Here is a 265047-nt window from a genome sequence, read left to right on the forward strand (position 1 = left end):
GTCATTTCAGTCACGTCCCTTTGTGACAGACCAAATCAAATATATTATACAACAAGAAAAAAATGAAGTTAAGATTAGGAAGGTTTTGTGAACATACACATTATTTCCCTGCTGTCTCCTTCCTCTTGAGCTTAGGTATTTCTCAGGGAGGCAAGTGAAGGATTATTCCTCTTATTAGGTGTCTTTGAGGGACAGTTTAGAGGATTTATGGGATTTATGAAGAGTGATAGCCCTAGCTGAACCCAACAAATAAGGTTATATTGTTTAAGTCTGGGACATCTTGACAGTATTGGTTTCCAACCCATCTGCAGCCAGTATCAGTGAGACTGACATGAAGTGTGATAACATCGAGGAGAGAATGACATAATGAAGCCTGTAGTTGATGGAGCCCGATTTCTTTCTGTTCTTTGAATTATTAAATGTAGTTTGCAGGGGTCAGAAAGGCAGCCTAGGGATGCTTACAGAAAAGTTAGTGTTAATGAGTCTTAATGAACGGTTGGTTAGGTTAAACTTTAATATTAGGCAAGGTGTAATTTCCAGAATACATAGTTTAAGCCTCTCTCACATCGTTTTTGCAAAACACAGATTCTGTGGACTATTGAATAGTTTTCATTTCAAGAAAACATACTTACCCGGAGTACAATATCTTTACCTATAACCTTGATCTGACATATAATAATGTGTTTTACTTGACTCTACATAGTTATAACTGCACATTGAAAGCAAATCTTTATCTAAGATCTGAAACCAGGATCATATGACCACAAACATAGCACACACTGTTTTCCACCAGCACGAAAATGTCATGTATGAAGGTAACTGCTTGCTGAGAATGTTGTTCCCTCTCAGTATGGAAACAGATTCTTAAAGCACCTTTACTGGACCCTAATGATTGACATTAAATCCCTTAGAATGACATAGTTGAGCTGTGACTCACACCCACATTCTTAGTGAGCACTGTACAGTAACAACCACACAACAGAGAGTCCTCTCTGGACAAATTGATCTCTTTACAAAACCACTGCAATCTCTTCATGTTGGCAGTGGAAGCAATTCACTGAACTCATGAAGGGAAATGGATAAGGAGAAAGATGTAATCAAGGCAGTTACAGTGAATGGATAGATTTTCAGACCAAGATGAGGAAGGCTTTGACTTTTAAAAGGATGTAATTAGATTTTTGGATCTATATATCTGTGCTCTCACACAGAATATGGGTTAATAATATAGGTGCATCTATCCCTCCTATATGATTCTCTTTAAATATACCCAAACCATCAAAACAACCGATCTGACCATGTATACTTTTCGTTAAATTGGTAATGGAAAAAAAAAGAACTACAACTTCCTGCTCAAGCTCTAATTAGCACACTAACTTTGTTCGATTCTCTTTACTTAAATCCTTCAGAAACCCCCAAAGTGAAGCCAATCCTTTTCATTTAACGAGAGTTTTGCCAGTTTAGGGAGAGATAAAATATAAAACCATCACATTTTCTTTCTTTCTTCAGAGGTCAGAGATATGAGATTTAGGCTCAAGATGAAATTAAATTGGTTAAATTGTGTTGAATCCCACAGAGCCTAGCTCATCACATCTCTTAAAACATCTGATCCAGAGAAATGTGTTTTGGACCTGCCACATCCTTTGGGTACACACAAATCACATTTATGGGTGGCTTATTCTGTGGTTCACTGCCTGAACTGACTGATGCACGAGTGTCCACAGGAAGCAGCAAATCAGTTTGTACATTTGATATGATTTAAAGCTAAGAACATTCATCATTTCAGACATGATTAGATCTGCATTCACCTTAGACTCTACAAACCTACCAGGACACATCTACGTCTCTATAAATAAGTCATTTAATCTGCAGAGTTGGCGTCACATTAAAGAGCTTCTAATCCCATGCTTCCCCAGTTCCTTCAATTGGCCACCCATGTTCCCTCTATTAGCCTTTTTATGTTTTATTCACACTTATTTTTTATTCATTTCATTCAGACGGAAAGAGCAGCGGTAAGCCTATTGTGAGATTTTACCACCAGCGAGGTTCACGACCATCAATGACAATAACTCCAGAATAATGGACCACACTTTTACAGACATTTCTTTGGCAGTATTTATAAAGGAAGGATTTTTAATTGGTCTGAAAATGTGGCTAAGGGAATACATTGGAATATTTAACTGCGAAGCCAAGGACATCGTCTTGACAGGTAACATGTTTTCCCACCATGAGAATCTTTAACATTCTCCCCGAGCATTACCAAAGTGACATCCATCATGAAAACACATTGTCATCAGATATATAATTAGGATTTCAAAGTGTTACAGCTGCAGTTATTTGATGCAAATCTCCGCGCCCCTTGCTTATTTCACGGGTAGATTCTGTCGCAGCTGTTTATTCCATGTTGACATAGAGGGAATATCCACTTGAAAACACTTGTGCACCTCAGGAACAGCTGCTAGGGAAGCGGTGACGTTCATTTTTCAGTTGCTATTTCGTGTTCCACTTGTGGACAACAATTATTTTCTAATTTCTCTGCAGTTTCCAGGGAGGCTACGACAAAGACGACGCTTACAAAGATTACAATCTATGAAGGACTTATTTTTGAGTTTTTATGTTTTACCGTGACTACAATTTCTGCAAATTTAAGTCTGAAGACCAGAAGACTTTTAATTTAAGTCCTTATCAATTGTGTCTAAAGCCATGCCTGTCTTTATAGGAAACATGTATACATTCAGACTTGTGTTTTCAATTCAACAAGTACTTAAGGGATCTTAGACCCCCTTTTGAGGCTGCATTAGACATTATGCCCAATTATTCTACACATACTGTAGTGCATAAAAATCCTTCCCGTGATCACCAGAAACCCAATTAAAGCAAATTTGGACCAAAGAATGTTCCTTGAAAACTGATCTGCATTATGCAGTAATTTAATGAATTCTATTCCAAAGCAGTGGAACAGGAATTTTAATTACTAAACTTTAATTACTTACTTAATTACTACTTATTACACCAGAAAAGACCACTAATTAAACTTGAACAGGCAGATACATGGGTTATAAAGGGACTGCACTTGTGTACCTCCTCTATAGTCCTTCAACCTATCAAAAGGCTTTACTGCCACACCCATTCATACAATGATGGCAGATAATGCTAACTCATTTTAACTTGCACTCAGACATCGATGGCTATGTCTTTGGGGTTCAGTATCTCATGCAAGGATAAGCTGTAGTAGGGAGGATCAAACCGTCAGTGCTCAGTTTTTTAGAACTCTTTTAGAACTCTCTTAATCTGCAGCCAGCGTAGTTCAAAGTTTAATTTAGCACTTCAGAAGATTTCATAATTGTATTGTTAGATTATTGTTGACCTTGTCCATGGTACAACTGAAGCTGAAGGAAAAAATATTGATTTATCATTTTTTAGAAACTAATCTGTTAATCTTTAAATAAAAAAGCAAAATTGAGATTACAAATAAATTAGAATTTAAAAAAAGATTAGATTCATTGATTTAAATTAGTTTTTTAAAGTCAATTTTCACTATTTTAGAATGCAAAATGAACAGGGTTTCTATATCAACAGAAGAAAGGCCAAGAAGCAACACACAGCCCTCCTCTTGTTTTAGGATCAAGAGAACACCCTCCAAACCATATGCTCTTCTCATTCATCTCTCAACACCTACACGCATCCGAGGGCTTTTCAAAGCATCCTTAAAGGAAATTCATAAAATCACTAGCTGGAGAAGATGAAGGGCGGCAGAGGGAGAGCATGCATTTCATCATCATGAAATAAAGTAATGCACCGAACATCACAGATTGATGCTGAAGCACAAAGAGCAAAGCTTCATCTCCATCATCAGTCATTTCTGATTTTCATCTCAACAGTACAAAGGATGAACACATTGTAATGCATCTCTTTGCTGAAGTTAGGTTACCGCAGAGTTAAATTCCATCAAACTTTTATCTTCTGGCTTCACATCTGTTACTTTCCCCATTTAATCCATGGTAGCAACTTTTGTCTGACAAGCTGATGTTTGGCTTTAAACTCTTTTTTTTCTCACGCTAATTAAGGAAGTGTCATATTGTCAGGGATCGTAATGAGCATTTGGCTCAATCGCTCAACTTACTGCATTAACTTGTCAATGTTCTGGAAACATACAGTACATTTGAAGAGCTGAGACTGTGTCTGATTTCTCAGTCACTCTGGTGGACTCTAATGACACTAATGGCATTACAATCAATTATGCACACCCTACATATTAATAGAAGTGTGAGACTGTGTCATACATGTATTCCTGATTACAGTTCTAGCTTGAAGCTGTACTACTTGTTATATTTGCCAATGGTGGAGTGAAAAGTCTCCCATGAGATGACGAATGCACAGAGTTATAACTGCAGTTCTACTCAGCTTGTGAGGCGCCTTCAACAGTTCAATTCAATGAACATTATTTATCCGTTAGGGGCTTTCTATGTGCAAATGCAGCAGTGCAAACACAACATGAAGCTAGGCAGACAGAAAAAGAAGAAAATATACCAGTGCAGTTTAAAATATTGCCAATAAGAGTAAGTTGGACTATAAATGTCTATGAATGAGTAAATAACTGCTTGTAACTGTTGTATTTTATACATTAGACTTTTTCATTTCTCAGAATGTAAAGATCACATTACTAAAAAAGGTTTTTGGCATGGATACAGCTATATTTTTCTTGTTCTATATTGCAAAGTCTTTTTCAAGGTTTTCAGGGAAATCATTTTCTTCTTTCTTCAACTCTTAAGTAGCAAACGTTTGACCTCTGAACAACAGCACTAGTTTGGTTACAATTATTGAAATCTTAATGGAAAGCAATTTGATTCACATGAAGTAATCTGCCTGTCTTTCTTCTTTTGTTTTTAGGTTTAAAATGAACGAAGGACTTGTGAACAACTTGACTCAACTGTATGACAACTGGACTCTTTATAACTCCTCTGAGGAGTCCGTCATACCCAGGAACAACATCACATATGTCGGATTTTACCTGCATCAGCCGTCCACAGCAGCCATCTTCATTGTGTCCTACCTGCTCATCTTCCTTGTGTGCATGGTGGGGAACGGAGTGGTGTGTTTCATCGTTCTGAGGAGCAAAAACATGCGGACTGTCACCAACTTGTTCATCCTAAACCTCGCTGTGAGTGACCTGTTGGTTGGGATTTTCTGCATGCCCACAACACTACTAGACAACATAATAACAGGTGAGCAGGACAGTATAAGACGGTTTCATTAAAACTCTTATGCTGTGTGAAAAAAGTGGGAATTTTTAACAGAGTTGACTGCATGGTTATACATAATTCTACTAGTTAATTGGTTGTTCTAACACTTCGGTCCAGGCTAATATCTGGGCAATTATTGGCCTGGTTGCTGTAATGCTTGTTACAGTTATTCATGCTTCCATGAGGACAGATCTGCTATGTGACCCCCCAAATTCTTTTTTCGTCTTGTGCCACTAGTAGATCAAATTTTCCACATGATGAACACATACTCTCATGACAAGATACCTCAAAAGATGTAACCCAATAGCCATAACTATTCAGTAAATGTCTATGTAATTTAATTAAGAAATTCATGTTACACAAATGCATCACTCCCCATGGCATTGGTTATTTCCAGGCTTGTATTCGAGGACAACTAGGCTGAAATGTATTTGAAAAAGAGGAAAATCTCAACATCTGTTAAATAGGGAACTATTTTGCTAAATTACATTTCACTGAATAATTATTTTTGAAATATACCAAGTCCCCCCCCAACATTTAACTATTGTTTGATTTGCTGCATTGAGCATTAAAAATTGGAATTTCATCTTTCAAACAAATATCCCCTGATGACAGGCTGTTACTTTATGTCCTGGTTTGAATCTGTTCTTTTGTGTTATTCAAATATTTTCAATCATCTCTCTATCATCTACATTGTTCTTAGATTTGTGTTGCCAGGCAACGTTTTATGTATACGTTTTATGTGGAATCGCTATTTTTTTTTTCTTTTTAATTACATCATGGTGACATTCATTATGATGTTTTAAACACATGCCTCCTTGTGTTCCTGTAAAGAAAACAGTTTAAGTTGTAGGGAAGTCCTAGTCCTATAATGAATTCATCATTCATGGGATTAACACTTGAGCTCTATAGATTGAAACTCCTTTGTTAACCATTTGAATTATCCGGCATCTAAGATAGATTGTAAGCATTTAAGTTTCTTTGGTATTTTATGGCTCTTTGAACAGAGTTTGACAATAGTAACTTGTTTATACTACTGGCGATATAGTAAACTGTAATCGTTTTTCCCAGTTGCGACCCTCAGGCCTAAATTCACACAAGGCAGGAGAAAAAAAAACAGATTTCTGCGGCAAGGCCATATCTTTATTTCTCCTCCAAACAACAATTTTGTTTTCTCTTGTGTAATGAAGCATCACAGCTTGTCAGAGCTGCTAGCCTTTTAAATCCTATGATTAACATTCATCCCTGACCCCCTCATCAGTGATAATACTATATTCAGTGCAGGGCTGCCTTTCCTTGTGAATTTAGACACCATAAGTATGGCCCAATGAACTATACATTGAAGCCATCCCACGCAACACGAACCTCGTGATGCTTATTGAATGATGTATTGTTTTAGCAGCCTGTGGTGATCTAAAGTAAGATATAAGGCTCAGGGGGATGACATTGTGGTTTGTCTTTGAGGGAGCAGTTATTCCTGATATACATGAACTAGAGGCAGAACTTTTACAAATTGTGTTCATTGGGCTTGACAGTTGGCTCTCCATGACACAAATTTATCACAAGCAAAATGTAGCCTTATATGGTTAACTATAATAATGCCATGTGAATAACAAAAGAATTTGTTGTGAATGTAGTGACTGTGAATCATCAACTAAATTGCTTTATTCACCTCCAGAGAACATTTAGTAGGCACTAATGTGAATAAATAGATACTTACACACAATGCCTTTCTCTTCACAAAAGCAGCATTATTGTCTTAATCAAGAGCATGTCAGACCCTGACATTGAGTTTAGGGAAATCCAGCAGGCAGAGAGCTTTGTATGATTAAATCCCTGGGACAATGACGTAACCTAGAATTAAATCCTGAAACATTATGGACAGCTTGCGAATCTCAGAAATAAACAAGAATGAAAGCTTATTAGTTTTGCTTATAGTTTATCACATTCCAAAATTATCAAAAGTTTTAGATTAAGCTCTTTGGCAGAGAATGTCTATCCTCAGCTAAATTAAGCAGAGAGCTGTGATCAACATCTGATGCTCAGTGAATTATGTTACCAGGCTTCCTATCCTAAAGTATTATTATTTCCTCTTTTTAAAGCAAAAACAGAATACGTTTGAGTGCGGGTTGAATGGAGTGCATAAGGTGTGCACAAGTTTAAAATGTAAATGTGCTTTCTAATTGACACTTAAAGTAGAGGTCCTATGGCAGCAGATGAGTCGAACCTTTCAACATAAATAGACTGTTTGATGCCATAATTTAAAACTTTGGCTCAGTACTACTATAAAAAAACAATGCTCAGTACCTCTTTTTACCAGGGGAAAACATTTGTCAATTAATTACCAACCAACAATGCTTGGGAGGAAAACTGTCACTGAACCAAATTTACCTTGAAATCTAATTAAGTCTTTAATAAAATACCTCTACATCATCAAGCCTTGAATGACTATAAGTGTATCTCTGTTTCTGAAGGGAACCCTTCATTGTGCCTGAAATTAGATTGCTTTTTTTTTATCTGTATGGAGGCACTCTTGAGCATCAACCCTTCGGCTGTGCTATGTAGCCCCCATCCATCAGTCTGCAATCTCTGAGGTTGGATTCTCCTCTGTTCTTTCTTTGTCTTGGGAAAATACAAAGACCCGAAAATGTGTCTCTGTCTGACCGAGGATTGGGTCAAGCCTAACAAAGACGCAGAGAAAAAGAAACACTTGCAAAGGATGTTGCTCACTCTGAAGCTCGACTCAAAAAAAATCTTGAGGCAATTCAATGTTCAAAAAGGAGCGAAAAGACTTGCAAAACTAAAATATGAGGATTTCATCCATAGCAAGATCAGCCAAAAGAAACTCTTTCAAACAATCCAGTGAAATCTGTTTATACACATTCTTTTTAGAACGTTAATTTAGTTCTAAAGATCACCTGGGGATCTAGCGTTGCACCCTGTGACACCCCTGCTGCTAAACTGAGAATATCCAGCCCTGGAAGAGCAGAAACTGTGATATCTGCTTCATCACTCCCCTGCTGGGTGCACAGACTGAGTGACATCCTGTGACATACAAGCTTTAAAAGTACAAGATTGCTGCAGAACAAATGTTCCTGGCTTGAACCCATTTAAATTAGTTCTAGATGAAGCCATGCCTCTGCAAACATGCACCCAGCCGGGCATCTGTTCATTCTTATAAGAACAAGCAAAGTAAGAAAAAAAAAAAACATTTATACAATCCAATGAGAAAGGTGTTATTTGTAAAATGCTCTACCGTTAACATGTTTGGCATAAAGGAGCATATTGACACCAATAGACTGAAGGTTTCAAACAGCCTAGGAGAAGTGTCAACCAGAGCGAGGTCTTAAAGAGCCCATATTATGCCCTTTTTGGGGTTCATATATTTAATCTATGTACCTACTAAAGTATGTTCAAAATAGCTAAACTTTGAAAAAAGTGTCTGTTTTCATGTACTGCCGCTCCATGCACCGACTCGCTTCTGACTCTCTCTCTAAGGCTCTGAAGTGACCACGTTCAGAATCCCCACGTGTGTCAAGTCTGATCTGATTGGTCGGCCTGTCGGCTCTGCCGTAATTGGTCAGTTGCTCAGCACGGTTCTCGGAAATGTCCCGCCTCTTTTACCATATTGGGAATGCAGCCACTGGCTCCGTCCGAGGGGAGCATAAACATTAGCACCTTAGCACTACTGTGCTACCGCAGGCTGCGTCATATCGTGGGCGTGCTACAGAAGTTAACGGGCGTGCAACATGAGCTGCAGGGCTTGCCACAACGAGCCAATGGGCTTAGATCAGTGATCTCACACTGACAATGACGTCGGACTGACAAACTTTTATCGAGGGGGGCTAGAACCGAGTGTTACATGCGGCTAATGCTACAGCTAACAGGAGGACGTAGGAGAAGCCGTGTTTCCGCGGACTTTGAATTTTTGCACATAAATGTGCCTAAACATGCACAGGACACATGGAAAACACACTAAAGAGCATATAAAACCAGAAAAAGCATAATATGGGACCTTTGATGATAGTCTTAAACCACAATTTCTAACACCAGAAATCCCACATGGCAAATGGATGTGACTTGTGGAAAAGCAGATTTTCTCTCAGTAATACCAGGTAAAATGTTAAAATTCAGCGAACACATCTCTGGATAGAAAACAGACATTGTTGTCATACCAGGCCTTACACATTGGACATTAGTTGTGCATAGTCTTTCTGTCTGTATTGACAGGCAAAATTCAAATCACCAATTTCTCCATTTGAGGTGGGTTTAGGATACCCAGGAGCTGTAGTCAAATATACCCATGTACCCCCTCTGTTAAAGAAATATTGTTATCAGAGTGTCACCAAGAACATCCATTCAACAGACCTACAATCTCTGAGCAGCTGAGAAAAGAATTGCTTGAAAACTGTATGACTTTGATAACTTAGCGTTAGTCAAAACCTGCTGTTGTGGACCAATATATTGACCAGACTAAGACACACTCTGATGACATAGCAGCTCTTAGTGGCTACACCACGAGTGAACAAAGCATAATGAAAACATTGAAATACTTTAGTCTGGAGTAAACAAAATAATATTGTAGATGCGCCGTCAAGTGAGAGGATAGAACATAGACTTGATTGTTTGCAGATTGAAGCAAATAGGCAAACAAAGGAACATCTTTGTATTCATAACATGAACTTTTACTAAAGCCTTTTTATCAGAGAGGGTTACATGCATTTGACATTTACTGTTTATTGTCTTCAGCATTTAATGGGGCCACTTTTTTGTTGATGCTTCAGTCTGAAAACAAAGTGGATCAAAATACAACTACCGGAATGTCACAATACAAACTTGATTATAATGTCAAAGAGTTTTATGTAATTAATTGATGTTGTTTTTAAAAAAAATAATCTATTCAGCTCTCTGCCCAGACAGCTAATTAAAAAGCATCCCAATTATTTTGAATAGTATTGGGATGTGTTTCCATTGGGGCTCAGCTGTTGCCAATTCATCAACTCAAATAAAAACCCAGCATGTGTCAGTCTGAGGTCCCAAAGGTGCCAGAGCTTGTCGGTGTATAAACTGTCAAACAGAAATCAGAGAGTCATGGATCTGAAGAGGACTGTGCAACATTTTCTGCTGCACTGGGATTCCATAAAGCCCAGCTGGCTTTGTATGGGGAAAGTAAATAAATATTTGATCATGTTTGAACTGATGAGATTCTAAATATTGATTTGATTATGCTAAACAGGAGGCTTGTGCAGGCTTTTGTTGTATTAGATTCATGAAGTCCTTTGACTCTTTTTCAAAGATCAACAAAGCAGAAATGGAATATACAGTAAACATGGCCAGGGCTTGATCATAAACACAAATGGATATTGATTAATTAGGAAGTGTTGCAGAATATTAAGTTTGCAGATAACAGGGATAGGGATCCTCTCCATTATGTGTCTGTGTTTCCATTTAAAACAAAAGATGTGAAATAGTTTTGAATGAAAGAAACATTTAAGAATTTTAACTGGGATGGAAAAAGCGATGCCTGGAAGAAGGGTCAAGTTGATTCATACTGCAGATTGCAAAAAGGCAAGTGAAAGACTGAGAGAGCAGAATGTGAAAGCCTTACTGGGTGTCACAGATGACATTGGACTCACTCAGCTGTAGCACAAAGTACCACGTCAATCAGAAGCAAGCCAGAGCTCATCACCTGTCCACCAGTATCTCAGTCAGGACTACTTGAGATGACAGCATCATGATATGGGTTGGACACTCGGTCAGCCAATGACATTGGACAGGTTGATAATTGAAAGTGATGCAGACTGTAAAGCTGAATACAGGAAATCCGTTAGAGGGGACAAGTGTTGGTTCAGATGAAGTTTACTAGACTTCAGTGCCTTTGAAGCTGTGACTTCATATAGGATACAAATATCCCCTGGACATGTTCAACCGTTTTTGTGACATTTGTATCCCTCTGCCTCTGAGTGTTTGTATTGTTGATGAGTGATCAGTTAGACAGAGCATTTTGCTCCCATTTCCTTCGCATTCTGCTTCATCCGTTAAGCCTCTTGTTTTGGCCACAGAGTGCCCTGTTCAGACTCTATAACAAGCATTCTGCCACTGTCTCTCAAATAAATGTTTCTTCTAATGCTCCATTGGGATGTTTGCAGTGTAAGATGATCTAATTGAAAATCATGGAGATATTGCCTGCTGCAGGCAGAAACACAGATTTTTTTTTTAGTGTATCAAACTTTTCTCTTTTAGCTGTTCGAGATAGGCAGACCTGCGCATATACGTTGGCTGTGTTTATCGATGAATAGATTTTGAGACGATGCAAATTTGACATCATGAAATGTTACTGTTTTAGCATTGCTCGTTGTGCAATGACACACTAACTGTATACTAAACAAGAGTAAAGTTACTCTACTGAAAAAATGCACGTCAAGGACTTTTTGACTCATGATTTAATGAACATTTACTATTTTAAACTACAGTATGTAATTTAATTTATTAATTGATTCAGCTGCCAGGGGGCTCTCAATCAAAACAATAACAAAAAGACATAGAGACTGCAGGAATCATGGGAATTCTCTACTCTGACGTTAAACAGCAGGCCCATCTGTTTCAGAACAGACTTAAAACATGAGTCAAGCGTCTGCAGTAGTTAATAATGAAACAAATGAGGGATCATTAAGTGGGCTGTGATACCAGACATTCAGTTAGTAGGCAGCTCATGATCCGTCAGGGCTGCAGGTCACAGTACTTACCATTTTCTGCCTACAGTGAGGGTGACATTTTTGTAAAGGAATCAGGCTTTGCTATAAGTGTGGGTCACAGTTTTGTCTAAATGCTGTTTGCTTACAGTTTGTAAGTGCTTCAAACTAAAATAAATTAAAGAGAAAATTTTGTTCAACAGTCTGTTACCTTGAATATTAATCAATTAAGCCAAATAGAACAATGAAGTGTTTGGACAATCCAATTATATGAAGAAGAGTGAACGGAACATATTGGTTTAAGGGCTTTCATTTTCAGCCACAACAACTTTTTTTTTTTTTTTACCATTTGTCGGTTTTGGGTGGCTTCATATTGCTAAGCTTCTATACTGGTTGATTTGTTATTGGGAAAATCACAACCTAGCTACCCTTACACTTGTTCTGCTTCCTTGTCTATTTTAAAAGGTCGCATATTGTGCAAAATACACTTTGCCATATTTTTCTAACACCAATATGTGTCCATAGTCTGTTTACAAACCAGTTATGAGAAAAGTCCACCCTCTCCGTCTTTTGCCTGCTCCACTTTGCAGAAAATGTGTGCTCAAACGGGACGTTTGGAGATGTTCCCTTCATTACATCACAAAGGGCAGTAACCCCTCCCCCAGTTTGTTGACACTCCCACAGCTAGGTGTTTGTTCTGCCCTCTGAGTCTGCCTTCTCACCATAAACTATAGGGCATGGAATGAGAGAGCCAGAGTCACACAAGCCCTTCCAGACACAGCTCATTTGCATTTAAAGCTACAAGACACAGAATCAGCCTGTTCTGAGCAGGGCTGAAATAGAGTATATAGACAAAGTAAAATACAGCATCAGAGTGGATTTTTAACAAGAAACTTTACAGACATGTTTTTGGGAGCTCTGAGACTTATTTTAACTTGTTGAAAAGGAGTTTAATATGTGACTTTTAATGTAATTTAAAAATCATTTAATATTGTGCTTTACTTACCAGACTTCTATTGTTAATCTATTAGAAATAATTATTTGAATTTAACATTTGTGATTTTTATATTTCATGTTTATTTGGCAATCTGTTCCGCCCTTCCCAGTGACACTGAACCAAATCACTCTCTTCAGTATATAGACCTTTGCTGCACTGAGCACTTTAAACACACTGCACCTTTAACAATAATGACTGGATGTAGTATTTGTAGTAATGTATTGAGACAGGTTGTTTCTAAAGGAGGTTGTTTTTAATTTATTGTTAAATTGGTTGTTTTCTGTTAAAATCGTATGTGCCAAGCAAAATCCCTAGCTGAATTATTTGGGCTGTGTTTGAACAAGGCTGCCAGTGGCTTTCTTTGCATTTCCATGTGGCACATTTAGAGTGTCTTAAAAATTGAAAAATGTAATAAAAGGTATTTTAAATTTGAATTATAGTAATTATTCAACCCCTGCTGTCATTAATCATGATTAGGTTTTTTTTGTATCGATTGACAGCACCAACTTTAACCTCTAAAAGGCTTCTATTTTTCGAGCTGACTGGGCTGAACTTTGCTGTGTTGGTCATGTCACAAGAGTTGAGCTTACTGCCAAGACTTCAACGTCTGAAATTGCTAAAGAAATGCCTACTCATACTTTCAAATTAGCCTAATTGCCTGTAAACTTTATTTTATTTCTCTACATCAAAGCCCTTGGCCATCTGTAATGTGATTGGCCATGCTTTGAAAATACAGAAGTGACCTGGGTCAAAGTCGAAATAAGTTTAATTTAAATTTAGAACAGGAAGTCGTTTGGGATCAACTAAAGGGACGCTGCCATCAGCTTCGGAGTAATCACTCCCTGTCTCTAGTGGGGACCTTTGTCAGTGATGTCACTGTTTGTTGATTGCTGTCAAACAAGAAGAATTTCCCATTTGGGACAATCAAGTCTAATTTTAAGTCGAAGTCTTTATAACAAAGACACTGTAAACATCTTTTTACACGTTTACAAAGAAAATGCCCTCGATTGTATAGGTTTTACCATAGTATCAGTTGTATCCATCAACTAGAAAAACAAATATTTCAGGCAAGTATCTGTATTTCTCCTGAGTGTAAGGCAGTCTTCAATGCTGATGTTGATCACATTTTACATTTCAGTAGTGTCCTAGTGATGCAGGCCTTCTTTCTCAAATGTAAAAGTCATTTTGTACATTCATAGTAGGGGTGTTGAAATGAATCGTTTCTGCGATGCATTTCTTATCTGTCCTATCCATATTCTGTATTAATGCCATAATAGGACATAATCCATTATTGTGTTACTGATGTTGCTTGTAGATTTTCCAGTCTTTGCTGAACCTACATAATTTATTTATGTTGGTTTACAATGTAAGACATTTTTGTTGACATTGATTTCTAAAGCGGTTTCTAAACACCTACCACACATGACAGTATGACTACTGTCAGCTTTCTGTTGCAAATCAAATGAAGAATCTTGCTTGTATAGATTTAGGTTTAGATTGCCTTAAACATGATTATGATTTAAAGGTTATCCAGAAGCTCTCTGCATGGAGAGGTGGGGTTCATTGGGTTAAAGAATCTCAATGGGTATAGAGAAGGATGTAGCTTGTTTTTTTCATTGTGAAGACCAAGAAGAGATATTTGCTGAAATTACAAGTATCATTTTCTAACCTTAATCATCTCCCTTAGAGACATAGAAAATATTAAGGAAAATCACAGAGTGAGTATCCTGTGAAATTCTTCCTTAACAAAATGTATCTTCCTTGCTGGAACAACATCTTCATTCTCAGATTTACTTCTTAGCTTGCACATATCTCAGCTTACACATCATACACACCTCCAACAGAGCTTTAAATCATCAGTCAACCTTAATTCAAGAAGTGTTGGAGAATTTTACAAAAGCCAGGGGTTATACTGATAACAGTCTGAAGCCAGGGATCAATTTGAGCCAGCCACAACAAGACACCTACACTGTCATCACCTCTGCTATTAGGGCACCAGCAGCTCTGATTAAACACATCTAAGAATGCGATTTTAGCCCCTCAAGACATTTACATGTCACATTACTGCATGCAAAGCCCTTCAACTGTGTACTCTGATGTGTCTGTGGGTGTGAATCAGTTTGATGCAGTCAGTCTCACTTCACACATGAGCTGCTGTTCTGTCTGTACTTGTTTTCCTGGTTGTAAATCCGCTGAATGCATCTCTCCTGTCAACAGGATGGCCTTTTGGAAGCCTTGTCTGCAAAATGAGTGGCATGGTTCAGGGGATTTCTGTGTCAGCATCCGTCTTTACTCTGGTGGCTATTGCTGTTGACAGGTAAGATGGTTTATTTTAACGCTACATTACCTCTAAGCACCTTTTTTTCATAGGAATTGTGTCTTGAAAAAGTGGAAAAGAAAACAGAAACAACCAAAAGCCACCATGGCTATGTTTACATGGCAAGCCTTTAAATTCAGTAAGTAATTTTTTCTCAGATTGGATTTTTTTTTGGCTACATATTACTTTTTAAATGTGACGTGTATCAGACCCCCTGGTGAAATGGTCACACTCCTGAACTGACCCCCATGCGCAAAAGAACAACAAAGACATCAAACGCAGCAAAACACGCAGAATTTATAATGGCCATCCATCCATCAATCCATCAATTTTTTTCCTCTTATCTGAGGTCAGGTCACAGTGGGAGCAGACATCCCTCTCCCCAGCATTGTTTTCCACTCCTTGGTGGTTTTGAGGTGTTCCAATGCCAGATGGGATATTCAGTATAAACCCTCCAGTGAGCTCTGGGTCTACGCCGGGGTCTACACCCAGATGAGCGTGCCTGGAATACATCTAGGAAGTCCTGGAGGAATTCTAATAAAATGCCTGAACCACCGCAACTGGCTGTTTTTAAATGCAAAGGAGTACAGGCTCTAACCTGAGCTCCCCACTCATCTCCAACCACCCTTCAGAGGAAACTCATTTTTGCAGCTTGCATCCATCGTCTCATCCTTTCGGTCATTAGCCAAAGCTCATGACCATAGGTTGGGGATGGAACGAGAAGAGGGAAGGTCTTAAGGCTCTGCTCCCTGTTCAAGACGATCTGGTACAAAGCCCACATCAATCCTGATGCTGCACCCATTGGCTTATCAAGCTCATGATCCATCCTACCCACACTTGTCAACAAAAACCCAAGATACTTGGACTCCTTCACTTCTAACTGAAAATTGAAAGTGCAAGACATTGTGATTGGTGGATTCATAGTAGCAGCTTTATTTATGACTCTAACAGCTCTTTTCTGGACTTAAATTATGGGATCAATATTTGCTTTATATGTTTCCACAGACCTAAACACAGTATGTCAGCATGATAGTTGAACAATATAATATATTCAGGCAAACTCAGAAAGACACTAACTGTTTTCTTTCTAGAGATGTCCTCTGTTTCTAAGGTCTTATTCTGCAAATGAAAGACAACAAAAATAAATGTATTAAGGAAAACATTCAGTCTCTACTAATTTATTAACCAGCACCTCGAATTGTTGTACCTCAGATATACACATATTTTGTTCTTATTTAAAAAACTAACAATCATTTTAGACAGTGAAACTTGGAGTTTATAACATTTTTACCCAGTGAACTCAATACAATTATCTTTATCAGACTCCAGGCAAAATATAAGCTATTTACTTTTATTTATTTACAATGTATGTGCAATATCTTTAAAATACGTTTTAAAAAAAAGATCATACAACATTTATAAGTAGAAAATTCACACAAATGCATACTCCTGCTTCAGATCACCTCCTGAGCACTGCCCTTGAGCAAGGCCGCTCCGTCACTCTGACATCTCTCCATTAATGCATGTCCATAGGATCCTGTTTCTGCATGTGTGTGTTCATGACTTACAGAGTGTAAAAACTCAATAAAAGTAAATCGTAATCTTAATCAATAAAAGTAAATCTTAATCTTTTGTACCAACGTTTTTCAGACATGTGTATGCATGTAGTTGAGTGGATAACGGCATGAAGGAAATAATATTTTTAATTAATAGAAGTACTTTGCAACTTTTAATTTAAGAGACAAATTGAAACTTTTCAAATTTTGATGATATTCTCCTCTTTTATTTCCCTCCAATGATAGAGATTGGCGTGATTGTACGGCTTTCTCATCTCTTTTCTTATATTTGTCCTCTCCTCCTTTGAACAAGTGTCTTCTTGATCGAGCCGAATTGCTTAATTGCTATTCATGAAGATGACAACAATTGGATGTAAATCCTGCATAATCTCTTCGAAAAAACATTGAAGGGGGCTGCAGAGGCTCACAGTGGGGAAAGAACAGTTTGTGGCAGAGGGTAGAGCTCAGTGAACAGACTCCTGCAGTGGAGTTACAGCAGCTGCATTTTCTACAGCAGACTGTGAAAATAACGGATCTGGTATTTAACCGTTGCCCTGTCGTCAGACGCCAGAGGTGCAGTGATGTCACTCTGTGGCAATCTCAAGTCACTGGATGCTGTCTGAGCCTTTGGAAAGGACAGGAGGAGGTTGAAACGCTTCAACATTTAATGGTCAAAGTCACCTTACATACTGTATCTATCAGACTTGGCAGTCTTTGCTAGTCTTTCCTGATGTCACCGTGCCTCCTGACATACCTGTTAGGTGACATTATCAATTACATTTAAGGTTCTTAAACAAGGGCCCATAAGGCAACTGAAGAGAAACATGGATTTTCAATGGGAAACATGATGAGCAAAATAGAAGTTGCAAAAGTGTAATGTGGGATCAAAAGAAAGTGCTCTAATGCTAGAAAGGCCTTCCTGCTAACCTGAATCTTTTGTTTGCCAATAAATATTCTGCTAAGCTAGTTACAATATGTTGTTTCTACAATTTTTTTAAAGACTGAATCTAAAAACTACTTCCTTAATTTGTGTGTGTACAGAGATTGAAAAACAGAAAAGTTTGAGAACAGGTTTATTTTAGGGCCGTCAAACAGAACATTTATAATAGTAATTAACTGCAGAATTTCAACAACTATTCATGATTAATCACATTTTTAATTGCATGTTTAAAATTCCAGTCTTTTATTGATAAACCAGTGTGGTCTGACACCATGATTAAGAGGTATAAAGAAAACAGCTTCAAATCACACACTCATCATTTTTTTAATGACAACACGGTTTCACACTAAGAAATATGCAGGAGTGCGTAAAAAATGACTCACTGACATCCAATTATTCCCGGTTAATGTGACAGCATTTGCACATGTCAGAAGTTCCTTAGTTTCACTTTATGAATACAAGCTTGAATTACAGTAAAAACTATTGACTATTGCTTTTATTGCATACTGAACTCTACATTTAATGATTAATTCATTAAATTCATTAATTATTGACTCACTCTATGATGTAATAAAATTATAACACTATTAGGAGAAAAATATTTGGCCTGCCCCATAATGTAATAACTGACCCAAAAGTACTACGTTTTGGGCTCAGCATCTTGTTACATTATCGACCAGTTATTACATTTGGGGTTTTATTACATTTTTTTTAATTAAATTTCGGGCTCAGCACTTTTGTTACATTATTGACCAGATATTACATTTCGGGTTTTGTTACATTTTTTTTTATAACATTTCGGGTCGTTGTTACATTTCGGGCTCTAACAAGCCTGTCAATACAGAAAGAGCTTAGATTTGTCCATGTACACCTACATAGAATATTGCTGTCCATAAAACCAATCTGATGACAAATTAATTCCTTTGAAGGGGCAGAAAATACCCTGAACTTAAATTATACCCTAATCACGTATCAGGTGTGAACTCCGAATTCTAATGTTTCACCATAAAAGAAGATGTTGTTGCAACTGTCTTACAAATGTTCAGTGTCCCAAATGTTTGGTGACAGTCCTGACCTGAAATCTATAATATACACAAGTTATTTAAGTGCTTGGTTGTTTGTGTTCTCTGGCACCACATAATTGACACAGTTGACAATCAAGGTAAAAAAATATCCGAGAGTCCTTTTCCTGCTTTTTACAGCTCATATTATATTGTTTTTTGCCATTTAAAGTAAAATGTGTTTGCTATTATTGATTGGCTTGTGTAAACATATACTGTATTTTCAAACATGTTAAGTGTACATGTTCCTTATCCGGTCTTTTTTCAATCCCTTTGCAGATTCAGATGCATTGTCTACCCATTCAAGCAAAAACTGACCATATCCACAGCGACCCTGATAATAGTTATTATCTGGGTTCTTGCTGTTTCCATCATGTGTCCCTCTGGGGTAATGCTACAAGTAACCAAGGAGCAAACCATCCGGGTGTTACTGGGCTATGACAACAAAACCACCCCTTTTTACTGGTGCAGAGAGAACTGGCCAAACCAGGAGATGAGGAAGATTTACACCACCGTTCTGTTTGCAAACATCTACCTTGCTCCTCTTTCCCTCATTGTTATCATGTATGCCAGGATCGGCATTACTCTTTTCAAAACAGCAGTTCCAACTGGAGGGAAGCCAGGCCATGACCACCGACACTCTGTGTCCAAAAAGAAGCAGAGGGTGATTAAAATGCTTCTGATAGTTGCACTGTTGTTCATCATTTCCTGGTTGCCTCTGTGGACCCTTATGATGCTGAGCGACTATGCCAGCCTGACAGAGCAGCAGTACAGAATCATCAACATTTACATTTACCCGTTTGCCCACTGGCTAGCCTTCTTCAACAGCAGTGTCAACCCCATCATCTACGGTTTCTACAATGAAAATTTCCGCAGAGGATTCCAAACTGTATTTAAGTTTAGCCTGTGTGCGGCAGATGGACAACGGAGGAAAACCTACTCGCACAGGCTTCAGGGGAACTCTGTGCTTCCGGCTAATAATGCACAGACCTCCCTGGAACCCATTTCTCTCAACAGCCTGGATAAGAACACTTCCAGGCGACTCAATCATGTCACTGAACAGGACTTGGTAATGGAGGACTTGGAGAAGGGCTCTTGCAGCAGTGGGGGTGTGACTGCAGTGTCTATTTGAGTGACACAGAGACATTCTTCTAGGTGATAAGCTAAGTTGTTCACATTTCAAGAAAACGCTTGCCTGAAAAGGATTTTTCAACACTGTGAAAATAATTGTAATGAAAAAAATACAATACGGGAAGGAATTGACTGGTAAAGCAGTAATATATGCTTTTCACTTTCCTGCAACACTTACAATAGACAGAGCAGGATACCTCAGTGTTTGCTCAGAAAAACAAGTACACATCAAAAGCTAATATTCAAATTACCAATTTTTTTTAAACCTTTGCTTATCACCTTTAAGACACACAATGTATGTTGCACATATTGTGCCGTTTAAAAATGAAAGCAGATTATTCTGCTAGAATTGAAAAAAAAGGATCAGTTGATATTACACTGATAACAGGTTACTTTCCTGCTTACTAATTCTGTATGTAAAAATGTATAAAGGTGCATCAGCCACAATGTACTTTGATGTTTGCAGAGCAGATTTCAAAAGAAAAGTAATCAAATGTTCTTGTAGATTGGCACATGCAACAGAACAGAGCATTTGCCCACATTAGTCACTTATTGGTAATTGCTATTGGGAATAAAAGGTACTTCAACTACTCTTGAGTAGGAATGTCATGTTGTCTATTTCATGAGGCAGATTTTTTTATAAACCAAAGTGCAGTACAAAATAAAATAATAAAAAAGCCCCATGCTAGAAACATGAATCACACATCAGTTGAAAAAGGCTAACCTAAAGGACAACTACTTCACCTTTAAGACATGAAAGCCAACATTAATGATGAATACAGATTTTTAATATCAGACTAAAAAAACATTTAGATGCAGAGAACAAAAGAATGCTTTTGCTGTTCGTCTACAAACTTTCACTTTTAAATGAATGTTATATCCATGCATTAACACTGGAATCTGCTCTGACAGCATGTACATTAAAGGTGTAATGATGCTGAAGTAAATATGGATTTATCCGTGAATATCTCATGAGGCTGTTAAGAATGTGCCATGTCGACTCATCTCAGAAAACTTTTACTGTTTATTTTTCTTTCTATGAAGAGTTTTGTGCATTCACCCATTCAGAATATGGGGGAAAAAAACAGAAGGCTGTGGCCGCTTAACATGTATTGTCTTCTGTAAGTTGTTGTTATCGACTACCAGTGACAACGTGAATCTGTCTTTGTAAAGTGACTACTAACAACGTGCTTGCAAACATCCTTTGGTTCCAGTTATTTTACATACTTTAAATTTCTAATGTCAGTGATGACTGCTAATGTTTTAAAGGGGACATTTTTTCAATTTGAAAAGAAAATGTGAAAAAAACTGTATAAAAATGTCAACTTATTTCTGAAACCACACGTTTATAAAAGTATAAAAGAGTGATTTTCACAACATTTTATGAAACATGATGCAAGATGCAGCAATATCGAAGGTCAATCTATCGGTACAACAGTGCTTGAGTGATCCAATGGTGCATATTTGTTCACTCAAGAGCCTTTACAGCCGGGTTCAGACGAATATGTGCTGTATGGAGAATCTGTGCTGCATTGGAGGAAACATGTTTTATGTTTGCAAGACAGCTACTGTGCTGTTCCTCTTTCTTCAGCATAGACACACAGAGTGAACAGGAAAAATAAAGAGAGGCACTTAACAGACACTTAAGCTAATTTAAGGAAACAAAGCATGAAATGTTCAAGGTACAGCTAGGTTTTTAAAGCTTTGAAGTGACAGGAAGCTACAGGATGATGATGTTAAAACAAATCATGTCACACAAAAAGAAAATTGTCTCAGGGGTGCAAGGTGTTCACAAGCAGTATAAGTTCATGTATGCATCCTCACTTCAGATGTTATCAGACCATTAACTGGCCTGTTGTCAGTTGTTGTCATTACTATTAGAGTGCTTCAGATGGGGTTCATTCTATCAACAAAGCGATGTTACAATACCAGAGTTTTCATATGTTTTTGTTTTAACATGAGTCGTTGCCACCTCACCAGTGAATGACAACATCCTGTTTAGCCAAATGGGAGTTGGAGCATGACCACATTCAAATGTTTCTGAAGACAACTGAAGGCAACCATTGAATGGGCTTGTAAACTATAAGAGTAAATACTCCGTACACTCATTTGTGTGGGGCACTTTCAGCTCGGTTTAACATAATTGAAAACCAGTTTGTATTTTCCAGCTGAGTCATTAGTATTGTCATGAATCAGTGCCAAATCTCATAAGACTCCCCAATGTGTGTTTATAGTAGCATGAAGGCTACCTCTATGCTGCCTTTAATGACATGTACAGAAAAAGCAGCTCTTTTCACACTGGGAGGGGTGGATCAACAGTTTTTGCTCTGTCTGCTACCGTTGCCGAGAAATTAGATCTTTCCGTATATGAAAATATGTTTTTTACAGTCTATAGTGGAATTTTCAATTTCTTGTTATAAAGATCTTTAATAGATTAAAAACATTTTCCTGTACTCCGAGCTTTCAACCAGTATACTGTAGCAGCACCATGTTCCCTCTGTGCTTTTTAAATGTTCACCAACAATGTTTCAGTAGTGGAGCATCTAGCTTTATTAGTTAGTTTTGCTGACATTTAGTCTACTTACAATCATAGAAACAACGATTCATTTGAAAGGCATGTTGTATAGTAGCTGTACCTAATAATGACAAACATGGTGCATCTTACCTTATCGTTAATCATCTCATTTCCAAGCGGATCTCTGATGAGGTTAATCTGTAATGATATCATTTTTTCCTGATTGTAGAATAATGATGTTATTTTAAGCTTAACAGCTTGGAAATGACTGATGGTGAAAATAATGTGGGACGCATTCAAATTACAAACTGGTTCCATTATCTGACTTAATCTGAATGTTTAAACTGTATTATGGATGCGACTGCATCAAAACTCAGTATTATTGTTGATTAAGAGCAGTAGGACACTTTGGGCAGATGTTTGGGCCATCTCACTCACTCACTCACTATTCTCTTTCTATCAAACTAATACATGCAAATGAGTATTGGCAGAGTTTAAGTCTGCTCTGGCAACGATAGACCCAAGAAAACAGAGCCATAAGTCTGAAGCTCTGGACATAGACCGAGTGGACCCAGCCAGATGCTGTGTGAATTGGCAGTTAATCTGTCTGTGTGTGGCTTGAAAGGTCAAATGTAAAGGAGTGCCAGTTCAACTGAACAGCTCAAGGGGGCTTCAATGTTGATTTTATTAATAGCTCTGCACAGAGATCTCAGCCAGTGTAGCCGTCAGAGGAAAACAACATTGGATTCAGCATCAATCAAAGAAAACTGACACTTATAATTATTAGTAGATGCTAATTTGACAAGTTGTCTACTGACATTTTCAAAGAGCCAGCTCACATCTCCCCATTCAATTTCACTTAGAGTTCATACTCAGTCAGAGTGATAGCTATTTCTTGTCTTTCTATACGTCCTGGCAGCTATATGTGATTTTCTGGCTGAGTGACCATCTGGGAGGCTTGTTCATTTATCCTGCTTATAATTAGTTGCAATTCGTATGGGCCTCTGAACATACTGAGTGCATCTGTGAGCGGCATGAATGCAACAACGCATTACAGGTCATTCATAATGGTTAGAGTTTGATAGCATTTAATTGAATCAGAAATCTGAGTTCCTTTATTCCTTTAATGTAATTTGGTTATTGTATACTTTTAAATGAAGAAACAGAACTAAATATTATGCAACCCAAGAACCAGTTCAAAAGCAGGACAAGCACACAGTAATCCAGTCTTAGAACAAATATATTTTAAGAATTTAAGACCAGGCCACAGCACAAAAAACAGCCTTTGAACCTTTGCCTTTAAGGTTCTTAGCTATATATGGGGATTGTTTAGAAATGGGGTGTAGTAATATATGAGTTTTGGCACTGATTTCCAAATGAATATGTTTAACAATAACCTTTAACCAATGCCAACTTTTATACTCAACAGCTTTTCATTTTTAACTTCAAAATGTATAGATAAAAACAAGGTTTTAAACTGTAATTTAAAAAAATATATGTTGTTTTTGCTTCCAAACGGTTTCTTTAAGTTTTCTGCCACCACTTGCAATAGTTTTATTCCGCCGGCAAAGTCAGGAGTATCAACAGCCACCTAAAACAGTAGAAGACTCCTACATGGCATTTGTATTGCTTTTGACTGATTTAACAGAGAAACAATTAAGTGTGAAACTCCAGTATTGAATGTAATGAATTTGTACTTGTTGGTGCCTGTGGTGAAAAAAGAACAACATTTTATTTCCTGTGAAATATGGATTAATAACTGTGAACTTATTTTGTTCAGGGATCTAAAGACTCTGTCCCTTTGTTAAGTCTGCATGCCAATATTTTGTGTACTAGCATGTTTGTTTGTTGTGTCTGCACCTACATGTTCTTAGATATTGTTAAGTAAAAGATTTTAAAGATTTATTTGTAGGGACACAAAAAGCTGATCGCAGTTTTACACAGGAACTAAGATAGCAGGGTTTTTTTTCTTTTCACTGAGCATGGAAGTTAATGGTGTCCTATGTATTTGTGAAGGGCTATTCATCACATTACCTATTACCTCTGTGATTGTCTGCACAAAATATTGCTGCGAGGTTTGAAGTCAAGGTTCTAGGAGTATTAAGAAAAGCTTGTGAATGCCACTACTTTGTGGTGCTCTTGTGACTATTTTCTATTCATATAATGGGATGTAATTTACTTTAATACAAAGGGAACGAAAAAGAAAAGATTTAATATGATGAAAACTGCTGTGCCTGTGGGAAAAAGTAAACTCCCATAATGAAATATTATTTTATCTTTTACCTGATGGAAAAGGACAAAGAATCTAGCCTGGTGACAATATTGAACATGGTTTTGTTTTACGCCTGAACGAGGCAACAAATTGAAAAACACATCTTGTCCCGTTTACGTTACACAGAGAAATGGATCATCTTGAAAACATGCATATATTCTGCCTTTGTGGGGTTTCATGTAGAAAAACAGCCCTGTTTTCAACACAGCAGTGGGTGCATTGGTCAGAGTGTGTTTTTCAGGTGCTAGTGAGACAAAGACAAATTATTCATCCGCTACAGTTGGACAAAAAGAGTGCTTAGTTTAAAGGCTTCACACACGTCATAACACTGCAAACAGTTTTTTCGAATTTAAGAGACAAGACCTTAAATCCATGTAAAGTAATCCTGGCAGAAACAGTTTAATCTCCTGTCACACTGATTGTGAGGTAAACAATGCAATTATGGTCAACACAGCCACTCACCAGATGATGTTATGTGGAAGCCACAGTTGTATCTGGCTCAACTATTTTTTTTTTTTTTACTTTGTTTTTTGTAAGGCTGTAACTCGGCTCATTTATGACGGGGCCCAATCTTATCACTCAGTTTTCCAAACCAACCCAGACTCCAAAATAAGTAAGGAACCTGTATAAACAGATCTTAAAATACTAGGTATTCAAATATATAATAAAAAAGAAAAGTAGTTTGCATTTTCAATAGGCCTATCTGTTCAACCACTTGTCAGTAGAATTTATGCCAATAAGGATCTGCAAAAAGTCAAATCTGTTAGATTAAATGTAACACATTTCTAAACTTTTATTTTTAGTCAGGGTTATAACTTTTGATAACAGGAAAACGGACTAAGCTTTACTCAGAAGTGGTATAAAATGATTCAAATAAGATAAATGACCAGAGATGATCTCCAATGAAGTGTAGAGCAGCTGTTATGTAAGTAGTGAAAGGTCGAGACTAGAAAGTTTAATATAAAATACTTTCAACAAGATCAGTCAATGATTCACACACAGGTTATTTGGAACAAGAATAACATACAAACGAACCATGCCCCACATAGTGACTCATTCGAGCCAAATCCTGTTTGAAAAATGGAAAGGAAGACTACAAATTTAGCTATTATTCATAGCTTTGAGCCATTTTAACAAGGACTATTACAATCTACCCCTTTTATTTTTTGAATCGTGTTCTAGTAAGTACTTAATTTGTGTAAAAAAATAAAATAAAAAAAACTTAAATTAAATTCTGAAGTCCTGGCAGTTAATTATGTACCTCATTTTTTTTAAATAACAGTTATTTTGCTATTAAATGTGGGTTGGATAAAAAACAGGGTTTGTCTTCAGCTGTTAAACGATGATAGAGTAGAGTTATTAATCCTGAAAGGATCATTATCTGTGAAAACGTGCACACTTCTTTGTCATAAATCATACTGTTGTTAAATTGTTGATCTTCAAAAAATACATGGTTATATTGTGAACCATTTTTTTAATTGTTTTTTTATAGATGAGAAATTATGAAAATGTGTCACTTATCTCCAAGGGGGAGAACAGGGTTGTGTCTGAAATCATTCACTATTTACTAATACATTTGTTCTAGCCGTAATTGTGGTGTCGAGTTCTGCAGAATTTGTTTAACTTGAGTTCTCAGAGTTTGTACGGTACAGATTTTCTTTTTACACAGAGCTCTGACCGGAATATAGTGGTATGTATCAAGTGAGCGATTTCTGACACCATCCTTAAAGTCTTATTGTTTGTTCTGATTTCTTCTCAGTCTACTTTGCTGAAAAGCTTGATTATTTTACCTCTTTGTATTATATAAACACTCAGTGACCAGATACAGAGACAAATATTGACTACCCTCTTGGACTACTTTTGCTCTTTTAAGATATCTCAAATGTTGCAGTATAAGAAGAAAGATACTGATGTGGTGTTACAAATGTATAGGAATGATTCATAACCATACATGACCAAGACTGGTGGAACTCTTACAGTATTATGTTGGTCAACCCATGATAATTGTTTCCATAAATGTTTCTTCATTGTCCTTGTTTCATGACAAGATCTACTGTGATTTGAAAGAGGTATACTGTCTTTTATGCACCATTCAGCTGCTAAACATTTTGAATTAATTGCAGGGGTTAAAATATGCATTCTGTATAAGCAATTTTGTCCTATCACTGCTTTTTTTCCATAAAATTCTATCTGCATTTTCTCAAGGGCCATTTTGCAGGACCCCAAAAGAGACATGTACGCTTTATTCATGTCTTTGGAGACATATCATTTCCATGAGTCACCCAGTCTGCTGTCTAGACCATGATCACATCCAGACATTGAGTTTCATTTTTCACACATAATATAACAAAAAAGGAGCGAATGGTTCTTCACAGGGCTGGAGATTCTATTAGTCCCCGGTCACTGAGTGTACGCTTTCTTCTTGATAGTATGTCTAGGGGTCTGAGTAGAAAGGGCAAATTGCAGTTGTGTTTATGCTTTTAACAATTGTAAAAAAAAAGCTAATTTCTCTCTGGCCTTTGTATCAAGAGAAAATTCAATGTGCCCAAACTGTGAGAGAGGATGCATCTGTGTTCTTGTGAAGCAAAATGTCAAAACATTCATCAATTAAGTTATTGTTCTTAACTCATTGGAAATAAAGTTCAAAAATTCCTCTTTTGAGCAGTGATTGATTAAGTTTGCATCTAGGTTCCCAAACGATTTTTCTTGGAGCCATGGGAAGCTGAGCACCACCCAGAATCCACCAAAAAGGGACACATTTTAATTTGCCTCATTGATACATGTCTCTTTCTGGTATAATCTTAACATTTGACTTTTAAATCCCAACAGAATAAGCCCACACACATGTTCCTACCAAAATACATCTTTATTAATTATCCAGTATGTGTATTCATGATTTCAGTTAATTGTGTCAATCCAATTTTCACAACCTCAGAGCAGACAGTCTCTCGCACCCCCATAAGATCTTTGGTGCCCCCCTCACTTTGGGTCCAAGACCGCAGGTTGGGATTAAATAAAGTAGTGCAATGCAAAGAATGGATGAAACACATTGCTGTCAACAGTATTCAGTCTAATTCATTTGCATTTAACCTTCAGGGACTGTTGTAACTGAGAGAAAATGTAATTAAGACATCAATATTTTAAGCCCATAGTACAAAAAATGTGATTTAATGCCAGCAGCTCTCAATAATCAAAAGAGGTGTCAGTAAATGTTTCAAGTAACATGTATCAATTGCCTAAAGGTTGGGTATTCTTTATCTTTTATCTGTTTTATTACTAATATTGAGTAGAAGGTTTGGGTTTTTGAAAAAAAAAAATCACCAGACATTTATCTAGAGTAATGACATTTTTAAACCTGCTACACAGTCTAATGCATTAGGGAAGAATTTGTTTTTCTTTCAAAGGTTTGATAGCCTGTAAATGCAGTGAAAGCTGCTTTATCCAATGATGAATGCTGATAGAAAGCTAAAACATTTATTTTTGAGTGATGAGGTTTGTGGTTGAATGATTTAATTCAATTCAGAAGCTTAGAGAAAAGGAGATTGTAACTGACACACTGAAATAAGATTTATTTTTATTTTTCACAGTTGCAGACGTTTTAAGGTTTTGCAACTTTTAAATCCAGAATAAGTATTGTTTTTACTATAATATAAAAATGTTGTTTCTCAAAAAATCAATTTATTACTTTGACTAATACACAGTCATTTTATTATCACTTTCTACAGTCTGTTATTTCTTTATAGCACACTGCTGCTATAAGACTTCAGAATCAGTTCTAGAGATATCAGGACATTTCCTATCAAATTAAACTGCCAGCAGAAAGTCTGGCTTTTCCCAGGAGGCTGAGTAGTGTGATACCCTAAAAGGTTGAGCACACCCACCGGTCCCCCTTTATAAAAAGGAGGACCACTACCAAAGTCTGCCACTCCACAGGCACTATTGCCATACCGCATTATAACATTAGAGAGGCGTGACCGCCAAGAAAGCCCAACAACCTCCAGAGCCTTTAGCATCTCAAGGTGAATCTCATCCACACGTGGAACCTTGCCACTTTTAAAATACCTGAGTGACCTCTGCAAGTGTTAATGCTAAGGCTTCCCCTGGACCTTCAGACTCTTCAGATGTGTTGGTTTGGTTCAGGAGTTCCTCAAAGTGTTCCTTCCACCATGCAACCATGTCCCCAGTCCGGTTAGCTGTTATCCACCCCTGCCGATAACAGCTGGGGTGTGGGTTTTCTCTTCCTGAGCTGCGCATGCTTTGCCAGACCTCCCTTGAGGCCAACCAAAAGCCCTTCACAGAAGCTGCAGCCCTTCACCAGCCTTTCCAGCTGCTTCCAGAAGCCCCTGAGCTAACCAAGCCTGAAAGGCCGCCTTCTGCCTGTCAGCTTCCTTTACTAAGGTTGCCACCACGACAGGCACAGACGTTTTTCTGGCAGCAACTCCTAGAAGCCGCTTCCACAATGGAGGCTTTAAACATGGACCACTCAGACGCCAATCTATGACCAGCACAAAAGTCCAATAACATAGCACCACTTGGGCTCAGATCGGTTCAGACCTTTATTGTTCCTGGAAGGGAAATTTGATTTATAGCAGTGGACACAAAAAATACAAAAGATCAACAGACATAGGACAATGCAGTCAAGGATTAAAGACGATTTAGTGCATTAATTGCATGAGGAACAAAAAAACTTTGTATCTGTTGCTCTTAGCCCTCGGCAGCCTGTACCTACGACCAGAGGACTGCGGACAAGGTAACATTAACGCGTCATATAATTGCCTCTTAATATAATTTTAATTCAGATAACAACCTAGACCTGAACGCGACCGTGACTCCGTGATTCAAACGGTCGAGCCAGTAATTCAGCATGATGTTGAGCTTAATTGTGAGTGAAGTTCATGGTAGGCTAACAAGAGGGGAGACAGGTGTGGCTGAACAGCAGCTATGCTATAACTATTTTTTGTGCCTGTTAGAGCGCATAATATGTCACAATACCTATGCTAGACTATATATTTTCATCATAAAGCAATGCTTCCAACAAGTTGTTCAAAGCTGTGCTGTTTTAACCACACTTGGTCTCCTTTCCTCTATGAATGATTAAGATAATGCTATACATATAACACAGACAGTTTACAGTGACAATACAGTCTATGCTAATACTAATACGATTTTACATTTTTCCTTTAGAGGTCAGGATGTTGGTAAAGGTGAACCACGTAGGGACAAAGAAATATGTTAAACTGGAAGAAGTCAGCTTTTCATATTTTATCAGTTTGGGTAAGTCAAGTTTTTTTTTTTTATTAAGTAATTTAAAGGAAAGTAATGATCAGTTGTTCTTGGAGTATTGCTTGTTATGCTTCAGTGCAACAGAAGTTTCTCATACCAGAAGACACAAAACTGATGAGCAGGGAATAGAGGTTGATGAGGAGGTCTTTCCAGAGCCTGCAACTGTGAAAGATGTCTGTTTTGTCATCTACATTGATGATGGTAAAGTGATGTCAATTTCTGTTACATTTCTATTTAGTTGTTTGTCTTGTATTTAGGGTGAGTAAATAACAAATCATGCTTTCTCTTGTTTGTATTTCAGAACTCCAGCTTGCAGAATTAAGTGCAATCAAGTGCAGAGCTGACAGGGCAGACCTTGCAGAATATGTGACACTCACAACTTGTGGTAGGCAGTGTTATAGTTTGCTTAATGAAATACAAAGTAGCCATCCCCTAATGATAGTAAGTTGTGATATTGATCATTGATTGTATCATAGGGTGTATGTTGACATTTTGATACTTACTTTTCTGTTGTTTATGCTCTGTACCCAAATGTTTTTTTATTTTTGATCCTCAGATTTTACACTCCTGCAGCAAGGTGGAGGGCCTTCCTCCCCAAGTCAAACAGATACATTGTCCATCTCAACCGTAAGCAGCCCTAGTAGCGACATCAGTAATGCTGGACATCAAATAGTTCAGCCTGACATGGACAGCACCCGAGCGAGAAATGTAACTGTACTTTTTTGCTAGTTGGTTAGCCTAAATTAAGATTAAGCATAGGGGTAACATAAATAGAAGAAGTATTCCTATTCATCATTTTCATGATAAATTGATTGAGATCGTTGTTTAAAAAAAAAAAAAAAAGGTCTAATTTTGGTTGTTTATTCTTTTGTTTTCTATTTATGTGATTAGATGGTGGAGCAGATTCTAACGTCAAAGCCAGCAGGATTGAATGTTATCAGGGAATATGAAGACAATGGGTGTTTGAAAGATTCAACCCGTAATGCTTAATGGTTAACATCATTGTGGCCCACATGCGTGAAAAGGAAGGGTAAGAAGCTTGAAGTCAATATGTAAAATGTTCGTTTTCAAACAAAACTTCTTTTATAGGAGAGCGGTAAATAAATCAAGTTTCATGCTCTTGGGATTGTGTCACTCTTCCCATCTTTGAAGGATCCATACTCAACAAAGGGATATGTGAGTTTGCGTAGTACATTTAGCATGAAATATTGATGATTGACACAATTTTACTTGTTGAATGCGATCCTTTAAAACTTGAAAGTGTCAGAACTCTAACCACAGGTGATAATTTCTTTCAGGAACATTTCTATGATATTCAAAGCAACACAGGCTTTCTTGAGTGGAGGGTAAAGACAGTTCAACGTCAGTCCAAAACTGCATCAACATCTCACAACAGAGTGGTCCTTAAAGAAGGTCCCACATCATCAAGAACACTTGGCTCCACAGATGTTTCCTCGTTTCTTGGACACTAAGGGACTGGTAATAAACAAATCAGAGTTTCAATTATGTTTGGGAAATTAACTTGGATTTACTTAAGTTGATTGTAATGGTTGTTCTGTCCTTTGTATAATAGATCTTGCAGGACTTCTCGTTGATGTTTGGAGCAGAGACTTCATTCAGGTTCCTTGAAAAATGGACCACCTGAAATCTGCCATGAATGAAGAATCTGACATTGCTGATGAGCCAGGTAGCATTACATTAAGGATTTATTAATGTTATACTAAGTTATAAAAACATTGAAGTGGCTTGAAGTATTTCACCCCCCCCCCCCCCCCTTTGTTCTTCCCTTTAAAGGATAAGGAACTATTAAAAATGCATTTGAATAACAAATCAACACTATTTTTGATTACACAAAACTATTCTCCACAAAACTATTCTACCAAGTAGAAATATTCCACATTACCTATTCCATACTTGATTAAACCTGAGACTGTCCTTACGGTTAAAATCTGTGGGTTTAAGCAGTGCACAGCCCAATTGTTTTAATTGCTGGTCCAGTCTCAGCAGTGGGGTGTTATACAGGGTTTACACAAGCACACCTTGGTGGTAAGAAAACAGAGATAACCTAGTTGTACACAAGGTACAAATGTAGAGACAGACATTCTTAAGTTAATTATGTTTTGTACACTGTCTGCAGAGTGGGACAGCGACATGGCCTCTCTTCTGGTCCTGCTGCTTCTTCTCACACCACAACCATCTGGAATAAAGCGACTAAAGAAGATCAGTGTCAGGGAGGCAGCAGATCATCTGGTGAAATTTCAGAAGGTTTGTAAAGGCAACTCAATCTTTTCCAACATTTTGCAAAACTAAATTCTATCTAATGGCTTATACGGAGATGCTCTCATTGTGTTTCAGGCTTGCCAGAGCCTGGAGGATTACCTCGCCACCATAGAGGGAAACCCACAACCATATCTTCTGGCCTCAGGAACTTCAAAAGCACAGGTTTCCAGCTTCTTCATAGTCTTGGATAGGAATCTTCTTCCATGTCAGTGAAGTACATCTTTGGGCGCATTTGATGAGCTGTTCAAGTCCCACTTTGTTTTCAGTCTGAAATATGATGCTGCTCTGTCCAGTCTGTACACATTTTTGCAGACTACTCTGTACAACATCGATATAGGCACAACAGAAGAAACTCCAAAAGTCAAAGAGTTGAGAGCTAGGCTTTTGAACAAGCAGTATTCAACCAACTAGCAAAATGTTGAGTTGTTTCCTCTGCGAGTCATCCTTTGGTACAGCCTTACTTTTGTTCAGGCACCTCAAACTAATTCACGGAATGTATCCAGGGAAAAATTTAAGACTAAAATGTGGTCAAACCGGATGCTGCTTACAATTCTCAAGTTATTTATGTTGTGTTAGAGAGTTGTATAATTTAAAGTGTCAAAAATGTAAGATCAGTTTAAACTGAATGGAATTGATAATTTCTTTCATCGACATGTGTTTGTGCTTTAAGGACAGTTTTGAAAATATTATGGATTATGTATTTTGTGTATGTTCACAAAATTCCTTTACAAAGAAAGTCACTTTTGTAACCTAATCTGACTTAGAAGTTGAAGGTTTTTCAAACAGCATTTGCACTGGATGCATTTATTCTAAATAATTTGTACAATGATTATGGATAGACCTAGTTTGTTTTATGGTCTTTTGAAATATTAATTTTATTGATATTTTATCAGCTATTTTTTTATTCATGATTTTCATTTGACCACAGTGCTTAAATATAACTTGGTACACTTGTATTTATGCAGCAAAGTGAATGCAATGTCTGTGTTTAATAAAAGGCATTGAAGTAATTTATATTGTGGGTGTTTTGTATTAATTTTCACACAAAAAACTTTTTTGCTATAAAAAATTAACTCCATAAGTGTCAAATTTAACACAATATTTAGTGTTGACTGTTAACACCAAAAAGAGTTTATGCAAGTTTAACTAAATATAAAAGTTATTTTTTCACTAAATGGGAGTAGCATTTTAACTCCCACATGAGTTTATATTTAACTCCTAAAAAGAGTTGAAATATCAACTCCGAGAAAAGAGTTACTTTAACTAAGCCCTAGAGTTTATTCGATGGTCTCACATGTACACTCAAATTGAGTTGATTTGAACTCTTAGAGAGTTTATTCCTAAGGCCCAAATTTGCTGTGCAGTACCTGCAGAGGAGCTTTATTAACTGTCAATAACTGCATAATAAAGTATTTATTAATCTTTATAAGGCATTAATATGAACCTAATTAAGTCTTATCAATCTTAATAAACATCTAATGAACATTGATAAGTGGTCTATAAATAAGTTTCTGTGTTAATTAATACCTTACAAGCCAATTATAAATTAATATATAGTTTAATTAACACTTGTGAAGTCGTATTAATATTAATAAACATCTTATTAATGTTTATGATGGTATATAAAGTGTTAATAAGTTTCTAATAAGAGCCTATAAGTATATTATGTCTTATGTATAAGACATAATAAATGTGTTAATTATGCCTATATTAACACTTATATAGTCTTATTTGTGTTAATAAAAATCGAATAAGGTCTTAAGTAAAATAAGTGACTTATTACCTGTTATTAATGCTTATTACAAGCACCGTAATATAAAGTGTTACCAGTCTGGTTGTTGATTCCCCTGATCGCTCTCCCAGAAGTGTGAAGATGATTTTAACACAGCCAATTAGTTCACGGTAAAAAAAAAAGGAGCTGAAGTGAATATATCTGCATGAAGCGTGAATGAATTTCATTAGAGTTGGACATTTCCTAATTCTGGTGGCACAATACCACTTCTGCTAGAAGTCAGCCAGCTTCCCACAGAGAGGAGTGCTGGAGGAGCTGGAGATGCACCTAACAGCAGCTAAACTTGCTTAATGTGTAGATATCACATGTCTGCAGGTACTTCTCTCCACAACACAATGTCATGCAATTCATTACAAGATCATTGATTTACTCAATTCCAGCTATGGGACCATTCTTTAGCAGAACAGGAAGAAGAAGTCCTGATCTGGATTGCGAGGGGAATGAGTTACAGGTTTCAAAAGTGCAAAGTTGTCACTCTGCTTACTTTAAGAGTATCTCTGGAGCTCAAGAAATCTGAGTATTTCTAGGATATTTCACACATTACTTCTAAGGCAAAATCTATAATAGGTTAAATCTCTAAGAAAATCTAAGTAGAGACCAAAAGCTGCTCAAGATAGAACTCTGCCAATTTTTAAAAGCTTAGAATTAAAAAAAAACATTTTAGTTGAAGAGTACGGTGGCCCTGAAGTGCAAAACACAACAACAAATAAGAAAACACAACAACAAATCAAAAAACACAACCACAATTCACAAAACACAACAACAAATAAGAAAACACAACAACAAATCGAAAAACACAACCACAAATATGAAAACGCAATGACATTAACTTTAACCGGAAAGGGTAGGTACCTGCAGTCGACAAGGATCGTCACTGATTGGACGAACGCAATGTCCGTCTTTTTAACCGGAAGCATGCTGCTTCCGCGAGTTGATTTCAAAACATGAGCGAAACCGGAGAATCAGACTTTACTCTCAGAGAATATTTTGATGCAGCCGGAAGCAAGCCGGAGGTTTACAAAACGCCCGTATCATTCCATGGGTCTGAACTACATATGGCATGCAGATGGCTATGACAAACGGAAACCCTTTCGATCGGCCCTCTCAGGATGTATAGATGGCTTTTCGAGAAGAATAATGTGGCTTGTTTGTGGAACTACTAACAACAACCCATCTGTCATTGTGCACAATTATATAAGTGTTGGTGTGATCCCAATGAGATTCAGAACTGACCTCGGAGCAGAAAATGGGACAATGGCAGCAATACAATGTGCCCTCCGCCATGCACATATGGACTACTATGGAGGCTTGTCAAGCCACAGTTACGGCTCATCTACAGGGAATCAGCGTATCGATTCATGGTGGTCCTTTTTCAGAAGAGGAAGGTATGTAACTATGTATTGCCTAGTGATCAGATCAAACTGAGAAGTGGTGACTATTATGAATTATTTTTTTCAGACCACTCTTTAAAATGCTGATAACATTCCTCATCTCAGCCCTCTAGATTATTCAATCAATTAAACATTTCTCCTCGTGTGTAAAAAAAAACAAGAACAACTTTGCATTTAATGTATTCCTAAGTCTCAGTTTTGGATGGACCTGTTTGGAGACCTAAGAGACTATGGACACTTCAACGGTTGCCATGAACACCAGTGCTTACTGAGATTCTGCTTCAGTAATGTTCTGCAGAAAGACCTGGATGAATGTACGGACCTCTGGCACAAGCACAGGATTCGACCATCCAGACTTGCCTCATGTCCTGGAGGGATTCCAAACGAACTCTATTGTATTAAATGTGTTTCCGGAAGCCAGGCAAACAATTGATTCATGCGGTGACCCAGACATTCAGGTTTATCTACAACAGGCTGTGAAACAAAATGGATTACAGCAGCCACAAAATAGCTGGGCTATAGATATGGACTATACTGAAGCCCTTACCACATATTCCATGTTACAGTAAACCTATAGCTGAGAAAATTTTTTTCTGTTTTAGCAGGAGATGTCTTTAGGACCATACATTTCTGATTGGACTGTAAGTGCTTATATTTTGGGAAATGCTACTGAGTCTTAATTGTGAACTGACATATAAGTGGCATAAAGGGTTTTAATTGTTAATAAAAGGACGATCTACCAAAATTCTCAAATGTGGTACTTTCAATTTTCAGGTTTGGTAACTGGAATTCTTGCAAGCACAAAATATTTTAGTCTGTGTGAACTGATATCACTATTTACACTAGGCCTACATGTAGAACATGTAGTATGCCATGTTAACAGCAGATACTGTGCATTAATGCTACAGAAGTCACAAGCTAAATAATTCACAACAAATTACATAATTGACATCTGTACACAACAGTATTTTACCGTCACAAAGTGTTGTTTTATTTATTGAAAACCAACATATGTTGCTTGAAAAAAATGAAGAATACATCATATTTGTTAGTAAATAAAATGTCATAGCATTTTTTCTAATGAGAGTAAGCCATGAAAACAAAGAAACAGCAAATTAAAAAACAAGGAGCTAAAATCAGGACAAGAACCGTGAAGTGTGAACCGTCTCCAAGGTTTGAAAACATCTAAATACATTAACAGATCTGGGGCCCGTTTCTGAAAGAAGGTTTTGTGTAAACTCTGAGTCAGTTAACCCTGAAAGGAGGGAAACTCTGGGTATTCCGTTTCAGAAGAGGAGGTCACTCAAATCCGAAACTCCAGCCCGTTTCAGAGGGAGAGGTTACTTTACCTCTGAGTCAGTTACTATGGTAACTGAGTCTGTGAACCTAACCTGGTCGGGAGCAGGTTTTCTTCAATGAACCCCGAGGTCTCGTCTCTAGGTCTCGTCCCTCTTTCACAGCCAGAAACGCCGTTTTCATTTCCTCATTCGGTCCGTATCACGCCGTGTTAGTGAAGATTCACCGGTTGTCTGAATAAAAATCCAGGCTGTTTTAATATGATATGTTAGGATGACAATAGCCTACTACAGCGCATAAAACAAACTATTTTATCGAACATGGCATGTCTTGAAGTCGGTATGAAGGGGCTGCATTACTCCATAGGGAATTAGAGCCTATGCTACATTAACGTCGGGAGATGTTAATTTAATAGGGTTAATTTATAAACTAAACAGGATAAAGGTGAGAGGACATTTAGCCTATGTGTGTGAATACAGCTTTATGTTGAGGATAAAGTTAATGCACATTCAAATAAACTCTGAATGAAGTTAACTATAAATCTATATGAGCCTATTATGTTATTATACTTAATTTTGAGCTGTTTAAAAGTTGATTTTCTTCTGCTGGATTGCATCTTAATGAAAATAAATTGTATAGGTTTAATAGCCTACCATTCCATCAGTTTTGACCTGCAATATTATAATTCTGATTAAATATTAAATTAGTAGACTTTATGTGCTGACGCAAGCAGCTGTTTTCTCTTACACCACTTTTCTCTCCTGTGCCGCTGCGCTGCAGCAGTTTTACTTTTTTTTCCTATTTAAAACCTGTTCATATTCGCCATAGCCTGTGGTCACATGAAGATATTGATGTATTTCGAGAGGGTTAAAGTAGGAGGATCTCTTTTTTGTCACCTGTTGCCATGGTGAATCGTAGAATCGGGGCTCCATTCATATTGGCTTTTTATCGTTGTGGTGCACGCGTTGAACACCGAGTGGACCTACTCAGAGTTAATTTAACTAATTCAAATCTGCTGATCTGGAACCGAAAACTCAGAGTTTCCCATCTGAGAGTAAATCAACTCAGAGCTCAGGGTCAGACTGAGGGTTTGTTCAACCTTCTTTCAGAAACGGGCCCCAGTTCTGTAAGTGACTGCCTCAGAGTCAAACAATGTTTATCAGCAGTCACAGGGGATAATACAATCACTCTTAATGGATGTAAAATCTCGTAACCTCTTGCCACAACCACTGCAAAAGTTCACCGTACATTTTCTGGGAGCTCTTTGCCACAATTTGGGCAATACATCATGAATTTTAAATTTCCGCTTACTTCGTTGACATTTCTCTGCCTGGCTCCAAAGGCGTATGAAGCATTTACTTCCGGCTAAAAAGACGAACATTGCGTTCATCTGCGACGATCCTTGTCGACTGCAGGTACCTACCTTTTCCGTTAAAGTTAATGTCATTGTGTTTTTTGATTTGTTGTTGTGTTTTTTGATTTGTTGTTGTGTTTCCGTCTTTGTTGATGTGTTTTGTGATTTGTTGTTGTGTTTTCTTCTTTGTTGATGTGTTTTGTGATTTGTTGTTGTGTTTTGTAATTTGTGGTTGTGTTTTCTTATTTGTGGTTGTGTTTTTTTATTTGTTGTTGTGTTTTCTTCTTTGTTGGTGTGTTTTGTGATTTGTAGTTGTGTTTTCTTATTTGTTGTTGTGTTTTGCACTTCAGAGCCACCATAGAAGAGGTTGGGTCACACATTTCATCAAGCCATCAAAAGATTTAAATTGTCCATAATCCATGAAAATCTTAGCCATTTTAGAAGCTCCATTATGTTTAATGCAACTCTCAGTCGTTACAGGGGTAATTAGCAGACCCCCTATGGTCCTCAATGGAGGTCATTATTATTTGTATGTAAGTTAATTGTTATGCAAAAAAAGTAATGTATCATTATTCTTTTTACTCGTTTTTTTTATTTTTGTATTACAGTTTATTCAAGGTTTCTTAAAAGGACTAAACCTGCTGCTAACACTCCACTGATCTACACAGTTTCTTTGGAAATTGGTGAAGAATTGGTGAACTGCTATGATGACTGAACGCTTTCTTTCAACCATAATCGTAAAAACTATTTGTACAAAGAATGTGAAAAGAGAGGATGGGCGCTTTACCTTGTCAATCACTGCTGTAGGGGTCACCTTGGCCTGTTCTGAACAATCCTGTGGGTACAAATCATTGAAATGTTAAATGGCAGTTTTTTATCCTCGTCACATTGTTCCATGACTGAGCGCCAAGTGCAACAAAACACAGCTGAAAAGTTTTAGACGTGTAGAAACGTGTGGAATTGTATGGTTTTGGCCGGTTATGATGTCTATATTAAATAGAACAATTAATTATGGAGGAAATAAAAGGTTTGAAGTGTAGAAACATAACATTAATAGTGTTTCATATAATTGGCTGTAAAATGCCCAGATGTTCAATTCAAATACCAGCAGCAGAGCAGATGTATATGTGTTCTCTGTTCATCTTCACCATCCTACATTTCACTGCTCTTTCTTCCTCGCATATAGAATGTCAGCATTTTCTCAACAGTCTGCTTCATCGTATTCTTAACAATGACCTTGGCGACATGCTGAAATAGAGTGCTCTCTGAATATAAATTATTCTTATTCACTGATATTCACTGATTTTCAGCCAATTAGTGATGGCCCTTTGAGTAAGCACTGAATCGCTCAAGGATCCATTTAAAGCTTCAATACTGCAGATTTTTAAATCAAACGGAAAGAGTGTGGGTGGAAGGAAACTGTTACGCGTTCATTAAATATTAAAGCATGCCCTATGTCACCTAATAAAAGACACTAAATTCTCATTGTGATATCTCAGAATTTCATAAGAGCGAAGGAGGAAGTGTTTTTTTTCTCACAGTCTAATGAGAAATCCATTCTTTTTTTTTAAAGCCAGCTTTGTCTACACAGTACAAAAAGTGAAACTCACAAAGCAGGAAAGAGCACAATTTGAAATCAATTATGCATACTTCACTTGGGTGTTTTGTGTTTTTAGCCATTGCCAGTTCAGACCAAAGATTTGCCATCAGAAACTTATAACTTTTCATTTACCAGCCTGCAAAGACCCGAAAAAACTTTTATTTCACAATACAAGACACGATATGGTGTATGGCACATACCCTCTGTGCTTCATTTTCAAATGCCTGCTTTTGTTAGGTGCGTTTTGCTGCTTGTTAGTTGAGGTTTTTTGGCGTAAAGTTGTATAATGTACTCTATAAAAAATGTACTGCATACAGTAGATAAGGTTAGCGTGATCACTGTTTTGAGTAGCCGACTGGAGTTCCATCTGAGCCTAGATCATTTGAAAAATAATAAAACAAAATCAGTTTGGTCCAAAAATGACAGCAGTCCTGGCTTAAAAAGGGAAACTATTAACTAAATCGAAAAAAGACTTTTAAAAATGTCTATGGGCTTCTGGGTTCGAATCTGACCTCGGCCCTTTGCTGTATGTCATCCCCCACTCTCTCCTCCCAACATTTCCTGTCTCTCTACATCTGTCCTATCTAATAAAGGCAAAAAGGCAGAAAAAATAACTTTAAAAATAAATAAATAAATAAATCCTAGAGGAAACTGTACACATCCGAGGAAGAGGTAATTTATTTTTAAAGGATTTACATCTGCCTATACTCAATGCAGCTCCAATGCACTCACGATTCTCGAATAAGGTCACAGCTATTCAATGTAACAACCTTTCTATATTTCAAATTTTAAAACATGAAAAAGGCAAGGTCTCGTAAATCATTAAACAATTAAAAAAAACAAGTAGCACTATTCTGAACGATATGATCCATTAGACAGGAGTGAATAGGTTTTTCGTCTTGTTTATCTGTTAATCTAGATCTTAATCTCATTTTCCGGTACATTTTACATCTTGTTCAATACATGCTGGCTGTTCCTTAAACAATTTAAATAGAATGCATTTTCTTTTATACATCTAAGATTGAACCACCTAACTTAGCAATGAGCTGACTGGCTTTACATGTGACTCGGCTTTTGTTCTAAAAGAAGCCACTGCAAGAAGACAAACTACGCTGCAGGCTATTTCGCCTGGAGTATTAGTCAAGATGAAACAGCAGTTAATAAGCCATCAACTCCTTCCTTCAATGTTTTTAAAATCATCTACTCATGCTTTTTAGTCTGAAACTGGCTGTCATTGGGCAATCCTGTGCTTTATAAGTAATGTACACACTAGCATGCACAAAAAATGTAATAAAAATAAAGTCAAGCCGGCTGAGAGGCCTGTGTTAATGTTAGCTTAGCAGGACTAGCAACTACTACTTTGTGTCAATGACCTTTGACAAAACGTAAGAATATTTGATGAAAAATTACTTCAAACATTGTATTTTGAAACACAAGAAAACTCATTTGGACTTTTTTTACATTGAGGTCAAAAACTCTAAACCATCTTCTGTGTTGATGTTTCCTACTTATTGACCAGTCACCAGTTTGAAGAGGCAACACTTAACGACAATCAAATGAAAATCCCAATCAATGAAAAATCAAAGAACTACTTACATTAAAGTATGGAAAAGTTTATAATCTAAGTTAGTCATTGTCATTCATTGTTGGACACTCCTCACCTCCCTTACAGTGCCCATTGGTATAACCAACCAATGTAACCTTTGCAGGTGCAAATTGGCTGATATAGATGTGGACGTATAATGGTTATATTTATGTAATTTTTCACCTTTTTCATTTTTTTTCCATTTCAACTTCCCTATTTATATGATGCTTGCAATGTGTGTTCTTAATGCCCCTGATAAGGGCCAAAGCTGAAACGCGTTAGTCTAATAAAGTTAACAAAGTTGATCTTCTTACTATAAGTGCTGCTGGAGCTTTTGACCTCTCAAGCCGTGCACTCTCCATGCACTTTTGTAGTTGTTGAACCAGGAAACCCTACTCTGCCTCCATATTTACACTAACACAATTTAACTCATTGTTAAACATGTCAAATATATATCTTTGTTAGTCACCTGTTGCTCCACAGCCTTGCTCACGCTCCTCTTTCCAAACCAGGAACTGTCAAACAGAACTGAAACCTGCCTTTGACTTGTATGGAGGTGCACCAAGTGGAAGGCACCAAGTTTGGTAGAGGTGGAGGGGTGTTTAGGTTGTTGAGATTAAATATGTTCTTTAAATGGCAATTTAAGTATTTACTTAAATGAAATGCATTATAATATGTTTTAGCCTTATTGCAGATGTTTTGTGTTGTTTGCAGAACAGGTAATACTTTCCTAAGAGTAAATTGGTCGGTGCCAACTCCTCAAAAAATGGCGGCTTGAGAGGCCTTGCTTTCTATTTTGTCATGAATTCTATTATGAATTCTATTATTCCTCAAAAACCTTCTCAGAGAAATGTCCTATAATTTGCAGATAATTTGTCCTTTAGTATGCTTTGACAAACAGCCCAAACCACATGTTTTAAGGACCTTCTGACGAAACTTTATGAAAGGACTCATTTATAACAGGACAATTTCTTCATTATTTAAACTTCAGCCAACAACAGGAAGAGGCAAATTGCAGTAAATGAGAAATAAGAAACCGCTGCTTCAAGGTTTTTAAGAACATGATGCTAAATGAGAATAGACTACACCAGCTTTGTTCTGGTCATCCGAACACTGATCCTTAATTTGGGGTTGATTATCATGATCTATGATATATCACCTTTTTCTAGGATGAGCTGAGGATCAAAAAGCAGAAATTCCTTCCAATTGGAGATCAATCTGCTCTATCACAGCTTCAATATATGCATTTAATCCAATTTGCGTACAGATCCTATACTAATGACACAAGTAAAAAAGTGCTAAGAATTTGATATGGAAAATAAAATCGATGGCAAATAAAAGCTTGCAACATGTGGAGTTTGAACAATACAGCACAACTGTGGATATTAAGTTGAATACATGTTAAATGGGATCTCTCCTGAGGTTGGTAATACAGAGTTGTTTGTTTGTGCTAGTTCCGGATGAAAAGTTAAACTTCTGTCTGTTTGAACAAATCTCTTAAGTTTACTCCACTACCAGTACATCAGATTTAGGCAGGATAAAGGCTCTCACAATTACATGCTACTGATAGCAAAACAGCTAAAGCTAGAAGAATTCTAAACAAATTGAGAATTTGACACACTAAATCAATTAAAATGTAGTTCTTACCTCATCTGACACACCCTAGATGTTCATACTCAGTCTTCTGTTACTGCGGGAGGTTCAGATCAGACCCTAAGAACTTATAAGTAAGTCAGAACTCCCAGAGAGCATTAGCCTGAAATATAATAACATAGATATCATTTGATCAGGAACATTGCATCCTTTGCACTGACAACTGTCTAAAGGCCAACAAGTGACAGATTACGTTTAACCAGCAGAGCTCTGAAAGAACTAACAAGCAGCCAGACTGACAAGCTGCACTAAGGCTGACGTCAGTAAGGTAACATTCACATATACTCTTTGGGTTTTCACAATTTATCCCTTTGTTATCTCAGCATTCCCGGACATTCATTACTCTACTTGCTGTCAATGATACACAGCCAATGAGTCACACAGTAGATCTTACAGTGACACTATAAATAGTGTAATCAATATGCAGCCCAACGTCTAAAGCAATCGCTTATGTGCTGGTGAAAACAGTTAATGCTGTGTTGATGTGAACTGATTAGCCATACGAAGTATTTCCTCAAGGCAGAGGTTACTATGATGTGTTCAAGTGGGATCTCACTCATTGTGCTTTTGATTATTCTGACTGTCTTTCTACAGTGGCTATAGGCCAACCTAATCAAAGAACTTCAACTTCTATCAAGCTCCACAGCTAGATTAAAGATTGTCAAGGCGTGAATTAAATTACAGCTAGCTAATGTAAGCTAGCTTTGAGGTCTGTCAGCTGATTCACATTAACGTCTGCCACCTGTAATAAATGAGTACAAACAAGGAAATCTTTTTATATGTTTTCTTTATTTGCCAATAAATAAAGCATACCAAAGTTACACATCAAAATAATACATGTTTCTGCACTTTGAGATTATCTGATTTAGTCATTACTAAAAAATCAAACACTCACAAATGTCAAAAGATAACCCCACAATTTTAAATTTTGTCAGGACTTTTTGTCCTGAAACATGCGCAGTTCGACAGCAGAGATGATGGAATAAATGTTTTTTTTTTATGTTGATGTGATTCCATTACCAGTACAGCTGACTGTGGCACAAAAAGGCGGAGCAAGCACCTCCTAATCCAATATACTGTAGCAATGATGTGCAATTTGAGCCACTATAATCATGGACATTCCTCAATCATGACAGAGGAGTTTGTGCAAAGAGTACATGCATGACAAGCTCTCCTAATACATCAATGGCTCATACCCTGCAGCCCTCCCCATTCTGCCCAGATGATCAATACATTTACGAGTCAATCAATTTGGCAAAGCACCATTCAAACAAATCTTTGCATTTCCCTAACTGCAATACAAGTTATTGTCAAGATTCAGTATTTTAATGCAAACCAAAAAAATACAGAAAGGAAAAAAGAACTCTTGAATAAGATAAATCCAGTCATATCAAACAAACACAACCCAAGATAAATAGAATAAAAATAAATAAATTAAAAATATAGCTATGATGAATACAAATAAATGATAAATGAAAATAACAAAACAAATTATTAATCAAACATCAAATCTTGAGTAAACTGGTTTGCGTTTCTCTCTCATTATGTTTATGCTTATTGTAAATCTCCAACACGGACAAAGCTTTAAACATTAAGAAACCTTTTCGTCATATTTTGTTTCATTCTCTTGAACTGTGACAATTCTACATAATCAATTTTTGCCATATTATTGTTTTGCAGCTTGTGATCTGTCAAGCTTTGGTTCTCTATCACTCAACTCCACCGTGGAGGCTTACATCCAAACCTTGCACCCTGGTAAGCATTACAAATTCAGCCCTAATCCCATCAATCCCATTGTCATAAAGACCAACCATACAATTAATCATATTTGGGAAAAACAAGTTGAATAAAAATTCCAAATTGTTTTTACATTGTATGTATTTTGTCCAACATTTACGGTAATATTTCAAACATAGCATGTGGCTTTAATCCATTTTATTATAAACAGTCTCCTTCAATGACAAGAAAAAAAGGTTTATGTAAGAGGATCGGATTTTGACTGTTGTTGAACGTAATGGGTCAAACATGCAGTGCGTTACTGGATTTCTATTACATTGACAGAACTCCTCCTCCATAACACAGTTGGACACAGAACAGAAGCATGGCTCTCCACAGCTGGCTTAATAATGCAGATGAAAGAGAAGCTATATGCTGCAGGGGACAGTATGTGTGTGTGTGTAGGAGGGCAGTGATGCAGAATTAATAAACTGGGTGGAAAAGCACCAGCTCTGGTGTTGTGCAGTCAGAGCAGCGATGCAGGCGGATTTCAAACACAGCTGATGGTTAATTATAGAGTCATTCATGCACAGTGGAGTTTTACACACACTCCCTGTTCTCCCCTTAAGAGCCATGGTGCACATTGCAACCAGGACAATGCAAGAAGAACAACAGATAAAATAATTTTATAATGGAAAAGCAAATTGGAGATAACCTATTATCTTTTATCTGAACCAACAAGCAGCAAATCAAATAATTTAGTTCATTCAGTCCTCAGATTACACCTTATAAAAATAACTTCAGTCTGTCAAGTGGAGCTTATTGTTTTGATGTTTCATTAAGGTTGGGTGATGTTCTGGGAAAAGTGCAAAGACCTGAATTTAGGGGTGGTAGTATGAGTCAAAGACATTTTTATCCACGAGACTGGGGTTTGATTCCCAAATAAACAGAGAAAAATGTGTTGACTTTTTTCATACAAAATGAATTCACTTAAGTTTGTCACATGACCTATGTACTTTAGTTACAACAACCTTAGGTTTTAATTTTGGAAGATTTGAAAGTGCTTATTTACGCCCAAACCTTAATCTTTTCTTTTAACTAATCGAGCCTTAACGTACAAAAAGGGTGTCACTTTTGCAACGTTCTGCACGTGTTAATCATTACTGCAACTTTATTTTTGAAAGTTTAACCAGACTCAGGTTATTACGGTGGCCGGTAGGGGTCAAACGCTCAGCAACTGATGAAACGACATACATTTAAAAAAACGCGCAGCATATATAGAAACGCTGCACATCCAAAAGCAAATGCGAACTACCACAACAAATGCAAAGGCTGAAACGCGCTGCAAAGACACAAACGCGCTGCAAATAGGCAAAACAACTGCATAAGAAAGAAAGGAAACTTAAGTAAAAACACACACAACCAGAAAACAACAGCAAACACAGAAACGCTGCAAGTTCAGCCTTAAATGGAAGTGCTCCAGGCCTGTAGGGGTGCTGTGGAACTGTTTATTTAGCCTACTGGAGAGAGTAAGAGACACAGCTAGGATCAGAAAGTTATGTTTAGATAGGGAAGTTGTATCGTTGAAAGACACAGGATAACTTCAATGTTACTGAAACGCGGAGATAAAGCGAGTCCGACCGGGATTTTGACATCGGGGACGAGAGCCGAGTGTGGGTCCGTGGCGGCAGCCCCGGGATGCCTGGAGCGAGTGCTAGCTCAGGGGCTATGAGCTCCAGCTGCAACTTATCCCTCTGCACCCGCTTTACCAGCCTGACACTTCGTGATTTCGCCATCCCCGGAGTCCGTGTTGAACTCGCTACTCATCTCTTTGCAACAGTTTATCATTCTCCCTGTCATCAAACACTGACACTTCACCCACGGAGAGCCCTCTGCCCCGGGCCTGACAACTTCAAAATCCTGGCAGACGGAAGTCCCGTAGCCTTCTCAAGCCGGGCAACGCTGCCGGTAGCCGGGCAGCCAACTTAGCAAAGCTACCGCTCAACAAGACCTCATTTCTCAAAGTTGTGTTTTTCCCCCCTACATGTTATAAAGTCGTGTTTGCGCACAATAGAAAGGGGGGCATAGCCCCGGTGAAACTGCCAGAGTGATATCCACGTCGTATTTTAATGGGAATGGCCGAAGCTGCGGCTGAAGCACATAGATCATCTTACATATTACTATACTTTTCCTGTATTATTTAGAATCCAGACATCTCCCCTCATTTCAGTTCCTTCCTTCATGGTCCCGATCTCAATCGCCACCGTAAAGCTCAAGCACTCACAGAGTGTGATATTTTCTTTTTCATGGTTGTGACTCGCCTGATTTTGGGATTTTTGCCATTGCCCTACTACTGTAGATGTGTTTGCTATCTCTGACTGCGCTCAATTACCTCCTTTTTAAGTGAATACTAAGCCTTTTTCCAAAACTTTTTTTGTGTCCATGTATCTCTGCATCTGAGAGTCTGTGTGAGAATGTGTTGCAATTAGGACTGTCAAAATAAATATATTTTTTTGCAATTTATTACATAAAAAAAAACTGTTAGGCTTTTATTTTGAATGTTTGTAATGTCTGAAGCTAAGAGTACTTTACTTTTTGTGTTAATTCAACCCTGCATTTATTTTGAAATAAAGTAAAGACCTTCCATCACTGTGACTACAGGGAGACACTACAGAGGAAAATCCACGGTGCCTATTAATGGACGAAGAAAAGATGTGATTAAAAAAATTAATCCATTAATTTTAGACCGTAAAAAAATGTGATTAACTAGTCAATGCTGACAACCCTAGTTGCAATGGATCTAAATATACAATTTTAAGTTGTACTTGTTCATAAAAGACTGCTTTAGACTAATCACTTTTTATATTTATTATTGTCTCATTGTTCAAACCATGTTTGGATTAAGACTATTTTGTTTGGAGGCTTTAACATGTTTAATGTTCATGAGGTTGATCGTTTCTAAAGATGTTGGACGATAAACTCTGAGCAGATTTCCATTTGGTGGTAGATCTGACCAAGCAGTAGACAAACACCTGTACCGTGTGGTGCTGCAGCACAGTAGAAAACTTGTCAACAAGGGTTGTTAAAGGCTTTATATGCAATTTTTTGATCCAGCAGATGTCGCCCTTGAGCACCAGCATGAAACCAAAACAACTCACGCTGCATTGTTGTGTTAGCATGCTAATGCTAACGATCTTTATTATGCTCGTATCTTCACACTGCATGTAAATTTCCTGAAATGACCGTGATCTAGAAACACTTACGTGACATTCAATTAAGCGGTGAGTACAGTATGTTATTCTTCTTTTCTCTAGTCCCTCAATTAAACAACTTTTATACGCAAGGGGATGACCCGGCCGGCCGTCCTGGCAACGTAAACAAATTGAAGATAGGACTCGGAAAACTCGGAAAGCATCACAGACAGTGGGACTCGGGTGTTACATCCCATTGTAGACAGTCATGACTCACATAATTATTTTTAGAGGATATACTTGATTTCTATTATATTTAAGTGTGAAAAATTGCATATTAAGCCTTTAAATAATCTGTTGATTCAAACCAATAGATCAATAGAGGAAGAATAAAGTTGTTTTGTGAACTGGCAGACAAAATCAGTGTGGTGGGTACTATATTTGAATTAATGGCTACATTCATGTATTTGTATATAAATTCCTTGGGTTTTCTCCTAAGAATAAAACGATTCTAATATTGGTGTACTGAGTATAGTATTAATGGTCAGTGAAATTAAGTCAAACACGCTTGCTTCTTTGTGTTGGTGATGACCATCTGTATCCAGGTGTCTTCAATTTCGATAGACCTAACCACTCCCCTTGATTCTTCCTCAAACACTCCAGTTATCTATTTCCCACATTGATCTATATGAAGCCTGACAACTCCCACAACAAAAACATGAACCTGTCTGTTACAGTAACTTTCTTGCCTGATGATTTTAATTATTCATGAGCACAGGTATGATCGCAGGGAAACCCTGTGTGGTGGCTGCTCAATGACAGAAAATGCAAAATAGATGCACCAAAGGCATGCAGATGTTTTTGGTTGGGGGCCTGTGGCCTTCATTATAATAGGAGTGGTGGATAGAGAATGGGGAGAGATTGTCGGAGGACATGCAGGAGAGGAGTTAAAAATTGCACTTGAACATAGCCCCCCCTTTTGGGGGACTTTAGCATACATACATGTTTGCGACCTAACTGCTAGTCCATCTGCACCCCCGGATTTTATCTGAAACCATATTATCAACTCAAAATTTGTACTGAAGTTTTGAAGATGTTATCTTAAATATCAACCAACACTAATGCAGCAGACACATGTGGTGTGCACGGTGGATTTTAATGGTCTGATGGGGTAAGCTGAATAAATTGTAATATTAGATTGCAAAGGTTTACATTCATCACGTAATTAGGTTCAGATATTGAACACATGCCAGTTTAAATAGTATTGTCATGATGACAAAGGGGCGGAAGAAACCAGATGGCTAATTACTTCAACTGTCCTGTAATTGGTTCATACTCTACACTTTTAAATCTCTAAATTAAAATAAGCATGTTAAAAAATGTAAGTTTGCACCAATATTACTGATTGGTTGACTCAAATGAAAAAAAATCTGTTCGATGAATTCTTGCCTCAGGAAAAAATGGGCCTCTCTCCCACACCAATTTAAACCGGTGCTTTCAGGGCCAAAAGGACCTGTCAGTCTGTTCTTTCAGCTAACAAAAGGACAAGCAGTCATCAATAGACGAACAAATACTTCACTCTACAAAACCACCGTTGTTCCTCCTAGAGTTGGTCCAAAAAAAAAAAAAAAAAATGTCATGTCTTCAAAGCGGAGCCATTTCGTGGCAACATTTTAGCTCACTCAGCCTCATTTTTCTGAGCCCACACAATGTGTGACACTGCAATGCAAATGAACAAGTTCAAGCTGACCCCTGCTGGCAGCCTGCCAAGGGGAAGGACTGCTGCTGTGGCTAACCATGCTACAAAAAGCTGTTGTTTCACAAAGATTCATCCTTTTTCCTGAATGGTTGAAATGCAGTTTCCACAGCAACCATGAAATGTTGGGAACAAACTATTAACATATAGCCTACTCTGGTATTGTTTTGTTTTTAGATATGATTTATGATGGATTTGTGATTGTTCACTTGTTGTAAATACCAAGACTTAAAAAACTAGTTAAAGATCCGACGGCCACCTGCGTCGCTAGAAAGATACGCTTCATGTGATTCTGACCGTGTAAACCATTTCAAGATCCAACCACCACAGCGGCAACAATCTACTCATCTCTCAGACCAATGACAAACAAACTATAATAAAATGACCATTCTAAGGTTTCCTGCAGCATCACAAAAGGTCTGAATGATCTATATCCAATGAAAAATTTAATCCAAAACACATTAGATCCATTTAGTACTTGCATCACTTCATATTTGCCACCGCTCTCATGAGTTTCACTGTTTTTCCTGTAATAATTCAAGTTATTGAAATATTATTATTTTTTCCCCACACTTGAATTACATCAAAAAGGTGACCACACTTAACTTTTTGATTGACATGTCATTTGACCAATAACCAACTCCATTTACTGTTCCCAGCCTACAATAGCCAATTAAAACCTGACCTGAAAGGAATTGTATGCCCGGATGACTGACTTTTTTTGTAGCCAATGAAATTCTGAACACGTGGATATGATGCTCCAATTAATAACTCTCATTCTGAAAGAAGGAAGGGCATTTCTAAAGCCAAACAGACTATGGTCTGTGATGAAGCCCTGACTCATTTCAACAGTAGCAGCACAATTTAATGATATTTGGAGGAATTTCAACACATTTTCAAGTGTTAGCTTTCAAGAGAGACCTTATTCTTGCTTGTATTCCAAACTGTTCAAAGCATTTCCTCGGATTATGTCCAGATATGAATTTTAGGGTGAATGTACAGGATCTTTAGATTATGTATCCAATAACACTTTTCAGGCTAAAGAGATATGCTATTGTGTATGTGTGTGTGTGGTCGGGTGGTGATGGTGATGGTGGTGGTGGTGGAGGGGGGGGTATGAAGACAGGGAAAGCAATTATGAATCTTGACTAACTAAACTTGAGAGCATCCGAACGCCGGCCAATAAGAAGATGATGAAACAAAAAACACTTTGGTGCCAACATTTTGTTATGTAAAAATGTCAGAATATATTGAGTCCAATGTCAATGCAGGATTATGGCTCTACTACTGTACGCTTACATCACGTTTCAGCATCTCTGCCAGAGCAACCACCCAACTGCAGAGTATTTTATAATGTGTCAGCTTAGAGGATCAGCCCTCATCAGTCATGCACTGTGGCTGCTGGCTCAGTGGCAGAAGCCTCAGCCTTGAGCACAGCAGGGAAACGAAAATCACAATGAGAGAAAGTCATAGGTTGCTGGTTTCCAACTTAAATAGTGCTCTACAGGAAACATAATTACTCTTTTCAGAAGAAAAAAAAGAAACGGGGAAAAAAGCAGCAAATGTCCATTTTTTTCAGTAGACCAGTCAGCCTCCTGTCTCACTTAATGCTGTGTATGCAGCATCAAAGTGGGCACTGTGCCCTCAGACTTTTGCTTGTTGTACGCTGTCCTTTCTTGAGTTTGGTGTTTCTGGCAGTAACAGTGAATGCACCAGATTAATGTCATCCTCTGTCTCATCCCATTTCTCAGGAGAGCTCAAAGTCTTACATATACTAATTTCTTCAGTCTTGGTACTTTGCTTTTTCTGGGAAATGTATTCTTATCTGTGGAGAAGTCTTGGAACGATTCTCATGTCTCCTTGGAGACTGAAATAAAAGGATGCACTGCAGGGTTTAGCAGAATGAAAATGATGACTGAAATTCTTTTTTTTTTTCATATACACAAAAGTTGTTTCCCTTAGAAATTTTAGAGCTATTTTTCTTATAATGATGTCTTATGTTAATCAATATATCAGATAATTACTTTGAGTAGTAAAACAGAATACATATAAGTTGTGTTTTGATTGAAAGAAAAGCATTGCATTTTAAATTCATGTAGATCCCTATAAAAAGGTTGAACTAGCTACCCAGACCAATCTATTGGATAATATTGTCATTGTTAATGGTATCCCACTAAAAGCAAAAAATAAGAACAATCAAGTGAAGAGTCAAAGGATATCAATGAAATATCATACAGACTCACTGAGCTATTTGTTGGTGCTGTCAGAAGATCAGGATCCTGCTGAGAAGACAACATATAACAGCAAGATAAACTGAAAGATGTCAACAGTTATGTTTCTTCTTTTGGCTTTCATCCCCAAAAAGCTCCCCACAGCGCCCCAAATAAAGTTGACAGAGACTACGGACCCCCACTGTCCATGGAGATGGTTAAAGCAAATAACTAAGAACACAGCCACACGCACATGCACACACACGCACACACACACACATGCACACACATGTGCACACACACACGCACACACACACGCACACACACACACACACACACACACACACACACACACACACCCACAAACCCACGCAAACACACACCCACGCAAACACACACACACACACACACACACACACACACACACACACACACACACAAACCCACGCAAACACACACACACACACAGTGTTAACTGATATAGTATTGTTAGGCCAGAATCAGAATACAAAAAATATCTATGTAAAGACATTAGCTCTGAGTGGATATACCAAATGTAATGAAAAGATACAAATATGTTTCCGTCTTTGTGTAAAGAGCAGCAGATACCTACAGTACATTGTTGCTGTATGCAAAGTTCCAGTTGAAGATTTTTTACACATACACACACTAAGGAGATTGAGTAAAAGTATAAATTATTTTCAGAATTGTATTAAAAGTGTTAATAAGTTGATATTAATACCAAGATAGGCCATGAGTCATGATTTTTGTGGAGAAAAAAAATGCAAATCTATGCCAAAGTAGACATTGAACATCCCCACAGCTGGAATGGAACGATCCTTGTGTTCGTCTGTGAGACTGGCAGTCAACTGAGGCTCTTTCAAACCAATCTTCAAAGATTAGATGTGACGCCCCTCTTTTTTGGTCCGCGATCCTACAGGGGGTCCCGACCCCTTTTTTGGGAACCACTTCTTTAGGTCGTACCATGTGTTACGTGCCGTAGTTTTGTGTGTGTTTGTGTTTTCTCTCTCCTGTGTGTGCTCCCCAGGTGTTGCTCCTCAGCCTCAGAGTGCCCAGCCACACCTGTGGCTAATTACTAATCAGGGATGAACTATAAAGAGCAGCAGAGGAGGCTGCCAGTTGCCAGTGGGTAGTTGGACTGTGTGTGTCTTTGACTTCAAGACATTTAGTGTGATCCTTCTGTGGAAGGGTTGTGTTCCGATTAAGGCCTTATTGTTATATCTTGATTGTTAGTTTTGAATTGTGTTTTATAGAAGAAGCTTGTTTTGTGTTGCACCTTAATGTTTAGTTTGTTAATAAATCCTTTTAAACTTTGCTTATATTTAGTTCCTACTTCTTTTCCCTGGGTTTTAATGTATTGTTACTCCCCTCATCCCCTAGTCATCTTGGGGAAAGTAACACCATGATATAGCTGTGTTCACTTCATAAACGTTGATTGTTCAGTTGCTTTAACTGCTGTCTTGCTGTTCAATTTAGACAGTTGACGTCACGTTTCATCTACATTTATCGTCAAATGAAATGGTGTTTCTGTGAAGCCGTCTTTAGAAGCAGAGATGCAGAATGCTTTTAGAGGGAAGATAATATGTTGCATCGTACATAAATAAGTAGCCGCAGGGTTAGATACAGTTGACAGGAAATATGAAAGGATTGCGTGCTTATTAATTTTCCTTGCCATCAATCACCCATACTGAAGTGTTACGGTTTAATTGAGATGTCCTCCCCAGCTGGTAATCTGCTGCTGGTGGTGCTCAAAACATGGATGTAATGAATGTCTTCGTCATCCTGTGTTGTCAAATTAGAATTAGGAATCTGTTCAGACAAAAGTATGCACCAGCGTATAGTCTGTAACTATCCATAGGTTTTTCTGAAACCTCATTCCAAGTTCAAACAAAGATATAACAGGTCTTGAATAATTCAAGAAGTAGATGAATGTATAATTACTGACCTCCACAAAGAACAATGATTAAAGTCACAGTGTGCTCTTCGCTAGATGAAATCCTTGACATGGTGGCTCAATTTCCAAACAATATTAGTAAAGACAAAACGTTATTCAGTCCTATCTACACTTGGCTCTCATAGACAAAGCTTTTATAAGACCCCGCAATGGTTTTGTTTTCAGGAAGAAAAGTGGATCCAAGCAACAGCGATTGTAATTCCATCAAATAGTTGTAAATATCAACATGTCTAAGTTTCAGGACACTGAGACAGATCAACAATGTTGTGTATTTTCAATTTACATTTCTTCAATCTGAAGGATATAGGGTTCTAAAGATAATCCTTTGACATGCTGATATGTAATGTTTCAAGTGGCTACAGGGATATTAATAGATTTTCAGTCCTGGTCAAACTATGGGCCAATAGTTTCCCAATAGCGTGGTTTTTACTGTTTGATGCTTTGCGCTTCTCTATAGTCAAAGTAAAAAGACATCACAGCAACCCCCACACACTTGTGGTAGGAAAAAACAAACCAGTGAAAGTGTTAAAGGGGTATAAAACTGGGCATCCATCAACAACTGAGGACTCATTTAAAAGGAATAACTATTTCCATTGATTAAATTCAACACACACAGGTCTAAACCAAAGTTACCATTAACAAGTGTGAGCTACCATGGAAAAGAGTCTAATCCTCAGGATCTTGGTGTAGAAGTTATTGGGATTATGGAGCAAATGGAGGTCCCATTTAATTACAGAAAAGAACGACTCAGAAATGTGGGTTGTTGCGTTTTTACTTAAACAAATCAGGTTTATTTTTTATGATCAATTTTAGATGAAGAAATACAGAAAATAAGTGATGCAAAGACAGCGTCAGATGAGGAAATTATGGTGTAAATAAACGCCTGAGGCAAGAAATGAAAGAAGTTAATATCTTTTATTGCTATGTGCTCCCCATTACAACAAACAGCATCAGTAGTGTACACTTCAATCTACACAAATACATAGAAAAGCAAATAGAGCAGAGAGTGACTGACAGTAATGACAATCAATATACTTCAATGCACAAATAGCACAGGGGTATTGATACAGTACATGGAAGATCCTATGCAAAAAAAACATCTGTCTGAGGCTCAGGGATTGTCAACATAACTTCTACAACTATCCTATTTATCATTACAAGCTCTACGTAACATTAGCAGCAATGTTGTATAGGCAGCAAGGTAAGAGTGTAGAAAAACTGGGGAGGAAAATGTAAAATGGTTAGACAATACTGAAAACTACAAACAGCATAAAAAACTTTACTTGTTTGCTGGTTCTACACTATTTATGTTTTATTGGTTAAAATAAAGCATTTGTCTGGTCAGTACATCTCGCTGTGATGTAACAGCTCTGTTTATAACTTCTACAAAACAGCTGTGAAAAGACAGCTTTGTGACAACAAGTAAAAAAAAAAAACTCTGAATCGTGCACATATATTTACATCTAATTGTTTGCAAAAAACAATGTCATTTCTAGCCTATCAAGTTTCAAAAAAAGAAGAAATCCATTCAAAGGTTGTATAAAATGGGATCAGTTTTCAATGGTTTCTCTGCTGCAGCCTATTGACCATATGACACTGCGCATACTGTAAAAACAAAGGAGAACCCTTTAACTTTTAATAAATATTAATGCACTCAATGCTATATACATGAACTATACATTGGCACACAGGAGTGAGTGTGAATAGTTGCGAGTAATTTATAACTGAAAACACAGAAACTGTCTTTGCTATTGCAGTCAGATGCATGGTGGTTGTGAAGAAAACCTTTTTTTTTAAGAAAAATAAATAGCTTTAACTCTCTTGAACCTTCTTCCGTCATATTAAAGCCATTAAGGAAATACTTTGGAAAGAACGGTTCCACATACGGTAATACTTTTGAAAGTCCAGCTTCTTGTGCTTACAATGAGGTCCAAACACTAAGTGTTCAATAAAATCTTGTTTAGACTCAATGTCAAAGAGTGTAATTAGGTTAAAGCTCCATTAAGCAAGACGTTTTCTCTTAAAAATTGGAATGAAAAGGCTCTGGGTGTGGAATGGTTGCTCATGGTGCTAAGCTTACTGAGAATCAACACCTCTGCAGCTCTACATAGCTTATAGCACTTTGGCTTGGCTCTGTTCAACCCCCACAGAAAAATAAAATATAAGCTAAATTGTTAGCTAGCACCAAACAGCAGGGGTCAGGAATAAATAATAAGCTGGTAAAATGGAATATCTAGCACCTGAAAAGACAAATATTTTCCCAGGGATTCTGGAAAGACCCAAAACAATGTTCAAAGGTTTGTTAAAAATGGGACTGATACTCATCATATTTACACAAATGCAATGAAAGATGTTGCTCTGTTTCTGCTGGATTTTTAATAATGCCACTGTTTCTTTTCAGGTTTTCCAGTAGTACTTAAAGGGATACTTCACCCGTTGAAACATGAATCTGTGACTTGACATTGGGTCATATATGTAGTAGAATTGTGAAATACATTTTGAAGTTGGTGCCTTCTTGACCGAGAAAAGGCAGAAAGTGTCTTTTTGGCTCATGTGGATGAAAGACAACAACTCCCAGAATGCACAGCACCACAGGCCACTCCCACTGAAGGGTGCTCTATTTACAGACATTAACTACAACAAAATGACTATTTTTGTGTCATCGGACGCTCCTTTTCAGACTTCCCATCTCAGGGGAAAATGAGGGCGGGATGGACGACCGTTCAAAAATACTAGCAGGTTTCTAATGACACAAAGCTTAATGCAAATGGATGAAGTATCCCTTTAATAAATGAACGACTCCCACAGGACTGTAGAATTGTGAGTTCTTTGGAAGTCTTTCTGCCCTCTAGTGGTCAAAAAACACTTAATGCAGCTTTAAATGTTTGAAATGTTAGAGCTTTTGCCACAATAACAAATAATCCCACACTGAACTGAAAGTCAATGGGAGTGATGGGAGTCTTTTTATGGTTACATCAACGTGAAAATTGAACTAACACAGGTTAGTGGGGTGTGAAAATTGAATACACTTTTTGTTAGCTCAAGCTGAACAGGAGCCTGCAAGGAGCCTGTATGGTCTGCAATTAAAAAAAAAAAACCCTTGTTAAACATATTCCCTTTTTAGTTCCCTTCTTTGACGAAACAAAGTCAACCTTTCTGAGCAGAGTTTTCTCGGGGAAAAACTCAATACCAGAACCTTAGCATACAAAAATTAGCTAATGTTGAGACTGAGCTTAGGACAGGGGCAACATCAACACATCAGTCACATTAAGCAAGTCATACACACTCTGCCTTTGAAAGAAACTTTTTTTTTGGGGGGGGTTTCAGAAATGTGCTTCATTGCTTTCCTTACAAATGTTAGAATATAAAATCAAATGTCTGCATGTAAAATAAGGACCACAGCCAGGAGATAGTTTGCCTATTCTTATGACAAGAAAAGGGGGGGAACAGCAAGCTGTTAAGTAGAATTTTTTATTTGATTTATCTTTCGAGTCGAAATAATAAAAAGATGAGTTATGGCATATATAATGCCAAGCTTTAAAGGTGTTTGTATTTTGATCTGAGACAGTCTGCCTCCAGTTCTTATACTAAGCTAAGCTAAACTAAACTAAGCTTAACAAAACCATTTCCTGTCTGAGGTTTCTTATTTTGTTAACTGTACTTTTGAAAGTGGTATCAATCTTCTTATCTATCTCTGGACCTGAAAGCAAAAAGGCCTAATCTTTGTAATCGCTGGATTTTCACCATGTTTGTCCATTGAATGCATGTTACTGAAAACATAGAGGTTAGGAATCTTTTTTTTTTCTTATTTGATCAATTAAAGGATGTTTGAAAGTATCCCAAGCTTTAAATATTACTGATATGTTCATGTACAGTATTTACAGGAACCGTTATAAATACCATTTCCACATAAATGGTAGAGCACCTTAAAGACACATTGCTGGACATAAAGCAATCTATACAACTTAAACCATTAAACTCATGGTTTTTCTTTAGCCACTTTCCATATAAGGCCTGTAAAATTCCCACGCTTCATTTTGCATAATACAAAGCTCAGGAAGAACTTGAAATGTTGAAATCTGTAAGACTCAAGCTTCATTGTGACTTTTTTTGGCAAGAAAATGGCAGTTTTTAATGTTCAAGTAAAAAAATATTTATCAGCTGGATCAGGCGATCTGTTTTCAGGGATTCAGTCTGTTCGATTTTTAACAAATTGAATCATCCCTACTGACTGCACTGTTGACATTTTCTCTCTCGCTGTCTGACTAGTGTTTACAGAAGACCCGCTGCAATGCTCTGCAGACACCAGGGGCCAGATTCATCAAATGACAAAACCAGAGGAAAGACCAAATAGAGGGAAATAACAAACGAAAAGCTGCACCTGTCACCTCCGCCGACACTGAAAATGGCATCAGAGAAAGCTTTAACACTGGGTGGGTCCTTCTTTGTCTCATCTGCTTTAAGTTTGGGGTCAATAATCCAATTTAGACCACCTTGTTAATTCCTCATTAACCTGTCTCCCTATTCAGTATTAACTAGTGTAACTGTGTTTAATTTAGCTTTTTTTTTTACACGGACCATGTGCTCCCTGTACCATGCAAGAACTGAATATTTGATTCTCTCCATACAAAGTATGGCAGAAAAGCAACATGGCTGTTTATGTCCAAATAATCTGGTAGCTTTCTGTAAGACATCTAAAACATATTTAAAGTCAGTATCAGGGTCAAAATGATCATTCTTAAAACAAAGTGAACCAGCACTTTACTTTCTCTCTTTGTTTTTTTTTTTGTTATTAGTTTTTGGCACGAGGAGACTCAGGAAGAAGCTGGACTATCTACTGTACAGTAAGAGTCCTGAAGGGGAAAACCGTCACTTTCATCTCTCCACTTCAGAATAGGCTGTCGGCTGCCGACTATCTGTCAAGTTGCTCGACCTTTGACTCACAGTAGGAACCGCCAGGGGGGATGGTGCCATAGCAGGCAGCTTCCTGCCAAAGAGGCCTGTGTGTCGTGGAACCCGCCTCGGTGCCACGGTGATCCTTGATGAGGTTTTCTTAAGCTGGGCAGGGGTGGTGGCGTGTTTGGCAGCGTTGCCTGCTGATCCTTTGCTGGAGCTTTGTTTGCCACTGTGAGTTGAGTTGGCTGCTACTGAGGCTGTTAATGTCTCCAGCAGCTGAGAGGCTGAACCGAAACGGAGGTGCTCCTCCTGCTCAGCCGCGTCTGAGAATAAAGACAGCGCTCCGCTGCGTCTGCTGCAGGAATCGCAGCACAGTTTGCTGTAGCCTGGAATAGAGCAGTAACGAGCTAGGACCTCCATCTGGCAGAAGATGGACTTGTCTCCATTGCATGGCTCATCTGAAAGTCAAAGAGAAAAACAGTATTAACTCATCGTGCTGAAAGCGGTGAGAGGTGGCCTTGGATGAACATGAGAGAGGCTGGATGGAGCTGGAGGAATTACAGATCAGTGAGGATTTTAATAAAAAAACTGACCGCTTTGCACTTGTGCCACAAAATACTGTAGTGTGTGTCAGCCACAGCACACTCAACAGGATAATGCTCATTCTCAATACATCCAGAACTCCGCTGCTCGTCTCCTCACACACTCCCGCACCAGAAACCACATCACCCCCGTCCTTAATGACCCCCACTGGCTCCCCATCCCCAAGCGTATCAACTTCCAACTCCTCATCCTCACCTACAAAGCCCTTCACAACCTGTATGTATGTATAATAAGGTACTAATAAGCACTTATAATAAGCCACTATTTAATGGTGAATATTTTGACTAAATAATTGTTTAAAGGTGCTGAATAGAATAAGTAACTAACTCCAAAGAAGATGTGTGTCAATATGGCAACATCCTTCCTGTGCATAATTGATTTCAAAGCAATTCACAATCTTTTGAGTACTATACCACATAAATTGTAGATCAATATGACATAGAAAGTATGTCCTTTTAAGTGCCCTCCTGCAGATGGGAGAAAGGTGTGTTATTTGAGTGTTCATCCTAGTTAATCCTCCTTTCTCGCCTGCAAATATCATCGCTGCATTTATGATCTAACAAAAGACCTCTGAAAATCAACTGGCATACATTGACATTTAGGATCCACATCAGTGAACTGAAGATTTGATTTCTTTGTGATAGTGAAGTATTGTTTGAGTTGAATGTATGCCAGGATTTTTAAGCAAACCCGTGCATTAAAAAAGATGCCACAAAATAATGATTTAACACCAAATGTATGCAGACTTGCATTTTATTTCTGCTATTTAATATTGTTGCCATACGGACATTTAATGGAACTCAATGGACTCAAAAGGTCCTCAATATAAACATTTGTAGTTTCAGAGGTGAAACCTACAAGAACTGATTGTGAAAGGATATGACAAGAAAGGCATTTCATGGTCTACTTTAGAGGAGCTGTTGAAACGACTGATGTTCTTTATGATAACATGGCGTTTATCTTAAAGAATGCAAAAGGAGCTGAAATGAGGAGGCATGGAATAAAAATGATCTACTATGATCCTTAAAAATCAGTATTCCGTCAGTTTGACAAAGACATGCTCACCGTGGCAGGGTCCTGGTCTGCAAGTTCTCACAGTTTCAGGTTTGTCTCCATTACATTGATCTCCAATGCGGCAGGTGACCAGTCGCCTCTCCATCCCTTCGCCACAGGTCACAGAGCACTGTAGAGAAGCACAAACAGCCACTCGTTCACATACCGAATTTTAAAAAAATACCCGTTTTTATAGGACAGGGATGAGAAGAGTGGGGGCAGTTCACAAAAGCGGCAGGCAGTGTAGAAGAACAACCTGACTTGAAATTCAATCTCCGTTTAAAGCCACAGAACACAGACACTTTGCTCTATGCCCTTTTTAAAACTGGATTTCACTTTAGAGCGCACAGGGAATAAAGTCCATCAAAGTCTATCTAAATGCATGCAACGGGGAGCTTACATTGCTGTTGGCTGTGTCAGATTTGCTATACACAGCAGGTTACCAGTGTCAGCATGGTTCATTTTTTTAAGTCGTTTATCTAGTCTTAAGAAAAGAACAAAATACATAAGAGGTGTCAATTTAAGAGGTGTCAATGCTTCTTAACCTCAGATGTGCTTTTGACCTTAAAGATCTGCATGTCCTTATTTAAATGTCACATGAATGACTGGGCGTATTATGTATAGCATGGTTACATTATTAAACCTTAGAGCTGTGCCCGACACAGACGGAACAAACTGTAGGCCAAAATACTTGAGAAGACATTCTAGGGTGGATTGTTAACAGAACCTATTTTGATTAGGCAAGACTAGCAGGTGAATATGTGTCTGTTTTTTGTTCCTTTTATTTTTTGTATCTCACTGACAAGACCTTGTTGCCTTGATTATTCATGACTGTCTTGTGGTGGCAGGGCTCTGTTCTGGGGCCTTTGCTATTCACTTGATATTTCCAGCTCTTGTAACAAATCATAGCATCTGATTTAATACAACAGTTGCATGCTGCTTTAGGGGCCTCTGTCCCCTTAAGTTCATTCTTGTCTCCATAACAAGATATTTGAGGCAAAAGTGCATGAAGCTGCCTGCGACTGCCCCAGCTGTGGAAATACAAGCGCTACTAATTAACCAAGAAAAAGTGCTTACCAATCTAGTGAGGATTTCAAGTGACTTTATCTGGGCTTACTAACTGTCTTAAAGCCATAAGAGACTGAATGACAGAAACGTTTTTCAGCTCACTGTGATGAAACAGGGATTCTGGTTCAAAGTATTGGGCCTCTTTTTTTTTTTTTTTTTAATCCCCCTCACTCAAATCCATGTAATAAAGAGGCGATATTTGAGCAAACTTTGCTTAACAGCTAACACCATCCTTTTTTCCCTCAAATTTAACACCTTTCAAAACTCTGCTGCTGCTCCTGCTGCTAAAGATGTTGTATCCCATCTTGTACTGCTGAATATACTTTCCCCTCACTTAATTTAATTCTTTTAATTTTAATTTTATTTATTGCACAAAAAACTATACTATACTATTAATGTAGTCCAAACAAAAACAATAAAGCTAACAAGAACACATACTCAATAAGGTGTAAAAGATTATGCATATATTCGCTCTTGATCCTCCAAAATCATTCAAAATTACTGCAGCAAGACTTCAACGTCAAAGGCAGCCTCCCCTCACTTCTGTCCTTGGATCCCTTCACTGTCTCCCCTTTGCAAACAGGAACTGCTTTAAAATCCTCATTCCACAGTCAGGCTCTTGCATACATGTATGTGACTGAATGAATTCAACCCTACACATCAACTCTCTCCTTTAGGTCAAGTACTGATATGCTCAATTTGCTGTCTGTGCCATGCACTCTGCCTTAAGATCGGAGATGATCAAGCTTTTTAAGACATAGAACCATATCTCATTGTGTACTTTGCACTCAGATTTGAACTATGGAATTTTCCAAATAACCCTTTAAAACACATTTGTTTAGGCAGGTGTATGCGTTTGAGTAAGTACTGTTTTCACAAGGTCCGCATTATATATGTATGTTTTATCTACTACTTTTTTTTACTAAACTGCTGAAATCAGGCCTGAGGACCATTCAGGATATGTTATCATAAAATAAATTACTGCAATCTTTTTCCTTTTTTTCCCACACAAGTCTGCTAATTGGTAGCATCGATTTTTGGATAGAAACCAAATCCCTACTGACATTTTTTAGCTTTTACAAAATGATGTGATGAGCCAAGTTTCCAGTGAGTCAGCCACATGCCTTCTGAGACATGCCTTCTTAAAATGTTAGTTTAACCCTCTTAAAACCTACTGGCCACAAGCAAATGATTAAAACTAACTTCAATAAGTCCTGTCTTCATGAGCTCAGTTTGTAGTTGTTGTAGTGTAGTCCAACCAAGAGTTGAAACAAAAAAAAATCTGTCATCTAACTATTCGAACACATTTTAGCATGGGAGAAATAAGCTCATTTACTTTGGCTTTTTTTGGGTGTTAACATTCATTATTTCCAGTATGCTGAGGACATTGATTGAGAAAGATAATGAAAAGGGCAAAGACTAAAACTGAATGACCTAAGCTTAATTCCTTGGCAAGCCAATGCTGCATCCACCTTTTTTTTAACTTTCCACCTTGCCTTTTGGTAGATGAAGTATCAGGAAAAAACTGCTGTTCAGGCCTGAAAATAATTTCATTTAGTCAAACTTTTCATCGAACGTCAATCATTTTTTGTCAACAGTTATTGAAATATCCTGCAAACGTATCACAACAAATGATGAAAAAAGGAAACATCAAGGACCACAACAGCAGTACCTCAGTGATGGACGCAAAGAGGTCAGACTCTCTTTAAGTGCATTTTTGCAGAGTTTTATGTTGTATCCAACCAGTGTTGACATATTGTCAGTTTAAGCAGCAACGTCCTCCCTCATTCCCAGTCTCTACCTCAGTGCAACCCTTTGGCAGTAAACTCTGACTCAAACAAATAGAGCTGAATATCAGTGTCAGCAAAACACTGTAAAATGTGCTCGTCCATTACATCCTCTGCACTCATATTCAGGGATGCTGTTTTGCTGCTCGTATCATAGTTTCATACATAGATTTTAATTCAGGGTAAGGCAGTGACAAGAAAAGATAGCTCTTTTGTTGCACCAACTTAAATGATGGTGTTGGTGCCAAAAGAACTACAGATTTTGAAGCTTTTTCAAGCTGCACCACAGTCCAAGGAGAACATCAGCAACATTTACAGACTTTTTTTTTTTTTTACACTTTATTTCTAAACAGGAAAGAAAGAGATAGCGAGAACGATTGAAATATTAAAACAATTCAATATTCAAGGATTTTTGTTAAATCGGAAAATGTCTTCCCACCAACAACTCTGACATCAAAAGTTTGGGAGCTGCTGATGTGCTTTCTAACTTTTGAAATGGACACTTCTACAGACATCTTTACATGTGGTGGATGACTTTAACCCTCAGCCTCTTTGAAAACAATTATATTCTGTTCTGAAGTGTTCTTCTTTAAACTGTGTTAACAACATCACATTAGGGGTGGTGAGTGAATGCGTGATGTCAAAGCAGCAAACAAATCATTCATCTTTGGTGTTTATTCCACTTGTTATGACCCCGGCTGGCTATTTTTAGACTGTTTCTCGCATCTCCTGCCAACGTCACTGAGACTGAATGAAAATGTCAACGAGACAGTGAGTCTGAAATGTGTTTACCCCCAGATGAGACAATATCAAAAACAGCTGCATTCATTAAAGCTATATTGATGCTATATTGATTGGTTTATGTGACTTATTCAAGATAATTTAAATGTATGACTAAATGTTATATATTCAGCAAAAACCCTGAAGTACTACTATGTTTACATTATTTAGATTATTTGGCATTAAATATTAACTGACAAACAGAAAGACACTTTATAGTGCCGTTATTTTTCTATAACTGCTATCGCCGATTGTTTGTGCATTTGGATGTGTGAACATATGACGAGCTACAGTACATTCACACATGGAAATGCTGTCAAAAAACAATTTTGTTTGTAGAAATGACTCTGCTGTGAATCCAATATCAATTGCCTCATGTTTTATGTATGATTCATAAACTACGTGACATGAAAAATAAAATCAATCAGACTCCCTGACGCACTCAAGCGAAAGGAAATCCATCCTTCAATACATCATATGGATACTTCACCTCAGACCAGGCTCCGGTCCTCCACTGTGCGGGACATGACACTCTGTTACAGGGCCTCCGGCTCTCTGGCTTCTCTCCGCTGCAGTACTTGCTGTGGATGGAGCGATTGGTGTAGTCGTGGAGGAACTGCACACAGCGGACAGTCCGGATCTGGAAGCCCAGGCTGCCGCAGGTTTTGGTACAATGCTCCCATTCCTCTGAGATCCATCTGCACAAATCAGAAAGAGGAGATTACTGGGGATCTACAGGAGATTCAGTTTTCTATGTGATGAGGGAAATATATTTGGGAATAACTTTGGTGGGAAAAGTCAAATTACCAATGCAAGATTGACAAAAACCCTGCATCACAAGCAAATGTCTTACATTCATTGTTCTCTTAAATGGTGTTGAGTTTAAAGTATAAGAGAGGGCGCCATAAGAAACTGCTTCAAAGAGACAATCTTAATGGTAAAGTTAGGAAGTCAGCTAAAAGACAATTATCCAACTCAAGGGAACAGGGAGTGCAGTGTTCAATGCCCCTTGAGGCCACTTTTACATTTATGTTCTATAACGATAAAAATGGAATTGACCATAGTAAAATGTCTCCTGTGGCTGATGTATATTATCATTTAGTACTTGAGTAGAATTTTAAGCTGATACATCAATGTGTAAGTGGCATTTTAATGTTTATGGCTGGATAAGAAGGAGCTACTTATTATACAAATTGGGGGTTTAGTTCAGTGGTATCCCACTAGGTTTCAGGCCTCTACAAAGGGTCACAATATAAATACAGGGTGTACTATGATGATAAAATGGTTTGGAAAGAAGATAAAAAAAGAAACAAACAAACACAAAAAAACAATGTATTACATATATTACTTGATATGTCAAAATGTGTTAGTAATCTACTATTTAAAATACTTTCTTTTTGGGACTTAAATTGAAAAATGTCCCCTCATGGGCTTCAGACATTAAAGAGTTCTTACATTCTACACCTTCAGTTTGATTTAGGTCCCAACACTGCTCAGGGAACACATCAGAACAAGTTGCTCAACATAAGTTCAAAACACAGAGTATAAAGTATAAAGTATAAATAGCATATCTGACATAATTATATAACTATTACAACCTGTTACAACAACTCTGTCCTCATTTCTATAAAATAAAATGTCCTTTTAAGGTCTATTTATCATAACCCTTAACTATTTATTCAATATTAACAAAAACTTAACAAAAAGATTAAGCAAAATCTTTGTTATTGCAAACTAATATTCTCATTCTAAATGCTCTTAAATTTTGCTTATGCATTCAACATTCCCAACAAGTTGTCCTTTTTTTGGAGCAGAGAGGTTGCATTTCTTTCTCTTTTAAATGTATTGTTATGTTGGCTTTTTGTGGATCTTACTGTTGATGAGGACTAGGTTCAATTCACTCATACCAGTGCAACCGACGTTGAAGTGCAGATAAAGATTGTGTTGATTATTCATAAAAGGAGCTACAAGGGCACTTCAAAACTTCTCCTTAAGGAACATCTTAAGGAAATGCACTGTAGGTCGATATCTCAGTGATATTATTGAGTATGGCATTAGGCCAGCTGGATTTTTTCTCTTTGCACTGTTTTACTTTATCAAGGTTGTCCTCTCCTTCTTCGTTGGCATATTGTACAAAGATGATGGATGTTTTTTTGTCCTTCTAAGCACTGGCCACTTGGACCAAATGTAACGTTTTCTGAAGGTTGACATTATTGTTATTTTTCAGGAGAAGAAAAAAGCCTGGTTCTACCACAGAGTAATAATTGTGATTCTCTTGATGAAACCAATACCTTGAAACTTATGTCTCGGCTGCTGAGCTGGCAGCGGCCGGCGGTGGCCAGCAATATAGCCACGAGACGGTTGCTGCCGACAGGCCGGTTTTAATTTTTTTTGGCTGGTGCGGCCTGCGGCGGCCCCGGCAGCCAGCGGTCGCAACAGCTGACGCAAAATGACGATTTTTGCGTCATCGGAAGCTCCTTTTCGGACTTAGAAATTTCCCATCTCAGGGGAAAATGAGGGTGGGATGCACGAGAATTCAAAAATACTACCAGGTTTCTAATGATACAAATCTTAATGCAAATGGGTGAAGTATCTCTTATACTTCACCCATTTGCGTTTGCATTTATAATATATAAATATTCCAAACATAACAGGAACATTCATTAAAGGCTGTGCATAACTGTGTCATATTTTCCAAGCCCGCAAGTCTCTGGTGGAAAGGTCAAGGCAAAGAAAATATGCAAAATCATTTCATAACAACCAACAGCATTTGCATATTGAAGCATTCACTGTTATCAAATGACCAAGATTTGTATGATAAGTAGTGGTTCCAGCCAATCAAAAACATCTTGGGCTACATTATGAGGGTATTAGGAATTGCTAAAAATTGGAGTTCCTCGAGTAGCTACTTGAGGGCGGCTCCGAGAGAGAGTCGATCCCCATAAGACACCATATAAAAAGGCCAAAATTTACAGCAAGTAATTACAGTCCAGTAATAACAAAAATACACTTGGTCGCTGGTAGCCTCGTGGTTAGCACTATGTACAGAGGCTGTAGTCCTCAAAGTGGGCAGCCCGGGTTCAAATCTGACCTTGGTGTCCTTTCCCGCATATCATTACCCACTCTCACCCCCCCTGATTTCTGACTCTATTCTCATTCTTGTCTCTAAATAAATGCATGAAGAAGCCCCCCCTCAAAAAAACTAACAAACAATAAAGCTACTTTCTCTACAACTGCATATTCCTGAATTTTTCAATACATCATCTGTATCTATTTAGACTATAAGACTTAAAGTTATGCACAATCAGAGGCGTTTCCCCCTTGACCCTCGTGCCAGTTGTCTACTGGCTGTACTACAGCCTTTTAAGATAATAATCTCATCATCTCTACTTTATTTGAGGTAACTTTCCATGTTAACAAAGCAGTCTGTGCCCAAAAAAAAGCATGGTATATAGCGACCAAAATGCTAAACTCAAGGCTTCTAAAAGAAGGTGGATAAACCAATGGATGACCTTACAGCTTTTGGTTCCAACCAGAACAGAACAGGGCAAAATACAATGGAAAAGAACAGAACATTGCAAGAAGTAATCTACACATCAGCCAGCATAAGAAGCTCCATAGGCATGTAGCCCAGTAACATCCAAAGTCTTTCGTTCTTCACCATTCCATTACCCACCATGTTTGTCATTGCAGTGACAATTTATTCCAATCACTGGCGGGGGAAGCACTTGAAAGTCGACTAAATGTCAGATGCATGGGAAATAACCAGCCCTTTGGGCCCTAAAGTCATTCAAATGACATTTTCCACTTCCATACTGCCTGCAACATGATATACAAGTGAGGATGAACCAATTGCTTCATCCTTGAACATAAATGTCTCCCTTGCTGCCTTTTTCTCTCACTTTATTTTAACTGAGGGGACTGAAACACAGTTTTCCTCCACGGTATCCTCTTGGTCTTTGTTGTCTCCTACAAATCACTTTCTGCTTGCTCATCTTGGTAAATAAATCAGTGACCTATTGGACAGTAGTCTTACCGCCAAAACTTCAGTATCTGAAATGGCAGGCCAGCTACCATTAGAGTGATTGGAAACCAATATCCACCTCTGTTGACTTAGGTTGGGTATCTCCGAATAATGATTTAATTTGTAAGGTCACTGGTGTGATTCTAGTAAAATTTATAAAATAGTTTTATGCAAAGAAACAAGGCAAATTTATTTAAATAGCATATTTCAGCAACAAAGTAATTTGAAGTTATCAAAAGCATCACACAAAAGGAAGAAAGAAATACATTAAAATTACTTAAAGATACCATTAAAAATTAAAGACAAGACTCAGCAGCAAAGAAAAAAGCTAAAATATAATAAGTTTAATAAGGCAGTTTAAAAAAGCAAGCAACGTTGTTAACCATTATCTTTAACAAAGGTTTTAATTTTGTTAGCAGTTAATCCGTTAATTCAGTTCAAAATTAACTGAAGTTATGCTGTCGTTAACCGGTGTTATAAAAAACAAAAAGTACATCAGCTGTTTGCAATATCGATAGATTTGAGTTTTCAAGAGTCTATGAAGACTTAGAAAACCAAAAATTGCACAAAAGTCTGTATTGAAATTATACATATAATAAAACGTTTTCGATATATCACCACCATCTTTACCATGGCCCCGATCCAGAAGTACATTCATGAAGGTCAAGCACCATTTCACAATAAAAGCACCCAGAAACCAACATTTATCGTAAGTCAAATGTCTGTTTAGTTAACTTAAAAAATGAACACAGATAAATAATGTTTAACAGATTAAGGAACGTGTGGCCAGCTCTGAGTTTTACATAGTTAAATAAATAGTACAATAATTTATAAAAAAATATTAAATAAAAGGCAGCTGTAAAAAAAAAGTGACACAAGTTGGTTTCATGTGTTGGTTTCGTTATAGGAAAGAACTCTCAGTGGAGTGTCCACTTTCTGACCTGTTTCTGGATGTAGGTCAAATTGACCAGTAACAGCCTGAAGTACACATGAAAAGAACGCTTTAAGAAAGGTCATCAAAATGGCTTGAATGACATTTTATGTGTTCTTTAAGCTGCCATTTGTCAAAACATGTCTACTTTAAACACAACAGTACATTATGCTGGCACTATGAGACAACTTGGGATGTGGAATCAGCTTTGGTTGAACTTTAAAGCTAGAAAGTGAAAAGGGGCCCAGTGGTTAAAAAGGCTGTGTACCACTAGTTTAAATGTAATTATGTTTTTTTTATAGTTCATATTTGATACTTGTCGTATCACAATCATCAAGGTAAACTGTAATTGCAGCTGTTTGAAGTGAAGTGTAGTAAAAGTACAATCTTTAGGTACAATATAAAGTCATAAAAAACATCTGGATTCCACAGCACTTGAGTAAAGGTACTTAATTATATTCCAGCAGTGAAGAAGAATGTGTGGTGGAAGAAAATGAAAGATAAAAAGCATCACTCAGTTAGTTGTTTGGAAAGAACAACGTGTTTACGAACTTTAAATAATTCCATGGATTTCCCAAACAGCATCAACTTTCAGCTTAATGGGATTGTTTCCCCAAATTTAAACATTAAGCTCTTAGTAATCACCAGACAGAGACAAGATACATTTACTTTATTAACACTGCCAGGGATAGAAGAACAAATTGACTAACGGAAAAGAAAGGAACTATGACATACTTGATCCCTTTTGCTCGCATATTTGTGTATGGGTTTCTCACGCACAACTGCAGCCAAAAACAGGCCTTAATACTCTGAGTGATGACTTAAATCATCTTTCTGCTAAATATTTTGTATAGCATTTATAATATAGGACATTTTAAATCCTTGGAGACATCAATATTTGTAGTGGAGACGAAAGAAAACAGCAAGCTTGTGATGATAAAAAAATCTAAATTTTTGGGTTTAAATTTAATATAAAAAAAATGAATGGATGTGCTAAGAATCAATCATAATAACTCTGATCTACTGATCATCAGGTGATGTTTTTGTTTGTTCTGATATATATTTTTTTTTTTTACCAAATACCTGCAAACAAACAACACTCCCAGCATGTTCTTTCTCCTAATGCTCAATTATGTTAGCATAAATACATGCTTTTCGGATGGAAAAGTATCACTAATTTAGTATTTGTTAGCATGTAGATGCTAGCATTTATTTCAAAGCACAACCGTGCCTGAGTTAATCCTAACACTGATATTAGAATAACTGTAGACTTAGCATACATAGCAATTAATAAATGTACCTTTTCCATTAAGATTTTTTACATTTAGGATAAATTGTAGGCTAAATTTACTGCACTCAATGGACTGCTTTTGTAGTCTTTTGACCCTCAAAGAAGCTTTTACACTTGATGTCGCATTCACCCATTCAGACACACATTCACAAACAGATGGCTGAGGCTGCTACTGAAAGAGTCAAACTGCACAACAGTGATAATCACGTTCAAAAATAAGACACAATCAGCTAGGCCTGCAGGAGACACTTGGGGTTATGTGTCTTGCCCAAGGACACTTCAACATGATTCTGAGAGTTTTCGTTTGTTCTTAAAATAAGTGTTACTGTTTTTTTTAAAGATGAATGTTTGGGGTTTGAGTGCCTTTAGAGACAGGACAGTGGATAGAGTTGTAAATCAAGGACAGAGAGAGGGGCGGGGAATGACATAGGGGACTATAGCCTCCAAACATGGGGTGCATGCACTAACCACTATGTTACCGGCGCCCCAGTATGTCACTTCTTTTACCTATTTAAATCTGTAATAGACTTTATGACTATAACCAACAGTACTTTCACAATTCCACAAATCCTACAATGATGTAACATAAAGTTGTACTTTCCTCACCTAAGCCCCAAACCTTCAGACACTAAGAATAAAATAAATAAAAAACATGCAGAGAGAATTATTGGACAGTATTGCACTACTTCCAGGACATTATTGGTGCAGGGTCAGAAAACAGGCTAAATCACTGCAGACCCCTCATATCCAGGCACAAACTGACCAAACTGTTCCCCTCTGGTGATAGAGCATCAAAACAACCAGACACTAGAACAGTTAATTTTTTTCAGGCAGTCTTTGATGAACATTTAACTAAATCACAGAGTCTGAGGAACAGTTCATTTACAGTAAGCCAAGAGCAAAATCATCCACTGTGACTGATAATTTACCAAAATCCATGCTCAGTTTACATACTGCAAATGTTCTATCTCTTATATAGATAACGATCCATTATATAATCAAATTTATTTCAGCACCTTTGCACTCACCACTGCACTTTCATTAAGATGTGTAACATCTAGGCCTGTACATAGCAGTTTTATATTTAAATGCTTGTGTTAACTTTGTTTATTTTCTTTCAGTCCATTGAGAGCGAGGTGAAACCAGAGTCCATTCTTTGGATGCACAGGCATACCTGACCAATAAAGCTGATTCTGGTCTGGAGACAGAAAAAAGGCCTCACATTTATCTTAAGAATTTTGCTTGACTCTTTTGCTTGATGGATAAATCAATTTCTCATTGAAGCTTAAGTGAACAATGTGCCTGGCTGCATCTGATAGCCAACATAAACTGACCAGAAAAAATCTATTTACATCAGTCTACTTCTTTTAGACAGCTTCAGTTTAACATGAGACAGAAACCTCCGCTTTGAAATCTTCTCACAATCTCTGTAATCTCCCTGTTGGATGAGCTTCCCTCCATTATGTCTGCAAGCTGAGTGATTGAGGACTGAATCTGTAAAGCTGTCACACAACAACACAGCGTCTGATCAAAACTTCAATGTTAAAAACTTTTCTGGTTACCGAACAAACTGGGGCAGACTTGATTCTAGCAGCGAGCTGAGACTATCTAATTCTATCTGGTTCCTCTTTTTTTATTACTTGTTGACTCACCCAAAGGAGAAAAAACTCAAAAAAATTTATGACTTTATGTACTGAAAATTGAACTCAATTGAAAATAATTCTGTCATGCTAATTGAAGGGGCACTACTTGTGCCTGCACAGAAGCGCTCTTGGACTCTATGTGCTCCTATGTTTTATTTCCTTCCCTTTGTTGTAAGTAAGTGGACATTTTTCTGTCAGTTTCTCGACAAAAGACGAACTCTCAAGTCAGAGATAAAAACACCACACATCATACACACAATACACCATCCATCACATCCAGCCTGCTGAGATGACAAATGACAGTGGATGTACTAATATAGGAAAAGAGGCAGGCACAATAGAAAGTGATGAATTTCAGGCTTCTTTAAAGGCCAACAAAGATTCACATTTGGAATTCAGAAGCAGATGTGAAAAGCTTTGAACAGACCATTCATTGATTTTTGGTAGATAGTTCTTGCAGAGAATTTGCATGCTGCGCTGAAATGTACACAAAGCCTGAGCACTGTGAATGCTGACACACTCTTTTCAATAGTTTTGACTTTTTGTTGTCAGATAAAGTTGAGAGTCAACAAAAGCAAAGATGGAGGCCAAACTTCTCATGATGCCTCCTCCACATACAGCAACAAATCAATTAAAAAAGTCAAAAGGTTCCTCAAAACAAAGAACAATAATGGACAAAGACTTTGAGGTTTTTTCTTTTTTCAAAGTTTTTCTTTGCACTGACACCATGTGATTAGTCTGACAGATACATACTTAATCGTAAACAACAAAATGTACTTTGATTTTGTGATGAAGTTTTAATGTTTAACAGAGATTATAAAATGTTATGAATTTTATTTGAAATTCTTTCATGGTGTGAATTTGAGAAAGTTGAGAATGACCTGTAAGACTTTTTTTAAAGTCACAAGATCTATTTATTAATAGGGTTAATTCTACAATTCTACAATAACATATTTTTTTAAAACACTGTTTATTTTACACAGATGTTGATTTGTTTAGGACTTTAAATTAGAACTAAAATGTTTTTCTCTCTCCTCTATTTTAAAAATATACTGTAAGTGGCCTTCTAAGCTGTTGTTGCCATTAGGCAAGAATTAGAATTTCTGTATTTTTGTGAAATTGTGAATTTAAAATTGTATTTGAGGGATCAAATGTAAATAAATATCCTCCATTAAATATCTCAAAAATACACAACAGTGATTGTGTTTAGATGGGGGAGCATATACCACATTGTGTTGTTTGAGTTAAAAGACCTTTATAATGAAAACGTCAATTGGTGAAAGTGTGAAAGGCTTCAGGCATTTAAATTGATTTTTAACAAGCGAAAATATATTTTATATATATATATATATATATATATATATATATATATATATATATAGATATAGATATGGTCAAATAATATTCAAATATCTACGCAGCTGTATTAGTCATGAACATATGTATACTGTTGATACATTCTATATACTGCCTGATGGTCACACTAGACTGGTGCTAGCTTATTCAATGTAGCTTGGACTTAAAATACATGACTGATGATTGTGTTGCTAATAGAACACTTACCATCAGGTTAGCATGCACTGCAGTATGCAGTTTATACTGTTTCAGTACGTTAAAATTATGTTTCCGGCACAGCCACTCATTTTACTACTCTTCTCCTTTGCTCTCCACTCTGTAAAAAAATGAATTAACCTGAGGGTCCGTTTATTTCATCATTTTCATCAATCAGTGTCATGTCATCTTTATTGTTTTATAGTGATGTACCCAAATAGAAAGGAATTTGTGGGCTGTACCTTCTAGCCGAATATAAGCAACACTGTGTGATGAAGACTTGGCCATTTTGCCATTTTGCCATTTTGCCATTTTGCCCATGATGGCCACTAGCAGATTTAGGGATTGATTAAGCGTTAACATACAATTGTGCACTGAAAATTGTATGTTATTCTTAAACATCAGTGCTGGACTCTTATCTTTTGCAGGCACACCATCCTAAATTTCCTTCCTGACATTTCTTATCTCCTCTGTCTCCTCTGTCTTCTTATGTTTGCCCGAAATCCCAGTCCTCTCGGAAACTAAAATAAGGAGAGACACTTCAAGTCATGAAGCAAGGTAGGGAGCCTGGAAATGAAAAGAATAAAAAGAAAATCCAGGCCAGCTTTTGAGGGAATTCGCCTTTCTGTTCAAAGATCTGTCTCCCTCACTCTGACCAAGTTAGGCAGCAAAATTAGAAAGTCAGTCAAAGTCGGTCAAATGAGAAGAAGAAGAAAAGGAGAAAGTTCTCAGAGAGTTGGTAGCCCCACCAGGCTATATAGTCCAAATTACATTTTATTTTAGTAATAAAGAAGGTAAAAGTTCATCAAGTGCACAAAGAACAAGACGACTTGCTACATAAACAAGTCTTTACTTGGCCAATGGACAACTGCTATGCGAAAATAGATGGAAACCAAAAATAATAGCACACAACTAACAAAACAGGAAGTGCAACATACTGTGAAAAAAACTCAGCAACATACAAATACAGGATGATAGATTACAATCTTTTCAACTCTCTAATGAATAACTGTCAAATCTCTGCTGTAAGATGAATTACCTCTGAAGTTGTTTGCAAATGGGCATCCAACCCAAAACTTTATGACCCAATCTAAATGTGAATCAGGGAGCCTGAAGTAACAAGGATAAGTTATTTGTGGAATTATTTTGATACAAATTGTATAATTATGAAGCAAATATGTGAAGGGGTGAAATGTTAAGATTGGAAAATTGGTGACATGCTGATGAACTCACATCATGTCCATCCATGATGATGCAGGTGTATAACACCGATAACACCCTGTTATTGAATACTTTAACTTTTAGAGTGTTACAAGCTAATATTTGGTATCATGTTAGAGTAAAAAGGTGTGGGGACCACCCAATCTGTTACAGTTTCCCTTCTGGTCATTATGAATGTCCACAACAATTTTCATGGCAATCTATCCCAACGTTGGTCATTTCAACCACAACCATAAAGAATCCAAAAACTAAGATGACAACACACACAAGTCATCCAGTCATTATCTGAAAAACCATGCATGACTGCCACGTTCTGAGCAAATCCACACAGTAGATGTTGAGATAATCCACTTCTAAGTGAATAGTTTGACTGGCCAGTGACACTTCAAAGAAAGTCAGCTATTGCCAAAGTTCTCCAGGGTTCCCTCACTGGGCAGCGTGAATAACTTTGAATTACAAGTGAATCCTTCTAGTGGTGTTTTAGTATTGATCAAAGGTGTGGTGAGCTCATCTCTAGAGCCATGGAGCGAGCATTAATAACAGCCAGAAAAGTCTCACAAGAACCACTTTAAACTAAATAAAGTTTATTTGTATTAAGATGCAGAAGGCCTAGTTATTTTAAAACAAAACTTTTATTCCAGTATGTCTTCAATTTAAACCCCTGAGATATCTGATTGATTTAACATCTATCAGTAGTTGAGAAAGAAATACAAACTGTTTCCTAAACAGCAGAATGAGTGTTTTATCCAGCCTCAGATCACTGCAGCTTTTATCTCTCACCTCACTCGCCTCTCTCTCTCTCCCTGTGGTTCAAAGCTGAACAGAACAGGCGGTGAGTAAACTTGAGCTCACTGTGACGTCTTTAGCTTAATGCGTCCCATCATCGTTGTGTTGTTGTTGGCTTAAAGGAACAGCGTCATACAGCTGTGAGATTTGGATGGATGCTTTTTGGCTGCAGTTTTTCAAGGGCTGCTTCTGTTAAACTTCCCGGTCATGTTGGTGGTTTTCTAGCCTCCACCACGAACAGCTTATGCATCTTTCTCTTTCAAACCACCATGTCTTTCACCTGCAGGCTTTTTTCTGTCATGCCCCTGTATTTTGACACAGCTTGCTATTTGCTCTCTCTCTCTCTCTTGCTCTCACACCCCTGCAAATGTTAAAATAGTGTGTTTACACCCTCAGGGGAACTTTTTATTTCCTCTCATCCAGCTTTCAACACTAGTCAATGATTTGTTCAAATTCACAGCAGGCTGAAATGATGGATCTCTTGCGACACAACTCATTACTCGTCTAACAAGTGACACTGAAAGGAATTATTGATGAAAAGTACACCTGAACAGGCACACATGGTACAGAAGCATTAAGGCGACACAGAGTAAAATCATTCCTGCATTAGCCTTGTAGAGGTTTATTGACCCTTGCCAGGACGCTGGCGGTGTAAGTCCACATTGGAACCTAATGATGCGTGAAGACAAATGTTACTCGCGTAGTAGTACTAGTACTGTTTTGTGTTTGTTTCTACCTCTCCATCTCTTGTGCTCTGCAGGTTGATGAACAGTACAGCATGTTACAACAAAAAAGAGAAGTATAACGTTAGACTGAAGCTCTCGCCTCAATGCAGAAAAACCTGCTGTGATCAGTGGGAAGATGTGAAGCTTTATTTGTTCTTGGAAAAATTAAACGCTGATGCACCGACAGTTGTTTCAAATCGTTTTTAATCTGTGCTAATTTTGTGAATGTGTAATCAAAGAAGAATACATAAAATCAAGTTTTTAATCCTAAATGTGTAATGAGTAGATTTTTTACACAAGAATATTCAAATTAATCATAAATTAACTAAACATACATTATACATGTATATTTATTAGTCCACATTACCTCTAATTTTTTCAAGTTATGTGTGCCCTGTGTCCAATACGACATGTTATCGTTGCCATGGAAACACCAGATGTTACATGAAAGACAGCTGCATAAGGAAGCAGGAACTGCAACTGAAAGCTGCCGGACTGTAAGCTGTATTCAAGATTTCAAGATTTCAAGATTTTCATTTGTCACATGCCCATACAGATGTGCAGTGAAATGTAAGGACAGTTCCGCAAGGCCATGCAATAAACACTCAAATTACTAATACACATATATACAGCAAAATAGAATGTAATGTAAAATTTAAAAAAGAAATATTTGCATATACAAATATAGAATATAGAATAATGTAAACAGAGTAAAGTGTCAGTGTGTAAAGTGTCCAGGGTGTCAAAGTGCAATGTGCAGATTGGAATATGTGGTGTGTGTGCATCATGTAGTCACAGTTCTGTTTTGTTTTTAACTGAGGAGAGTGGAGTTAACAGTCCGGACAGCCTGAGGAATCTGTGAGTTTTTCTGTGTTCGCCTTGATGTGTCGAAGGCGCCTGCCAGAGGTATGTGCTGCTGTGATAAAAACATCATGTAAAATATACTTGGATCGTCAGCAAACATATTTTCTTCCTCAGGTCTGTTTCGCCCGTTCGTCTTGAATGTTGTTATCGGAGGTGGGAGGGGAGTATCAGAGAGAATCACTCACATGATTACCCGCCAGCCTGGCAACATCTTTTGTTATTGTTTGGTCGAGATCCCCTTGACGGTGGAATTTACATACTGTGCCTTTAAATTAGAGTAAAAATAGACGTATTATTTGGATCGCTGACAAAAAACCTCTAGTACAAATGAAAATGCTATTTTAAAAGATAAGAGTATTTAGAAAGCAAGGAGAGTTTTTGAAAGATGAGAAAGGTTCAATAAGATGGACCTTTATGCAAATCAAACTCAACAATAAACTGGACTGGTCACACAACACCGACGTCCTGTACAAGAAGGGCCAATGTCGACTACACCTGCTGAGACGACTGAGGTCCTTTGGAGTGTGCAGGACTCTGCTACGGACTTTTTATGACACTGTGGTGGCGTCTGCACTTTTCTATGCAGTGGTCTGCTGGGGAGGAGAGAGCACAGAGAGAGACAGGAAGAGACTGAACAGACTGGTCAGGAGGGCCAGTTCTGTCTTGGACTGTCCTCTGGACTCTGTAGAGGAGGTGGGTGAGAGGAGGATGTTAGTGAAGCTGACATCCATCATGGACAACCCCTCTCACCCCCTGCATGACACTGTGGGGGGCCCTGAGCAGCTCCTTCAGCAGCAGACTGAGACACCCACCCTGCAAGACAGAGCGCTACCGCAGGTCGTTCATCCCATCTGCCGTCAGACTGTTTAATCAGACTCTTTAACAGCATCACCACCTCATGCTACACACTGTGTGTGTTTTTTTTTTTTAAGAACAAAACCCTTTCCTGTGTAGTTACTGTGTAATTTTACATTATTGTATTTTTTTATTTAACTGATGTAAATATGTTTGATTTGATTTTAACTTCTATTTTTATTTTTAATAATTATATTCCCGTCCCCTGTTTTCTGGAGCTGCTGTAATGCACAAATTTCCCCCACGGGGGATCAATAAAGTTTATCTTTATCTTTATCTTTATCTTTAAATCTCCTTTGGCACATGCCACTGCTAACTCTGAGATAATCGATCACTCTTACTTTGATGCCCAAAATACTGTGGGACCTGAAATCATTAGTGGAAAAACAACTCTCTGGAAATGAACAACATTGCTTGTGCTCCAGACGTTTTGTGAATGGGAAAGAATAACTGTCCAATTAGAGCTGAGTGTGTAACTGACCTGCTCAACACCAGAGAGCCTCAAGCTGCGAGAGATAATGTGTGAACGGGGTGTGAAAGGCAAGACCTCTGCTGAGTACTATATTTTTTATATTTTATCACATTCACATCCCCCCCCCCCCTTTTTGCAGAAGTGCAGGGTTATCTTGAAAACCCAATTGTTAGGTTCAGTGCCGAGAGGATGGACAGGAGGGTTGGGTTTTTTATAAGTGTGTACACTCTATATGGAGAATATTAGTCATAATGCTTGTCTTATAGGATCAATTCTGGGATTTTCAAGGGACAAATTGTGTCTTTGGGCGGCAGTAACTCAGTCTAAGTTGTTCTGGTAACTGGAGAGGTGCCAGGGCACTTCCCGAGTACTCCCGTGATGCCCTTGAGCAAGGCACTGAACCCCAACCACTCTGGTGCGCTCCCTGCGTAGCAGTGTGCAGAAGCCCCACTCTGAGATCTCTCCACTTATTCATGGCCACAGGTCCTGTTTGTGCATGCGTGTGATTCGGGTCTATGTGTGTGAGAAGCATGTATCTCAACAACAGAGTGTAAAACCTCAATTTCCCTCATTAATAAAGAATACAAACTTTAAAAAAAATATTTTTTTTCTCACATACCATAATGTTTTACAACCTGGTCTTCCAAAAGCAGTCAAAGTTTTGGACAGGAAACCTTATCATTTCCACTATTGCAACCTTGACAGTTACCACACATACGTTGATATTTTAAAGTTTTAAATGCCTCCTCCTGAGAGGGAGGTGAAGGAGACTGTACTCACTGAGGCTGTGTGCAGTCCTGGAGATTGCACATTCTGCGGATGGGTTTTGGTTTCTTGTTGGCATCGCAGTAGCCTCGATGGATCATTTTCGTGTCTCCTTTCTTTCGACAACCGTACTTCGTGTACTGGAACCCTGAGAAAGAAGTCAACATTGTTTTAAATTGCTGTATAATCCGTACAAAGAGACCCTGAAACCTGTAGGAATAAATGGAGATTACATTTTAATCATTTTAAAAAGCAGGCACCTGCTCACAGTTTCTCTTTTTTCTGTATTCTGTTCCTTTTCCTGAAGGTTTCGGATTTAAATGCTAATATGACATTTTCAGACGCATGTGACTTCAGTTTAGCTTGTATTGTTGAAAAGAAAACTTAATGAAAAACACCAGGCATGCTGTCATATAAACACAGGTACCATTTATTTTTTAGCTGTCTGGCCTTTTTTCCCTAGTCATAAAAGATGGGTTCCTTATAAAAGAAAAGATGGTCAATTTCTGGGTTTTATTTTTGGCATGGGGGAAGAGGCAGCTGTACTATGCTTTAACAACATCAAACCTCACTTTAATCTGCTGTCTCCGACTGAGTGGGAAACAGTTTCTGTACGTTAGCTGCCAAAATCAATGAGAAACACTCTGCTTGAATGATAAATTCAGCCTATCCAAACTAACTGTCTAAAACGCACAAGGGCCAGTAAATAGTCTGTTAACATAAAATCATTTTTTAAACTTTTGTTTCTTTCTTTTGATTTTTTCCTCAGACTTAAACCATAACTGGACAGTATTAATTTCACTTTCACTTTTTATATTAGAAGGCTGCCTAATTACAACAGAAATGTATATATATAGATATATATATATATATAGATATAGATATATCTATATATATATTTTTTTTTTTTATTATTATTATTATTACGAAACCCAGTATCCCTCTGTGTTCTCTTCTTATTAGACTTTCAAATGTATTATTACCTCCAGCACATGGCTTGGAACAAGGAGACCAGCTCTTAAGAGCCCACTCATATGTCTCCTCCTGGATGACATTGTTGTTGTTCACAGGCACTGAATCTTCATGGATGATGTACTTGTACATTAAAGTGGACCGTGTTTCATTGTCCTTGGGTACAATCTGCATATGAACAGGGAAATACAAGAGAACATATTATCATTATTGTCTGAAGGTGTATTTGAATTTAAATACTACAGTACAAGTGCAAATTTCGGGCTCAAGAGAAACATCAACAATCTTTCATAAACACAGCTCAGGAAATTATCAGATAATAGGAGTTCATGCACAAGATAATACAGAACCCATTATGGTCAGGTCAACACAAATGTGTTCCTCCCTGATTTTGTCTGCTGTTTCTGTGTTTTCCTTTGGATCAGGTAAGTTTGTCAAGGTGGATTAGAGAGTTTGATTCCAAATGAAAACGGCTGGCAAAGAAAAAGAAAAACTACAGGAAAGGGTAAACATAGTAAACTTGGGAACAGGTGTTTGTGTGGGTGTATGTTTGAATGATTAACACACTTATTATTTGAATTAAGGACCTGCCAATATAGGCTGGCAGTTCTAAATATACATTTATCTTCGAAAGTCATGTGTGAAACCTTTTACATTTTTATGAAACAAGTCTCTTCCTGAATAAAATCAAACTATTGAGGGGGTAAACTCGCCCACTCGCTCCTTCGTGCCGTTATCAGCCACAACATGATACAATATTTGCCCCACACACACAAATAAAAACAGTACCGGTAGGTAGAGTCGGGTGACGAGGCTTTTATAGGTTTGGTGACGTAGGCATTCACTCCACACAGCCGTTAGACTTTTTCAAACGGAAGGGCAGACACTATGCACATTTCTAACACAATATTTCGAATTTCAATACTTTGTACTCAGATGTCGAGATTTGGACTTGAATTGATCCATAACACTACTTAATACTCAAATACAGAGGTTTATATTTGAAAAAAGGTTGGTTTGGTTTTAGGGTTTAGTTACTCTTTAAACTCAGTATTTTCGTGAGTTGTTAAGATTGACCAAGAAACATTTTAAAGGTTTCTTCATTTCTTTTCACTGAAAGAGTTGATAAAAGAAAAAATTATAACTTCTCCTTCTACACCATGTTAGAAGTTGTTGCAAAACAAGATCCAATGGGTTATTGCTTTCAGCGTCTGTTTGATGTGGGTTGTGTTTAGAATTCATTTAGTGTGGACCTGGGGAAACTTTTAAAGAAAATAGTTGTTATCCTTTAGGAGAAGACAGACGGTGCTTTTTAAAGCTAGATTAATGTTGTTATTTTATCGAGGGGGGCTAGAACCGAGCGTTACGTGCAGCTAATGCTACAGCTAACATGAGGACGTAGGAGAAGCCGTGTTTCCGCAGACTTTGAATTTTTGCACATAGATGTGCCTAAACATGCACAGGACACATGGAAAACACACTAAAGGGCATATAAAACCAGAAAAAGCTTAATATGGGACCTTTAATATCCAACAACTGTTGGCACAAAGGATGTGGCACCTCATTTCAAAATGGATATGTGACAGGATCAAAATATTAGTCTATAGCCGATTACCATTGGATGACTAAATATGCCTCAAATATTTAATGTTTGCTCAGATGGTGAAGAAATACATGTTGGCTGGTTATTAATGATACAATAAAAAAGGACAAACAAGATGATGTTATATCATTAGGCCAGATAAAAATAATTTGGAAGGTTATGACAAAACCAAACTAGTTGATCTCAGTCATAATGCTATGCACAACTTAATGAAACAAAACAAATTGAAACTATCCATCCATTTTCTTCCGCTAAGTAAATCTACCCACACTTCCCTCTACCCAGAAATGTTTTCCAGGTCCTCCTGGAGGATTCAGAGGGGTTCCAAGGCCAGACGGGATATATAATCCCTCAAGCAAACTCTATAACTTCGTGGTCTCCCCCCAGAGCACGGAAAACCTCCAAAGGAAGTGTCCAGTAGTAATCCTGATCAGATGCCTGAACCAACTCAACTGGCTCCTTTCGATGTAATGGAGTAGCGGCTCTAAACTAATTTTGTCCGTTTGTATTGGCGATCTTGTTCTATTGGGCACCCACAGCTCATGAACATAGGTGAGGGAAGGAAAGAAGATCAACCGGTATATCAAGATGGATATAAACTATACTAAACTAAACCAAACTATAAATAAAATGTATTCAGAAAAGCTAAGGTTTATTCCATTTACTCATATTGGGTCCATTTTCATTGTCAGCATGTAAGACCCATTGAGGGAAACCGCACTTTTATATTATATTATACTGATGGCACGTAGCTTTATGTCCTAAGAAGGCTTGGTGTTACAGAAGTGTCCTCCATATACGTCTTCGACATTCTTTAGGTCGTAATGAATGTCCTCCAATTGAATTATTTCCATTCAGCTACCTGTTTAAGTTCTCCTTCCAGTCCTAGCACTGGAATCATTAATCTTTTGTGTTACCCGGCAGTAAATTGATAAATGTGAGGTAAAAGGCATGCAAGCTTGGTGAAGCTTTGTTTTAGACCATCCATTAGATGCTCAAGCAACTTGTGTGGAGCAACCATTTTTTATTTATGACTGAGATTAAGTCCTTTCTTTCAATGTCAGACCAAGTTCACCCATGCTTAGAAGACTACCAGGATTGATTAATGGATCCTTCAAGAACTATTTCAGGCCTCCGCAGGAAAAAGACCCCCAACGTTCAGAGGGGCTGCTCTTTGACTACTAATACCCTCCAAGAGCTTTGACCTTATTGCTTTAAACTTTTGTCCCATGTCTTTGATTTCCTACCAAAAATGCATTTCTTTAAAAGATATATATTTTTTAATACTCTAAATTTCAAGAACACTATGTATACTGGGACTTTTCCATACTTTGAAGTCATATTTATGTCATATATAGATGATGCTAAGTGGTGCCTTCTTAGTTTTACATCTCAGTAATTTAAATATCTGACGTCTCTAATACAAGTTCAGGGTCTGCTCATTCTCCTTTTGTAGAATTCTCTTTTGTTTGTTTTCAATTTGCGTTTGAAAATTATGTTCTTTCCACCAAAAGTCAATCAAATCTGGCTTCATTGTAGAGTCAATGTTGATTACTATATCACTAGTCAATTCATGAGTTTTGTTCATTCAAATCTAACAGATAGTGATGCTAAAATGAGACTGGGGAGATTGAGCTAAATTACTGACCTACTTCTTTTACACAGTGCTCATTATTAAGCAAATAGCCTATTGGATCTATTTATATCTAAACTTTGATAAAAAAAGGGACACATCATTACCAGAACCACCACTGGGTCATGCAATGGTCCGTCAGTGTGCAGCGTCTCCACGTCTTCCTCGATGATGTAGTGCCACTCCACGCCCAAGTCGATGAAGCTTCTGGACTTGACGTCCTCTCCTTTTCCGTTGAGGATGTAATGCCCTGTTGCCTGGTTCTTGATTGCTGTAATCAGTCATATTTTATGAGCAGCTGACAAAGTCAAAATGGCTTTACTCAATCAATTATACAGTTTGAATTACCCCGAGGGAAAAAGCTCAAATTGTGCTCTCAAAAGGATGATTCATGGAAATTCTGTAACCCCTGGCACTTGTTTGGGATGATGGTGCTTGGAAATTAATTACGATGTCTAATTCACATAAAACAAGCTGCAAAACGACTTATATTATGCTTGTGAAAGAGAGAGGCTACATTTAGTTTTAAAATGGGAACTAAGGATGCAAATTAGCTGCCAAAAGACACATGTCACTGCTACACATCCTGTCGTCTGGTGCTTTCCTCTAATATAAATGCCTGGGTCATTATTTCTGAGTGATGGAAAGGAATTTCAGTTTTATGTCCTGTAAAGTAATCCGGGAGCAACTTGGCACAAACTTGACTTATTCAAGTTTATAAGCTGTCAGGGATGTGCTCAGGTTTTCAAACAACAGAAATAGAGTATGTTTAATATTCTTATCATTCAGAAGTGTTTATATTTCACAGCATACAAATTCAAAACCATGCCACACAATTCCTTTTGGTAAGATTATTTTTATTTTGGGGAATTGTATATTTTGTCAAAGTTGTTAAGTTCTTGTATTTCATTCTTGTTTGCTTGTTTTTACCAATACAAAAAAAAAACGTAGTAGTTCCGGATTATATATTGAATAAATTGAATATCTAGATTTAATTGAGCTCTCTTCATTTGGTATTTCATATTGAACTAAATATGTATTTCAGGTTTATTTAGTTGAAGTGCTTCACACAGTAAATGATCCACTGTCTCCTGTAAGTCCTGTTCTTCTTTGACTTATCTTTCCACCCTGACCAGTACTTTGATGGGTCTTTTGCTCCCTTCAAAATACTTCATTTGACTTCATTTTGACTACCTCATTGACACTAAATAGTAAGTATAAGTAATAGTTTCTGAATTCACACTTTTTATTCCGTCTTCTGAAACTGTGGAACAGCCTCCCTCTTCCCATCAGGTCTGCATCCTCTACTGGCCCTTCTAAAGACATATTTTTATATTTTAGCATTTGAGTCCTCTGGACGGTTCTTTCAGATTCCAGTTATTGCTTTCTTTATCTCTTCTCTCATATTTTATTTTTCGTGTTTTTTGTACATGTTGTAATCCCCTGTAAACTGTTTCTTTGATGCATTGTACAGCACTTTGGTCAGCTGCTGCTATTTTTAAATGTGCTTTTATAAATAAATGTGACTTGACTTGACTTCCATTGCTGCCCAGTTACTTGTATCAAAGGTGAAAAAAGGTCAAGGTTCAAGTTTTAGCCCTCAGCACCAGAAGAAGAATTTTAGCAGGCAAGTTTAACAAATGCAAATTCAAGTACTATATGTACAGTTTTTAAAGTGGAAAAAAAATGTGACACTTTTGACACGTTGACAGAAATTACAGAGTGAATTCTTGAAATGTAAGAAAGTTGGAAACATCTTCAGTCATCCATCAGCACATGTCATCTGAAAGATAATGACAGTGACATAAAGGATGGATGCTGTTACTAGAACTACAGCAGAGGAATATGTCTCATGATGCAAACTGACAGAAACATTTCAAGCATAAGAAGGTACCTGCGTCATCAAGAACCAGATGCTCTCTCGGAAAGAAAGTATTCTGTATTTTTTTTATCACTGTTGTTTTTTATTCTTAAACAGTTTCTGTAATAGAGAGTTTTAGAGCTGCAGGCTAGGTAATAAAAACTAAACAACCTAAACATCCTGCTCTCATCCACTGATATGATCTTTGGTTTGCTGTCTGCATGAATCCATGTGGATCCCTCTACATCAACTATGAAAACATTGTTGTTGTCATGAGTTTATTAACACATGCATACATTTCCTTAGCCTCACATCCCTCATATAAATTATAGACATGTTGCCTTTTTTGTTTGGAATGTAATTTTCTTTTTTTTTTGATTTAGTCAATTCTATTTTCTTATTTAGTTTGACCACAGTCACTGTTTATTGCACACTACATGAGTAAATGGTACTTTCATAACTTCTAGAAGTTAGGCAGTTAACATTCAAGTGTTCAGCACAGAGAAGATGTGTGTTTCTTTTAAGGGTTGGATTCTTTCAGAATCTGGATTACTCTTACTGGTTTCAAAAATATTTTTTCTTCCCCAGCTTTAAGTTAATTTGGAGACCGAGGGGCTCAAAGCAACAGACGGTAGAGAAACAGCTGAAAGTAATGTTGCCCTTAAGTATTGTTGCTTTTTGTTTTAAAGAAAATCAATAAAGTCATTAGTCTGCTCCTTAAAGCTTTTATATATCGACAACCTCCCAGATCAGTATTCTATCACTATGCTGTATCTGCAGCACATGGAGCTCTACTGAGATGACTATAGTTAGATGATTATTGGAGTTCACTCTAAGAACTCAAGTTAAGATGCAACAACCTCACCTGTATAAAGATGTTGGGGCTTTAAAAGTTCATGCTTTATAAAAAAAAAAAAATGAATTCTAGAAATTGTATTAAGGGGTAAAAGTATTTATTTTACCTCAATGTTTTTGCATGAAACTGCAACTCCAGCAAAACTATTTTGGCATGACAACAAAGCGTATTGAAGGATCGAACAGCGAACAGCTGCCTTTCAAGTGTAATAATGAGAATTAGACCATAGATGTGATGATTATTAACTCTAAATTGCTTGTCTGTACCTTCTTTTACACACCTTTTCTTTCTAGTTTAAGTTATACATTTGCATAATAAGGATTTGTATTTGTAATCTTCTTCCCTAATAATGCAAACATTTAAAATCAGCGTCTTTCCAGTCTCATGCTTGTCCCTCTTAGAATAACCTCCTTAAATGTCTATGATTGAGTCTCATTAGTTAGAAAACCTTACATCTCTGTAATCTTTTATCAAGAAAGCAGACAGAGACAGATTAGGGGTAATGGCCACTCGTACAGAGCCTGTAGCAAGAACTTTCACCCTAATCAGCCGGGGTCAGCGCCCTGTGATAAGCTGTTGACCCTACAATTAGACTGAAACGTAGATTTAAATTATACACTGTTCTATATATGGAAGATGAGAAATGTAAGTTGTTTGTTATTATATAGCGAGGCAGTGCACAGAGGAGACACTGTGGTTCATCTGCCAGTTTTTATATTATATTATATAATAATCCCAGAGCAGGAAAATAAAAAGACAATCTCTGTGGCTCAGGGCAGACTCCCTCCATATATCACTCTCATGCTAAATAGAAAGTTATTGTTTCTATTTTTACAGACTCAGGCTAAGAGACGCTTTCAGTTTCTAATTTTGCAGTAACAGTTAAGCTCCCCTGAGGCAAACTAAAGATATGAGATGACTGGTTCTATAAATAAATTAACTTGATTTCATTACAGTAATAATCAAGGCAAAGACAAACTGACATGTTCCCCTTTGCTTATAATTATGCTGTTTCATTTTAGCTTTAGACTAGTGACAGTAAATGTGGGGGGAGAGGGAGTGGGGGATGACACCCATAAAACAGCTTGAGGTTTGGGAGTCTGACCTGCTACCAGTGTGAAGTGGATAATAGCCTCTGTACACAGGCTGAGCTAAACCAGCCCCCAAAAGATTTGGAAGATTTTAAACTTGTTTATAGGTTCATTCACTGCAACAAGAGCCAAATACAGTGAATCGTTTTTTAATCTCACTTCTATAGATTAGACCTCTTGTTTAAGTAGGTTTATCATTAAAGAAGACTCAAAGGTGGATGTTAATGGAAGGTTTTTGTCAGAGACCGTTCAATACCTTTAGAAGTATCAATCTCTGAAGCATCGTTAATGCTCTGTGGTAAGGTTATACTGCGTCTTAGACTTTTTTTTATCTTTAATCATTCTGTTACTTCAAACCATTTCTATTTAGGTTATGTATCTCTTCTTTATGTCTGTCCTCTTTATCCGTGGATAAAAATTGTTGAAAAAAAAAAAGTAAAGCCCTTGATCGTAAACTTCGAGAGCTCATTGAAAATCTTGTTGCTTCTTGCTGAGGAGATTGATGCTGCCCTGGTTCACCTCCTGTATAATAAGTAAATCATGTCTGAAAAAGTCTTGATAGAGATCCATCAGTTCTGTTGCGGCTTTACTTTTATGCCTGTACTTTGCTTTAAATTGTTTAACTTTGAAGTTTGGTAAGTAGTGTCTGTTCATCTTAAGCTGCATTATTTTAGCTTAATATTTCAAATATAAACATGAGTAAGAATGAAAGACACTCAAAGAATAAAAGCACACAACTATGGACAGAGACAATGTTGGTACACATGAATAGTATCTCTAAAGTAGATCTTGAAGTTCTTGGTGGTTTGGAATTAAATGTGACGATATTTGGACAACAAGATCCATTGCTTTGTCCCTATCCAGGTTGACATTTTTTTTATTTATCCAGAAAAGAAACTTGTTGAGATCATGAATCTCTTTTTCAAAAGTGTCCTGGCCAAGACAGGCAGCAAAGACAGGTTACTGTGGTAGCACCTTTTAGTCATATGTAGCTTATAGCCCTTTAGCATACCCTATTGTATGGCTATCATATTACCAATGAGACCATATTAGAAAACAATAATATATTTTTTTTCATTAAAGAACACTTAAAACTACAGAAATGCACCTTTCAATTTAAGGAAAATGTTGACTATGGTATTATCAAGTGATAAGTTGATTAAACGCCTCATCTGTTTTCGATACAATCTGACAACTTTTTCGCAACCAGTAGAGTCGCCCCCTGCTGGGCACGAGTAAGAAGGCAGGTTTAGGGCACTTCTGCATGGGCATCCATTTTAGCCTATTTCCCAGCCTGAAGTTTAAACCTTTTTTTTAAAGCTCCTGTGAGGAGTTTTCAGTTTGGTGGATTTAGGTGCCCCTTGTGGACAAAGCGGTACATTTGATCTCTTCTCTGATCTCCTCCCTCTCATGCAAAGCAATGTTTGCCCAAGATAATTCTTGCCCTGCTAATCTTATATATGATATTTACAGACAGCTGATGCTTCTCTCTACTGAAGACATTGATCATCGTTTTGGGATAATCATGTCATGTGACTTTCTGCTTCACTGTCTGCTTCAGAATATTTTCAAATGCAATAAAAATATATTTCATATTATTCCATATTTCTAATATGGTGCTTATGAATAATGCAAACACTTTCTAAATATATTTCTAATGACTATTTTATCCCACTACATAGTCAGGGAAATGCAGAGCTCATAAAGTCTCAATTAAAGGGAATCCACTTATCTATAGAAACATCTCTTCAGTGGATTAATGAATAACTAATGAACAATATGAAGACTCATTACCTCATCCTGGGAGGTGATACAGAATAAATTATGCAAAATATGTAATCCATGACGTTACACTATACTATATGTTCCCGGTTAGTCTTCTGGGGAAACATGAGGGGGATGGTAATGAGCTGTGTTTTAGTCATCCTCCCATTTCATTCATGTGTTTAATTTTGGAAGTCACACTTACCAAGAATTTGAGGGGAGGCCTCGTGTTCTTGGATGATCACATGTCTTGCTCCGGGAGGAATGTGAAACATCTTAAGGTAACCTTTGCCGTGTTTGTTGCAGGAGGAGCAGCAGCAGCAGCAGAAGCAGAAGAGGAGGGGTTAGGAAAGATAGGAAAAAGGAGACAGATGAGTCAGGGCGGATAAAGAATCAGTCTACTTGTTTGCAGTGGTGGACATCACACATGTTACAGAAGTTTTAGTTTCCTTTGCTCTACAGTACAAAGATGATTGAAGACACTTTAGGAAAAAAAAACAGAAAACTACGTTGAATATCCTCCTTGCTGTTAGAGCCTGCAGGGAAAGCGTTTGTGGAAACGCGCAGTTCATTCACATCCATCTGTTGCGTCATCAAAGGACACTTTTCCAAGGCGTTTCCCCTTTTTTGACAGGACAGCCGGATATAGGAAATGTGGGTAGAGGATGCAGGATGACGTGCACAAAATTGCATCAGAGGTTGAACCTGTGACAAGTTGAGGACTAAAGCCTCTGAACACGGGGCGTCTGCTCTAAATAAGCTCCCCATTCAAAGGACTCTTGGATTTAGATATATTATAGTTCTGCTTTAGAACTATTTATGATCATCCGAGGAAGTGAAGGTCTCTTTCATGTGTCCTCATGTTTGTTACAGACAGAATGTGAATGAAAAGAGCTTTCAGCTAGGTTTCAATAGGGCATAAAGAGCAGGTTTTTACAGACTATAGGGCAGCAAAGTCCTCTGTCCATGATGTCCACCACTTACAAACCTACCATAACTCACCAAGTACATTTTTAGAGTCTTCCGTTTCATTTAAAAACACATTTCTTGCTCCTTTGGGCAAAGAGAAGGCTCCTCTGGTTTTCCCTTAGAAATCAATGGAAGAAGGAATCAGTTAGTTAGTCTCAAGGTCCAATTTTTCCTGTATCACAGTTTCTCTGCAACAACATCACCTACAGATGAAGCACATTTAATTAGCATAGCAACGACCAGAGGATGAGGCGGCAGACTTCACTTTTCTTTTTTTTTTTTGGCATGGTGGCTCTTGCCAATCAGCTGAACAGCAGCCGTGTAATTACTTGTCTTTACATTTGACAGGCAGGCCTTCACCGGGGGCCTCCTGATTGTGATGCAGCGGTGTCACAGAGGTGATGAAGACTGGCACGCTGACACAGGGTTCACACCACGCTACAACAGGTGGTTCAAGTTGTGTAAATGAAATCTGATGAATTATTCTGACTTGATCATATGGTGATGGATCACAAAGATAAAAGTCAACATACAGATTCAGTCTATTCAAATTTGAGAGTAAAACACAGTGATTGAAAATGAATTTTCTCTCCTGTGACAAAAGCTAGCGTCAGCATTCAAATTCGGTCCAATCCGTAAACCCATCAGATAACATTCAACAAAGAGATCGCCTCTGGGAGTGATGGCAAGATTAATTAAAGCTTGATTGCAGTCAGATGATGGCCAAAAAGCCTGCAGAATTCTAGCAAAAAATACTGGTCCGACACTTCAGACACCAAAGATTTTTAACATTGACCTACAGATTCCACAATAATACACGTACAATATATCTGTTACTGTAAGATAGCTTACACCTGACAAGAAAACCTAAATGAGCCAGGGTGCAGCTAAATATTAGAATTATGCTAAGATAATATCTTGTCACCTCTTCAAAATACGGCCAGGTGAGACCCTAGTTTCCCTTATCGTTATTTCAGTTGCTAATCAATTTAGGCGGAACACAGCTGTATGACTTTTTATAACGGCACCTGAGCTTCCCACCCCGAGCATGACATTGAATTGGTGATTTGTTGTAGACCAATAGAAATCCTTTCATAAGGGCTTGCTGTCTAAAAAGAAGATGCATTAGGTGTTGAAGCTTGGGTTGAACCGAGCATCATCATGCCAGTCAAGATTCAATCAGTCATAAACAGCTGTTAATGTTCAAGATTGCAATCAATGCTTGCGAATTGAACAGATATTTAAACTTGGTTTGCTAGGGCTGTTGAAGCTCAAGATACATTACGATTGAATTACCACACATATCATCATAATGATCTTCTTCTCACTTAGAGCTTTAGACACTCGACTTGATAATGAACCTGCAAAAATGGCGACCGTTGATTCAGGCCTACATAGACAATTAGTAACAAGACACTGAAGACGCAGCAGCCTATATCTCATGTTCTACATCTCTACAGCGTTAGGCATCCATCTGCACTACAAGCTGGACAGACAATGCTATATGAGAGAGGATGTGATGGTAACACTGGATACTTGCATATTGTGTTTTCCAACATAGGGGTTTCTTTTTGGGCTCTCTTGCTTAACTGTTTCCCTGTTAAGAAATGCGGGTGGTTACATGAGTGTTAGATGTGAAGAAAATGAAAAAAAGAAATAATGATAGTTTCAACAAAGAACATCCTCAAATGGTTCCATTTAATTCTTCCTCTGAAGACCTTCAATGACTTTTTGACATCACCGTGTTTGAAGAAGTTTAAAGACAAATTATTCATGACAGAAGAGGCTGTCATCAGGAATGTGTGTGCATAATGTGCCTGTGCCTAAGTGTGTGTGTGTGTGTGTGTGTGTGTGTGTGTGTGTGTGTGTGTGTGTGTGTGTGTGTGTGCGCCAAAATGTGTGTGTGTGTGTGCCCTTGTGTGACTGCAGTACAGAGATTACCTGGGGGAAGCAGTTGGAATTGAAAAAGTTGATAGAAAAAGAATAGTCCACATTCTTAAACAAACTTTTAAATATGAAAACCCCTTACTTTATTAATGAATAAATCAAAGAGAGGGACTCAATTATTTCTCAGCTAATTAATAAAGGTTGAAATCCAAATGAACCCTGCTGTTGGGGGTTGATGTCTGTGACAGCTGACAGGATCTCAGCACACCTCACTGTCACTCTGCATCCTCCAAATAGACTAATTTATTAGCTGTAAATGCAAATTCTGCACTTCATCAACTTGGAGGTCTACAGGAGGTTGACACACTTTCAGAAACACCTCTATGGTCTCATGCAAATCAGTACAAGAGGGCAGACTCTTTCTCTTACTTGTGGTTTTTCATCACTAATTGTCAATCACATTTATTTAACAAAAAGGGTTGTTGTTTTTTTTGTTTTTTTCCTAGAAAACATAAACACATTGACAAAGCATCCTGTACCCAGGGTTGATACTAACTTTGCATCCAATTATCTCTTTTCTTATGCATTCATGTCATATTACAGCATGTAACTTTAAAAATGCATGACCCATTAAGCCAGTGGTATTCAGCCTTGTTAGACTTAAGAGCAACATTGACCAAAAAACCTCTTTCTTTCCTAAAATATGTGTGGGAAACACAGTGACATGACTTGCAAATTTTGTATGACCTAAAAGAACCACAACTAGTCCCAAATTAGCCACATGTGGCTCGAGAGCCTCGGGTTGAGTATCAATGCATTAAGGTACTGTAACTAACAATATACTTGACCGGAAGTATTTGGGCTCCCCTGTCTGATACATTTCTGTGGATTGTTGACGTGGATGGCCTGCTGCCGTGGACCTACCTGCTCGTACTCTAATTATTATTTGACAATCATTAATGATACTTTTACGCTTGACTCTGCCAAGCATCTCTGCCATGATTGACATTATTAGTCTTCACCATATTATTACAATTACAGTTGTCAATGTTAATAGTTCAGGATAAGTCTATGATTACTGCAGCATTGTCAATATAACACTTATTACCATGTACTGCAGTTATTTTATTTCTATTTTAAGAAGCTAGATGTTTTCAGTTTTATTGGCTTTTGGATTTAAATAACAAAACCAAAAAGCAGTAAAAAGCTAAAAAATCAAAAACTATAATGTTTACTGGTGGTAATTGGGTGAATCTGGTTGGCTAATCAAGATGAGTTTTTGAGCCCTAGCGACGTGTTTTTTTATTCTTTGCCAAAGGATTTCATGCTCATCAGAGTATTGTAGACAAAAACAATCCTCTCCACATGCAAATGCAGAGGAAATAATGTGTTCCCTTGAAATTAAAGGAAGGAATGGAAAAAAAACAAGTTACATCAAAGGAGGCACATGGGATGTACATGAAATTTTAATTTCCACAAAATGAAGAGTCTGAGACGTCTCATTGGGTTATTTGTGTGATTATTGGGATTAAGACACCGGAGACCATTTGCTCAAAGGAAACAATCTAGACAGACTCCATGAGACCATATGAGCTGCAGAGCCAGGGTAAGAAGTGTGCAAAATGGTTTAGGAATGAGCCAATAGTGGATGACTGTGTAGACTCTTTTTTCTTAGTTGTACATGATGTGCTCAAATACACTGAAGCCCTACCTACTACCAGTGCATTTTCTGATACATTACAATTACAATTACATACATACAATTGAGTTCTTAATGGAATTGAGAGAGAGGGCTGAGAAACAGAGAGCTTTTGTTTGTGTTTCCTTCTGATCCAAGCTCTCGTCAATAGGCGCTCGCTCCGATGCCTGTTCTCTCTAATACGCGGAGACACACATGCAGAAGCGCACACACTCACAGGCTCATTCATCATAATATTTTCTTCTTATACATAAGAGTGAGGGCCACTGACAGCATAGCTCACAGATATCAATAACGACTGTCCTGTGTCTATTTCACAGGCATTACAGAATAAAGGCAAGGAGGGAATTGGATCGGTTTGATTTGTATTACTGCCAAAACACACCCATGATTAATCAAGCGTCTTTATCCAAACTCTTTGTGCCTCCCCGCCTCATTTAACAGATTGTGCACCGTGTAGTCGGACACGCCCCAAACGCACTTCACGTTGTCTAAATAGTGCACGAGTCTAAAACATGCTCACCAGAAGGTTTATCAGAATTCCGCTTTTATTAGCTTGGCAGTCGAGTTTCTATTGCACTTTTGAAAGGAAACTATGGAGTCTTATAAGAACACCCTATTTTTGTAACACTAAATCGTTCTTCTGTTAGACTCTCTCATAATTGAGCAAACCTTTAATGTAAATGTATCTAAAGACTGATACATCTTAATGCTCTGTGCCGAAGACATATATTATTTTCTACCACAGAAGTTGTGAGATGTTCTCCTGATTTATGTTGGACTGAGAGTGAAAGAAGAGACAGAAAGTTCTGACGGTTATTTATGTTGTTGTGTTGGGTTTGAAAATAAAGTGTTATAGGCAGAGCTGGGCCCAGTTAATGAAACATTTTACTTTGTTAGCCGTTAACTGAAGTTAATTATTAAGACTGAAGTTACCCAGTATTGTCAATGATTTCCTAAGAGGCCATGATGACTTAAAAAAATCTAAATTACAAATGTGTCTGTCTCACAGAAACTCACTGTGATCCATCTCAGCATGTAAGAGCGGGGTTTGGATATAATTGAAATAAGTTTAAAGTGTTGATTATCGTTTATTAACGTCTAAGTTAAAAATGAATAAAAATGAACATTGATAATGAGAAGATTAATGGATGTGTGCCCAGCTGTGGTTATAGGATAACACCAGTAATTTTCTTAAAGTGTACATCAATGAGTTATAAGTCATGGAGATGTAAATGTTGAAGAAAGTGAACTAGTCAACAAGCTGCATTGCCTCAGAGAGTTGCCTTCGCCTACTACTTCTTACACAGGCCTTGATGAACAGGAAAAGAAGCAATGATTTAAATCCTTCTCAAAAAAGTTAAAAGATTGCAAAATTAGTAGAAGACGTATTAATTAAACATCCACTTGTAGTTTATCATGAATTATGGAAAAAGATTGGAAAAAAACCTTCAGTTCTTATGAAAGGTCTCTGTCTACAGACATTGTGTTTTGTGCTTACCAGGTTTCTTTGGTGTTCGGGTAAAGGTTCCTTTAACGGTGCGGCAGTGGGAGTTGTCTCCACCACAGACTCCACATTTGTCCTCAACTTTGGTAGAGCCGATCACTCTGTCACAGCCAACTTTCTGAAGACCAACACAGAGATAATATGTATCACTTGAGACTATTTTGGACACATTTTAAGTGTTTCCTATATTTTATACCTTTTCACTAGCCTTGCAAAAACCATCTCACTTTTCCAACATAGTACTGTAGGTATTCTTTAAAAGTTGGAAATACCTGCCAAAACTATTTCCTTCTGAATGTGCAGTACTGTTTTAATGCTCTAAGCTCAAATTTATTTATTTAATAAATTTAAAAGAAAAGAGGCTTCAAAAGAGTCGACATTTACCTAATCACGCACTTAAATATTCAATTATTCTGCGCTGTAATTAACTTATACTAACAGAAATCTCTGAACACACATATTTGAATCAAAACATTATCAGAAACGTTTAACTGTACATGAATGCTGCCTTTAAGAGAGCACTGCGCGAGTGCTCTGGATCTAATCACACCGTGTACTAAAATGTCCTTCAAACAGACCAAGGCTGGTAATGGCCTTAATAACCTCATTCGTTTTTTAATACGTCAAACACGTGTTCTTTAAACAAGTCCTCACCACACACTCCCCTCGCACGCAGATACTGTAAGCATCTTTGTAGGAGCATTGCGTCCCATCATGCACCAGCTGCTTCATGTAAGCCACGTCTCCGGTCTCCCTCGATTGGCAGTACAAGTGGCATCTCCTGTTGGCTGCAAAACAATAGATCATTAGATTGTTGTAGGATGGTTATAAGGTCCTGGAAATAAAGGATATCATGGAGGGTTATTAAAATACCAGAGAGATTTATTGCCAACAACAATGCCTTTTGTTCAGATTCAAGCAGGCAATTTGTTTTAATTGCCATCTGGTAGATTAACCTGATTTAATATTTTTAAAACCCCCATCACCAAAAAGCTGACACTTTTTACCCCTTGTTATTGCTGCAGGGACTTAAATAATGAGGTTAAAAGTAAACACAGAACAACCAACCCTAATACAGATCATTAGCTAAAAGGTTCTGAATCCATTTGAGAAAGCCTGTGCATTTTAAACAAATGAATAGTATTTCATTATGGGAAAAGGTTGTCTCTTTTTTTGTATTTAACCTTTATTTAAGCATCTAATTAAACCATTGAGATCAAGATCTCTTTCACGAGTGTGACCTAGCCAAGAAGGCAGCAGCACATGCCATAATAATCATTACACGATTACGAAACAGTTCACAAACAATAGGTTAAATCAGCGCCTCCATTTTCTCAGGAGACTAAGAGTGTTTGGTGGATGTAAAAACACTATGTTCATCTTTTACAGCGCAACAATAGAGTCCATTTTACGGTATGGCATCACCAGCTGGTTTGGTGTTTTAACAGTAAAATCTAAAGCTCAGATCCTCAGCCTGGTTAAGACAGCAGGCAAGATCATGGGAATGTGTGCCCCTCTTACCCCCCAGGATCTTTTTGAGCAGGCCACAATCACACAGGCCAAGGGCATTTTATCGGACACTTCCCATGTATTGCACTCTGAATATGTTTTGTTGAACTCAGGGAGAAGGTACAGGGTTCCTCTGTGCAAACACAACCGCTTCAAAAACTCACTAGTCCCTTTTTCAGTTAAGCTCATTAATGAGCAAAAAATAGAGGAGGAACGGAAAACCAGGAGGCCCCCAATGTACCGATAACTGTAGACATGTATGTATGTATGAAACTGTCTGGAGTGGCATGTGCACAGTGTGCATGTACATGTGCCTGTGACTGTAGGAGTGAGTGTGTGTGTGTGTGTATGTGTATGGATAAGTAAGCAGACGCTTGGGTGAACTGTAGCACGGATAAGTTAAATGTTTTTTGCACATTTGTAATTACTGTTTTTATGTTGTTTTCGATGTATTGTCCATGCAGCAATTTCCCAGCATCCTAGACAAATTTCTCCCTAGGGAGACGAATAAAGAAACCTTGAACCTTAAATGCAACAACAATTAAAATGTGCAAATGGGTTCACACATAAAGTGCAGAAGTTGTGATATCAGATTACAGTACATAAACACAGGCACTGTACAAGGGTCCGGCATTTTCTTTATTTTTAAGATAGAGCCAAAAGCTTCAAATGAAATAAGATCTGCCAGTTTCAAGTCATTCTGAGGAAAGTTCCACTCCAGTCTTTAAATACTCTTGCAATATCAATGGATGTAATACCATGAAAGCAAGCTCTTCACTGAGTGTTCACTTGCTGTTTTGCTCCTACTCCAGGAGAGTAAGAAGAAACAACAACAAGCAACATTCACATTGTTCAAATACAGTTTCACATCTTTTCTTGTCTTATCACACAGCTGATGTTTATGTGATGTGTAAATGTGTGTATTTCTGTAAATGATAGTCTTTGGTCATTGACTTGATCTTTTCTCTCATCTAGGTTAAAGATGAATAAAGCGTGACACAATCTATGCATTGAGAGTTGGGATTTTTTTTTCCCATTGTATTTTACGAACTTACTATGAATCACGATTTGATAAAAGGAGTTTTTATGTATATTTGAATATAACACATAAGTTGTTGCATAAACATAAATCTATAACATACTGAGTATATCATGACATTCATTCTAAAATAACACTCAGAAATATGTTCCTTTTAACTTATTTGATGACCTTATTATTAAAATGCATGCTGTCCACAGAAAAGCTCTTTACAGTACATAATGATGGATTCCCACTGTCAGTCTCGCCTCCCTATAGTTTCTCAGCAGGCTGTCTGACTTCCTTTTCCACCTCACTGACCTTCAAAGCTCAGATCAATTTGGGTGCAATAAGTGACAAACGGCTCCATGAAGCGAAGCTGGATAAAAAGTTATGTCTGATAAAGAACAGAGACTGAAATGGGATACAGGGTTTGCAAAATCATCACCTTTGCAAAAAGGACACATTTTGTGCTTGAATGGTTTTAAATTCTGCATAGAGTGGAGGGAGACCGAAAGGAGAAGAGAGTGCAAAATACTACAAAAACTAAAAGCTAAAAACTAAAAAAAATGTAAAAACACAAAACCACTTTAAAATGTTATTTCTGTATTGGAGGTAAGTGTGGTCGCTATGTGTCTAAAACTAACTTGTTTTTTTTTGGCCTTTAATAACACTCCAGTCTCACGCTGAAACAAAACAATCTGGTGACATTTTTTGGCTTACCGTCGGGATGCTCGTAGGGCAGCCAGTGGTGTTTGGCATTTTGGAACTCAAAGTGGGAGTTGCGGAGCTGACACTGCTGGGCTCGAAAGTCTTCGAAGTGCTTGGGGCAGTCATCAGTGTTGCACAGCTGATACTCGTAGTTCACTCCCGGGCAGTCCTGGCCACCGTTTGAGGGCCTGAGGGAAGGAAACAGAGGAACAACAGAGGTGCTGATCTGACTGGGAGTCATTTTTCTGGATAGATAGAGAGGAAGATAGACAGACAGAGATACAGAGATACAGAGATAGAGAGATAGAGATAGACAGACAGACAGAGATACAGAGATACAGAGATACAGAGATACAGAGATACAGAGATACAGAGATACAGAGATACAGAGATACAGAGATAGAGATAGACAGACAGAGATACAGAGATACAGAGATACAGCGATAGAGAGATAGAGATAGACAGAGAGACAGACAGATTGCGTCACTAGCTCTAAACACCAGCTCACTTGCCCCTTATTCCATGGATTGGATATAAAGTAGAAATAGATGTAATTAAAGACACTACACTTTGTGAAGGTTCTGTTTTCTCTGTGATTTCATATCGTGCCTCCCTTGTTTCACCACAATGAAGGATAGGAGAATGTCATTCCTCTACATGCAGAGGTGATAGAATAAAATAAAAATAGATTCATATTTGATGCACAAAGTGACGATTAGGCAATCTTTCCCTGTCACCTTCTTGCTTCAGCACCACGGACAGTGACGTGGACCGCCACAGCCCTTTTCATAATGTGGTTTGTTGTCTTCAATGTTTTTAAAGTAATTGTTTTGTAATGTGATCCATACAATGTGATGTAATAAGTATTGATTTTTTTCTTACAGGTTAAATTAGTTTTATTCTGGGGAGCATTATCACTTAGATGTTGTCTGTATTACTTTGAATTCTCACAAAAATGGCATTTACTTTAATGTAGCCCATAGTCTGAGTACTTATGCCACTTATTGGGCTATTAGGTTTATAAGCATTACAGCATTTTGGCGAAGCAGCACTTTGTCAGTATTCACTTAGTACACAGTATGCTTCCACCAACCGGTCAATCTGCAGTTGTTAAAAAGATAGAAATAAGTGATTTGATTTGAAAAACCCACATGAAGATAGACCAACAACTTACCAATATAATGTATCTGCCCACAGTGAACATGTGCATGCAGTTGGATTTCATAAAACTCTTTGACTTTGACTTTGGATGTGGAAATTTCAATGAATCAGCATTTTTACTGGACATAACAGTTGTATTAATCTTCTCATATAACTCTTGGCAAGAGGGCAACTAACTGAGTCAATCTTCCAAAACATATAATCATACCATGGTTTTGGTGCAATTTCTACTTACGCTGGGTTGTTGCACTGACGTGTCCGAAAGCGAGCTCCAGTTCCACAGGAGCGCGAGCAGATACCATATTTACTCCAGGAGCCCCAGGCACCATCCTGCTTGACCTGATTAGGGTTTTTCCACATGCAGTGACCTTTGTAGCACCACTGCTCAGGAGGACAGGGTTGAGGAGAGAGCAAAAGTCAGCCAAAAAGAAAACAACATTTTTATACACTTTTTAAATGTTAACACAGGGAAATTTGTGAATACACTAAATGCCAAATATATGTGGTCAGGAGCAGATGTGTTCTTTGGGTCTGAGGATGTTCTGAAAGCTCATGTTCAGCTCCATAGTTCGAGTAAAGGGAAATTTAGATGTTACATAACATACATGACAGTTTGGACAATAGTGTGCTTCCAAATGTGTGTCAATTTTCCCAAGTCAATAAAATAAAGGTTATTTTCCAGGCTGGCGTGGAAGAATTTAAATGGCCTGCATCCTAAACCCATCCAACACATTTAGATACTGGAACATCAACTGTTAGCCAGACCTCATCGCCAAACACCGGTATTGGACCCTTGCTTATGCTCTTGTGGCTGAAGAGAAAAAATCTCTGAAGCCAAAAAATCAAGATCTGGTGGGATAAAAACTCCATGGAAAGAGTTGAGGTTTTTTGGGGTTTGGAATGAGATGTTCAAGAAAAGTTGTTGAAGCAGTACTTGTGGTAATCACAGACTTTACATTTGATATATGCTGTATTTTTAGTTGGGACATGATAAGAATAATAGAGTTATACATACAGTATATGTATACATGTATATTGATGATGTATCTCCTTTATTGGCTTCTTTTGGGTGTCTGCATATTTTGGCCAATTATTTCAAAGACAGTCTTACTTTTCCAGGAGCGCACTCTGTTCCATCCAGAGGTGGACCCTTCTTGGTTTTGCAGAAGTAAGGGTTGTCCGGGTGACTGCACCACAGCTGTTTACAAGGGTCGAATGTACGAAACTGAAACACAGAAAAGAAGTTTGAGAAGTGAGCTGGCACATACTGTATTTGAAAAATCACGTAGAAATAACTTCACTGTTACAAAAAGCCTGAAAGACTCAATGTTTCATTTCATCTTGTCTTGATCATGGTGTTACATCACTGATTTAAAAATAAAATCCCTGTCGTTGGCATCCACAAATCCCCAAGAGCTGCTCATTATTTGCCATTGCACACTGCATGCAGTGAAGCCTCTCTAGCTCCTGCTTGCCATCACCAAACTTGTTGGTTTGTTTTCCTTGTTACAACACCACAAACATTCATCATGGCAGTCAACACTGATCCTCAGACTGGGTATCTGTTCATTAGGTGGAGTTGTATGTTTTCAAAGATTATTTGTTAAATAATTCACAACTATGTGGTCTCCCTCTTAGTTCACCTTAGTGGGGGCTTATCACAAAATGATCTTTACTCCAAAATGTTGCCTCAAAAATGGTATAGATTATCATTGAGTCATTGAGTGGGCCTTTATTCTCTTCTGGCTTAAATGAGATAACAATAACAACCTTTAACAAGAAGCCTTACCTTGACCTTTGAGCTCAACATTCCTATCTGTTCGTCATTGAAAACAATTGAACATTTTAGCAAAATTTCAGAGATCTTTGCCCATTGTATTCCTGAGATATTCACAAGAATGTGTATGGTTGAGCTGACTGAGTGAAAAATAGTGCAAAACTTGAAGAATTTACTTTGAAGAGTTGACTCAGAATTTCATAGTCTCAATCCTTTATATCTCACCGACAGCCGAGCCAGTTGTTGTTTACAAGTGTTGTGGGCTCCACTATCAGAGGCACTAAAGCTGAGTGGATTATGGGGAGGGGGGGGGGGGGGGGGGGGGGGCAGTTTATTGTGAACCTCCTCTCCAGGGAAGGCAGTCGAATGTCTCTTTCAAGGAGTAGAACACATGATCAGATTGATTTGAGCAAACTCATAAATGTGGCTTACAGCCGCCTGGAGTGTCTCTATACGCAGAGGCTTTGTGAACAACATGAGCCCCTAAAATTGCGTCTAAGGACCGTTCCTTTATCATTTCAACAGTCGGCCATGAGATTCTGAATGTGGTCAATGATCTCTTCCTTATGGAGAGATATTGCTCTGACAGTCATGAAGCAGATAATGGTCTTGTAAATGGTCTTGAGCTTAAATAGCACTAATCCCATTCATACACCGCCACCAAAGCAGCGGGAGCAATTCAGGGTTAAGTGTCGGACATTTTGCCCAGCTGGGAATCGAACCCTCGACCTTCCGGTTGAAAGGCGACGACGCTACCAACTGAGCCACAGCTGTCCAAGCTCAAGTTTAATGTTAATGTAAACCGCATTGATTTCATTCACTACACACATTTGTTTAAACAATAGTTTTTCAGTAGTTTTGATCATGAAAGAAGTTTATTTTGCTCAGATGAAAATCTGCATCTGCTCCCTCTTCGCTTATTGGATTCAAACTGTTCTAAACTGTGTTATGATGGAAATGTTCACTTGTTAAATATTTTTACTTTCCGTGAGTATATTTTGCTGTACTTGTAAGGTAAGGTATTTTTTGCCTTCTGCCTTTTTTAAGCACTGTCTTGTTGAACTAGATGTGCTGCTATACCTGATAAATAAGAAGAAGAAGAATTTATACTTTATTGATCCCGCGAGGGGAAATTCGTTTTTACACTCTGTCTAGTAAACATGAACTGAAATACACACACATGCACAAACAGGATCCTGTGGACATGCACTAATGGAGAGGTCTCAGGGTGAGGGGGCTGCCCTACGGCGGGCGCTCCTGAGCTTGTGGGGGGTTAGGTGCCTTGCTCAAGGGCACCTTGGCAGTGCTCAGGAGGTGGCCTGGCACCTCTCCAGCTACCAGACCAATTTCCAGACTTGGTCTGTGCCGGGACTTGAACTGGTGACCTTCCGATTCCCAACCCAAGTCCCTACAGACTGAGCTACTGCCGCCCAAGTATACTATATATTAAATAAACACTTACTGACTCACGCTGAATAATTTAATTGGGGCTTTTCACTTAAAATAGTTGAACCAAGGAGAAAAAAAAGACTGCAATTGGAGCTTGTTTTCTACTAAAAGGGGTCAATGTTTAAAAACCACTTCCTCTGCCCATCTCATTCATTAGGACTTCATAGATCGACCGAAATACTTGAACTCTGCAGAATTGAATTCTCCAATTTGGCTCAATGTGCTTGGGCGAGTGGCTCTGTGTTTGCAGAGGCACACAAGACAATCAGCTGGATTGAGCGGCTTTAATTGCAAACAAACAAACAAAAACCCCTTTTGAGCCTGTGACATCAGCCTGCACTTCACACTTGCTGCTCCCATAAATCAGACTGGAGCTCTGGCTTTGTGTTTTATTTATATGGGGTTCAAACAGAGGAGTCTGGGAAGCCCAACAAATATACAAACAAATATTTCTGGTAATAATTTTGCAGTGTACAGTATATGACAGTGAAAGTGTAATTGAATAGCTATTTCTCTTGACATCCTGTTGGTCTCGATTTGTCTGTGTGCACAATTACTTCCATACATGTAATCATCAACATTTTATGACTACCTCATTTTACAAACTATGTGAGACTGGGTTGTACTTGTTGTTAGTTTGAATTGTTCCAGAAAAGTTTGAAATTATGGAGATTTTTGAGCATGTATGGTAGCAAAGGGAATGCAAAGTTTAAAAATGCAAGCATGGGGAAGCTCGTAGCCTAATGGTAAGTGTGCGCCACATGTAAGGAGGATATATTCCTCCAAGCGGGTGGCCCGGTTTTGGAATTCAAACTGTGGCTCCTTTCCTGCATCCCATTCCCCACTCTCTCTCCCCGATTTCTCAATCTCTGCACTGTCCTATCTCTAAAATAAATGGCATGAAGCACAAAAATGAACCTTAAAAAAACGCAAACATGGACAAATTGAAAATAAACTGTGTGACTGTCTGCAGTTTGACAGGAAATTCAATAATGAAGAGATCATTGCTGTGATAAAGGGTTTTCCACAGCTTCTTGTTGTATTTCTCTAGTCAATGGAAGGAGCACACAATTAATGATTGGACATATTTATGATTTTGGCTGAACTATGAATAAATTATATCAAATTATTTATAGTATATGGATCTCATACTTATTTAACATGCAGTGCACATTTCTTGCCAACATCCCCATTTCTTTATCTGGTCACAATGTATAATCTGACAGAGCAGTCTTTTTATAGTCCTATATTCCATAAAAAAAATACAAATTTGTCAGAGGGAGGCGAGTGGAGGAAGTTAAATTGCTGACAGCAGTCTATCGGCATCTATGAATAGCTCGAGATTTGAGAATGGAGCTGCAATAAGACAAACTGGTGGCAAAGGGAACACATGAACGAATATGATTTGATGTATGATTGTATCATGAACTATTGTTATCTTTCTCATGCCCATCTTGGAGAAGGGTTTAAAAGCTACAGCCTGAGATTGTTGGAGACCATCACACGCATGCAGAGCAATGACAAAAATCTTAAATGTGTCATGTTGTTAAAATAAATGGAAAATACTTCCAGCATCCTGTCTGTGAACTGTAAGCATGCACAAAACAATTACAAGTATTGGCCAAAATGTGGAGCCGCAAGAGCACTTGAGGCTGCAGAATGTCCCCTCTGGCATTAATAAAGTATATATTTTTCTTTTAAAGATTTTTTGGGCTTTTGTGCCTTTAATGGAGAGATAGGACAGTGGATAGAGTCGGAAATCAAGGAGAGAGAGTAAGGAATGACATGTGGGAAAGAAGGCACAGGTGGGACACGAACCCTGGCCGCCTGCTCGGAGGACTACAGCCTCCATACATGGGGTGCGCACACTAACCCCGGTGCCACAAGCGCCCCATTAATAAAGTATACTAAGATAATTTAAAGAAATTAACAAAGGAAAACAAATACAATCAGTCAAGTTAGATATCAGTTATTTAAGTTATCTTACCTGAAATTTATATGAACATCAGATTTGTCTTTATACAGATTATATATGATACCGTTTACGTATATGATGCACTTAGTTATATTTTTAGCAGGTTAAGATATGGCTATATTTTATTTGTATTAAAGTTGAATATCATCAGCCAGTCCCATCTGCAGAAATGTTCATCTGTTGCTGACACTAATATTACATTTTAAAGCCTTCATTGTCTGATACAAAGGGGGAGCAGATTTTAATGTGCATTCTTATTTATTACTGATTCCGTTTGAGGAAACTGCCAGCCAGCTTGAGTTTTACAGCTCATACCTACATACATTGAGTTGATAGAAAACATGGAGCTGAGACATCCTGTCTAATATGCATCTCACTGTGAAAAGTGGAAAGAGTTCAACAGAGGTTTTTCTGGGGTGTAAAAGTTGTGCAATGCAGACAGTAAAAACAACTTTATAGAAATATTTTCTCTTTTGGCTGATGTTCTGGTTTGCTCTCGTCTGGCGCGAAGAGGCATCAGTATGAATATGAGTGCAGGTATGTTTCATACACAGTTAAAATCTCCTCACTGAAAATTTCAAATGAACAAATCTAATCAATATGACAATAAGAGTCTTGAGACTTCCTCTCAATCATTATTAGAATCCATAATGTTTATATGTTAATGAAAATGCAATTTTGGGTTGTTTTCAGAGGTGAATCCATTAAAAAGATGTCGTGAATCATTACACTGCGCTTAGTTTATCCTATCCTCATTAGATGGTGTTTACTCGCTGAATATCCTATAATTGAACATTATGTTCGTTTGTCAGGAAGGACACCTCAGCATTGATCAGAGCACTCAGATCGAACATCAGTGTGGAGGGTCACAGAGGTACACATGGTAATATCCACCAATGTAAGAACACCATGCTACAATACTTAATACAATATTTACTTTATGCTTCACCAGCGCCCCACAAAATCGAGGTTTGTTCTCAGCTTCCTTGAGTGCTAGTTGAGCCCCTTTTCCCCACAGCTAAAGTTTCCCACTTTACCTATCTTCCATTTTTTCTCTTACAGATTTTTCACTGTCAACACACCGATGACATTCACGAGATTAAAAAAAAAAAAAAGTGGGCAGAGAGACCAAAATAATGAGCTGAAAGATGCACAAATGCTTTATAGAAGGACCCAAGTACTGAGTTGTTAGTTCATAAATAAAATTCCAAATTTTCCCACCACTTGTTTTTGGTTCTAATTGATGATGGACTTTTGCAAAAAAATCTACACTTCTGAAGACAATCGGAAATTTAATTTCCGTGGTAGTTGCTGGATTTTAGTGGTTGTGTCTGGGCAGCAACAAATACTCATCTGACATATTGACAAATTCCACATGGAGCCTCTTGACCTTTATTATTTAATATGTTGACATAATAAAAAATGGAGAGATTATCTCAAGAGGGGTTGAATAACAAGCCACCATGTTCAAATAAAAAAAAAAATGCTTTAGAATATATTTGACCCTCATTTCACAAACACTCACGTATAGTTTTTAGTAAAAGCTACACTAGGCCTACGGGCTGTCCTTAAAGTATCAACCCATTTCCTCCAAAGATGTCATCACAAGATGACTCATCCACAGATAACTATGTCTGATGTTGAACGAGCATGATGTGTCTGTGTCTGACCTATAATTGATCAACATCCAAGTCAAATCCCTCCTCTGGTACTTTGATTTTTTTTTCTTCTTTTTTGTTCTAACTCAGCCTGTTTACGTTCCACTATTTACTTCCATTTTAGGCTATTCAAACCGACTGTAACAGCCCTCTAATTAGCATCTTTACTCATCCTTTGGATAAAAATGTGATAGATTAAAGAAGATCAGTTGTATAAATCACAAAATATTTATCGCCTTGACACCTGCAGAGAACAAGCCAGAGGGTCCTGTGAAGTAATCAGATAATCACACATTGTACAGGTAACACCTAGCCAGTAAAACAAAGTGTGCTGCTTGAACTCACTGATGTGCAGATTTTATATCCCACTCCAAAGTCAAAGCGACACTGCTCATCCATGGAATAGTTGATGCCGGGAAGTTCAGGAAGCTGTGGCCAGTCGTGTTTGAAGGGGTCGTCCAAAAGACAATCATACGTGCTGCAAGGAGAGGAACAAGGAAATATTGTTTGCAGCTATTAAATCACACATAACAGATCCTTTCTGTTCATCTTTTCCCGTAACAACCATAGACTGTTTTGAAGAAACCAAAATGGTTATCATGATCAGCAAGTTTGAGTTTGGCATTTATTGTGCCCACTGCAATCTTGTTTTGTTCTTGTTTTTTTATTTGTTTTTTTATCAGAAGTTAACATATTGCTTAACCGCTGTCCTGATTCATTGGTTGCAGTCGTTGGTAATTTTCAATCACAGTTAGCCATGCCCTAAGACATCCTGCTTTATCTGCAATTTAGCTCTACATTTTTGCTACCATGGCTTTGCAACATGTTTCCTCCCACCGTAGAAACTTTTGAAGTGTTTGTGACTGACCATGTTTTACGGTACTTTTAGAACTCGTAGATTTTGAGGTATATTTATGTGTCTATATGTTACATATTTTTTATGCTGTCACACTGCTTGGGGTTGGGAGAAAAGCATTTTGTCTTTTTTTATGTATAGATACATGAAAGAAATGACAAATAAACAGAATCTTGAATCTTTATCTTGAAATGGGACCATCATTTTAAAAATGTAAATATACTGGTTCAATGAAGACTTAAAAGTACACATTGATACCATGAACTTATTTGGACAATGTTTCTTGAGGTAATTAATCAACCAAAAAATTGGATTGGTTTGTCACAATAAATCAAGGAAAATTATCAGTCTATATTTAACAATCCCAAATGAGTCGCCCACTGCTGGAAATTTGAAAAATTGCATTATTATGGCAATAATGCACATATAGATAAAATTATTCAAATCTATCAGTACTTACTCCTCTTACTTATTCATCATTGAACAGCTTTGTGTATGATTTCCATTAAACCATCCAAAAACAAGCCCGTCCTGTCCTATACTTACAACTGCCCTGCCCTGAGAGTCTTTTTTTAGAGTTGTTCTAATTGCTGCCACTGTTTTTATTTGAACAAACATTAACAGATGTCAAGCATCTACAAGGGCTTGAAAATTTTATGTTAAAACAGATGCAGGAACACAAACACACATTTAAAAGTTTGAATTCATAAAACAAACACAACAACACTTGTAGAAAGGAGACATTAGGGCAATGGAGGTTTCAAAGGTACTGAGATAAATACAGTTATGGAGCAGGTTGCTGTGTATAAAAGAGTTAGGTTGTTGTAGTATTTGCAGTATTTAGAGAGGGTGTAGATTTCCCTACGATGCACTGATTAACATGAAAAACAGTTTGAATTTAAACAATGGCAATAAAAAATACATGTGTTCTTACCAAATCAAAGCATACATCAGATTGAGAGCAGCTGCTATTGAACATTTGGTTGTAGTTCTTAGTGAGCAGCTAAACACTGCATAATAGAGTGTTTCGTTGTTATGAAGCGCCAAAGTGCTCACTTGTTTATACATGAACCACTTTGATACCTGAGAATGTTCAGACAAAGTGGTGCTAAAAGCTTTCAGATATTGTGTAATAACAGTAGTTATGCATTAATATTTTATTATTATTTTTTTTACAGATTTGGCTTCATTCAGCCAGGTGGTGAGAAGCAGACTAGCTTAGTAAAGTCAAACAAGCTTTTTGAAAAGTGTAAAACGATTTATTTTAAAAACTATAAAGACTCACTGCCACAGCTGTCCTTGTAACAAACCGTTCACATTACCATCCTTCATTATCACTCTGCAATTATACTTTCCACACTATATAATGATTTGTCCCTGCAATGGATTCACCTATATTGCCTGGAGCTGCTTTCATAAAAAGGGACTCTGTACGGCGATTGATTGCACATTGCAGTCGTCATCTCCTCTAATACGCCATCAGTAGTTTGGTGGCCATGCTCTACTGAACTCTTCCGGTCACGAATTGATTCTTGTGCAGTTGAGGGGGAAACATAATGTGTGTGAACTGAACACAGACCATGGAGGCATGCGCCGAGCCTCTCAGTGTGCTGTCTATAGGGATGGGAAGATACCGTTTTATGTAAAGGAAGACATTTCAAATGCTAGCCATGAACACCCAACAGTGTTAGCGCTTAAAGAATCATTCTCAAAAGGAGGTACAGTAATGGTGGTTTTCAAGAGTATAAACAAATCCAAATGAATGCTGTAAAAAAAAACACTAGTGACAGTTTCAACTTTCAGATCACAAAATGGTTTGAAATGTTTTATCTACGGGTGAAACACGCCACCAGGGACACATTTTTAAAAAGATCTATGAGAATAAAAATAAAATGTTGTTTGTTGATACACCATCCATGCATCTACCCATTAGCTTCCCCTACTTATCCTCAACCTTATATGCTTTTCAGTTGATTAATGAAGTGTTACAGTTGTGGCTTATAAGAACTATACTTCACTATTTAACACATTGTCCAGTTTGGCATTGTGATAACATCACCTGTACAATTTTATTAACAATTAAAGCAACACAGATAAAGCAGCAAGATATGCCTTTTAAAAAAGTTGTATTTTCTTTCGATAAACCCTTCAGAATGATTAAAGTACCTACACATCTTCTCTATGAATAAGCTTATTTGTATTGGCTTAAATGCAAAGCAAATCCCTGGTAATTTTCCTTGAATTCATCTAAACTGCACCTCTGCCACCTTTCACCACTGCTTGATTAGTTAAGACAGCCGTTGAGTCAAATGTAACCAATAACAGAACATCATTCATACTCATTTAAGAAAATTCCCTGGAAACCGTCCGCCCCCCTTTCTGTGAAAGTCAACATGAACTTACTGGATGTATCTCTTGAGCTCTTGTCCGCTACACATGGACCAGTGGTATCGATGGAAGGCCGCCTGAACCAGAGGAGCCATCACGCTTCCCATTGCCGTCTCGTCTCCGCAGCGGTTCCCCTGGCCGTCATGCTCCATCCCTAAGCTGCTCGCACAGGGACGGACAGGAACATTTTCAAAAACATGTGCAGGACATCAAATTGATGTGTTTTACTTTTTGATAGCAGCTTCTATCTTTCAAATTCACACAGATCTAAGAGACTGATCAGTAACTGATTTCTTAACAACTCAGATGAACAGCAAATAGAATCAATAGCTTAGTTTTGAATTCTTGACTTACCCTTTGTTTTCTGCTTTACCCTTTTCTAAACAAACAGACTGCACTTGAGTGAAAATAAAACATGAGAGTCGGCGATTAACACAACAAGCTGACTAAAACCATACTGAACCCATTCTGTGATGAAAAAGTAAGGTAAGTCAGATCTTTGAATGTCTCCATCTATGAAGTAACATATAGGCTACGTTTGTAATTAACTTAAATTTGAAATGATTTCCGGTGCTTGGGGACATGAGAGAAACTTTTCAATTACAATAATCATAATAGAATTGTAAAGAGGCAGTTTTCTTATCTTCTATGTGAATTCTGTGATTTCTCTTCACAAATCAGAATAAAAAAACTCCTATAATTGTTTTATATGTTTATATATTTTGCCTTTTTTTTAAGAGTAAATAGGAAATGAGTGGATGGATGGGTGGGGAATGACATGCAATAAAGGTCTCCAGCTGGAGATAAAATAGTCTCATAGCTTGTAATTTGTGACTGGTTGCCAGACCCAACATGAGCTCACCTGAAATGAGCATGTTAGAGCGGCGTTGATCGGCATTTAATTAGGTTCATAATTCATGCAAATTTGTCGCAAACACTTGCCAACTGCACAACACTCTTCAAGCTGCTCGCCAAGTTGACTTTTAAGACTTTGCACATGGAGATGGAATGAACAGTGTGTGATTTCACCGGCACATCCCTGTTTTTTATTTACACACGTTTTGGGTCTAAAAAAATGACAATATGAAATTAATTACAATTAATAATGAGTTCTTATAGTTTTCTTTTATGTAAAGATGTTTATCATAGATTCTTTGATGACATCCATTGTTCAGTATTTCAAAGTGAGTGGAGAGCATGCTTCATGTTTGATGTTTACACACAGATGTGAACGAATAAATATTTCCCCACTGGGACAATTAAAGAAGAGAGTAACAGAGTTTGTATAGAAAAGTAATTAAAGACAGCCTACAGTACTTTGTTAATCAGAAGAACTTAAAAGCTCAATCTAATCAGAATGAAAGAAAGTCAAATACACTGCCCCGAACAGCAACAAATGATTGGTTCACAAAGAGGACATTTGGTGACTTCATCTGTCTTGTTCCAATGATGTGTTTTTTTAGTTGCCTTTCCTGACACTCAAGTCTCTATATCTTCATTTACAAATCAATGAAATTCAGTGTAACTGTTGTTATGTTGGGTTAAAAAACATTACTAGTACTAATACATAACTAATCACAGTGTGTGTGTGTTTGTGTGTAAAATAGTGAGAGGAAGCCAAGACAAAGATGTGTGTTTTCTTTTAATAAAGGCCTTATTGTTGTGTGTGCAGTACATCCTGTGCTGTCCTTGTTCTGAATGACAGGTCATGTTGGACTTAATAAAATACAGTAAGCATCAATATGTGCTTGTCAGCACATCAGGCGTCAATAAAGCAAATCCCAATGTCAACCACACAATTACTTGTTCAGTTATTTTTAGAACTGCATGAAATATTGAAGCAGTTCTGCAGCTGCAGTATCAGCTTCGGCATGTCTCTACCACTTTCTGACATGATGAATCTAAAGTTTTATTGGAATCTACTTACAGATGTAAAATCAACTACCACAGGATGAATAAGGAATGAACAGTTTTTTCTTCTTATCTAAATAATAATTGGCTCATTAACCAATTTAAATGTTCTATGTCTTTATTAACTGTTGTGTGTGCATATACCTGTGTGTCTGTCTCAATTTGTATCCATTCATGTCTCTCTTTTTGTATTTCCTTCTATCGCACTCCGCACATCCAGTCAAAGCAGATGGCTGTTCACCATGTGTGTGGTTTTGTTGAGGTTTCAAATACAAGAAAAAAAATAAGGACAGCACTCCAACAATTTATCTTATTTATCTTTCTGTCTTTTGTAAATTGCCATCAGAAAAACAAAATAAGACCACCTAGAGTTGTGATACACAAAATAAAGGTTGTTTCACATACATCAGGGGCTTTGTTATGTGGTATTACTTCCTTATGGTGGTGACGGATTGTCTATTTCACGCATTCAGAAAAGGCACATAGACTCACCCCCGCTGACCTGACACATCTTGTACCTGTCTGTCTTCTGTTCTCTTACTGCTGATTAAATCAACATCCCATCAGACTATTCTGCCACAGAGATCCTCTGAGGAGGCTATTGAGCCACTGTTTGAATAATAATTTGCCACCAATATCATTGAGCCATAAAGCAAATATGCTCAAAATGTAATTTTTTTTCCAGAAACCACTTAAAGCACTTAAAGTATATGTAAATGAATTCATTTAAATATAGACAAACTAAAAGTAATCAAGCCTTTTCTGTGAAAAACTAAAATGGCCTTTTAAGCATGTAGTCTTCCTGGTTCTGTGGTCACATAATTAAATAAACATATGGTTGCCTGGAAACAAGGGGTGGCCTATCTTGAATAAAGACAACCCGATTTCCCCATTGGATTAACTCTGACTGCTTGAAGAAACAGTGGTGTGACTGCTTCATTACATGGATCGACATGTCAAGCCTGATAGACGGTCCTTTCGGGGTTAATTACAACTAAGAGCGCCTGCACTGAGATATTTTCTTCTTTGTTAGTTGTCACTGGAGGTAACACATGGGGACAAAAGTGAAGAGATGCTCAAACTCCACCACAGCTCCCCCTTACCAAAAGACTATATTAAACTCCAGTTTTAAAGCTGATGATTTAGATTGGAAATATTTCGCTTTAAATCGTGAAATTGTGATCAAAAGTAACATGTCTAATGACTTTCTGCTCTGTGACTCAGGACATGTTAAACTGTGTTTGTAATTACTCTGTGTTTTATGTCTGTAACTTTTTGTCGTGCTGCTGCCCCTCTTGGCCAGGACACTCTTGCAAATCTCAATGAGGTTCTCCTGGTTAAATACATTTAAAATAAAAAAATTAAATAAAAACAATATTCAACTGCAAATTTCTAGAAATGATTTTAAGGACGGCACTTGGGAGAACAACTCTTCAGTTACTAGAGAACGATCAGCTGCCGTCTAATGGTGTTATAGCTCTCTGGGTGCGATGGGAAACTTTTAAGGGCTTCAGGTGTAGCCAGCAGTAAGCAATGAAGGTCTTTGAGCCAAGACTTTATTGTCCATGAATTGCCATTGTTTACAGTCCGACTATGGCAACTTAAGTTGACAAATTAAGTCTTTCAGCAGGTTGTTAGCTGCACTTGCATGCAGGTGTCTGTCTTCAGAGATGAATTGAAGCTAAATTGTCTTTAGATGGCCACCAATCGATTGAAGGAGTACATTATGATGGATTAAGTGCCCTCCCTTTTGCTCTCCATACTAGCGATTTTTCTGTGTACAGCAAATGCCCTCTGAAACCCCAGTGGACCACTCAGACTACAAACTGAAGCCAGAGTGCCTCAAATAGCAAAATCCAATCCATCTTTGCATCAGGGGCGTGTTCATACTTTTTTGACAGGGGTGGCCCAACTGGTGCACTGAATTATGCAGGGGTGGCCTGAAGAGTTATGTGCGCACAAACACACACAAATAATTATCAATCATTCACCCTTTCTAACCTCACCTATAATATCAACTTTATAACACAAGCTAATGGCAACATTAGCTTACATTTTTAAGGAGACAAAAAAGAAGATGTATGTTCAAAGTCACAAATTAAAATACTTAAAAATGTATATGCAAACTCCTGCACAGTCTTACTTGCAATGTTTTGGTCCCAACATAATGCCAGTTAGTTCATTGCAAGTAAGACAGAAAGCATAACTTTTCTATGTACCTGTCTAAGGAAATCGATGTGCAAAGGTTTTAATTACAATTTAAAGTACAAACAAAAGAAAATATGCTTGTAAGAGCCTCTTGGCTACATTGATATGTAAAGGAAACTACTAGCAGCCTTCTGACAAAAATACAGTACCTAATAGTTCTTTTTAAGTCCTGCCTCTGATAGGGCAAAAAGCCAATCACAGTTTAAGATTTTTGGGGTGGCCATTTTGATTTCTAAGGGGGCCCATGCCATCCCTGGCCACACCTATGGACACATCTCTGCTGTGCATAGAGATTTCTTTGGAAAAAACGTACAATTCTCTTTAAAAGAACAGAGAGGTTCCGATATGACTATGGAAGGGTGTACAAATATTCCCCACATGTGCACCTGTAACTGTAACTTCAATTATGGGTTCTAAATACACAGAGGAGAACCGTTTTAACTAGCTTGTTTTACAAAGTGATAATGTAATAATATCCACATCTGTGATTGAAATGTTGAGCTCTGACTTGTATCAACACCGGAGAAAAACATTATTTCTGCTCCCTGCGAGCAGTTTATTGAGTGTTGTGATTTGAGCCAACAGCTCGTCAGTACTGATCACCACACTTCTGTTCATTTGTCTGCCTTCAATACCAAAGCACTTGATGGCCTACTGTCTGCAATGCAAAGTGAAATTCACAGAGCAGAGAAATTAAATGTTTAACTGATGCAGTGTGGACAGCCAGCGTACGATCATGCGCAACACGATATCTTACATTCAGGTCATTTTACCCCCAAAAGAGCTCTTGTTGTAATATCTTATTCAAAATGTCTCTTAATCATTAGTATTGGGGTATCCCCTGTGGCTAAAGCTTGAGACAATCCACTAGCTGGAACCCACTAAGACAAACCTATACTGGTACATTTCTTATTAAGTCTGTTATGCATTAAGGAGTATTAGGATAACACTGAGGGGGAAAAATCTGAGATTCATGATTAAAGTCATAAATTTACGAGAATAAAGTTGTTAATTTAATAGAATAAAGTCGTAAGATAAAAAAGTCAATAATTTCCAAGAATTAAGTCATACAAGTTGTACATTCATAAGATTAAAGTTGTCAATTTATGAGATTAAAATTGTTAATTTAATCTAAAGTTTTATCAGAAGAGCAGCAGCTGCCTGTATGAAAAAGGAGCGTGGAGCATCTTGTGTTATACTTGAGTATAGGTTTCACAGATAAGGAAATACTTTCTTGTTTAGTCTGTAACACAGATTGACTGAGTATGAACTCTCTGTGGAATTATCTGCTTTAAAACAACAGTTTGACTAGGTCTCAAAATATTCGTGCTGTTGGGGCATTACTTATGCAGATATGAAACTACACATTCTTTTGCGAACGTCACTATCACAAGTATCAGGATCCTGAAAAGATACTGCAAGAAACTGGGGCTTTTCCTGAGAAAGAACCACACTGACTCCAGGAAATCATCTCTTTTGTGACAGCGGCTTTGAGGGTTCCCCGTTCATCATTTTCGCTTCTGATACAACCTTTCAGAATAATCATTTTAACCATAGCCTAATTTAAATTGATTTACAAATTTACATTTCATCTTTAGTCCCTTAAATTTTAAATGACTTTAATCTCGAGGATGTATGACTTTTTTCTCATATAAAAATTTAGACTTTAATCGAAAAAATGTATGAATGATTTTCTTTAACCTGGCGATGATACTCCGTTGTAGTTCTGGGCTGGGTATCATATCTTCCCACATATCCAATGAAAATTACTCAAATCAGATTGGATCAAAACAACATAAACACATTTTTTGCTAAATCAGTAGAACTTCACTTACAGTATTTCAATTAAGTTGTTTTTTTTTGCATTCTCTTCATGCCGCCATTTATCTCAACAGCTTAGGAAGAACTAAAGAATCTCTTAGCTGTGCTTTAGTTCAAAAGCTTTGATGCTGTCTCAGAAATTGTGAATAGGCTTTTTTTTTTACTTTAATAAGACTAATCTGGAAATTAAATTCAAAGAATTGTCTCAAAAGACCCCCTCTAGGATCTCCTTTCAGCACTCAAAATCTGTGTGTGTGTGTGTGTGTGTGTGTGTGTGTGTGTGTGTGTGTGTGCATGTTCAGTACAGCGAAAAAACTATGTTTCCCTTTCCGTGAAGGTAAAACTCTCTGTTCTTCTGCCCCCAGGGTCAGCTGCAGAGCAAACTAGCGTGAAGTTGGAGGATTCAGTGTCGCGCTCTAGGACAATTCAGCAGGATGGATGCTCGCTGTATCAGCTGATCGACTCAGTCAAACAGAGGTTGACTCTGTCAAACAGATGCACCAGCTTGAAGACAGTTTCTCTTTCTCTCTCTCTCTACACCATCACCCTCCTTTTTAAAAAGGAATTTAACTTTCAACAAACCCAGAAAAAAATGTGTTGTTCTGATTTCTTAGGTTAATTGCCACACATGATGTAAAGACCTAATGAATCTGAACATTTAAAACCAATTTGTGTCTCTTTCTGGAGTCAAATTCTGTTTGAATTTGCACAATGACTCTAAACATATCGTACCTTTTTTTTTTTTTTGCGTCCTTTGCATTTACAAAGTCATTTGATAAGTGCTTTCTGACATTTCTCTTGCCTTTACAATATTCAACATTTCATCCTGCTGTGATCTAAGCTGTGAGTGTTGTTATCTATACGTACTGAATGCGGGTGTTTGTGTGTGTGTGTGAGGAAAGAGTGGGGTCGATGGTCCACATATTTTTAAAGTGTAAGGGCTGTATTTGTGACTTACGGCCTTTTTTAAATTGATCTCACCTTCATAGGGAGCTTTTATTTGAGTCAGGCTTGTAAAAAAAGGGTTCCTCTTGATCAGTTTAATTGGTCAAAATGTAGTGTTGGGCCTCTTGTTTTCTGCTCTTCTTTTGCCTGTTGAATTTGACTTTGTTGCACTGCTGATACAAACGTAATGATTCCTCCTTAAGACCAAATATTTTTAGATTCAAGTCCTCGAGCGATTCAGTAAACAAAACGTCTTCCTGTCTTATCAAGGATTCACATTTTAAGAGATTTGCACAATTAGTGTGAACATTATTCTACACTTTTACAAACCTGTAGTATTTGCTTAGTGTTTAACATAGCAGTTTATAGGCCTGTGTTTTTGGACATTTGTTCAATAAACATTCTAAGAAATTCAATAAAGGCTAACATGTTCAGACAGGGAGAGCTAAAGGCTGAGCTGCTTAAAGGTTCCCTGTGCCACCAACCCCAGTGATCACAGGAGAAAGAGCCTCAGGTAAATATTCACACAACATGTGCAGCTGCGGTGTAATGCAGAGGACAATCATTTCCTTGACAATCCAGCACAGTGTCAACTTGGGAAGATGGATGTGTGTGTTTAGAAGTTTCAAAAAAACCGACACGGACAGAGAAGGAAGATCACAACAACAAGAACCTACACATGTCCGGTCTCGTGAGCCACAACAAAGGCTGATGAGAAGCCGTCTTCATGGTTCAGTGTGCAGCTCCGAACTGGGTGACACATTCCTGTGACTGGAGCATAACCTGAAGGACAAGACGAGAAAGTATGAAGGTTATTGTAAGAAAAGAAGAAAAGATAGATGGCATTAAAGGAAGAATGTGCAACATTTTACACATGAATAATAGCAGAGATCCAGTATATCCTGTGTAAACATCTCTGAGTCATGACTGTCGACAATGAGCGTGCATCCCGCTGGCTCTGTTGTTATCTAAGCTGTGTTTACATCAGGTTTACAAAGACGGGCGGTCGACTCATCTCCTTGCATATTAAAGCTGTTTTAGTCAAGGACTGTAAGAATAACGAAGCCTACTCATTGCTTATGTTGATGTCACGTAAGAGTTTTAAGATCATAGCCATTCATTGTCAATTTATATGCAATGTGAAGTTATGTGCTAACATTAGCTTGCTAACAAAACAATGCAGGCCACAGGCGATTGCAGCTAAAAACAAGGAAAAACTTGGCTGTCGCTTGCTCTTAACTTCTCCATGCAAACCTGAGTGTAGAGGCATTGGTGTGTTTTAGGAGGAGAGTGGAGGCTTTTAGTATGGCGGAGGTCTAACCAAACAGCAGTTTGTTTTGGTTTCATGCTGGTGCTCAAGGGCGACATCTCCATTTATTCTTCCATTCTTCCTTTAATGTCGACAGTAAATCCTTTACTGTTGTTTCAGCTTGTCATTATTACTAATTGATCAAACTGATTCTGATTTTAAATTGGAAGTGCAATTAATCTGAGAAAATCTTCTCAATTGTTAATTTGTGAATGTGCATCATATGTGGTGACACATCATTTCATTATATGCTGAGCGACAAGACAGGAAGCTGATAATAGTAGCAGGCTGGAGAGTCAAAAGGTTTTTTTTTGCAAAGTAGGAAGGAAGCGTCTCCATGTTTGTCAGCTTCATGATTATTAAACACGCCTGCAATTCATACTGTTGCTTGGATTTCCTGTTACACTTGCATGAGATTTGATTGCTTACATGAGATTTGACTGCAAAAAAATATTGTTGATATTAATAGCTGTCTGTATTGAAGCTACAGATGGCAGCTCTGAATAACCTTAACAGTAGCACAGTTGGAATAAACATGTGCTCCTCATTTAAACCCTTTGCTCAGGAGTGGGTTTTTTTGTATAAAGGCAGAAACAGACCTCCTGCAGCAGTGTGAGCAAAAAATAACCTTGTTTGGCACCTAACCCACAAATATTGTTCTACAAGAAGTGAGCCACACATTGCCAGGCATAGAAAGACATTAGTGAATATTGATTTTGGCAGAGTACTGCTAATATACATAACATCCAAGGCACAGTGCCACTAATAGTGATCTGTCCTGACCTACAAATTAAATTAGTTAGATCAGTTAGACATCCAAACCACAATAAACACAGTCATCCCATGAATGGAAATCTCATATCTCCAGGTTTTTTAAATATAAAAATCGAATCTATTCTCATGAGAGAAAATAACCATATTGTAGGAAATGTCAAAACCTGTAATCTTCAAAGAAGATAACTGTCTTGTTGTTTGTAGATAATAAATGGATATAAACTTGGATTTCTTAATTCTATAAAAAACTATTTTATTTCAAAACCAATTAATAATTTAGTTATGCCAGCCAAAATATTAGCAGCCTACCCTTTTAGCAAAAATATGACTTTGTCATAAACCATCTATGAAACAAATACCACAGAAAAAGAGCTAAATTGAAATAACAAAGCCGACCCACAAAAAGGTTTACCCACACAAAAAACAACCCACATTGATATCTAGATCACTTTAAAACTCACTTAGTGAAATGCTCTCTGTGCTCCTTCAGACAAAACACATTGACTCCTCATGCGTTATGCCTCCAAATGGTGTAATTTACTCTGGGAATTGGGGATTTAAGTGATGTCCCCTTTGCTTTTACAGTTCAGCTCCAGCTGCCCTAATTTCATCTGATGGCCCACTTCATTGTTACAATGCACGAACAACACAGAGCAACCTGGGATCATTTGAAGGCCTGCAGGCTGCTTTTCATTAGAATTAAGCCAAAGAACCGCTAGTATAAACATAAGTGATCGCTTAATCTCGGCCATGCTATGTTTCATCAGGGCTGCCAAAAAAATGTGTTCATTTCTATTAACGAATTACAGATCGAATAACGTCTCAAAAACGTAACACTGATTAATTGCACTCTAATGTTAGAGTTTAGCAATCATACGACCGACATGCTAGAAATATCAGAGGCTTTTGATTTTTATTATTTTATCAATCAGAGGGATCAACACCATCCGGACACACAGTCTGTCTGCTTACCGAAAAACACACACACACCACAAACACACACACACACACACACACACACACACACACACACACACACACACACACACACACACACACACACACACACACACACACACACACACACACACACACACACACACACACACACACACACACACACACAGAAAGACATGCATCATTAAAACTTTTAATACATCTGTTGATGTGCAAACTTTCCTGCTTAATCTAAATCTACACCTATACACTAAAAGTGTGTAAGAGCTGCATGCCGTACAGAAAGATCTTTTCGATCATTGGGATCTGTTACTAAAAAGACACGAACTGAAAAGGATCGAGGTAAGCCACCCAGAGCGAACAGAGGTACAGGGATATTTCAGTCAGGAATACAACAGTAATTCTATTCATTTAAAATCCTTAGATGTTAATTACATTCACTTTTCTGTCGGCGGAAGTTTTTTTTATATCCTCAATCTTCCTCAATGGAAGAGCAAAACAAGTCACCTTTGTAATTCAACTATGCTTAAAGATTATAGTATCACACCCAGTAATAATCTTTTGAATTAGTTCATAATTATTCTGTCAGTGAAAAAAAGTAAAAAAGAGAAGTCTGAATCATAAATCAGGCCTGAAACTTAATTTCTTAAAAAGTGAAGCCAATGCAAATGCTCCTTGGCAGCCACAGTCTAGTGACACATTTCTGTTCTCATTCTTCTTGGGTCACTTTTGACTTCAAATCAAAAAGCTAAATATTTTCTAACACAGTTGCTCATCTTTATCCAGATGATTCAGCCAGAGTCGTTTTATGTCTATCCAAGCCTCGCAAGTGCTCCAAGTGCCTTTCGTCTACAGTCATCTGAGCAGAGAATAAATGTGACCTGACTTCTGGAACCCTTTTACATCCAAAATGTCTGCATGCACTTAAAAACGCCATTGGAAGAAGGCAAAAAACACATGAAAATGCATTTAAAACAGAAACCCAATTGATCAAGAATCTTTAATGCTTTCCTCCATTTGACAGAATGACCTGCTATGAACAACTAAAATAGTCCTTGTATGTATATTTCCTATTTTACAGAATGATACCCTACTCAACTTTGAAGCATAATAATTCCCTGCATAGAGGGAGAAGCTGAAAACCGATCAATAACCTTTTATTTCTAAAGCGCCCAAATATGAACAAAAAATATCTCCTGACTCTTATATAAAGAACAGGTTTAGACCATACAATTTTTTAATTGATCAATTTACAACAAGCTAGGCAACAGCAGCAAGGAAAATGTCCTGTATGTATAGAGACAGACAAATAGACAGACTTCTCAAAGCAACAACACCAACAACAGATAATACAAATTAATAGTAGCAAAATTCATATTGTCAGAGCATCTGCTTTTATTCTCCCACCAGGAACATGTTTTGTTTGTTCCTATAGTGTTTGATGGATTGGATAGCTTTTCATGGAAAACTGAACTGGCGTTTTCTCCCATCCTTTTCATCAACAGTTTCTATCTACCTATCATTTTCTGCTCACAGTCCATTTGGGGAAATCTGGTCAATTGGTTTGTTTACTTCATACAGTGGAAATTATACGATTCTGAAATATGTCACACTCAAACAGAGAAGATTAAAGCCATCTTGATTTACAGCGTGGCTCTGGTCCATCGAGGACTATCAATGGCTGAGGGAAGGAATGCAGAGAAGTGATTGTTTGATGTTTTCCCCAGACAGCATTGGCATTACTCTGCCTTTGACTAGCACAGTCCTACAGGAAGCCATGAAGTCTATCATGTCTTAATATATTGATAGCACAAAAGAAAACTGGGTCTGCTCGACAGGGGAATTGTCCATAATGATTGATAAATAACAAAAAAAAAAAAAGACATCAACTACTGGTTTATTTATCCCAAGAGATTTCAGCTGTGATGAAACACAGTTTGCAAAAGTATATATCATTAAAACAACTGAAATACAAATGGCCTGACAGTCAGGGTACCACTACAAACAACAATTCATTTTTCTCTCCACCACTGAAGCACTTATCTTCTCTTCTGTGTCTGGAAAACATGACAAGAAGCTTCAAAAGGTTTTACTACTGAACACAACAAAAGTAAAGTGAGAGTAAGGTGAGAAAAATTGGGGGAAGAAAACAGAAAAAGTTTTGTGTGTTTCATACGTGCCAAAGAAAAGTATATTATCAACTCAGTGTCTTGAACAAAAACAGCTGGAATAAACTGTTAGTGGATTATTTTTTACATTAAACACATCAGAAATATTTTTTATTATAGTTCCAGACATCTTCATTTCTGGCCAAAGCTTAAATCTTTTTAGCTAATTAAATGCAAAAAAAAAACTAAAGACAATTGTGATAGATGCTGTAGTTAAGCCCCTTCTGCATTGGAATCACAGAGTTTAGAGAACCAAATGTTTATCATTAAATATGGTTATGTTAACACGAAGAGCAATGACTTGTGTTTGAGCCTTCTTAGTGTATAGCAAACTGTTTTGATACAGCTTTGAACTCAGTTCTACTATATCTTCCCGGTGAAGGTCAGTCAATAAAAAAAAACCCAGTGTCTTCTGGTGTTTTTGAAGGGTGGGGTCATCAGCTGTTCTTCTGTCAGTGATTCATTAACTACACAGTGCACAGTGTAAAATAGATGCACTCATTACTGAACATTAAAATAAACACGCCAACCTTTTTCAATATCTGTGCCAGGCTAGGAAGGGAGCGAACATAACTGGAGGATCCTTTTTTTTTTTTTTTCATTATACTCATTATACTGCCACTTACGGCTTGTACCTAATTACCTCGCCACAATATACCTTCCATTAAAAAAGGAATACAAAATTTAAATCATTAAAAAAAATGTCTATTTAACCTGAAAATCAAAAAGAAATGAATGGTTCAAAATTCTTAAAATGTAAGTTTGCACATGACAGAAACAATGGAGGTGTCTGCAGCTCTCTGCACATGAAGATGAACACACCTGTTGTCTGTTTATTTATACATATGATATATATGATGATTATATCATGTAAATGACTTGTATTCTGCTTCAAGCTTTAGGCTGTCTTCTGTATTGTTCTTTTGTGTTACCGGTGGATCGGCCTATAAGTGTGTTATATGCCTTAACCAACCCCAGGGACAGTGGGAGTCCCCAGTCTCTAATGGTATGGAACAAACAGAAGACAATACTATCATATCCTATAATTAAATTCATCGGCTTTACAGCTGTGAAACGATTCCAATCGATGAAACGTACAAGGTAGCTTATCACAACAAACCCATTACCACTTTGTGTGGTACTGTCTATACCTTCTCCGGGTCTTGTTTGGATACAACAATCAACTCTGGTGATGCACATATTGCATATTGTAAAGACTATTTGCAATGCTACGTCAGAGCAGCAATCCTCCAAGTTTTCTATGTATACCTGACGCTAATGCACTTTGATATCTCACAGAATCAGTGAAGTTTGCAAATGCTTTAGCCATGCCAATATGCCTGTATTCTGCAGGCCTATGAATATATTTCATTTTGTCTCCACAAAAAGAAAGGATTGAGCAAATTAGCCAACGCTTGAAAACGCAATGTTTGCTTCCAGTTAAAAACAAATGCACTGCTGTTCAAAGGGGCAATTAAAAAGGCATGAAGCCAGTTAAATGGGCTTTAAATGGTGCTGACTGGGTTTTTCGTTCCTTACCCTCATTGTTTCAGCTGGGCTGCTGTGGAGAAGAAAAGAAGCAAGCAAGCAGTCGTTTTCTGGCAGATGGTGTAAAATGCCTTGAGCCTGGAATTTTAAAGGGTCTGTATTCAGATAAACAGAAAGTAAAGGAGGGTGCCAAATAAGAGGCACAAAAGGCCCTTAGGTGTTACCTTCAGTGGATGATTTTTGACTATCGGTGATTGATCTTGATGAGCCAGGAGTTTTGATTGTTCATTGTTCTTTTTCAAGGCATATTAAACGTTCCACATACAATTTGCATAATTACTCAACTTCAAGATAGACTTCAATCTCAAGACAAGATTTTAATTCCATTGAAATTAATATATGGCAGACAGAGCCACTCAGAAATGTCAAATGTAAACTAAAGGATCAGTCAAGATTACGAAGATGCCAATTTGTGAAGAAGGATGTGATTGACAGCCTCCTGTTATAGTCTTGAGATTAAGCACAGAAGGAAGGTGAAAATGCTGCAGGCAACCGCATTTTGAAATGTGTCTGTGTGTCCCCCGGGTCTTACCCTGCATCCCCGTGGGACCGAAGCCTTGGCGAGTGAGGAAGATTGCGTGGTCGTGGTGTTCTGCGTGCTCAGGGTCGCCTTTCTGTTGCACAAATGCCCATCGGCACACATTCTCCAGGCTCCGTGATGGGTTGCCTCTTTCGATGAGGCTGATGGACTGACAGAGGACAGACAGATAGAGAGACATGCATTATGCTCAACCTTGTAATGAACATGCTTGTATTGCGTCAGCAGCAGTATGAAATGTGGAAGTTGTAGACAGATAAAAAAACACAGTTCGCCTGGTGTGATAATGAAACAGATAGATAAGACTGAATTTCAAGTCAGTCATCTAAAAATAAAAGCAGGCACAAATGCATTTCAAATAGGCTGTCACTGACTTTTCTGCACACTGTGTGAGCATCCATGCGTGGCTTTTTAGGGTATATGAGTGGCTGACACCTGCAATCTGCATACATTTTTCTTCCCCATTTAGCTTTTCATATGTATTATTAATCACTGTGGATGTGTCACAAGCATACTCCATGAGGTTGAAATTATCATCTGAAGTACTTCATATATGTATTTTTAATGGAAATAAAAGCATAATAAAAACAATAATGGTATTTAAACTGCATCCTGTTTGGCCCCCAAATGTTGGCTTGATTTTGTTTTACTGTGCGTAAGAATGAAAATAGATTAGAAAAGCATGCATGAGATGTCTACTAGATCTACTTAAAATAGATACAGAGAAGTGTTTGGTTTGCTTAGTTTTCTGTTTATGTACTCTTCTAATGACATTTTTGACTTGAATCCAACTACTGAATAAATATTTGTAATTTTCTTTTCCCCTGTGTTTGCTGTTAAGCCAATGATGAGGCTCGAAATCGTTCTTTAGCCACAGCCAAAGAAACTGTTCGGTGTGCTGCTTTCGGTGTGGGAAGGATAGATGGAAGTACTAGTGCTGACCCACTGCAGAAAAACATCCAACATGTTATCACTAAAGGCTCTGTTTAATTTATGATTTCACTCGACCACAGCTCCTGCAACATTCTGGCCAATGCTGATTACGCTAAAAGAGTCAGACCATTGCAACTGAAGAGAATACAGCAAATGTGCCGAGCGATATACAATTGCAAATTATATATTTGTTCAAGTCCTGATCAAAAGTTCAAATGTAGGTTCTTCTTGTACTTTCTCCATATTCTCACATCACTTAATCACACAGGGAAATATTGCATTTTTAAAATGTCACATTCATTTGGATTTTATGTAAATAGTACTTCGATGTCATTGTTATGCGGTAGCCGAACCTGTTCTTTTTTATTGTACATGCATAACTTTACTTTTTTTTTAATAGTTGTACTTTCTTTTGATTGTTCTTATTTGAAATCTCTATTTGTAAGTTTCTTTGCATAGTTAGATTCATTATACAAAAACCAGCAACCAAATTTTACCAAGTAAGTCTGAAAGTATTAGCGTGGACAAATTAAGACTATACTACTCCTGATGTAGAAGTATACTCCTACTCCAAAGTAAAAATGTGTTTCTTAAAATATGTGTTTCTTGATATAAGTCAAAGTGTGTCTGTTGCGTTAGCTGGTAAAGTATGGAAAAAAAATCAATCAATTCGAGGGGTTTTGCACAAAAAAACATTTTGCTGAATGTAGGCTTTTATTCCTTCCTTTATTTTGTCAAAATATTATCTCCCTTTTTAAATAGGGGCCATTGTTTTTATTTTATTTTAACGTCTAGAACTTTCACACTAATAAAATATTTTAGTTTAAAGTTCATTTATTGTTGGGCTGACTGCATATATTTGTTCTTGCCCTTATAGGCTTTGCATATATCTGTAAAACAATTGTTGAGGCACACTTCCGAAGAGAACTTTAAAATTACATTATAGCTCTAAACATGCCATGACAATTAGCCAGTCAAAAAAATATATATACAGGCTTCTACTGCATGTAAGTTATTATCACTTTTTCTAGCCAGCTAGCTCGCTAATACTAACAGGACAATAATCAGAAAATGTTGTATTGAGGAGATGTGTTGATATATTTGACTCCTGTCTCACTTCTGTCTGAAATCCTTATCACTTTGTGGAGACCTTTATCTGGTAACAGAGGAGGGTAGGTTAGAGTGGAGGGGGAAAAGTGACAGATTTCCAGTCTTTGACTTATCTGCTCTTATTCCTTTAAATGTCAGAACTGTCAGGGCCATTTGCTTTACAATTTGCTGCTATGTGTGCATGTTTATTGACTGAGGCCATTTCACGGAAGCTGATTGATTAAATCTAAAAATGCGTCTGTTGCTGTGATATGGTCTTACAGGTAATCTTTAAAAACAGTGGATTACATATTGATTGTATGTGCTTTCAATTTGTTCTAGAAGTCTTGTGAAGCCTTTTCATGTTCTGTGCGGTACTTGATGCTTTGGGGACTCTACCAAACATTCACTTCAGATAGTCTTGTTTCTTTTCAATTGGATTTTCTTGTTTCTTTACAAGTTCTTTTATTTCACTTTTTTGTTATTGTGTTGTATTTTTTTTATTCTCTGAATTGCAGTTGTGCACCTAAAAGCACAATGAGAGCAGAAGACCTTTGGCTCTGATGAACTGTAATCAATTTCAATTTACTTGCACTGACACTTGAGTATCTTTGTGATGTGTTTAAATCAGTTCAGTTTCCTTCCACACTACCACTTTCTTGCACTCTCTGTGGCAATTAGGCGCTAACTGAGTTTCTACAATTATCTGTTATATTTTGGCATTTACAAAAACAAATGAGCTGAATTTTTTTGTGCAACTCACCTTGGCATATCCAAGCATGATCATCCTCACCAGGACCACGTTGATATGGACTCCCAGAGACTCGTCATGGTAAATCTCATTGACCTGAAAAGGAAGGAAAACAAGCAATAAAGCAGATGGCGGTTAGTAGCTCCCAAAAATATAATTTCTTTAAAAGCATCTGCATCACAGACGTGTTCCCTTCTTCTAAGTGTTTCTACAAAATGTAATATGCCTCTTTTACCCTTTCTATCATTATTATTGTCTGCTGTGTCTTGTTATGTTGTTGAGTTACCTTCTGAGTATAATGTTTTAGCTTAGGTAAAAGCACTTCTAAACACATTTTAATAGGCAATATATAAAGTTATTACTATTCTGTATCTTTTGCATGTCTTTCTATCTTTTTTTTTAAAATAATTCATCCGTTTGTTTTCCCTGAGACTTCTTTAGTTTGTTTTTCCTGCCAAAGCAATGTTTGAGGGAGTTGTCATGCACGTTTAATTTACGTGATTCAATTTCTGTTATTTTTTGACATGTACTCTTCCTTTTTTTCTATTTAACTTCCTGCCTCTGTGTATGTGTGTGTGTGTGTGTGTGTGTGTGTGTGTGTGTGTGTGTGTGTGTGTGTGTGTGTGTGTGCTTACCACTTTTTTTAATTGTGTGCCTTTCCTTTTTTATTTTTAACTGTCTGGTTCCCTCAGCTCTGTCTGATGACGCTCATCTTCCAGTTTCTCTGTCAGTCCTTTTTCAAACCTTTCTTCTCATGTGGCTTGTGTGTCTCTTGGGTTTTCATAATTTTCTGTATATTGTTTTCCCTGTGGATGTTTTTTTGGTTTGACTAGCCTTGAATCTCAAAGTCTGCTTTTGGGTCCTTGACTTCTGAATCTTATACCAAACTTGACAGTTTGTCTGAATGGAGGGTGATGTATGCTGTGCAGATTGTAAAGTAGATCAGGGAATTCTTCTCATCTGTGATACCTGGCTACATCATAATATTGATTTGTCGTAAATCGTGGGTACATGAAGTGGGATTTTTCACTCAGATGGTAAAAATTGTACGTGAACAACACAGATAAAATGATAAGAGACTGCAGGGTGAAAAAAACAGATGCCGAGCAAACAGAATAACAGAGAAGCATGTTTAGTATGCAAACCATAGCAGCTCCCTGCAGGCTGTGAAGTAATGTAAAGAGATCAGAGTGAGTCAGGGAGCTGGCCAGAGAAGGACTCTCCTCAGATAGCCTGACCAACATTTTCCACCCACTTCAAAGTGTGACATTTTTTTTTTCAAGCACATGAGCTCCAGCTGTGGCCCAGTTTTCTCAGTTCTCGGCTGTTTTACACCTCATTTTCTCAACATGGTTATCTTTCACAAAAGCTGTGTGTTTGTGTGTGTTTTTAATCAGCATATGGATCAAATTTCCCCTTCAGGGATCAGCGGCGCACTGTATCTGCAGGTTTCTGGGACATATTAAATACACTGATGGATTCAGCTATTAAATCACGCCATTCAAACGTTCACATATGAGCCTGAGGAGGCATAGAGTGAAGCTTTGAGCCTTGGTAACATCTGACAGACGATATCCAAATATATTATCATATTATTTATATTTAAAGGATTTTAGTATGAAATATGAATAATGAGGATTCTGATGGGGAAAATTGTAATGCATTAATATTGAACACACATTTCCATATAATAATGAGCACTATGAGCATGTCAAGGTGCATGTCAAAGCCTTAATTTGATTGGATGTTACAGGTCAGTTTACAGCAAAGCACTTGATCCATGACGTAGCCGACTCCTGAATGAAACCAAAGCGTAGGCTCATTCATATAAAGTGAAAATAATTTGTAAATGTATCTCTACTTCTAAAACAAAGAAGTTTAAATAGATGTGGAAATATTTCAGATCATGAAAACTATATATCATGTAACTTTGCCTAAATCAGCAAAATTACACTTCATGTTTCTGTTTAACTGTCAGATCTAACAATCACAATAAAACACACTTGTGTTAGACACTTTAGGAACATACAGGGTTGGTAATATTTTGGTATTTCTCTTGGCTTCCCTTGATTAAAGGTTTGAATTTGTGGAATATTACTGGATACATATAGAGGAGGCTAAACTGTTAACCTGCTGCCTGGAATGAAATGTTTGCTCTTTTGCCCCTACAGTTATGCACCTTACAGGAGAATGTTGTCTAAATTACAGTGCTTTAAAGTTGTAACACAAGTTGCAACTATTTCACCAACGACTTAAGCCAGGGGTTATTAAATCAAATTCTGAATCAGCAACGACATCGGCATTACAATATTTTCACAACTTCCATCACTTAAATTGTGCAGGTGCAAAAGTATAATTGACAACAAGGTAGTACAGGTATGCCAACTGGGGATTTGTAAAATTTTTTTACGATATATACAGTCAGTTTTTATATATTAAGTACCAAATATAAAGAAAAAAAAACGATTTAATGACACTGAAAATATAGAGCAGGTCCAAAGAGTAATCTTGAGTAAATATTTACTCAAATCTAACTGAATCTTTGGAATGAGGACAGGAAAAAACATTGCTTGACTCACTTATAGTTAAGAAAATGTGCATAGAAAACAACAAGTTTTTTAAGCGGTGCAACAACTGCGTCTCAAGCTGTAAAAATAGAGGCTAATCTGTCCTTTGATCGTAACACTGGGCAGCGTCCACTTTCAGTTGAACTCCAAGTGATCTGTTTTTATTTCATGTGAACACACATGCACGTTGTTTTACTGAAAATATTTTATATTTGCGTTAAAAACCATTCTCTGAGTTAAAGAGTAATAAGGTGTTGATATACATTTTGCAGATAAGTAATGCCTGTGACACATGAGAAGTTGAATCAATGATGGACCTCGTTCATGGATGTCTGACCTTTTGAAGGCTCAGTGTGATGCATGTGGAGGCCTGCTTTTAGCCATGTTGATTTCCTGCTAACTGATTGACGTAAAATAGCAACAAAACAGATGAGTGAAAAGATCAACATATCAACGTGCATTCTGACACTGCATATGAGAGGAACTCATTATAAGCCTGGAGTGTGTGGACTGGAGTGACACAGTGGGTCTCATTTCCTTTGGGCCAGTGATTCATCACTAAGTTTATCTGGCTCATTGCACAATATGTCACTTTTCTCCTCACAGGGGAGAGGAGGCGGACAAATATATGTAGCAGGGCAAGACCACTTTGCAGCATTAAAGTCAGATTCCTGTTCCCAATCCTCAAGAAGCAATCTCATTGAATGCAACAACGCTGGAAGATGGGTGTTTTATTATGGGGGGAAAAGTACAGATAAGCACTTCTGATTCTGGACAATTATCTTCTGAAAAAGTTACTCTCCTCTGGAATTTACTTGACAGTTTACATCTCTGTAAAGACGAGCTAAAATTACACCTCATGTTCTTTTACTCCCACACGCTGATCTCTTTTTTTTTTCAGGCCACAACCTGCTTAACACTTACAGTGAGACCTGATTCCCCTTACAGCTATGTGTTCAGCCGCACATTTTATTCAGCCAGCTCACGTTCTGCAGTCCACAGCTCGAAACAGAAATGATAAATCTTTTCGAAGGGAAGCGGGGGTTTGATGGGGTTCAGATCAATACCACTAACTTGATTGCTGACCCAGCTAAAAAGTCTGTTTCGGGAACATACTTCTTTAATATGTGCAATCTGCTAAAAACAAACAAAAGGATGTTGTCCTCTGAGGGATTCTTATGTTATTGGAACTTAAAAGGAAATCTGGGAGCGTATGCTGTCTAAATATAATGATTAAAGCCATGCAACTTCAAAACTGTATCTGTTGTTTGTAAATGTTTGTAATTTTTACAATGGAAACACTTGGTTTGTTTCAAAGATGCTTTGTAAATGAAGATACGCTGAGTTGAGATAGAATATAAAGTGAATGTAGACACAGATCTGGATTACCCTTCAGCACAGCATTTGGTGTATAATGTAGGAACGAAGGCTTTAAAGATCAATGATGTTTTTCTTCACTTCAGTGTTTTATCACAGCAGCACTGGGGTTTGTCTCCAGCTGTCTTTTGACCAGGAGATGCACAGACATAATGTTGAAATAGACTGCGCAGAGGGAGAAACATAAACTCACTTTACACAATACAACAGAACGTCAGTAGATCAGTATGAACAGCATGGAAGTACTGATGGTGTCAAAAACGTGCACCATAAATACACCTTAAAACCCAACTCAACTCAGCTTTATTTTCACTCAACCCAGAGTAGCAGGGAACAAACATGTAGCTAAAATATACATAAAAACGTCTTCCTTGTTAAAACTGCCCATAAAAAAATCCACTATGGTCAAAATTGTCATGTTTAGTTCATTGTATTTCATCTCATAGATCATTTGTACATTCAACTGTGTGTCAATATTCTAGCCTCTGTGACGTTTGTTGTTTTAAAGCGACGTCCATAAAAAGCCAACATTAGACCGTTCTCTAAAACAAAGATGTTCTGTAGGGTTGAATTGAGATGCACAGTTATGCCTCATAAACTTGCATAGCATTCACTAGCATTCATCAAAATGTAAATATTGTTGCAGTACCATAATGTCACCAACAGAGGTCCATAAAACTTTATGTCCCATAAAAAGAACTAATCAGTGCAACTTTGACCAGTGCTTCCAGTTTCTCAGTTTCTATGTATGGTTGGTGGTTACATGTTGTTTTTCTTCAAACTGGCTGTGGACAAGACAGAACTTTTCATCGGACGCCCTTTATGGCGAATGAGTCGATGTGTAATAGCTTCTGTGTGACACTTTGATGAGAAATGTAATTTATTGATCTTTGACAACAGGAGAGGGAGAAGCTGATGCTACCACGGAAGGCAATTTCATCCCCATGTTTTTATGTGTGCATCAAAGACTGAAACACATCAATCAGGAGTGAGAGCAATCGTGATTGTAGACTGCAGTGACAAAAATATAGAACAATAGAACTACAGTAGTGTCAGTCCTCTGAGACACATATGCCCTTCACTGTAACACACAGAAAGGACAAAATAGAACGCACAAACACACAAACAAGCCAGGCATAAAACCTAGCAAAACATACACTTTAAAAACATGCACTTTGAAAATCAAATTTAAACCAATGTGTTTGATAGTCTGAGTTTTAGATTTATTGTCACACATTATGCACAAGTTGTTAAAGTTGGATGCATATTTGGATAAGACAGAAAAGCTGCATATACTGAGCAGCCATGCATGTTATTTAAGATACAAGAACAGAAGGAAGAAAACAGCCACAGAAAAAACTTGAAAGAAAAGTTGGGTTGCTTGGTTCTCGTCAAATTGTTGTGATTAGTGAAGCTTGTGCTTGCCTCACAAATGGAGTGTGATTAATGGAGAAGGATGTGATGTGGATGTTTTTTTTAAGCAGGAGAGAGATGAATACTGTGTACTGAATACACAGAGCTACAATTGTAGAGAATCAGTGAGGAGAGAAAAGGGAAGAGATGTCAAAGACCATAAAGGTTAAGGAAAAAAGGGGAAAAGCAAGACCAAAAAATTAAAATAGAGAGAATGGAGAGAAGGGGATCTGGAATGAGAGGAGAGAAGAGTAGGAAAGAGTTGTGTGGGTGGGCAGAAAAAGGGAGTATAGATAAAGGAGAGAAGTGAAAGGAAAAGGGAGAACCAAAAAGTAAAGATGGGAGAAAAGGACACAAAGAGAAAGTGAGCGATAGTAGGAGAGGATTTTTTTAAAAAGAGGAGAAAAGAGGGGAGGGAGAAGAGAAGGACAGAAATGAAGAAGTGAGTATTGTATGAAAAGGACCGAAAGGAAAGGAAAGGAGAATGGAACACAAAAGGGCAAAAGAGAATGAGGAAGATTAAAAAAAAAAGGGGGGGGGGAAATAAGAACAGAAAGAAAAGGAGAAAAGATGAAGCAGGAGGAGATCAGAGAAAAAGAAAGATCAGGAAAAAGAGGAGAGCAGAGGAAATGAGATGTGGAGAGAAGACAGACTATAGAGCGAAAGAAGTCAAATGGACAGGCAAGAAAAAGAGAGGAAAGGAGACAAGTAAGACAAGTAAATGACAAAGAAGGGGGACTAGAGAAAAGAGGGGAGGTGAAGAGAAGAAGGGATGGGAGGAAATATATAACAGATTAGATGCTGAGAGGAGAAGCGAGAAGATACGAGAGAAGAGTGGGGTGGAAGATGGAAAATAAAATAAAAGAGAGAAGAGGACAAGGCATGAAAAGGGGTGAATATCAGAAAAGAAGAGAGGAAAAGGTAACATTTTTAAGGGAGATGGAGGCAAAGAGGTAAGAAGCAGAAGGAGAGGGTGAAAGGAGAGGAGAGAAGTTAGGAAATCAGATTGGAGAAGGGAGGGAAAAGGATGTGAAAGAGGGGAGAGAGAGAAGGGAGGATGGGAAAAGGAGAATGAGAATGAAGGGATGAAAAGAGAGAGTGGAGAAGGATGGATACGTGATAAAAGGAGAGGAGGGGAGGAATGGATGGATGCGAAGAGGAGAAGAGATAGGAAAAAGGATGGAAGGAGGGGAGATAAGGGGGGAAAAAGGAGGAAATTATGCATGAGAGAAGAAAGGGAAAGTGTGAATGAGAGAGGAGAGAAGGGAGGAAAACAAACGAGGAAGGTCAGAAGGAGAGACGGGGAGAGGAAAGTGGGGAGAATAAAAGGTTGGATGTGAAAAGAAGTGGAGGGAGGACAAATGATAGAGGGAGAGAAGATAGCAAATAAGAAAGGGGAAACTGTGTGACAAAATCAGAGGAGAGGAGAGGAGAGGAGAGGAGAGGAGAGGAGTGGAGAGGAGAGGAGAGGAAGAGGAGAGGAGAGGAGAGGAGAGGAGAGGAGAGGAGAGGAAGAGGAGAGGAGAGGAGAGGAGAGGAGAGGAGAGGAAGAGGAAAGGAAGAGGAGAGGAAGAGGAAAGGAAGAGGGAAGAGAATAAATTGTGGACAGAAGGAAAATAAGAGAAGAGTCAAAAGGTGTGGGAAAGGCAGGAAAAAGGGGTGTCTATGAGAGCAGATGCCAGCACATCTATCTGAGAGACAAATGGACCTGGCAGGCAGGAAATGGACACTGATGTCAATAGTGATCAGAGTTAAGAGATGTCTGATTCAGCTGGCAGCTACAACTGTAAATCACAAAAAAATAACCCATACCATCTCCATGGCAACAAAGAGAGAAAGAAAAAAAGGGAGAGACAGACATGCAACGAGTCTACACATGACATCCTATTTTCTCTGAAAAGCGGATCACACTGCACTATCACTGATGTGAATCAAACTGTAAAGAGTGAAATGTTTTGTCAGTTGATCAGAACAAATAAAAAAATTACAGGAAATAAGGGAGGATAATCATTGAGATTTACTACCTCTGTTTTTCTGCACAGCATGATTTTGTTAGCGGATATTCTCTTCTTCTTCTTCTCTACAGCTGAATGAACAGGTAAGTACGGATAGGTTTAGCTGCTAATCATTGTTTAGGTGAAAATGATAAGTAATGGTAGAAACTATGTTTGTTATGTTGAGTAGGTTTTTCTAAATCTAAACTTGCATTATCTGGAAAAAGAAACGTTTTATTCCAAAAACCTCTGTTGTTGATTTCAAAGACATCACCTTTCTCCTGCACTCAGTATTCATGTGGAGAGCTTCTTGGTAGCAGCGTCAAAGCCACTTATACAACTGGCTTAGTACAGCCTTGAGACAGAGGCCTTGGGTCCTGGGGATTTTTCTAGAAGTACTCAAAATTGGAAGATGATTGAAAATGATGACAATTGCTTTGACTTCAGTATTCTTCACTTAACTCATTGATTTGACAATATCAACAGAAAATGTAATTGTCTGCAAGCATAAAGACATTCTTTAAATGAATCATCCAATTAGTACATTTAGCTGTTAAATCATTTAAATATGTGACCTGACAGGGGGAAACACCTTCATTTAGATAAAAAATGATCAAATGTGTCTCAAGCTTCAGCCAGACATACTGACAAAACATGTATCCATAGATGTATAGAATACATCACAATGTAGGAAATGGCATATACTCTGTCTCTGGGGTGGCACCAGACCTCCCATTATCCTAATGCACTTTTGTATGCTTCTGAAGCTCATGCTGTACAGTGGTAAATGGAGTACAGTGGATTCCATATGTTCTATAAGTAAAGTAAACAGGACTCCTACAGGATAACCACTGCAATCACAAAGGAGGAGTGCCTCAGTAAGGAAAGTGAACATAATAGACAAAGAAAAATCAACAAGGCCCATCTCCTTTGAAATCCCACTCTTATCTTGTTTTTGCTTCACCGTGGCTGTATATGCATTAAAGTCTGCAAAAATAAAAACCTCAAAAGACTCTCAGATGCTTAGAAACAAGAATCTGTGGTCTGGTGAAACCAAGATTGAACTGTATGACCTAATGTATGGATGAAACCGCAGTAACCACTCACCACCTGCAGAAAACCATCCCAAAGGTGAAGCCCGGTTTGAGGCAGGATCATGCTGTGGGGGTGTTTTTAGCGTTTATGAAGGTAAAAAGGAAAGCTGAACTGGTTAAAACACAGGGATATCCTTAATAATAAAAAAGCTGATTGAGATTACTCAGGACCTTTACAAAAAGGTTAAAGGTTTACCTTCCATTAGGACAATGACCCCAATTACATAGACATTAGATCATGTTTTCCTGCAGGAGAGGGCACCCTAAAGGCCACTTCATCACGGTTTTTTCTTGCACTTTGGGCCACCATAATGGGCAGTTTAAAATGTTTTATCCATCATGGGAATCCAGGACAGCTCTCCTGCTGCATTTCCCCCTCTCAGTCTACCAGTAAACCTGCCAGAGGTCGAGAAGAGCTGCAGAGATGAATGGCAGAAAATCCTCCAACCCAGCGTAATCTTACCGAGAAGACTGAAGGCTGTAATCGCTGTCAAAGGTGCTTCAACCTCGTATGTGCCAACTTACATCAGTGTGATATTTCTGGTATTTCTTTTTAAATGAATGGGCCAAAATTTTTAGACTTCCATGAGAATATGTGGTACTGATTGTAGATTGATATGGGGCAAAACATGATTTAGGATTGTTAAAGCATGAGGCTGGAACCTACCAGATATTCAATTATAAAAAGATGTGTGTGAATACTTTGTGAATGGCACTGCAATGTCATACACCGAGAGCCAATCAACACCCAGAATGGAGTATGGAAAGGAAATACACATTTCTGTATGGTTTAATCATGGAATAGTTATTAAATCATAAAAATACAATGCTTATAGAATATTAAAAGCAGTAAAGGTGAGAGACATGTCAACAGCAATACTGTGCTCTTATAATATTTCTAACTTTTGTGTGTACCTCGGTGGTGCCTCTGTGTTTGTTTTTCTGTTTTTTACAGGTAACAGAACAACAACTAGCCCGATAAAAATTGGGGAGGGGATAACAAAGGGCTGAGGAAGAACTATTTAACTTTTGAACTGGTTCCAATTTGCAAACAAGTAATTTAATGATCAATTTGTAAAACCAGTGTCAATATTAGCACAATCTTCACAGCTGAGACAAACTAAGGAAGAACACGTGGCAGAAAAAAAAGAATCACAAATGAAGGCTTTAAATATCTCTAACCGTCATCAGTGCATCATAGCTCTAATTATCATTACTCCCCGCTCTTCCCTTGAATTCATGTATCACTCAGATGTTCTTTCAGCGTGTTGTGATCGTTTTAGACACAATATTTCAAATCATACTTCATAGCACATAGCACAAATTCATTCCAACAAACAGTTTTGCATAACTGTTCTTAAAACAAGGTCCCATGTTAAAGACATATTACAGTCCATGTATTTGCATTTATTACATGATGCAATTGTTTACTGCTTCTTAGAAATGTATGATAACGTGTTAAATGTAGAAGCACAAAATGAATGCAAAGCCGAGAAGACCACACTTAACATTGGTTCTATACATTTGAATCCCTCCAACAGTGTTGAATGTTCATTTTGCTTGCGGATTTGTATCTCTGCCAAGTGGACTATTGGTAGAGGTCTCACTTCAGTATTCTGTAATTAGCAAATTTGTGAAGCTTGCAATTGTTCATCAATCGATAATGAAGCATAATAGTGGAATATAAATAACTCATACCTGAAACTGTTGTTTCCCACTTTCATTGAGAAAAACAACGCAAAACAAACAAAAGATAGGCTGACTGAGGGGTAAAAGTGGTGTCAGCTCAACGATGCAATCAGAGCTTCTAAACATATAGATTCAAAAGGATTTTCTCATAGCAGAGCTGGTTGAAGTGACTTGAATAACATTTCTGGGACAATTCCTACACAGGGGATGCATAACATGTGATCAGGAACACAGCCAGTGCTTTCTGCACTCAACAGATAGCAGGTTTAACACTTGACAAACTCAATATCCCTCTGATAAAATCAATGGCAGCACAGCCATTTTCATTTGTGAATCACATGTCTCCAATTGATTCACAGAAGCTTCATCCCATCCAAAATCACAACCTGCTTGTCAACGATTACTTTTGTTTCTCTGATTCTGCTTTGAATCAGTTTCATGTTTAGACAAGTCATCAACACCAGTAGACAGCGCTAATTTGTCGCCTATCAGGATTTCAGCGTTGGCAAGCAATCTTCCCATGTCCCTCGGGGGGAAGGCTTTGATCATCAGCTGACTTGTTGTTGAGGAACAGCAGCAGCAGCAGCCTCCAGAGTGAAGCCAGTCTCTCCACAGAAAGCATGCAAACCATGTGGTGAGAGCAACTGTCCCTTCTTCTCCATCTGCATTCAAATGTCTCATCAAAGGAATGCCTCATTATGCAGCAGCCAAATCCTGGCACATATGGCCAATATTTCCACCACTACTGTATGAAGCAAACACTTCAATTTGTATGCATGTCAAGGGGAAAAAGACCTCAGACCTAATGCTTGTGAAGAGCATTTTTGGTTAAATTACCCAGCTGAGGTGACCCCCCCTTTCCCCCTCCCACTTCAATCAACTGGGATCTTTCGTAGGGACTCTCTCTGTGTTTTTGCTGACAAAGTAAAGACCAGTGTTATGTTAAAACATGGGAAATCTTCTCAACAACAAACTTGTTTTTTCACAATAATTGATTCAAAAGAAAATACCTTCACTGAAGATAGTAGAACAGATGCCAAACAAGCACCATGAGAATCCAGATACAGAGAGCCAAATTCCTCAGACCACTTCTTATGTTACATTATCAAATCTATCAGCTGTGCTTAATCCAACCCTCATTGCGTTTACATTTAATCCTGCACAAAAAAAGCAATGCAGGACTCAATGCGGATTACAGTACAAAGCAACCAGAGTATTCAATCAAGCAAAAAGACGTCGCTGGCAGTCACTTACGATATTCATGAGGGTGAGGAGGTAATTCTGCACGTGCTCCTTTCCGTGAAATCTAACAACGGAGTCGTCAACTCCCAGCAGGATCTCAATGTTGTAGTCGTCCTCTCCGGCGTCTCTGCGGTGACGGCGGCGGTGGACAGTCTCGTTGACCTGTCGGGTTACCGACTCCAGAGTCCCAGGTACATCCAGCTCTGGTTCTGTGCAGGGATCAAGACAGAGGAGGTATAGAAGTGTTAAGATCACGGACGTGCAAAAACAAATAGCAGCCAAATTCATTCAATCATAAAGTGGATGAATCTTTTGAAATCAACGGAGAGAAAATTCACAGTTTGATCACCTAGTCCATAAACTTACACATCTACAAGCAGATAGTACGGCAGCTGATACGACAATATTTTTGAATGTTTCAAGCGGCTGCAGGACTGCAAATTTAAAAACACAAATGTTTTTAGATATTAGATGTCACAGTGTGTGTGACAGAGAGTATCGCGCCTCCTGGTTGTTTACTAGTCTTTAGTTTCTCTCTTTCATATTATGATTATTATCTTCAAAAGACCCAGATATCTTTTTGAGCTTATCTGTTTAACGGCTGGCTAAACTTCAAACCCCTAGTTCATGTACTTTGTGTTGTCAGGTGAGGTTTTTTTTAACTATCATTTGTTCAGTGGGGTTTAATTTTTGATTTGTGCCATTTTTACGTGGGACTACAATTGGAAATTAGAGACTCACTAATTCCGCTGCATTTTCTTTTTCTTTCGGTATAAATGATCAATGTCAGTGCACACTGTTCCCTGATAAATATAATAAATAAACCCCAGAGGCTACATATGTACCAGATGATAACTGATAGATTCTGAGATTGACAGACATCTTCTTTACTTCTTCTGTTATTCTGACAGATCGTTTAGTTTATTAGATCTTTGTATGTATGGAGAATGCTCCTCAAACATAATGCCTGTTTGATTTTGTAATTTTATTCTATCAAAACTGTTATCATTGACTCAACTGGAATCACTGCTCATTATACATGATTAGCTATGATCCTTATCAGAAATGTCAATCTCACATCTGCAGCTATGAATTTTATTTGATGTTTTTTTTTGTTTTTTTCCCAGGCAGCCTGAATAGGAAGAAACCAATTATACAGCCAATTACATCCATTCCCTGAAACAAATGACCATGGTTGTCTCTCAATTAACGTTCCCGCGCCTTCCCTGTCTCTGATATTACTCTTATTGTGCATTCACAGTGGCGGTTAATGAAGCCCCCTGCGCTATGCTCACTCAGGTGAACCCTCTAAAGACCTTGAAGACTCATGGGCTAATGATGCTGCTCGATGAGACATTGAAGCTTGAAATTTTTTGATTGTGAAAGGATAATAAGTCTGTGATGATGCAGTCAAAAAAAAACTCACACAATGTAGAATTGTAATCAGGTCATTTAAACCGTGACTCATTACTTTATGAAGTAACAGCACCATGAGACAAAACAATACAGTTCCTTCAGGGCACTTTAACTATTCAGACTCTCTGTATACTGTGGTTACATAACAGGCAAATCAGATTGGAGTTCAAAGACAGTTTCTGTCCCCTCTCAATATGAGGGGTGGAGTGAATTATCTGACTTGACAGTATTTGCTCCCCTCTGAACTTAGCTGAATCATACCATGAAATTGCTAATGCTTCCCCTTTTTTTTCTCGATGGAGTGAACCCACCAGGGTAAACCATCCCCCTAATACTGCTTAGCTGTACACTGAGGGCTGGGGCCATCTCTGTCAAGCCTCCCAGGGAGCGCTGCTGATACAAAATCCTTCATCTAGTCTCCTCAGTAATCCTGACAGGAGTAAACAGTGCCCGCTGATCGAGTGGCAGTAGACATCACTTGCTTGACACGTAACCCTTTACAGAGGGAAGTGCAGCACATTCAGTTTTTTAAAAAATCAGCAGCTTGATTGGCCCTAAAGCAGCCAGCAGGAGTGTTGCAGGTTAGAACCCAGAGGGGGATAATTTTGGCAGGGAAGGGAATGAATGTGTCTTTGAGCTGCTCTGTTTTGTTTCCATGTGAACAGAAAAGCTGTGATTATGCTGACAGATTGTTTTGTTTGGTTTGAACCACGGTGGAAAATTGCACTTTTGTTGTAAGTTTTGAATTTGCTTCATTTTCTGTTTTGTTTGACATATTCCAAAATTGAAATGAAGTGAACTTCGGGCGCACTGTAGAGTGTTTAAAACAGATTGCGCCGTTTGTTCAGGAGGAGATTGTTTTTTAAAGAACAATTCTATCATCAAAACACCACTCAGACAGCAAGTGTCTTTTTATCATCATTTAGAGTTTTAAAATACTAGTAGGCAGCATTTGAGTCCAAGAACAGAAATTCTCCACAGGGAAAACATAAATGTGTCCGAACGAAGAGTAATGCCATATGCCATTGTACCTTATTAAATTACATTGTCTAGTCTCGTCTCGTCTCGTCTCATATAGTCTCGTTTAGTCTCATCTAGTCTCGTCTAGTCTCATGTCATTTCGTATCACATAGCATTGGTAATTGGCAACTTTTTATTATTAGAAACTGCAATTTAATTATTGAATAAAATATATATGGGGTCAATTTTTTTGTTAGTTTTCACTGAACATCATTAAAATCGTTGCAATCATTTTACAAATGTGTAAAAAAACAAACGAATAAGCACCATGATCTGATGAACAAGCATGTATAAAACCTCACAGAGAGCCATCCGGTAAAACTGCAAACATTCTTAAATAACGGGATTCATGGTAAATGGTAGAGAAAAGGCAAAACATCTGTTACTTTCGTCAAAGGCTTGTAGCCCTCAAGTGCACTTAGTAAACACATCATCAGTTCTGTATTTATTGAATACTGTAGTTATTAAGCTGTTAAGCAGACATTGTGTGTCATACCTGAAAACTTAAGTGTTTGACTAAATGGTTCATGTGCCTATTTCACAGCAGGATCAATGGTTAACACTAGTAGAACTATGTTTGATTTTTCAATTATGTATAATGTAGACCCCTTGACTCCCTGTCTCTGATCGGGCCCATGTGGTCCGTAGCATAGACTTTTATATGGATCAGATCAAGCCTCTTGTTTCGAAAACGAGGTCTATATGTGAAAGTGAATTCAACCTGATTTTTTCCAGTGTTCAGCATGGTTGACTACTAGAAAGAGTGATTGAATGAAAGAAGAAGATTTAAGATTTTGGTTTTGTTCAATTCTTAAACAGGGTTTGCTCCTGTGGGTTGCTACCTGTGATTGAAGTCACTACCCTGGCAGCCTAAAGATAGATCGGGGCAAACTATGGTCCTCTTATCCCAAAATAGCAATGCAACAAGCAAAATGCTGAGGCTTCAAACTGGGGTTCACAAAGTAATGGGTGACGTCACTGGTGCCACATCCACTTCCTTTATGCAGTCTATGGTTTCACTTTATCATATTTCCATTCATGATCCTAAAACAGAATGTAATCTGAAATTGAGAGACGTAATCTTCCATGCGGTAATGCCCATGAACTTCTGCCTGTATTCTGCTGGAGACACACTGCTTGCCTTGAAGTAAAAATTGGGTTCGTATAGGTTCAAGCAGCCTATTTGCAAACCAGGAGTTGGTAAACAAAACTCACATGGACTCACAGGGAGCCTGTGTATTAAATACGTTTTTGGTAAGTTTTCGTGCTGCTGTTTCAGAAAGTCTGGCATGGGGAGGAACTGAAACTTTTTTGGTAGTGTCTGTGAGTTGAGCTAAATCTAATGGATTTTTCCAGAATAACCATCTCTGGTAAAGAGAGATAATCATACAGCATTTATACTAATCAGAATATATTCACTATATAAAACCATTGTTCTTGGAAATGGCCTGTTGGCCTGAAAGATGATAAACATGAAGATAGAAATGTTCAGGCATGTCAGTGTAGTTTTTTGGCATTCTCACCATTTAAAAATAAATTAATATGAAGTCTAAACTTACTTGCAAACCACAGAGAACGCATTTAGAGGGCAAGACTGAGTATGATTTTTCTGCTTGTCTGCAAAAAGGTAAGGCAGAGGCAGCATTGAAAATGATGATCTGTAAGCTTCCCTGAATAAATAAATTATTAAAGTAGAAAAAAAATCACAGTTTTTTAAATTTCATCCACATAGGGTGGAGATACTGTGCTTGGGCCGATATTTGGAAATCATGAGCCATAAATAAAAGCGCAGGCCATTTTTTTTTTCAGTTTTCCAGGGATGCTTAGAGCCACAGACAGGGCCAGTGATTGAGTGGAGCGGGAGCTAAAATAAATAGGAAGAAATGGCTGCCACCTCTGCCCTGGCCCAGCTCCGACAGTGTTGGGATTGTGGAGCGCATTCCTCCTCTCTGCCTCTCCTGTCATGACACAGGCATTCTTGTGCGGCGGGCCAGCTCCCTCCCTCCCTCTCCTGAGTAAACAGGCTCTCTGAGGTCCCTACTTCAAACGCACAGGACTTCCCCTCAGCAGCTCTCCTTAAGACCGCTAGTGTGCTTCAGTCGGCAGCCTCCCCCTCCCCCTATGCCTCGCCCAACCCCACCCCATCCCGTCCCACAAACCAGTCCCATGGGAACCCCACCATGGTGCAGCAGCAGCAGTGGCAAGAGATGGGAGAGGGCCCCCAGCCAGCTCCTGCCCACACGTGGCACTGAGCGGCAAGGTGGCAACGGGGCCAGCCAGAGCAGCCCGCAGCTAAAAATGGCACAGAGGTAGGTGACAGGCAGCTTGCCATCAGCCTGGAGTGGAAATCTACTTGGTCTTCTGTGACGCCATTAAGACCCATGCTACACTGTAAACACACTCTCTCTTCAGCAAATTCATGAAGAGAAGAGAAAGGACCCAGATGTAAAGCCGAGATTTGGTTAAATAATGTTTTAATGAGTTTGCACATAAAATGTCATACAAAAAGAAATAATCATAATATTTGCAGCATCCATGAAAAACTCAGTTTCTAATGTGGCAAAATTTGCAGGTCTGTATCTTTTTTTTTTTTTATCACGTTTTTAAAAATTAAGATTTTGATCCTTTTTGTCATGCCATGATATTAAATGTACTAATACAATCTTTAAATCCTTAATGAGAATGTCCACAGTAGAGGGCTATGTTGGCTTCGCCAATGTTTAAGCAAAGACATTTTTTATCAAGCCAATCTATAATCTGTCTCAGCTGGTTTTACCTCTATTTATATAACACTGAACTATCCAAGAGACTCTTTCAGCGTAGATTTGCAGATATAGTCAAGATAACAATTGTGACAGATAATTAATATATACAGTGAATGACAGAAGGCCCAGTATGGAACTTTGAGGTACACCCATTGTACACTGCCACTAAGTACACCAGTAGCTTTAACAAACTGCACCTATCCGAAAAATATTATGACATCCACACCAGAGCTCAAGATGAAATAAATGTCAAAAGTTTAGAAATCAGATCATCATGGTTAGCGCTTTTAAATCCATCAGGCAAACCTAAAATGAAAAACATCAACTACTCCTGCTGATGTTTTGTTGTCTCTATTCAAGATAGAAAAAATGTTCTGGAAGATAGAATAAATGTAAACAAATTGACTCGTATTTGGACTTGTTGTCTGTTATTCAATCGAGGAATAATTCAGTAATTGTTTGCTTGGATTTAGATACATGTACAAATGATGTACCTGCAGCTCTTTAATATCTAACCAGAAATGTTCACATTTTTAAAGGAGAAAAGCTTTATTTATGGAAAATGTATCAGAGTATTACAGTGACAATAAGATGTGTTTTTGCATTAGAATATAAGCAGTAATCCCATTTTCTGTTTCTATTATGTATTTGGAGCTGTAGGATTGGCCTACATACTGTGCTGTTATCCATGAAATGATACAAAAAAACACATCTCAAGTAGGGATCTGAATTTGCATAAAATCTACTCTGTGAGCTGAATCTAATTTGTCTCATGGGGCAAAATCAGGGAGGGGGGAAACAAAGTGGAACAAATAGTCCAACTGGGGGATCTGTTACTTTATTTATTTATTTTAGTTCAGCCTTATTATTTTGAATAAAAGTGATTTAATGTGTAACTGAGTCTGATAAGGTAATAGTGCTCTAACAAAAGGAGGTTCAAAGATCAGAAATATGAATTCATCATTAAAGAGACTGCTTGCATTTGAGTCAGAAAGGTTGTTGCAGGTTGAGTCAAGAGTTGTGCAAGAAGCACTAAATCATCCCTCCGTTTTAACGCTATACATTCAACCAGGCACACTCTTCTGCAGATGAAGGGGGATATATTTAATCAATTCATACATTAACATGTTCTGCAATAAAAGCAGGTGCAAGACACTCTTTTCACTCTCACACTGGCAATCCGAGGGAATAGATCATCTAACATGCATTTCTAAAGTGTGATCTTACCGACTGAAAACAAGCAGGGACTTGGTGTCAGAAGAACGTGTTAAAGCATTGACTAGGACCCGTTAAGAAGAAGTGATCTCAAAGGAGTAAACAAAACAGAAAACAAGACACCCTATTAATTCAGTTCACAACATATTGGGAGGTGCAGGCCGCAACAACTAAAGGCAACCATTAATGTAGAAACACACAGATCGAAACAGGATACTACTGATTTTAATGTAGGTCTAGATACTCAATCCGTGTTTGAGCACAGCTAATATCATAGCAACTCACCGGCTGACTTTAAAGAGAAACCAGAAAGTTTTGTGCTGTAATGAAGACCCTAAGTCCACAAAAGGTTTATTTAAAAGACTGACACAGTCTGATAAAAACAAGAGTTTATATGGAAAATAAATTAGGGGTGAACTCCGAATGGACAAAAGGGCTTAAAGAAGGACCAACTTTAGATTACACACTGCTGGGTTACATTCTTTGGTTACTTCAATTCTTATTCATTGGTTGATTTACTGACAGTGAAAAAAGCTCTTTGCAAAGAGCCAATAGTCCAAAACTTACAAATATTTTGTCTGTTATCAAATAATACAGAAAAGAAGTAAATCCAGACAAATAAGAAGTCGGAATCACTTGATATTTGTGCATGAATAAATTCATTGATTAACTAAAGATTATGAAAATGGCTGCAAATATATTTTCTGCAAGTCCTTCATCAGTTTACGTGAAATTTAAGATTATTTTAACAATTATATTATAGTTAGGGTATAGTTTTTACATTGAAGTGCCAAAATTAAACAGCTGTCGAGACTCTACCAAATTTTTGCCAACTGGATGGTTTCAACAGTACTACCAGAATAAAGGTTATAGAGCCTCAGGGGTATCAAACATAAGTTGTATAGTGCTATCAGATGTTGTAGAGTGAAATACAGTAAAATTTGTATGTGAAATTAAAAATTGAAAGTTTTCATACTGAGGTTCCACATACTGCAGGATAAGTTGAAGGGGGTCAGAAAAAGACTCGGTTCATCTGGGTCCATAAGGAAGTTGAAGCTTGTCGGGCTGATTAGATCCAGTTAAGGCCAGCAGTTAGAGTTGAGGCAGCTTCTGGGACACACAGCTCATGGAGGAAATTCAGGTACTTTAAAACTCTGGTGGCTATAATTTGCCAAGAAGTGAACTTTCTGAGCCATACCTGAGTTTCCAGAGGGAAGTGACTCTCTTTTCTGGAGATAACAATATCATCGATGACGATATTTATGACAATTCCATAAACTTGCTTAGAAATCAGAGAATGAAAAGTAGTATCTTGTCAGAGAATTGGTTATAAGTTTTCCTTAGTATCAAAGTTAGATTGGATAGCTGTCTCCACAGATATTTGACAAACAGGAGCTGATTACACTTAAATCAGTGATTAATGATGCTGTGTCCAAGTACACCAGATTAAATTAAAGATCCACTGAGTTTGTGATGATTTTGGCGTCCCCCTGTGGACAAAGTGATACATTCTTTCTCAATGTTGATCTTGTTGATTTCAATCCTTGAGATTGTTTTCCTTGAAGAAAAAAATATCCGGCTTTTTTTTAACCGTCAAACAACTAACGGGGAATCTTTGCTGTGCAAAATAGCAGCGAGCAGTTTCTTCAGCGAGCTGTAAATCATCTCTAGTCTGACACCTACCCAGTGGCAGTAGATATAGGCAATTAAAATCATGGTACAAAAATATATAGTGGCAGATGTTCAGGGTTGCTTTTGTAGGTCATAGAGAGGCATTACTTGAAATTGTATTGTTTCATGCCCAGATTAAAACTCCTCATAGGGGCTTTAATGGCTATTATGAGATCATGCTTCCTATGCTATTCAAAGTAATGTCCAGGTATAGTGTATGAAAGATTCAGGTGAAGGATTTAATTTAATGTGTTTTATTTCTGAAGTGACCATGCTAACCTAGCAACATCAACGTAAACATGTGTATGTATGGAAAGCACTGTACACCAATACTGGCATGCTTGGTCAGCTTTAACACTGGGTGACAACAATTCTCATTAAAGTAATGTGTTACATTGCAGCATTAGCATTGTGTGGCAGGTGTTAATGGGGCTGAACTAACTGCTTATTTGGGTTATCTTTTTCACTTATATGTTGTTACATAAAACCTCCTCGTATCCTCTATTATTCCCTACCGAGAAAGTAATGTGTGTTCAAAGTCATTAACGCCCACAAATCTTTCTTGGTTGACATCTTATGTTGCAGCAGCCTTGATTAATGTTTGTTATTATGTTTATTCAATATTGGTTTCATAGACATATGGGTCAGATGTCTGAGCCAGGTGGCCAACACTGATTTGAAAAGAAAATAACCTCAATATGTAGTTTTATCATTTTGGCACTGTGGTGGTTCCAGGACCAGGGCTGCAGTTGATTTAGTGCTGGCAATGTGCTTCTTGTCATGTAAGGGAATTTTTGACTCCCTGGGGCACATAAAAACCTGGGATAATTACACTGGGTTTTATGACTGAGGCAATATTGTTTTAGCCTTTTTCTTCCTTCTGCCTCAATAGAGCTGAAAATTAGTGGTGACAGCAGCAACAACAGCAGCCTAATTACCAGCAGCGCACCACAACAGCCAAAAAGATGCTGGCCGAGGCATTTCGCATGATGGAGAAGTCATGCAGGTTTGTGGTTCTGTGTCGAAGTGTGGTGCAGATTTTAAAAGATGCATTTGTGTCTATGCGCATTCTCCGTGGCCCACCCGAGGCTTCTGAAACACTAAGAGGCTCGTGGGGAGGCATAAAATTGAAGCCAACACTCCTGCTCCCACGGGGCTTTATATTGAAGCATTGCTAATGGTTTCTGGGTCTTGGCTGCTTTTCCTAAGAAAGCTGACTCGAGTTCTTCATTAAATTGAGTAAATGACCATGTGTGATCAGCCATGTTTGTAAGTTGCTGCTACAAAAATACATTATATTGAACTTTAGCTGTAAAAAGCAGTTAACAACTGTTTTTGCCTTGAAAGAGATAATTCATGATCAATCTCTTGAAACATACAATCGCTGAATGATGCTTATAAATTACAAATAATTATTACCAATTTAATATGCTGCCCTTAAATCATGCCACCGTTACAAGCGACCCTCCAACTCCCCGACACCACCAAGCATTCGCAGTGTCATTCATCCCATCAGCCCCAGATCACAGTATCAGCCATCGTCCGGGCCCAGTCTTCGCAGTTTGGTCAGCCTCTTCATCCCTTCATCCTCAGGTGATATCGTCAGCCTTTCACATCAAACCCATTCTTCAGTTAGATCAGCTTTCAACCGCCATCAGCATCAGATGACATCGTCAACCATCTTCACAGTTCAATCAGCTTCCGCAACTCGCCCTCGTCATACGTTCAGCCGACATCATCAACTAACACCTCCACCACCGGTGTCTGGACTCCAGACTCCAGAAAGATCTTGTTGACGCTCAGGGCACGCATCTTCAATCTCCCTGACTCCCTGTAGAGTTTAAGCGCCAAAGATTCTCTGACAATCATTCAATACGTATATATCTTTGAATCATTTACTTGTCTCTCCTGATTGAACTTAGCTCAATCAGCTCATTGAGTGGGTCATCCCACAGCTTGACTTTTTCCCTATCACTGCTCTTAGATATTTCATTTGGGAGATGGTGTAGACTCAATAGTCTATCAGATATAGAATAATTAGACGACACTTATCCATTTGTCAACAATTCGGGAAAAAAACACTCAACATGCAATCATCTAAAGTTCCTTTTTTATAGCTGGCATCCATGGACACCATGTTCACTGACACACCGAAACCACTTTTAAAGGTTTTTTTTTATGAAAATGTGGAGTTAACAAGTTGTTCTGATGATCACAAGTGGCTAAATATAACAATACCTCTTTTAGAAATAACACCAGAAACTGGATAATGCAGCTCCCCCTTTGTGATGAAGGTACTTAATAGCTGCTAGCTGTCAAGGTAAGACAGTTTGCTGCTTGCAACCCTAAAAACCTGCAGTAGGGTAAAATAGTTGGCAATTTTTAATCCATGAAATGTTTTAATTATGTTCTAAAAAAAATCACAAACTGGATTGATTTGAAAATGATTGTCAATTATTTATCTTAGAAATTCGTTTTTACTGCCTTACTAATGTAAACTGCATTGATACCATTTAAACATTGTGCTCAGTCAAACTAGCCTCTAGCAAGTCAAGGTAAGCTAATAGGTTGTGTCACGGACACCTTGCAGTACATGCAAATAATAATTATCTTTAAAAATTTAGAAAAATCATGTTTTTGTTGGAAACTGTAGAACTTTTTTTAATTCAACATGAGTAAAAGGAGTTCCAAAAAGCAATGCTGATTGTGTTCATGCCAAGCAAGGATGTACAGGTTATACATGTTTTTTTTTTCTTAAATAAGTTACAATTTAGAATTTATGGACAAACCATTTAACTCTTCAAATAAAATTTTAACTGCCATCACCAAGCCAGAAAAGATTTGCCATCGTGTAGGGCCAGGCTCTCTGATTGAGGTCAGGTAGAATGAAAGCGAGGCCATGTTTTCAAAGTCCCTGCTGTAGCCTTACAGATTGTTCCACTGGAGCAGTTCTACATCAGACCAGTGTTTGCATATTTTATTTGGAGTGCAAGTCAAACAGAAATGGACCTCATTATAATTAAATTGAACTTCCTGATTAAATTTCAATTCAACCATCTGCTGATGGATTCCACTTCAGCGTGAATGTTTGTCGCCAAAGACAAAGCTACGGGATGTATGTGAGCTATTACCCTGCTGGAAAGAAATCATTGGAGGAAATATCACACAAGTATGAAAGCCTCTGTAGGATTTATGAGTCAGCAGGTACAACTGATAACATTAAAAGCAAAAACAACACTTGTACTACCTCATACTGAAGTAAATAGAACAAGGTGGTGTGACAATTTGCCAATGTGTCTACTTCCAAAGGAGTTGCAGAACTGTCAGGCACAGAGTTGGACAATGGACTCGTGGATACTCCTGGTCACAGCAGATACCATAAGATTCCTGTGGAGCTATGTGAATGCAAAGGAAACATCCTACGAAAGTTAAACATTATGATAATTATGTCTGTCCCTTTAGTATGTGGGACGGTTTCTACATCATCTTTGATAAGACATAAAGTGCTTCTGAGACGCAATTTTGTAATATTTATTATACTATTCAGAGACTGCTCAGCTCTTTTCAGCTAATCAGTTCATTTGAATTAGAAGTGGTATGTATGCCAAGATCCTTTGCATAATTTGCTCTGAATATTATGTTGACAACTTTTCCTTTTCATTGCCTTGGCATTCCATATTACCCTAATAGATGTGAGGATTTATGTCCTGAGAAGAGCAATGATTTTGATGAGTCTGTGTTTAAACATCCTCTCAGGATTGTTGTTAATCCAACTCCAAAAGTTTAAATTGTGTTTCCCAGCTGGGCACCAACCAAAGTTGTTGATGTGCACATTCTTGCAGAACTCTCTTTGATGACACTTGTTGCATGTATTTTCTCATTTGATTTGTTGACTTAAACTCTTAGCTTGCATGTGCCATTTATTTATTCTCATTTTGAACTTGAATGTTTTATCATGTTTCAAATTAATATTAATCTACTTTTTGACCTTGTTATGATGATCACATCTTGAATGATAAGGCCCAAACAGAAAAGGTGCTACTGTGTTTGAACATTTTAGCCTTTTTCTTTTTGCCTCTGTTAGCCTTATAGAAAATAATTAGCTGCTCAACACCCTCTTGCTTTGCCTTTGTGCACTGCCAGTAGGCACGTGGGTTTGATTGGACATGAGACTGTATTTTGGGAGTAACTCACTTTGTTTTTTATTCCCTTGCTTGACTTGTCCTCGCTTTCAAATGTAGGTCGCTTTGAACAGAATGGTCTGATAATGAATTTCACAACATTGTTATTGTAACTTCTTTTTCAGCTAAATGAATATGGTTTCCGTTTCTCCTCAAACTTGCAGCATCTTCCTGCTAGAACTTCCTTCTACTGCTCCCCAATGTTTGTGCACCTTACTTAATTCCAGTAAAGTGATCCTAAGTTGGTCTAATAATCACTCAATTATCAAACTTAGTGACATGTTTTTAAGGTGATCAGAGTTGATCTATGAAATTAAACATACTGATAAACAGACCTGTAGTAATAGAAAGCTACCTGACCTAGAACCCAACTTGAATGGGTCTTGGTAAATGGACTTGAGCTTATATAGCGCTTTTCTAGTCTTCCGACTACTCAAAGCGCTTTTACACTGCATGTCATACCTACCCGAATTTTTGAGTTCTATAGGGTCTGCTTGGTATACACGCTTAAAGACCTTATTCAGAATCAAGTTCTATTTTGTGCTTTATCCAAGCAAAAAACCTGAGTGTGATAGCAATCTTATTTTGAATTTTGTTAAATAAAACAATTCAGTTAGTCTTTCAACCTTAACCTGCTGGAAAATCAAGCGCATGTAAAGTTTGAGTTTCTTGCTGTGTCTGCTGTGGTATTGTGGTAGCTGTAGTTGTTGAGAATCAGAATATCAAACTTAAGGGTGTGTTTGTGCGAGTAGAGAGGCAGAGGGGGAGACTTAAAGCAGACAACTGCAGGCCTTGTTGGGGTTGGTCAGTTACAACATGCAGAAAACTTAGGCTTCATTCATGAGAGGGTGCAAACTGCCTTTTTGGAAGAAACGCTCACTGTATTTCCTTTCAGGGAGTTCAATATATTTTAGTGACCTGCATCCGTTTTTTTCTCTCTCTCTTTCTCTCCAAGCACAACCAGCCCAATGTCATAGTCGAAAGGTCAAGTGACAAACTGTTTCCACCTTCTCCCGGCCCAACACGACTGATAAAATACAGGAGATCCTGAAGATTGTGAATGGAGCCTATTTTTACTTCAACTATGAATGTTTTTCCTGTTTGTGATGATTTCATCGGGCGGAATATCCTGAACAAATCAGAGTAAAATCTGGTGTGGTGGACTACTTTACAGATCCTGGATCAAGAAAAAGTTAGCTAGAAGTAATACTTTACAAAAGACTGTGGGGTCTTGGCAAAGATTCATACTTTCCCTTTTAAAAATCTTCTTTTATCTCTATGTTAAAGGCATTTTGCAGCACATAATGTTATAATCCGTACAATTCCCATCAAATTTGGTTCATGAACATAACCTCCTTTCTGAGAAAACTCAAAGTAAATGGAGAACTAAATTGTATCATTTCTGCATTGAGAGGATCTAGAGTCAGCAGGCTTCTCCAACTAATCACAACTGCAGCTGATTTCCCTAATGAGTTTTTCCGGTCTGGTGGATGAGAAGTGGGTCTAACCAGACATTAAGCAACGAGGCAGCCAGACATCACCAGTCTCCGTCTGGTCCATCCAAATGCTTTCTGCCCTCCTGAACTGTTGCTGAGTTCAGTTGTTAAACAGAGAAGGGCAGGCGCCTTCTCCAGATAAAACCTTACTACAGCAACAAAGACAAGAGGCTGAAAAGGACATATAATTCTAACAAACTCATATTGTTGGTTTGATTTTAGATTTACAATCAACGTGATGCTTGAGAAAGTCCTGTTACTTTACCTCTGTGTACTCCAGTGCATAAAAATAACATCTTATATGTACAGCATGTATTTGTCATTATATAAATCGATAGTTTTACATTTTGGTTTATTTGTTGTTTCTGTGAAAGAACAGCTGATCTGGCAGAAGAACATGTACATGAATGTAGTGCTAAAACAAATTGGCTTGCTGACGGTAAAGTAAAGCGCTGAAAAAAGGTGAATATAGTGTAAATCTGCATCATCATTGATTTTAGTTTTTCTCTTAAAACTAGAGCAAAATTACACGGTACAAACGGCCACGTCTGCAACAATGAAGCTTCAGTAGGCTACTGGCACTATGACTGGTTTCTCAATGAAAGGGGGCAAGCTGACCGGCATCTCATGTGGCTAATACACGTACCATTGACAAGTATACCTTAAACAACCCCACTTCAAAAAGGTTTGGAACTATTTCTTTAATATCTTTTCATTTGTTGTCAACCTTTAGGTCTATTGTTCTGTATCAATTCTACATATTATTGTACAGTACACACCATACTACAACTATAAATTATTTTTTTCCAAAACACTGTATTCTTTTTTATCACTTACATCTCTATCACAAGAATTTTTATCATACATTTTTTATCTATTAACTCAAAATCCTTGTATAACAGTGTTACAAAGGCACAACTGATCTATCACACAGTTAGATTTTTGGAGGTTTTGGGGATTTAAAATATATATATGAAATACTTTGTTATTTTGTTGGCAGGACAAACTCTCGAGTTCCTGTCAGTGATCATAACCAAGATGAGAAAGCAGTGCTTACAATAACAACACTTAACCACAAGATGCTATTCCTTTGACGGTGCATGGTGTAATTTCCACACATATGGGCAGTATTATTGCGACTCTCAGACTCTTACGCAATGTGAAAACACTGGAGTCAGGCAATGAAAACCAAAGTGTTGCAATTCATAGGAATGCTAAACACAAATCCAATTTTTGTGTACGCAAACAGCTGTAATTCTGCTTCTCTGGATGAGCATTTCTCTGCAAAGGACACTGTGGATGTCACATCACAACAGGCTAAAAGAATTCTAAGAATTTGGCTCGATTCGGCAGGCAGACTGGATGGAAAGAAGACAGAGACGATCTCCTTTCAGCTGCCATGTGACTTTTGGAAAGCAACCTTCATGAATCAAAGCGAGGAACACAAGCGAGCGCTTTTTGATTCGAAATATGGCTCAGTGCTTCCAGGGTCTTTTCCACTCTTCCTTCACATCCTGGCGCGGGCCGGAGTCACTAATTATCACCAGGTTTCAGATGGAAAGAACTCATCATGCAGAGTTCATACTCCTGAAGACCTGAGGATTGTGGACTGTAACTACTCAATCTCTGTAACTTCTGAATCCCTGTTGCTTCATCATGCAGAGAGGTACAGTTAGAGATATAAGATAAGGTATGATTAAATCAACCAAATCCACAATAACCTACATAATAACCTAAAACGTATCATAAATGTAATGTAATTTTATTTGTTTCAAACATCTCTGCTGTCAGGTCTGATTTACGTTGGTTCATCTTGGATATTTATTAAAACATACAAAATGAATTCCACAAAACAACCACACAAAAGTCACTTAGCAGGTATTCAGTTGTTTACACCAACAGTTAGCGGCCTGTGAGGCAAGTATGACAGGCTGCAGGTATTAAAAGACTGTGCAGGTGTTGTGTATTAGCTTGTGTAACAGCTTCAGTTGATTGTTTTTGACTGTAGGAGTGAAGTGCAGGCCCTTAATAATATATGATTTAAGCAGCAGGTGTTAAGCGTCGGCGGAGTGAGGTTAGCTCTGTAATTATATAGCATCACCATCATGTTTATAGCTTTCACAGATTTCAAAACAAACAGGTGCATCCCATTGTCACAGGCACAGCCGTATCTTTAACTCTCATTGTCTCAAGTCTACCCGGTAATACCGTAGTTGTTATTTGACACTATAGGGCAGGCATGGGCAAACTACGGCCCGTGGGCCATATACGGCCCGTTGGGCTTTTTAATCCGGCCCGCCGAACTTGTCCAAATTATATTATTATTAAATTAAATTTTATTATAATTAAACCTTGTTCGTTTTCCCCTGTAATGCCCGCGTTTCCCCAATAGATGGCGCAGTTCAGAGTGTGGTGTATTATTCCCTTCTTCGCTTTGCCCTATGAACCCGTATGAGCCCTTCTGTAAAAATGAGCAGATCAAAGAAAAGAAAAGTGGACAGTGAATGCCGAGTGTTTAATACGGAGTGGACAACTAAATATTTTTTCACTTTAGTCCGATCAAAGGCTGTATACCTGATATGCCAAGAAACTGTCGCAGTTTTCAAAGAGTACAGTATCAGCCGTCACTTTGCTACGAAGCATGCTAACTACGCTAGCAAGCAGTCCACGCAAGAACGGGCGGCTGCGGCTCAGAGGTTGAAGGCTAATTTACAGACTCAGCAACATTTTTTTCACCAACAAACTGCGATTCAAGAGTCAACTTCCAAGGCAAGTTTTTTGCTGGCATTCAAATTAGCAAAGGCTAGCAAGCCTTTCTCCGAAGGCGAGTATTTAAAAGAATGCATGGTAGAGACAGCAGGTCTCTTGTGTCCGGAGAGCCAAGGCCAGTTTGAAAAAATCAGTTCATCACGCAGGACTGTGACTCGCTGTGTGGAACTGATTGACGAAGATATAGCCAGCGAATTAAACAAAAAGGCTGAGTCCTTTAAGTTATATTCACTAGTGCTGGATGAAAGTAATGACGTAAAAGACACTGCTCAGCTCCTAATTTTTATCCGAGGGATTAATGACAATTTGGGATAACGGAGGAGTTTTTGACCATGGAGTCCCTGAAAGGAAAAACGCGAGGAGAGGACTTGTATAACCAGGTGTCTGCTGTCATCGAGAGAATGAAGCTACCTTGGAGTAAACTTGCCAATGTCACAACGGATGGATCGCCAAATTTAACTGGAAAACATGTTGGGCTGCTGAAAAGAATCCAGGATAAAGTGAAAGAGGAAAACCCTGACCAGGATGTTATTTTCCTTCACTGCATCATCCATCAGGAATCTCTGTGTAAGTCTGTATTGCAGCTTAATCATGTCGTGAATCCAGTTGTAAAACGTGTTAACTTTATACGAGCAAGGGGACTTCAGCATCGTCAGTTTATTATGTTCCTGGAGGAAACTGATGCGGATCATCAGGACTTACTGTACCACTTTCGTGTCCGCTGGTTAAGTTTGGGCAAAGTGTTTCAACGAGTGTGGGAGCTGAAAGAGGAGATCAGCGCATTTTTGGAGTTAATGGGGAAATCCGACAAATTTCCTGAGCTAAGCGATATACCTACGTATGTGAGCAGACATTCAGCGTCATGAACATCAACAAAGCCCCTCACAGATCCAAGTTAACTGACCAACACCTCGGATCTATCCTGAGAATTACCACTACAAAACTAACTCCAGACTTATGGAGTAAGTTGCACTGGCAAAAAAGGGAGATCAACAACACTGTTCCCACTGAAACTGAACGTGAGTTTCTCTACTGTGTTTATTAAAATTTAAATTAATTAAATGAATGCATTTGGAAATCAATTTGTACAATGAGCCTTGCATATTCATGCTTTGCTACCTGTTAAAGGCCAAATCCTTTCATGTAATGGCTTTTACATGTCATTTATATTAGTTCACACAAACACTCCATCCATCTGTTCCTGGCCCGGCCCCTCTGTCAAATTTTAGAACCCACTGTGGCCCGCGAGTCAAAAAGTTTGCCCACCCCTGCTATAGGGGGACCTCCAGTTCAGGGTCCCTCTTCCTAGAGTTCTTCTTCTGTGGTACTTCTTGAATTGTCTGCCCTTACTACGACTTCCGTGTGGGTGAGGTGAACGACACTTTCTGAGGCTCATTAATATCATCATCCATCTCGTTGTTTCTTTAATGTTCTACGGTTGATATTCTGTTTCCCACAATTTTATAATGTCTGTACTAACCCATCAAGACATTAAACTTGCACCTCTGTAAAGTTACGTCAAACTAATTTAATTTGTGTTATTTATTTTGTATTTGTGTATCAAGGGGTCTTTCCCTTCTAGCCCACCAACACAATGCAGGAGTTCACGCAAGTTCGCAAATGTTGCATTTGTGTGCTAGCGGCTTACTATGACATGGAGAGCGAAGCAAGTTGTAAATCTTCTTTTATTGACCAACTGAAATGATTCATTTCGAGACATCAGAGCGTCCCACTCAAACAAAGTGTTAAAGGCTGCGCAATGATGATGGCCACATGCGGCATTGCCGTGTTGGCATATGTAATTGGCAACATCCAGACATTCTTAGAAGATGATCTCAACAAGTAGCAAATTAAGCCGTTTGTTTTTTATGACAGTATACTTAAAGTTATACATATATATATATATATAAAATAGGATTTTGGTGTATGCTAAATGAGGCTTAACTAAAATTTCATATATGCAATTATAAATGACAAATTTCAAGTGACTTTAAAAACATTTTACATCTGCAAGTGACACTAACAGCTTGTTTTTTCTTTGGATTTATGCTGCGCTGATTTAAAAAAATTACAGAAAACTTCAAAGCATCTCTGGTCTCGATTTCTAAGCCAACAAGCACACGCACACACACTCACACATGGACTTGCAGAGAGAGGAGGCTAAGTGTACCCTCTGTCATATCAAAAAATTACTTTTGTTTACAACTCATTAGAAGAAGCATCCTCCCCGACTGCACACAGAACACAACTGATGAGCTTACTGCTTTTGAATTACAACAGGTAAATTGCTTTCCCTATCACTTAATACGCCTCTCACATTCACAGACTGTAATTTAAAACACGTGCCTTCTTCCCGACAATAGATATCAGATGGAGATGTACCTTTTTTACAAGCTCTTTAAGCTCAGCCGTGTTTGAAGAGGAGGGAGGAGAAAAGGGCAGATGTGTTTTTATGCTTCGGCACCTGTGCGAGGAAGCTAGCTTACAACACTCCTGAGTGTGAAATAAGAGAAGTCATAAGCTTCTTCTGATGATTCATTTGCTGTTATCATAAGACATCAGAAGACTGTGAGTCATTAAAGGGAAGCTCGGCCCAGCTGATAATTACCGCACAAAAAAAACAACCTAGAAAACAACAAAAAAAAACTGCTGAAAAACACAAATTTAAAAAACTGTACACCAACAACTACAGCATGAAGAAGTCCAAACAGTAAATGTGACCAAGCAGGGTGTTCAGTCATCCTTACGAAGTGCCGTTACTGCTGCGTTGTGAGCCAATAATATAGAAAAGAAACAAGCATAATGTCCGAGCTCTTTTCTAAATCTTAGAAGGGCTTCCTTTTCGTATCTTTTTCCGAGAATGCTGACTGGATTTCAGAGTAAGCACTTCACTGAGAGTACCATTGTAGGAGTGCAACCCCTTCTTGGCAACTGCAACACAATATCAGATCTCATTTAAGCAGACCTGGATTACCTATAGGCGGTTTTCTCTCTGCGAGGAAGATTTAAGATGCTGGGGGATATAAACAAACACAATGTGGTGCATAGCTGTGACTAAATAATTGTACTCCTTAGGAGATCTAGAGATTACTTAACATGCAGCTGTCAGTTGTCTTGAGTCCTATACCTTGCTGTTGATGAAGTATAGACCTTGTTTACATCTCCTTTTTAAGTACATCTGTTCATCCTTTGCATGAGAAAAAGTTGCATCTTGAGCCATTTGAACTGAACTGACTTCTCTGTTTGAAATGCAAATACTTGGTAAGCATGTCATTTTCATAAAAATAAAACACAAATTCATTAAAATGCAGCTCAGACTTGCAGCAGGGAGGCAGAAAAGAAGAGAGCTCATCCGAACAAGAAGCATCAATGTGTTATAAAAACTTCCTTTGATCATAATCTAAAAACTCTACTTGTGTCCTGTATAAGTGAAGTGGAGAGATTTCTTTGCAGACTAGAGTCTATGCTGTAAATGTGAAATAGTCTGATCTGCATTCTATAACATTTTCATTCACTTTAAAATGTCTGTATCCTCACTCCACTGCACTATTACAATCTTTTATTTTTGGTTAAAATCTTAATACTGGGTCAAGTACAGTATATTCCCACAGGCCTATTGGAAGATAATAGTGGCCATGAGTTAAGCAATATGAGATTCAATAAGTCTGATATTTCCATGCATAGGCAACTCATGCATGAACAACTTTTTGCACATGCAAGCAAAGTACATGAGTTATAATAACTGAAGAGAGTCCAATAGAAAAGTCTAAAACCACACAACAATGACACGATCATCTTAGTATGTTAAAACACCAGGTGAATATTGGGACCCATCAGTTATAGTAACATCATGTTTAAAATTCTGTAACATTTATCAAATAAATAGATATCGTCTGGACTTGACATCAGCATGGCTTTAGGGTCAAACTCGCCTACTAAGCAAGCAACTGAAACAACCCGTTTACTTTCCAGTTAAGCCCACTGAGCAGCTCAACCAGAGCAGTTAGTGTTGAGATCACAGGTCATTTAAAATGCCAATCATGCAGATGTGCTTTCTTTGTTTGTTGAATAGTTCTGCTGACCCTAACAAGTTCACTTAACAACTTGGCTTGCATACTTTATCTTCTCTTAACAGAGCACCAATGTCTTACAAAAGCCTGCATGAAGCAAGATGTTCCAATACTCCCTCTGGCCCAGCTCTTTTGGCATACAAAAAAATCCTTCAGAGAAAGAAGAACAACCTCCGTCTGCTCCACCTGGAAACAGATGGTCACACAGAATCCATCCATCCATTCAACCACAGCGCTGGTCTGAATCAGACCTCTGCAAGCTTTTGTAGAGCTGTTTCTTGGAGAAATCAAAAGAATCCTTTTGCCCGATGAGGAGAAAAGACCTTGTTGATCCCCTTCAGAACCTAATTTCTTATCCGCATTTGAAGCATAATGAAGAAAACAGTCCAGGCAGTGTACATTCACTCTCCAGAGAAAGAGCCAATCACACATGGCACCTTGCAGAAACCTTTTTCTTCTAGGCGGTGCTTGTGGAGCACAGATGCTCACATTCAGAGATGCCCTAAATTGTCCGGCATTTTCACTGAGCAGCTGAAGTCATTAATTTCCCTCGAACAAGACTACGCAGAATGCAGGAGGAACATAAATACAACACATGAAGTAATTACCTACAACTCCAACTCCAAATCAATTTCTCAACAGCGGCTGTGGGCCACTCGAATGTGTTCTGCATACATACCTGCATTAAGTCCATGCATAGATATGATGAGTTAGGCCTGCATGATGTGAAGAAAACCTGTGATGTATGATAATAACCCTATTAAATATCACATCATACTCGAACCCCTCAAAAATGACAAACAGTAAAAGTACTATTTTTTTCACCACAAAGACTTCATCAACCATTATTTGCATTGCTCTCCATTAACCATCTTTCCTGCTGGCATTCCCCAAATTCACCTCAACATATTCGAAGGGTAACTGAGGCTAACTGGGGCTTTATCTGATTGGCAAAATGCAGTGAATGCAGGGCCCATGAATTCAGACAGACCAGCTGTTCACTAGTAGAGCATGGTGCATGTACATAAAATGGTTTCCTCGTGTATTCCTTTCAAATATCATTATTATTATTCTTGCTGAGTTTATTAACTGTGCTCACATCACAAAGACAATAAAATGCAATTAACTGTTCAGCCCTAATGTGGGACTAACAGAGTTAATACTGCTGTTCACATTTAATCAGCCCTGATTTGTTTCCTCTTCAGTTCAATGGTGAATAGATTAATAATAACTGCAAGTAGCATGGCAGCAGTAAAAATGTCTTATTTTCAACCTGTCTTCAATCGCCATTTCCAATCACAGAGCATACTGTCTTCTGTTCTCTTCTCCCTGCTGGATTACATTTTACAGCATATACCCTAAAGATTAAATTCTCTTTTGCTTTTCTGTGAATTTTTCCCTTTCATGCTTTTATCCCTGCCTGCTTACCAAATCCCTCCACCCTCGGCCAGCGCCCACTCTGCTTAACACATCCATGTGACAAATACATAATCGCCATTTTCCTTTACTGTAAGAATCCCTTTTTGCTGTCTCTGAGTCCTTCTCTTTGTCCTACTCTCTTGGAGCTCATGCTTATTTTCCTGAGAGCAAATGGTCCACCCTCAGACGGGAGGCCTTTCACTCATTTCTCACTGTATTTTCACCACCATGTGAAAACAAAACCTAATATCCAAGTGCTGTAGAGGATGAAACCCTCACCTGGGCGTCAGGCCAGACAACAGCAGATCAGATATCAGGGGCAAAGTGAGGAGGACAGACGTTTGCTCTCACTGTAATTCACATTTCCCAGAAGTCACGCACACCGACCTGTCAGCCTGATTGACTGTGTGTGTGTGTGTGTGTGTGTGTGTGTGTGTGTGTGTGTGTGTGTGTGTGTGTGTGTGTGCGTGTGTGCGCGTGCGTATGCAGGAGTATTCAAGAGATCAAAATTTGCTCACGTATGAATTATGGTGGCTGCAATAATTAGATACCTAATAAAACATCTTAGCTGAGACCATAAAAAGGTGCCATTTCTGTCCCTTAGTAACCTCAGAAAGTGGCAAATCTATAAACAAGAGTTTCCATGAACATATTGAGGACATTACTGGAGCTTTCCAGGGGACAAATATTGAAAATGCCCGAGGGAACCTACTCTAGTCCAGAAGAGGTAAAAGTTCCAATTTATTCCACCCAGTCCCGTTCATGTTTTGTTTCCAAGCACGTTTGTCATTTCTTTGTACCTTTGTCAAATTGGCTCCAGAAAACTCATCTGGTCAAAGTAAGCATAGATCTCTGCTCTTTTGTTTGTGTACTTCTGAGCCCTCAGGGAGATCAGGATTTTTCACACACACAGAGGGGGAGCATTCACAGGATGGGAGCCTCTGGCGTTTGTCAGGATGGATACAGTACTAACGTGGGATCAGTTGTGGATTTGTATAACCTCAGAATGTCTGCTGATAGAATGTCTGCACTGCAAAACATGGTTTCATTTGGAAATTCATGTGTCAATTCCAATGTAATAATGGAATAGGTCCCTACAAGACCATTCTGGAGCTTTTGACTCAGTATGCCCAGTTTTCAAGTTTTCTACTTTAATATTTTGTTTGTTTTTTATTCACACATGTTCGGTTTCCCCATATGTATCCAATGGATTTAATTGTTGTCAATGATTGACAAACAATTCTGCATGCTTTCTTACTAACACATATGACTTTCACTCTCTTAGTACACACATATTTCAGATCTCTTTTGTGACTGTCTTAATGTAATTTTACACATTTTAAATGTTATATTTGCCTGAATGTTACAATTGCTGCCAACCGGTCAAGTTGCAGTTAATGTCAATCAGTGTTTCTGACAGAGTGACAGTGAGAATGTGGCAGGGACTGCAATACATATGTATATTACTTTTTTTTTTTTTAATGAATCAGCCAAAACAATGGCATAAGAAGGCTTACACTAACAGAAGAGGTTGCAACACTGTCATTTACAGGGCGGACAAATTACCAGAGAAAATGTATTTCCCTCTGCTAACTACTAACTTCTTCGACAATACCCAGAGTTAAGGAACTCGTGCTGGCTCGTAACACCAGTCAGTAGGTTCAGTGACAATTGTGTCTTATCTTTCCACCATGGACATTGTTTCAGTAAGAGTCCATGGCAGATAAGAAACCTCTCCCAAGAACCAAACTGTTGATCCAGTGGAGCTCTGTAAAGAAACAGTGTTCTGGATGATTATTAGCACCTTTCCGTGTGTAATCCTCTGGCTCCTGTTTGCTTTCTTTGGCATCTTATGTCTCAGAAATTTGTTTAATAGGAAAACAGAAAATGCGCACAGCTGTTTGACTTGCAAGAGTGCCAGCAGAATCTTGTTTCTATGTACAGAATTCATAAAACTGAGAAATTAAGCAAAGATATCCAAAATTATTTATCCTGTATCTTGTTCAACCAATGGCGGAATAATCTTTTGTTATAGGTGGGGCTGCAACAGACACAATTCCCACAGTCGAGGTGACCTCGACAAAAGTTGAGAACGGTCTCTAACCATCAGATGAAAGCTCAAGTAGACTAATGAAAAGTTCTGCTCAGAAATACTTTGTGAGGCTGAGAGTACGTGGCTGGTATTTACCAATTACAAGGTCCCTAAAGAAATGATTTTAACAGTTTGGTATGGAAGGAACTGAGCTCAAACCAATCCCACAAATTATGGATGAAATTGAACACAACTGTCTTTGCAATATAAATGTTTGGTGTTGAAGAGACAATGAAACAATGCAACTCATTAGGCCTTTTTCCTGAGTCCCAGAGATGGAAGGCTAGTAACTTTTAGAAGCACAGCAATTTAAAATGCAATTCAATTTTTTTTTCTACACAGTGCTTAAATCTTTAAAACTCCACAACATTATCAGCCTTTTGTGAACATCAGACCAGAACCAGTCACATCACCTAAGGAAGGGTTAAAAAGGCCATCCATCAGGAGTGACTTTAAGGATAAAGACATTCTGAGGGAGGCCACTCACTTCCAATGTCTGACACAAACCTATAATAGAGACACCATGGTAATCAACTGTTATTCTCTTTGGCTTTTAAATTAATTTACTAATGCCTAACACTTCTTCATTGAGAATAGGCCATTGACTTCAGTCTGCTAGTGTTTTCTGTCCTGAGAATGATTTCTCAGTTGTTTCCATTTTAGTCCACTTTGTTTGATGTCAGTCTGTATGTCCCTTTGCCAGTTGTTCTTGGGCCGGCCTTTCCTTCTCCTTAGGGATTCCATCTGAGGGCCTGTCTGGTGATGCTGTTTCTGGGATTCCAGAGTGTGTGGCCAATCCATCCCAATCTCCTCCTAATCTCCTTCTCCACAGGTTTTTGACCTCTTCTCTGCCAGAGGCCATTGTTACTGATGATATGTGGCCAGTGGATATTTAGACTCAGGCAGTTGTTTATAAAAGGTTGTAGTTTTATTATGATCTTTGTAATCTTCCATGTCTCTGAACCGTATAGGAGTTTTGATTGGATATTGGACTTGAAGAGGCGGAGCTTTGTTCGCCACCTGATTTCTTTGGACCACCAGATGTTTTTGAGTTGTATGAATGAAGCCCTTGCCTTGCCGATTCTGGCTGTGACGTCTGCCGAGGTATGGAAAGGCTTCTACTTCCTCAAGTTCTCTTTCCACCAGGGTCACTGGGTCTTCTCTGGTTGTGTTGACCTTAAGGACTTTAGTTTTCCCTTTATGGATATGATGGCCTACTTGTGAGGATGTGCCTGCCAAGACTTGACTATGAGATAGCAAATACAGGTCGTCAGCGAAGTTCAGATCATCTAGCTGCGTCTCAAGTGTCCACTGGATTTCTTCTCCTCTGTGCTGTTGTGGTCTTAAATATCCAATTAATAAGGAGGCCGCGTGAAGGGGACCGTACAAAGTCTTGTCGGACACCTGTCTTCAAGCTTCTGGTGAGCTGTCTTCCGAAGATAATACTTCTGTTCATCCCCTCGTAGGTGTTACCGGTTCATGTTGATCATTTTTTTCTGGAATGCTGTAGTGTCTTAGCATTGTCCAGACTTTTTACACTGCCGTAGATTAATTCATAACTTTTTTACTGTAATATGCAATTTAGTTTTAATAATTGCTTCCAAGTGTTAGTATCGCTCATTGACTTTAAATTGCTCCGTTTGTGCACATGTAGGCAACTGGCAGCATACAAAATATACAATTGTACCCCACAACAGCAGCTACCAGGACAAAAATGTCAGCAGTATCTTTTTTGTTGTAATACATGTTTAATTCACAGCCGCAAGTCAAAGCTTAAAGTCTTCTATTTTCTCCCAAAAATTGGTTAAGATGAGGAAACATGGGAAAACCATGATGTAAAACAACATCTCATAACTTCTTAAAAAACATAGTGTGGTAATTAAGACAGGTGGGAAAATGACCCAGGTGAAGACAATCAGGGAGTGGCACACAATCACAGGCTGTGTCTGATATAACATCATCACTATATAGTGAGTTATATGTAGTGGACTATAAAGTGCACTCACTCAGCAAAATTAAAAAACATTTAGGACACTACTCGCTTTCTCGCCGGCGCTGACAGTGACGTCATGGTTGTCGCGCAACTAAAACATGCAGCTTAACAACAGCTGAAGATCAATAATACAGTAAGTAACGACATGAATTTCAGTGATTATTTAAATTATACTGAGGGTATTTTCACAAAATATTTACAAATAATTAATAAATGTAAAATATTGAATTTTTTTATATAGTGTAGGCTATATTGAAACATATTTTCTGCCAAAAACTCAATTATTTATGCTCACAGACTCTGGTCATGTGTCTGTCATCATCATTAGGACAAACTACCGTTACTAAGGTTGACGATCTTTTACTCTTTAATAAAACTGATCATAGATTTCAGTAAAAACGCTTCAAATATGAACTTTATTGTGAGAGCAGTTGAGTCAAACGCCACTCTCCGCTCGTATAAATCTTTGAACCACAATGCATGATGGGATATATTGCTCAGATAGTGACCACCGGCTGTACACTACTTGTCACAATGCATTCTGGGATACAATGAGTGGACTATTTAAGGTATGATCACACACAGACACCAATACAACATGTTGTATTCACTACATAGTGAATAGGGAGTGATTATGGACACAGGGAGGGGAAACACACAAAGCCAGGAAATTAACACTAGGGAAAGACCAAGGGCAGCAGGGAAACTAGAGATAACACAAAAGGCAATAGTTACTAAATACAAACAGGAAACACTTAAGACAAGAGTTGGGAATAGAACAAATTGGGAAACACAGGGGAGCTAAACGAAACAGGAAACAAAAACTACCAAAAATAGATTTGAAATATAACTCAACAATAACACCTGAAAAAAACAATGACGGGGCGCTAGTGGCGCAGTGGTTAGTCTCAAGCTGGCGGCCCGGGTTCACTTCCCACCTGTGGCTTCTTTCCCGCATGTCGTTCCCCACTCTCTCTCCCTGATTTCCGACTCTATCCACTGTCCTATCTATCCATTAAAGGCACAAAGAGCCCAAAAATAAATCTTAAAAAAAAACAAAAAAAAACAATGACAATACTAATACAAGTTACTTATAACAATAACTAAGAAAAACTTACTCTAAATAAAACAAAAAGATTAAAAACAAATGTAAAATGTACAGTATTTGATTGGTGCATAGAGTTGTGTATTCGCTGATACCTGTTCCCTTATTTTAGGTTGCATAGGAGGCAATTCTGATACTGGAATTGGTATTGGAACAACTCTAGTAATATTTTTGTTTTAAAAAACAAACACAGGTGTGTATGTGAGAAAGTCTACCTCCACATACTGCATACAAGAACTAAAACAAGAGAAATTCCATTCGCTTTAGAAGCATCAGGGAGCAATTAGAGAATCTGTTCAGAAAAAACGTTTTATCAAAGATAAAGTACTCGCCTCAAGAGTCCTTTGAACACAAGTTTTGTTTGTAAAAATGTATGGTTCTTCTACACCAGAAGGCAATCAGCACTGAGAACCGGTTTCCCCAGCATCTTTGTTTTCACACCTCCTGCTGCTCTTCATCAGGAAATAAGAGGTGCGGAAACAAACATACACAGCAAAATCAGCAGTGTTAAATATGCAGTCATAAAGTTCTGATACTCTGTCAGAGTTATTCTAACAACAGCTTGAGTAACATGCACCCCAGTGTTGGTGAAAAATTGTGGAGTTAAAAAACGCAGAGTAAAAAAGTACTCCAGTAGGCCATGGTGTTAAAAGTAAGTCACTCTGAAAGCCATGAAGTACTCTGAGAAGACACGCCCACTCGATTTCAACACAAGCAGTGTTTTAGGATGTCTTAATATTTTTGTTCAATATACACTCCACCTGAATATTGGGTCTTAGTGTACGGAATAAAAAATAAATTAAATTAAAAGAACCGAGTTTACCGAGTGGATGGCTAGCTTAAATGTGCAAGTAACATAATATTAGTACTGATAATAATTCTACTAATATGCACTAACTAAAGCAAAACTCGACAATATCAGCAAGAGGTAACGCAAATGATGTTAATGGGGAGAGATGAATGGGCTTTATTCTTTGGAAAGCCACACAGTCAAGTCAATTAGCTGATACTGCACGTGTGGGGACTAAACTAGCTAAGGTAAGATCGACCATGAATCCCAAGTTAACGTTTGCATGCGCGGGTAGTACAAGGTGAACACGACCGTAAACACGAGCGCCCACACATAGAATTTGTTACTGAATTATATTGGTTCACTTTGGCTTGTTTAGCCGAATATTAATTCCTCAGAGTAGCATTACGTGAACGCTAACGCTAAATGTTATGCAGCCCTGCCTAATGTGTGACAGCATTGTTAGCCCGTTTCAATTTCACTTAAAAGTGTTGTTTGTTAATGTAACGCTACAACAGTTGTTGTTATAGACACAATTCATTAAAAAAGCCTGTGTAAAATCTTCGAAGAAATGATCAAAGTCATGTCTATTATTAGGTCCGACGTCACCGATTCATCTGTGATAACGTTTTGGTGTAATTTAAGTTTATTGTTATCACTGCAACGCTCCACTGCTTTCTGTGTCAGAGCGATCGTCGGTCTCTCACACACGGAACAAAGACAGGCTGCTGACAGCACACACACGGGCTGCAGACGGCACACATCACTGAGGGGGTTGCAGGGGTATACGTTATATTATATCTTAAGCATTTCATGTCAGGTGTCTCCCTGTTTGTGTTTTTTCCCCAAAGCTTTCACAAAGTTCTCCATCCCTCCTGTCACCGAAGGTGTCAGAGTTTTTGATGAGACCAGGAACTGAGATCGACGCAGACGTCTTTGAAGAAGAAGATTAACCTTTATTGATCCCTGCAAGGGGAAATTTCTGTTTTTACACTCTGTAGTCATGCAACACACACATAGGCTGAAGTATATGCACACAAACAGGATCCTATGGACATGCACTAATGGAGAGATGTCAGAGTGATGGAGCGGCCCACAGTGGGCACTCCTGAGCTGACGGTGGGGAGGGGGTTTGGTGCCTTGCTCAATGGCACCTCTCCAGCTACCAGACCAACTTCCATGTTTGGTCCGCACCGGGACTCGAACCGGCGATCCTCCGGTTCCCAACCCAAGTCCCTACAGACTGACCCAAGTCCCTACAGAAGAGGTTGCACAGCAACCCAATGCTGGCGTATTTACTATCAGATTTGACAACGGTAGACTTGCTCTCTTCTGATTCCCATTTCTTTCAGCGCAGTCCATGAAATCTTGACTAAATTACACTTTGTTGTTGTGTACATGTACTTTTTTTCTCAATTTTCTCCCCTGAACTACATTTAGGTTTCCAGGGGACAGCCTCCTCCGGTTGTTACCCAGGAACAACTTCATCTGCTAGTCCACTGCTTACTGTCGTCAGCAATTCACTGCTTGAACGCTCCGCCTCTGATGACACAGTCAACCTGGAACTTTCAACCTGCAGCTCTGATGATACAATCATCGTGGATGAAGATATCAGCCCTGCCAGAAAATGGCAGAGGGCAGATGATGATGTTACAGCTTCCTTTAGGGGTCGCCCTTTTTTTGATTGTTAATTTTATTAGGTGTGTTTACTGTCAATTGTCCAAGATTATTTTATTCTAAATTACTATTGTCTGTTCCTTTTACAGGTAGTTGAAGCTGCAATGACAGTAGAGTAAGTCTCTTCCTACCTCAAGCGACCTTGCAGAACTGATCTGTTGTGCAGAAGCTGCATCAGATGAAGAGGAAATGGATGACACCCTTGCCTCTGGTAGATTTATTTAATTGTTCAGCTGTAGCTTTAAAGCAATGTTTTTGAATTGTAGCTTATAGAAACCTATAAAATTAAGCTAATTTGTTTCTGGTAACAGGATGGGACAGTGATCTTTCCTCCATTATCCTCCTCCTCCACTTGATTCCACCTTCAGCCCAAGGCCGTAAAAGACCAGGCAAGGTGTCTGCATCTCAAGCTGAGAAGCATCTCGTCATCTTCAAGAAGGTTTGTATTGTAGCTTTGATTATGACAAAGTTTTTTTGATTTTTGCTTGTCCAGTTGTCTTTTCTGTTTGTATCTCGTGTATAAAATTGTTTCTTGTGTAAAAGTAGATTACATCAAAAACGTAACTTAAATGATCTCATTTCTTACACTTTTTATATACTGTACCTTAAGTGATCATAACAAAGAGCTAACAAGATATTTAAACCTATTAAATCTAATTCAAGCATTTAATCTAAATCTAAACACATTTTTATATCGTCAGAGTGGAACAAGTCTCCAGGAACATGTTGACGCTATCAAGAGCATGACTCAGCCCTATCTACTTGCCGTCGGGATGAAGAGAAGCACCATCCATGAGTTTTTCATCGTCCTGGACAAACAGGTCATACCATGCAAGTCAACCAGTTCTCTTGGAGCTTTTGATGAACTCTTCAAGGCACACTACGTATTTGGTACCAATTACAATCACATGCTTCACAACAACATTACCATGCATTTAAAATCTTGTTAAAGCCATTCCAGGCGCTTAAGGTGTTTGACGTTCAAGAGTTTTTCTACTTCAAACCAGTGGATGTGCAGATGTCATGTGGACCAACAGATTCCTCAATTTTTGTAGTTCCATATTGTCATGTAATGCAGCTTTGACCAGTGTGTTTAGTGTCAAAGCGATGTTGACAGTGTTTTTGTATTTCTGTAGTGGAGTTGTCCACATGTTTCCAGATGTTTACATTGCACACATTTTCTCTGGAGGATATTTAAAGTAGCAGGATGACACCAGTAAGATAGCCAAATAATCTGGCTGTTGTGAAGTTTTCTTTCTAAACTCCAACTGAAATACTAAATAAAAAGTCAGTCATTGTATTGATAGTCACCATTCAGGAAATAAACTGGCTGAGGTAATCCTGCTGCCTTACATCCTCCCTGTGTTGTCTGAAAATACCTTTTTCTTTTTTTGTTAAAAATGTTTACATGTTGTGATGTAACGCATTGTCAGAATGCTATTGCACATGAAAAAAGAAAATTGACACTTATTTTAAAGTGATTAAACCTTGGGATTTAATGTTTGTGTTTAATACATTTCTATTAGAAATTTATATAATTGTGTGTTGTTGTTTGAGTCTTACTTGGGCATGGAAAGATAGAAAATTAAAAAATGCAATTGAATTGTATTTAAGAATTACACTTAAAGGGAGTAAAAAAGCAGTTATATTTTTACACTGGCAGGAGTCATTTAAAAATGAAGTTTTGAGAGTAATTTCTTAATCAACACTGAGTGTGATGTAGTTTTAACACTCAAGGAGTTGATTTAGAAGAGTAAATTATGATTAACACTTAATTCTTTCAGTGTCAAATGTACGTTACACTAGGGGTGTTATTTCCCTCGTAGTGTAAAACTTGATTAACACTTCTCAGTGTAGAATATTAACTCTTACGAGAGTTGAATTGACTCTGAAAGTTCAACACTACGTTGAGTGTTACTTTAACACTCTGTAGATAGGGACCATATGTTCACTGACTCAGTGTTAAAATTGACTCTTTAAGTGTTGTATCAACACTGCTGATTTTACTGTGTAGCTTCTTCACCACACACACTGCTGACATCCTGAGATTGTAAGCACTTTCTAAGCTTCCAGTCAAGGTTCCCGTGACGCCCATTTACAGTGAAGGTTGACTTATCTAACAATGCCGGCAGAAAAACAATTCATGGCGTAAGTTTCCAGGAACAATAGCACCCAGATTAAATGCAACAATCTCAAAGGCTACAGACCTTCAGCTGTCTTTGTAACAGATGTAAACAGTTCTGCCTCTTCTACTGTAGGATATGAATAAAAGATGACATCTGAGCTAATGTGTTTATCAAACCCTTCCAGATGTGAAGTGCTCAGGTCGTTTCTTTTGATTACAAAAAAACTGTAAAACGTTGAATGAAAGGAAAGTTTTAGGAAAGTGCCCTTCAGAGTAACAGAGAGTTTTATGAGCTACCTGTCAATAGTAAGAGTATTACCCACAGGAGATGCCAGTCAGCTCGGCTGACTGGTATCAAACCTATAATGGAGCAATTTTGTAAGGATATATCATTTTAGCCTTACTAGTATGTAAGTCCGAAATACTATACTATTCTCTACAACCTGGTTATTCATAGTTTATTTGATCAAAAATCTAATTTTTAATGTGACAGATACAGTACGTATAAGTTTAACCATCATATCAGCCGCCATATCAGCCTCTCTTAGACTAAATGAGCATAAAAGCCTCTGCTCTAGAGTGTCCAACACTAAAACGTTATTATCATTGCCCTATTTTCTGCAACATCACAACATGACTTGTGTGCGGGCAGGTCAGCTTTTCTTTTTATAATCTGGCTTTCTCAGAACCACATTATCCATCTTATCACCTCTTGACTTTCTTGGAGCAGAGGGATCCACCGATGTGAACAAAAGTAATTAATAAACCAATGTTAAGCTTGTGTTTCAAATCGGACACGGAGGGGTTAGAAAGCATGAAAAGTTAATATGTTTGCTAGCTTGTTGGTCCTCCCTTTTGACTTAAATTCCGAGCAACTGTTTAATTGGAAAAATAAATGACAATAAATGCAAAGGTACTTGATACAAAAAGTTTAAATATTGTTTTCAGTGTCGTGACTTGAAAATGTCATGTCAAAAAGTCTGGTCTGCAGCTTCATATCGACTGCCAAATCCGATTCGACAGACTCAACTCCGAGCCTGGTACACAACCCTACAGCTTACTGTGTCCTGAGTGAAAACACGTATGAGGTGCAGAGTGGAATTGATTTTCTCCAGAGAGCATGATGTGTTTTAGGCATCAACAGACTGAAGAAGTGATTTTAATGACTCTCGAAGCATCACATGGGCGGCTGCAGCTCAGGAGATAGAGCTAGTCATTCATCCGATCCATGGCCCCCTCAATCCACATATTGAAATGTTCTTATAAGGCACTGAACCCAATATCTGACCCAAAGGTATATACTTTGGTAAACGTGTATTAGGCTGCTTTCAAATCCCCCCAATTTGCCTTACCTCTTTATTTCACACACTTGTTAGAGTGTAGAGAGAAGAGTCTCAAGTTATTTTGGGGTTATCTTGGTAATGGTCAACTGCTCTCCAAACAGAGTTTTTAGAGCTAAACAAAGTGGTAGAACAATATTCCAAAATATGCTTTGCAAGCAGAAAAATGTTAACAATATTGTTTGTTTTTACATCAGAAAAAAAAATCATGAAACAATCAGATGTAATGGAATTAGCAATTGGATCAGTTATAAACCATTTCAGAATAATGCAGGTTTCCAAATGAGTTTATGAATTTCCCTCACAATTCCATTTCTTAGGAAAAGTACCCAGCAAATGGTAGAGGTGGGGGAGGGGGGATCAATACAGCATAGTATCCAGATATTTTGCCTGGCTATATTATATTGATTCATGGCCGCCAAATATGTTTTTTTAATTATTATTTTAATAGCCAATATGCTTTTTTGATTTTTAATTGCTGAAGGGGTTGCACAATTCATTCAGTTGCATTGTTAAAAATGACTGCAATTGTACAGTCGTCCGTACCTGTTTGCGTTCAGTTATGTTCAACTAGACTGAAATACTAACAGTTCAGATTGTGAGGTGCTCGCAGCCTTTAACAGGGTTTTTACTTTGATCACAGTGTTGGTCAGGCTGTGGGTTTTACTCCCCTTGTGTAGAAATAAAAAGACTGAAGTGAGATGAATAGACTGAGAAGATTTTCATATTTGACAAACAGTTCTTAATTTAGTTTAATTTTGTGGATATAATATGCAGTTTAAAGAGTTAAATCGGCATATATCAGAATATATTGTATCGCAATTCTAACGCATATCGCAAAATGTTTAAAATCGCAATAATATCGTATCAAGACTCAAGTATCATGCTAACATCGTATTATGAGGCCTCTGGTGATTCCGACCCCTTGCAAAACTAGGAGCCAAAGGGGTGGAACTGGGATGTGTCTGTAGTCTTAGAACCTTAAGTGTATAAACTGCATTGAGTTTTATGCACCATGATTGGTCAGCAACTAGAATAAAGCTTTATAAATGCAAACCATTTTGCAAATTGTATCATTCCATGAGCATTGGTATTCACAACTGTATATTTTACCACGCCTGTCTGTTTTGTGGGGCTCTAAGGAGATAAAGAGGTAACAGCAGGGAGCCCACTTTTCTCTACACGGAGTAAACACATGAAGGAGTAAAATTAACTGGACGAAAGATTAAAAGCTTCTCTAAATTGAAGCTGACAACGATTTTTTTTGTTTAATTTATGTTCACAGTATGTGATCAGATTACAATAGTACGCATGTAAAAAATATCCTGTGATCATTGTAATCTCTTCCCGCTTCGAGTTGGATCCATCAAAAATACAGCCTCATTGGGTTTCTTCTTACCAGGGTATTTTTTATATCTTCCAGTTTGAGTCCTTCTGATAGAAGAGGTTCATTCTCAGTGAGATGATCATAAACTGCTAACAGAGCAACAAGACCATATTTTCAATGAGCGAGATGTGAAATATCTAAATCAAAAATTGTGTGTCCAAAAGTCAAATTAATCATGAGCCATTTTCATGGCGTTTCCATAACAGCCCTGCAACTAAAGCTTAGACGTCATGACGTCTTTGTACATTCATACTGATTTCGTTAAGGCATAATGTGTCTTAGAATGTGAATTCACATTGGGTTATGGTGTTGCAGAAGCATGACGTGTAGAGAAACAGCAGGAGCCCCACACACACACACTTGGACACACACACACACACACACACACACACACACACACACACACACTTTCTTCTGAATCAATGTAGTACAACATCAGTGGGTACATTGCAAACAGAAAGTTCTAAGCTAATTAGGACAATTGTTAATTGAATACATCTGCTAACAAATATGTCTAATCTGGTAAACATAAAAGCCCTTGTTGAGAGGAGCAGAAGAGAGGGAGATGGTTTAGTTACATAAATACAAGTATTGTAGTTCAAAATGCACTAATCCACTCCATTTTAGGTGTGGTGTGTCCTACACTTCTATATTATTATCTCATATTTCTGTTGTAATTCATTGAAAATGAATCTATTAAGAAAAAGAAGATATCCAAGAAAAAGACCATGCTTATAAAACTAGAGTTTTCCAATACATTGCCCATCTATTCAGGGCTACATCATGCAAACAGGAACAGTTATTGGCTAATTGGGCATAATGGGACCAGTTGGCTGAAATGTGAACAAATGTCTGAAATGGTCAAATCTGGCTTGAAAGAGTTAGATGGCAAGAGTAAGGAGACATTAATATGATTCATGAAATCATTTTTCAAAAATAAATATTGATAATAAAATGGTTTTCATACACTAATATAATTTTGAATGACATTTAATGAGCATATGACATTTATGTTGAGTAATAATAATTTATTGAATCCTTTCATACCTGTAAGGTATTCATGCTGCTCTTTTTTTCTGCACTTCCTTGAATACATAATGCTCCTTCTTTTCTTAAATATTTAACATGTGATTACAACCTCTGCCTGTACTGTATCATCCCCAAAATCTCTTGGTGCTTTATTGGATCTGCGAGGCAGATGATTATTCACATAGCAATTTTCACCGCTTGTGTGCCAAGAAATAGAAACTAAAATGAAGTTTTGAATTCAGAAATTATGCAACTGATTGCTTAAAGCACTTTTATCTCCTTTTTTTTGCATTTGTTTTTCTTTAAGTTTGAGTCTGCCATCACATCCAGTCGGAGGAAATTGCTTTCCTCGACAGCAATCAGGGCAAATACACAACAGATTCCATGTGGAGGTGTCGAAAAGGAAATGCAACACTCAGTGAGTCTGTTGGAAGATCCTGTGACAAGTCCAGTTAAAAATACCAGCAGGCATGTGCACATAATGTGTAACAAAATAGACCCCGAGTCTGACTCACAACCAAGGTTTATTCTCTCTTTAAATCACAGCAAAGTATACATACAGACTGAATGTGACTCTCTGCGGAAGGTTCGTGTCGTTAAAATGTGTTTCATTAGAAAGAAAAGCAATAATCTGAATCGTACTATATAAACATTTTGGGGTTTTTTGTGCCCCTTATGGCATTATGTTAAAAAATGAAATGTCATGACTCCTAAGAGCTCCAGCCTTTGTTGTTCTTAAAAACAAAGTGAGTCACAGGAAGAACTCCTTCTCAGGCACAAATCGCCTTCACAGTGGATGCAGTGACATTTGTGCGTTACAAATGGAGCGGAAACTGGTTATTTAGAGCAGGCAGTGGCAGAGCTTTGCATTAATTATAACAATAGTCACAGCAGAAGCAGCGGTGAAAGCATTCACTTGCCAGACAAAAAAGGCGCACATCCTTTTTTGGAGCTTTTAAATACACCTCTGTCTGAGGTGACAAATAAAATCAGGATTAGTTTCCATCAAGTGGGTAATGAAGATGGCCAGAGTTAGTTTTATAACCTTATAAACACCAATAGATGTGGTGGAAGGCTCTGCCTATAAGTCAAACTTTTGAATTGAGAATTTTTTTCATAATGTCAAACAAAAATGTAGCCTACATGTTTGAGAGAAGACAGTCAAAGAATAGATTTTAAAATACTTCTCAAGGGATATAAAGCACAAAAATGGTCTTAAGCCAAAAAAATCAGAGCTGCGGGTTTGTTAATGTCAAATTGCTTCTAATGCTCTTAATGTTCTTAATGCTCTGTTTTTAACTCTGTAAAGTGTTGCACAAGAAAGCTTATCTGGCCTTGCCTTGAATTAGGGCGGGATCACACTGGCAATCCATATCGTGTCTAAGCACACTTCACCCCTAAAGTCCAGTTCGTTTGACCAGTGTGATCGCTCCCTACCGTGCTCAAGCACGTTACACTTCCTTGGCCATGGCAAGCTTTCGGAAAGCTTTGCTTCTACACAGTTCATGCACGAGCACAACGTTGACAGCCTTTATTATGGAGATATACGGATTGTTCTGGCTGTATCTGACTAACAGGACTCAAAATATGCCACAAAGTAGCTGTCATGTTTTCCCTGTTGTTCCCCGATGTGCGGACGCGGTCTTGACCGCGCGTCTCTTATTTTTTTACATTTACTCATGGCTGTATCTGATTGAAATCAAATGTGCCGTGCAGGCCAGCGGGGGAATGGGTGCAATCATGCCTACGTACGGTACGGGACAACCTTGCTAGTGTGAGTGCGCCCTAAGTAATAAAGTCGTGGTGTAGTTTCAAAGCAGAGATAATTCAGAGTAGATTTTAGGACATAATTTCCGGCATTTATGTCCTTGGGTTTTTCCACAGCACTGCTGCTTTAAAGAGACCAGTACAGTAGCTTGTCCTGTCTCTATTCTCTGAAATCTGAGAAGTGATGTGAGCAAAGATTATGAACGATTGTTTCAACCCACATTTAAAAAAACAAAACAAATATATTAGTGATTTCATTTACAAGCACCTTATCGTCCTAATTTTCTGACATTAAAAGGGCATTTTCAATTTGCTTTGTTCCAGGATTACCTTTGACTTAGCAACACTCATCTGGCACTCATCTGCCAACATCTGGCTACATCTGGAAACACAGATGCCTCTCCTTTGTGAAATCTGTAGCAGTTATGTTGTCTCTATGTTGGTAGTATACTCTTAGTGCTGCCAACATCTCTTTCAAACCAGTCGAATAGAAATTTAAAGGGACTTTGTGTTTCTTGCTTTAAAGCGCCATCATTGTTATATTGCTTTCATTTTGTTCAGAGGGGAAACAGAAAATAGAACATCTTCACTCACAGTATGATACCGGAAATGTTTTCCAATTCATTAGCTAAACCTGTGTTGCATCACTTTTGTTGTGGACAATCTTTCATGCAAATCATTGTAGAATTATAACATCACAGCCACTTGTGTAATAAAGATGTGACTGTAGCATTTTCTTCACCCTGTATGTGTCCCAGCAGCAATACATTTTGCATTGTTGCATCCTACCTTGTGCCTGGTAGTCCTTTGGGATTTCCGGGGGTGCCTGCAACAGAGCCGATCTGCGATACACCACATGGACCCGGCCCTGGTCCTCCAGCTCCTGAGCTCCTCTCTCAAGCGGCTCGATAAAGTACTCGTCCGAGTCTGTACGAATCATTCCAGCCTGAAACACAACACAAGGTCAGTGAGAGTATAGAGACATGGTTAATATACAGCCGATGAACCTGATTCTGCACTTAAAGGACAGAGGGTGCATGCCATTTCTGGCAACTTGCTGAGGAAAATGTAATTTCATGTATTCACTAAAAGCGGATTTAGACCTCTAAATGCTGTACCTTAATCAGCTGTGATCTTATAAGCACCAGCAATTATGTTAATAAGGTCAAAATTCAAGATCATTAATGTAATAAGGTGGGGAAGGATTTTCAAGGAAATCTTTTCTTGCTGCATACATTTCCATATTTATGCAGCAAGGTTCTTTAAGGTCTAAAGATTCTTTAAGTTTTTAGGCGTACGTCTGCTGAAAATTAAATCCATAATTTATCTTTAACTTACATGTACATAGACAGTTGGCAACAACATGACACTACCTATATTCTAGTAACAAAAACAATGAAAAGACAGATAATGCCATTTCATGTAACTTATTAGAGAGAGAGCGTCCTAATTGCCTGCTTAAATGCATTTTGGTCTTCTTCTGACATCGGTAAATGTTTTTCTGCTTCTTTTCCTGAAACTTCCAATCTATCTGCAAACAGCAGGTTACCAGAAGGCTGCAGGCGGTAATCAGAAAGCTTCACATCATTTGTGACACATTGGAACAAAATTACTTTGTGATCGCTACCTGCCCCCGTGTGATTTTCTGCAATAAGAGCAAAGTCATGTCTGTGTTTTAGGGGGACATTGTTCATCATTTTGTTTGCAGGACAAACAAAGTGAATAGGTAGATCATCAAATCACAATGACAAACTAAAACAGGTGTGTTAGTTCATTCTAAAGTACATTAAATATAACACGGCTATGACTTAAGAACAGGAGATATTTCTATTCTGAAGCTTTAGCTTAGCTATAAGCCATGAAGCTAATGGATTAAGGTCAATATCTCCTAAAGTCAAGTTGAAATAAATATGATTTCACAGTAACTATAAGACTAGAAAGCTAACCAGCTTTTCCCATTTCTTTATTCAGCAGTTTACCAGTCTTAATCTTTGTCATAATTTCCAAAAAGACTGAAATAAATGTTTAATTTCCCATTGTAGTATTAGATGTCCAGTTTGTTTTATCAAAGAGCAGCACAACGTCTTAACAAAGCTTAAAAATTTGCAATTTTGTTGCTATGGAAACTCATTGTAAATACAGGTTGATGTGAATACTATGCATTGAGTTTGAACTGGGTTCAAACTTTTTCATCCAAACTATACCCACATATGTGTTCGTTGTCTGAATTTCAATGACACCCTTAAGCCAATCAAAATCCAGTATACACCCTAACCATAGTTGGATTATCAGGTTCATCAATTGGAGAGCCACTTGGGTAAGCAGAAAAAAAAAGTGCTTTCTGTGCACCTGTTTGCAGACAGAGTCCCCTCACAGAGCTAAGCTCCGAGGGAATTTTTTTCAGCTCTGTCAGTCGCTTCAGCTCCTCTGCTGCCTCTCTCTGGCCCCTTCACTATTACTAACTGTGCATATGGGGCTCAGTGAGCAAGATGCACACTGAGCTCATTTCTAACTCCCATAGCCCCATATCAACACGCACAGCCCCACCACACACATACAGACAGGCACACAAACACACACGCACAAGCACACACGCATGCACACACACACGCACACACACACACACACATACACACACTGCTGGCAGGACTCTAATTTAGGTTCTTATTCAGGTTTACATGTAACTTTGATAGTTAGCGACTGAGTCTCCCCACTGCCTTTAATAAACACATTAACAGGCCCTTCATGTCCCGAGGTTACGCTGCACAGAGATGAACAGTCTGCCTGCGATATTAAATTAAAACGGACGGCAACCAAATGAAGTCTTGCTGCAGGGGAGGAAAAACAGTTATAATTTGTGGCTTGCTTGCAGCCCTGGATTCACCCGCTTACTTACAGTTACTTTCAGTTACACCCAGTGTTTTTCACAAAATAAAGATTGTGTATCCTTGCCCTGAAATAGCATTTTATTTCTTCTCATTGTTTTGGAATACTTTGAAATTTGCAGCAATGCAGCCTGCATGTTTCATTGGTGGTCCATTGTAACTTTTTTGACCTGATGCCCAAAGTAACTTCAGAGGTAATATCTAAAAATTCTGCTTTTATTTGCAGTAATCTGTAGGCGTGAGACTGGATTTCGGTATCTTTAAGTGTTCTGATTTCTGTTCCCAAAGTCATCCAATAGCTCTCCAGCTAGCATTTGCTGTGAGAAGAAAACATATATGGTATGCACACTATGGCAAAGCACTGAAAAGAAGGTATTGCCTGGAAGTCCTTTGTTGCTTACAAATGGCTACACTGGTAGCCCCTAAAGCTGGACATCGCTCCCAGTGGTTATTTCGACATTATACAATGAATGATGGTTCCAAAATTGCCTCCTCACGTTAGCCTGAAGAGTGCCTAACAGTCCCCCTTTCAAAAAGTCCTCCAAACAAAATAACAACAAAATAGGATGGATGGATGGATGAAAGGATGGATGGATAGTGCATACTCTAATCCGAAATCCACAGGAAACATTATGAGGATCCTCAAGTTTCTTTTGTAATGCAATCCCAACAAAGCCTTGGATGTTTGCAGTATGTAGTGAGAAAACCAGAAACATCTGAGTGAGCCCTTCTTTTCTTATTTGAATTGAACTGAATTCTAGATTTGACAGCTATAATGAAAGGTAAAGGTTATCACAGCATGGATGGATGGGAATCAAAAGGAGAATACATTAATAATAGACATTCAGTGATCCTTGACTTCTTGTCTTTCGTATCAAAGAGCATGTCCTGCAGAGTGATGTGAACACACTGCCGTCTTTCACAAAAAGGAGAATTCTTGATTTTAAAGGTAACAATAAATACATCTGATGTATTTGTCTTTTTGTTTTTCTTCCCCACTGTATGGAAAAATGTCCAGAAATGTCAAATAGACCACATGAAGCAAAAGCAGTGTTGAAAAAGTTCATGTGAGGAAACATTTTACATTTCAAGTTTTTTTCCGTGTTAACACGGACATAATTAAAAATATGGATTTGCTCCTTGGCTTATTATGCAGATTTATCTCACACCAGCAGGCATCACTTGCAAAAACACACATTATGAATATAGTGTCTATGTCAGCATACATTTTTAGGATGTATTGCAGTCTGCCTCGCCATGTACCAATTATAACTTCCCTGAGAGCGCAAATATTCCGAGGCGAGACCAGCAGACTGCCACACTCCTGCTATAACACACACAGCCTGATCCTACCACTTAGGTGAATTACTTTTATATACTTTATATATTCATCTTACACCTTGATGGACTCCTGGCTGGCAGATAAACACACTCAAAATATGAACGTTGTGTTGCAGCTTCACATACATGATTCCAAAGATATAAGATATGTCTCAAATGTTGATGAATTCAGTGATTATTTAAGCTGCAAGAAGTGTTGAACGTGCTTGCACTTGCATGACTAGGATGATGCACTCTGCTGTGTACAGTATAGCTTAATAGACTTTCCTGTTTTTGTGCATTGTCAGTGTGTGTGTATATGTAGTGTACTACTAGTACAATTTGCATTAATAATGAAATGAATTTAAAAAAAAAAGATTAATCCATTGCGTTGTTGAAGGTGCTGGGACCATTTAAAGCCATAACCTCCCAAGAGCTGCCTTCAGTAGGCCATGCTCACCAATGTAGCATCAGTTAAGCTGTAACATTTCTTTAAGAAAGAAATGTGAGGCCGATGTCCAGTTCTGTGTTTCCTGTCTCACACATAAATTAGGATGCAGGCTTATTAAAATGTTTCTTCAGGTCCAGGTGGGATTGTGAGGCTCTGCACACAAACTGGCAGATGGGTAATTGGATAAACGTTGTGATTCAGAGATGCTCTTTTACTCTAAGAATTATTTGAACTATATGAAATTAGCTGAATATACCACTTTCTTGTTAAAAGGCAAACAGCAGGCACATCCAACTTTTTAAACCAACGTCATGCAAGAGTGTTTATAATGAGACTGAGAGCTGGCATTTTATTATTGATCAAAGCCACTCCACAGCAGGACATACAATCAAAGATCTGTAACTAACCCTTTACTCTGCACTTTTACTGAATGATGCTGGTTTCAAAATAGGTTAGTTTTTTCATGCAGCTCTCGGGGATCAAAAGTGGGCTACAGAGCAAATATCCTATCAGTTCAGTAGATACTGGTTGTTTTAAAAGTTTTCCGAAGTTTTAATCAGTTTTTATCAAAGTGTGTCAAATGATGAGAAGAAATAGACAAGCAAACAGCTCATTAAGTTCATACATTTTATGTTAATAGAGAAAAAAGAGATCAATATGTTGTTTGAATAAGAAGCAGCAAGAATGGAAAAAAATTCTCCCCTGTCTAAAAAAACAACCCCTCTAGTTATCTGTGTCGACAAAAGAAAATGCAGAGCTCTCACCTAATCTTGAAATAATTGACACGGAATGAATTAGATACAGCTGCCCTCAAACTATTTTTTTCATAAATCATTCAATTTGGCATGAAACGGCATAACTCTCAACCTTGCTCTTTTAGGTTAACACTCTCAAGCAGTTAGTTTATGGAGCTTTTTGCAACATGTATCTTCCTCAGGGGCAGGGTGAGCAGAATCTAGTTTAGCTTTCATGTTGGATAAAAAAGAATGCAAACTAATTTCCTTGCAAAATTGAAATGATGAATGTCCTTTTCTTCATTTATGTAAGTAAAGGTCCCCCTTGCTTCATTTCAACATGTCTGACTAAGGTATACGGCAGGGGTTTGTCTGAATTTTTATTAACCTCTTCTGTACAACAATCACATTTTATGTTCCTTTAACAATAGGAAATAAACTAAGTGGCTGACTCTGCATCCATGTGTCGTCAGAACGTCTTAAAACAATTTCCTGACTGAGGGAATTAAGATGAACACTCACCAAAGATGGAACACACATTATGAAGTTTGGGAAAAATGTTGGTACACAAGTTGCCGTGTTGAAATCATAATACACAGAAACATGCCAAACTAAAGTTCATGTTGTGTACTTTTTATCATTTAGTTTATAGTAATTTTCAGTTCAAATGCAATTTGCAGTCAGTATTAGGTTGTTACCATTTGTAAATCCATTTGTGAATTGTAAAGCTGTTTTTTTGTGGCATAAACAACGATAAGAGCAAGTGTAGGGCAACATTTAAAAAGTAAATAGACTTCACTGCATTTATGTGAATCATGAATTCACAGCATTGCTTAGCCTTCAATAGCAACTTCCATAACTCATTTGTATCTCTTGTTTTTTTTATTTGTTTTCTTTTTGTATACAGTATGTTGTGTTTTAATCAGGTTTAATGGTTTAAAATGTGCCAACTTGTGTAACATTGTGTTTTAAATGGCATATTTGCACATGTCTCAAAGATGCAATTCTGCTTTTGCATGTAACAGTAGAAGAAAATTTAGTGTTTTGTTTTTTTTCTATTATATTCTATCTAATTTTATTCTATCTTTGGCTTATGTGTCTTGCCCAGGGACACCTTAACATAACGACTGCAGGGATCAAACCACCAACAAGTTATTATAAGAAATGTTGAAGTGCAGCAAAAAGTCATTGACAAAATACCAAATATGGGAAGCAGCTATCAATGTGTTGTTTTAGCTCTTAAAGCCACAAAAACACTCGCAACATGGCGACACCTTGCCATGGACAGGACTCATGAAGCGGTACTGGTCAGTACACACCAAGATAAAATGCTTAGAAACCTCCCCACCCCAAAGAAACTTTTAATGTCCTGCAGCCAAATTGCATTGTTTTACTCCAGCAGTAAGATGGTTCTGAATGGCACCAAAGGGACAATTGTTACTTGCAGAAATTAACATTTAGCATGTTTAGCATATCTTATTTATTTCCTGAAATCTGCAGTTGAGCTTACTTGTATTGCACATAGCACATTAAAGAAGCAAATCAAAAATGTAATCTGACCTTTGAGGCCATTTTCAAATAGTATTCATCAATTACTTCATTGCATTGAGACCTCTGTGAGCATATGATATGTACAGATACACCAGCATTTTTTTCACCAACACACTGTTACATCAGCAGGGATGTACGGTAGGCAGTATTAATTTAAATGCACATATTCTAGATAGATTACATTGCATTGTGGGTAGTTCTATTGCATAAATGCAGTTGTAAGGTCAGATGATAACATGTTGGAGGTTTGTGTTGAAGTGTGGGAAGCCACTGAAGCAGTATCTGATGCAACACACCTCTCCAAACGGTCACCCTTGCTCTGTTTATATCCTGAACTCGCTGTAACCTTCAACAAGAGGAAATAATTTCAGTCTCGATCAAAGAGCTGGACACAAAAATAGTGCACAGGCAATTTGTCTGGCCTCTCTATAAAAAGAGTGGATTTTATGATTCATCTGCAACTTGGCTGCAAAAATTTAAATAATTTTAGGTGGAAGCCTCAGGGAACAAAATACAGCAAGTCCAACTATATGCCCCCTAGATTTAGTATTATGGTTTTGTAGTACATCCAACAAAAAGTAAAGTATGGCTGAAGTGGTATTATGTGACGGAGGTGTCCAGGCACTCTTAAAGTCTCTCTTACACAGACAAAGATAGACTGATAATCATTATTTCATGGTGTGCAGCAAAAAAACATTATTAACACCCAACCACCAAGACAACAGATTAGGATTTCTTACACGGCTGTGTTGAATACCTCATTCTGATTTGTTGTAAGCATTATACGGTCTGTTGTTTCTGGATGTCACATAGCAGAAAAAACATCAGTGCTATTTCCGCAGTACTGTTTTAGGACTCACACCAATTCTAAGAAGAGAAAAGAACCCATGGGCTATATATTAAACTAGGGATGAGCAATATATCAATGTTTTTTAAGATATATGAATATATAAACAAGATATAGGGTAAGATCATTTCGTTTGTACTGATAAAGTTTATTTTGTGTTAAAATAACGTTATATGTTTCGTCTATTTCTCCTCTCACTGTCCGACCCCTTTCTGTCCTTTGACAGACACTGAGCAAAAAGACGCCTGCCTAACAAAATGAGGAAATTGGGTAAATATGATTCAAGTTTATCCTCCAGTTACTGTGAGAGAGCCACATCTCTATAAGTAAGGGTCTGCTGTAGATAAATAGCTGACCTTGCAATGATCTAATTAACCAATCAGAATCAAGTATTTATCAAAGCTGTATTATAAAATCACGTATTTCAAAATCCATATTTAGCATCAACTTCTCTCCAGGTTCCCTGTAATAGTCAGAATTGTACAAACAGCAGATTGTTATAACTCCTCACAGATAGCCTTCATAACCCTCTATGGTTTTCCAGTATATGACTCACTTGCTCTACATTATCCTTAATGTTTGTATTTTAGTGTAGAAATATAACATAATGCTATTTTTGTTCAGCTCAGTCTAGGGTAGAAAAATAATGACCAATAAAAATGAGCAGAAAACTTCAGAAGAGCCCCTCCAGCTCTGGAGTGAATTTAAGCTGTCACACTGACCTTGCATTAATAAAAAAATATATAAAATATGAGTATTTTTAAAGCTGCATTTAGGACCATATACATTATGCTTTATAACAACATATGAGACTACACAAACAAGGGTCCTCATTTTAAAGTCACTTTATTTTTTCTTCTCTCTTATGAATTCTGTTTCCTAGTATTCAGTAGGGGTGAGGTAGGAATCAATTCAGCGTAGTGTAGCAATATTTTGAAAGGCAATATGTTATCAAAACACAGATGTTTTGGAGCGCTGGCGGCGCAGTGGTTAGTGTGCACCCCATGTATGGAGGCTGTAGATCTATCAGCGGGCGGCCCAGGTTCGAATCCGACCTGGGGCTCCTTTCCCGCATGTAATTCCCTACTCGCTCTCTCCATGATTTCCAACCGTATCCACTGTCCTATCTCTCTGATAAAGGCAGAAAATGCCCAAAAAATAAACACTGATGTTTTGTGAAAGCTTAACTAAAGTATTTTATAATATCAAAAATGTTGGGCCAGTAATGATTCAGCCCCTTATAAGGCGGATGTATTTAAATGATTACATACGATAAGATTGGAAGACAGGATTGACCCCGATTAGATTTAGATTTAGATTAGACCTTAGATTTGAAATGTCCTTTTAAGTCGTTTTCACATATGCACTCCGGATAATATCTAGATAATTACAGGAGGAACGCTCCGGAGATTCTCCCGACCTAGCCGTTCACATGTGCTCCTCACAGCGGGGGACTATCCCTGTCAGAGGGGAGGGGGGTCGGGGGATTTCCTGAGGTAAGACGTGACGTAAATAAACAACGCAGAAGTAGAGGCCGTAGCAACAGAGTCCGCTACACGACGTTATAATGAGAATATTTGCCTTTATAGCAATGCTATGTGTAATTCAATGGAATGACAACATCCACAAAAGAGAGGAGAACAACATACTGACCAACAGAAAACATCATGCAGCCGTTTAATTAATACAAAAGACACTTTAGGCAGTCACTGTATATAAACGTCACTCTCTTTCTATTGGCTCGAGTTGAAATCTCCGGAGTATATGCTGCCGTGTTCAGACATCACTTGGATTTTCTGCAGAAAAAATACTAGGGGTCTGGCCCGAGAAACTCGGGGTAAGGACCGCGCGAAAAATGCGGCTCTTTGCATTCACACATAGCCTAAAGAACCTCCAGGTAGCCAAATCTCCGGAGTTTTTCAGGAGATTTCTGTATGTGTGAAAAGGGTTTTAGAAATGTCATGTCCAGTCAACAGTCAACAACTATTGCTCTTTGTAATAGTGACCATGAAGCAGAAATATTCAATAGGTCAGTGGTATCTCATATTCTGGCTCTTTATAGGTCATGGGTTGCATCAGTAAAGTCCAGATGTGTCGTTATCTCAGCAAGATTCACATCTGTATGTTACAGAAGCTACTGTGACAGATACAGGTTCAAACAGGCAATACAGGACAAATTCATGAAGAAATAAAAATAAGTCAATTTGATTAAGGAATTTCTCTCACTCGCCCTTATAAAGACAAGTCATTTGGAGGGCTGGTGGTATTGAATATTGAAGGACATACTTGAGTGGTCATATTCCCAGCAGTAAGGTTAAGTAATTACCCAGGAGTAAGAGAACTGTCAGTGTGTGTGTTCTGGTGTTTAGTGCTTTCACCTCAGAGAGAGGAAGCCTCCATGACTCGGAGGAAGTGACAAATCAAATGAATAACGTGTCCAAAAAGCATCATTGACGCTAACCACACCAGCAGGATGCAAGAACAACAGAAACACCTAGATTTAAAACAAGCAAGAGAGAAAGAACTGCAAAGAAGTACAGCTATATAGTTTATCTACAGCCATATCTGCTCTTGAAGATGATTTCAAAGTGAACAACAACAAAAACAACAAAGATGCAACATCACGTATGTCCTTTGTTCATGAGCCGCACAATCCCTTGAATCCCCAAGGAGCACATTTCTGGAGCTTATTTCATCAGTCAGACATATTACTGCATTGTGAGGGGAAAATATATCACTCATAGCCTACTCTGGACAGTTTTCAGACATTTCAACATTCAACCCTGTAGTCAACAAACTCTATCAGCTGATTCACTGAGAACGTACCTGGACCTGAAAATATGCTATGTCCAAGAAAGATAATTATTATATAAAAAAAGCACTTTTTTTTTTGAAGAGACGAAGAAAATAATAAGGCTATAATTCACTCTCAATTCCGGGTCCTCTGATAAGTTTTTTATCAGTAACTTTTATTCAGATAACATCTGCATCAGTGCTCTGTTACAATGGAAATGCTTTCAATGACATGTCACAGTAGCTGTAACCATTTCATCCAAAGCATAATGACTTAATAAAGCGTCATTTTTATTATCCATTCTATTCTAAAGGTCCCATATTATGCTTTTTCTGGTTTTATATGCCCTTTAGTGTGTTTTCCATGTATCCTGTGCATGTTTAGGCACATCTATGTGCAAAAATTCAAAGTCCGCGGAAACACGGCTTCTCCTACCTCCTCCTGTTAGCTGTAGCATTAGCCGCATGTAACACTCGGTTCTAGCCCCCCTCGACAAAAATGTGTCAGTGCGGCGTCATTGTCAGTGTGAGATCACTGATCTAAGCCCATTGGCTCGTTGTGGCAAGCCCAGCAGCTCATGTTGAAATTTCCGAGAAGCGTGCTGAGCAACTGACCAATAACGACAGAGCGGATCAGCAGACCAATCAGAGCAGACTTGGCCCACGTGGGGTCTAACAGTGTGGGCTCAACAGAGCATAGCTGACGGACTCAGAGAGTAGAGGGAGCAAGGAGGAGCAGTACATGAAAACAGACACTTTTTTCGAACTTTAGCTATTGTGAACGTACAAGAGTAGGTACATAGATTAAATATAAATACACGAACCCCAAAAAGGGCATAATATGGACTCTTTAAAGCTACTGTAGGCAACAGTATTTCATTTGAATTTTGGTTATTATAAAAAGTGTTGATCATTGCATATCACTTACAATATGAAATAGAACTGTCCCTTTAAATGAAAAAGTGTCTGATCTGTGTCAGTGAGCACCAGTCCCTTTGTATTTAGTACTGACTTCAGGCAACGTTACAAATACCCTTTGACCTTTGAAAACATCTAAAAAAAATCCTTCTTTCCCTCTGCAATATTTTTAAAATGTGTTTTAACGTAAGTTGTGTTTATTGTTAGATCATTGTCAAAGGAGAATTTCTGTCGCTGTTGGAACAGACAATAAAGTCTCTCTATTCATCTATCTATCTATCTATCTATCTATCCCTCTAGCTGTGTTTTTAAAAACTCATCCGATCCAAAGCAAACAACCAATCCAGGTTATCTTGCGCTGAATTAGCCAATCCGAGTGTCTCTATACAAACTACCATCATCCGGCTTCTACATGACTTGTGTTGTCAGCTTGTGTTGTCAGCTTCCCCTCTCTGTCGCTCACTCTCTCTCCTGGCCACAGTGGTACTGAGAGCATAACAGCTGTGCAGCACACACCAGTTACTACTTTTAACTTTTTTTTCTGGATGTATATTGATCGACTGTCACTCAGTATGACATAGTCAGACATATCTAGCTGTGTGGAACAGACAGTTTGCAGTGACAATGCTACGTGTGAATGCTTGGTGAGGGGAAGTAGGGGAGTGATACTAGGTGGCAGAGAGAGAGACAAAGTTTTTTTTTTTTTCATTTTTATATTCATGTTAATTAAACTTGTGTGTTTATGAATGTTTAGATCAGAACTATCCCAACTGAGTTGGTCAAGGTTACACAATCAGATCATTGTTATTGTAATTTACTCAATTCTTTGTAAAAAAACCTTTGGAGATGTGATAATTCAATTCTGGGACAGCAGCTTAACAGGTAGATGGACGGCTTTTACACAGTCCTTTAAAAACTTTAACATACAAAACCCCTAAAACTGACTATAAATCCTCGGGCCCTTAGCAAGTGACAACATCTAGGTTAAGGTTATATTTTTTCTTGCTGGTAAAAAAAAACAACTGAATCTTGAAGATGATGATGCTGTTGGGCCATACCATGTCCATACCTGTCTAATGTGACCATGTTGAAGCTATTGTGTTTATTCCATTTAAAAAACTGAAAACAGAGAAACATGGCTACAATGGTTCTGTTTCACTGTCTGCTGCCGTGTCTATGATAGAAAGGCAAATAAGCTTTAAGATGCCAGCACTACAGGGAAAAAGGGGATGCACACCCAGTAGAGCAGGAGCTTATCTTGACTGAGTGTCGTCATCCTTGGCTTCTTTGCAAACAATATGTTGCGTCTTCTTTTTTCATTGAGATGAGTTTGACTAAGTTTGAATCTCCAATAGTCCAATGTTTGACGATTCATTCCAAGCCTCAATCAACTGCCAATTTCACAGTTGAATTGCCTGTTTTCTCGAAATAAATCATGACTCATAGCCTATCTTGGTTAAAATATCAACTTCAAACTTTTAATGCAATTCTGAAAATAACTTTTGTACAATTCATCAATCTCCTTGGTGTCTGCATGAATAAATCAACCTGAATTATTGATTTAAGCAGTATATACTCATGTTCAGAATGTGTGTCTGTCATTGTCACAGTCATGTACAATTGGCTGAGTATTGATACATCAGAACAGGAGCAGGTACTTCCTGTCAACTCGGGCTCTCATTGGCTATTAGCCACCAGCTATTGGCTGGGAACAGTGAATAGAAGGTTGTAACTGGCCAGATGAGATGTCAATTGAAATGTCATATTGCAGCCGCCATTTGAATGTATCTTAGTTGAAAGAATAATTAATACAAAATAATCATTACAGAAAATGCAGTGGTCAATCGGAAACAGTGGTGGCAAATTTGAAGCAATCCATAGATCTGTATGGATGTAATGTGTTTGGATGAAATCTTTCACTGGATTTAAATGACTGTTTTTGTTGGAATATTATGATACAGTACGTACAGTACAGTAAATCTTCAAATGGGGAGTCAAAATACACTAAAACTCACTACAAAAAGTTGAAATAGTATCTAATGGGGTGAACTTAGAAAGAGTCAATTTGCTCAATTGAAAAAAAGGATTGTTCAACACATTCTTTGCATGATACCAGTCGGTGAACAAAGCTGTAAGCTTGTTAACACAAAAGTAAAAACACATTACCTTTCCCACAGTCAAGGAATCAAGTATATCTTACAGGGAAAACAGAAACGTTTTAGAAATCCTCAATATACTTCTCTCTTTTCAACAATAATAGCCTAGTAAATGCATATCTTAGTAAGTTTCATCAAACAGAAAGCTATCAGTGACTCTTCAACTAGAGCTACTGTTGGAAGTAACTGCGAGGTTCCACTTAGACAATCCACATTTGGTCAAAACGTTTTGTTGTTCAAAGGGAGCAATTTATGGAACAAGTTTCTTTTTGTCTCTTACTAAATAACAGTGACTTTTTGACAGCAGAAGCCAGATATCTAATCACAAACTTTGCATTGATGTATGCCAGCTGAGCCACAGATGTGTCTTTTAAGGGGCCTTATACCTTAATTTTTACAGTACTATCACCAGAATGACTTACGCATTAAAAAAAGAAAATAATCATTATCATTTTCAAACCCATGAAGATAATTAGGACACAAAACCAACATTAAAACATCCGGTTTATTTTCAGAATAAAACACCAGTTTTGACAGTTGGGAACAATGACCGCTTGCGTGCTTGTTGATGTGTTCATAAGGGTTTTATACGGTTTCATACCACATACATCTTATTATCTTGCACTGATGCGAGTGAATCTCTAATTACCACGGCAACCCCTTGGTCTCGGGACTCCAGCTGTCTTGCGTTGCTGCTCTGTGCTGCGATAAGAATACAACCTGGGTGTTAATGGAGCAGGGAGCTTGGAGTCGTACCGGAGCAGAGCTAACACACAATGCACACGCATCAGGTGGAAGTTCTGGGTGAGAGGGCTGTAAATAAAATACTTGTTGGACCTAAATTGAGGCTATCTTCATAGACGCTCTGCACAAGCTCAAATGTAATCAACAGACGAGGTATGCATATGATTGTCCGAAGAGACTGGCAAGAACAGAAATCCTCACTGCTTAAAATAATCATCAAGGGATCTCTTCACAAACACAGAACGTGAAGGAAATGCATTTCCATCTGGAAACTGTGTGTCTGGGAGGGAAAGTCGAAAAGATAAAAAGTCTTTTGGGTGTTTATCTGGAAACAATCCCATAGTTTGTGTGAAAAAAAGTAACCACCCAGTATTCTATGTTTCCCAGTATCGAGGAGACAATGGCAGGTGCCTGACAGAGCCTCTAAACACAAGCCTCAGAAGAAGGGATCAAGAGTCCTGTGTTCCATCAGTTTAATATCCCCAACATCAGCCTCAGCCAAGCAGACAGCACTCTTCTGCCAAGAAAAACATATGGGATTCAGCTGAAGGGCTCCAGTTTTTCAAAAACAGTCTCTTTCAGTCTAAACTTCTTAAGGAGGTCGGTATGAACGTGCTTTCGTTTAAAAAAAAAAAAAAAAAAAAGTTGAGGTACTGCAACGGTGAAAAAGAGGTCTGAATTCAGCCAGGACACTGCCACCTTTCACCCTAGGTGTTGTTCAAAGGTGTGTTTGCTTTCTAAAATGTGAGCAAACCTTCGTCATCATTACCTGCCATTTTCATCCGCTGGGCTTTAAAGTATCTTTAGGGGGAAAAAATACACACATTGACTTCTTGTGATTTGCAGCGGGGGAGTTGAGAATCTTAAATCCCTCGGAGTAGAATTAGAAGCTATTTTTTAGAATGCTGTGATAAACAGAAATCAGCAAAATATGAAGACGTGTCCTTAGGAAAAATGAACATAAACACTCTTATTCACATCTTTTCTTGCATGTCTGTGTTTAAAGTTCAACATCAAATTAAGAAGATGTGTGGACTTTTAAAAACTTTAAGGATAAATGACTTGAAAGTTGACAGACTGCAAAAGGAAAAGAGGGAGAGTTTTTTTGCTCACAGTTTAAGGTAGAGAGGGGTAAAACATACAGAAACAATATAAGAGTTTATTTCAGCTCTGCCTTTTTGTGTTACTTCGCCAAACAGAGCAAACATTTGCAGACAGCTTTGAGGAGGCGGTGAGTAGTCCAAACTAGACTTTAAATAAAACCGTGCTCGATGAAAGGCTCTCAATGTCTGTCTGTAACGACAACAGAAAATGTGGGCTCCTCTTAAGTTTATATAGGTCATGATTAAAAATGTTTAAACACATAAATATAAATAAAAAGCAGCACACACTGAGCTGAACCCTCGGCTGCTGGAGAGAAATAGCTTGGCTGTGCATATCTTTTACCCCTCCTGCACCTCAAACCGTATACCCAAACAGCTCTGGGGTCAAGGCTCTGCAACAAGCCTTGGCTGAGTCAACAAGGAACATTAAGAACTATTAGTGAATAAAACTCTTGTGCCCCACTGCAGTTTATTGCAAAGAGGAACTGGCTGACTTTCTTTTTCTAATCAAATAGGATATTTTCTTAGCTTTTTTTCTCCTTCAGATATGGGGTTGTGAATGTCCATAATGCACTTTTATGTCTCTGAGGCCAAGAGTTTATCACTGAACACACATAGCCAAAAGCAAAAAAATTGCATTCCTTATTACTGTAGCTCATTTTCTCACCCTGCAATGTCTGTGTAGTAAATGTTTCCTCTTAGGCGACACTTGTGGCAGAGATATAAGATGAACGCACGTTCAATATGTCATTATAATAGAGCACAACAGTGACTGCCCACTTTTTCTGCGGCTCTGGTTCCGGAAGTAAATTTTCCCGTTCAAATCATCCATCGGCATTTCACAAAATCCTTAAATCAAGAGAATAAGGCCTGGAACCAAGACAACCAGCTACCATTATTCTCATGCATATAGTACATGTGATTTGGCACAAAAATGGCATTGGAAAACAGAGAAAAAGGCAAAGGGACAAGACTGTGTACATTATTTTTGGTAGTAGTTTTTGGTAGAGTCAAGGAATTACCCATCCCACAATCCATTTTGTAATTGTTATAGTGTTTATACTGTTAATACAAGTGTTGTGTTGCAGTTTTTGTTGTGGAATATATAAATAACATTCACTGCTGCTTAACATTATATATATATATATATATACACACAGGTAGATATTATATGAATTTGTGTCTTCTACAGAATCATATACCATCATTTCACACATAATTCTACATTGGATAGTTATGACATTATGGCTAATAATCAAATCGGCTATGGAGAAAATGAATGGTATTTTCACTTCTGGAAGCACACTGTTGAGCCTTACACATGGCTGTGTTGAATATTCCACTCTGATTGGTAAATTACAACATTCTACAATAAGTGTTTTCTGTAGACTCGATGGATCCAGTTCTAAATTCAGACAATGGAGACTAATTGTAAGTAGATCCATCTGCAGGAAAAAGTCTGGTAAAATTTGTTGCATTGTCTTTTTACTGCACAGGGAAAAATAAAATAATCAGGCAAAAAAAAGCAAAAGAGGCTTAAAGAAATGACAGACATATCCAAGATTTAAGAAGGTAAATTAAGTTATCACAGTCACTTCTCCCTAACATTGGTCTGCATGTTAGTGTTGTTTTCTTTTCAAGATCTCTAGTGTGAGTGTGGAGCACACGTGTTTTGGTTCCCCCCTCCTCTCTTGGGTTCTGTCGCTTGAACTCTCCGCACACCTGCCCTGGATCTGCAATCAACACACCTGCCTGCCATCAAGCACTCACCACCTCCTACAAGAACCCTGCACGGACAGTCAGTCCTTGAAAGATTGTTGTGCCATATGTAGTTTGTTTATGTGCCAACATTCAGCTCTAGTTCAGTCTTTTGCCTGCCTGATTGCCTCCCACCTTCCTTCCAAATAACTTCCTCACTCCCACACCCAGGACACCTACCAGTTATCCCTTCACTACCCCTCTGTCGGCTCTTTTAAAGTACACTTGTTGTGACACCTTTACTTTTTGTGATAGAAGTAAAAACCAAACCAAGTATGGTAGACGGCAGAGTTTAATGACAGGTGAATAGCAAAGAAAAAATGCAGTAGTTATGGGCTGATATTCAAATCAGTTGTCAGAGTGATTTATGATATTCCATTAACCATGTCCCAACCCACCATCAGTGGAAATATATCTTTAATGTGGTTTATAACAGCTAAAAAGACTGAATGTAAGAGGGCTACTGGGAAGCAGTTCCAGCAGGTACAGTCTAAGCAGAAGAAATAATATTGTTTTTAAACCAATAAAGCCTTAAAGTCATTTTTTTTGTAAATGTAGGGATTTCTCCAGCACTAACATGGGGCTTCTGCATCACATTCAAAACAACCTGCTCTTTTTACATCTGATTATCTGATTTCTGTGCCATAGCCCTATATTTCTTGTGAGTGCTTCTCAGGGTATAAAACATTGAACATAACTCTCGTCTTTATATTTCAAGATATACATTCTGCATGTGTTATTATAAAAATAACTACCTACTATCACAGTGTTACCTTTTGTTGGCTCTTCTAAGTGTGTGGGCTGAAGTTTGGTAATTTCTCTTGCCTTGCAGTAGCTAATACATTTCAAACCTTTTTTTAAAGCCTGGCTTATTCCAATTACGAGTCTTTTTCATTGTCAGATTTTGAATGTTGACCCACAAGGCAAACAGAGAAATACATTAGATCATATATTTGTAATAGTGTGAAACAAGTTGCAGCTTTTTGTTTGGATCGACTCAAAAAGGGCTCATTTCACTTAGGAGTTCCCAGTGAACTGCAGCAACATTTTTAAATTCTACTGGGATCTTGAGGGTAAAAATGTCCTCAAACAGGCAATCTTTTGCTCTGGAAGGATACACTAACTGATGCATTACCCATCAGGCCCGCAGACTGTTTACTCTTGCGAGTCTCACACGCCGCAGACACAGCAGTACCTCACCCTGTTGGCTGGCAAAGTCGATTATGTAACATGACACACATTAAGAGGTGGCCAAGTTTCACAGAGCCGGCAGCGAGGTAAAGGTTAATAACAACAGTCAGACCTGAGGTGGACCCAAAAAATGCATACTGAATGACCACGAAAGTTCAGTGTACTGAAACTCCCTACTGAAAAGTACGTACTGCCTACTGAACTGTGACAATTCGGAAAGGGCCATGATGTCGGTTTTGTTCTCGGGTCAGATATGCCTCTGTCTGTCTGTCTGTCTGTATCTAGCACTGGATTGTGGCATGTCTGCTGAGAAGAAAAATCTTTTTCAAGCACCGCAGGGTAAGCAAAGATTTTGTCCCAGCTGTCCGGCATCATGGAAACAAATGAGCGAGGCTTCAGCAGCACTTCATGTTTGCTTTAAGGTATTTCCAGACAGCTTACAGTTTGTTTGTTGAGATGAAACAAAAGCTGGTAGATGGTGGATCAGAGATGCACTTTAAGCTGCAGCTGAGAGTGCACAAAAGTCTGATCTTATTTTCTCTGCTCACATGTGACCCAGATCTGATTTTTGGTAATCAGCAGAAATTGAAAAAACCTGTCAGCAACTCTGAGCCACATCGGGGCATGCGTCACAAAATCATTCAGAAGTCTATCCTTAGGATCAAAAATCGTGAACTGTCCTGCCATGCGACAACAATAAGGATGGAGGCCGTTTTCAACTTATATAGGTCCCTATTCCAATTTGAGTTTATTCAAATACCACCAGTGATCTGGTGCTTAGAGAATATTTTCTTCATAATCAGCTGTGGCATGAGTGTGAGAAAACCCATTGTCATGCCTAAATGTCGCTGTATAGCCAATGACTCCTCCATTGTTTGACTCGTGAAACAGCTTTGAGAGAGTGTAGCTTGAATCACAGCTTTCCAATAACCGTTTCCTGTGCCATAATCCCTCATGTATGGTTTGATATTCATTAGTGAGTTATGTTTAGAAATGTTAACCTTGTCAGATTACAGAATCAGAATTTGGGATTCTAACTTGGTCAATGAAATAGGTCTACCTCCCCAATAATCACACCGTTGCACAGTAAATCCGATACCCACTGTGGATGAGAAAAAGCATGGAAATTCATGGTATGATGAAGTAAAACATCTCTTAGCTGACATTGTGTCAGTGAAGTTGCAATAAACGAGTGTTCAAACAGAAACACTCAATGAATGATGAATAACAAGAAAAAAGATCAGATATGTATACAACTGAATGCCTTTAAGTAAACAAAACCTTTGTGCACACATTATTCATCTAAGAAGAATTATTACACAAGCAAAATAAAGTTTCATAAGATGCTCAGTGAGACTGTGCAGGAAGCTTCATTATGCTTAATGCAAATGTCCGCATGCTAATATGCTTATGATTACAAGCTAATGTGCTGTTTGGCATTCATATTTACCATTTCTACCGTCTTAGCTTAGCATGTTAATTTTTTGACATTTGTTAATTAGTGCTAATGTTGAGCATGCAACATGCTCAATACAAAACCAGCTTTCAGAAAACATCTTCCTTAAGCAATTTTACTTTTTGCATTTTCCAGTTTTTGCTTCTCTCAGGACGCTTACATACTCAAAAACAATGCAAGAACTCTGTCAACCATAATAATAATCAACACGTTTTCCATATTAGCATGCTAACTTTCTACAGTTTGCTTTTGTCGGCATGCTAACACGTTCACAATGACAACATATAGATGTTTAAGAAACATTCATCTTAGCCTTTGCTCATAAGTACCATATCACAAGTTTGGATAACAGAAAATATCTAAGTAACCTATTACTCAAAATGTTGCATATGTTCACAACTCAAGGAATCACAAGTGTTATTCATGCTGAGGTAGACATGACTGTGGCCCAAAAGAAAAACACAGTGACCAAAGACATCAAGATTCTGGTATAGCCATTTCTAAACGACCAGTGTTTGGTGACAACAATGCTGTTAGTTATTGCTGGTGTCTGAGGTGCTGTGTCCCTGATGACGTTAAAATAGGGTTAGGGTTAGGGTTACATCATCAATTGAACTTCTAAACTCAAGCTCACTGGTGGTTGAACATATTATATGCCTCTTAAGATGAAGGGGAATAATTTAAACGTTGATGTTTTGGGGGGCATTGGGCTTTCTCTGTTACTAACTTTAAATCCCTTATAGAAGCAGATCATTAATATCCTCCTCTTCATCCTCTCTGCTGCTCTGCATAGCTGGACAAAAAACAGACACAGAGATTATGAGTCCTCAAGTCCGAAAATACATGAGACATGAGAAGCTTTCCCCTTTTTGCCTTTCAGGGTAACAACTCCACAATAAAATATCTGCAGAATGTGAACCCTCAACTCTGTGACAAGGGAACCCTGTGAGCCCATGAGTATACACGTGGGAGGGCTGGACATGAACTTGTAGGAGGAGGAGGATGGGAATGATTAAGTATACATCTATGTCTCAACATTAGTCACATTCCTTCCATATTTGCGCTCGTACTTATTTCAATGAGTCATGTGATGCATGTTTCATGCACATGAAAAAGAAACAAGCTTCATCCAAACACTTCTCCTCAGAGTCCCTCCTCTTGACTGTTTACGATGGACCTACTGTACTTGTAAAACCACTGTCCTGTCACAAAAAAAAACTCCATACATACCAGGTGTGTTTCGGAGAACTAACACTGTCATTATATCCCATAAACAGAAGCCAATGCTTTCATGGAACCATTATTTCCCAACCCGGCAGAAGTTTCATAGACAGTCCACGCTTTAAAGACTTTGGACTAATACAAGCTTGTTCAACTGTTCCTTGATCTTTACATGGTTATAGTTGGTACAATACCTGTAGAGAAAATGCCCCGGATACAGCCTAAAATGTGATATCAAGGGTTGGCCATATTCAAAACTTCCTAATCTCCTACTATAATTGATCATTCATCAGCACTACTAAAAATACATAAGTTCCTTCTTCTCCAGAATAGTCAAGGAGCTGAAAGAGAAGAAGAATTGACTTCTGAGTATTTGGTGAAGATAGGGAAAAGGAATCAGTGTAGCCTGCTGAGAGTGTAACATTAGCCAAAGCTAGCAAAAAATGAGCAATCAGTGTTTTCCAAGCACAAATTATAAGGGTTCAGTTTTCATGCAATGTTTAAATGAACTGGCTTCCAGGTAAATGATCACATGACCATAGCAAACAAGAAACAGTGCAGTGCTTACATGACTAGAAGCAATCCTCTTACTGCTAAAGCAATCTGGTGGTTCATCTGGGTAATCGTTCAAGGATTTTATGTACAGATTCTTCTACAAACAGAGTTTCTGCGTTTCATAAAGTCTTACAAACAGGTGTCTTGGATTACAAAGAACCAAAAAACAAGTCTTGCCCATTGTTGTTCACTTGTTCTCACCAGATTTAGTTTGATCGTCAGACTTAAGTGCTTGAGTTTTTATATGAAAATCAATTTAACATCACCGTTTAAACTTTGTAGTATCACATACTTAGAGCAGTATATTTCCAGAGTGCAGGTTTGGCCTAGAGCTAGAGCACTAGCCCATAAAGGGCAAAGTCTTCTCTGCATTTGCCCACCAGTTTGACCCTGTCCCTCGGCACTGTGATGCACGTCTCTGCTCCTCCCAATATTCCCAGGCTTTATTCCCTGTCCTGTTGAACTACAGCAAAGGCAAAACGTCTTTTCAAAAAATGATATCATGTTTACTCTTGTTAGCAACTGCTTTATAAGAATTCCAACACACAAGATACAAAGTAATTACAGATTTGTAACAAAGGTCCCATCGTTATTTGGACTAATGAACTTGCTAGTGCTGACAGACACCGCTTTGAATCATATTGGAATCTTCCCAATGTTTACTGCCAGATTTGTTTCTACTGCAAATATTAGCCTAAATGAGGAAGAAGCAGAGATCAGCGATGATATGCTCCATCTACTTTCATCAGGAAACCCCCGCTCTCTGTTTTTACTTTGACATGCATGCAGTATGAAGGCTGTCTCCCACACAGGCCAGCACAGATCACCCTCACCACACCCCCACACTGCTACTGCTGCTGCTGAGGCAGAGGAAGTATCTGCCTCATAAGCATTTAGCAGCCAGGCCGCCTGCTTGCCTACTCCAGTAAAGATTTCCAGACTGCAGCCTGGCTATAATTAGGAAACAGTAAAACACACACCTAGTGAGGGCTCAGGCTACCACTTCAGATCAAAGAGTGCTGGCCCTCAAAGACAGGCTTTTTCATCAGCAACAACTGCTTTGGTGAGTGTTTGATGTGGAGCTCTGCATCCCTACGCTTTGCATAATGCTGCAAACAATGTAAGGAGAAAAGGTTATCGTGTTTAAAAAAAAAAGAACAATATTCTAGTTTGCAGAGTATATTTCAAAGTGGAGGTTAGTCATACATATTGATTTCCATAACTGATTTTCCAAATCAAACGCAATCTTTAAAAGGCAGAAATAAATCGAAAGATATCGATCTTATTTTAACTTTGTGTCTTTAAACACTAAAGTCTTCTTTTACTTTCCACTAGAGATGAGTCCTGTTCATTTTAGTTTACAGTAAATAAAGGTTTTATGATGTTGATGCTTTGTGCTTGCCTCCAGAAAAAGGTTTTAAAAATTGGGAGAAAGCATAACTGAGCTGCTGACTGTGTTCCCATGAGTGGGTTTAAAGGTTCCAAAAGCAGTATTCATTTTATCCTGCTTTAACTCTCCTCAGTGGTATATAATAACACGACTTCCATGAAGTCACATCCTTTTGAATCAGTTGTTTTTAAAACTAGATGCATTATATTTTGTGTTGTCAATCAGTGAACAGTACATATCTGTGAATTTACAATAATGGTTGTTAAATCTCTTTTTCATCAGAAATGACTGAATCCAAAACAACACAGACGTCTAGGCATGCTCCGGATGAGTCGGCAGATGGTGTCCTTGAAGATATTCCCCCAGGTCTGGATCAGGGCATTAGTGAGCTCCTGGGCATGCTGTGCTTGATACGGTGCTCAGTTGGATTTAGGTCATTTGAACAAGAAGGCAAGTCAATGGCAACAATGCCTTCATCATCCAGGAACTGCCTACACACTCTCGTCACGTGAGGCTGGGTACTGTCCTGCACTGGAGCCCACTGCACCAACATAAGGTCTGACAATCACTACCAGCAGTCAGAGTACTGTTGGCTATGACGTGAAATTCTGTGAGACCCACAAGGATATGCCTTCCCAGACCATCACTTACCCACCACCAAATCTGTAGTGCTGGACTATGTTACAGGCAGCTTAAATATCACCACAAAAACGGGCCGCCAATGGCAGGACAGCCAATTCTGGTGTTCCCTGGAAAATGCCAACCAGTTTGCACTGTGCTTGGCTCTGTGCACATGTACCACTAAAGGACATCTGGTCCTTATGCAAACAGTCAGAAAGGGGCACGCAGGTAGCATACTGAAGGACATTTTGTAAGGCTCAGGTAGTGGTCCTCCTGTTCCTTCTCCAACAAAGGAGCAGATACCAGTCCTGCTGCTGGGTTGATGCCAGACCAGTAGTGACAACAAGGACACTAGTAGAACACAAAACTAGAAAATAATCAAAGAGCGAAATTGTCCTTGGCCACTACATGCAAATCCATTCCCCTTTTAGGTTGTCTTGATTTTGCCTTTTCAGTGCGCCTGTTGTGGCTTTCATTTGCAGCAAAGCAGGTGAAATTGATTTACAATCACTTCCTCAATGGACAGATTGATATCCCTGAAAGTAAACTGACTTGTGAGACTGTGATGATAAAGTGTTCCTTTGTTTTTTTTTAGAAGTCTATCTATCTATTTATATAGAAAAATCGATATGCCGTTTTAGATATATTTATTATAATATAAAATAGTATTGTACCTTTAACTGATTTTTCAGTGTATGTCCACAAATATACAAATTCATGTTGGTTCCTGTTGTAACAGATTGTAGCACTTTTAAGTATATATAGTCTTCTTGTGATATTGGCTGTAGAAAATAATTCCAAACATAAAAGTGACAAGAAAAGTTGTCGAAAAAATTGCCGCTATCGTTTTATATTGACAAATTATGTTATTTAGGATGATTTTGATGCTGATTAGAACTCTCAGGAACAGCTGTCGATGTTGTGCTTTGCCTCTGTGCGCTGCCTGTGAGCACCTGTGTGTCTGAACAAACCTAAAGCTGTTTGTTTGCATTTACTGACGTTGATTCCTCCTCTCTAGATCCATGCTTGTGTTTGTTCTTACTCTCTGATGTACGTCGCTTTGGATAAAAGTGTCTAAGTGAATTGTAGAATTGTAGAACAATATATCCATAAATAGCTGTTTCCTCTTGCAACAGAGCTTTACATTTTCACAGAAATAGGCATTCCATTGTGATGAGTCTTCGTAGAAACTACTCCCTGTCTTGGACAATTCTAAGACAAAGAGGATAAAGATAAAAGTAGATTCTGAAAAGTGAAGTGCCAGAAACCATTAACACCCGTGAATGAAAAAACAATAGAATGATTCATTTTTGTCTGACATCATACAGTGTTATAGGTAGCTGCAGTCTTTTCATATCAGCTGTCCACTGAGCAGGGCGACCGACCTTTGATGGCTACTGGCATCTTCAAAGTGACATCCTGCCTAAACAGTATTCACAAAGCCAAACGTTCACATCCTGTGTGGCCCCCTCTCGGCCCTCAATCTCCAACAAGGTTCAGCTATTAATGTCTTAGAGAGACTGAATCTGCCCAAGTGATGAACTGCTTCCTCCAGCTCCTATCAAAGGAAACGGCCGAATCTTGCAGAGCTCAGAAGAGACTCAAAAGGTCACAGTGGCATTATCTCTGTTTGGGACATGTCCTTGACATGTCTATTGTAATATTTTTAGACATTGTATTAAGAAGTTCACACAGAGAGGCTACAGTTCGTTCAATACAGAAAAATGGAGTGGTTGAATTCCGTCAGTTCCCCTCTGTGGATTTGACATTCAATTAATGCAACATTATAAATCATTAAAAGCAGCTTTTCAAAAAGGTAAAGAATTGGAAACAAAACTTTGTTGTCTGTTGAAATAATAGGTATAATGATATATATTTTCAAACTGAAAATATTGAGACATTAGCAGTCAAGATCAAGACGTTTACGTTCTGCTTCTCGCAATTCTTTCAATAAATTACAAAAATAACATTATGGTTTTTGGGCTGTTGTGTGTTGATCTAATGCCAGTGTTTGGAGAGGCCGGTGGTGTGCATAGCTGTCCCTTCCAGTGACAATGGGGGCCCCACTCTCTAGCACCGTTAAATTGGGGATTGCAGGCTGCAACGTTTGGGAACCCTTGTATTAACTGAAAAACCGAGCAGCATCCAACTCCAACAGCAATATGTAAAAGTATCAGACCAGCCAGGCAACAGTGGGTGTTCTAGCCTTATTCTAATCCTTGACATCTGACGTGGATTTGCTTTAAAGACTTCAACTAATTAACTTTTAAAGAACTAAAGAACTTTTCCCTAAAAAAACTTAGATTTGACTCAGACATTGTACAAATGACTCAAAGTATGTCTAATAGGTAAAAACACATCTCACAGCTAAAACATGCTTAAGTTTATGCTTCGATTCTCCATTCAATAGCCACTTAAGAATGAAAAGGCATTGCTTGTGTGGAAGAGCTGAGGCTAAGCAACTTGTAAAAAAAACAAAGTATACGCAATTATCAGTGTCAAGTTGGCACAGATATTCAATTCATAGTCTTGAGAAAGCTAAGATAACTAGTTTAATAACGAGAACTTTTTTGAGTGGGCTACAACAAAACAGAAAGACAAAACTTCCAGATTCCTGTAAAAGCAGATAAACTACCTTATTTTCTTAATCTTAAGTATCATCCGTGTTTGTAGTCTAACAAGCTCAGAATACAAGTTGCACTGGCGGTTCTAGACCACTTTTATTGAGTGGGCCAAACTGGGGCCAGTTGTTTTGTCAGAGGGGAACATTAAACCAAGGTGAAAAATAGACAAAGATGATTGCTTTAAAATATATATATATATTATGCCAAACATAGCGCACATCATTAAATACCACAACATAAAATGTCATGATTTATATTTGTTTCATTAACAGTATTCAATACTAGATTGTGAGTCCGTTTGTTGTGTCAAATACTGTGTATATTCACTCCTTTTGGAGGGGTGGCCACAGGGGGGACCAAGCTCGGTGTTACAGGGGCATCTGGACATTTTTTATATGCTTCATGCCAGGTCAAATACTGAGTCTGTATTTGCCTCATATAGTATAATGTGCCCAGATATAAGCCTATGTTGCATACACATCAAATGTAATATCCAAATATGTCCTCATATCATATATAGTCAAAGATAGAATTAATAAGATGAATTTAATACAGTACAGTATTTATATTGTTAAAGGCAGAGCTTGAAAAAAAGGAAATGTAATAATGGAGATAAACCTGCACATTACATGTGAGATGCAGAAAGATTGGATATTCTGAGTCTTAACGAAAGAATACAAAATAATAAGATATGGAAATACAAATGTCTTCCCTTCTGAGATGCCTGTCAAATGTTAGCAGTTAGACATAGAAATATTTTTCGGTCAATTCAACTGTGATTCAAAATGTCTGGGCTCACATGGAAGCTGTATGTCACCCTAAACCTGGGATATAGGTCTGAGAAGCAGTTTGAAGTTGTTTGACTTTTTTTTTTAATAAGATATGGATTTTAACCTCCCATGAAATTTGGTCTCTATACTTCAACGATCAAATATATTTCCTTTTCAAATTTATTGTTGAGGATGGACATTTTTTGATTTCCTGATGTAATAACCAAAGGCAGTCTGATATGTACTTTTTAACCAACATTTTGAAAAGCGCCTCAGAGAAAGCTCAAATTAGCTTAAAGAGGCAAGCACCTTATGTTGGGAGCTTTTCTGTCAAAAAAAAAACATTCTAACGTATCTTTTGAAATTCTCATCATTGTTACTGTAATTCACCAAGCCATGAGAATGTGATTTCCTGCATTGTTAGAAAGATAGATTATTGCCTGCCTTGGGAAAATTGCTGCATGTCGTTTGTCTGACATCATATGAGGGTTGGCTCCAGTTTCATTCTTATCCCTAAACACAACTCGTCAGCTTTCTTCTTGAGAATCAACTTGTTTAAATTTCCAAAAAGTCAGCCAGTATTTCATGAAACTCTCCTCCCACGACCTCATGATATTTACGCTGGTAAATATAACACACACACTTCAGGTTTACTTGCCTGTGGCTTTATCAAAACCTCACACTCCCACACCTGCCTGTGAGACTCTCTCTATACATGTGCTTCCTTGTTACACATGCTGTGATGTAGCGAGAATAAGGTGAACCCCTGCAGAGCACATTTCACTTCCCTCTGAGAATCAAGTCCTGAGGACACATACACAACACGCACATACACATATTCCTTAGAAAGTGCGGACTGTTGGGGTTTTGTATTCATGCTTCACAATGATTGAAGTCCATTAGACTCTCTTACTATCATCACATCTATGTGTCACTCTTTTAAGAGGTCCTGAAGGGATGGCTTTAGCAAGTGCTGCCTTTGATTTATAGCCTTTGAATATACTACACTTGGTGTTGCAGAATATAAACCTTTACAAAATTCCAAAAAGATTCAATGGCAATGCCAAACATGGTAGAAGAAATTGTATCTGGTGACTATGAGATAAAAGCCATAGGGCACATTTTACTTCATGTTTTTATAATGACAAAAAAATCCCCCTAAGCAACTAAACAATTTATTTATCCCAATAACAAGTATTGTCTGCGTTTCTAGACCCTAATGAAGCCGATGTCATCATCATCATAGGCTAAACCTCCGCGGTCTTCCATCCATTACAGGCCAGTTAGTAGTCATATGGCATTTTGAGGTTCTACTAAGATAAACTGGTGCTTTAAGCTTAACACTAACATGTTCATAATGACAATGCTGGCATGCTGATATTTTGTAGGTGTGGTGTGCACAATTTTCAGCATCTCAGTAGTTGAACATGCCTAGATTTTCCAATCATAAAGCCACGACACAATGCACCCCTTATGCTTACTAAGACTGTTCACTATCTTAGTTGCTAAAGCATGCTTTTATTGGGTTATTAAGCTTTTCCAACCTGGGCCCACTGAAGACAACAGCCTTGGTACTTGGGGCTAGCAAACTAACCATTCGGGCACCGGCACTGTGAATATCTTTTGTGAATTGCTTTTTGGGCTTTTTGTGCCATTAATGGAGAGATAGGACAGAGTTGGAAATCAGGGAGAGAGAGAGTGGGGAATGACATGCGGGATAGGAGCCACAGGCTGGTTGTTCATGCTTTTCAGCAGGGACAGGTTGTAAAAAGCAGTACACCTTGTTCCTCCAAGAGAATAAAGCCCACATGAGCAGAGTTTTGTCAAAAGAAAATATGAAGTATCACTAGTACAATCATTTCAACATCTTAATTCTTAATACCGCTCAGGAATCCAAAATAGTGTGTTTTTTAATGCAGAGATGTTCCCTTTGCATACTTTAAAAGATTTTGGCCCAGGTCATTCCCCAATTACTGCGCAAGTGTTTTATGAGGGGTGATGGGGAGGATAGGACTGCAGACTATTGTGGAGCAAAAAAAGGAACTTGTGTTTTACGTTGGGAAGAAGTTGGGGGAGAATGCGTTGGGTCTGAGGGTGCAATGGATGGCCACTCACCCGTGACAAACTTCTGTACAAAGAGCTACTATACTGGCTGCCCGATTGAAGAACATCTCTAAGAACAATGTGCTGTAAAAATGCCAAGTGTTGACGTAAAGAAAGGCTGAACTCAGGAGTTACAGACATCTTAAATCCATTAGCGTCAGTTGATAAGGTCATGGCACTTTGGTGGAGAAAGGACAGAGTTTAAGGGGTAAGGAAAGGAAGGAGTTTTATGGCAGAGGACTTACCAGTCCGTCACAGTTGTTAATGGCAACCGCGGCCCCGGGAACGTCTGTGATGTCACCGATAAAGGTACAGTCTGTCTTTAGCAGCTCACGGCGCAGTATCCTCTCAGCCCCGGTGGCGGATTCTGTCTGGTTGGCGCCTGTACTTGAATCATTCCAACTATAATTGCTGTTGTTCCCGAAGCCCTGGACCTCATCATGCCACTCCACCATTGCACCAGGGGCCACCAGTCGATTGTTTGGGCGCAGACGGAGGTGGAACTCCTTTCCAAAGGCAGTGATATTGAAGAAAAGTTTCTGTTCATTGTTAGCAGAAGAAATTACCTCCCTCTTGACACGTTGCTTGTGAGTGGCCGAGAGAAGGTGTGACAGGTAGTGTCCGTGGGAGTCAGTACTGAAAGGAGTGACAAGGCCGTATTCCTTCAGTCGGCTCTTCAGTTGGCCTGTTGAACAAATCAGCAGATAAAACAAAAAATTATAGCCCATTACTTCATGTTGGTTCAATGAATATGTTTTGAGAAATATTAACACAAAAACCATCCCACATGTCCAGAGTAAGTTTCGGTATATAATTTGTTAACTCCTACAGTTTAAAACCCAGTGATTTTTACACAACAACACTGCCAATAAGCAAAGATAAGCTGATAATACTCGTGTTTTAAGCAATGGTCTCCTCCTCTAAAAAAAATATAACAACAGACCAGGCAAGTAGATCCAGTAAAAAAGCTGAATAAAGCAGTGTCATATTAAAAAAGTGTGTGTCTCCATTGCTCTTCAGCAGGCTCTAAATGACAGGGGGGCTGCAAGCTGAGCAACAAATTGTTTATTTCCTCTCCAAAGCAAATGGACTGGATAATGAAAAACACAGTCAAAACACAGAAACAGATTTAATGTTTCTCTGTGGGCTTTGGGGGCTGTGAGTCCTACTTATGCCACCTTTGGTTCACAAGAATACTAAAATCCTTCTTAAATTATATAGTTTACAACAGTAGGAAAGTAGTGGGGCCTGGAAATGTGTTAATGTCCTGCTAGCAGCTAATACCTGGGAAATGCTCTGAGAAACCAGGCATGTAAAACATAAGCCTCATGTAGGCTGATATACTGGGGGAGTATAGGACCTTCTTTTTCAGAGGTTTAATATGCTGTGATGTGGTGGCCCGGCTGGAGAAATAACTTGTGAAATGTCACCAATACTGTATCTACTATCATATATATTTAAACTACTTATATTGAGGTATCAGATAAATACTTAATTCCTACATAGAGTCGTTTTCCATATTCAAAAAACATCAGCACAAACCTTCAATGATTAATTCTCTAAATTAATCAAAATGACATGTTAACCTTAAAAAGTGTCCAGTAGGCTACCAACAAATTAAAGGGGTTTACCTTGAAATGCCATAAACCCTAGTCCAAATAATATGATGTGAAAATACAGTAAGAGCTGCCCCTGACTGAGATTATAGACAATAATAGTTTAGGTTAATTGGTCGGTCAGATTTTGGTGGAGGGGACATGCCATCCAAAATCTGAAATGTTACAATTCACTTAGCAGATGCTTTTATCCAAAGTGATGTACATCAGAGAGTAAGTACAACACTAATCCATTCATACACTGCCACTGAAGCAGTGGGAGCATTGTGGGGTTGAGTGTCTTGCCCAGGGACACGTTGCCCAGCTGGGGATTGAACCCTCAACCTTTTGGTTGCAAGGCGGTGACTCTACCAACTGAGCCACAGCCGCCCATTGCTTACAAACACTTCTGCCTCTAATTACGTTAAATACACAATTTGGCACAAAAGAACGGAATGCATGGAGGTTAACCAGTATGATCTTGACCAGATGCTTAATTTCCCGTCATGCCCTTGGTTATTGGCTAATTTGTGGTCAGCTCAATCATGCCAGGAAATATGTGGGCCTTGAAACACAATGTTTTAAAAATAAATTTCCACTCAGGCTTTGTTGTCATTTTCAAATGTGCCCGATGGCAGACCCATTCAAAATTTTCTCTTTGGTCTTGAAAAAATGCTACATGAATCCTGAAACCTTGCAATTATCTTGTAGGATTTGACTAGAAGCGATTCAAACAGGTGTCAGTGGTGAAACTCAAATTACATGTCTGAGGAAATGACATGCTTTGGAAATCACAGAGCTACTATGCACACTGTGGATAAATATGATTAAAAAAAAAACATGCATTCTCAGTGCTTTTGAGGAAAAAACATGCAGATAAAATACAGCAAATTTTATGATGATAGTTATAGTTTAACTTGAAATGAAAATCGGTTCGCTCATACTGCCCTTGTAAAGTTTTCACAGATATGAAAGCATAAAGGATATTTTTCATCATTATTCCTAAAAGCAGATAAGTGCCTTCAGATCACTTTGGCCGTGAACATGCAAAAGACCAAAGGATTTTGTACCTCAAAGTATTCTCGTAGTAGGCCTATATACATCCAGTTAACTTGACTCTTACTGCAAACAGGATTTAGAGTTAGATGTTTCATACTGACATGGAAAGACTATGTTGAAACATGTCTAAGGCTGATGTAACTTTTAAGAAATTGTTACATATTTCCCAGAAGACATGTGAAAACCATTATAGATAAAAAGCTACAGAAGACGTGGGACGAAGAAGACTTAAGACAGCTCTTTTTGTTGGCATTTACTCTGCTTAAATCTAAAGAGGCCCAGGTCTTATCTCAAGAGCGATTACCAGCACCAAGAAAAAGGAAAAAGAAAAGATTTCTTTAAATTGATTTTCTTTTGATCTTTTCCAAAGCCCAATAATAAGTTGTATCCAATGTTTCAGCAACATTAACTATTTCTGAAAACAACCAGCAACACAAGTATGAGTTTAGAAAAGACCATCCAGCAGCCGTTACTTATTTTAAGATTATCAATTTACCTAGCCCTCTTTTATACTATTCATTTTGGGAATTTTTGTCCATAGATGATAGGCAACACATTGAGATTAGTTCATTTTCTCTTCATATAGAACTTGTTGGTGTGGTTGGATTCTGACATTTTTGTGCAAGATTCCAATTGAAAAAAAAACAGGCTTTGAGTATTAACAAGGATTTTTTTCAATCTTTTTTTCATGGACAATGATTATCTTAACCTTTTCCTACTTCATTCATGTCAAGGGATTGTTAAATTCAAGCTAACATAATCTGAACCTTATAGCTGCTGGTTCACTTCAGTGTTCAACGGGAAAGCACAAAGGTTTAGCCACTGTAGTTAGTAGACCAAGCTTTAGAGATGCATCACCCTTACTGTTTCCCACTGTAAAAGTTACTTTCTCTTTGCGCAACATGATATCAGATCATTGTTTATTCATTAGTTATGCCTTATAATCTTTTTTAAAACCATCAAAGTTTGTTTGGTTGCTCTAAAAAAGTCTCTGCTTGGACTCAATGAAGTGAGTCCATCTGAGAACATTCATCTTGACTGATTCATCAACAGCACTTTGTTGGAATTCACTTTCTCTTACTTTTGGTGTCAAAACACACTCAACCGAAATCTTGAAAACTTTAATTTAAAGATTTTAAAATCTAATCTTAATGTTTGCCTCATTACAGTCACTGTGCAGATGGGGATTCATCTAATTGGATTGGCAGTGAAAACATGGGCAAACAACTCACAATGTTCACAGCCAATAAATAATGTATTAAATTGCAAACCGTACATTTTATGACATCCCATTTACCTTTTATTAAACACTGAAAGGAAGCACAGTCAAAAACAAAAAAATAGGTCATACACTTGAAGATAAAACTGTGTTCCTGTTGTACCCAAATGTTCCTACTGTGAAGCTGATTGGAAAAAAATGATGAGGACCTGGAAATAAAAAAACATTGTAAGACATTACAACCAATTAAGTTAGAAATGTTGGCCAGCACTCACTATTGAAAATTTGGCCTAAAAATCATTGACAGTGCCTTTGTGTTTGATGATAGTGCAAATTAATGAAAATAGATTTTTTTTGACAGCATGACATTTAACAGCACATTTGCCTTGAAAAGACCTTCAAGCTTGAGTTTTAAAAGCCATGTGGGACTCGTACTCCTCTGGGTGTGTGTAATATCTGCTGAACTGTGCCGCAGATATTGAATTGGGGACTGGATTCTATTTATTTTGTGAAAACAAAAAATGCCAGCTGTGATAGAGCTCTGTGGATTCATAGGTAAATTGACAAGCAAAGGAGGCGAGGTTTACACGGCCACACTGTAACTGCAGGGCTATTCTTAGAAAGATAAAAATGTCCAAAAATTCTCAAGTGAAAGATTAAATACAAACTACACTTCAGATAATTCTACAAAGGTCACCCACTCTTTGGCCAAACTGATCCAACCTTTACTGTCAACAGTTCTTACAGTTCCTCATATTTTTCTCTAAGTCTATGCAAAATGGTTCTGTCAAAATAAAAAGCTAAATAAGAAAGGCTGGGAGAAAAAATGTTCACTCTCTCTATAGACGTCAATAGTCACAGAAGTCAACCAAAACTGTTACACATAATTGACTCCTTCATTCTGAGGAGGAAGAAGAGAGAGGAGGAAATACAGACAGATGAAAAATGATTGGGGGGGGGACCAAAATTACTGTACCACAACAACTTAGTTACATGTCTGTACTTCAGCAGCACAATGTCTGAGAAGGTTTGAGATTTATATTAGTCGTTGCTCACAACCTTACCTACACCAGTATTTGTCCACGTCATGTAATCAGCATAGATGATTGAAACGTATTTATCGACACACTTGTTTTTCTAAACTGATGCTTTTTTCTCATCACCACAATAAATCACAAACTTTGTGGAGCAGATGCACTGTTGACTTCATCTTTTTGCTGTCTTCACCCGCAGCACTTTTACAACATGGGGTTTGCATGAGTGATTACTGTTTTGGGAAAGTGCAGTATTCTATTTTCAGTATTTTGAATCCAAAACAGCTCAGACACTTGAACATTTTCACCAAATATAGGTATTTTAGATCGCTAGAAGACAATGTAAGGGATAACGTTTCTGAGCACAGGCCAGCTTGGACTGGCTAAATAAAGACAGAAATTGTGTATACCACTACTTCCCTTTTAAGTTAAGAGTTTAAAAGAAACTGCACTAAACGGAAGAACATGCGTTTTACAAGCATGATAAGGTTTAATAAGAGTCAACAGTAGCAGACAACAGGCTCCAAAGGATCGCAAAGCATCATTCTTGACCTGACTGGCAGCTGTCACTTACATGTGTGAGGCCTTTAAGGGTATTCAGAAGATAACCGCAGGTGTAAAAGGATCCTACGTGGACACTGCTGCAGCTCACTTGTTTCTTAACCTCACAATGGATAACAGATGTGCAGGATTCACAAGAGGAATTTTCTTTCCTGTATAACAAAGCCCTTGAAGCTCAAGTAATATAAGTGTGTGTGTTTGTGCGTTTGTGTGTGTGTTGGGGGACTTGTGTGTGTGTGTGTGTGTGTGAGTGTGTGTAAGGGGTATGCTGAGTTGGTGGGAGGGTGAAATGGGGGTGGGAGGTGTATTACAGAGCTCCTCACACACAGGCTCCCCTCCCACTTTGATCTCGGAGCATGAAGGCTTGAGGTTTTATCAGTATGTGGAGGAAAAACATTTCTACTTTCTCACAACTTGTATCATCTAGTAGGAAAAAAAACAAATGAGTACTTACCCTCTCTATCTACTTCATCAGCCTGTTAGAAGGAGGGGAGAAAAAAGCTCGTTAAATGCGTGTACAAGCCAGGAGGAAATCATAATAGTCTGAGATGTTCAGCAGCAGTTTGCAGCAGGCTGAGCTGCTTGTAAAAAAAAAATTAACAAAAATGCCTTTATTTAAAATCTCTTATGTAACATGCGTGTGCAGTGTCAACACTGATTTCACAGAGGAAGCAGTGTGCACATTTAGGCTACTGGGAGTTTAGTGACGCTTAACCTGTTGCTGTGACGAGAAACGTAACTTTTCCGCTCTAACAGCTGGATTTATCTGCAGATTCACGTGGCTTAATTTTTTAAAGGCTTACAGAAATCGCACATTTTTGCGTAAAATGAGGATACTGTGAATCCGTTAGGACACTTACCTTGGCAGCTGAAGTCAACACAAGTAGGAACGCTAGTGACAGGACAGCCATCACGAGTTTTAAAGACATAAAACTTTATCCAAATAAAAAGATAAAAAAATGTAAAAAAATCGAGAAAACTCTACGCAAGCGTGACCCGGCTCATTCAATTTGTTGTTAAAGTGAATGTGACTTTAGTCAAAAAGAAAACACACTTAAAGTAGTTTAAAGTTTCATTAAAAGAGGAGTGTGGCGAGTTGCGACACTTTGTCAGTCAGTCTCAATGTTTGTCTGTTGACTGAGTTTGTAGAAAGTTTTAGAGGAGTAAGCAGGACATCCCCTCTGCCGCTGGCCGGACAGAGCTGCAGTGTGGAGCTCGCGCAACCTGGCACTTGGTTCCCCTGGCTATTAAACGCCAAGACCAGCCTCGTGTGACGTCACTCCGCCTTTTTCTCCTCCAACTCCTCCAGCCTGAACACATGGAGGGACAGAGGAGGAGGGGGAGGAGGAAGAAGGTCTCCCTCCCTAAATGTAACACAGGACAGAATGAGATGGAGGGCTAAACACTGATGTTAAATATTTAGCAACTTTATATTTACCTAAACCTAATAAACAAAAAGTTGTGAAAAGTTACCAAGTACTTCTATATTTTGAGGCTGGGCGTACTTACAGCTCTGCTACCTCACTATTAAAGAGAAAACTGTGTTTTCTACTACACTAGCCTATTATTATTTGATACGTTTTGTTACATTTGGTTTATTTTAACAAAATACAATGAAGCTTTTATTATTGGTTCAAATAAACAGTGGATACAATATTAAATGAAAGTTAAATGAAAAATGTGGCTGATACATGAAAGCAAAACTTGTGTTGTACAAATACACCTCATGATTTTGTAGTAATTACAAAAACTGTTGTGCAGGCAGTTTGGAGGTAAATATTATTGCATCTTTACTCCATTCAGCAAAATAAGAACTTTTGCTTGAAGTCCAAGTTTGTTTTGATGCAAACATTTTAAGACAGATATATCAGTAAAATCATATTTGAGGATCATTACTTTATTGCCAGTATATCTTTTCACCTAAAAAAAAGTAATTTTGTGCAGATCTTTATTTATATTGCTCCATTGTGACTTCTATGTGATGCCCAAATAATTAAGAAAATATTAAAAAAATATGTTGCCTACCTTTCCTCATCTGAACACACGGTGGGACAGGAGAACCAGAAGAGGCACCCAACTTCTACAGCCCAAACAGAGGAGAAAAAGTCAAGAGAAAAAAACACTGCAATAATAAGACAACGTCTATACACCACAGAATATAAATAGATCTCGATAAAATCAGTAGTCATACTTGTGATTAACATGTATTTTGGAGGAAGTTTCAGTTTTTGCAGAAAGTCATTTCTATTATCAAACATTTCTCTTTTCAGAAACAATTCTCAAAGGTAATTTTAGAGCAATGAGTCTAAAGATATTCTGACATCTGAATACATTTTTATATGAACCATTCGAGAGCAGCGCAGTTCTTTTGACTGAAAGGATCCAAAGGGCATGAGCTGCATGTCAAATAAGGTTAGGGGGAACAGCAATTATTTGCAGTAATATGAACTGTAGTGAGCCTCATTACTGTCGTCTTTGCCTCTCAGTCTTCTTCCATGTCAGTGCTCTCTTTGAGGTTTAAATAGCACGACTTTAGATTTGAAAAATGATCCAGTGGTTTGTTTGAATATTAATACAGAATCTCAGCACATGCTAAGGGGACACTTCTGAGCAGATCTGTGAAAGTTTAATGCGACAGCATAAATATTTCCATGTCAACGCCTCCATGTCAACGCTGAGTAATAGTGTCATTTATAAAATATTGATGGTCTAACATGAACAGGGCGCATTCTATTCAAATGCCTCCAACCTGGAAAGTGGAATTCAAATGGCAGCAGGTAGGTGTGGAGCAATTATATTTGATTTCCCAACAGCAGGTACCAACTGAGGTGAAGTCCTCAGATCCTTATCTGACCTCTTACAGATTCTGCATAAAAAAGCAGAATATGTGAACCAAGGTCCAAGTTATCATAAGTGTTCTGGTTTCTGTTTTATAGTTACCATTAGTACTATGGTAGCATTCCACTGAACTTCGGCTGGACCCTGAAAGCAGTCCATGTGGAGGGAGAATAGAGCAAAATGGAATTCCCTGTTATGAAATCCCAGCACTTATTTTGGGTCACGTAACAACAATTTAGCTTTAAAAAATGTATTTAAACAGATTTCTGCATGCAAGTGCAGGAAACCAACTGCTCCTAGATGTTGTTTCTCAACACCATTTTCTCAACTCCATTTTCATTTCTCAAATTGCCAGACTGACTGTAAACGATGGCAATGCACTGAAAATAAATATTTAGCAATATTGAAACGATCTAATAGAAAAGCTACATAAAATAGTACACTTACACTGGCATTGATTTTTAGGTTGTTATTTCTTAAATTAAATGGTACAAATGGCAGCAGCAATGTATAGCCTAGCTTCCTTGATGGCACTCTGGCTGGTTTCTCAATAAAGGGGGCTGAGCTGACTTCATCTCTTAACTTTGTAAACATTCTTTTTTTATTTCACTGAATTGTTTTCATTCAATATAATTCATTTCATTGAGTTTTTTTTTTTTTTTCAGTGTCCAGTGATTAGCTCTTTTTGCGTGTGAATGTGAGTATGGCTGGTTGTCTGTCTCTATATGTCAGCCCTGTGATTGACTGGAGAACACTCCAGGGTGTACCCCGCCTCTCTGGGATCAGCTCCAGCCCTCCGGACCCCAAACGGAAAAAACAGTCTGGATGGATTGAAACAGATGGATTGATGGAATGGATGTTTTTTTTTTTTTTTTCATTTAAATATCATCATGATGTTTTAAATTCACATCACATTATTTCCTCTGACCCAATTGACCCATATGGAAGTCGTAAAAGCAGTTCCTTCGCTGAGTAACACAGCACACTTGGAGCACCTGCTCCTCACAATACCTTTGCACCCTGGCATTTTGCATCACCCCTTCTCATTTGCTGGCAAGGGCCAAGCAAGGGCCAAGTGTTCTGCTTTATCTCTTCTGACCAGATCAGGTGGCACAAACCTCTTTTGTTTTTCGCCAGGACAGCAACTTGTGAAGGTCTCCCTTTTCTCTTGTCGGACACCTTGTTCTCCATGCATGAACATCAGGTCACTTGGGTTTCGATTTCAAAAGGGGGGGTTGGTCATACTTTGGGATCAGGGACTGGCATTCTCTTCAGTATAGGAACCATACCCGTACCAGGGTCAGATCCAGCATGTGCCAGACAATTCAATGATACCATTTCTTTGATCTGATCTTGGTGCGGTAGAGAGCTATCAAAGAATCAAAAATATCCACTCCACCCATGCTCTTATTGTACACCAGTGGACCATCTCTTTTTTCTTTCTCACCGTTGCACTTCTGTTGTGGGGTTAGCTTCTACAAGTGTTTAGGAGTGTCACAGGATGGTCGTCAAACCACTTGACAGCCCATAGCTTCACACCATCATTGGACTATATTTAATTATATATCACACTGTTCTTTAAACCTGTAAACAAGAAGAAAATATTTGTGTTGAACCTTAATACATTTATTGACTAAAAATGTACATACCAGTGGACCAACATACACTTTGGGTGGAATATCCAATTCCTTTTGTTAAAGCAATAATTGTCATGGCCCAACATTACAAAATACAGAAACATTCTGTTTTTATCCTTTTAAATCAAATCTTTAAAGTTTTAAACATATAGTCTCAGTGTAGCCTCGTGCTATGTAACTCAGTTACAGTCCAATAGGTTCAATGCACTAAGATCACTTCCATATTCGTACATTGCCATGTGGCTTTTTGCTATTTACAAAACACATGTCACAGGTAAACTGGTTCAAATGATGAAAATGAAAAGTTAACATACTTTAGATAGTATTTCACATGTTTTCTTGAAGGAATTTTTCCAACAGAATGAACAATTAAACAATATTGTGAGACCCCAGATCATGAACCTCTGGGGTCACAAGTCCGTGGGAAAAAGAGGTGCAAACAGGATTTCCTGGTCATGTGACGCCATAAATTATTTATCTTTCAAAGTAAAAGCCTCCCATTTCCCTACAAAACAGTATATAACTGCCTGCATATAAAATGTAGATAAAGTAATTGTTGCCCGCTTATGACTGTAAATATTTCAATGTATAAGGGTTCTGTTTGGCCCAGTCAACACACACACATCTGTCTGTTTGCAGTTTTATGATGGAACTATTTAGTGAGTGTTTGTCTGGGTCCTCCTTTTGAGTATCACACTATACAACTCCTCTACCCTCAGTTTGGAATTTGAAAGGGGAAGACCCAGAGTAAGAGACAGAGATTTCAGCAACTTTCTTTCACACATTATTTACAAAATATTCAAATTAAATCCAAATCTGTTTATCCTCAGATGACTTTAATGACAATAATGTTTTTAAAATAAATATATTAACATTTTGCTATGATGGTGGTTTCTTGGAGTACTGTTTTTAATTTTAATATCCATAAAGACATCTTTTAAACGGCTACTTTTTTGATAAGTTCTGTAAAAGTTTGAACCCAGGTGTCCATACAGATATTTGGCTTCAAGTTGAAAGTGATTTGTTGACAAGCCCCAGATTCACCTGTTCACGCTAAACAAACCAAAACAAGAAAAAAAAAATCAACAAATCCTTTCCCAAGTTTGAACCTCCCCTCTGTGTCTCGCACTGTGAGAATGAACTGTCTGACTGATGAAGCCCCGAGATGCTGTGGGAGGCTTTGGCTGCATCACACATGGACGACACATGAACATATATCACTGCTTTTAATGGGCACAATGAAAGAGCTGACAGAGGTCTGTGTCAAGACATTCTGTCCATTTTCCTCCCCCTTTTCTCTATTTCTGTCTGCTTTATGATGACGTGAGCTGCCTCCTGCTTCTGCTTCAATTGACCTGATAAAAGAGGAAAAATAACAAGCCTGTATTGTTGTCGTTGTTGATGTACGACCTTGTTCGCAGACATGGCTCGGCTGGACTGCATAGGTGAGCCGCCTGCAGATAAGGAAACTCTAATTATGCGGCACATCTGCACGCCTCATGGCTCCACCACCGTGGGAGAGGGAGACAGACACACACAGGCAGAGAAAGGTGTAAAACTGTAACAGTGTTGAGTTTGGAGGGAAAAGAGGAGGAAATAAATCAGGCCTGGAGGTTGAGACTTAGAGAATAGATGAGGACAGCTGGGAGAAGAGGGAGAGTTATTTTCCCTTCTTTTCTTATGGAGTCAAGGTTTCCTGGTTTGTTAGTTTATCAACATCCTGTCCATCCTTGACCCTCTGCACATACACAGACCCTCTGACTTCCTTCTTGTGGCCTCTGGGTCCAACATCTGGTCCTCCTCTAAGCACAGAACTAGACAAATAAGTTGCTGTTACAATTGGCAGAGAATCACATAAAGCAGATCGTTATCAGGCCTCTGTTGCCAAATTAGATTTGAATGCAGATACTGTAATGAAAAATATTTCTCAAGAGGTTACAAAAGGAGAGATTTTAGTAGTTCCATTATTAAGCAAATGTTTTTTGGAGGATTCCCCCCTGAGAGAACAGATGTCTAATTGTTTCACAGGTGTGCTAACAACTTGACTTTCACTTAATGTCTATTGCTGAAGTTAAACGTTCACTTCAAGGATCCTCTGAGGGGATGAATCCTTTATTGTTTAAAGTCTCATAAGGTTCTGTGTTTTTATGTTTTATGTGGCCTTAAACAAACAGCAGGACCTCCTCTATTTCCTGTTCTTTAGGCTGTTCTTATAAAACTCCTTTCCTCCTCCCCTTAACTCCCTCATTTGTTACTTATATTCAGCTGCAGAATGTAAAGACGTTTTGGTCTCAATGGCTCATTTCTTTATTGGACATTTTTGTATGATTTTAAAAAAATATCTAATCTGTTTTGATTATTAAAAGAGCATAAGTAGGGTTGTGGCTGATTTGACGGTGCATTGTAGCATTTTGCAAGCAGGCTTAAGGCCCACCTCAAGTCCAACAAGTGGATGAAAAACTAGTCTGGTGTACATGTCAACACAAAACAAAAACTCATTTTAAAGTAATGTAGCATTTAGCATTTGATTTTTATGTGTTATGTAGTATGTGCATATGAATCAACGATATCAATTGCTGGATGGCACAAAACTTTCTCCAACTGAACAATTCTAAATCTGAAATCATAGTATTCAACCCGCCAAACTCCACTCATATTTCAAAGAGCAGCCTCCGTCCCTTATTCGCCAATGTCCAACACACCGCCAGAAATCTAGGAATAACATTTCAGATTTGCAATCTCACCTTTGAATCCCATATTAAAACAGTTGTCCAATCATGCTTCTTCCATCTACGCACCATCTCCAAAATTAAAACAATACTAACCCAAACAGACCTTGAAAAGATCATCCATGCCTTCAATTTTCTCCCGACTTGACTACTGTAACTCCCTCTCTTCTGTGTTTGGTTTAGTTTGCTTTGTTCTTGTTTTTGCTGTTTGTCAAAGCACTTTGTAAACCTGTGTTTTTAAAAGGTGCTATATGAATAAAGTTATTATTATTAATATTATTATTGTGTGTCTATGCAAACATGTTGTATGCTGTTTGGAGAACATTGCTGCCAAAGTGAGTTTTGTTTGTTCCTACAAATGTCTGACAATTGTTTTTTGCTTATGTATAAGTTATAAAAGTTATTTGTAGTAGATAGAGATGGTGTCCAGAGCAAGACACAAGACAGTTTACATTTGTAAAAAAATGAATTAAACTAAAATGTAAAAGAAAGGAAAGTATGAGGAAAAGAATAATGCAAAATAGAAAATAAGTCTAAAAGATGGCCTTAGAGCGTGCTTTCATAATATTTTTCTTTGTATGCATAAATATAAACTTAAGCTTTAATTAACAAATAAGGCACATTCCAAAGTTTCTTTCAAGACAACAACTTCTCCTTTTTCATTTAACTTTTATTAACCCAGGAAAAAACTTGAGATTAAAAATCTCTTTATAAAGATTATCCTGGCAAAGACAGGTAGCAGCACAATGAACAGAGTTTCATACAAAAACATAAGTAGCTGACTACACACATTTGATAAAGATGCATAATTAATAAACATTAAAAGAAACAAAATAAAAACATTTTAACAGAAAATATTTGTCAAAATAGCCCACAAACAAAAATATATTTCAGGGGGAACAACTTCAGTCCGATGTGTCTGCCTCAAAGTCATTTAACATCCTCTTAAAATCATCCAATGACACCAATTCATTTATTTTCAGGTCTTTTTGTAATTCGTTCCAGTAAAGGGAGCAGTCGACTGAAACGCCTTTTTCCCCTAGTTCAGTTCTGACTTTTTTGGAACAGACAGCATGAGGAAAGCAAAGTGTTTAAGTCTATACGTGTCGACAAAGAAGACAACACTTGCATACAACAAACAGTGATGAGTGAGGGCTTTAAAATTAGTGGTGAACCTCAAAGCTCCATGATTTACAGTGTCCAGAGCATCCAGAGCATGTAAGCTTTGAGACGAGGCGTGCATGTATAAAACATCACCGTGGTCTAGCACAGACATAAAAGTGGCAGCAACCAGTCTGTTCTATGTTCAAAAGATAGGTGGGATATGGTTCTAAACTAAAGTCCCAGTTTCAGCTTTAACCTTTTTAACTTGTAGTCTCTGACAGATTATTTGTCATAGAAGTAAATGATTCTGGCAGATATTTACAAAAAGGCAGAAAAGAATAACAACAATTATACTTGTGGTGGCAACCATTGTTTCAGAAGTATTTTATTACAGAGTCTGCATGCTTGAGGTTAGGAAAGCTGGTTCTCAGTCGCAGAAAATGAATATACAGCTCTAACTTGTACAAGATTTGTCTCATTTTGCTAAGTGAGAGTTCACCCTCAGAGGACAGAGCCGTCAGCGTGGGGAACAGCCAACCTAATTACAAGATGTAGGTATGTGCTTTGAAAGTTGCTTTCTCTGAAACGACAACTATCAATGTGTCCGGACAAAGCTGACCTCACTCGCATTATAAAAGGGGGCATGCTGAGCTTTTTCAGAGGAGGCAACTGGATTGTTTTCTTTTCTCTCTTTCACGCTTTGTCCCGAGACACAAAAATGTCCAGACACAATGACTCGTGACGTCTAACAGCGAAGTTATGCCGCAGTCACAATGTGCAGCTAGCTGGTGAGCTGGGCAGATGCCCCCATGGGGTCAGCGCTAGTTTTTGTCCCCCAGTGTCACGTACAACAAGGGGAAGGTAGGGCCATAAAATTCCTCGATGCTAAAGGAGACATTCCAGCAGAGGGAGGGGAGGACTGGGATTTTGCATAATTTAAAACATGGTTGTCATATTCTGAATGGAAGCCCCCAACCCCCTCCTCCTTAGTGGAAACCATTTATTTTTCACAGCCCTTACGTAAGCCAATAGCTGCTAAATAGGTTTGTCTGGGAACAGGAGAAAAAAATTGAATTGAGGGCACTAGGGTGACTTTAGTGTGTTACAATGTGCATGTGGATGGAAGGGAAATGATTGGAGAAAACTCTGCATGGCTCAAAGGTACTCCTTTATTTAGGAGATCCAAGAAGTCGTGATGGCAGACAGTGTGAGGCAGGGCAGCTGGAATCCAGTCTGCTTGGTTGCTCTGCCTTAGTAATGACTGCCATACTAGTTGGCGAAACCACTTTAGGCCCAGGTGGTGGAAACTTTACAAAATGATCATCCCTTTAAACATCTCAGATGCTGTGTTGAATCTGAGTGTTAGAACTTCCTCTGACTGTGTGGAAATTTTATATTTTCATAAGAAAGTCATTCAACCTTAGTCACAAGTCTAACCACCAATTCGCTGACGGGTAACCCCACTTAGCTGCCACTCTAGTCAATCATTGTGTTCACACATCGCGCGCCGCGGTCCGTCTCCGGCGCGTGCCACCGACGGCATCACGCTCTGCTCCGTTTCAAATACGCAGCGAGTCCATTTTCGCCGGAGTGCGCTGCAGGCACGCGTCAAACTGGACAGGGATATGACAGCCCGGACAGGAAGTCAGACAAGGAAACGCACAGAGCATCCGGTCGATTTAAAAAATAAAACACAATTTACGGACTTGCGATCATATTTTTCATCGCTTTATCAACATTACGTCAAAACAGGCACCGAATTAACAACAATGTATCCTCAGAAAGACAAAGCAACATGTTGTTTGCATGTTTTTCTCTTTATTCCCGCGGGATCTTGTAGTTCTCCTGTGATGTGTCATGGGTGCGCTGACGTCCCAGAAATGGATCCAGTGTGAATAGGCGCGAGCCGTCCGACGGAGCAAAACCGTGGCGCTGACGGACCGCGGTGCGCACGGAGTATGTGTGAATTGGGGGTAAAAAGAGACTCAAGCTAGCTGAGATAGGAGTGTGGCATTTAAACAGAACATAACTTTAAATCAGTACAAAGTGGAAAAAATGTGGTTGATGACTGTCTGCTATTGTGGTGGAATATGGTATAGTCAAAAACCTAAATGGCGTGAAACATCCAAAATCTGTCTCTTCAAGGTCAGTGAAGAACGAATAAACTGGAATTGGCATATTTTCATGCACAAGAGCCAATCATGTTTTGTGATAAAAGTTATTTATAATATTTATTTCAGTTGAGAAGCAATTCTTAAAGCTCCTGTGAGGACTTTTGGTTTACATTGGATTTGACGCCCCCTGTGGACAAAAGTAACACTTGTCTCTTAGCTCATTTTGTCATGCACATATGACTTGTGTTTTCTGGTAAAAAAAATGTTATCCTGCTTTCTGTTAATAGTCAATCATACCACTCATGGACAATCTTTGCTGTGGAAATATCAACTAAAGATGTTTCCACAGCACGGTGTAATGTATTTAAACATTGACGAAGTCTCAGTGACATCACTTATTGGTTGCTGAAGGGGACTTTTGAAGCCCCATCGACACCATCTTGGAAACACCAGGCAAAGAGCTAGAGCTAAGGTGGGTCTTATGACTCCCAACAAACAGCTAAACCGTGCTCGCCAACCGTCAGGTCAGCCATGTGCCTTTTTTAATAACTCTTTTCCGCCATAAAATCAAAATGGATGAAGTATACAAAAATTCACACCCAAGTGGAGTGCATTTGCTATTCACACAACATTGTTTTTTTTAACCAGGCTGTAAACATAATTATTCCTGCTGTAAAAACTGACATTTTAGAATGGTAAAAAAAAAACCACTTCTTACACAGGTACTGGACAAGATCTGCAAAGAGAGAAGAGGCAGTACTTTGTCCATAGGGTGGCACAGATATCGGCACAAACAGGGACTTTATCACAGGAGTTTTGTTTTCTCTCCAACCTCTCATTTTCTTTTTGGATAGTAGTTGCTGGTAGTGTTTTAATTGGCATTTATATTTCCAACGGGTTTATTCTGTGCTTGTTACTTTTTAACTTTAAAAGTGAAAAAGGGAACTTTTTAAACATAAGCAAAACCAGCCATGTGAGATGATGAAAAGCGCCAACAAATGAACCTTCACTGCTGTTTTCTTACTTGACCCAAAGGCAGTCTTTGGTATTGATCTGTTACAAACATGTCTCTCCATCTAGTTCAGGTGGCTGATTGGCGTGATCTTAAACAAGTTATTTTCAGTGTGTTCTGGGTTACAAGCTCTCTCTGATAACTCTCAACTGGAACAACAAGTTCAGGAAGGTGATGTTACCTTAGGGCACATTCACATCTAGCTTTCATAGTTCTTTGAATACTGACGAATAAAAGTCATCAAGTTAAAGCAGAAGTTCTTTCTTCTTAAAGTAGACGTCTGCAAATAGCTAATTATCAAAAATGTTTCTAAGATGATTTGCAGGAGACACAGGGGTAAATGGGGTTAAATGTTACCACGGCTGTGTCTCCATCTCACTGTAGCCACTCGGGCAAACCATTCAGGAAAGAACACTGTGCAAGAAGTCCCTTAAAGTGCTGGGGCACAACAAATCCTGACAATTGGGCAACAACTTCCCCTGTGCATGAATACTTCAGATAAGATCGAGTATCCGGATCAGTCTCCAGCTGATATCTGTTGACCCATTTATCAACTGTATCATCTTTATTGTCCCTGAAGTAAAATTTGTATTTTAAGTTGGGGGAACAAAAACAACACACATTTATGCAGCAACCACATTTTCTATAAAGGAGAATTGGCCCATGCAGGCTTGTTGTCAGGGACAGAAACTTTTCAAAAATAATGAAACTGAACCAAGAAAAACGTTGAGATATTAATTTAAAAACACTTCAGTCAGGAACATTCTCGTCATAACATTAACCATTTTATTGCAAACTACAAACACAGTTTTGCTTGGCTTTGAAGTCTCTACTTGAAGGATGCTCCCTGGGTTAGTTTAGCAGCATGCCACAGCTTTCCAGGGATTGCTGTGCTAAACCCCCCGCATTGGTGAACCAAAGGCTTAAGGCAAAAATGAGGCAGCTGGGGTGGTGGAGGCAAAGCTTTGCCCGCAGAGTGTGTGCAGCAGAGATCAGTGAGAAGGAAGTTTCGTTTAAATGAACCGCCTTGATGTGAGATTGAGCTGTGATTGGTGTGTGTGAGATTAGATGCAATGATTCAATCAGCTGGCTGTCAGCCGATTACAGATGAGGAGTATGACTAACGCAGAGCTTTGTGTATTTCATGTACATTTTTTATCAACATGATGATCTTACTGTATCTGAAAAACACTCCCATTATTCTTCATTGATAAAACGACATTCAATGCTATATGTTTGCTTGTTTTTTAAACATGCTTGATTTACTTTGTAAGGCTGTGTTAAAATATGTCTGACTACCTTGCCATGTTTGTTTTTCTCTACTTTGTCTCCTCTAATGTGAAAGCACCTGATTAAAACAGCTTTACTGGAGTCAGGGCTGTAGTAGGGGTGAGCATTTTCTACATTATTCAGCCATTTATTTTCCAAGAGGAAGATAAATTGATCTCTCAGCACATGGGAGTGCAACCCTGGTGTCCTGCATTCCTTGATTCCTACCATCCCTCTGCTGTTTCTAGGGAAACAGACCCAGCAGAGCCTCTGACGGTCTGTGAATTTCAACGACCCTAAGCAGCAGAGGATTTGATGAAACCCTGGCAGAGGCTGCACGTGACACAGACATGCTGACCAACAACATCCTCAGATGTAGCTGAATTTAGCACAAAAACAAAAGCTGTACTCACTGTTTTCTGCCTTTCTGGAAATGTTTTCTTGGAGAAGATTTTAGTCAAAATCACTCAAGAGTGACGTCAAAGTACCTTCAAAGGCAGATAGTGTGTCATCAACATTTGGAGTGAGGCCAGAGGGGGCTGAAAGATGCGCTACTGATGCTCTCTGTCATTCAAATCATCCAGCTTGCTTAAAAATATTGTCAGATTTTTCATTAATAGTCTGTATTATCTGGGGCGCTGGTGGAGCAGTGGTTGGTGCGTGCGCCCCATGTATGGAGGCTTTGGTTCTCCCGGAGGGCGGCCCAGGTTCAAATCCCACCTGTGGATCCTTTCACCCATGTCATTCCCTACTCTCTCTCCCTGATTTCCGACTCTATCCACTGTCATATCTCACCATTAAAAGGCATGAAAAGCCCAAAAATAAATCTTGTAAATCTTGTTGAAGTCTGTATTATCTAACTTTTCATGCTAAATATTACTGTTTAAGGCAGATTTTGTAACCCTGAACTAGCTACATAGTATAGCTATAGTTAAAGAATGTAGTCAATATAAATGGGTTGAAAACTATGTATCTGGTTAAGTTTTAAAGTTTTATGCCAGAGTCCAGAGAAAACTAAACCTTGCAAAAAACAACTAAAATATTATTTTAATGACTATTTTCATATATGTAAATCATGGCCACTGTCATTCTAGCCTAACTTCACTCCAGGGATATTCAATAGGGTAAGAAACATAGCTGTTTCATTCATATGGTTGAAAGTTTGAGGAGTGAAATGTAAAATGTTATTTTATAAAGTTCATCTAGGCTGCAGAGCATAAAGCCTCAGTACTCCCTGTTCTGCCAGAACAATGAAGTAGCCTAAAATGTATTCTGATCTGTTCACAGCCTGCATATGTCTCAATTCATACAGGACCTCAATATTCAGTACACTGAAAAAGAATAACCATGCACCATGCAGAACAAGAGTTATCCTACTGGACCACACTTCTTGAAACTAGTCAAGTAACAGAAACACAAAGTCATACAGTCTGTAAAACAGAGCAAAGGATTATTATGTGCAATTCACACATTGAAAGGAATCTGCAGAATGTATAAATGACATTGTTCCAAGCAGACCAAATGAAAAAGACATGGATTGTTTATTTAACACGAGGTGTCCACAAGCTCTTTTATCGAATAAGAGTTAAATGAAGAGTCTTGTGTAAGGCTAAACTCCTTGTAATTGTTAACGGTTATTTTTATTTTTATCCAGCTCTTTCAGGTAATTAGATACACAAAGATTGTTCTATTTTCTCTTTTGGGTGAAACACAATCTTGTTTTAAGTGTTCTGTTGTAATATCCTGTCCTGTTTGAAGGCTATGTATTCCTTTTTTATTTCTTTGCATTGATGCATACTGTGAGGAAATGAGTGCTCTGGGAACATTGTGGGAAGGTTGGGTTGGCTTGGTCTTGCATCTGTGTGTTGCATTATTCTGTCTGTGGACTGTTGTGTTTCAAAATGAATAACTAAGACAAGATTTTAAAAAAATAGTATTTCCACATGAACACACAAAAGCCTAGAATCAGTTTTTAGTTTGGGCAGAACATTAAAAAAAAAAATGTCTGATGGGTTTGAGCCAAGTTATTGAATAAAGTTGCTTTTTAACCGATGACGCCTTTTGCAGACACGTTTTGGAATATTCATACTTAGTCTTAAATGATTAGAACCTATATGTTTCATTAACTATAAGAATTGGTGAAGTAAATTAAACCTCCAAGGAACCTGCTTTAGATTTTAATAGTGTTTATCAGCAGAGGCACATAGATACATTGGACTACTACTTTTCTATACCTGTTCAATCTTTTCTAGCTCCATTTTTATCTCAAATTAAAGTCATATTTACAATGTTCTCACAAATAAAAAATCATCAAGTGTTTTTTGCCTCTGATTTTAAAACAGCTTTAGCATTATTTGAATTAATTTCTTGTTTCCACTCCACAAAGTAATGGGCTTTTGTGATGCACTGCTTTCAGCCTCAGGCCACTGCCTCATACTTTTTCATACAGTCACTAATGAGGACTAACACAGATGGTTAAAATTGACCCCCTTCTACAGAATGTACTACATTTTAAAGAAAAAAAATATGCCTGTTTTTCTCGCTGTATGTTCTTTACATAAAGACTGAAAAAGATGGATTCAATTAATATTCTATCACCGGTATATGTAGGCTCAAACATGTTTACAGCTCGGAAGAAGGAAAAACAGATCGAGTACAGTCTATAGAAAAGGTCAAGTGTTCTGCGATTTGTTTGTAGTAGAAGAAATATGTGAAGTCAGACTTTTCATAATCATCCAACGAAACTCAATCTCAGTTGCACTTTGCTATATATTTCTAACTTTTTCCTGCCACAATTAATTTTTGCATCTTCTGAAGGTCCAGCTTATACTGTCCATTTACGACTCTGTTCTTGCACATTTACATTTAATCTTCCATATTTAAGACTAGTAATGCTTAGTGAAATCCTGGTTGTATATATTCACATTCTTATTTTTGATATCTTTTAGTACTTATTTACTTTGTATTTAATATTATATTGTGTTTAGATTTGCTAACATTGTGTTTTTTACTCATATTGTGTGTTGGATAACCTGCTGCTGTAACGCCACAATTTCCCAGTTTGGGATCAATAAAGTAATTCTATATTCTTCAGCTGCAGGTTTGAAGAAGTCCAACATAGGCTCCATGTGTTTTGTAAAGATCGACCAAATACAGCCAACAGAGAGAAACTTGTTTTGTTAAACATTTTCTTTATGCTTTAATAAAATGCACCTTCAAAATAGTAAACTAAAGATATAGGATTTGTCTATGAAAAGATACAATATTTTAATATAAATCTTGTGACATCTTAGGACAGCAAGGGTTTCTAAGTGTGAAGATTTTGCCACCAAAGAGGAAGCTGCAAAGACTTGTGTGTTCCTGCGATAGCTGCCTTTCTGTTTCTAAAGCCCATCATATTATGCATGTAATTGGCACCAGAATAATAATTAATTTTCAATGGGAATATTTCATGTAAAGGCTCCTTCAAGTTTGAACAACTCATAAAGTTAGGAAGATGTTTTTAATTCATTTGTCAAGTTAACATAATTCACATCATATTGCACAGAAACAACAAAGATCAAAGACAGTATTGTCTTTAGTTCAAAGACTCTGGCAGAAATCTAATTAATGAAGCTTCAATACAAGTGATAATGAAGGTATCACTCATTTGGTTGTTATCTTACCTTACCAAAATTCAAGCACGAATAATACAAAAACTTAGAACATACAACGTTTTTCACCACTTTTTTTCTCAGTCAACTATTGTTCTGTCTGTTTGTGATAGAATAGTGTATAAATTGATAGCGTTTTGAAGATGTTTATTCTGTGTTCTTTGGTCATGAACTCTTGTCCAACTAAATTTTCCTGGTGATGTTTTCTTTGTGAGCACCCACTTTCAAGACCTACCTCCTGCAGCCTTCAGTGGCTTTTCTTTTTGCTGAGCACAGTCATCTTCTACTTCCTCCACTGTGTCACAAAAACCACTGAAACAATGGTGGATAATGAGAGTGGAGCGCTGCACTCTCACCCCCTGTCTCCCTTTGGCTTTCATGGTTCTCACTGGAACAGAAGAAGCCCAGCGGAAACAGCTATAAACTGAGCCCAAACTGTGAAGGAGGTTAGTTAGTGGCCCCCATATGGAGTTAGAACTGGGTCACGTTGGCCTGTCTGATCGTTTTACACGTCACCCTGTAAACAGGAGATGAAACAGACTACCACACAAGCATTAGTCATGTCCTAAAGATGCTGTGTTGTTCATTTTCTCTCCTGCTGTATAACACGTATACAGATCATGTCGACAAGTTTTGTTAGAAAGCCTTTGTGAGCCCGTGTGTGTGATGTGGTGAGGTCGGTGTTTATTTCCTGAAGTAGGTAAAATAGGCTTCCTTGAACTGATTCTGCTGCAGACGTGGACTGTGGTACAAGGCAGCAAAGGGAGCACATCTGAAGAGTGACTTTGTCATGCTGTATTTATGGGCACACTCAGGTTATCAAGCATGACCACTTTAACAGAAGAAATTGCTGAACCGTTCAAAAGAAGTGGTAGAGCACAGAAACAGGGAAAAGCATGTAGAAAATGCAAAAGAGAAACAGTTATTTGTGTCTGTATTAACTGAAATATTGAAAGATGAGTTGAGAGGGAGCAAAGATCACCCCAAGTTGCTTTTTCGTCTCTGCATTTAATAATTCAACAAATGTAAAAACACAGGGGGCCTCTGCAATACATGTTGGTCTTCTTTTAGACATCCAAAAGAGTCCATGCTTCTTCAAAAAAGCAGAAGTTAAACATACTTCTTTAATTTATAGTCCTAGTGTAGCAATAATCATTCCTCTTGTAATTTTTAGGCCTTAAAAACACAGAAAAGAGGCAAGCTGAATATATCCTTCTTTTGCTGTTTCAACAAGAAGTCTCTTGTTGCAAACATTACCTCTTGGCATTAAAGTGTGAAAATACAAAAAGTACTAGATCTCCAGATTTTGAAATTATCCCATCTCTCAAGCATGCAATGCATGAAATGTTTTCTCAGCATTGAATCAATTATTTTTGGTAAATAATAGTTAGTTAATTATTTGCTTTCGGCAATAAATGTGACCACAAAACAAATCAAGGATTGATATTTGTTTTTCCTCTACAATAGAGGTTTATTGTAATGCTTTATAATGTTTAGTTATTTTAAAGTTTCACCAACAACTTTGACAAAAACTATTAACAAAAAGGGTAGTGTGAAGGGTTTGGATACAGAGCTACAATCAAAAGCATATTGGAAATTATCAAAGAAAACATTTATTTAAAGAGAAGTCTTTAGTTTAGTTTTACTTTTAGTTTACGATTGATCAGCCTTGGTATAGAGAACTTTGCAGTATGAGCTCTAGCAAGAAGTCAGCAATCAAACTTTTGTATTTTTCTGTATACTCTCCAACTTTACATAAAATTCCTTGGAAATTTTTGGTAAAGTTTGTAAGTTATTGTGCAAAATATCAGACAAATAAACAGATAAATTAATTGAAGCCTTGCTAGAGTTAAAATAAAAGGTTTTATAGAGTTATCTATGTCCAATCTGCTTCTTCCATGATTTCTCTGTCTTTCATCACAACGTCTCTGTTTTATTGTCCATTGTGTGGCATGGACCTTATGTCTACTTGGTCTACATTTCTTCCCACATGGGTAACCTTTTACAAACAACAACCTGGAGCTGATCTGCCCACCTTCTAGGCCAAACGACATATTTACCAGAAGAAGAAACTTTCTTTATATATAAATAAGCAGCCCAGGGCAGTGTATTCAGACCCATGTTTATGCAGACATTAATTATTTCCAAGAAACACGGATATTATTATTCGTCCCCTAACTGGAAGACGATGAAAATGCAAAACAAGGCTCCTGTATTGAACAGCTGAAGGCCACAGATTTTAATACATAAATGAACTGCATAATCTGCAGAAAATGCACAGGAGCGGTGTGAAGAAAAAGGGCACCAGGAGTCGTCAACCACCTGGGTTATTATAAAATAAGTGTTAAATAAATTGTTTTAAAGAGTTTTCAGGGATTATTGCAGTCAAGTGTCAGTTGACTTTAGACAGATTGATTTATTTGAGTTAAAAGCTTTAACAATGGACGTGATAAAATAACACCTTTACAATCTGATGCAATGCAGTACAACAAGTTTCTTTAAATCAGAGAGGTGATGATTCAATTCTAGGTTGCATTTTTATTGCAGCAGTTAGAAGTGCATTTGAGAGGAAAGTGTGACCAAGTCATGGAATCTGTTTTTAGTTTTTTTTAACAAAACAATATTCTACAAGGTTGTAAAATATCTGTATGATTGTTAAAAATGCACCAATAAAGGTGATTCTGAAGGCAAATGACATTACATTGTGTATTGCAAGCATTCTGGTTTCCATTAGTAGTTAAAAGAAGAGTTGTTTTAATGGAAAGTTGTTGTTTTTATTTTACCTACAAAAATGTTCTGAGCTTAAGAGATCAAGATTTCATCACCAGGTGTATGAAAGATGTAATAAAAATCTACCTCCACTTAATATTAGAAAAAAACAAGGTGTTCTTACAAAAGGAATGGCTCAAAAGGACACATATACAGTCCCAGTTTAGTTTAGCCAATCAAAACGATGCACAAGGAGTAAAAAAAAAATGGTCACAAACTACAGCTATATTTAGCAAAACAAATCAAACCCAAAAATATGTCATGACATTGGAGCACTTGGCTATTCCCAATGAGATTGGATAAAAGAGTTCCAAAGCTTCAGCCAGGCCTTTGGTCCAACCAAAAAGCTACTGACTCTCTCTTCTATAAAGATAATCCAGACTGTATTTTCTAAGTATGCTGCAGACAAAGATGAAGTAATTTTCCTATGGAAGATCCTTGTCTGCAGTGAATCACATTATGTAATTTGGCTTGGAAGTTGTTGAATTATGTTAAGTTATAACAGGACAGGGAAGTTGTAACAGGGAAAATATGTTATTACCAGTTTCCTCCTAGAAGAGCTTTCCGCCTTGATGAGGTTTAAGATGATGTTTGCTGATCTGGTGTGGTGGAGGCTCCTCTGTCTGTGTCTGTAGCTCCTGAGGAAGGATAATACTCTGTTCAGAAAATGACCTCTAAAACATGATGGACAAAGGGGATGAGAAAAAAGAAAGAAGTGGAAACACAACAGGATGTAGTGCCAAACCCACAATGATGATTTGTTTTTTTCATATCATTGTTTTTGTTTCCTGGCTCTTTACTTAAATGTATTGTTCCACTTATACTACTCCCACAGTGTTGTTTTCAGCAGGCAAATGTTGTATAGCTGTTGTTCTGTAGAATGTCTCGCAAAACCATCCAAATCCAACTCCACTGTTGCAGTCTAGATGAGTGGCATGAGAAATGTGGGAAAAATATGCCAAAATCCTTACAGAACACAATGAAACATGAGAGACAACAGACGAGTACTCAATTTATGTTAAGCCAAGCCTGGAGGGAAACCTGACTCTCCACTTCTACACTCACGAGAATTACCAGCAGCCCAGGATATACTGCCCAAACAATAAGTGAGTTTTTTCAACACACATCCCGGACTGGCATTAGGCAGAATATAGGAAAGACAACAACAAACAAAACAATCTCAAATTAAAACTAACGAAAAGAAAGAAAGAAAGAAAGAAAGAAAGATAGAACGAAAGAAAGAGAAATAAGACAACACAGGTATCTAATGGGTCTTTCTAATTAAGATGTCAACAGGATAAAGATAATAAGAGCAGTGTCACCCTGACATAAACGTACAAGCTATATTTCACTTTGGAGAAGGTGTGAAGCAAAAACTGAGCTGAAGGAACACTGGACACGTAATCAAATGATTAGTTCTAAATTAAACAATAGGATGGCTTAACCTCCTTTTAACCATACAACGTACCTTTCTGCGCTCAAATCTTCCATGTTAATGGTAAATGGACTTGAGCGCATATATAGCGCTTCTTGTCCTGTCGACTCAAAGCACTTTTACACCACAGTTCACACCTACCCATCCACTCAGTGATGGCAGAGGCTGCTACTGTAAAGTGTCAATCAATATAAACTGATCCTATTCATACACATTCACATGCCGCTCGAGGTTAAGTGTCTTCCCAAGGGACACGTTGGAAATGTATAGCTGCAGGAGATGGGGACCAAACCCCCCGACCTTCTGGTTGAGAGACGACCAAGTCTACCAAAGACTTAACTCAATGACTTAGTTATATTGGGGTTATACCTTTAAATAAACATACTCTTACTTGTTTCTTGAAATTTGACTGCTGCAGCTTCACTAAAGCTAAAAGGTAACTGAAGAGACAGGCAGAGTGATGTAACATAACATATAAAGCCAATGGGACAGAAACTAATCTGCCTATTCAGACAGAACAGTCCAAGTGAGTGACCCTGTATGACCCTGTGTATTTGAGTGACAGTAACTTCCCGTTTTATGGCGAGAAGTCAAACTCTGATAAGCTGCCATATCAAGTAAGGCCACCAATTTAAATCAGCTTGTATCCCTCCAGGGTCTTTTTTCTGAAGAAATGCAGCAAACGAGCCAAATGAGCAATCATCCATGAAGCCTGGATAAATCTAGCCACTAGTGTTCAAGAACCTCTACATCAGTAATTGGATTAATTTTGAATTACAAACAAACACACAGATGGATACAGAGACCGAGACTGAGCCCTGATCTCACTGGATTTCACTACAGAAGGCAAACAGGAGAAACATCAGACAGCCCCTGGCTGTGACAGGACGTTAGTTGACAGATTTTGATAATCAATAAATCACGTAAAATACTAGTTTGGGTGCCATCTTTTACACAACAATGCACTTTGTTGTAAATCAATGGCAATTCATTTTGATATTTCTTTTCAGCATTACCTTTTAGCCATGATGTTTGTTTCCGAAAACAAATACATAAAATCAGAGATAGAAATCATTATAAGACGCAGGAAATTTCTTCCTGTATGAGAAACACTGATCACTAACAAATGAAATAATCTGGCTACTCTATGCCTTGAGGACCATTTTCTTTGAAACCCTCTTTGTATGAATCATTAAACACACTTGATTGAAGTGATGACGAAGGCCTTGGAAAAGCTTTGTCTTTGCCCCCAGACATCTTATTGTTTTGGGCATCAGTGGCAGCAAAGAAAATTCGAGAATAAGCTTTGATATCCACTGATTTTCCACAGAAGACAAGTATTATATTAGGTGAGTTTACTCTTGATGGGATTTGCCCCACAATTAACACCCCTCTCTCTCTTCACTAGTGCCTGTCCTAAAACCATCTGTGGTTCAAAATCATCATCTGAGACTAACAGCTACACTGCTGGAAAACAAGCTGTTAATTAGAATCAACAGTTTTGCATAAACGTGACAAAATAAGCAATCATTGGTAACTGCATCAACAACTCTCTCGGGTTAAATTCTCACTCTGCTATTTCTCAAATTGTTCATTGTGTGTTTTGGAAAAGAGTGTAATGTTGATGTGTGCAAATCTGTGTGATTGACTGAGACAGTCCCATGTGGACTAACGGTAACACTGACAGAGTTATGAGTTTTCATTTGTGAGGCTGTGCAGGGGGATCACAGCTTCACTTTGCTCATACATCTTGAACAGAGCTCAGCAGACTGGCAGAGATCCGCTGTCCTCATCCCGTTGAGCTGTTGTTGGCACAAAGCAGCTGTTGCCAAACCAGCTTCACAAGAAGGTCCAATATTTGAACTTTTTACTGCACTGCAGTGTGGATTGGCTTCATGTTGGTCTCAGAGCCAGACAGAAGTAATACAGAGATGAGACACTCAGTGCTACACCAATACTCCCTGTACAGCTCTGCAAAAACATGAGTCCTTAAAGTACTGAAACAAGAGTGCTGCAAAATGAAAAACATTTTCCTTCTTAGAAGCATCGAAACGGCAGAAAATCTGACAGCATAAAGTGTAGAAAAAAATGACACAGCACATGGATAATTACATTACATGGTCAGCTTCTTCATTTAATAGTACCACTATATTTGACCTTTAATTAAATGCTATGAGTACCTGTTAAAATTATGTAAGAAAACGAAAATTATGAAAAATGTCAAACATTTCTTGATTAATGCTGCATCCATCGGTTTCTCGGATGGTCGCAGTTTCCAAGTTGGAAAGTCATTCTTTCAACTTCACTGTGTTCACATGCTTTCAGTTCGGAATGTTGTAACAACAACAACAACAACAACAACAACAGCGTGGATGCTACAAAAAGCTGTGCGAAATGTCATTGTTACTGTGCCGTTTACTTCAGCAAAAAATAGATGTGCCATATGTGAATTTATAAAAAAGTATGTTAACATGAACAAAACATCTTTGGCCCCCCCATGTGATGACAATATGACGCAAGTCGGCAAACCAGGCATCTAATTCTTTCCCGAGTTTCCAAATTGTTGAGCAGGCATTCATGTGCATTTTCCAACTTGGAAACTCCTTTTTCCGATGTGTCTGACTCCACATGAATGCAGGGTTTGTCACTTTGGCATCCTCCCCTTGGGCTCCACAGTTTGGTATTTCACTGACCTTAAAACTATCTTTCCAAGCTGTGTGGTATTTTATTGCGTGGGGAACAGGAAAGAGTAGCGGTGCAAACGGAAGGGACATTTAATCAAATGAAGCAGCGAAAAGGGAATTGTTGGTATTTTGGTTGACTTCACCCAACTGCCTCTGTGGAGAAGCTATCCACAGGAGTAGACTAAATACACAATGAAAATGCAAAAACTACCAGAATAGTGTTCGTAATGTTAATTAAATAATGGATTTATAAGTTCACTGTCATAGCAGTAGTTGATTATATATCAGCATCAAAAACGTGACAGGAAAGTCATAATTTTTTTTAATTTTTTGATAGATATGAAGGAATGTTTCTTTGGTATCTTTTATCACAGCTTTTACTGTATGAAATATGTTCTGATTGGTTCAGTGTCTGCTGTGAAGACTACAGCAGATCAGTGATCACAAATGTATTTTCTCAGGGCTTTGTGTTGTCTGTGAATGGGACCAGTTCTCGTTTTAATTCAAATCTTAGTAATGTTGAGTGTCTATTGAATTCATTTAATGCCTTTAAAGATCTGAGGCCCAAATACAAATAGTTGCTCTTAGTGACAAAATTCTAAGAAAGTTCTTCGTGACATTTTCACATAAAGATAAAAGTCATGCACAAAGCATCTTAGCCCTGAAGAGAGCTCTGCAGGTGAAAAACTGTTTGGACTTTTAAAAAGCTTTAGAGTTTCTCAAGAGGAGAAAATGGAGAAATGTTCTCCAGACACTGAATGAAGAATATTCTTATTGAATCATAGTTGGGCTTAACAGACAAGAAGAATGTTTTTCAGAACAAAGTGAGACATGCATGGTGGGTCCATCTAAATGTGGTTTACTCCACAGGTGCATCTACTCACTGATTAAAGGCTCTTCACATGCAGATGTGAAGATACTGCTGCACAAGTGGCATGTGATTTCAAACATTTGGGAGGCTAAATGTACAGCTTATAATTTATTCAACAGATATGTTAATTTAATTGCATTCATAATTAAACTATTTTGGGTTAGATGCTATGATTGGACCTAATCGACTTCACTGTCCTTCTAAGATCATAAGCTAGCACTTCTCTCTCTTTTTTTTTTGATCAACCAAAAGGCAGTTCAGAGTTGTTCTGGGAAGGTTCCTAAACTCACACTCCCTGTAAGGATTTTTTTAAGCTAAGTTCGGAGCCTCTCTGGGCGTTTTCTCTGAATTTTTCTGAATACAAGCCGTGGAACAGGGATACCTGCAAAACTTCCCCAAGGATAACTGACGCTGTTGGCTGCCTAAAAGAACAGTGTTGCAGGGCTGAAGGGCTCTGGAAAAGTACAGGGCTATCCATTAATAGTTCTCCAGCAACCTTTAATAAGGCAGTAAAGGAAGCCCGGTTGGCTTATTTTAGAAACTTTATTTCTTCATCTTTATCAAAATATATTGTTTGACACTATTAATAACATTGTCTCACCCTCAACTTTTACCTGTTTTACTGTCAGTGATGGCAATGACTGTAACAAATTTCTCAAATTTTTTGTTGGCAAGGGAATAAAAATGTATTCCAATTTCCAACATTACTTGGCCTCACCTATTGCTCGCGCCCTCCCCTACTGTGTTGGACTCCTTCCATCCGAACAGCCTACAAAATCTATTGAATTGATGAAGAAAACTAAGCTGTCTTCTAGCCCACTGGATATCTTGCCCACCATTGGGTCTGCTGTTTAAGATTGTGTTAACTCCTCCCTGTCCACAGTATGTGTCCTCTAAAACTTTAAAGATGTATCCAGCCCATATTACAGAAAACCAGCCAATAGTTAGCCTTACCCAGCAATTTACAAACCAAAATCAAAACTACCTCTCAATAGAAGATCGTACCAAATCAACTCACTGGAGTGTAGAGACACAACACGATTAATTTCAGTCTGGGTTCATTAAACAGTACTTTACCAAGACTGCTCTCCTTAAGGGTTGTCCAATGACGTTATAATGTCCTGCGACACTGGTGACTTCTCCATGCTAGTTTTCCTAGACTGCCTTCAACACCATTGATCACCATTTACTTATCAAGAGCCTACATTATTGTTAGGAATTTCCAGCACAGCATTTAGATTGGTTCTTCTTCTGTCTTCCTTGCTGAAGTTTGTCAGTGTCTCTTGGTTACTGTGTTTCTGAGTCCTCTCCTTCACTTTAACCTAGTGGTCAAAAGGTTGTTTAGTTTCCTAGACTGTATAAATGATTCGTCTCATTTCGCACTGATTGTTGTAATTCCCTCTTCAACTCACTCAGTATGTCAGCCCTGCAATCAATACAAAACTCCAGACTTCTTACAAGGTCATACAGATGGCCTCACATTACTCTAATACATCAATCCCTTTACTTGCTCCCCATTACATTTAAAATCCAGTTTAATATTCTCACCCTTACGTACAGATGATTATACGGTCAAGCCCCGATATTTATGGTTAAACTAATTCACCCCCACCAGACAACATACTCCCTCTGGTCTAACAAGCTTAATCTGCTATCACCTCCACAAATTCACCGTAAGACCCCTGGTGATAGAGCTTTCCAGGTAATAGAGCCCCAACTCTGGAATAATCTCCATCTATCCTTGCATGTAGCATAATCTGTACAGATGCCCTCAAAATCATTTACAGAAGACCCTGCATTTCCATTGCTCTGTTTGTTTTTTACTGTTCATTGTAGGGGAGAGCGGGGCATGTTGTCACACGGGTAAGTTGTCACACTGCTTATATCTCCACCACCAGAGGGCGCTGTCTATAATTATAACCGTTCAATGTGCAACTCACAGTTCTGAAGTCATTCTGCTACTTACACACAGCATTAGTCACTGTAATTTGAGGTGAGAAAATTTTTTATCTTTTTCCAACATAAAAGTAAAAAAACTTAATTGTACATTTTATGTTATAAACATTTGATTAGTAAGTATGCTGAATTGGGTATATTTTACACAGAATAGAGGAGAGAAAATGTTCATTTTGATACCTGAACCAAAGTCCTGCGCTAAAGCTAGCTTGCGGCATAGCTATCAATAGCACACATGTCACTCTGGGGCAAGTTGTCACATGTGACCAACACCCAGTATACATATATTACAACTTTTCTAGCTGTTAAAGTTAATTTTTGCTATGCAACATGTAAACAACAATGTGTGTGTTGATATACGGCTTCACAAAGTATTATTAGTAGTAATTCAATTCTTATAAATGATGTGGCCACAAAATGGTAAAAATATACAGGAGGGTGCTTAATAAGCCTTTAATTTAAAAAATATTCATTGATGAAATTATTTTTTTGTATGTATATGCAAGCAGAAGGAAGAATATAAAGAAGGACAGAAGGGAAGCCTGCTAAAATGGTTCGAAATTATAAACGAAAGACCGACAATGGCAGTACACTAGCTGACATAATGTTAAGGGCAGTGAGGCAGGTAAAACTTGAAAATAACTCAATAAGGAGTACTGCCAAAGACTTCAGCATTAATTACAGGACCCTCACACGCTACTGTCAAAAGATGACATCCGTAGAAATTGAGGGTCAGATGACGATGCCAACATCAGTGGTGGGCTATGTTCAGCCTAGGCAGATTTTCCCAGCTGACTTGGAGATCTAACTGGTTCATTACATCATTAAGTCAGCTGACATCTACTTTGAGCTGTCACCAAGACACTGTTACGTCACTGAAAAATGTATTTAAACGTGTTGAATTAGAATTTAAAAAATAGTTTAAAAAAAGATATAGTTCAAGATGAATTTGTTTGTGTTTAGGCTATTTGTAGTTTTTTAGGTTTTTTGGTCTGCATCATTTTTTATGCACTAACACTGATGAAGCCCTGGCATTGAAAATAGCTGTTTCAATAAATCTGACTTTCAAATGCAAGAATAAGAGTGATACACGTTATTATTGGTTGAAAAATATAATGTGACAATTTACCCCGCATAGTGTGACAACATACCCCGTGGTGGGGCAACTTGTCACAAATGCACACTCTGTACTTGATCATGCAGAATTTATTATTGAAGTGACAAGTGAAAATCTGAAGATTATACATTTGTGCACAAGAAATTAATCTTTAATTTGATATAGAAATTGAGTGACTGTGATATACCGAGAATTTTAGGTGAAAGCCAAAAGTGTGACAAGATACCCCACTCTCCCCTATCTTGCAACTAGGATTTTAAATTCATTTATTTTTATAGGTAAATATATATTTTCTTTTTTGTAAATTGTAGTTAATAACTTAACTGCTTACATTAAGATCAATCAATCAATACATTTTTATTTGTATAGCATCAACTCATAACAAGTGTTATCTCGAGACACTTTACAAGAAGCAAGTAAAATACCTTACTCTTTGTCTGTTAACATTACAAAAGAGCAGGTAAAAAGACCTTACTCATTGTTATGTTACAAAAGAGCAGGTAAAAAGACCTTACTCATTGTTATGTTACAAAAGAGCAGGTAAAAAGACCTTACTCATTGTTATGTTACAAAGAGCAGGTAAAAAGACCTTACTTATTGTTATGTTACAAAGCAGCAAAAGTTAAAGCGGTAAGAAAAAACTGCCTTATTAAAAGGCAGAAATCTTCGGCCGGATCCCCGGCTCATGACAAAACAGTCTTCACAGGCCTAGACTGCGCCGGGCTTGGAAAAGGATAGGGGGAGAGATGGGATAAGATGTGATATGTCCATAAACCTGACAGTTATACACAATACCAATGCAAACTGCGGTCAACTGTGTTTACCTGCATTACATCATGTGCAAACACAACCAGACTGCCAGGGGAAAAAACACAATGCCTCCACACATAGGGTCTATTACTCTGTATTCTGCCTGTTTCTGTGAGAGATGTCAGAGAACTGGAGCTAATTTATTCTTTTCCCTAAAAATGTAACTGTGTGTTTTGTTTTTACCAACAGATATTATGCAGCTGTTTGTAACATGAATCACGGTAGAGCTATAGGACTGAAATAGTCAAATATATCGGATTAATGGTTGTTTCTATTCAACCAAATTTTCTATTAATTCTTTAAATATCATAACACTGATCAACATGTAAAAAAAACAACTTCATCTACATCTGGCATTACATATTAGGTTTGTTGTCATCAGGCTGTGGATATGTTAATTAGTTTTTGGATGTTAAGATTGGTTTGAAAAATATACAAAAAAATACAGTACAGCTGGTACCAGAAAAAAGTAAGCCTATCTCTGTCCATTGTAAAAATATATATATATATCTACCCGCACATTTAAACTCACTAATGAACACGTTTTAGAAATAAATCCAGTCATGACAATCATTTGAAAATATCACACCATGTCTTGGGTGGTCACTGCACCCTGCCTCCTTTTGGCTATAGTAACAGCATGCTTCTCCCAATTAAAGCACAGTTTTGTCATTTAAGTATGTTTTTTTCATGTAGATCATAGTTCAAAGTTGTAAATTAGTGACCTGTGTGAATGTTTGGTGTTTTTCTTTAAATTAAGACAGAAACAAGGTGGCTGCTACCCCTTGTTTACAGTCTTTATGTTAAGCTAGGCTAATAACCTCCTGGTCCAGCTCTGAGCTAATCACAAGTAAATGAGACTGGATTCCTTCTCCTCATACTCTCGGGAAAGAGAAAAACTGACTTTCTAGTTTGAAGTTTTACCTCAGGTTTTGGTTAGGACTAGGATGTTCCTAGCGACCAATTTTCGTTCCTACTAACCGACTACACTAAAAGTAAGAAAACACTGAGTAAAAATGACAAATATAGTGCACAATTTTCTTTAAATTGTCTGCAGGTAACAATGTCATATGGTTTGCTGAGTGTGGCTAACGTTAGCAGTGCTAGAATCACGAGTCTTTTGTCCTATTCGCAGGTTAACCTCAACATGTCTGTGCTAAAAGTGGCTACGCATTGCTCTGGTTTTCAAAATCAAAATACAGCCAGACAGCTGTGCTCCTATGAAATGCTATCTGTTCACTCTGCTGTATTACGAACGGGCAGTAGAGAAAGAAGAGAAAGGCCCATCAGCTCGGGTTATAATCTGCATGGTTACAGCCCCAGCCAGTGGCGGGTGGCTGTGCACATCCCAGGTTAGGACACAGTAATAAAATAGAATTCATTTCTGGCTCTCAACTCATGGTAAATAAGATAATTTGTTACCATAAATGTGTCTTCTTCACAACACCTAGACTGTAATCACTGAATCAAAGAAAATGCACTTAAAGAACAACCCCTTGTGCTCAAAAATAAAAATTTGGGTGTGAATTGTCCTCATTTGTCTGATGCAGAGCTAATTTGAAGAGGCATATCATTGGATGAGTGTATCTTCAAACAGCTGAGCGAAATAGTAATAAAGAATCATTTATTCCAAAAATTGCCCATAACGAAATAAAATGCTGATCTGATTTCCATGCTTTATTTAATTCTTAAATTTCATTTCAACCTCAAGAACATTTTCTTAAGGGAGCTCTAACACAGCCGCATATCTTGTAATTTCAGACAAATCCCTGCCTGGAGCTGCTCCCTGCTGACAATCCATTTTGATCATATAATGATCATCTCTCATCCACTTCTGAATGCCAAAGGAAGAGGAAGCTCCCTGCTCTAACATCAGCTCTCTTAATGCTACCACACTGTGATGAATCTTTGTGTCATGTGGTCTTGGATATGGAAATTAACCAGATTTTGGATGACGTTGGAGCATCCAATGAAAATTTAATTCTGCCCGCATAAGGCTTATACTGATTAAATGTGGAATGGGCTCTTCAAAAACAGAAACATTCTTCCTTTTATTGGTTATCAAGCCATTTTATCATTACTGACTTCACTTTTTTTTTTTATACCTATTCTCAAGGATTTGTTTTTTTACACTGTTTTGTGCTTTAAAGGGGAAAAAGCCCAAAACATTGTTCCAGAGGAGCTATAATCAAAAGTTTTGTTATAGAGAACTTTAAAAATGAGTCAAATTTTACTGTGAAAAACAAGACAAATTCAGAAATGCAATACAACATGAACGCAAAAAAATAAGACCAAACAAAAACATCAGGGACTAACTGTGCTAAAACACAATAGGGTGACTTATGATAAGAGATGTGGACAGAGACTGCTAGGACCCACACATGCCAAAGTGAAGCAACAATGGCATCAGAACCATTGTATTTTGAAGCTTAGGTTGACTTACATAGCTGCTGGAACGATGAATTGGAAATGGTTCCTATTTTTTATCCATTAATGATCAATATGTGTGTTTTGATACTTTTGTAATAATTCAGCTTTTTTTTTTCTTTTTTTTAAATCATACTCTCAACACACTGTAACCAAAACTTGAGTGCACTATGTATTAAATAATGAGCTATGGCTACATAAAGTATTATAATGCTACAAAGGGAGGGAGAAGAAGAGAGAACTAGCATACCGTCGAAGGGGAAGACCTGAAATGATAATACATTACAGTGATGAAGCCTGTTGTTGCTCTGTTTAACTCTCATGTCTATCAGTGAAGTTTAATGAAATCTACTGCAGTCTGGAGTCTCCTTTATAAAAGGTAAACATTACGGCTGTCTCGTGAACGATCCCTCCAAGGGCTGAATGTGCATTGGAGATTTTAATATTGTATATTTTAGCTTGTTATTCTAGGGACACAACCCCACCATCCATACCCAAATTTTACGCCCTTGGAATATGTTCTGGTGTGCACATTGTCCTTGTTTCAGGGGACATGACGAACTCTTTTGAGATATGTGGTTCAATTACTAAGTCTGAAAAATAATAGTAATTAATAGTCTGAAAATTCCACATGTATGGCAAGGACAAAATCAAAGCCACTCGCTGAGGGACTGATGAAGTTCAGGGGATTGAACAATGAGATTTCTGAATTTGAGTGATTGAGTCTGAGAAAATCTAGTGCTAACCAACAGTCAACATCACCATAGATAAGCATTTTGGGTCACTGGGTCTCAAAGGAAGGTAAATCTGTGTATTGTCTAGCGATAAGAAATGTTATGAGGCTTTAAGATTAGGCAGAGAGGGAGCATGTAGATAGAGATCTTAAGATTGTTTACCTACCCACTGGTAATGACTGAACTTGAGCAGACTCCCTTCAGCTGTTATTTGATCAATACAAATGCGATAAATTACACTCTACAGGGGATACATTTGTCTCTTTATGTCTTAATTTTTGAAATGTCAATGAATGTCAGTAAAAATGCATGGTTTGTTAATTCATCTTTCTCCTCATCCGATCTCAATGTCATGATCTCGTGGTTTTTAGTGTCCTTCATGTGACAGACACTAAACCACAAATTGTTTGCTTCCCTCTCTGTGCCTGAATGGGTGGATGACTCACTAAACCTTGTTAAGTACTTTGGGTTTGAGACTTATGTATTACAGCCTTTTACTTTATGTTGTTCATAATGAGATTACCTGTCCTGAATGAATAAAAGGTATACAGTGTGTTCTTGCAAATTGGATTATAAAGAATTTATTGAGAAGGTGCAACCTAAATCGAATCTAATGACTTCACGTGAGTTTTAGCTGAGAATATTCTACCATGAAATTGACTGCAATCATTATTACCTGTAGTGTGAGCAATTTAAAAAAATGAGAGATTACACCAGAGAAGTTTTGTATGGATTTATTATCTGGGCACTTTGACGCATTCTGGCATTAATTGGAGTGCTAACTGAACACTAATGAAGCAAATTTATTACGTGTCCTGCAGGTTTTTGTAGTGCTTATCTATGGTGTTCTTCGTTGGACATGTTCAATCGTGTTTCAGCCAGAAACAAAACATTGCAGAGGATACAAACCCTATATGCAAAAATATGTAATGCAGACACCAGGGCCTAGATGTCTGGAAGTATTCTGATCTGTTTCAGGCATCCCTTTTAGACATTCTCTTCTTCTTCTACTTTATGAACATTTATCTTTTATCTAAACTTCCTGTCGACCGTGGTGTCTGCATGGGAGTCCTTACTTTACTATCCCTGTAGTTAACACATCAGAACACGTCTATTTCCATTCACCACATGTTTTTGTCTTAATGGTACAAATGGCACTCGCCTGTTATCTCTCCTTGTCTTTTTTAACATATGCCCGTCAGTTGTCTTCTGATAAGTGAAAAAAGGGTCGTATCAAACCCCCTCCTATATGCTGATGGCTGGCACTGCACACACTGTGGAGATGTCGTTATTCAGATCATTTTGTCTTATCAGAACAGGCCTTAGAATGAAACAGAGACAGCAGCTCTGTCATGCAGGTGAACCAAGGATTGCTTTAGATCTCATTCAAATGGAAGACTGGCTATGACTGTGAAGTAATCTGTATCTACAGGGATGCCTCAACTTTTTTTATTTAAAAAAACCCAACATCATGAATAAAACTGACTTTGAGTCAGAGACTCATGAATATATTCAGCTGTATGAGTATATTGTGCTTATTTCCGTGTGGTGTCTGTGTGTGAGAGTGAGACCTCTTGTGCTCATTTTTTCCTGTTTTTGGTTTTGTTAAAAAGTTAGGTTTAGAGATTGTCTTTTCTGCAAGTTACTTCCGGGGAAGTAACTTGTTACTGGTATTTTTATGTTATAAACCTTCCCCCCTAGACGGGTGTGTAACAATCACTATGCATACTTAAGTGTGAGGGAAAAAAAAGTACTTTTTACATCTCCCTGTCTCGTTTGAAACAGCTGAGATAAGAACAATCATTGCTTTCGAAAATAGTTAAAAAAGACAATGGAATAAAAGGTAGAAAATTAGAACTGTAGATTCTTTCATATATAGCCTTCACTGATATTTTCAAAATAATAGTGTATCAAAAGAAAATGTGAACCTTACTTCAGTTTAGGAGCTTAAAAGCGAGTTACAGTGAAGTGTTTAATTCTCCAGCACAGAACTAATAGCTAATTTTTTCATGGCTGCATTGTGAAGATGTTTTCAAATAAAACTCCCCTAAGCAGTCTTAGATTTGGACTATTTCAATGACTCGTTGTGTGGTTTACGTCACTAGCTAGTGAAAGATGTCTGGGCTGCAGCTTTTCCAGTGAGTGAAATTCCAATATTTTTGCATTTGGTAGATATACTTTGCTTGCCAAACATGGCTTGTTGGTTCATTCGGTGTCCGGAATGTTTTTCATCAGTCCACCATTGCATAGGAGTCAGGATTGTTGTTGGCTTTCCCCGGAGAGATTGTAGCGGATGGGTGTAACAAGATAAACGCTACTTTAATTCAGTGGCTCCAAACTTTTTTTTCCTTGGAGCCTTCTCTACTTGTGTCTATAAAAAAAGAAGCCGAGCCTCCAGCATGAAAAAGTGATACATATCTATCAAAGATCAATTTGAAATACTGGCATTACAGCCTGAAGTTTGGCTTACTAAGTCTCTTGATATTTTTGTAAACCTGTGCAAATCCAACTGATAACTTCAGAGCAGAAAAAAAACTTGCACCCCACCTGTGATCTTGATAAAATAGATTTCTGAGAGTGAGCAGAGAGAAGTAGGTAGGGATGGGATGAATACAAATTCACTGTAAGAGAGATGATGTTTCGTGGTAATCTTAATGTGTTCAAAATTTTCTTATAGATGGAGAGTGAGTTGGACATCAGTGTGACATTTCTCAGACAAGGAGATTGTCTAATGAACCCTGTGCATGAATAGAATTAAAATATTCAAACAATTCATCCAAACTATGTGTTAATGTGATACATCAAGAGGAATGATGATGATAGTTTTTCTGAAGCAGTCAGTTTGGGATAAAATCAACCATACATATTTGTATTTATTTGACTTTGGAGACAAGGATAAGAGTTTGGTTATATGAATACAGGTGGTGGGTTCATTTTGCCATGTTCGTCAAAAAAAGAGGAGGGGAGGAACCACGTGCAGGTAACCAAAACATTTAAAGGAACAAAAAGGCCAAAGTCATGATCAAACTTACTTCTTTAGAGTCCAAAAAATGTGCAAACTGAAAAAAATCCATAAAATGCAAAACAGAAGGATCCAGAAGGAAACAGCCAAGGTAGGAAGACATATGAATTGAAAACAAGAGGTGAAGGAGCACTGAGACTAAATCCACACAGGGGTAATCAGACACAGGTGACACTAACGACACAGGTGAAGACAATCAGGGCAATCAAAGTGGCGGGAAACCAGACAAAGAGAGGAAGTAAGACAGGATAAGATCAATGGGAACGAGAACTACAAAATAAAACAATTACATTTATTTTTTTAAACACTGAAATTAACAAAATACAAAACTAAACACTGAATTTCAGTTCTGTCATTCAAATCAACGTTAAGGTTTTTTTTACTTGTTTTAGTACAGTTTTTTTTGATCTAACTTACTTTCAAGATTTACAAAACTCAGTCATCAAGATATCAAGATCGGTACATTATTATATCAATAACATCCACAGGGAATAATTCAAATGCTGCACTGTATTATGAAGTAATACAATCAAAATCAGGTTCATTTAAAATAGAGGAAAAGCATCAAATTCATAAAATCCCCAAAATGGACAGGAGATGAATGTATCGGTTCCTATAATTGAGATGAATCCATGCATCGATCTGATGCCCATGCGACATGGATAGCTAAAATCAAACCCAGAGTGTTGTCACTTAGCTGAGACAGAAAAGACCTTCGAAGCAACCAAATCTACAAAAATACAGAAACATCTCAGGCCCCACTCGTCCTTGTTCTGCTTCCTCTCTCTTTTGCGGACTTTTAAACACAACATGATTTTTCATTGAAGGATGTTTCTTCACTGGTTACTCTTCGCAGACAGCTGTAATTATAAATAGACACAAGCCACTGTGTGCACAGGTGCATTTTTACATTTGAGATAGTCATAGTTTTACCTGAGATGTTAGACATTAAAACAGCATAGTGTACAGTTTTGAACCTTTTGAAATGAGTTATTTTATATTTAATTCTGAAAAGGTATTCATAGTGTTGAATGTCATGATCTGTGCTCCTTTTAAAGGTTTGAATTATGTAGTCTATAATATAGGTTGAATTTATGTCACTTTTAGTGCAACAAAATGGTTTCATTTCTAAGAGAAAAAATCTTCCTTTTGTCATAAAATCCCATAGTTTTGTATAATGTGGGAGACCTGAGGACCTGAATAATCTGAAAAAGACTGTTCTTCCTACATTGCTTACAGAGATATTTTAGATAATGGATAATTTATTTGACCTTGATAGCAATTCAACTGGCGTTTTTTTTTTTTTAAGCTTCAGCTCACTTTTTCAGAGTTAAAAACATAATGACACCTCCATCTTATCGTTCCACATGAAAAATCCACTGTATGAGTCGAGAAAATTCATTTCAAATCGCTAAGCTTTGAACCTCCCTTTGGAAATACTTCCTAAATTTACAGAAGGGCCACTGAACAAAAAAGTTCAAAAGGCATTGGCTGCCTCTGCACACTCCAAATACATTACTTTAAGATATGGTATGCATAATAAATATAGAAAGGAATCCATGCATTTAAATTAGTTCAGGGCCATCTGTGCTGTGCTGCGCTGAGCTGCTCTGTGCATTCACTGTGGGTTACTGTGAGACTTCTCTCACAGACCTCAAATGATGGCAATTAAACTTTAAAAGATGATTTAAGTAAATATGCATATTAATTCTACTTTATTGTTCTCATAACATCAGAAACAATCAAAAAGCTGATGGATTCTGCATGAGGCACAAAAGGCGCAACCTCCTTTGTTATGGACCCTGGACAGTCTGTATTAATATCTGTGAGCTTCACTGTCAGTCATACTTATGCATAAGATTTATTATAACTCCAACTTTCTGTCATCGTTGCTTCACTTTGGCATGTGTGGGTCCTAGCAGTCTCTGTCCACATCTCTTATCATAAGTCACCCTATTGTGTTTTAGCACACTAAGTCCCTTATGTTTTTGTTCGGTCTTATTTTTTTGCGTTCATGTTGTATTGCGTTTCTGAATTGAGAGATGTGTGCTTCTGCATGTGTCGGCACGTATTAGAGAGAACAGGCATCGGAGAGCATGGAAACTAAAAGAAACAGAAACAAAAGCTCTCCGTCTCTCAGCACTCCCTCTATTCGATTCAAAACTCATGTTGAATGTATCCGAAAATTCACTGATATTTAACTGTGTATTAGGTGCCTGTCTGTGTGGAACAAGCTCAGTAGTAATGTGTTGTGGACTCCCTGATGTATGGCCATCTTTCTAATTTCTTTCTAATTTGCCTCTAAATATTAGGAAGATTCTGCACCGCATAAACCAGGTGCAGTTGTTTTTTCAATCAATCAATCTTTATTTGTAGAGCACCAATTCATAACAAATGTTATCTCAAGACACTTTACAAAAAGCAGCTCAAAAACCTTACTCTTTGTTATTTAATATTACAAAAGAGCAGCTCAAAGACCTTTACTCATAGTTAGGTCAAGTTAGCTATGTGTCAGCTTTGCGCCTGACCACACCACGTTTTTAAAACAAACACACCCCAGGGCGCTAATGGGGGTGCAAGTTAATTTGCTATTTATTTAAACAACAGAAGAGCTTGGTTAAAGAAAGCAGCTAACAAACATTTCCATGTCAAGTCATATTGTTTGAAAGGCACTTGTTCATAAATATCACAGAATACAGAGAAGGTCAACGTTAATATTGGTGGTCTAGAGGTCTCTCAACCAGAGTTTCGGGGTTAGGGTTTCTATCCCCAGCTTCTTGGGTAAGACACTCAACCCCAAGTAGCTCCTGCTGCTGCGTCAGCGGCGTGTGAATGTGTATGAATGGGATTATTTAATACTTATGGACACTTTACTTAGCAGCCTCTGCCATCAGTGTGAATGTGGTGGAATCGCTTTGAGTAGTCAGAATAGAAAAGCGCTATACAAGCTCAAGTCCATTTACCATTTAAGATTATGTTTATGCTCTAGGAATAGTCATGAAATGTCATGGTCAAACATGTTGTTCGGCTGTCAGACATTTTAAAAAATAATTCTGTTATTCATCAATTATTCCCAGCTATGTTTCCCAGGCTTGTTTTTCCTCAGACACAAAGCCTCTGGGCCTGAGGTTTTTGTTATTTAGTCAGAATCCGCTTAGTGACATGAATAAGGATGAAAATCTGTCTAGTACAGTGCTTTGTGTCATATCCTCGAGCTGAGCTGTCATCCTCAAGTTGAGCCCTCTCCTAAAGCACAACAATTTTGTTTAAAAAAAAAAAAAAAAAAAAATTCATGCAATTTACAGCTGAAACGAAGCGATATGGACATTGAGTGTAATGTATATTCATAGCAGCAGTATATTTTTAAATTTGATGTGATTTTTCAGCCTTCAGAAAGTTTTCTTTCCCGGTCCTCATGTGATCACCGTGAAGTTTTTCTTTCTGCAGACCCCAGAGGATTGCAGGAATGCAGATAGGTGGTTTCCCTACATGCCTGCTGAATATTTGGTCAAGAGGGTATGTGTGGGCAGGCTGCAAAATGAACTTCTGTCTCCTTTTCACAGACAGTTCATCTCATGTGAGCCATTCAGGGAGCCTATTTAGCAGCTTCTTTGATAACTCTTTTTTTCCCCCTAAATTGTTCCTCTGTGTCACTCTGATAGAAAGTATGTCTGTTTAAGCACCACGAAAGACTTTAATTGGGGTGAAATATGAAGGAAAAACATCAGAAACATCACAGGTTTTCAAATGGGACTAGTTTAACCTAGAATAACTTGTCCTTTTGATGTTCAGTGCTGAATTATTGGCATGCCCAGTAACAACACATACATACAAACCTTTGCCTTTGCCTGGTGACTCATTGCAGAGATTGGTGTTTTGAATGACAAATCATGACCGTGGCACATATCTCATCACTACCTGCACACTAAGGGCCTGATTTACTAAAGCTTAGCTTGTGATAAAACGTGTATAAACTTGATATCAGCTCTCAACAAATGTGCAAAATGATCTGCTACCGGCGTGCACTGAGGATTGCGTCTTTCAAATGTGCAAGACAAACACATTATCCATTTAGTGTGTTTGCCTCAATGAATGTGCAATATGGAGCGTTTCGGGGGCAGCAGTAACTCAGTCTGTAGGGACTTGGATTGGGAACCGTAGGGTTGCCGGTGCGGACCAAAAATAAGGAAGTTGTACTGGTAGCTGGAGAGGTGCCAGGGCACTTCCCGAGTACTGCCGACAAGTAGAACAACAACGTTCGGACACTGAAAACATTCTACGAGAGTGTGCAAAATACTGGGAGAAGAGACTGCCAATAAGTTCATTCAGTTCAAGCATTGCGTTTTGTGTTTATGTTATTGCATGTTTAGAATGAAAGCAAAATAAATGGCATGAATATATTTTTTATTTCCATTCAACAATCTTTAATGAAGAATAACACCATGAATAACTTACATTTTTTTGTGACCTATTTGTAGCCAAACAAACATTTACAGCCACTGTAGCCTAAGTGAAATTAAAGTTGACATTTATGTCTTCCTTTTTCCCTCATTTTTAACTGGAGATTCCCTCTGCCCTAGCTTGTCTCCTTCCTCATGGCTGCTCTGCTGTGGTACTGCATGAATTGGGAGACCTCACCACTGCTTGTACCCCATATTCGATCCCTCTTGCCAGAACATTTATGGCCATTGTCAGGCCAGATACAGAGCTGACCAGCTGCCTGGTGTGCCCAACAATGGCCCAAGTGCAGCACCTGATCGCCGTTACAGTTGACACAGCGCACACCTACTAACTGCGCAATGTATGACGATCCATCTTCAAAAGATGGAGGAAATAGAAGAGAAGCCCTGTTTTATGCCGAGGTTTTATTATAAGCCACTTTCTTTTGTTCTTTGCCTTGTATCTTGCCACCTTCTCTTAATTTCACCTGTCGTTCTACTTGTTGTACTAACAGCACTGATGTTCTCACTTATACTCTCCAACATGGTGTTTCTTTATGTAATATTCAGATTTCTTTGCTTCAAGTCAAAAACATGTTTATTTGCCTCTTCCACTAATACCCCTAATTAAATGGGACTTAGTTTAATTTTTCCCTCCAAACTCATCATGACGTAAACCAGTAAAACACGAAAAAAACCTATATGTTACCACCTCAACAATCTTTGCTCCTGTCATCATTCATTCATGCAACTTTTCTTAGTTGATCACCCGCAAAGCGCACACCGACCAAACGTCCAATTTGTTGGAGTGAGCAAGCAATTTAGTATTCTCTACTTGAGATCTTAGTAAATAAGGCCCTAAGAAGGATCCTCAGAGGCTGAGGAATAAGGCCAATGCGGGGGTGATAAAAAACTGCAGTTCCATGCGTGATCACTAGAGGCTGGCTTCAAAATTGTTAGGTCTCATATCATGTTTTCATGTTTTCGCAAATTAGATGGTACCTGTGTCTGTGCTCACGAACGTGTTTTGTTTAGTATTCATCACAGCTTGGTTTATTTGAGGCAACCTGGGAGTATTGTTGGCTTTCCCCGCAGAGAAGACAGAGTGAATAGGAGGCTGGGAGACGGGCGGGCAGACTGGAGAACGCAAAGTCCCCTTCTTACAAGCTCTCTTAGCTTCTTAAATCAGATAAATAAACTAAACTTGTACACTAGCACCACAAATAAAATCTTTTTCTGTGGGAAAACATTGTAGCTAACTTGCTCAGTTGATAGTCGGAGTGTTAAACGTTTGATAACCCCTCCTCCCCAGCTCAACTTCAAAAATGCAGGTGACAATATAAACTTTCAGAATGGCTATATTCTATATTCATGAAGTCCATGCTGCACAAATATAACTGTCATTAAAATTTTACTCACGTTGGAACCTTAAATTTGTTTGACTTCAGCCTGACTTATGTGGTACAGAATTGCTTCTTGCCCTTTGTCCAGTGAGAGTCCAAATTGATTGAAGTTTATCCTTTAGCCTGTGGAAGCTGCACTTGATGAAAAGCTGAACACTTTTGGACATTAACAGAACAGCAGCTTATGTCAGGTTGCAGAAGTCATTTTGCCAGGAGCAGGCTGCAACAGTTGATGCAGACAATTTATGTCCTCAGCCCCTTCTTTAATCTTTAGTGAACTTTACGGCATGAATGTACCCGCTGACTGATTGCTTGTTGTTAAATTGCTTATTTTCGATGAAAAGGTATGACACAGCCTTTTCTTCAGCTTCTACTTTGGAAAATGTGACATGTCAGAAACTTTGCTGGTTTTGCCTCGCCGTTGGACTGCAAGCTGCTATGAGCAACGTTTAAAAAAAAGATCAAGTTTTCAGTGGGCGCACTTGCTCTTGGTCGACCAGTCTAATGCTAACACAGAATATTTATCACTGTACAAGTTTTGAAGGAGAAATACAGAGCTATTGGACCATTGTATCCTGCAATCAGCATGCATAAAATTGGCTTTCTGAAAGAAAGACACTTTTCTTTCTAAAATAATTGTGCATTCCCACAAAACACAACTGGAATAAAAGGCAATTGTCTAGTTTGATTGGTTGTTGATGAAAGTCAGCATGCCTTTTAAAAGTTATTTTTCTTAAAACGTATTTTCTGATTCACACTTACCTCTCACAAAGCAACACATTTATATTTGAAACTTAAAGAAGAATAAAAAAATCTCACTTCAGGACAACAAACTTTTTCACCTTTTCTGTTCCATCAATTTCAGATTTGTTTTACCGCCTTAGTTCTTTTATTTGTCAATTGATCTTTTCTACCTCTGTTCATTACAAACTGTGCTTCACTGTAGATGATAGGGATTGGTTGAAAAAAGGGTATTTAAGAAGGAGCCATTATTCTCCTTTGCAAAAGTTTTGGTCTGAATAGATGTAAAGGTAGATTTATTTTTAAATGGAGTCACTGGTAATTATGCTTAACTAAATGTCTTTTGTAGTTTAAGTCCTCTGATTTACATTTACATTATTTTATGGATTGGTAGCCTTATTTTGCCTCCCACTTCGAAACTTCAAAGACATAAAAACAAGAGAGATGAGGTAATTACCGTTCCAGTCTGAGGGGCTTTATTAACGAAACAAAATGACTGCAGCCACTCATAGCATCATGATTTGCGCATCACTTGCCACACCACAATACCCTGTTTCAAGGTCCTGTTCACAAAGAACATTTTTGCCAATGAAATTCAGGCCCCAAAACATGTTCAAATTGCCCTTGTTTTGCATCTGACAGATGAGAAGAGCTGTGAGCACCTCCACTCTCTGCTAAAAGAGCTGAGCCCTCATGCTGACTGAGTTCAATTTCATCCCCTTGATAGATGATAAGCTGGAGGGAAGGGGTAGCTCTTACACTTTAGCTCTTTCAAAGTCCAGTCTTAACAAATGTGACATTAGTTGCTGTACTGCAGTGGTTCCAAAAGTGGGGTTCAGGACCCTTTGTGGGGTCGTGAGACACTGAGAGGGGGGGAGTCATGAAGTGCCTTTGAAAAACACAAATTTGAAATAAATGTAAATATCTTTAATGCTCATTTGTAGAGAAAGAGGTTTTCAGGTTAATACATAATGACCAAAATAAGTTTGAAATCTCTACAAACAACACTGGATCTCTACCTTCCTTTCCTGCCACTTACAGTACTGTAGGTATGTATTTCCTCCTTTGTGGGAGTTTTGGGAAATAGCCTTGTTTGTTTGTTTGATTTATACAACTGTTCAGATTAAGCAGCCAAAACACTGTGCTATTCTTTTGTGTTCTTCTTTTGAATCCTTTGTTATTCAAACCAGAATAGATTTTTTGGGGGGGAAAACATTTTCAGAATGTAAGTTTTAAGAAGAAAGTTTAAAACGAATAAAGCCTCATGTCTTATCAGAGAGGGATCCAAGCATTGTCTGAAAAAAGGCTTGAAGTGTTTTTCACCGGAGTCAGTGTTTGTGGGGGTTCAAAGATATTTGAAAAAAAAAATCTAGTGGAATTGGAAGGACTTTAACCTTCACAGTCGTTCTTAAGCTCTATACACCCTCACTAGCTTAAAGTTAACCTTCTACTAGAATAACATCCCCCGAATTGCCAACCAAATGGTCCACAGATGTTGGAGTCATTAATCTTGTTCAGATTTGTTGATTTACTTCAATGATACATTTGAGAACCAAATTCTTTACTCATTCCATTTCAGCACAAAGTATCATTTTCACAACATGTACTCACTTTGTGCTGGCAGTGCAACATTTGGAAGTGGGGGTTGTTTTCTTGAACTTATGTGGCAGCACTGTTAACTATCTGTAATGAGGAAAAAATCGACTTCATTTCACCTAATCCCGGATGGTGCAGCTGCAGGGAAAATGTTATCAGAGGGCTGAACCGCTGAGCCAACAGGCTGCCACCGTCTCTTTATTGACAATCCAGCCACCTGCTTCTGCGATCATTTTTAAATCCCACTTCTCTTTCAGACAATGAATTCCTCCTGAGCACATCAGGGTCAAATGAGTGGATGTACGGATGACTTGAAAGGCCTTTTTTTCCGCTCGTCATCTCTGCTGCCTCTTCCACCAGCTCAATCTGTAAGGTCAGGTCAACGATCAAGTAAGTGCTGTTGTTCTGCGGACCCACGTTTACAGTAAAAGCATGCAATAACATAAACAAAACAGCAACAAAAACACAGTAAAACATTATCTTTCACCACAGGAAGATTGTTTTAAAAAAATAGGCTATAGGAGTGGTGTTCCAGTTTATCAAATTCTCTCTCATTAGACAAAACACATGAGCCGTTATAAGTGTTTTAAACAGTTAAGACGGACAAAAACCTTCGCTCAGAACTCAGTTTGAACTGCTTTAAAATAATATAAGCAGACCAAAAGTGAACTCTGCTTTTTATAGTCAGTTGCAGTAGATCTGGAGTTTCCCTCTGTATCAAACACATTTCCTCAGATTGAGTTTCACTGATGAGTGGTCACTTTCAGATGTTTAATATAGCATTTTGCATTTAAAATCATGTTTTTCACCAATATGCGCATGAAGTCTGCAACAACACAAATTTTCTCGTATAACCTACATTTATGTCAAGAACCTTACATTTTCATATAATCAACATCTATGTCAAGTAGTCATAATCATATGATCATATCTAATCTAATTATCATATCTCAGTAAACTGTATCTTAATAAACTGAAACTGCCCCCCCCCCCCCCCCCCCCCCCAGGACAAGAGCGTGCCGTAGCCGAGTCTGTCGTTCTGCAAGAGTCAGGCGTTCTCCACAGTTGACTCTTTGAGTGCCAGGTACTCTGAGGGCAAAGACAGAGTTTGAATGTCCATAGCAGTTCATTTTATGCGGAGAAAGAGTGGTTTAAGTGCATGAATTCAAAGTTGGCATTAACGATGCTTAACGATTTTTACAGGAGATGCAACATCAGCGAATCTTTTGTGAGGAGAAGGGGGAGGATACCAACAGAAAAGCCTTGCCTCCTTGACATTTACAGTAAAAGCAACATCAGCAAAAACTTTTGTTAGGATTTAAGGGCGGATACCAACAGAAACGTGACTCCCTAAAAGTTACCAATAAAGATTAAGTTGAACAGATCAGATGGTGAAGAAGCTTGTCCCCACGCCCTTACAAAGCAATATATATTGTGCTATAAGTCACTACAGTGTTATGACATGAGCTTTATTTAAATACACTTTAACCTCAGGACAAGTCTTAGCATTAGAAGTTAAACAAGTTGCTATGGAAACCTTATCATTTGTCGCCAGAAACATATGACTTCCAATAGAAAGTTTGACAGGGAACTTTAATAAAGGCATGAGAGAAAGAGAAAAGAAGCTGCTGGAATCTGTAGTCATTTGAAATCACCGATTAAATCAAGTGAAAACACATTTTTTGTTTAATCATAGAGTATTTCTTGGATCTGCTGTTTAATGCATAGTCCTATTACTTAAAAAAGGGTGGCTAAATATGCTCACCTCTTTTCTAAAGTCTTTAAACTGCTTGTTTTGTCTGTCCAACTATCACATACTGTAAATATCAACTATTGAAAATCATTTGTTTAATGTATTGTCTAAATATTGATCAAATTGTGCATTAATGAATTGTTTAATAAAACCTAAGCGCATCTTATTGAGGAGGAGGGTAAACAATGCACAACACAAGTAACAGTCAATGATATTCAAAATGATAAAAATTCTAAGAATCACTCAAGTACAGTGGCTTTCAAAAATAAAAGGTGAAATAAATAATGACAACAAGAAGAAGACAAGGAATGATGATCTTATTCCTGTGTGTTTCTGAGGAACATGGAGACAGGTGGCTTGTAATCACAGACACAGACTCTGCAGCTCCTGAGGCAGAGTGACAGGAGGAGGGTGATGACAAAGCACAAAGCTACAGGGGAGAGAAAGTGTGGAGTGAGCAACATGCATAAATGGGATTATAGAGCGTATAGATGGAGAGGGAGAGGAGGAGAGAGGGGCTAAGTGTGTCATGAGAAATCTCTCAGCAGTCTGTCTCTGCCTGTAGCAGGAAAAAAAGCCTCCCTGAACAGTTTATAAAATGAAACGTGTTGCTGAATTTAGTCGCTACCATTTTTTTATTTTGCTAATGTTGGCCAAAAGTCTTTCTTGGCTTAAACTGAACAGCCTTCATTAATATCCACGTGTTGTTTATTGCTGTCAGTCGATGAAAAATGTATCTAAATAAATGTGTAATAATTAATAGCATATATCTATAATATGAGAAGTCAATGACGTCTGAAAATAATTGACAAGAACGTGCAATGTAAGTTTTTGTCAAACTTTTACATTGACAGGTGTAGATTCGTAGAGTAGTGGTAGGCTACCTTGTGTGCGTGAGAGCGTGTGTATGTGTGTGTGTGTTTCTCACTAGAGGCACACAATCACTGGACAAGAATTGATGAAGATCTTTCGGATAAATAAAAATAAAACTATATGGTGGGTTGAATTATTATGATTGACATATGATGCAGAGTACAATTAACTACATTTAACAAATGTGTTGTTTTTTGTAATTAATCAAATCTAAATTAATGCATTTTTGACATCCCTATAAGTGATAAACTGTTTCTAGTGATTTATAATTTCAGTAATTATGAGAAAATGGGAAAATAAAAATGTGAATTGAATTGTGTGTCCCCTGCACATACAGTATAACTCATTGCATTGGGAACAAACCACCATAAAAAGTCATGAATGGAGAAAAGAGACCAAACCCCTCAGAGTCTACTGACTCACTTAAAGAGCCTGTTTTTACAAAGGAAAACAATGTTTGTATTGTATAGTGAATGCAAGTGCAGTTAACAGTGCACATTATGTGATATCTCCCCCCAAATTGCTGCAGATAATGTTGCTATACTGCTGTTTACTTTGCCTAGAACCCTCACACAGGCTGACATTGTGTATATAACTAAACTGTTATTATACTTCCTTTACATCTGGCTTCATATGTTGCATTCCCATCTTAGCTCTTTCCCATTTTAAAAAGCATCTTATACAACCTTCTAATCTTAGCAAGTCATCTGAACACTGCTACAGTATGCATAATGCAGCTTAATGTAAAGCCAAGCCATGCATGTTAAATATACTTTAATTTACACCTCATTATTTTTGCATGATACTTCAGTGTTATTTTTTTCCAAATTTGTTGTTGCAAGTTGGCTTTTTTCATATTCAATCACACACACAATCAGCCTTCAGCCAGAAGAAGGACAGAATCAACATAATCCCCAGAGAGAAAATAGCCGCGCATAGATGATTGAGATAGAGAAGCATCTAATTTCAACTTGAAATAAACACACACAGCCGAGAGCTGTGCTTCAGCAACAATATGCCACTGTGACGGGGTCCTCTGGCAATCCACCCGAAACTTAAAAACAGGCATAGTCGCAGACTGTAAGTGAAGTGGTTTTATTTTGGACGAGCCGATGTGACGGAGCCGCTCCGGTCTGGTCCAGACCATCTGGTCAGGCGACTGTTGTGGTCTTTCATTGAGTTGATCCAGGTCAGAGCTCTGTGGTCCGTTTCAAGATCAAACTCCCGTCCAAGTAGATAGTACCGCAGACTTTCCAATCCCCACTTAATGGCCAGGCCCTCCTTCTCCTCCGTGGAATACCTGGTCTCACGTGGCTGAAGCTTGCGGCTCAGGTACAGAATTGGATGCTCTTCTCCTGGATCTCCTTGGGCCAGAACTGCTCCAAGACCAACTGCAGAGGCATCCACCTGTACCAGGAATCGTCGGTTGAAGTCTGGACTTTTGAGAACAGGGGAAGAGCACAGGTGGGCTTTCAGGGTGCTGAAAGCTGTTTCACAGTCATCTGACCAGGTAACAGGATTTCTCTGGTCCTTGCTGGTGAGTGCCGTGATCGGTGCAGCAATCGTTGCAAATTGGGGCACAAATCTCCTGTACCAGCCAGCCAAACCCAGGAAAGACCGTACCTCCTTCTTGGTGCGAGGTCGAGGGCATTTCTGGATAGCTTCAACCTTATCCACTTGAGGTCGCACCTCTCCTCGGCCCAGTAGGTAACCCAGGTACCTTGTCTCTTGCCGTGCCCACTCACACTTTGAGGGATTGAGGGTCAGCCCAGCCTGCTGGATTTTCCCAAGAACCAGGGACAGATGTTGTAGATGATCTTCCCAGGTATGGAAGGTGCGGAAATGGGCCGCCTCTGTTTGTAACCAACGGGACACCGCGGAGCGCATATGCAACGCACCAACGGTAATACCACTCTGAATCTGTATATATATATATATATGTGTGATACAAAAAATAGCACTTCCAAGTGTGCACCCTTAATCGCGCTATGAAACTGAGAGGGAAAGGAGGATGATGGTGTGATTTACTGAATGATTATAGGCGCACTGGCAGAGGGAAAAGTTTGGCGGATGTGTGTGTGTCAGTGTGTGTCAGCGTGTGTGTTGGCGTGTGCGCTGACTGCAGTCAGTGACGGAGCCGCTCCGTCACAGCCACTAATGGCATTCTGGGTTGGTTGTTTCAGGTGCAATGATGGTATCAACAAAAACTCAGCATATTTACGTGAGCTGCAATTAAAGACATTTTCCCTTGATGATGATAACTGCTGCTCGTTAGCAGCCAGGTAGTAGCATACTGTCTGTCTGTCTGTCTGTCTGTCTGTCTAACACTTTTTTCCAGAGTGAAAAGTTAAAATCTATTGGTTGTGGTGGCTTTTTCCACCAGAAGCCATGGTCAGCCAGGCTACCAAAGTTTTTTTCACACTAATGTAATTTTAATAAAACATTTAGTTTAACAATAGATATGATTGCTATGTTGTTTCTGCTATCTCAATTTCTTTCCCATTTGTGATTTCACAATGATTGAAACAGCTCCCCTCTAAGGGATACGTGGTAGATGTGTAGGAAAACTATGGTAAGTAATTTACTTATGTCACAACTGAGAGAAAGTAAGCTGTAGTTGGCATCCCTTGGTGAAAAAAAAAAAATCGAGCATAAACAATCAGGTGAGGCTGTGGCCTTGCCCCATGCAAGGATTGGATCATGCAATCAGATCCAATCACAGCGTGTCATCAATGTGAGTGAAATTAAATGCCCTAAGACCACCATTAATAAAATCCTAAGAGCAGTTATATGCAGGGTGGAGGGTTTTTAGTGAAAAAAACAGCTCTAATAAAACTACCAGCATCAACTTCTTTTAAATCGGGAGCTTGGCTTTTAGCAATGGTAAACATGGGCATACTAAACTGAAGGTGATTTCTTGTTCTTGTTCTGATTTTTGATAAATAGGCCTTCTTTGGATCCAAAAATCCCAAAACATCAGTAGGATCTAAATACAAAGTGGGGAAAAGCTCTGCACTACATATCCTTGGCCATATAAATATGAAAATAATGGAAATGATGGGCTTGTTAGTAATCTTTGGTTCACCTTCCAAGGCTTCCATGTTGTTTTATTAGCTGCTGTATATTTGTGATTCCCCCTTTTCTCGTCTTTCTGTACTAAAATCAATGAATCAGTGATGCTGATTCTTCATACCTTAGCAAGTGATCTCAATACAGCATTGTGTTTTCTTTGTTGGTTTTCTGTATTACTTTTTCACAGTGTAATTTTAAGTACATAGATTAAAATCATGCCCACTATCATCCTTCAGCCAGGGACACGATTAACATAATCACCTGAGAAAAGATGGACTGCAATAATGAAACTACCCATGATGAGACATCGCAATATGGCTGTAACAAGGTTATTATGACCACATCTGTTAAAGCAATGAGGTAAGGCAGCAGACGTCAATTATCAGTCACTTATTTTCATGCTGTTTTATTTTGTACTATGCAATTTAATTAATATTTGAACTTCTCTTGCTTAAATTGCACCTTAGGCATCATTCAAATGAGTCCTCCATAGCTCCTTGAGATTTAAACTAAGGTTAACACAACACCTCTTCCCTGGCCTACGGAGAGGAGCAAGCTTTTTAATCCAAAGATGTTTATTTGAAATCCATAAACACAAAAAGTAAAACGCAGATAATAACTGCTAAATTTCCTCTTTTCAAACCTGCCTTATGTGTATTAGTTTCTTTAAGCTCAGCCACTTTTTCTATGGATACAACTCTAGATTTTCTGTAAAACTTTGAGTGTAGTATACTTTTGTTTGAAACACAAAACCCGACTGCAGTTTCCTTGTGTTGCAGGTTTATTACATGATTCCTGTCCCTTGGCCAAATGTCTCACCTTTCATAAAATCAAACAACCACCTTCACATGGTGGTCTTGTCTCAGCTTGTTGACTAAACGGCTGTGGGCAGTTTTCACACTGTGACACCAGCTGAAAGCTTGCACGGGTGCATATGAAGCCAAATGTGCATTACTGCTCCAGAGCCTCATCAAGGGGTGCTCCTTTATGGTGCTCATGTTAATCATGGGTGTCTTTTCTGTCAATTGCTGCAAAACAAAGAACAGAAAAACCTTCAAATCATTGATGCACTTTGTTACACTCGCAGCTGTGTCTGAGCAGCCGCTCTTGTGTTTGTCTTTGCAGCAGATGTAGATTCAATTTAATTCAAAAAACGTTACTTGTTCCCGTGGGGCAATTCAAAGGCACACAGAGCAGTAAATGAACAACAGTGCAAGTAAACGAAACATTTTAGCCTAAATATAAAGTGTCAATTTAAATACAACTTAAAGCTTAAACTTAACTTAAAAATACAAAATATAAAAGAGTAGATATAAGTGGACAGTGATCGGACTGACAGATGTAAACAGATGTAACCATAACTATGTGCAGTAGTGACCAGTTGTAAACAGAACTATATGCAGTAAATGAGAAATAAATATATATATACAGAGCTATGTGCGAGTAGGCAAATACTAAATGATAAGTTAATAAGGTGCATGGTGAATAATGGAACAACAGAACTAATATATACAATATAACTGTAAAGGTAAAAATGAGATAAATAAAGTGACCGTAGTGAAATGATGGATAAGAAACAACAGGAATAATGTAACCAGAGCTGTATGAATACTGAAATAGAAAGGATAGAATAAAGTGATGTGGTGCATGAGACCAGATAAAGCAGAGGCAGTTAAGGTGCATGGTGAATATAAAGGAAGTAAAAAAGCAAAGTTCACAGCTGAGAGTCTGCATTGGGTGAGAGGTGTTGGTGTCTGTTGGGGTCGTTAGGAGTTGAAGAGCTGGACAGACAGAGGGAACAAAGGTTGCTCTTCTCCTTTGTGTCCTGCAGCAGGGACAGCGAAGCCGGCGTCCTGAGGGGAGCCACTCAAACGCTGGGAAGAGAGCGTGTGATGGGTCCTGCATGATCCGACCTGCTAGCCTGATTGTCTGTTGCTCATAGATCGATGTCAAAGTCCTTACAGGTAGTCCAATGATCTTAGAGCAGACTGTGACCGTGCTCTGCGGAGAGAAGGTGAAAAAAGCATTGATTTTCACATCATGCCTTCCAAACTGTTGATTTACCAACACATCTATCTTCCCTGAAGTTTTATTTTAGTTTGCAGCTTTGGTTTTTGTCAACAAAAAAAAAATCACATATTTTAAGTGCCACATCTTGTCCTTGAAGAAACACTAACAGGTTTTATACCTCAATTAGCTGAGTTGATGTTTATTACAGGTGTAACGCCAACCTGTTACAACACAGACATCCATGTCCCTCATTATGTATAACATCAAGCCTTAATATTTATTCAACTTCCGAGTATAAGAAAATGTATCTCTCTAAAGTTGTCAGTCAAGGAGAAATAAGATACAGAGATCAAAATGGTTTCTTGAACTAGGCTGCAAGCATGTTTAATATCACTATATGTAAGAAAAAAAACACTGTGGATAAGACTCACAAGCACGACAATACACTCAGTCTCAAGGTTAAGAAAAAGGTCTTCACTTGCAAAAAAAAATAGACAAGCAAGATCAGCAGGAAATATCCAAAGAGAGCAGGCAGAATCAAAATCCAAAAACAGCAAAGATGAAAAAACCAGGGAAGACACGTTCTAGGAGAAAATGCTGAACCGCTTGACTCAAAGGACAAAGACGAACTGGCACAGGAGGGAGGGAAGACAAACTAAATACTAAGGTGATTGGATGATAATGAGATGCTGCTGGAGACAATCAGGGCAGGGTGTCGATCACTCAGGCCATAAAACACATGAGGGCAGGAAGTGAAGGATCTGAAATGAGAGGAGAGGTAAGTAACACAAACATAAAACAGGAAATATTACAAGGAAAAAATGAGCATGACTTAAGAAGTAGAGCTGGACACGGCACTATAAAGCTATGGGCATTTTAATGTTAGGCCCAATTGGGATTGGCTCACTTTTGCAGCCAGCTTTAAGTGGCTGCTCTAAGAACTACATTTTCAAAGAGCTTGGGTATTAGCTTCATTTTTCAGCTCCTTTTATTGCTGCTGTGTAGCAGTGCTCCTTTAGTATTTTATTGTTTGTTTTCATTACCTGGGGTCTCATGGATAAAACAGTGCGTAGAATCCATACTTAAAGTGTACGTGCACCGAAAACCCAGAATTGGCGTGCGCTCAAAATAATTCAGATTTATAAAACCTGTTGTTGTGTTTCCTTTACAAATCATGATCCACCTGGAAAAGTGCGCATGTGGAGCAGCTAAAAAATGCTGTCCTCGACACGCCCACACTCAACCATGATGGTCAATGCGAAGCACCACATGAATATTAATGTATATTAACTAGCCAGATGATGATATTCTTCACAATCTCAACCAAGAGGAAAACCAAAAAGAGGAACTTTTCGTACAACAAATTCGAGGTCCTCATAGTTGAAGTGTAGGCCAGAAAAGGGATTTTGTTTGGTTGTCATAGCACTGGGTTGCCAAATAAAAGAAAGTGCAGCGAGGGGCATTATGTCGCTGCTGCTGTTAATGGAGCAGGCACAATGGAGAGGATGGTGCCTGCGGTCAAGAGAACGGGTCAGATTTAATAGTTGAGTCCAAGAGGAGGATTTCCTCCCATCATCAGAGCGTGTCTGAACCAGGTGGGGGCACAGGCACAACCGAGTTTACATGCAGGAGGCCTAAATCGCAGTAATATTGGGAGATGCAATTGTGTCTGGTATTGTGTCAGAGCAGGAGAAAGACACAGGCTGAAACCAAAGAGGAACCAGGTAAAGTGGTTTTAATATCTTTATCGTAATTAAAAAAAATAAATGTGGTGTCCTTCCATTCCTCCAGAATCGGGAGATATTGCTGGTGAGGAGGTTTCTAAGAAGGAGGACCCCTGTGAGCGGCATGTGGGCGTACAGCGTGCTCTCCCCAGCACAGGTGCGTCCTGTGTGCACTGGTGGACCCGGAGGTGGACATGTGCTCACCGACATCGTTGTGCAGATGCAGAGGGAAACAATTAGGCCTACTGTCATTGATAGCATGTCAACAGAACTAAAGAAATTAGAACCGTGATGTGCAGTATACTTTCAGTGATGAGTTAATTATCCTCCTCATTAAAAGACCTTGTGAAAAAAAGTTAACCTTATCCTGTCTTCTTACAAACGCAGCATAACGTTCTCACAGGTCCTTGCTCCCTGCTGGAAGCCCACATGTCAATGTGTCAATTGTTTAAGTGCATTTCTTTGCCACTATGCTGCCCTCAATACATGTATCGAATATATCTTGGCAGTAAGCTTAAACACCTTCCGTTTATCAAAACTCTGGAGACAGTCGTCAGTTTGTCCACAGGTTTATTGACTACAAAAAAGGGTGAAACTGAGAACAGATAAAAGGCATAATCAGACATTATGCTTTCCGTTATTATTTTAAGATTAAGATTAACTTTATTTAAATTTCTGTTTTACACTCTATAAGTCATGCAACACACACATGCACAAACAGGATCCTATGGACATGCACTAATGTCAGAGTGACGGAGCTGCCCACAGCGGGCGCTCCTGAGCTGGTGGTGGGGAGGGGGTTTGGTGCCTTGCTCAGGGGCACCTCGGCAGTGCTCAGGAGGTGATCTGGCACCTCTCCAGCTACCAGACCAACTTCCATATTTGGTCCGCACCGGGACTTGAGCCGGCGACCCTCCGGTTCCCAACCTAAGTCCCTACAGACTGAGCTACTGCCGCCCCATCTTGTACTATACCATGAACATACTTTCATCATAAATTAAATCACTATTTTAAGCCATTTTTGCTTATTTTTACACATGAATTATCCTCAAACTATCTTAACTACAGTTACCCATAATATAACATGTCATAGTAGTAGTATTTTGTTACTATGACCTCCTTGTGACTACAAACATAGCATACATTATGCATTAAATCAACTAAAGCTAGCTTGTAAGCTCTTTTGCTCCATGAAATCAACTGAAAATTTCTTGGTAGCAATGTGCGTCAAACTACACATAAAAACATTCTAAAATGACAAATAATGAATTGCAATTGAACATAAGGATATAAAATAACATTACATACAGACGATGCTACGTTTTGCATAAGATGATGCGTCTTCCTAGGAAAATATTAAGTCATATTAATATTAACTGAACTATGGTTACAGAACAGCCACTCTGTGGATTTGGAAAGGGGATGAGGAGCCAGCACTTGAGGTGCTAACCACTGTCACCTGCAAGCCATAATGTAGGACCTGGTTATAGTTCAAGCCTCGATTACTGGAATTAATGTTGTTTAATGTGCAAGTGTTTATTTACTTACCAAGAAGCCAGCAACCATGCACAGCGCCTGACTGTAGTCAGCTCCCAATACACTCATAATGAAAGAATCGTGTGTTGACCCAGACCATTGTGCCACTAAATTGGTTAATACCATGTTTGGGTCACATATTACTTGCACAATGATCGAATGGACATGATTGAAATTTACGTAAACCTATTTGTTTTCATATGGAGCCATCATAACAACATGATTGCACTCAATTGCACCAGTTACACAAACAAACATGGCTGCTTACTGCCTTTAAATGTTGACCTGTTCGTCCACAGTTCAGGGAAATGTAGTGACTACTCAAATTATTTATACCTTTTATTACTGCGGCATTATTGCACTGAGGGACAGGAGTGATATCCCAGAGCTACGGATGAAATAGAACAGATTTATTATTCTCAAAATGTTCTTTAGGCAAAAAAGCTTTTGTCTTGTGCTTCCCTCCAAAACCTGGATCCAGTTTAGCACACAGATCCATAAGCACGGCTGTAGGGAATCTGAAACGGCTTATTAGTCAGTCAACATCTTGGGCCAGAAAATCGGTCGTGGTCCCTGAATACCCTTTCTCGCCGTATTCTTTCGTTTGCATAATCCTCCAGGTTTGCAAGTGCATCTATCATGCAGAATTACGCACGAGTATTCCCGCAGCTTCTATGTTTCAACGAATCAGACTAATTACTTCACACCATGTCAATTATCGCTGATTTAATACAACTTTGATTTATTAACTGTGTTTACTTAAATATTAATATTAAATATTAATACAGTTTATTTTGGTGTATGGTTTGTTTAAGAAGCATCAATATACAGCTTTGCTTCAATTCACCATCTCACCGCCAGTGTCGCCAATTACCGCTGCCTCCACAGTGTATGAACACCTTGGTCAGAGTTTGCATACCACTGCTCACATTTAACCGTCAGGTTTGTTTTAATAGAGCTCAAACTTTGCATGGGAAATGACATACCCCAGTTTCAGGCCCAATTTTGTGCACAGGCAACGGTTATAAATGAGAGCCCAGGTCATGGATTGGTGTTTTATTTTGTGTTACCTGTTCTCTCGTTGTTTCCGATTAACTCCCTGCCATGGTGTGTGACCCGCCTGTGTGCTTGTCTGCCTGTTCTTGATTAGTTTCACCTGTGCCTCATTAGCCTCACAACCCAGTGTAATCAATCTGTGTGTTTCTTGTTTCTGTGCCAGATCATATTTAGTCTCTGTGTTAATTATTGCAGCGTTAGTGTTTCTTCCTTGTTTTTATGATCAGCAGCCAACATTATCTGTTTTTTTAACTTTTGATTCTAACCTTCCTTTCTCAAATAAAACTGCTTTCTGTTTTTTTTGACTATTTACCGCCTTGTAGCGTAATTAATTTATTAAGATATTATATCTTTATTTTACCTCGGAGCACCACCTTACAAAGTAAGGAAATTACTATTACCTGTAGTAATTAATTAATCAGTCAGTTTCATATCTTGGAAGAAGTAAGTTCTAGAAATGTTAAACCAGAAAACAGACAAAGTCCTGAATTTTATGTGTAAAATTTAATATAGAAATGGTAAACAATAAGGTATAGATGAAACAGATAAAGAATATGATTCTTATGATTGGGATAATGCAATTATAACGTATGGTGACATTATATATTTAGTAACAAGATAAGACGCGGTATTGTTTGAATAACTTAATCAGCAAATGATCAAAAAGGGAAAAAGTTGATAGAATCCCAACGAAATTTGGGATTCTATTTGGATTTAAAGGGGGGCTCTGAATAGACACGAGTCACGACATAATCTCTGAACACCCACTGCGAAACCAACACTCTTACTGTGAGGTGTGTTTGATTGAACTCCGCCGGCTGGTCCCGTTTCAGTCTCAAACAGGTCGTCCCTTCCAGGGTTACCAGAGAGGTCCACCGGCCAGATTA

At 38.2% G+C, this 265047-nt stretch overlaps 2 protein-coding genes and 1 long non-coding RNA gene across 4 annotated transcripts in view; 1 reads left to right on the forward strand and 2 right to left on the reverse strand.

Moving 5' to 3' along the window:
• The window catches only part of npffr2a (neuropeptide FF receptor 2a), a 21685-nt gene extending 1072 nt beyond the window's left edge, over positions 1–20613 (forward strand). The window contains exons 2-4 of the mRNA XM_061038274.1: positions 4888–5222; positions 15147–15246; positions 19083–20613. Coding sequence (XP_060894257.1) covers positions 4895–5222; positions 15147–15246; positions 19083–19935 — 1281 coding nt within the window. The 5' untranslated portion in view covers positions 4888–4894 and the 3' untranslated portion in view covers positions 19936–20613. The remainder of the gene's footprint in view (positions 1–4887; positions 5223–15146; positions 15247–19082) is intronic.
• Positions 20614–54699: 34086 nt separating this feature from the next.
• Positions 54700–211090, reverse strand: adamts3 (ADAM metallopeptidase with thrombospondin type 1 motif, 3). Its single transcript, XM_061038275.1, has 22 exons — positions 210637–211090; positions 210231–210252; positions 204554–204993; positions 175907–176063; positions 137803–137999; positions 126427–126510; positions 123636–123792; positions 117025–117130; positions 109478–109621; positions 106564–106696; positions 100471–100584; positions 99595–99740; positions 98211–98386; positions 95615–95748; positions 94955–95078; positions 89104–89184; positions 83434–83597; positions 80102–80258; positions 79134–79266; positions 64481–64688; positions 60368–60485; positions 54700–59157 (listed from the first exon to the last, which is right to left on the reverse strand). The coding sequence occupies exons 1-22, from the start codon at positions 210703–210705 to the stop codon at positions 58679–58681; spliced, it is 3543 nt and encodes a 1180-aa protein (XP_060894258.1). The 5' UTR covers positions 210706–211090; the 3' UTR covers positions 54700–58678.
• A 31017-nt stretch (positions 211091–242107) lies between these two features.
• LOC132974984 (uncharacterized) lies at positions 242108–244025 on the reverse strand. 2 transcript variants are annotated; one of them, XR_009673181.1, is made up of 3 exons: positions 243968–244025; positions 243114–243306; positions 242108–242209 (listed from the first exon to the last, which is right to left on the reverse strand). It is a non-coding gene; the product is annotated as an uncharacterized LOC132974984 (long non-coding RNA). The 2 variants fall into 2 exon arrangements; XR_009673180.1 differs by lacking the exon at positions 243968–244025 and adding an exon at positions 243406–243506.
• Positions 244026–265047: the final 21022 nt, after the last annotated feature.

Source organism: Labrus mixtus, chromosome 5, assembly GCF_963584025.1.
Source record: "Labrus mixtus chromosome 5, fLabMix1.1, whole genome shotgun sequence".
NCBI lineage: Eukaryota > Metazoa > Chordata > Actinopteri > Labriformes > Labridae > Labrus > Labrus mixtus.

Coding starts and splice junctions, on each gene's coding strand:
- adamts3 (XM_061038275.1), bottom strand. CDS start 210,705: ATGTCTTTAAAACTCGTGATGGCTGTCCTGTCACTAGCGTTCCTACTT. Junction 204,994..210,230: donor TGATGAAGTAGATAGAGAGG/GTAAGTACTCAT, acceptor TTTGTTCAACAG/GCCAACTGAAGAGCCGACTG. Junction 83,598..89,103: donor GGCCTCCCCTCAAATTCTTG/GTAAGTGTGACT, acceptor GACTGATTACAG/CAATCAAGAACCAGGCAACA.